Source organism: Pleurodeles waltl, chromosome 2_2 (assembly GCF_031143425.1).
Source record: "Pleurodeles waltl isolate 20211129_DDA chromosome 2_2, aPleWal1.hap1.20221129, whole genome shotgun sequence".
In the NCBI taxonomy this organism is placed as follows: Eukaryota; Metazoa; Chordata; class Amphibia; order Caudata; family Salamandridae; genus Pleurodeles; species Pleurodeles waltl.
In genome coordinates, this window is record NC_090439.1 from 1,156,751,928 (window position 1) to 1,157,040,285 (window position 288,358).

Genomic DNA, 288,358 nt, shown 5'->3' on the forward strand with positions numbered 1-288,358 from the left:
GCGCCATTGACCAAGTGTATCCTTTGTCTCGCTCCCCCCCTTTTTGTTTTGTCATCCTGTCCTTATGTGTATTAGCATCATCTGGCAGAGGAGCTGAGGCACCGGCGACGGAGGGAGCTGCATCCCACAGGGCCCAGGAGATCGAATCCACCGACGGTGAGGGCACCCTTGGGACAGAGGGTGAGGGGAGCACCATGGCGGAGACAGGAGGTGACAGTACTGACACAGATTCCTCCTCCGATGGAAGCTCCCTGGTGGTGGCGGACACCTCTGTGCCTACCCTAGCTACACGTACAGCTGCCACCCCGTACGAGCACCACCCTCCCAGCAGCCCCTTGTCGTGTTTCCTGTGCCCACTCACCCAGGAGGGTGGGCATCTCCTTCGCCCCAGGCACCTCAGGCCCTTCTCCAGTTAGCTTTGCTGCCCTGAGTGAGGAGGCTATTGACCTCCTGCGATCCATCTATGTTGAGCAGTCAGCCATTGTGAATGCTATCCAGGGGCTGGCAGCCCAATTGCAACAGACAACTGCATTCCTGGAGGGCATTCACACTGGCATGGCGGCCCAACAGAGATCAATCCATGCTCTGGCCTCCTCTCTGATGGCAGCCATTGTCCCTGTTTCTAGCCTCTCCCCTCCAACTTCCTCTACCCAATCCCATTCTCCTCAACCCCAACCTATCCCAAGCACACAGTCAGACGAGCATGCACCCAGGACAACACACAAGAGTGGACATGGCAAACACAAGCACCGCACTTCATCCCACAGGCACTGACACAAACACCATCCAGATGCAGACATACCAACATTCACTGCCTCCACTGTGGCCCCCTCCTTCTTCTCATCCACCTACCTCCCAGTTGCGTCTACACTCACACCTGCATGCACTACATTCTCATCTACTACCCCCATCACCAGCACACCTATCTGCACACACCCCTCACTGGCAGTCACCACCCCCACATCCATTCACACGTCCCCTGTGTCCTCTCCCACTGTGTCTGTGCCCCCTCCTCCCAAAGTACACAAACGCAAGCACTCAGACACCCAACAGCCATCCACCTTACAACAGCATCCAACCCACCACCTGCACCCAAACACAGCAGACAGACACCTCCTACAGCTACTCCCTCCAACTCCACTCCCAGACCATCTCCCTCTTCCCGCCCCAATGTCCCTAAGAAGCTTTTCCTGGCCAACATTGACCTCTTCCATAGCCCTCCCCACCCCGTCCCTCACGTCAGGCCAGGGTGGTCAGAACCCAGGCAAGCACCTCAGCCACCCAGTCCAGGGGCACAGTAGCCTCCACAGCTACACCAGCTGCACACTGATAGGGCGCCTGCATCAAGTGCTGCAAGGAACGGCAAGGAGGCACCCGCAGATGCTGCAAAGAAGGTCAAGGAGGCACCCCCAGCTGGTAAAAGGAAGGGCAAGGAGTAGTCCCCAGCTGCTGCCAAGAGGAGCAAGGAGCCATCCCAAGCTGCTGGCAGGAAGGGCAAGGGACCTGCACCAGCAGGCAAAAATGACAAGCGGCCTGGTGCTGGGACTCAGTCGGAGCCTCCACCACCAACCATGGTGGGTCAGCCATCCGAGGCTGCAGGGGATGGGCTGCAGCCTCCCCCCACCACTACAAGCACCACCACCAGCACCACTACCAGCAGCAGCAGACCGAGTGGGCAGCTGTCCGAGACTGCAGGGGAAAGGCTGGAGCCTCCCCCCACCACTGCCAGCACCGCCACCAGCACCACCACCAGATCCACTACCAGCAGCAGCAGCCCGAGTGGGGAGCCATCCGAGGCTGCAGGGGATGGGCTGGAGCCTCCCCCCACCACTACCAGCACCACCACCAGCACCGCCACCAGCACCACTGCCAGCAGCAGCAGCCGTCACTGCAGACGGACAGAGTGTAGTCCTGCATCCATGGGCTTTTGTATGGCCTGGCCCCTGCAAATCCTGTGGGTCTGACACCCAGGTGAGAGACTGTGACCTTGCACTCCCCAAGATCTGCATCACAAGGCACAATGCCCCCTCCAGAACCAGTGGAGAAGCCATTCACTCACTGCATCCTTCCCAGGGTGAAGCACACTGGGCACAATGCCCCCTCCAGAATCAGTGGAGAAGCCATCCACTCACCGCATCGTCCCCAGGATGAAGATAACTGGGCACAATGCCCCCTCCAGAACCAGTGGAGAAGCCATCCACTCACAGCATCCTCCCCAGGATGAATCACACTGGGCACAATGCCCCCTCCAGAACCAGTGGAGAAGCCATCCACTCGATGCATCCTTCCCAGGATGAAGCACACTGGGCACAATGCCCCATCCATAACCAGTGGAGAAGCCATCCACTCACCGCATCCTTCCCAGGATGAAGCACACTGGGCACAATGCCCCCTCCAGAACCAGTGGAAGAAGCCATCCACTAACCGCATCCTCCCCAGGATGAAGATAACTGGGCACAATGTCCCCTCCAGAACCAGTGGAGAAGCCATCCACTAGAGAGACTGTGGCCTTGCACTCCCCAGGACCAAGCAGTGGGCAAATCACCCACTAGAAAGTCTGTGGCCTTGTACCCTCCATGACCAAGCACAGGGCATGTTCCCCCCTCCAGAGCATGTGGGCAAGTCACCAACTTGAGAGGCTGTGGCCTTGCACTTCCCAGGACCAAGCACAGGGCATGTTACCCCTTCCAGAGCATGTGGGCAAGTCACCCACTTGAGAGACTGTGGCCTTGCAGTCCCCAGGACAGAGTGATGGGCATGTTGCCCCTTCCTAGACCAGTGGTGTTGTACCATCTTCCGGCTGAGGTGCCCCCCATTCCCCGTCCCCCTGAGATGCCATGCAGTGTTCTCTCCGTGTTGTTACAGGAGTGAGGTGGGGCCTTGGACTTTGTGATGTGACCCTGTTGCCCACAGACATTGAGGACTGGGCAGTGTCCCTTGCATTGTGAATATGTATATACTTTTTTATTTAGATGCAAGTATTAATAATATATTTTTTTTGTTACACTCTTTTTACTCTATTTTGATTGTCCTTGCATTATTCCTGAGGGGTACGGAGTGAATATGTAATGTTATTGTATCTGGTTGTGTGTGTGGTGTTGGGGGTTGGGGTGTTGCGTGTTGCGTGTGTGTGTGTCACTCTCTTTTTCCTCCACCCCTCCCCTGTGTGCTAGGTGGCAGTACTCACCGTAGTCGTCTTCGCCGGTGTTGGTGTTCATAGTGGAACAGAAGGTAGAAGAGCATGGGGAAGACACGCAACTCGGGCTTCATGGCAGTGTGGTTCTTCCTTGAGGGTCCAGAGGTGAGTCATTTCCCTTCTGTGCAGTGTTTCCGCCAGGCTTTTGATATCGCTGGTACCGCCCCAGAAAAGGTGGCGGATAGGTGGGTCATAATACTGTGGGTGGTACTTTGTCTTCAGCCTGGCTGTTGGCGGTTACCGCCGTGGTGGCTGTTGATTTCGCCCTGGCAATCGGTGTGTTAAAGTGTCTGTCTGTCTGAGTGGTTTCTGCTGTGGTCATAATTTCACATTTCTTACCGCCGGCCTGTCGGCTGTATCACGCTGCTTTATCACTGACCGCTAGGGTTGTAACGAGGGGCAAAGTCTTTTCCTTGGTAGAGTAAATTTGCCATACTGTAAATCTGACCCTCTGTCAAATTTCACCATTGTCTATGCACCCTGAATATTTATACTGTTGAACGGATTATTATTGTGCTAATGCTGGGGGGTAGCAACAGAGCAACTGAGAACTGCATGATGTGTGTAGGAGCTCTACAAGCACTGGCAGCTAAGGGGTTTAATTGAGTCCGTAGCCTTCAGTTTTGCACTATGTTCTGCATGTGCAGCAGGGAGACTAATGTCAATGCTTGTTCTTCCACAAAGTGGATCATCAGGAGAGGTACAGGGCAACTTCTTGGATTGGGGTGTCTCCATTCCTGGGGCTATCACCCAAAAGATTGCTTTTGTTAGGTGTTTTGAGACATTAGCACAGCTGAGCCTTTGCCTTTTGGTGCCTCTTTTGCTTGTGCTTTGTGTGTTTTGGGCAGAGTGAAGATGAACTACTGTAGAGGCCAGGATGTTTACTCAAGAGAGTGACTCCACTTGAGACCAAATTCCTTGAATCTTAAGATCCACAAAGTGCGTTCTTCATGCCGGTAGGGAGCCTTCTGTTACCAGGGACCGAATTGGCTAAGCTTTCTGGAAAAAACCGCTTCTTCATGTTCTTTTCATTCATTCTCCACAAGAGAAATAACAAAGTTGCCACTTGTGTTGGTTCATGTCCCGATGATAAATTATTTGTACCAGGGAAGATTCTGACAGCCTGAAAATGATTTCTGAACTCAGACATTTCCATGGTTGTCACCACTGTCTGGAAGTTTTGCAGAACCTTGTTGTATTGATGGCCTTTTCAATATTCCAATTAAAAAATACAATTCAATAGTTATCTTGAGACAGGGTGTTTTATTATAAAACCATTTTCTTCACATTTTCAACAATACAATCACTGTAAAAGACAAAGTGCATGCATGTGGTCCCAAATACAAAATAACCTATAGCATGGACTTCATACACACTAACAGCCATTTTTCAAAGTCACAAGTTAACAGACAAATCCTAAGAAACCCAGGAACCAGCTCACATATTATGTTATGTTAAAAAATATAAAGCTCTTCATATACCAAAATGTTTTTTGGAGCCAAAGGCAGAACAGGCTGAGGGTGGGATTTAGATCTTAGCAGACAGGGCACTCCGTTGCAAATGCAATGGAGTACCTGTCCACCAAACCCTCAACCACCAACCCTTATTTAGAGTTGGATGCACTGTAAGTATTCTGTCAACAGACACACTCCAGCCCAGTTGATGGACTGCTTTGTCAGACAGCCTGGTTGAGGTAGGATCATCGGAGGAAGGACTTTACACAATCTGCCCTACTTAAAGTGAATGGTGTGAAGAGCCCTGCAGCTCTCCTATTCTTCTTGTTGATGTAAGCACCATGTGAGACTCTGTCTACCAAGAGTTAGAAAGTTAGATGCACTTTGTGGATCGGCTCAAAATAGGACAACATAAGCTGGCTCAAGACAGTGTTGAGCTCACAGGGCACTGTGGAGTCCCTTCTTGTAGGAAGGTAGCCTCTTTCTAGCCTTGTTACCCCCACTTGTGGCCTGCTTGTGAGTATATGTCAGGGTGTTTTTACTGTCTAAATGGGATCCTGCTAGCCAGAGCCCAGTGTTCATAGTGAAAACCCTATGTTGTCAGTATGTTTGATATGTGTCACTGGGATCCTGCTTGCCAGGACCCCAGTGCTCATACGTTTGTGGCCTATATGTGTTCCCTGTGTAGTGCCTAACTGTATCACTGAGGCTCTGCTAACCAGAACCTCAGTGTTTATGCTCTCTCTGCTTTTTAAAATTGTCACTGCAGGCTAGTGACTAATTATACCAATTCTGATTGGCACACTGGAACACCCTTATAATTCCCTAGTATATGGTACCTAGATACCCAGGGTATTGGGGTTCCAGGAGATCCCTATGGGCTGCAGCATTTCTTTTGCCACCCATAGGGAGCTCAGAAAATTCTTACACAGGACTGCCACTGCAGTCGGAGTGAAATAACAACCACGTTATTTCACATCCATTTTCACTGCACTTAAGTAACTTATAAGTCACCTATATGTCTAACCCTCACTTGGTGAAGGTTAGGTGCAAAGTTACTTAGTGTGTGGGCGCCCTGGCACTAGCCAAGGTGCCCCCACATTGTTCAGGGCAATTTCCCCAGACTTTGTGAGTGCGGGGACACCATTACACGTGTGCACTACACATAGGTCAATACCTATATGTAGCGTCACAATGGTAACTCCGAACATGGCCATGTAACATGTCTAGGATCATGGAATTGTCCCCCCAATACCATTCTGGTATTGGGGGGACAATTCCATGCATCACCGGGTCTCCAGCATAGAGCCCGGCTACTGCCAAACTAACTTTCCTAGGTTTTCGCTGCAGCTACCGCTGCTGCCAATCCTCAGACAGATTTCTGCACCCTTGGGCCTGGGCAGCCCAGTCCCAGGAAGGCAGAACAAAGGATTTCCTCTGAGAGAGGGTGTTACACCCTCTCCCTTTGGAAATAGGTGTGAAGGGCCTGGGAGGAGTAGCCTCTCCTGGCCTCTGGAAATGCTTTGAAGGGCATAGATGGTACCCTCCTTGCATAAGCCAGTCTACACCGGTTCAGGGATCCCCCCAGCCCTGCTCTGGCGCAAAACTGGACAAAGGAAAGGGGAGTGACCACTCCCCTGACCAGCACCTCACAGGGGAGGTGCCCAGAGCTCCTCCAGTGTGTCCCAGACCTCTGCCATCTTGGATGCAGAGGTGTGAGGGCACAATGGACAGCTCTGAGTGGCCAGTGCCAGCAGGTGACGTCAGAGACCCCTCCTGATAGGTGCTTCCCTTTCTCTGTAGCCAATCCTCCTCTGTGGGCTATTTAGGGTCTCTCCTGTGGGTATCTCAGCAGATAACGAATGCAAGAGCTCACCAGAGTTCCTCTGCACTTCCCTCTTTGACGTCTGACAAGGATCGACCACTGACGGCTCAAGGCCGCCTGCAAAACCGCAACAAAGTAGCAAGAAGACTACCAGTAACATTGTAGCGCCTCATCCTGCCGGCTTTCTTGACTGTTTCCTGATGGTGCATGCCCTAAGGGCTGTCTGCCTTCACCCTGCACTGGAAGCCAAGAAGAAATCTCCCGTGGGTCAACGGAATCTTCCCCCTGCCAACGCAGGCACCAAACGTCTGCATCACCGGTCCTCTGGGTCCCCTCTCTTCTTGACGAGCATGGTCCCTGGAACACAGGATCTGGATCCAAGTGTCCCCGACAGTCCAGTGGCCCTTCTGTCCAAATTTGGTGGAGGTAAGTCTTTGCCTCCCCACGGCAGACAGTAATCCTGTTCACTGCGTGAACTGCAGCTGCTCAGGCTTCTGTGCCCTTTTTCAAGACTTCCTTTGTGCACAGCCTAGCCCAGGTCCCCAGCACTCCGTCCTGCATTGCCCAACTCGCTGAGTTGGACTCCAACGTTGTGGGACTCTCTTTTGTTATTCTGAGTTGACCATCGTCCTCAGATCTTCTAAGTGCCTGTTCATGTGCTTCTGCAGGTGCTGCCTGCTTCTGCATGCACTTTCCATGTTGCTGAGCGGCTTCTCTCTCTCCTCCTCCAAGGGGCGCCCTCCTGGTCTTTCCTGGGCCCTGGCAGCACCCAAAAACCTCAACCATGACTCTTGCAGCTAGCAAGGCTTGTTTGTGGTCTTTCTGCGTGAAACAACTCTGCTTCCTCCAGCACACCGTGGGTCATCTTCTGACCAAAGGAGAAGTTCCTGGCACCTTCCGTTGTTGCAGAATCTTTGGCTTCTTCCACCCAGAGGCAGCCCTTTTGCACCTTCATCCGGGGTTTAGTGGGTTCCTGCCCCCCCTGGACACTTGCGTGACTCTTGGACTTGGTCCCATTCCTCTACAGGTCCTCAGGTCCAGGAATCCGTCTTCAGTGTTTTGCAGTCAATTGTTGTCCTTGCAGAATCCCTTATCTCGACTTTACTGTCTTTTTTGTGGTTGTAGGGTAACTTTACTCCTACTTTTCAGGGTCTTGGAGTGGGGTATCTTGGACACCCTCAGTGTTTTCTTACACTCCCAGCGACCTTCTACACACTACACTAGGCCTGGGGTCCATTCGTGGTTCGCATTCCATTTCTGGAGTATATGGTTTGTGTTGCCCTTAGGCCTCTTTTTCCCTATTGCATTCTATTGTGTTCTACACTGTTTGCACTACTTTTCTAACTGTTACTTACCTGATTTTGATTTGTGCGTGTATATTTTGTGCATTTTACTTACTTCCTAAGGGAGTATATCCTCTGAGATACTTTTGGCATATTGTCACTAAAATAAAGTACCTTTATTTTTAGTAACTCTGAGTATTGTGTTTTCTTATGATATAGTACTAAGTGATATAAGTGGTATAGTAGGAGCTTTGCATATCTCCTAGTTCAGCCTAAGCTGCTCTGCTATAGCTACCTCTATCAGCCTAAGCTGCTAGAACACCTCTAAGTATATAAGGGATAACTGGACCTGGCACAAGGTGTAAGTACCACAAGGTACCCACTATAAGCCAGGCCAGCCTCCTACACTTCTTAAACTATTTTATGATTCTTTGTGAGAACAGAGTGGACAAACGCCAGACACAGAGGGCCTGATTCATAATTACACTTACGATTTTGTGTAAGTTTGTACTTTTTTTGTATTCACAAACTACAAGTTAATAGTATGTTTACAACTGTGGAGACTACGCAGTTGGGGCAGAGAACTATGCACATTAAAAGATAGGCCTGTCGTATCTTATTATGTGCGGTCCCCCTTTACCTTTCTCAGTAGTCTGTGGATCGGGGGAAACGGAGGGAAGGCAAGATGCTGGACCATTTGATGAAAAGGCACTGTTTTGATTTCTGACTGCCAAAACCACTGGACTTTTATGTGTCTCCAGGTGGCAAACTAGTCCAGTTTTGGGTGAACTGATGAAGACCACTTGATCCTGGTAGAGCTCCCATAGGTGGAAGTCCCATAGCGTTCAACTGAGTGTGGCCACCTGATCGTTTTAGCATCCTGGTAGATGCACCACCACAATGTAAACCCAATGGAAGATGGCCTATACCATGACTGACTGCTTGGCATAGAGGGTCTTCACCATGGACTGGAGATTCATTGCTTCATCCACCAAGGAAAAGGCCTCTGCCAACTACATGTCCAGTGTTCTTCCCAAGAATTGAAGGTTGTCTGTAGTTCCATAGAGGGTTTGTCAAGTTCATTGTCAGTCCTAACCTGTGAAACATATTGATACCTTTTCCTCTTTTTTTGCTAGAGCCATAACAAGATAGTCCTCCAAGTATGGGTGTACTTGGTGGCCCTGTCATCTGAGGAGGAATTACACTGGTGTAAGGCACCTGGAGAAAGTCCAGGTTGCAGATTTGAGGCAGATTGGAAGTGCCTTGAATTAATAGTGTTGCCCGCCCCAGGGGTACTTCCTGGGCTTCTGGGTATCAGGATGTGGTAATATATAGCCTGAAGATCCAGTGAGTTCCCATGATCTCCCACCTGGAACATCAGGAGGACTTATTGAAGAATAACCATGCCAACAGACTTTTTCAGGAACTTATGGAGCACCCAGACTAAAGTTCTGGTTTCTTTCCTCTCTGTCACTCTCTTTGGAAAGAGAGGAGGACTTCAAGATATAGTGCCCTCAAGTAAAGATGATGTTCCTTCTTGGGTGGGCAGACAGGTGGTTTCTGTATAAATTCTTGTTTGTCCTGAGTGTACAATCTAACACATCCATTGGTCGTATGCTATGGACTCCTAGGTAGAGGCAAAAAGGGAAATTCTCTCACTCACCTCTTGAAATGGAGTTGACAGGAGAAGCTGCTGTGAGCAGCCAAGCCCTTATTTGGTTGTGCTATGGGCATTCTTGAATTGAGAGGTGCTCCTCCTCTGCCATACCCTTATCTTTGGTTCCTGTTGGAAGTGTATCCCTAGTCATATATGAATCATTGTAGGAGTTATTATGGTCAGATGTAAAACCTCCCCTGTAAGGCTGGGATCTTTGTGAGCCATAAAAAGTGACTGAGTCGAGACAATCGTATTGCAGAAAACCATGGAATTTTGCTGTATTCATGTCTTTCTTATTGTTTTGAAGGCATCGTACACATGTTTTCCAAATGGGGGTCAGTTTGTCAAATAGCCTTTACACGATCCTAGCATGGACCATTGGAAGGATGTTGTAGACCTGAGTCATCCCTACCTTCTCAAAGTCAGTAACGGATACATTAATTGCACCATTAATAATGGGTGCAGATGTTACTGCTTCCCCCTTAACAATTGCCTTAGCAGTCTCCCTTTTGTCTTCAGGGATGAGCTAATTCTGTGGTGAAATCCCATGCCACATCTAGGAATCATAATGGCCCAATATTCCAAAGGCATTTGCGGCTTCAACTGATGATGCAACCGTCTAAGTAACTTCATGGCCCAAATTATCTATCTTCTGTCTGTCAGAAAGAGCTGACAATGGCAACATTGGGTTGTTTGATCTGCGTTGGACCGCTGACATATTGATAAAGTTGGACTTCAGATGCCCGCTAAGGCAGGCAGGGGCTGAAACTTTGACCCTGTACTCCTTTTCCAAATGGGTTACTCCAGCTCAAACCATAATCGGCATCTTGAATGGCTTTGAATAACTGTTCCTTACAATCATAAAAGAAGCATTGTTGCTCCACCAAGGCCTTTGAGAAATTGAACTTTTTAGTCGTTCTTTAAGAGCATGAAAATGGCTGTCTCACCTGGAGGCAATTCTGATTGGATGTATGATTTGTCATCATCCTTGATTATAATTATAATTGTCCCATTCATCATTGCCTCTGCAGTCCCAAAGCTGGAGTTCACTTTCTTATTCCAAATCTGAATGCTCGGAATCATCTCTCAGGTCCATAGGTGTTGGTGCGACCACTGATTGTGTGACAGATCTGGCAACTCTGTCAACAGGAAGTGAAGGAGGGGAGATGGGGAAGGAGGTGTATTTGTCAGAGTTGGAGGTAGAATAGGTATGGCTGGGGCCAAGGGAAAGGTGGGCTTATGTTGCCCAGCAGATGTTTTGAGGACGCAATCTTTCAAAGGTATCCATTCGCTGCAAAATTGACAAAACACACCAAGCACTTCCATGACTTCTGGTTCGTACAGTAACAACAAGGTCCATTAGATTGAGGAAGGTTGTCAGCTATGAAGGTCTGTGACTGCTATTCCTAATCCTGGTAGGCTTCCTCCTCATCTGAGGCCTGTTCCTCAAACCCAGGGAAGTAATTCATATTCAGCTGTGTAGGACAGTAGGTCACCTCTGAGGCATCCTAGTTGCTGTGATCTGCCACCAGCTCTGATTCCAGAATTTGGATGGTAGGCTCGCAGTCACGTTTATAAGTTAAAAGGTAACTAATGTTGCAAAATCAGAAGTTGACAGTATTTTGGATGAGGTCTTCATCAACGGACTCCGCGATGGGGCTGTCACCAACAAGATAGTATGTTTCATTCCAGTTGTTGACAGGGTCGCTTTTGATGGTGGAAAGAGCAACAGCCTTTGATGATCTTTGATGGCGTTGTCAACGACAATGGTCTTACTGTTGAAGGCGTTACAAAGCTCTCAGGCTTAACTTAAGGCAATGGGTAAAATATTTCTGCAGCACTCAAACTGCAATAAAGTGAAAACACAACACAAGAAAAATGTCAAACCAATTTAGAAAGGTAGAGTAGATTTTAACAAATAAAATGCCACCAAAACAACAAAAGACCAATAAGTTGAACCACAGATCTACATTTGTAAAGGTTGAAGTCTAAACCAAAAATAGCACCAAAAGACACATACCACCATCTTGGGTATTTGGTCACACTAGACCGGGTCAAAGTCCTAAAACTTTCATGGAAACAAGTTGACAGCGGCGCAAGCTGAAACTGAATTGGGGCTTGATTACAGTAGGTTTCTTTTGAGCATGGTTCCAGTGTGGTAGTTGACGAAGACGGAAAAGTTCAGAGCGGATAAAATCCAAAGTCCATGCCCAGGAAGCCCTCAATGGCAAATGGATGCAGCTCTGCGTTGGTCCTGATGAAGCTCTGTACGTTCAAACATAGAAACTTTTCTGGAAGTCAGATCTCCTTCAGCTGGGCAAACCAGCAAGTTAAGGCCACCCATGGATTCAATGGCGAATCGTCAGTTCGCAAGGCAGAAAGTTGGCAAAAAATCCCACTTCAGTTTAAGGACAGGAGAAGTACAGTCTAATAGCAGCACATTGTCCAGGATCTGGGAGGAGCCAAGTGGGGGCACCACTTGGGGTGTTAGAACTCCCTCCAACAGAGGCCAGTGGCAGGTCCAGGGCAGCTGCAGCTGGAACTAGTCAGTTGGGCAGCCACAGGGATAACAGCCTCTGGTAGCTTGTTGTGTCCATGTAGTTCAAACCAGAGGTTAGCAAACCGACTGCTCGAGTCATTTCTGGGGTCCAGCCTGGGAGTGGAGGGCAATCCTTTGTCCACCCCCTAAACCAGTTCTGATCACTTCCATCCCTCCCACTGGGTTCGGAGCATTTCTTACTAAAGAGACAAAAAGGAGGCAGGCCTAGGTGTGTGTTGCATCTGGCAGAGGGTTTTCACAGCCAGTACATATAAAAGGCTTGACTATGGCTCTTTACTGTACTTGCATCTTTTGGCAGGCTCCATTTTGGAAGTCAATGGTTATGCTATTTAAAGGCCAGTCCATTTATGTTTTAATGCTTTTTCTCTGGCATGGCCCACTTCGGCGGAATTGCAAATAGACCAGATTTGGATTACTCCAGGAACATTCCTGATACATTTGTTAATATTGTTGACAATAAGCCTGCTAAAAAGCCAATTTTATAACGCATATGTGTATTGTGGATGTGGCCATACGTGGGAACTTTGGACTGAATTATACAAATTGCAGGAGAGTATTAGTGAGTAACATTGTTTGGACAGAAATTCATTGGCTGATCCATTCATCTATTGCACTGGTATTATCCTAATTAATTTGCTTTGCCAAGATGGTGCTATATTTCTTGGTTATTTGCTGCATGCCATAGTATATTGCTAAATTTCCTTTTTTTCTATTTTAATTAACTTAAGCATAGTATATTGTCCGTTTTCACTGTTGTCACCCATCCCGTGATCAAGGTGAGGGGTTGCCGAAATGCGTAGGGTTGCTTGCTAATTCTCATTTGCACTATTGACATTTGATATATGTGTGCCTTTTTTCCTGAATGCCAAAAGAAGTTATTTAATACCGTATAAATAATGCCACCCACTGGCGGGTACTGCCATGTTGTTCTCTTGATCTCTCTTTTGTTTCTGTACATTTGCCAAATTTGTGCTTTGAGCATGCCACTTTGGTGGCCCGAGTTATAGTATGTGTTGTGTGCATTGCTAACCATGACTGTCAAATTTCAACAGTTTGAGCAAGAACCATAATTCACTTTTTAACTATTATCTTTTAGTAATTTCGTTAATTCTTTACTTCATTTTCAACCAGTCGTGCACTGTGGGGACTGCGGCTCAAGGCACAAGCCTTTGGCTGCGTATTGAGAGGATTGGCTGCAGGGCCAAGTCCTAGTCCCACCCCACTGTGACTACTCAACTTCAGCTGTGTAGGGCCTGCCATGTACCCATTTAGCTTCAGTGCTAAAGTTATTAGTGAATACATCACTAATTGCCCTCCCATTTATCTTGCCCCCTCCCCAACATCTCCATGAATCTGCTCCAAAGCTTTGCATAACCAAAAAGAAGCTAAACCCACAAAATGTCTGCCAAATTTTGTGTACGTTCATCAGACGCTGCCAAATGTATTCTCAGATAAATACTTCTTTCACTCCCCCCCCCTTGAAATCTCCCCTATTTATGAAGGGCTTGCATAAAATTGAGAAAACATTCGGCTAAGCATGCAAACTCTCTGCCACATTTTGTGGAGATTCACAGATGGTGCCAAAGTTATAATCAAATATCAAAACGTTTTGAGCCTCACGTCTACTACTGCTCCCCATTGGATAGGTACAAAACATGAAATACCTGCAGAAGGTGTAATTTGCTAAATGGCTGCCATTTTTCTTGCAGATGCTAAAGTTATACGCAATTAAAAATAATACCCCACTCCTTTTAATTTTGCCCCATCCCTTGATAGATTAGCAAAAAACTTGACATAACCCCCCACCTTTCAAAGTTGGGTGCACAAACTTACAAATACTAAAAGAAGGTAAAACATGCTACGTCCATTGCAAATTTATAGCAGCTCCATCAAATGAAGCCAAATAGTGTATAAAAAATATTTTGACCGTGCCGCTAGCATTGTCTACGCCATTGGATCTTCATGAAACCTAATATATACCTGCCCTGGTATCAATTGCTAACTCCTTGCCACACTTTACACAGATCAATCAAACAGCACCAAAGTTATAAGGAAATAGACATTTTATTGACCGCCCCCTTTATGGACTGGTACAAAACTTCCCACACCAACAGAAAATAATGCTTCCCAGCTTTTGCTTTGTGCCAATTCATCACACAGTGCTGAACTTTTTAGCAAACACTTTTTTGCCCCACACCTGCTCTTTTTCTGGCTCTGTCTTAATAGATATTATGAACAATTCCAGAAATAGAAGCAGTAACTTCAACATACTGTTTGCCAAATTTTAGGCAATTCTCAAGCGGTATGTCAAATTTTTAAGCAAATTAACAAATGGCTTTTAAACTGATAAGATACACAAAGTGTTAACCCTTTAAACTTAGCACAGCACCTTTTTGCACATGTATATCCTCAAAAACTACTGAACAGATGAAAAGTTAATCAAAAAGCAGCCTTTCTAAGTAAAGTGTATTTTAATGCCAAGATTGGTGTAAATCCATTCAGCGGTTCTTGCTATATCTTTAAGTACCATTTTATACGGGAGATAACATGGGAAATGATAGACTTTTCACCAGGCCCCTTAACTTTTTTTCCAGTGAATGGGTCTTCACGAAACTTGGCATGCTGAAAGTCAGCTAAGTAGTTTTGTGCAAATTGTCTGTGGGATCACAAGTTACGAGCAAATCAAAGAACACCTTTTTTAATTGACGTGCGACTGTATACTGCCTAAGCAGAGGTGACTGCCAATGATATATAAGAATACTGCAGCATGATGTCATGTGTGGGTGTCTGATGGTCTGTTTGATGTGGGTGCCTGCTGGAGGGGTGTGTGTGATAGTCTTTGTGGCTGTCTATTTTTGTGTGAAGGGTTTTGTGTTGGGAAAGAAAGTCCCCTGCATGCCTTGGGAGTGTGTGCTCTTCTGCCTTATGTCTTTTCAGCTTTTTGTATAGTTACCGTGTCTATAGTCCTCCTCCAAGGAATCCGACAACTATGTAAGTTCACAGAAAGGCCCACCTAGTTTAAAAAAATTGAGGCCACCAAGTGGTGCTCCGTGGTGGAGGTGGGCACCCACAGTTCACCTCTATCCCACCAGAGCTTTGAGGGACTGGTGGAGGTGCGAGCATAATTTCTAGTTAAGGGACAGACCTTTTTACTTGTCTCTGGACCTTTCCTCACCAAAAGCTTCCAGTCTCCTCTTACCCTTGTTTTCAACTCTGTGAGTTACATCTGAAAGGCTATATATTACCAGACTCAGTGTTGCTCAGTTTATTGAACTTTGATAGACTGAGTAAACCATGCCAAGAGGCCAAGCTGTAATCCGCATGTCATGATTTTTAGCAGGGACTATTGAACTCAACAATCTTATTTTATCAACAACTACATTCAGGTCTCACCTCAAATAACATTTGTCTTCCAGGTGATTATGCGAAGAAGCCGTCTTCCTCTCCTCCAAGGTAAGTATTCCCTATTCTCATGGATAGTGCTACAAGGGAAGATTTTCTGGAATTTTGGTGGCAAAGCAAGAAGCAAAACACCATCTTAGTGTCCAAAAATTACAATAAAAGTCAAACAATCAACAACTTATCCATTTTTCGAAAGGGTTTTAATAGTTGCCTGCAGGTATATAAACTCGACAATTATAAATACCAACATATCAGAACAAGTAGCTGTGCAGTGGTTATACGTTGTTAGTCGAAGATTGTGGAATTAATATATGTGCAAGTCATTAGTATACGACCTTCTCTACAAATGAAGAGAACCTTATGAAAATTAGTCTAACGATTCTAAACTCCACCATTCATAAGATCTTATTATTCCTTCAGCAGACATAAAATCCTCAGAAAACTGCATGTCTACATTTTATATTTTTGTAATTTCAAATATTGCAATCATTCTATTTGCAGCTACTAATTATACAGATAACCTCACACAATCCACACACTTCCGAATGGATGTCATCTTAGATTTCTTTTAACATAAGGACCAAATAACAGGTCTACAGAACACACTATTTAAAGGCAAAATGGAATGGAAAAATACCCATACTAAAGAAATAAACATTACTCACCTGTAATCTATTTGAATACATAAACAGTAGAATATCTCTGTGCACATGCGTGATCAGGACACTTGTTAAAAGATATTTTTTTCATATAAAAAAGCATGTAAATTTAAAAAAAACTATGCCTATGGAGGCAACTTTTTTGGTTTTGAAAAAAGTCAATTAGGTTGGCGAGTGCTGCGGGCAATGGAGTGATAGAACCAAACCAACTTTCCTCTCTAACCTCACTCATCCTTATCTGCATTCATTGCCAGTGCGCCAGATCCATCCTGGCAAAGTTTGTTTTACCACTGATATAATAATCCTGTGCAGTATCTGCCACCATCCATTTCAATCAGCAAAGGCCAGAGGAACCAGGCACTGACGCTGGGGCCTGAAGTTTTGAAAGATGACACCGAGACCCGGACTGAAAAATTCTGTCTGAGCCCCTGATGGCAGATTGAACACATGCCTGAAGGGCTTCTCTGATGGACGACACTGCACCTACCTGCTCTTCATACGGTGACTGCTCGTTGGATGCTTGGAACAAGGAGGTATGAACCCGGGAACTAGCAGCCATCCATTTAGGTACAATCCTGGGAATACACATGCCAGTGAAATAGCAGTAGTCAGTCTTCTGACTGCAGCACCAGAGGCTTTACTCAGACGTGGGTGGCCCAATTACTGCTGAACCCTTAGGATTGCCCTTAGAGCTATCACAGCTGAACATTAATCAGTGCCACTGACTTTCAACAAGGGTATCCTAAGTATGTATGTATGTGGTATTTATATAACATGACCAAGCCAAAGGTAGAAGAGTGCTGTGTACAGCCAAGGGTAAGGATGGGATTTGAACGGTAGGTATCTAGTTTGTGGAGTGTTACTGCATCATGGTGACCCCTGAAATAGTAAGAAGTTATCTCCTCCTGAGCTAGAGCCTGACAACCACTACCATTTAGCGAGTTTGACCTCTGATTGTCTCTGGGAGTGAACTAAGGTGAAATATCCGTTGACAGTCACTTGCCAGCTAAGCGGTTACTTTGCTGACCTAGTTGAAGAAAGAGTTGCCAAACTGCAGTTTTGATTAATGGTTTAGACACTCTTAACTCAGAACAACCTCTCCATCTACAAAGATCGAGCACCCCCGACTCTCGAGGGGATATAGTATTTGGCTCTGTAATCCAATTATCCGCAGGTACCACCATGGAGTTAGAACAAGTTCTGATAGCTCAAGAACATGTGCGCAAGTTTCTTAAGGAAATCAAGTCAGACGTGGGACCGATCAAATCTGATTCCAGTTGTTATTCCAAATTACTTAAGGCAATTTAACTTGTTTGGGAGCCACCGTGAATCAACTTGAGAAGACAGTTGAATAAAGATCCGAGGTAAAGGATTACATGTGTGACATTGTCATGTCACTAAGGGAACAAAATAAAGAACTAAAGCTTAAGCAAGATTTAGAAAACAACTTTTGCTTAAGAGGTCTTCCATGCAGCGTGAAGAGACAAGACGTAAGGAGCTACCTATGAGAATTACTGCACTTTATGAGGGGCAAAACAACCGTAAAGATCCAGATTGTTACATTGACATCCAAAACAATGAGACATGGGTGACATTTTTTGCAGAGGGTGCAGTCTTGGAGAAGATAAAAAAGGTAATTACTAGGGTATATAGAGGCAGCCAATACCAGAGCAATCCAGTGCGTGAAAGAAGTAGGTGGTGTGCATGGATGCTCATGGGACACAAGCGACTCCAGGTCTGACTCATGGGCCTGGCATGTATTGCAGGATGCCATTGATGGTATGACAAAAGACATCTGAGGATTTCTTTTGACTTCCCTGTTGGATCATTACATATTGTACACTGGTCATGAAAAGTAGTTTTAAACTTGTGACATGGAATGTCAAGGGTCTTAATAACCACATAAAAAGATACAGCATGCATTCATACCTTAGGCGCCAATCCATAAACGTAGCATTCTTACAGGAAACACATTTGATAGCTATGGAGTTGGACAAGTTGTGAAAAATATGGAGGGGTCACATGTACACATCTACCTATTTATGCTTTGCCAGGGGTGTGGCTATATGGTTGGCCATAGGGATCCCTTTACCCACTGCTGTACTAGAGCTGACGCTACAGGACACTACATAATGCTACTTGACCTATTAGATGGGTCAGAGATATGTCTCTTTAATGTATATGCCCCAAATACTGATGATGCATTTTTTTTTTCCAACAATTATGGATTTAATTACACCATACCTAGACATACCGCTTATATGGGACAGTGATTATAACCACACTCTTAAAGGGACTAGTTTTTATGCAAAACTGAACATGACGGGAACCTTGTGTGAGATGATGGGTACACTATATATGTATTTGAAGTGACCTCCACCCCACTGTACATGAATACTCTTGCCACTCGTCAACACATTGGATATCTAGGCAGAATAGATCCTATATTGGTAACAAGGGGCATAACAGAGAAACAGAGATGGCCAGGTATCAATACAGATTTCTTTTATATCATGCAACACTGGTGATTATCGTGGTGCTCCACCTAGATCCCGGTTTCTTCTGTGGAGACTTTGTGCGCAGGATCTGCATAATCTGGACTTTCATATTGGAAATTGAGGTGGCGATGAAGCCAATGTATTGGCAAATAGACTCAAACATGGTATTGACTCGTTACTGCTCGAAGACCAGAACAACTTTATTCCGTGGCGTGGCACATTAAATGAACCTCAGTCGGCTCACACGTCTTGTATACCACCCATAAAATGGAGATAGAGGGTGACTTGATAGCACTGGATATTGAAAAAGCTTTTGATTCTATTAGAAGGTCACACATGCCCACAGTGATGCATAAGAATGGGTTTGCTCCAATAATTTAGGGGTTGGGTGGAATTGCTATTTACCGAGCCTACGGCTATAGTGAGATGGGGCAGCATCATATCCAACAGATGGGTAATCAAACATGGCATTCATCAGGGATGTTACATCTTAGCCTTATTGTTCAACCTAGCTCTGGAACCTTTGGCGATTAGGCTTAGGGATGTGCTGTGGGTTAGGGGGATCAAAACTGAGAATGAAACACATATCATATCTATGTGCTCCAATGATACACTTGTTTAAGTTAGATAGTCCCATGCTTTGCTACGGATATTGTTGACAGAATTGGAGTGATTTGGGATGGCATCTGTTCTCAGGGGCTACCAGGATAAGATGGGGGCTTTCCTCCTGCTGGGCAGGGTAGTAGGAGTCACACCCGAAAACCTACCAGATGTGGGTATACAATGGGAATTGAACAGATTTAGATACTTTGATGAGCAGCTCGCCCATACTCTGGATAAACAATATGCTTATAATATGCTTATAATTCTGGAGTCATGCAAGGACCCCAGAATTACATTACTTTCTTAAACAATTTCCCCCTCTTCCGAATAGGTCATATTGTGCTTGCGAAGATGGTGCTCTGTCCCCGCTGCTTATATCATTTACAGAATACACCATGCAAAATCCCTGATCCACAGTTTGAGGAATAAATTAGCTTCTCATTTCTTTGGTTTGGGTAGACAAAAGAAGCACAGTATGATTATCTGTTCTTAAATTAAAGAGAGCAGAAGGTGGGATAGCTTTACTACATCACTGTCATAACCCGCACTATGTGTGCCCTCTGCACCACTGGTAAATTTTCTCCTTGAGTCATTACAGACCATTTGCACTTTCACTGGTTTCCTCGTCCTTCGCACGCCCTTTGCCACAGTCATGCTGATCCCTTGGTCGATTCCCCACTCTCCATGCATATACCACAACCAATGTTGAGGACCAGCCCTTCACCCCACTACCCAGGAGCATTTCCTGAGGCAATCCACAAATTAAAGCTTCCTCCCTGGTCCTTCCCTGCTTCCAGATTGCACACACAATTAGGCTCAAAATTCTGCCAGATTTGCAAATCTTGCGAGATCCGGCATCCACTTTGATCTCAGTAGTGTAAATACCACACCGATCCCTGATTGCCTTTGCTTGACTTCTTACCTACCAGGTTGGAAGCTCTTCAGTCATGGTCATCCGAAGATTTCTTTCCTTGGCTCTAACCAGGATCTGTCGCCTGCTTAGGTGTTGTATCCTCAGCACCAATCTGGAGTCCATAACCTGGAAAACAGAGAAAATATTTGAAACGTCTGAAACACTTTTGACCACACTCAAGCATCAAAGAATGTCAATACACTGAACCTTTAGAAACACATTGTGAACAGTTTGTGGACAATTTAGCAGATACATTTAAGCCTAAGAGTGTTGGTGACTGTCAACTAAATCACTAAGTACAGGGTGTCAAAAATTCAGACATTGTAGTACTCTTGTTTTCTTTTCAATGTATTACCATGTAACCCGTATGACTAACTAGGGAAGGACCAATCCAAAGAGAACTTAATGTGCAGCCCTCCATGCTTCAAATAGAGATATCAACAGTAATGTCACATTATTTATGGGTAAGGTAACTAATGTTACATATGTAGGTATGTAAGTATGATTAATGTTTAATGCTTGTGCTCCAACAGTGTGTTATGAAGGAGTCAACAAACAAGATTCTATACTCTCTACAGTCGGACAGACCACAGAAGACTTTGAGGTTTCTGCAGATTCTAGCCTATACACCTTTTCTCTGCCAACACCAACCCCACTTCCCCTGAAGATCACCACCCAACACCCACTAAACATCATGCGTCAGGGGAACTGGTGGACTCTCTTTGCTCCCACAGGCTCCTGGTTTTCAGGTGAGTGGAAACTTGACATTTACTTTGTGAGTCAGCTCCAACACACAGCCTTTTGTTGCTTGGATGAGGCCAATTGGGAAAAACAGCTCCTGAAGGGTTGCTGGGAGGAGTAACCCATTCCCATTATGATAATGAGGATCAGAGAGGTGCCCACTCACTGCCCGTTCGTTAATGAACATACTGCAGACATGTGGTGGACAGAGACTGGTAGGGTTCTGAAGCGCTCCCCATTTTCTAGATCCTTGCAGATGTAGTGGTTATAACCCTTCTGCAAAATTAGCAGAGATATGCTTATTGCTCAGTGGGAGGAGGAAAGATTTCTGATGCTGGGAGACGTGCACTTGACAGATTTATTTAATTTGAGGAGGCACAACTCTGGTTTGGGTTAGGCCCTTGGCAGTCTTTCAATACAGAAAAATATCCAAAACAGCTTGGGAGATTTAGCCTAAGTTCCTGGCTGCCCCCCAGCTTTCAAGTTACTGGGACTGGGTTGTGCTACACACACTGTATCCTAAATATACAGGGCACTGAAGACTGATGACTGATAGACAAAGGCTTAATCTTCCAGTTCAGTAGATATAAGATGCAGATTTGGAGTCACCGCTAATGGACAAAAAATGGGACTAAACGCTGGAGCACGAGAAACTAATTTTGAGTAGCACCTAGTTCCAGCTCACAGATTTTAATTACCTCCACCGCACCCATACAAACTTCTGGATGTGAGGGAAGATAGGGCGGAAGACTTGCATGCAGTTACACCGTGGGCCGCACTGCGGGTAACTTCTAAATGCTGCTTCCTAGCTCATCCCATTTTCTCCTTACAGGCATTTCATAATGGAGATAACTTAGAAGGAACCCAAGGTCAGGCCCCAGCATCAGGAATAAAAGGAAGTGAAGGCGGTCTAGTGGCCGAGAAGAGACAACAAGAGGCGGAGTCAAGAAATGATTCACAATGCCAGAGAGAGCGAAAGGAGAGGAAGTGAGGAGTCCTTAGTGGAAGCCATCACAGAAGTTGAGAAGGCCCTCACCAGCAGCCAGAATCCTGAGCTTCTGCTATCAAGAGGAGACCCGAGCCGGAGAGCAGTACCCAATTCCTGGAGGGCCATCAGCAAGATGATTCACCCAGCCATGCTCTTGGAGAAGTGTAGCTCACACAGATGTGTAATCACTTGTTGTTCCGATTCGGGAAACAGGAGGGTATTACTGGTACAGCAGGTTGGGGGTTACGATAAGGATCTAAGGGAGTTGCCCATATTTTGATGCTAAAGCATTGTCACTCATGAACCTACGAGTTACTTCTTGGGCTTTATTTCTTTAGCTTTTTGGTTAGGGTCTTAATGGAGTTCACATTTCACTTCAGGTTGAAGATCGTTTTGAGTTCAACATTTTGCCTTCAGAGAGGCAGCCGAAGGAGAGGAAATGAGATCAAGGAAGCGGAGGAGGCCCTCGCCAGCAGCTAGAACCCCAAGCTTCTGTTAAGAGAAGATTCCGAGCCAGACAGCAGTAACCAATGCCTGGAGGGCTCTCGGAGAAGCGTGGCTCTCACAGCTGCATAAAAGGTTGCCATTCTGATTTGGGAAACGGTAAAGTATTACATGAGACAGCAGGTTGGGGATTACGATAAGAGTTTAAGGGAGTTCCGCACATACTGACACTAATGCAAAATAACTAACATACAAGTGACTTCCTGAGGTTGATTGCTTTAATTCTTTTGGTTTTTAGTATTAATGGAGTTCACATTTCACTTCTGGTTGAGGATCTATTTGAATTTCAACATTTTGTTTTTCTTCATTGCCACAACACCCCCTCCCCAGAGCGGGTGTATGGGACAACCTCCTTTGCACAAACCGGGTGATCCTAGGCATGTTTTGCTGGAGAGTCTTTACTAACCCCACCCGAGCCCTTACATATGAAACAGGAGAAAATCCAAGCTCTGACCTGTGTCCTTCCTTCCGAGGATGCCGGACGACCCACAGCTCAGAAGAACTTATCAAAAGGAAGAAAGAAAAGAAGCTTAGAGGCCTTTGGAACACTAAATACTTATATATTTATACATAAAAAGAATAAACCCTGTAAATACAATGCATGGTATTCTAGTTGTCATTCATACGCCAAGCGACAAGTGGTGGAAAATGCAGGCATAACCGTTTATGCAAAATGAATGCATTAATCCGGCAGTTGGCCCAGGGACAAAGTAAACTAGAATGGCCCTTAGAATGCCAGATGTCATCAGCCAAAGCTGCTCATTAATTATTTTGTGACTTCATGAAGATATAGGCAGATCAGATCACCAAAATGGCTGAGAACCATGCACAAGGCACTACAGGGCAAGCCCTTGGCAGACTTGCCACTCGTTTTTGTCCCACCGTGTCACTACAAAAACTCCTTCCTGGGCAGTATGTTGTTTCCTTTCTTTTGAATTTTGACAGATGGCCAATTTATTTTGCTCCTCTCTTGACTGGAGAGGCACAGGCAGCCTGTCAAACCAGTAATGTCAGAGGTGACACCCCATATGAAGAAATCAAAAAAATCATCCTTGGCAGACTTAGACAAAGAGGCATATCGGATTTGTTTTCGCAGGGAAAGAGGACTACCATGTGATACCTCGAAGACCCTGTACTTTAAGATTGGAAGCACTGTTGAGAAGTGGTTAAAATCCCAAGAGACCAGTCGAGAGTAAATCATGGACAAGATGTACTTGGAACAGTACTTTAAGGCCCTACCCCAACAGACACAAAAGTGGCTTCGCCTAATGCAAAGCCACTCATGATTCTACAAGTGACCTCCTTGAGTTTATTTCTTTAACTCTTTTGGTTACGATCTTACAGGAATTCACATTTCACCTCAGGATGTCTGAGTTCAACATTTTGTTGTTTTTCATTGCTCACCACCCACCAAAGGGCAGACACATGTGGCAATCTCTGTTGCACAAACCGGGTGATCTTAGACAAGTTTCGGTGGCGGGTCTTCACTAACCCCACCCTAGCCCTTACAAACAAAACAAAGGAGAAAATTCAAGCACTTACATGTGTCTTTCCGAGGGTGATGGAGGACACACAGCTGGCAAGGATCTATGAGAAGGAAGAAAGAAAAGAAGCTTAGAGGCATTTTGAACGCTAAATCCATATATATTTAACCATACACATAATAAAGCCATAAAGACTATACATGGTGTCTAAGTTGTAACTCATACGCCAAGCGACAACTAACCATCTGCAGATTAATAGAATTTATACTGACAGGCCGTCAAAATGCCCAAAAGGCTGAGTGGGAGTAATTCCATCCAGAGAGTGGTATGTTTAACTCACTAAGACCCCACCACTCCTATCCCTTTTAGCACTCACATTGCTGAAACCATCAGTACTCCCACGTATTCCGTCGGTCGCAGCACACCTCGTTCTGTAGCAGAACAGGAGGAAACCCAATAATGAAGCATACCACCAAGGGGTATCCCTGGTGCGAGAGGGTTTTTCATACAAAAAAAAAACCTGTGGAAGTCCCTTCAAGCACAAAGCCACAAAAAGAATCCAAGACTACTTACCTGTTGGATCTCCAGCTACAGTGGCATCACCTGCAGAGACATTCTTGAGATCGGCAGCAACCCTAAAAAGAGAAACACAAAAACGAAAGAACAAGTAAGAATCCACGGAATGCCCTTGGGAGTACAACATGGCAAGCTCTACAACAAGTTGGGGCACTACTCCTGAGTTACACTATTACTAAGTCAAAACAACATAGAGTAACGTTTGAGACACATCCTGAAAGCACAGAGTAGGTTTTAAAAACCTCAGGAACCATTTTTCTAAAAGACATTAACAGGTGTGCCATCAGGCTTGATTATTTGGCAAAGGCAGTTTCCTTGAGCAAGAATAACAAGTGCTTATGAACTGCAAAAATAAATTGCTGATATGAATCGACCCAGGAGACTTTATAAAGAAGTGCCACAACTGGATTAATCCTTGAGACATTAATCAAGGAGCTGCAAACCATTGTATGGGTGACTGTGTGTTCCCAAGAATAAGGTGTAGCACATAATGTAGCAAAAGAGTTCAAATAGTTCAGAATTGTGTCAGGTGTTTGTTAATTCTTGCCTGTTATAATTACAGTTAAATGTCAAAGTAAACCACTCAGCTGAGATAGAAGATGTTTGAAGCTAGACATTTTCCCCTTGAGTCATTACAGACCCTTTGCACTTTCACTGGTTTCCTCGTCCTTCCCACGGCCTTTGCCACAGTCATGCTGATCCCTTGGTCGATTCCCCACTCCTCATCCATATACCACAACCATGTTGAGGCCCAGCCCTTCACCCCACTACCCACGAGTCTTTCCTGAGGCAATCCACAAATTAAAGCTTCCTCCCTGGTCCTTCCCTGCTTCCAGATTGCACACACATTTAGGCTCAAAATTCTGCCAGATTTGCAAATTTTGCGAGATCCGGCGTCCACTTTGATCTCAGTAGTGTAAATACCACACTGATCCCTGATTGCCTTTGCTTGACTTCTTACCTACCAGGTTGGAAGCTCTTCAGTCATGGTCATCCAAAGATTTCCTTCCTTGGCTCCAACCGGGACCTGTCGCCTGCCTAGGTGTAGTCTCCTCAGCACCAATCTGGAGTCCATAACCTGGAAAACAGAGAAAATCTTTGAAACGTCTGAAACACTTTTGACCACACACAAGCATCAAAGAATGTCAATACACTGAACCTTTAGAAACACATTTTGAACAGTTTGTGGACAATTTAGCAGATACATTTAAGACTAAGGCCTTCATTATGAAGCCGCCCGCCAAGATCTGACCGCAGGACGGCCGCCAATGCGGCCGCACTCCCTCTGCGGTCATTATGAGATCCCTGCTGGGCCGGTGGGCGGAAACCTGGTTTCCGCCCGCCAGCCCAGCGGGGATCTGGCCCGCAACACAGGAGCCGGCGGTGTTGCAGCCGTGCGACGGGTAGCACCCGTTGTGCTTTTCACTGTCTGCTATGCAGACAGTGAAAAGCTGCATGGGGCCCTGTCAGTGCCCATGCCAGTGGCATGGGCAGTACAGGGGCCCCCAGGGGCCCTGCGACTCCCCGTACCGCCAGCCTTTTCCTGGCGGTTCAAACCGCCAGGAAAAGGCTGGAGGTCGGGGACTCGCAATCCCCTGGGCAGCGCTGGATTATCACCGCCAGGGCAAATGTGGCGGGAAACCGCCGGCCCCGACGGTATGACCGCCGCGTTTCCGCCGCAGTCATAATTCCTGGGATTGCACCGCCAGCCTGTTGGCGGTGCAATCGCCACAACAGCCCTGGCGGTCTTTGACCGCCAGGGTTGTAATGATCCCCTAAGAGTGTTTGTGAGTGTCAACTAAATCACTAAGCACAGGGTGTCAAAAACTCAGACATTGTAGTACTCTTGTTTTCTTTTCAATGTATTACCATGTAACCTGTATGACTAACTAGGGAAGGACCAATCCAAAGAGAACTTAATGTGCAGCCCTCCATGCTTCAAATAGAGATATCAACAGTAATATCACATTATTTATTGGTAAGGTAACTAATGTTACATATGTAGGTATGTAAGTATGATTAATGTTTAATGCTTGTGCTCCAACAGTGTGTTATGAAGGAGGTCAACAGACAATAGTCTATACTCTCTAAAGTCGGACAGACCACAGAAGACTTTGAGGTTTCTGCAGATTCTAGCCTATACACCTTTTCTCTGCCAACACAAACCCCACTTCCCCTAAAGATCACCACCCAACACCCACTAAACATCATGCGTCTGGGGAACTGGTGGACTCTCTTTGCTCCCACAGGCTCCTGGTTTTCAGGTGAGTGGAAACATGACAATTACTTTGTGAGTCAGCTCCAACACACAGCCTTTTGTTGCTTGGATGAGGCCAATTGGGAAAAACAGCTCCTGAAGGGTTGCTGGGAGGAGTAACCCATTCCCATTATGATAATGAGGATCAGAGAGGTGCCCACTCACTGCCCGTTCGTTAATGAACATACTGCAGACATGTGGTGGACAGAGACTGGTAGGGTTCTGAAGCGCTCCCCATTTTCTAGATCCTTGCAGATGTAGTGGTTATAACCCTTCTGCAAAATTAGCAGAGATATGCTTATTGCTCAGTGGGAGGAGGAAAGATTTCTGATGCTGGGAGACGTGCACTTGACAGATTTATTTAATTTGAGGAGGCACAACTCCGGTTTGGGTTAGGCCCTTGGCAGTCTTTCAATACAGAAAAATATCCAAAACAGCAAGGGAGATTTAGCCTAAGTTCCTGGCTGCCCCCCAGCTTTCAGGTTACTGGGACTGGGTTGTGCTACACACACTGTATCCTAAATATACAGGGCACTGAAGACTGATGACTGATAGACAAAGGCTTAATCTTCCAGTTCAGTAGATATAAGATGCAGATTTGGAGTCACCGCTAATGGACAAAAAATGGGACTAAACGCTGGAGCACGAGAAACTAATTTTGAGTAGCACCTAGTTCCAGCTCACAGATTTTAATTACCTCCACCGCACCTATACAAACTTCTGGATGTGAGGGAAGATAGGGCGGAAGACTTGCATGCAGTTACACCGTGGGCCGCGCTGCGGGTAACTTCTAAATGCTGCTTCCTAGCTCATCCCATTTTCTCCTTACAGGCATTTCATAATGGATATAACTTAGAAGGAACACAAGGTCAGGCCCCAGCATCAGGAATAAAAGGAAGTGAAGGTGGTCTAGTGGCCGAGAAGAGACAACAAGAGGCAGAGTCAAGAAATGATGCACAACGCCAGAGAGAGCGAAAGGAGAGGAAGTGAGAAGTCCTTAGTGGAAGCCATCACAGAAGTTGAGAAGGCCCTCACCAGCAGCCAGAATCCTGAGCTTCTGCTATCAAGAGGAGACCCGAGCCGGAGAGCAGTACCCAATTCCTGGAGGGCCATCAGCAAGATGATTCACCCAGCCATGCTCTCGGAGAAGTGTAGCTCACATAGATGTGTAATCACTTGTCGTTCCGATTCGGGAAACAGGAGGGTATTACTGGTACAGCAGGTTGGGGGTTACGATAAGGATCTAAGGGAGTTTCCCATATTTTGATGCTAAAGCATTGTCACTCATGAACCTACGAGTTACTTCATAGGCTTTATTTCTTTAGCTTTTTGGTTAGGGTCTTAATGGAGTTCACATTTCACTTCAGGTTGAAGATCGTTTTGAGTTCAACATTTTGCCTTCAGAGAGGCAGCCGAAGGAGATGAAATGAGATCAAGGAAGCGGAGGAGGCCCTCGCCAGCAGCTAGAACCCCAAGCTTCTGTTAAGAGAAGATTCCGAGCCAGACAGCAGTAACCAATGCCTGGAGGGCTCTCGGAGAAGCGTGGCTCTCACAGCTGCATAAAAGGTTGCCATTCTGATTTGGGAAACGGTAAAGTATTACATGAGACGGCAGGTTGGGGATTACGATAAGAGTTTAAGGGAGTTCCGCACATACTGACACTAATGCAAAATAACTAACATACGAGTGACTTCCTGAGGTTGATTCCTTTAATTCTTTTGGTTTTAGTCTTAATGGAGTTCACATTTCGCTTCTGGTTGAGGATCTATTTGAATTTCGACATTTTGTTTTTCTTCATTGCTACAACACCCCCTCCCCAGTGCGGGTGTATGGGACAACCTCCTTTGCACAAACCGGGTGATCCTAGGCATGTTTTGCTGGAGAGTCTTTACTAACCCCACCCGAGCCCTTACACATGAAACAGGAGAAAATCCAAGCTCTGACCTGTGTCCTTCCTTCCGAGGATGCCGGGTGACCCACAGCTCAGAAGAACTTATCAAAAGGAAGAAAGAAAAGAAGCATAGAGGCCTTTGGAACACTAAATACTTATACATTTATCCATAAAAAGAATAAACCCTGTAAATACTATGCATGGTATTCTAGTTGTCATTCATACGCCAAGTGACAAGTGGTGGAAAATGCAGGCATAACCGTTGATGCAAAATGAATACATAAATCCGGCATTTGGCCCAGGGACAAAGTAAACTAGAATGGCCCTTAGAATGCCAGATGTCATCAGCCAAAGCTGCTCATGAATTATTTTGTGACTCCATGAAGAGACAGGCAGATCAGATCACCAAAATGGCTGAGAACCATGCACAAGGCACTACAGGGCAAACCCTTGGCAGACTTGCCACTCGTTTTTGTCCCACTGTGTCACTACAAAAACTCCTTCCTGGGGAGTATGTTGTTTTCTTTCTTTTGAATTTTGACAGATGGCCAATTTATTTAGCTCCTCTCTTGACTGGAGAGGCACAGGCAGCCTGTCAAACCAGTAATATCAGAGGTGACACCCCATATGAAGAAATCAAAAAAATCATCCTTGGCAGACTTAGACAAAGAGGCATATCGGATTTGTTTTCGCAGGGAAAGAGGACTACCATGTGATACCTCGAAGACCCTGTACTTTAAGATTGGAAGCACTGTTGAGAAGTGGTTAAAACCCCAAGAGACCAGCCGAGAGTAAATCATGGACAAGATGTACTTGGAACAGTACTTTAAGGCCCTACCCCAACAGACACAAAAGTGGCTTCGCCTAACGCAAAGTCACTCATGATCCTACAAGTGACCTCCTTGAGTTTATTTCTTTAACTCTTTTGGTTACGATCTTACAGGAATTCACATTTCACCTCAGGATGTCTGAGTTCAACATTTTGTTGTTTTTCATTGCTCCACAACCACCAAAGGGCAGACACATGTGGCAATCTCTGTTGCACAAACCGGGTGATCTTAGACAAGTTTCGGTGGCGGGTCTTCACTAACCCCACCCTAGCCCTTACAAACAAAACAAAGGTGAAAATTTAAGCACTTACATGTGTCTTTCCGAGGGTGATGGAGGACACACAGCTGGCAAGGAACTGTGAGAAGGAAGAAAGAAAAGAAGCTTAGAGGCATGTTGAACGCTAAATCCATATATATTTAACCATACACATAATAAACCCATAAAGACTATACATGGTTTCTAAGTTGTAACTCATACGCCAAGCGACAACTAACCATCTGCAGATTAATAGAATTTATACTGACAGGCCGTCAAAATGCCCAAAAGGCTGAGTGGGAGTAATTCCATCCAGAGGGTGGTATGTTTAACTCACTAAGACCCCACCACTCCTATCCCTTTTAGCACTCACATTGCTGAAAACATCAGTACTCCGACGTATTCCGTCGGTCGCAGCATGCCTTGTTCTGTAGCAGAACAGGAGGAAACCCAATAATGAAGCATGCCACCAAGGGGTATCCCTGGTGCGAGAGGGTTTTCCATACAAAAAAAAAAACCTGTGGAAGTCCCTTCAAGCACAAAGCCACAAAAAGAATCCAAGACTACTTACCTGTTGGATCTCCAGCTACAGAGGCATCACCTGCAGAGACATTCTTGAGATCGGCAGCAACCCTAAAAAAAGAAACACAAAAACGAAAGAACAAGGAAGAATCAACGGAATGCCCTTGGGAGTATAACATGGCAAGCTCTACAACAAGTTTGGGCTCCTGAGTAACACTATTACTAAGTCAAAACAACATCGTGTAACGTCTTAGACACATCCTGAAAGCACAGAGTAGGTTTTAAAAACATCAGGAACCATTTTTCTAAAAGACATTAACAGGTGTGCCATCAGGCTTGATTATTTGGCAAAGGCAGTTTCCTTGAGCAAGAATAACAAGTGCTTATGAACTGCAAAAAATAAATTGCTGATATGAATCTACCCAGGAGACTTTATTAAGAAGTGCCATAACTGGATTAATCCTTGAGACATTAATCAAGGAGCTGCAAACCATTGTATGGGTGACTGTGTGTTCCCAAGAATAAGGTATAGCACATAATGTAGCAAAGGTGTTCAAATAGTTCAGAATTTTGTCAGGTGTTTGTTAATTCTTGCCTGTTATAATTACAGTTAAATGTCAAAGTAAACCACCCAGCTGAGATAGAAGATGTTTGAAGCTAGACATTTTCCCCTTGAGTCATTACAGACCCTTTGCACTTTCACTGGTTTCCTCGTCCTTCCCACGGCCTTTGCCACAGTCATGCTGATCCCTTGGTCGATTCCCCACTCCTCATCCATATACCACAACCATGTTGAGGCCCAGCCCTTCACCCCACTACCCACGAGTCTTTCCTGAGGCAATCCACAAATTAAAGCTTCCTCCCTGGTCCTTCCCTGCTTCCAGATTGCACACACATTTAGGTTCAAAATTCTGCCAGATTTGCAACTTTTGCGAGATCCGGCATCCACTTTGATCTCAGTAGTGTAAATACCACACCGATCCCTGATTGCCTTTGCTTGACTTCTTACCTACCAGGTTGGAAGCTCTTCAGTCATGGTCATCCAAAGATTTCCTTCCTTGGCTCCAACCGGGACCTGTCGCCTGCCTAGGTGTAGTCTCCTCAGCACCAATCTGGAGTCCATAACCTGGAAAACAGAGAAAATCTTTGAAACGTCTGAAACACTTTTGACCACACACAAGCATCAAAGAATGTAAATACACTGAACCTTTAGAAACACATTTTGAACAGTTTGTGGACAATTTAGCAGATACATTTAAGACTAAGGCCTTCATTATGAAGCCGTCCGCCAAGATCTGACCGCCGGACGGCCGCCAATGCGGCCGCACTCCCTCTGCAGTCATTGTGAGATCCCTGCTGGGCCGGTCGGGCGGAAACCTGGTTTCCGCCCGCCAGCCCAGCGGAGATCTGGGCCGCAACACAGGAGCCGGCGGCGTTGCGGCCGTGCGACGGGTTCCACCCGTCGTGCTTTTCACTGTCTGCTATGCAGACAATGAAAAGTTGCATGGGGCCCTGTCAGTGCCCATGCCAGTGGCATGGGCAGTACAGGGGCCCCCAGGGGCCCCGCGACTCCCCGTACCGCCAGCCTTTTCCTGGCGGTTCAAACCGCCAGGAAAAGGCTGGAGGTCGGGGACTCGCAATCCCCTGGGCAGCGCTGGATTATCACCGCTGGGGCAAATGTGGCGGGAAACCGCCGGCCCCGACGGTGTGACCACCGCGTTTCCGCCGCAGTCATAATTCCTGGGATTGCACCGCCAGCCTGTTGGCGGTGCAATCGCCACAACAGCCCTGGCGGTATTTGGCCGCCAGGGTTGTAATGATCCCCTAAGAGTGTTGGTGAGTGTCAACTAAATCACTAAGCACAGGGTGTCAAAAACTCAGACATTGTAGTACTCTTGTTTTCTTTTCAATGTATTACCATGTAACCTGTATGACTAACTAGGGAAGGACCAATCCAAAGAGAACTTAATGTGCAGCCCTCCATGCTTCAAATAGAGATATCAACAGTAATGTCACATTATTTATTGGTAAGGTAACTAATGTTCCATATGTAGGTATGTAAGTATGATTAATGTTTAATGTTTGTGCTCCAACAGTGTGTTATGAAGGAGGTCAACAGACAAGAGTCTATACTCTCTAAAGTCGGACAGACCACAGAAGACTTTGAGGTTTCTGCAGATTCTAGCCTATACACCTTTTCTCTGCCAACACCAACCCCACTTCCCCTAAAGATCACCACCCAACACCCACTAAACATCATGCGTCAGGGGAACTGGTGGACTCTCTTTGCTCCCACAGGCTCCTGGTTTTCAGGTGAGTGAAACTTGACATTTACTTTGTGACTCAGCTCCAACACACAGCCTTTTGTTGCTTGTATGAGGCCAATTGGGAAAAACAGCTCCTGAAGGGTTGCTGGGAGGAGTAACCCATTCCCATTATGATAATGAGGATCAGAGAGGTGCCCACTCACTGCCCGTTCGTTAATGAACATACTGCAGACATGTGGTGGACAGAGACTGGTAGGGTTCTGAAGCGCTCCCCATTTTCTAGATCCTTGCAGGTGTAGTGGTTATAACCCTTCTGCAAAATTAGCAGAGATATGCTTATTGCTCAGTGGGAGGAGGGAAGATTTCTGATGCTGGGAGACGTGCACTTGACAGATTTATTTAATTTGAGGTGGCACAAATCCGGTTTGGGTTAGGCCCTTGGCAATCTTTCAATACAGAAAAATATCCAAAACAGCAAGGGAGATTTAGCCTAAGTTCCTGGCTGCCCCCAAGCTTTCAGGTTACTGGGACTGGGTTGTGCTACACACACTGTATCCTAAATATACAGGGCACTGAAGACTGATAGACAAAGGCTTAATCTTCCAGTTCAGTAGATATAAGATGCAGATTTGGAGTCACCACTAATGGCCAAAAAATGGGACTAAACGCTGGAGCACGAGAAACTAATTTTGAGTAGCACCTAGTTCCAGCTCACAGATTTTAATTACCTCCACCGCACCTATACAAACTTCTGGATGTGAGGGAAGATAGGGCGGAAGACTTGCATGCAGTTACACCATGGGCCGCGCTGCGGGTAACTTCTAAATGCTGCTTCCTTGCTCATCCCATTTTCTCCTTACATGCATTTCATAATGGAGATAACTTGGAAGGAGAACAAGGTCAGGCACCAGCGAGAAGAGACAACAAGAGGCGGAGTCAAGAAATGATGCACAACGCCAGAGAGAGCCAAAGGAGAGGAAGTGAGGAGTCCTTAGTGGAAGCCATCACAGAAGTTGAGAAGGCCCTCACCAGCAGCCAGAATCCTGAGCTTCTGCTATCAAGAGGAGACCCGAGCCGGAGAGCAGTACCCAATTCCTGGAGGGCCATCAGCAAGATGATTCACCCAGCCATGCTCTCGGAGAAGTATAGCTCACACAGATGTGTAATCACTTGTTGTTCCGATTCGGGAAACAGGAGGGTATTACTGGTACAGCAGGTTGGGGGTTACGATAAGGATCTATGGGAGTTTCCCATATTTTGATACTAAAGCATTGTCACTCATGAACCTACGAGTTACTTCTTGGGCTTTATTTCTCTAGCTTTTTGGTTAGGGTCTTAATGGAGTTCACATTTCACTTCAGGTCGAGGATCGTTTTGAGTTCAACATTTTGCCTTCAGAGAGGCAGCCGAAGGAGAGGAAATGAGATCAAGGAAGCGGAGGAGGCCCTCGCCAGCAGCTAGAACCCCGAGCTTCTGTTAAGAGAAGATTCCGAGCCAGACAGCAGTAACCAATGCCTGGAGGGCTCTCGGAGAAGCGTGGCTCTCACAGGTGCATAAAAGGTTGCCATTCTGATTTGGGAAACGGTAAAGTATTACATGAGACGGCAGGTCGGGGATTACAATAAGGGTTTAAGGGAGTTCCCCACATATTGATACTAACGCAAAATAACTAACATACAAGTGACTTCCTGAGGTTGATTGCTTTAATTCTTTTGGTTTTTAGTATTAATGGAGTTCACATTTCACTTCTGGTTGAGGATCTATTTGAATTTCAACATTTTGTTTTTCTTCATTGCCACAACACCCCCTCCCCAGAGCGGGTGTATGGGACAACCTCCTTTGCACAAACCGGGTGATCCTAGGCATGTTTTGCTGGAGAGTCTTTTAACCCCACCCGAGCCCTTACATATGAAACAGGAGAAAATCCAAGCTCTGACCTGTGTCCTTCCTTCCGAGGATGCCGGACGACCCACAGCTCAGAAGAACTTATCAAAAGGAAGAAAGAAAAGAAGCTTAGAGGCCTTTGGAACACTAAATACTTATATATTTATACATAAAAAGAATAAACCCTGTAAATACAATGCATGGTATTCTAGTTGTCATTCATACGCCAAGCGACAAGTGGTGGAAAATGCAGGCATAACCGTTTATGCAAAATGAATGCATTAATCCGGCAGTTGGCCCAGGGACAAAGTAAACTAGAATGGCCCTTAGAATGCCAGATGTCATCAGCCAAAGCTGCTCATGAATTATTTTGTGACTCCATGAAGAGACAGGCAGATCAGATCACCAAAATGGCTGAGAACCATGCACAAGGCACTACAGGGCAAGCCCTTGGCAGACTTGCCACTAGTTTTTGTCCCACTGTGTCACTACAAAAACTCCTTCCTGGGGAGTATCTTGTTTCCTTTCTTTTTAATTTTGACAGATGGCCAATTTATTTAGCTCCTCTCTTGACTGGAGAGGCACAGGCAGCCTGTCAAACCAGTAATATCAGAGGTGACACCCCATATGAAGAAATCAAAAAAATCATCCTTGGCAGACTTAGACAAAGAGGCATATCGGATTTGTTTTCGCAGGGAAAGAGGACTACCATGTGATACCACAAAGACCCTGTACTTTAAGATTGGAAGCACTGTTGAGAAGTGGTTAAAACCCCAAGAGACCAGTTGAGAGTAAATCATGGACAAGATGTACTTGGAACAGTACTTTAAGGCCCTACCCCAACAGACACAAAAGTGGCTTCGCCTAATGCAAAGCCACTCATGATCCTACAAGTGACCTCCTTGAGTTTATTTCTTTAACTCTTTTGGTTACGATCTTACAGGAATTCACATTTCACCTCAGGATGTCTGAGTTCAACATTTTGTTGTTTTTCATTGCTCACCACCCACCAAAGGGCAGACACATGTGGCAATCTCTGTTGCACAAACCGGGTGATCTTAGACAAGTTTCGGTAGCGGGTCTTCACTAACCCCACCCTAGCCCTTACAAACAAAACAAAGGAGAAAATTCAAGCAACCCTCCCCAAGACCCTGAAAAGTGAGTGCAAAGTGCACTAAAGTTCCCCTAAGGACAAAATAGTCGTGTTAGAGGGAAAATGCAAGGAAAACACAAATCAGCAATGCAACAACGATGGATTCCTGACTGAGGGTACCTGTGGAACAAGGGGACCAAGTCCAAAAGTCACAAGCAACTCGGAGATGGGCAGATGCCCAAGAAATGCCAGCGGTTGGTGCAAAGAAGCTCTTACTAGGCTGAAGAACTGTGAATACTGCAGGAACGACAAGGGCTAGAGACTTCCCCTTTGGAGGATGGATCCCCCACGCCTTGGAGAGTCGTGCAGAAGTGTTTTCCCGCCGGATGGACGCCAACAAGCCTTGCTACACGCAAATCGTGCGTTTGGCGTTTTTGGACTCTGCTGGGGCCCAGGAGGGACTAGGAGGTCGCAAATTGGATCTGCAGAGAGAGGGGACGTCGAGCAAGACAAAGAGCCCTCACTGAAGCAGGTAGCACCCGGAGAAGTGCCAGAAACAGGCACTACGAGGATGCGTGAAACGGTGCTCGCCGAAGTTGCACAAAGGAGTCCCACGTCGCCGGAGACCAACTTAGAAAGTCGTGCAATGCAGGTTAGAGTTGTAGGAGGCTGGACTGGCTTGTAGTGAGTACCAAGGGGTACTTGCACCTTGCACCAGGCCCAGTTATCCCTTATTAGTGTATAGGGTGTCTAGCAGCTTAGGCTGATAGATAATGGTAGCTTAGCAAAGCAGCTCAGGCTGAACTAGGAGACGTGTGAAGCTACTACAGTACCACTTAGTGTCATATGCACAATATCATAAGAAAACACAATACACAGTTATACTAAAAATAAAGGTACTTTATTTTTATGACAATATGCCAAAGTATCTTAGAGTGTACCCTCAGTGAGAGGATAGGAAATATACACAAGATATATATACACAATAGCAAAAATATGCAGTATAGTCTTAGAAAACAGTGCAAACAATGTATAGTTACAATAGGATGCAATGGGGAAACATAGGGATAGGGGCAACACAAACCATATACTCCAGAAGTGGAATGCGAACCACGAATGGACCCCAAACCTATGTGACCTTGTAGAGGGTCGCTGGGACTATTAGAAAATAGTGAGAGTTAGAAAAATAACCCTCCCCAAGACCCTGAAAAGTGAGTGCAAAGTGCACTAAAGTTCCCCTAAGGACAAAATAGTCGTGTTAGAGGGAAAATGCAAGGAAAACACAAATCAGCAATGCAACAACGATGGATTCCTGACTGAGGGTACCTGTGGAACAAGAGGACCAAGTCCAAAAGTCACAAGCAGCTCGGAGATGGGCAGATGCCCAAGAAATACCAGCGGTTGGTGCAAAGAAGCTCTTACTAGGCTGAAGAACTGTGAATACTGCAGGAACGACAAGGGCTAGAGACTTTCCCTTTGGAGGATGGATCCCCCACGCCTTGGAGAGTCGTGCAGAAGTGTTTTCCCGCTGGATGGACGCCAACAAGCCTTGCTACACGCAAATCGTGCGTTTGGCGTTTTTGGACGCTGCTGGGGCCCAGGAGGGACCAGGAGGTCGCAAATTGGACCTGCAGAGAGAGGGGACGTCGAGCAAGACAAAGAGCCCTCACTGAAGCAGGTAGCACCCGGAGAAGTGCCAGAAACAGGCACTACGAGGATGCGTGAAACGGTGCTCGCCGAAGTTGCACAAAGGAGTCCCACGTCGCCGGAGACCAACTTAGAAAGTCGTGCAATGCAGGTTAGAGTGCCATGGACCCAGGCTTGGCTGTGCACGAAGGATTTCCGCCGGAAGTGCACAGGGGCCGGAGTAGCTTGCAAAGTCGCGGTTCCCAGCAATGCAGCCCAGCGAGGTGAGGCAAGGACTTACCTCCACCAAACTTGGGCTGAAGAGTAACTGGACTGTGGGGGTCACTTGGACGGTCTCGCTGGATTCGAGGGACCTCGCTCGTCATGCTGAGAGGAGACCCAAGGGACCGGAAATGCAGCTTTTTGGTGCCTGCGGTTGCAGGGGGAAGATTCCGTCGACCCACGGGAGATTTCTTCGGAGCTTCTGGTGCAGAGAGGAGGCAGACTACCCCCACAGCATGCACAAGCAGGAAAACAGTCGAGAAGGCGGCAGGATCAGCGTTACAGAGTTGCAGTAGTCGTCTTTGCTACTATGTTGCAGGTTTGCAGGCTTCCAGCGCGGTCAGCGGTCGATTCCTTATCAGAAGGTGAAGAGGGAGATGCAGAGGAACTCGGCTGAGCTCATGCATTCGTTATCTAAAGTTTCCCCAGAGACAGAGACCCTAAATAGCCAGAAAAGAGGGTTTGGCTACCTAGGAGAGAGGATAGGCTACTAACACCTGAAGGAGCCTATCAGCAGGAGTCTCTGACGTCACCTGGTGGAACTGGCCACTCAGAGCAGTCCAGTGTGCCAGCAGCACCTCTGTTTCCAAGATGGCAGAGGTCTGGAGCACACTGGAGGAGCTCTGGACACCTCCCAGGGGAGGTGCAGGTCAGGGGAGTGGTCACTCCCCTTTCCTTTGTCCAGTTTCGCGCCAGAGCAGGGGCTAAGGGGTCCCTGAACCGGTGTAGACTGGCTTATGCAGAATTGGGCACATCTGTGCCCAACAAAGCATTTCCAGAGGCTGGGGGAGGCTACTCCTCCCCTGCCTTCACACCATTTTCCAAAGGGAGAGGGTGTCACACCCTCTCTCAGAGGAAGTTCTTTGTTCTGCCATCCTGGGCCAGGCCTGGCTGGACCCCAGGAGGGCAGCTGCCTGTCTGAGGGGTTGGCAGCAGCAGCAGCTGCAGAGAAACCCCAGGAAGGGCAGTCTGGCAGTACCAGGGTCTGTGCTACAGACCACTGGGATCATGGAATTGTGCCAACTATGCCAGGATGGCATAGAGGGGGCAATTCCATGATCATAGACATGTTACATGGCCATATTCGGAGTTACCATGGTGAAGCTACATGTAGGTAGTGACCTATATGTAGTGCACGCGTGTAATGGTGTCCCCGCACTCACAAAGTTCAGTGAATTGGCTCTGAACAATGTGGGGGCACCTTGGCTAGTGCCAGGGTGCCCTCACACTAAGTAACTTTGCACCTAACCTTTACCAGGTAAAGGTTAGACATATAGGTGACTTATAAGTTACTTAAGTGCAGTGTAAAATGGCTGTGAAATAACGTGGACGTTATTTCACTCAGGCTGCAGTGGCAGGCCTGTGTAAGAATTGTCAGAGCTCCCTATGGGTGGCAAAAGAAATGCTGCAGCCCATAGGGATCTCCTGGAACCCCAATACCCTGGGTACCTCAGTACCATATACTAGGGAATTATAAGGGTGTTCCAGTAAGCCACTGTAAATTGGTAAAATTGGTCACTAGCCTGTTAGTGACAATTTGAAAGTAATGAGAGAGCATAACCACTGAGGTTCTGGTTAGCAGAGCCTCAGTGAGACAGTTAGGCACCACACAGGGAACATATACATGCACACCTATGAGCACTGGGGCCCTGTGTGACAGGGTCCCAGTGACACATACATATAGGCCACAAACCTATGAGCACTGGGGTCCTGACCAGCAGGATCCCAGTGACACATAACAACCATACTGAAAACATAGTGTTTTCACTATGAGCACTGAGGCCTGGCTATCAGGATCCCAGTGAGACAGTGAAAACAGTGACAAACACCCTGACATACACTCACAAACAGGCCAAAAGTGGGGGTAACAAGGCTAGAAAGAGGCTACCTTCTCACACAACCCCCCCCCAAACGAAGGACAATAAGGCTAACCTTGGCCAGTTGAGACTTTATTGTCTAAGTGGTGATAAGTAGAGAGTAGCTCTGCAATAGACCGGTTACTCCCTTTATCATCCACTATATGGTTACTTCCCTGTGGGGATGTAAACCACCCTGTTTGAAGTTTTTTAGCTAAGCAACAATGTGAAGATGTATTTTCAGAGTTTCTATCAGTAAGTTTTAGTTTAGAGCAGTGGGAATTGTCCACTGAACCTATTTGTAGTGATGGAAATGCCAGACAGGGATGCTGTCTCAGAAAAGCCATAGCTGGGCAAAAACTTTGTCCATTTGGCTGGAAGAGAGAACAGGGATGCTGTTTCTCTTGAGTTGGAGCAGGGCAGGGATGCTGTCCTATGAGCTCCACACTAGGGCAGGGATGCTGTCCTAAGTGTTGTGAGGCAGTACAGGGTTTCTGCACTAAAGTTTCTCTGGGAGGGTTGGAGGGATGCTCCATGTTAACTAAAATGGTGCTCTTTTTGTCACCAATGTTAGTTATCCCACAGAGAGGTACTTCTACCTCAGGGAGTCCAGCTATGCCAGCTGATGATTCCCTTGGAACAGGTGCCACTCCAGGAGAGGTTTCTCCCACCACAGGAATGGTATCCTGAATGGTAGAGTGGTTAGGGGATACTGTGATACCCTTTTTACCTGTTGATGGAGAGGGATCCTGAGTTTTCAGGCCTTCTCTCCTTTGCTTTTTCATTTCAGTAGAAATGAGAGGGAACAATTCCTCAGGGATGCCCAGCATGGCTGCATGGGCATAAAACTCTACATCAGCCCAACCTGAGGCCTCTAGGTCATTACCTAAGAGACAGTCTACAGGTAAGCTAGGTGATACCACCACCTGCTTAGGGCCAGTAACTCCACCCCAACTAAATTGAATTATAGCTAAGGGAAGAAACTTAGTGGAGTTATGGACATCAATAATCTTATACTGTTGTCCAATGATGTGTTGTTCAGGAGGCACTAGGTTTTCAGTCACCAAAGTGAAACTGGCACCTGTGTCCCTGTAGGCCAAGGCCTCAACACCATTTATTGAAACTGTCTGCCTGTACTTATCCATTGTAAGGGGACAAGCAGCCAGTGTGGCAAGGCCAATGCCACTAGGTGTGACAGAAACTGTCTTGGGACTGATTACATCAGTTTCCACTATGGACCCATAAGTGAACCCAACTACACCCTTTGCTTGACTGTTGCCAGCAGTCCCACCACTAGTACCACTACTGCTAGGGGCACTAGAGCTTGATGTATTAGTGGTGGTAGGCTCAGGGGGTTTACCTGGACAGGACTTATCCCCTGGCCTATGGCCTCTGTTTTTACACACAAAGCACCAAGGCTTTTTAATGTGTGCAGGTTGGGAAGAAGAGGAAGAATTTGTTTTATCCCCACCCTCTGAAGAGTGTTTAAGATTTGAAGTGGGATCTTTGGTTTTACCCTTATCCCCATGCTTATCTTGAGATTTTTCACCATCTTTCTTCTTATTGCCATCTTTGTCACCCCCTGTATGAACTTTTCTGTTCACCCTTGTTCTGACCCATTTGTCTGCCTTCTTTCCCAATTCTTGGGGAGAGGTCAGATCAGAGTCTACCAGGTACTGGTGCAACAAATCAGACACACAATTATTAAGTATATGCTCTCTCAGGATTGTGTTATACAGGCTTTCATAATCAGTAACTTTACTGCCATGTAACCACCCCTCCAAGGCCTTCACTGAATGGTCAATGAAATCAACCCGGTCTTGTGAAGACTCCTTTTTGGTCTCTCTGAACTTTATCCTGTACTGTTCAGTGGTTAAGCCATAACCATCCAGGAGTGCATTCTTAAGAACTTGGAAATTATTAGCATCATTTTCTTTTACAGTAAGGAGCCTATCCCTACCTTTTCCAGTAAATGATAGCCATAGGATAGCAGCCCACTGCTTTTGAGGGACATCCTGTACAGCACAGGCCCTCTCAAGTGCAGCAAACCACTTGTTAATGTCATCCCCCTCCTTATAAGGGGGAACTATCTTATGCAGATTCCTGGAATCATGCTCTTTTGCATGATGACTATGGGGAATACTGCTGCTGCCACCATGGGTATCTAAACCCAACTTCTGTCTTTCCCTCTCTATTTCTAAAGACTGTCTATCCAAATCCAGCTGTTGCTTCTTGAGCTTCAGTCTGGTTTGTTCCACTCTCAATCTATTGAGCTCCCTTTCTAACAATCTGTCATCAGGGTGGGTGGGAGGGACATTTCTAGATACAGAGGTATGATGGGAATGAACAGAAGGAGACCTGTCCCTTACAGAGGGCACCCTAACAGCTTGGCTACCAGCATAATGTGAGAGCACATCATCAGTATGATGTGATTCAACCTCTGTACCAACTATGCTAGACTGTCTAGTAATGGGCAGGCTGAGAAGTTTCTTTCCTGAACCTTTTCCTGGGGGAGTCCCTGGATCAGATTGAGAACCATTAGCTACTTTTTCTACAGATTGGGCACTTATGGCCTTATCCTGTACTCTAAGCATATTAATTAACAGTTCTAAGGAAGGATTCTTCCCTACACTCAAACCTCTCTCTATGCAGAGACTCCTTGCTCCTTTCCAGCTAAGGTGATCATATGCAAGTTTGGACAGTTCAACTTTTTGGCCTGTGCCAGACATTTTTAGAGAGAGTTGAACTGATAGAAAAAGAGAAAAAAGTTTTCAGAACTTTTTGGAAAGACAGAAAAAAACTTTTTAAACTTTTAAGAACTTTTTGAAAGTTTAGAAGTACTTTTCAGCACTTAGAAAAGAGTGAAAAGAGGAAATGCAAAACTTTTTGGCTATGTGTATATACACTGACCTTGTTTTGTATATTTTTCTCTTATGAAAAGTACAATGACAAGAGTGGTAAGTAGTCTCAAAGCACTTATCCCACCGCTGCACAACCAATGTAGGAGGCTGGACTGGCTTGTAGTGAGTACCAAGGGGTACTTGCACCTTGCACCAGGCCCAGTTATCCCTTATTAGTGTATAGGGTGTCTAGCAGCTTAGGCTGATAGATAATGGTAGCTTAGCAAAGCAGCTCAGGCTGAACTAGGAGACGTGTGAAGCTACTACAGTACCACTTAGTGTCATATGCACAATATCATAAGAAAACACAATACACAGTTTAGAGTGTACCCTCAGTGAGAGGATAGGAAATATATACACAAGATATATATACAGCAATAGCAAAAAATATGCAGTATAAGTCTTAGAAAACAGTGCAAAACAATGTATAGTTTACAATAGGATGCAATGGGGAAACATAGGGATAGGGGCAACACAAACCATATACTCCAGAAGTGGAATTCGAACCACGAATGGACCCCAAACCTATGTGACCTTGTAGAGGGTCGCTGGGACTGTTAGAAAATAGTGAGAGTTAGAAAAAATAACCCTCCCCAAGACCCTGAAAAGTGAGTGCAAAGTGCACTAAAGTTCCCCTAAGGACCAAAATAGTCGTGTTAGAGGGAAAATGCAAGGAAAAACACAAATCAGCAAGTGCAACAACGATGCGATTCCTGACTGAGGGTACCTGTGGAACAAGGGGGACCAAGTCCAAAAGTCACAAGCAGCTCGGAGATGGGCAGATGCCCAAGAAATGCCAGCGGTTGGTGCAAAGAAGCTCTTACTAGGCTGAAGAACTGTGAATACTGCAGGAACGACAAGGGCTAGAGACTTCTCCCTTTGGAGGATGGATCCCCCACGCCTTGGAGAGTCGTGGCAGAAGTGTTTTCCCGCCAGATGGACGCCAAAAAGCACTTGCTACACGCAAATCGTGCGTTTGGCGTTTTTGGACGCTGCCGGGGCCCAGGAGGGACCAGGAGGTCGCAAATTGGAACCTGCAGAGAGAGGGGACGTCGAGCAAGACAAAGAGCCCTCACTGAAGCAGGTAAGCACCCGGAGAAGTGCCAGAAACAGGCACTACGAGGATGCGTGAAACGGTGCTCGCCGAAAGTTGCACAAAGGAGTTCCCACGTCGCCGGAGACCAACTTAGAAAGTCGTGCAATGCAGGTTAGAGTGCCGTGGACCCAGGCTTGGCTGTGCACGAGGATTTCCGCCGGAAGTGCACAGGGGCCGGAGTAGCTTGCAAAGTCGCGGTTCCCAGCAATGCAGCCCAGCGAGGTGACGGCAAGGACATTACCTGCCACCAAACTTGGGCTGAAGAGTCACTGGACTGCTGGGGGGTCACTTGGACGGTCTCGCTGGATTCGAGGGACCTCGCTCGTCGTGCTGAGAGGAGACCCAAGGGACCGGAAAATGCAGCTTTTTTGGTGCCTGCGGTTTGCAGGGGGAAGATTCCGTCGACCCACGGGAGATTTCTTCGGAGCTTCTGGTGCAGAGAGGAGGCAGACTACCCCCACAGCATGCACAAGCAGGAAAACAGTCGAGAAGGGCGGCAGGGATCAGCGTTACAGAGTTTGCAGTAGTCGTCTTTGCTACTATGTTGCAGGTTTGCAGGCTTCCAGCGCGGTCAGCGGTCGATTCCTTATCAGAAGGTGAAGAGGGAGATGCAGAGGAACTCGGCTGAGCTCATGCATTCGTTATCTAAAGTTTCCCCAGAGACAGAGACCCTAAATAGCCAGAAAAGAGGGGTTTGGCTACCTAGGAGAGTGAGGATAGGCTACTAACACCTGAAGGAGCTCTATCAGCAGGAGTCTCTTGACGTCACCTTGGGTGGCACTGGCCAACTCAGAGCAGTCCAGTGTGCCAGCAGCACCTCTGTTTCCAAGATGGCAGAGGTCTGGAGCACACTGGGAGGAGCTCTGGACACCTCCCAGGGGAGGTGCAGGTCAGGGGAGTGGTCACTCCCCTTTCCTTTGTCCAGTTTTCGCGCCAGAGCAGGGGCTAAGGGGGTCCCTGAACCGGTGTAGACTGGCTTATGCAGAATTGGGCACATCTGTGCCCAACAAAGCATTTCCAGAGGCTGGGGGAGGCTACTCCTCCCCTGCCTTCACACCATTTTCCAAAGGGAGAGGGTGTCACACCCTCTCTCAGAGGAAGTTCTTTGTTCTGCCATCCTGGGCCAGGCCTGGCTGGACCCCAGGAGGGCAGCTGCCTGTCTGAGGGGTTGGCAAGCAGCAGCAGCGCTGCAGAGAAACCCCAGGAAGGGCAGTCTGGCAGTACCAGGGTCTGTGCTACAGACCACTGGGATCATGGAATTGTTGCCAACTATGCCAGGATGGCATAGAGGGGGCAATTCCATGATCATAGACATGTTACATGGCCATATTCGGAGTTACCATGGTGAAGCTACATGTAGGTAGTGACCTATATGTAGTGCACGCGTGTAATGGTGTCCCCGCACTCACAAAGTTCAGTGAATTGGCTCTGAACAATGTGGGGGCACCTTGGCTAGTGCCAGGGTGCCCTCACACCTAAGTAACTTTGCACCTAACCTTTACCAGGTAAGGTTAGACATATAGGTGACTTATAAGTTACTTAAGTGCAGTGTAAAATGGCTGTGAAATAACGTGGACGTTATTTCACTCAGGCTGCAGTGGCAGGCCTGTGTAAGAATTGTCAGAGCTCCCTATGGGTGGCAAAAGAAATGCTGCAGCCCATAGGGATCTCCTGGAACCCCAATACCCTGGGTACCTCAGTACCATATACTAGGGAATTATAAGGGTGTTCCAGTAAGCCAATGTAAATTGGTAAAATTGGTCACTAGCCTGTTAGTGACAATTTGAAAGTAATGAGAGAGCATAACCACTGAGGTTCTGGTTAGCAGAGCCTCAGTGAGACAGTTAGGCACCACACAGGGAACATATACATGCACACCTATGAGCACTGGGGCCCTGTGTGACAGGGGTCCCCAGTGACACATACATATAGGCCACAAACCTATGAGCACTGGGGTCCTGACCAGCAGGATCCCAGTGACACATAACAACCATACTGAAAACATAGTGTTTTTCACTATGAGCACTGAGGCCTGGCTATCAGGATCCCCAGTGAGACAGTGAAAACAGTGACAAACACCCTGACATACACTCACAAACAGGCCAAAAGTGGGGGTAACAAGGCTAGAAAGAGGCTACCTTCTCACACAACCCCCCCCCCCAAACGAAGGACAATAAGGCTAACCTTGGCCAGTTGAGACTTTATTGTCTAAGTGGTGATAAGTAGAGAGTAGCTCTGCAATAGACTGGTTACTCCCTTTATCATCCACTATATGGTTACTTCCCTGTGGGGATGTAAACCACCCTGTTTGAAGTTTTTTAGCTAAGCAACAATGTGAAGATGTATTTTCAGAGTTTCTATCAGTAAGTTTTAGTTTAGAGCAGTGGGAATTGTCCACTGAACCTATTTGTAGTGATGGAAATGCCAGACAGGGATGCTGTCTCAGAAAAGCCATAGCTGGGCAAAAACTTTGTCCATTTGGCTGGAAGAGAGAACAGGGATGCTGTTTCTCTTGAGTTGGAGCAGGGCAGGGATGCTGTCCTATGAGCTCCACACTAGGGCAGGGATGCTGTCCTAAGTGTTGTGAGGCAGTACAGGGTTTCTGCACTAAAGTTTCTCTGGGAGGGTTGGAGGGATGCTCCATGTTAACTAAAATGGTGCTCTTTTTGTCACCAATGTTAGTTATCCCACAGAGAGGTACTTCTACCTCAGGGAGTCCAGCTATGCCAGCTGATGATTCCCTTGGAACAGGTGCCACTCCAGGAGAGGTTTCTCCCACCACAGGAATGGTATCCTGAATGGTAGAGTGGTTAGGGGATACTGTGATACCCTTTTTACCTGTTGATGGAGAGGGATCCTGAGTTTTCAGGCCTTCTCTCCTTTGCTTTTTCATTTCAGTAGAAATGAGAGGGAACAATTCCTCAGGGATGCCCAGCATGGCTGCATGGGCATAAAACTCTACATCAGCCCAACCTGAGGCCTCTAGGTCATTACCTAAGAGACAGTCTACAGGTAAGCTAGGTGATACCACCACCTGCTTAGGGCCAGTAACTCCACCCCAACTAAATTGAATTATAGCTAAGGGAAGAAACTTAGTGGAGTTATGGACATCAATAATCTTATACTGTTGTCCAATGATGTGTTGTTCAGGAGGCACTAGGTTTTCAGTCACCAAAGTGAAACTGGCACCTGTGTCCCTGTAGGCCAAGGCCTCAACACCATTTATTGAAACTGTCTGCCTGTACTTATCCATTGTAAGGGGACAAGCAGCCAGTGTGGCAAGGCCAATGCCACTAGGTGTGACAGAAACTGTCTTGGGACTGATTACATCAGTTTCCACTATGGACCCATAAGTGAACCCAACTACACCCTTTGCTTGACTGTTGCCAGCAGTCCCACCACTAGTACCACTACTGCTAGGGGCACTAGAGCTTGATGTATTAGTGGTGGTAGGCTCAGGGGGTTTACCTGGACAGGACTTATCCCCTGGCCTATGGCCTCTGTTTTTACACACAAAGCACCAAGGCTTTTTAATGTGTGCAGGTTGGGAAGAAGAGGAAGAATTTGTTTTATCCCCACCCTCTGAAGAGTGTTTAAGATTTGAAGTGGGATCTTTGGTTTTACCCTTATCCCCATGCTTATCTTGAGATTTTTCACCATCTTTCTTCTTATTGCCATCTTTGTCACCCCCTGTATGAACTTTTCTGTTCACCCTTGTTCTGACCCATTTGTCTGCCTTCTTTCCCAATTCTTGGGGAGAGGTCAGATCAGAGTCTACCAGGTACTGGTGCAACAAATCAGACACACAATTATTAAGTATATGCTCTCTCAGGATTGTGTTATACAGGCTTTCATAATCAGTAACTTTACTGCCATGTAACCACCCCTCCAAGGCCTTCACTGAATGGTCAATGAAATCAACCCAGTCTTGTGAAGACTCCTTTTTGGTCTCTCTGAACTTTATCCTGTACTGTTCAGTGGTTAAGCCATAACCATCCAGGAGTGCATTCTTAAGAACTTGGAAATTATTAGCATCATTTTCTTTTACAGTAAGGAGCCTATCCCTACCTTTTCCAGTAAATGATAGCCATAGGATAGCAGCCCACTGCTTTTGAGGGACATCCTGTACAGCACAGGCCCTCTCAAGTGCAGCAAACCACTTGTTAATGTCATCCCCCTCCTTATAAGGGGGAACTATCTTATGCAGATTCCTGGAATCATGCTCTTTTGCAGGATGACTATGGGGAATACTGCTGCTGCCACCATGGGTATCTAAACCCAACTTCTGTCTTTCCCTCTCTATTTCTAAAGACTGTCTATCCAAATCCAGCTGTTGCTTCTTGAGCTTCAGTCTGGTTTGTTCCACTCTCAATCTATTGAGCTCCCTTTCTAACAATCTGTCATCAGGGTGGGTGGGAGGGACATTTCTAGATACAGAGGTATGATGGGAATGAACAGAAGGAGACCTGTCCCTTACAGAGGGCACCCTAACAGCTTGGCTACCAGCATAATGTGAGAGCACATCATCAGTATGATGTGATTCAACCTCTGTACCAACTATGCTAGACTGTCTAGTAATGGGCAGGCTGAGAAGTTTCTTTCCTGAACCTTTTCCTGGGGGAGTCCCTGGATCAGATTGAGAACCATTAGCTACTTTTTCTACAGATTGGGCACTTATGGCCTTATCCTGTACTCTAAGCATATTAATTAACAGTTCTAAGGAAGGATTCTTCCCTACACTCAAACCTCTCTCTATGCAGAGACTCCTTGCTCCTTTCCAGCTAAGGTGATCATATGCAAGTTTGGACAGTTCAACTTTTTGGCCTGTGCCAGACATTTTTAGAGAGAGTTGAACTGATAGAAAAAGAGAAAAAAGTTTTCAGAACTTTTTGGAAAGACAGAAAAAAACTTTTTAAACTTTTAAGAACTTTTTGAAAGTTTAGAAGTACTTTTCAGCACTTAGAAAAGAGTGAAAAGAGGAAATGCAAAACTTTTTGGCTATGTGTATATACACTGACCTTGTTTTGTATATTTTTCTCTTATGAAAAGTACAATGACAAGAGTGGTAAGTAGTCTCAAAGCACTTATCCCACCGCTGCACAACCAATGTAGGAGGCTGGACTGGCTTGTAGTGAGTACCAAGGGGTACTTGCACCTTGCACCAGGCCCAGTTATCCCTTATTAGTGTATAGGGTGTCTAGCAGCTTAGGCTGATAGATAATGGTAGCTTAGCAAAGCAGCTCAGGCTGAACTAGGAGACGTGTGAAGCTACTACAGTACCACTTAGTGTCATATGCACAATATCATAAGAAAACACAATACACAGTTATACTAAAAATAAAGGTACTTTATTTTTATGACAATATGCCAAAGTATCTTAGAGTGTACCCTCAGTGAGAGGATAGGAAATATACACAAGATATATATACACAATAGCAAAAATATGCAGTATAGTCTTAGAAAACAGTGCAAACAATGTATAGTTACAATAGGATGCAATGGGGAAACATAGGGATAGGGGCAACACAAACCATATACTCCAGAAGTGGAATGCAAACCACGAATGGACCCCAAACCTATGTGACCTTGTAGAGGGTCGCTGGGACTGTTAGAAAATAGTGAGAGTTAGAAAAATAACCCTCCCCAAGACCCTGAAAAGTGAGTGCAAAGTGCACTAAAGTTCCCCTAAGGACAAAATAGTCGTGTTAGAGGGAAAATGCAAGGAAAACACAAATCAGCAATGCAACAACGATGGATTCCTGACTGAGGGTACCTGTGGAACAAGGGGACCAAGTCCAAAAGTCACAAGCAGCTCGGAGATGGGCAGATGCCCAAGAAATGCCAGCGGTTGGTGCAAAGAAGCTCTTACTAGGCTGAAGAACTGTGAATACTGCAGGAACGACAAGGGTTAGAGACTTCCCCTTTGGAGGATGGATCCCCCACGCCTTGGAGAGTCGTGCAGAAGTGTTTTCCCGCCAGATGGACGCCAACAAGCCTTGCTACACGCAAATCGTGCGTTTGGCGTTTTTGGACGCTGCCGGGGCCCAGGAGGGACCAGGAGGTCGCAAATTGGACCTGCAGAGAGAGGGGACGTCGAGCAAGACAAAGAGCCCTCACTGAAGCAGGTAGCACCCGGAGAAGTGCCAGAAACAGGCACTACGAGGATGCGTGAAACGGTGCTCGCCGAAGTTGCACAAAGGAGTCCCACGTCGCCGGAGACCAACTTAGAAAGTCGTGCAATGCAGGTTAGAGTGCCGTGGACCCAGGCTTGGCTGTGCACGAAGGATTTCCGCCGGAAGTGCACAGGGGCCGGAGTAGCTTGCAAAGTCGCGGTTCCCAGCAATGCAGCCCAGCGAGGTGAGGCAAGGACTTACCTCCACCAAACTTGGGCTGAAGAGTCACTGGACTGTGGGGGTCACTTGGACGGTCTCGCTGGATTCGAGGGACCTCGCTCGTCGTGCTGAGAGGAGACCCAAGGGACCGGAAATGCAGCTTTTTGGTGCCTGCGGTTGCAGGGGGAAGATTCCGTCGACCCACGGGAGATTTCTTCGGAGCTTCTGGCGCAGAGAGGAGGCAGACTACCCCCACAGCATGCACAAGCAGGAAAACAGTCGAGAAGGCGGCAGGATCAGCGTTACAGAGTTGCAGTAGTCGTCTTTGCTACTATGTTGCAGGTTTGCAAGCTTCCAGCGCGGTCAGCGGTCGATTCCTTATCAGAAGGTGAAGAGAGAGATGCAGAGGAACTCGGCTGAGCTCATGCATTCGTTATCTAAAGTTTCCCCAGAGACAGAGACCCTAAATAGCCAGAAAAGAGGGTTTGGCTACCTAGGAGAGAGGAAAGGCTACTAACACCTGAAGGAGCCTATCAGCAGGAGTCTCTGACGTCACCTGGTGGCACTGGCCACTCAGAGCAGTCCAGTGTGCCAGCAGCACCTCTGTTTCCAAGATGGCAGAGGTCTGGAGCACACTGGAGGAGCTCTGGACACCTCCCATGGGAGGTGCAGGTCAGGGGAGTGGTCACTCCCCTTTCCTTTGTCCAGTTTCGCGCCAGAGCAGGGGCTAAGGGGTCCCTGAACCGGTGTAGACTGGCTTATGCAGAATTGGGCACATCTGTGCCCAACAAAGCATTTCCAGAGGCTGGGGGAGGCTACTCCTCCCCTGCCTTCACACCATTTTCCAAAGGGAGAGGGTGTCACACCCTCTCTCAGAGGAAGTTCTTTGTTCTGCCATCCTGGGCCAGGCCTGGCTGGACCCCAGGAGGCCAGCTGCCTGTCTGAGGGGTTGGCAGCAGCTGCAGTGAAACCCCAGGAAGGGCAGTCTGGCAGTGCCAGGGTCTTTGCTACAGACCACTGGGATCATGGAATTGTACCAACAATGCCAGGATGGCATAGAGGGGGCAATTCCATGATCATAGACATGTTACATGGCCATATTCGGAGTTACCATGGTGAAGCTACATATAGGTAGTGACCTATATGTAGTGCACGCGTGTAATGGTGTCCCCGCACTCACAAAGTTCAGTGAATTGGCTCTGAACAATGTGGGGGCACCTTGGCTAGTGCCAGGGTGCCCTCACACTAAGTAACTTTGCACCTAACCTTTACCAGGTAAAGGTTAGACATATAGGTGACTTATAAGTTACTTAAGTGCAGTGTAAAATGGCTGTGAAATAACGTGGACGTTATTTCACTCAGGCTGCAGTGGCAGGCCTGTGTAAGAATTGTCAGAGCTCCCTATGGGTGGCAAAAGAAATGCTGCAGCCCATAGGGATCTCCTGGAACCCCAATACCCTGGGTACCTCAGTACCATATACTAGGGAATTATAAGGGTGTTCCAGTAAGCCAATGTAAATTGGTAAAAATGGTCACTAGCCTGTCAGTGACAATTTGAAAGTAATGAGAGAGCATAACCACTGAGGTTCTGGTTAGCAGAGCCTCAGTGAGACAGTTAGGCACCACACAGGGAACATATACATGCACACCTATGAGCACTGGGGCCCTGTGTGACAGGGTCCCAGTGACACATACATATAGGCCACAAACCTATGAGCACTGGGGTCCTGACCAGCAGGATCCCAGTGACACATAACAACCATACTGAAAACATAGTGTTTTCACTATGAGCACTGAGGCCTGGCTATCAGGATCCCAGTGAGACAGTGAAAACAGTGACAAACACCCTGACATACACTCACAAACAGGCCAAAAGTGGGGGTAACAAGGCTAGAAAGAGGCTACCTTCTCACAATCAGTACTCCCACGTATTCCGTTGGTCGCAGCACACCTCGTTCTGTAGCAGAACAGGAGGAAACCCAATAATGAAGCATGCCACCAAGGGGTATCCCTGGTGCGAGAGGGTTTTTCATACAAAAAAAAAACCTGTGGAAGTCCCTTCAAGCACAAAGCCACAAAAAGAATCCAAGACTACTTACCTGTTGGATCTCCAGCTACAGTGGCATCACCTGCAGAGACATTCTTGAGATCGGCAGCAACCCTAAAAAGAGAAACACAAAAACGAAAGAACAAGTAAGAATCCACGGAATGCCCTTGGGAGTACAACATGGCAAGCTCTACAACAAGTTTGGGCACTACTCCTGAGTAACACTATTACTAAGTCAAAACAACATAGAGTAACGTTTGAGACACATCCTGAAAGCACAGAGTAGGTTTTAAAAACATCAGGAACCATTTTTCTAAAAGACATTAACAGGTGTGCCATCAGGCTTGATTATTTGGCAAAGGCAGTTTCCTTGAGCAAGAATAACAAGTGCTTATGAACTGCAAAAATAAATTGCTGATATGAATCGACCCAGGAGACTTTATAAAGAAGTGCCACAACTGGATTAATCCTTGAGACATTAATCAAGGAGCTGCAAACCATTGTATGGGTGACTGTGTGTTCCCAAGAATAAGGTATAGCACATAATGTAGCAAAAGAGTTCAAATAGTTCAGAATTGTGTCAGGTGTTTGTTAATTCTTGCCTGTTATAATTACAGTTAAATGTCAAAGTAAACCACCCAGCTGAGATAGAAGATGTTTGAAGCTAGACATTTTCCCCTTGAGTCATTACAGACCCTTTGCACTTTCACTGGTTTCATCGTCCTTCCCACGGCCTTTGCCACAGTCATGCTGATCCCTTGGTCGATTCCCCACTCCTCATCCATATACCACAACCATGTTGAGGCCCAGCCCTTCACCCCACTACCCACGAGTCTTTCCTGAGGCAATCCACAAATTAAAGCTTCCTCCCTGGTCCTTCCCTGCTTCCAGATTGCACACACATTTAGGCTCAAAATTCTGCCAGATTTGCAAATTTTGCGAGATCCGGCGTCCACTTTGATCTCAGTAGTGTAAATACCACACTGATCCCTGATTGCCTTTGCTTGACTTCTTACCTACCAGGTTGGAAGCTCTTCAGTCATGGTCATCCAAAGATTTCCTTCCTTGGCTCAAACCGGGACCTGTCGCCTGCCTAGGTGTAGTCTCCTCAGCACCAATCTGGAGTCCATAACCTGGAAAACAGAGAAAATCTTTGAAACGTCTGAAACACTTTTGACCACACACAAGCATCAAAGAATGTCAATACACTGAACCTTTAGAAACACATTTTGAACAGTTTGTGGACAATTTAGCAGATACATTTAAGACTAAGGCCTTCATTATGAAGCCGCCCGCCAAGATCTGACCGCAGGACGGCCGCCAATGCGGCCGCACTCCCTCTGCGGTCATTATGAGATCCCTGCTGGGCCGGTGGGCGGAAACCTGGTTTCCGCCCGCCAGCCCAGCGGGGATCTGGGCCGCAACACAGGAGCCGGCGGTGTTGCAGCCGTGCGACGGGTTGCACCCGTCGTGCTTTTCACTATCTGCTATGCAGACAGTGAAAAGCTGCATGGGGCCCTGTCAGTGCCCATGCCAGTGGCATGGGCAGTACAGGGGCCCCCAGGGGCCCCGCGACTCCCCGTACCGCCAGCCTTTTCCTGGTGGTTCAAACCGCCAGGAAAAGGCTGGAGGTCGGGGACTCGCAATCCCCTGGGCAGCGCTGGATTATCACCGCCGGGGCAAATGTGGCGGGAAACCGCCGGCCCCGACGGTATGACCGCCGCGTTTCCGCCGCAGTCATAATTCCTGGGATTGCACCGCCAGCCTGTTGGCGGTGCAATCGCCACAACAGCCCTGGCGGTCTTTGACCGCCAGGGTTGTAATGATCCCCTAAGAGTGTTGGTGAGTGTCAACTAAATCACTAAGCACAGGGTGTCAAAAACTCAGACATTGTAGTACTCTTGTTTTCTTTTCAATGTATTACCATGTAACCTGTATGACTAACTAGGGAAGGACCAATCCAAAGAGAACTTAATGTGCAGCCCTCCATGCTTCAAATAGAGATATCAACAGTAATATCACATTATTTATTGGTAAGGTAACTAATGTTACATATATAGGTATGTAAGTATGATTAATGTTTAATGCTTGTGCTCCAACAGTGTGTTATGAAGGAGGTCAACAGACAAGAGTCTATACTCTCTAAAGTCGGACAGACCACAGAAGACTTTGAGGTTTCTGCAGATTCTAGCCTATACACCTTTTCTCTGCCAACACCAACCCCACTTCCCCTAAAGATCACCACCCAACACCCACTAAACATCATGCGTCTGGGGAACTGGTGGACTCTCTTTGCTCCCACAGGCTCCTGGTTTTCAGGTGAGTGGAAACATGACAATTACTTTGTGAGTCAGCTCCAACACACAGCCTTTTGTTGCTTGGATGAGGCCAATTGGGAAAAACAGCTCCTGAAGGGTTGCTGGGAGGAGTAACCCATTCCCATTATGATAATGAGGATCAGAGAGGTGCCCACTCACTGCCCGTTCGTTAATGAACATACTGCAGACATGTGGTGGACAGAGACTGGTAGGGTTCTGAAGCGCTCCCCATTTTCTAGATCCTTGCAGATGTAGTGGTTATAACCCTTCTGCAAAATTAGCAGAGATATGCTTATTGCTCAGTGGGAGGAGGAAAGATTTCTGATGCTGGGAGACGTGCACTTGACAGATTTATTTAATTTGAGGAGGCACAACTCCGGTTTGGGTTAGGCCCTTGGCAGTCTTTCAATACAGAAAAATATCCAAAACAGCAAGGGAGATTTAGCCTAAGTTCCTGGCTGCCCCCCAGCTTTCAGGTTACTGGGACTGGGTTGTGCTACACACACTGTATCCTAAATATACAGGGCACTGAAGACTGATGACTGATAGACAAAGGCTTAATCTTCCAGTTCAGTAGATATAAGATGCAGATTTGGAGTCACCGCTAATGGACAAAAAATGGGACTAAACGCTGGAGCACGAGAAACTAATTTTGAGTAGCACCTAGTTCCAGCTCACAGATTTTAATTACCTCCACCGCACCTATACAAACTTCTGGATGTGAGGGAAGATAGGGCGGAAGACTTGCATGCAGTTACACCGTGGGCCGCGCTGCGGGTAACTTCTAAATGCTGCTTCCTAGCTCATCCCATTTTCTCCTTACAGGCATTTCATAATGGATATAACTTAGAAGGAACACAAGGTCAGGCCCCAGCATCAGGAATAAAAGGAAGTGAAGGCGGTCTAGTGGCCGAGAAGAGACAACAAGAGGCAGAGTCAAGAAATGATGCACAACGCCAGAGAGAGCGAAAGGAGAGGAAGTGAGAAGTCCTTAGTGGAAGCCATCACAGAAGTTGAGAAGGCCCTCACCAGCAGCCAGAATCCTGAGCTTCTGCTATCAAGAGGAGACCCGAGCCGGAGAGCAGTACCCAATTCCTGGAGGGCCATCAGCAAGATGATTCACCCAGCCATGCTCTCGGAGAAGTGTAGCTCACATAGATGTGTAATCACTTGTCGTTCCGATTCGGGAAACTGGAGGGTATTACTGGTACAGCAGGTTGGGGGTTACGATAAGGATCTAAGGGAGTTTCCCATATTTTGATGCTAAAGCATTGTCACTCATGAACCTACGAGTTACTTCTTGGGCTTTATTTCTTTAGCTTTTTGGTTAGGGTCTTAATGGAGTTCACATTTCACTTCAGGTTGAAGATCGTTTTGAGTTCAACATTTTGCCTTCAGAGAGGCAGCCGAAGGAGATGAAATGAGATCAAGGAAGCGGAGGAGGCCCTCGCCAGCAGCTAGAACCCCAAGCTTCTGTTAAGAGAAGATTCCGAGCCAGACAGCAGTAACCAATGCCTGGAGGGCTCTCGGAGAAGCGTGGCTCTCACAGGTGCATAAAACGTTGCCATTCTGATTTGGGAAACGGTAAAGTATTACATGAGACGGCAGGTTGGGTATTACGATAAGAATTTAAGGGAGATCCCCACATATTGATACTAACGCAAAATAACTAACGTACGAGTGACTTCCTGAGGTTGATTCCTTTAATTCTTTTGGTTTTAGTCTTAATGGAGTTCACATTTCACTTCTGGTTGAGGATCTATTTGAATTTCGACATTTTGTTTTTCTTCATTTCTACAACACCCCCTCCCCAGTGCGGGTGTATGGGACAACCTCCTTTGCACAAACCGGGTGATCCTAGGCATGTTTTGCTGGAGAGTCTTTACTAACCCCACCCAAGCCCTTACATATGAAACAGGAGAAAATCCAAGCTCTGACCTGTGTCCTTCCTTCCGAGGATGCCGGGTGACCCACAGCTCAGAAGAACTTATCAAAAGGAAGAAAGAAAAGAAGCATAGAGGCCTTTGGAACACTAAATACTTATACATTTATCCATAAAAAGAATAAACCCTGTAAATACTATGCATGGTATTCTAGTTGTCATTCATACGCCAAGTGACAAGTGGTGGAAAATGCAGGCATAACCGTTGATGCAAAATGAATGCATAAATCCGGCATTTGGCCCAGGGACAAAGTAAACTAGAATGGCCCTTAGAATGCCAGATGTCATCAGCCAAAGCTGCTCATGAATTATTTTGTGACTCCATGAAGAGACAGGCAGATCAGATCACCAACATGGCTGAGAACCATGCACAAGGCACTACAGGGCAAGCCCTTGGCAGACTTGCCACTCGTTTTTGTCCCACTGTGTCACTACAAAAACTCCTTCCTGGGGAGTATGTTGTTTTCTTTCTTTTGAATTTTGACAGATGGCCAATTTATTTAGCTCCTCTCTTGACTGGAGAGGCACAGGCAGCCTGTCAAACCAGTAATATCAGAGGTGACACCCGATATGAAGAAATAAAAAAAATCATCCTTGGCAGACTTAGACAAAGAGGCATATCGGATTTGTTTTCGCAGGGAAAGAGGACTACCATGTGATACCTCGAAGACCCTGTACATTAAGATTGGAAGCACTGTTGAGAAGTGGTTAAAACCCCAAGAGGCCAGTCGAGAGTAAATCATGGACAAGATGTACTTGGAACAGTACTTTAAGGCCCTACCCCAACAGACACAAAAGTGGCTTCGCCTAACGCAAAGTCACTCATGATCCTACAAGTGACCTCCTTGAGTTTATTTCTTTAACTCTTTTGGTTACGATCTTACAGGAATTCACATTTCACCTCAGGATGTCTGAGTTCAACATTTTGTTGTTTTTCATTGCTCCACAACCACCAAAGGGCAGACACATGTGGCAATCTCTGTTGCACAAACCGGGTGATCTTAGACAAGTTTCGGTGGCGGGTCTTCACTAACCCCACCCTAGCCCTTACAAACAAAACAAAGGTGAAAATTCAAGCACTTACATGTGTCTTTCCGAGGGTGATGGAGGACACACAGCTGGCAAGGAACTGTGAGAAGGAAGAAAGAAAAGAAGCTTAGAGGCATTTTGAACGCTAAATCCATATATATTTAACCATACACATAATAAACCCATAAAGACTATACATGTTTTCTAAGTTGTAACTCATACGCCAAGCGACAACTAACCATCTGCAGATTAATAGAATTTATACTGACAGGCCGTCAAAATGCCCAAAAGGCTGAGTGGGAGTAATTCCATCCAGAGGGTGGTATGTTTAACTCACTAAGACCCCACCACTCATATCCCTTTTAGCACTCACATTGCTGAAAACATCAGTACTCCGACGTATTCCGTCGGTCGCAGCATGCTTTGTTCTGTAGCAGAACAGGAGGAAACCCAATAATGAAGCATGCCACCAAGGGGTATCCCTGGTGCGAGAGGGTTTTCCATACAAAAAGAAAACCTGTGGAAGTCCCTTCAAGCACAAAGCCACAAAAAGAATCCAAGACTACTTACCTGTTGGATCTCCAGCTACAGAGGCATCACCTGCAGAGACATTCTTGAGATCGGCAGCAACCCTAAAAAAAGAAACACAAAAACGAAAGAACAAGGAAGAATCAACGGAATGCCCTTGGGAGTATAACATGGCAAGCTCTACAACAAGTTTGGGCTCCTGAGTAACACTATTACTAAGTCAAAACAACATCGTGTAACGTCTTAGACACATCCTGAAAGCACAGAGTAGGTTTTAAAAACATCAGGAACCATTTTTCTAAAAGACATTAACAGGTGTGCCATCAGGCTTGATTATTTGGCAAAGGCAGTTTCCTTGAGCAAGAATAACAAGTGCTTATGAACTGCAAAAAATAAATTGCTGATATGAATCTACCCAGGAGACTTTATTAAGAAGTGCCATAACTGGATTAATCCTTGAGACATTAATCAAGGAGCTGCAAACCATTGTATGGGTGACTGTGTGTTCCCAAGAATAAGGTATAGCACATAATGTAGCAAAGGTGTTCAAATAGTTCAGAATTTTGTCAGGTGTTTGTTAATTCTTGCCTGTTATAATTACAGTTAAATGTCAAAGTAAACCACCCAGCTGAGATAGAAGATGTTTGAAGCTAGACATTTTCCCCTTGAGTCATTACAGACCCTTTGCACTTTCACTGGTTTCCTCGTCCTTCCCACGGCCTTTGCCACAGTCATGCTGATCCCTTGGTCGATTCCCCACTCCTCATCCATATACCACAACCATGTTGAGGCCCAGCCCTTCACCCCACTACCCACGAGTCTTTCCTGAGGCAATCCACAAATTAAAGCTTCCTCCCTGGTCCTTCCCTGCTTCCAGATTGCACACACATTTAGGTTCAAAATTCTGCCAGATTTGCAACTTTTGCGAGATCCGGCATCCACTTTGATCTCAGTAGTGTAAATACCACACCGATCCCTGATTGCCTTTACTTGACTTCTTACCTATCAGGTTGGAAGCTCTTCAGTCATGGTCATCCAAAGATTTCCTTCCTTGGCTCCAACCGGGACCTGTCGCCTGCCTAGGTGTAGTCTCCTCAGCACCAATCTGGAGTCCATAACCTGGAAAACAGAGAAAATCTTTGAAACGTCTGAAACACTTTTGACCACACACAAGCATCAAAGAATGTAAATACACTGAACCTTTAGAAACACATTTTGAACAGTTTGTGGACAATTTAGCAGATACATTTAAGACTAAGGCCTTCATTATGAAGCCGTCCGCCAAGATCTGACCGCCGGACGGCCGCCAATGCGGCCGCACTCCCTCTGCAGTCATTGTGAGATCCCTGCTGGGCCGGTCGGGCGGAAACCTGGTTTCCGCCCGCCAGCCCAGCGGAGATCTGGGCCGCAACACAGGAGCCGGCGGTGTTGCGGCCGTGCGACGGGTTCCACCCGTCGTGCTTTTCACTGTCTGCTATGCAGACAGTGAAAAGTTGCATGGGGCCCTGTCAGTGCCCATGCCAGTATCATGGGCAGTACAGGGGCCCCCAGGTGCCCCGCGACTCCCCGTACCGCCAGCCTTTTCCTGGCGGTTCAAACCGCCAGGAAAAGGCTGGAGGTCGGGGACTCGCAATCCCCTGGGCAGCGCTGGATTATCACGCTGGGGCAAATGTGGCGGGAAACCGCCGGCCCGACGGTGTGACCGCCGCGTTTCCGCCGCAGTCATAATTCCTGGGATTGCACCGCCAGCCTGTTGGCGGTGCAATCGCCACAACAGCCCTGGCGGTCTTTGGCCGCCAGGGTTGTAATGATCCCCTAAGAGTGTTGGTGAGTGTCAACTAAATCACTAAGCACAGGGTGTCAAAAACTCAGACATTGTAGTACTCTTGTTTTCTTTTCAATGTATTACCATGTAACCTGTATGACTAACTAGGGAAGGACCAATCCAAAGAGAACTTAATGTGCAGCCCTCCATGCTTCAAATAGAGATATCAACAGTAATGTCACATTATTTATTGGTAAGGTAACTAATGTTACATATGTAGGTATGTAAGTATGATTAATGTTTAATGTTTGTGCTCCAACAGTGTGTTATGAAGGAGGTCAACAGACAAGAGTCTATACTCTCTAAAGTCGGACAGACCACAGAAGACTTTGAGGTTTCTGCAGATTCTAGCCTATACACCTTTTCTCTGCCAACACAAACCCCACATCCCCTAAAGATCACCACCCAACACCCACTAAACATCATGCGTCAGGGGAACTGGTGGACTCTCTTTGCTCCCACAGGCTCCTGGTTTTCAGGTGAGTGGAAACTTGACATTTACTTTGTGAGTCAGCTCCAACACACAGCCTTTTGTTGCTTGGATGAGGCCAATTGGGAAAAACAGCTCCTGAAGGGTTGCTGGGAGGAGTAACCCATTCCCATTATGATAATGAGGATCAGAGAGGTGCCCACTCACTGCCCGTTCGTTAATGAACATACTGCAGACATGTGGTGGACAGAGACTGGTAGGGTTCTGAAGCGCTCCCCATTTTCTAGATCCTTGCAGGTGTAGTGGTTATAACCCTTCTGCAAAATTAGCAGAGATATGCTTATTGCTCAGTGGGAGGAGGGAAGATTTCTGATGCTGGGAGACGTGCACTTGACAGATTTATTTAATTTGAGGTGGCACAACTCCGGTTTGGGTTAGGCCCTTGGCAATCTTTCAATACAGAAAAATATCCAAAACAGCAAGGGAGATTTAGCCTAAGTTCCTGGCTGCCCCCAAGCTTTCAGGTTACTGGGACTGGGTTGTGCTACACACACTGTATCCTAAATATACAGGGCACTGAAGACTGATAGACAAAGGCTTAATCTTCCAGTTCAGTAGATATAAGATGCAGATTTGGAGTCACCACTAATGGCTAAAAAATGGGACTAAACGCTGGAGCACGAGAAACTAATTTTGAGTAGCACCTAGTTCCAGCTCACAGATTTTAATTACCTCCACCGCACCTATACAAACTTCTGGATGTGAGGGAAGATAGGGCGGAAGACTTGCATGCAGTTACACCATGGGCCGCACTGCGGGTAACTTCTAAATGCTGCTCCCTTGCTCATCCCATTTTCTCCTTACATGCATTTCATAATGGAGATAACTTGGAAGGAGAACAAGGTCAGGCACCAGCGAGAAGAGACAACAAGAGGCGGAGTCAAGAAATGATGCACAACGCCAGAGAGAGCCAAAGGAGAGGAAGTGAGGAGTCCTTAGTGGAAGCCATCACAGAAGTTGAGAAGGCCCTCACCAGCAGCCAGAATCCTGAGCTTCTGCTATCAAGAGGAGACCCGAGCCGGAGAGCAGTACCCAATTCCTGGAGGGCCATCAGCAAGATGATTCACCCAGCCATGCTCTCGGAGAAGTATAGCTCACACAGATGTGTAATCACTTGTTGTTCCGATTCGGGAAACAGGAGGGTATTACTGGTACAGCAGGTTGGGGGTTACGATAAGGATCTATGGGAGTTTCCCATATTTTGATACTAAAGCATTGTCACTCATGAACCTACGAGTTACTTCTTGGGCTTTATTTCTCTAGCTTTTTGGTTAGGGTCTTAATGGAGTTCACATTTCACTTCAGGTCGAGGATCGTTTTGAGTTCAACATTTTGCCTTCAGAGAGGCAGCCGAAGGAGAGGAAATGAGATCAAGGAAGCAGAGGAGGCCCTCGCCAGCAGATAGAACCCTGAGCTTCTGTTAAGAGAAGATTCCGAGCCAGACAGCAGTAACCAATGCCTGGAGGGCTCTCGGAGAAGCGTGGCTCTCACAGGTGCATAAAACGTTGCCATTCTGATTTGGGAAACGGTAAAGTATTACATGAGACGGCAGGTTGGGGATTACGATAAGAGTTTAAGGGAGTTCCCCACATATTGATACTAACGCAAAATAACTAACGTACGAGTGACTTCCTGAGGTTGATTCCTTTAATTCTTTTGGTTTTAGTCTTAATGGAGTTCACATTTGACTTCTGGTTAGGATCTATTTGAATTTCGACAGTTTGTTTTTCTTCATTGCCACAACACTCCCTCCCCAGTGCGGGTGTATGAGACAACCTCCTTTGCACAAACCGGGTGATCCTAGGCATGTTTTGCTGGAGAGTCTTTACTAACCCCACCCGAGCCCTTACATATGAAACAGGAGAAAATCCAAGCTCTGACCTGTGTCCTTTCTTCCGAGGATGCCGGGTGACCCACAGCTCAGAAGGACTTATCGAAAGGAAGAAAGAAAAGAAGCTTAGAGGCCTTTGGAACACTAAATACTTATATATTTTTCCATAAAAAGAATAAACCCTGTAAATACTATGCATGGTATTCTAGTTGTCATTCATACGCCAAGTGACAAGTGGTGGAAAATGCAGGCATAACCGTTGATGCAAAATGAATGCATAAATCCGGCAGTTGGCCCAGGGACAAAGTAAACTAGAATGGCCCTTAGAATGCCAGATGTCATCAGCCAAAGCTGCTCATGAATTATTTTGTGACTCCATGAATAGACAGGCAGATCAGATCACCAAAATGGCTGAGAACCATGCACAAGGCACTACAGGGCAAGCCCTTGGCAGACTTGCCACTTGTTTTTGTCCCACTGTGTCACTACAAAAACTCCTTCCTGGGGAGTATGTTGTTTCCTTTCTTTTGAATTTTGACAGATGGCCAATTTATTGAGCTCCTCTCTTGACTGGAGAGGCACAGGCAGCCTGTCAAACCAGTAATATCAGAGGTGACACCCCATATGAAGAAATAAAAAAAAATCATCATTGGCAGACTTAGACAAAGAGGCATATCGGATTTGTTTTCGCAGGGAAAGAGGACTACCATGTGATACCTCGAAGACCCTGTACTTTAAGATTGGAAGCACTGTTGAGAAGTGGTTAAAACCCCAAGAGACCAGTCGAGAGTAAATCATGGACAAGATCTTCTTGGAACAGTACTTAAAGGCCCTACCCCAACAGACACAAAAGTGGCTTCGCCTAACGCAAAGTCACTCATGATCCTACAAGTGACCTCCATGAGTTTATTTCTTTAACTCTTTTGGTTACGATCTTACAGGAATTCACATTTCACCTCAGGATGTCTGAGTTCAACATTTTGTTGTTTTTTATTGCTCCCCACCCACCAAAGGGCAGACACATGTGGCAATCTCTGTTGCACAAACCGGGTGATCTTAGACAAGTTTCGGTGGCGGGTCTTCACTAACCCCACCCTAGCCCTTACAAACAAAACAAAGGAGAAAATTCAAGCACTTACATGTGTCTTTCCGAGGGTGATGGAGGACACACAGCTGGCAAGGAACTATGAGAAGGAAGAAAGAAAAGAAGCTTAGAGGCATTTTGAACGCTAAATCCATATATATTTAACCAAACACATAATAAACCCCATAAAGACTATACATGGTGTCTAAGTTGTAATTCATACGCCAAGCGACAACTAACCATCTGCAGATTAATAGAAATTATCCTGACAGGCCGTCAAAATGCCCAAAAGGCTGAGTGGGAGTAATTCCATCCAGAGGGTGGTATTTTTAACTCACTAAGACCCCACCACTCCTATCCCTTTTAGCACTCACATTGCTGAAACCATCAGTGCTCCCATGTATTCCGTCGATCGCAGCACACCTCGTTCTGTAGCAGAACAGGAGGAAACCCAATAATGAAGCATGCCACCATGGGGTATCCCTGGTGCTAGAGGGTTTTTCATACAAAAAAAACAACCTGTGGAAGTCCCTTCAAGCACAAAGCCACAAAAAGAATCCAAGACTACTTACCTATTGGATCTCCAGCTACAGTGGCATCACCTGCAGAGACATTCTTGAGATCGCCGCAACCCTAAAAAAAGAAACACAAAAACGAAAGAACAAGGAAGAATCAACGGAATGCCCTTGGGAGTACAACATGGCAAGCTCTACAACAAGTTTGGGCTCCTGAGTAACACTATTACTAAGACAAAACAACATAGAGTAACGTTTGAGACACATCCTGAAAGCACAGAGTAGGTTTTAAAAACATAAGGAACCATTTTTCTAAAAGACATTAACAGGTGTGCCATCAGGCTTGATTATTTGGCAAAGGCAGTTTCCTTGAGCAAGAATAACAAGTGCTTATGAACTGCAAAAAATAAATTGCTGATATGAATCAACTCAGGAGACTTTATAAAGAAGTGCCACAACTGGATTAATCCTTGAGACATTAATCAAGGAGCTGCAAACCATTGTATGGGTGACTGTGTGTTCCCAAGAATAAGGTATAGCACATAATGTAGCAAAAGAGTTCACATAGTTCATAATTTATTCAGGTGTTTGTTAATTCTTGCCTGTTATAATTACAGTTAAATGTCAAAGTAAACCACCCAGCTGAGATAGAAGATGTTTGAAGCTAGACATTTTCCCCATGAGTCATTACAGACCCTTTGCACTTTCACTGGTTTCCTCGTCCTTCCCACGGCCTTTGCCACAGTCATGCTGATCCCTTGGTCGATTCCCCACTCCTCATCCATATACCACAACCATGTTGAGGCCCAGCCCTTCACCCCACTACCCAGGAGTCTTTCCTGAGGCAATCCACAAATTAAAGCTTCCTCCCTGGTCCTTCCCTGCTTCCAGATTGCACACACAATTAGGCTCAAAATTCTGCCAGATTTGCAAATTTTGCGCGATCCGGCATCCACTTTGATCTCAGTAGTATAAATACCACACCGATCCCTGATTGCCTTTGCTTGACTTCTTACGTACCAGGTTGGAAGCTCTTCAGTCATGGTCATCCAAAGATTTCCTTCCTTAGCTCCAACCGGGACCTGTCGCATGCCTAGGTGTTGTCTCCTCAGCACCAATCTGGAGTCCATAACCTGGAAAACAGAGAAAATCTTTGAAACGTCTGAAACACTTTTGACCACACACAAGCATCAAAGAATGTCAATACACTGAACCTTTAGAAACACATTGTGAACAGTTTGTGGACAATTTAGCAGATACATATAAGACTAAGGCCTTCATTATGACCTTGAGCCGCCCGCCAAGATCTGACCGCTGGACGGCCGCCAATGTGGCCGCACTCCCTCTGCGGTCATTATGAGATCCCTGCTGGGCCGGTGGGCGGAAACCTGGTTTCCGCCTGCCAGCCCAGCGGGGATCTGGGCCGCAACACAGGAGCCGGCGGTGTTGGAGCCGTGCAACGGGTTGCAGCCGTCGCGCTTTTCACTGTCTGCTATGCAGACAGTGAAAAGCTACATGGGGCCCTGTCAGTGCCCATGCCAGTGGCATGGGCAGTACAGGGGCCCCGCGACTCCCCGTACCACCAGCCTTTTCCTGGCGGTTCAAACCGCCAGGAAAAGGCTGGAGGTCGGGGACTCGCAATCCCCTGGGCAGCGGTGGATTATCACCGCCGGGGCAAATTTGGCGGGAAACCGCTGGCCCCGGCGGTGCGACCGTCGCGTTTCCGCCGCAGTCATAATTCCTGGGATTGCACCGCCAGCCTGTTGGCGGTGCAATCGCCACAACAGCCCTGGCGGTCTTTTACCGCCAGGGTTGTAATGACCCCCTAAGAGTGTTGGTGAGTGTCAACTAAATCACTAAGCACAGGGTGTCAAAAACTCAGACATTGTAGTACTCTTGTTTTCTTTTCAATGTATTACCATGTAACATGTATGACTAACTAGGGAAGGACCAATCCATAGAGAACTTAATGTGCAGCCCTCCATGCTTCAAATAGAGATTTCAACAGTAATGTCACATTATTTATTGGTAAGGTAACTAATGTTACATATGTAGGTATGTAAGTATGATTAATGTTTAATGTTTGTGCTCCAACAGTGTGTTATGAAGGAGGTCAACAGACAAGAGTCTATACTCTCTACAGTCGGACAGACCACAGAAGACTTTGAGGTTTCTGCAGATTCTAGCCTATACACCTTTTCTCTGCCAGCACAAACCCCACTTCCCCTGAAGATCACCACCCAACACCCACTAAACATCATGCGTCAGGGGAACTGGTGGACTCTCTTTGCTCCCACAGGCTCCTGGTTTTCAGGTGAGTGAAACTTGACATTTATTTTGTGAGTCAGCTCCAACACACAGCCTTTTGTTGCTTGGATGAGGCCAATTGGGAAAAACAGCTACTGAAGGGTTGCTGGGAGGAGTAACCCATTCCCATTATGATAATGAGGATCAGAGAGGTGCCCACTCACTGCCCGTTCGTTAATGAACATACTGCAGACATGTGGTGGACAGAGACTGGTAGGGTTCTGAAGCGCTCCCCATTTTCTAGATCCTTGCAGATGTAGTGGTTATAACCCTTCTGCAAAATTAGCAGAGATATGCTTATTGCTCAGTGGGAGGAGGAAAGATTTCTGATGCTGGGAGACGTGCACTTGACAGATTTATTTAGTTTGAGGTGGCACAACTCCGGTTTGGGTTAGGCCCTTGGCAGTCTTTCAATACAGAAAAATATCCAAAACAGCAAGGGAGATTTAGCCTAAGTTCCTGGCTGCCCCCCAGCTTTCAGGTTACTGGGACTGGGTTGTGCTACACACACTGTATCCTAAATATACAGGGCACTGAAGACTGATAGACAAAGGCTTAATCTTCCAGTTCAGTAGATATAAGATGCAGATTTGGAGTCACCGCTAATGGCCAAAAAATGGGACTAAACGCTGGAGCACGAGAAACTAATTTTGAGTAGCACCTAGTTCCAGCTCACAGATTTTAATTACCTCCACCGCACCCATACAAACTTCTGGATGTGAGGGAAGATAGGGCGGAAGACTTGCATGCAGTTACACCGTGGGCCGCGCTGCGGGTAACTTCTAAATGCTGCTTCCTAGCTCATCCCATTTTCTCCTTACAGGCATTTCATAATGGAGATAACTTAGAAGGAACACAAGGTCAGGCCCCAGCATCAGGAATAAAAGGAAGTGAAGACGGTCTAGTGGCCGAGAAGAGACAACAAGAGGCGGAGTCAAGAAATGATGCACAATGCCAGAGAGAGCGAAAGGAGAGGAAGTGAGGAGTCCTTAGTGGAAGCCATCACAGAAGTTGAGAAGGCCCTCACCAGCAGCCAGAATCCTGAGCTTCTGCTATCAAGAGGAGACCCGAGCCGGAGAGCAGTACCCAATTCCTGGAGGGCCATCAGCAAGATGATTCACCCAGCCATGCTCTCGGAGAAGTGTAGCTCACACAGATGTGTAATCACTTGTCGTTCCGATTCGGGAAACAGGAGGGTATTACTGGTACAGCAGGTTGGGGGTTACGATAAGGATCTAAGGGAGTTGCCCATATTTTGATACTAAAGCATTGTCACTCATGAACCTACGAGTTACTTCTTGGGCTTTATTTCTTTAGCTTTTTGGTTAGGGTCTTAATGGAGTTCACATTTCACTTCAAGTTGAAGATCGTTTTGAGTTCAACATTTTGCCGTCAGAGAGGCAGCCGAAGGAGAGGAAATGAGATCAAGGAAGGGGAGGAGGCCCTCGCCAGCAGCTAGAACCCCGAGCTTCTATTAAGAGAAGATTCCGAGCCGGACAGCAGTAACCAATGCCTGGAGGGCTCTCGGAGAAGCGTGGCTCTCACAGGTGCATAAAAGGTTGCCATTCTGATTTGGGAAACGGTAAAGTATTACATGAGACGGCAGGTTGGGGATTACGATAAGAGTTTAAGGGAGTTCCGCACATATTGATACTAACGCAAAATAACTAACGTACGAGTGACTTCCTGAGGTTGATTCCTTTAATTCTTTTGGTTTTAGTCTTAATGGAGTTCACATTTGACTTCTGGTTGAGGATCTATTTGAATTTCGACATTTTGTTTTACTTCATTGCCACAACACCCCCTCCCCAGTGCGGGTGTATGGGACAACCTCCTTTGCACAAACTGGGTGATCCTAGGCATGTTTTGCTGGAGGGTCTTTACTAACCCCACCCGAGCCCTTACATATGAAACAGGAGAAAATCCAAGCTCTGACCTGTGTCCTTCCTTCCGAGGATGCCGGATGACCCACAGCTCAGAAGAACTTATCAAAAGGAAGAAAGAAAAGAAGCTTAGAGGCCTTTGGAACACTAAATACTTATATATTTATCCATAAAAAGAATAAACCCTGTAAATACTACGCATGGTATTCTAGTTGTCATTCATACGCCAAGTGACAAGTGGTGGAAAATGCACGCATAACCGTTGATGCAAAATGAATGCATTAATCCGGCAGTTGGCCCAGGGACAAAGTAAACTAGAATGGCCCTTAGAATGCCAGATGTCATCAGCCAAAGCTGCTCATGAATTATTTTGTGACTCCATGAAGAGACAGGCAGATCAGATCACCAAAATGGCTGAGAACCATGCACAAGGCACTACAGGGCAAGCCCTTGGCAGACTTGCCACTAGTTTTTGTCCCACTGTGTCACTACAAAAACTCCTTCCTGGGGAGTATGTTGTTTCCTTTCTTTTTAATTTTGACAGATGGCCAATTTATTTAGCTCCTCTCTTGACTGGAGAGGCACAGGCAGCCTGTCAAACCAGTAATATCAGAGGTGACACCCCATATGAAGAAATCAAAAAAATCATCCTTGGCAGACTTAGACATAGAGGCATATCGGATTTGTTTTCGCAGGGAAAGAGGACTACCATGTGATACCACAAAGACCCTGTACTTTAAGATTGGAAGCACTGTTGAGAAGTGGTTAAAACCCCAAGAGACCAGTCGAGAGTAAATCATGGACAAGATGTACTTGGAACAGTACTTTAAGGCCCTACCCCAACAGACACAAAAGTGGCTTTGCCTAACACAAAATCACTCATGATCCTACAAGTGACCTCCTTGAGTTTATTTCTTTAACTCTTTTGGTTACGATCTTACAGGAATTCACATTTCACCTCAGGATGTCTGAGTTCAAAATTTTGTTGTTTTTCATTGCTCCCCACCCACCAAAGGGCAGACACATGTGGCAATCTCTGTTGCACAAACCGGGTGATCATAGACAAGTTTCGGTGGCGGGTCTTCACTAACCCCACCCTAGCCCTTACAAACAAAACAAAGGAAAAAAATTCAAGCACTTACATGTGTCTTTCCGAGGGTGATGGAGGACACACAGCTGGCAAGGAACTATGAGAAGGAAGAAAGAAAAGAAGCTTATAGGCATTTTGAATGCTAAATCCATAAATATTTAACCATACACATAATAAACCCCATAAAGACTATACATGGTGTCTAAGTTGTAACTCATACGCCAAGCGACAACTAACCATCTGCAGATTAATAGAATTTATACTGACAGGCCGTCAAAATGCCAAAAAGACTGAGTGGGAGTAATTCCATCCAGAGGGTGGTATTTTTAACTCACTAAGACCCCACCACTCCTATCCCTTTTAGCACTCACATTGCTGACAAAATCAGTACTCCCACGTATTCCGTCGGTCGCAGCACGCCTCGTTCTGTAGCAGAACAGGAGGAAACCCAATAATGAAGCATGCCACCAAGGGGTATCCCTGGTGCGAGAGGGTTTTTCATACAAAAAAAAACCTGTGGAAGTCCCTTCAAGCACAAAGCCACAAAAAGAATCCAAGACTACTTACCTGTTGGAACTCCAGCTACAGAGGCATCACCTGCACAGACATTCTTGAGATCGCCGCAACCCTAAAAAAAGAAACACAAAAACGAAAGAACAAGGAAGAATCAACGGAATGCCCTTGGGAGTATAACATGGCAAGCTCTACAACAAGTTTGGGCTCCTGAGTAACACTATTACTAAGTCAAAACAACATAGAGTAACGTTTGAGACACATCCTGAAAGCACAGAGTAGGTTTTAAAAACATCTGGAACCATTTTTCTAAAAGACATTAACAGGTGTGCCATCAGGCTTGATTATTTGGCAAAGGCAGTTTCCTTGAGCAAGAATAACAAGTGGTTATGAACTGCAAAAAATAAATTGCTGATATGAATCGACCCAGGAGACTTTATAAAGAAGTGCCACAACTGGATTAATCCTTGAGACATTAATCAAGGAGCTGCAAACAATTGTATGGGTGACTGTGTGTTCCCAAGAATAAGGTATAGCACATAATGTAGCAAAGGTGTTCAAATAGTTCAGAATTTTGTCAGGTGTTTGTTAATTCTTGCCTGTTATAATTACAGTTAAATGTCAAAGTAAAGCACCCAGCTGAGATAGAAGATGTTTGAAGCTAGACATTTTCCCCTTGAGTCATTACAGACCCTTTGCACTTTCACTGGTTTCCTCGTCCTTCCCACGGCCTTTGCCACAGTCAAGCTGATCCCTTGGTCGATTCCCCACTCCTCATCCATATACCACAACCATGTTGAGGCCCAGCCCTTCACCCCACTACCCACGAGTCTTTCCTGAGGCAATCCACAAATTAAAGCTTCCTCCCTGGTCCTTCCCTGCTTCCAGATTGCACACACATTTAGGCTCAAAACTCTGCCAGATTTCCAAATTGTATGAGATCCAGCATCCACTTTCATCTCAGTAGTGTAAATACCACACCGATCCCTGATTGCCTTTGCTTGGCTTCTTACCTACCAGGTTGGAAGCTCTTCAGTCATGGTCATCCAAAGATTTCCTTCTTTGGCTCTAACCGGGACCTGTCGCCTGCCTAGGTGTAGTCTCCTCAGCACCAATCTGGAGTCCATAACCTGGAAAACAGAGAAAATCTTTGAAATGTCTGAAACACTTTTGACCACACACAAGCATCAAAGAATGTCAATACACTGAACCTTTAGAAACACATTGTGAACAGTTTGTGGACAATTTAGCAGATACATATAAGACTAAGGCCTTCATTATGACCTTGAGCCGCCCGCCAAGATCTGACCGCCGGATGGCCGCCAATGTGGCAGCACTCCCTCTGCGGTCATTATGAGATCCCTGCTCGGCCGGTGGGCGGAAATCTGGTTTCCGCCCGCCAGCCCAGCGGGGATCTGGGCCGCAACACAGGAGCCGGTGGTGTTGCGGCCGTGCAACGGGTTGCACCCGTCGCGCTTTTCACTGACTGCTATGCAGACAGTGAAAAGCTGCATGGGGACCTGTCAGTGCCCATGCCAGTGGCATGGGCAGTACAGGGGCCCCCAGGGGCCCGAGACTCCCCGTACCGCCAGCCTTAAAAGAGTGGGGGTCGGGGACTCTCAATCCCCTGGGCAGCGCTGGATTATCACCGCAGGGGCAAATGTGGCGGGAATCCGCCGGCCCCGGCGGTGTGACCGCCGCGTTTCTGCCACAGTCACTATTCCTGGGATTGCACCGCCAGCCTGTTGGCGGTGCAATCGCCACAACAGCCCTGGCGGTCTTTGACCGCCAGGGTTGTAATGACCCCCTAAGAGTGTTGGTGAGTGTCAACTAAATCACTAAGCACGGGGTGTCAAAAACTCAGACATTGTAGTACTCTTGTTTTCTTTTCAATGTATTACCATGTAACCTGTATGACTAACTAGGGAAGGACCAATCCAAAGAGAACTTAATGTGCAGCCCTCCATGCTTCAAATAGAGATATCAACAGTAATGTCACATTATTTATTGGTAAGGTAACTAATGTTACATATGTAGGTATGTAAGTATGATTAATGTTTAATGTTTGTGCTCCAACAGTGTGTTATGAAGGATGTCAACAGACAAGAGTCTATACTCTCTAAAGTCGGACAGACCACAGAAGACTTTGAGGTTTCTGCAGATTCTAGCCTATACACCTTTTCTCTGCCAACACAAACCCCACTTCCCCTGAAGATCACCACCCAACACCCACTAAACATCATGCGTCAGGGGATCTGGTGGACTCTCTTTGCTCCCACAGGCTCCTGGTTTTCAGGTGAGTGGAAACTTGACATTTACTTTGTGACTCAGCTCCAACACACAGCCTTTTGTTGCTTGTATGAGGCCAATTGGGAAAAACAGCTCCTGAAGGGTTGCTGGGAGGAGTAACCCATTCCCATTATGATAATGAGGATCAGAGAGGTGCCCACTCACTGCCCGTTCGTTAATGAACATTCTGCAGACATGTGGTGGACAGAGACTGGTAGGGTTCTGAAGCGCTCCCCATTTTCTAGATCCTTGCAGATGTAGTGGTTATAACCCTTCTGCAAAATTAGCAGAGATATGCTTATTGCTCAGTGGGAGGAGGGAAGATTTCTGATGCTGGGAGACGTGCACTTGACGGATTTATTTAATTTGAGGAGGCACAACTCCGGTTTGGGTTAGGCCCTTGGCAGTCTTTCAATACAGAAAAATATCCAAAACAGCAAGGGAGATTTAGCCTAAGTTCCTGGCTGCCCCCCAGCTTTCAGGTTACTGGGACTGGGTTGTGCTACACACACTGTATCCTAAATATACAGGGCACTGAAGACTGATGACTGATAGACAAAGGCTTAATCTTCCAGTTCAGTAGATATAAGATGCAGATTTGGAGTCACCGCTAATGGACAAAAAATGGGACTAAACGCTGGAGCACGAGAAACTAATTTTGAGTAGCACCTAGTTCCAGCTCACAGATTTTAATTACCTCCACCGCACCTATACAAACTTCTGGATGTGAGGGAAGATAGGGCGGAAGACTTGCATGCAGTTACACCGTGGGCCGCACTGCGGGTAACTTCTAAATGCTGCTTCCTAGCTCATCCCATTTTCTCCTTACAGGCATTTCATAATGGAGATAACTTAGAAGGAACACAAGGTCAGGCCCCAGCATCAGGAATAAAAGGAAGTGAAGGCGGTCTAGTGGCCGAGAAGAGACAACAAGAGGCGGAGTCAAGAAATGATTCACAATGCCAGAGAGAGCGAAAGGAGAGGAAGTGAGGAGTCCTTAGTGGAAGCCATCACAGAAGTTGAGAAGGCCCTCACCAGCAGCCAGAATCCTGAGCTTCTGCTATCAAGAGGAGACCCGAGCCGGAGAGCAGTACCCAATTCCTGGAGGGCCATCAGCAAGATGATTCACCCAGCCATGCTCTCGGAGAAGTGTAGCTCACACAGATGTGTAATCACTTGTCGTTCCGATTCGGGAAACAGGAGGGTATTACTGGTACAGCAGGTTGGGGGTTACGATAAGGATCTAAGGGAGTTGCCCATATTTTGATACTAAAGCATTGTCACTCATGAACCTACGAGTTACTTCTTGGGCTTTATTTCTTTAGCTTTTTGGTTAGGGTCTTAATGGAGTTCACATTTCACTTCAAGTTGAAGATCGTTTTGAGTTCAACATTTTGCCGTCAGAGAGGCAGCCGAAGGAGAGGAAATGAGATCAAGGAAGCGGAGGAGGCCCTCGCCAGCAGCTAGAACCCCGAGCTTCTATTAAGAGAAGATTCCGAGCCGGACAGCAGTAACCAATGCCTGGAGGGCTCTCGGAGAAGCGTGGCTCTCACAGGTGCATAAAAGGTTGCCATTCTGATTTGGGAAACGGTAAAGTATTACATGAGACGGCAGGTTGGGGATTACGATAAGAGTTTAAGGGAGTTCCGCACATATTGATACTAACGCAAAATAACTAACGTACGAGTGACTTCCTGAGGTTGATTCCTTTAATTCTTTTGGTTTTAGTCTTAATGGAGTTCACATTTGACTTCTGGTTGAGGATCTATTTGAATTTCGACATTTTGTTTTACTTCATTGCCACAACACCCCCTCCCCAGTGCGGGTGTATGGGACAACCTCCTTTGCACAAACTGGGTGATCCTAGGCATGTTTTGCTGGAGGGTCTTTACTAACCCCACCCGAGCCCTTACATATGAAACAGGAGAAAATCCAAGCTCTGACCTGTGTCCTTCCTTCCGAGGATGCCGGATGACCCACAGCTCAGAAGAACTTATCAAAAGGAAGAAAGAAAAGAAGCTTAGAGGCCTTTGGAACACTAAATACTTATATATTTATCCATAAAAAGAATAAACCCTGTAAATACTACGCATGGTATTCTAGTTGTCATTCATACGCCAAGTGACAAGTGGTGGAAAATGCACGCATAACCGTTGATGCAAAATGAATGCATTAATCCGGCAGTTGGCCCAGGGACAAAGTAAACTAGAATGGCCCTTAGAATGCCAGATGTCATCAGCCAAAGCTGCTCATGAATTATTTTGTGACTCCATGAAGAGACAGGCAGATCAGATCACCAAAATGGCTGAGAACCATGCACAAGGCACTACAGGGCAAGCCCTTGGCAGACTTGCCACTAGTTTTTGTCCCACTGTGTCACTACAAAAACTCCTTCCTGGGGAGTATGTTGTTTCCTTTCTTTTTAATTTTGACAGATGGCCAATTTATTTAGCTCCTCTCTTGACTGGAGAGGCACAGGCAGCCTGTCAAACCAGTAATATCAGAGGTGACACCCCATATGAAGAAATCAAAAAAATCATCCTTGGCAGACTTAGACAAAGAGGCATATCGGATTTGTTTTCGCAGGGAAAGAGGACTACCATGTGATACCACAAAGACCCTGTACTTTAAGATTGGAAGCACTGTTGAGAAGTGGTTAAAACCCCAAGAGACCAGTCGAGAGTAAATCATGGACAAGATGTACTTGGAACAGTACTTTAAGGCCCTACCCCAACAGACACAAAAGTGGCTTTGCCTAACACAAAATCACTCATGATCCTACAAGTGACCTCCTTGAGTTTATTTCTTTAACTCTTTTGGTTACGATCTTACAGGAATTCACATTTCACCTCAGGATGTCTGAGTTCAAAATTTTGTTGTTTTTCATTGCTCCCCACCCACCAAAGGGCAGACACATGTGGCAATCTCTGTTGCACAAACCGGGTGATCATAGACAAGTTTCGGTGGCGGGTCTTCACTAACCCCACCCTAGCCCTTACAAACAAAACAAAGGAAAAAAATTCAAGCACTTACATGTGTCTTTCCGAGGGTGATGGAGGACACACAGCTGGCAAGGAACTATGAGAAGGAAGAAAGAAAAGAAGCTTAGAGGCATTTTGAATGCTAAATCCATAAATATTTAACCATACACATAATAAACCCCATAAAGACTATACATGGTGTCTAAGTTGTAACTCATACGCCAAGCGACAACTAACCATCTGCAGATTAATAGAATTTATACTGACAGGCCGTCAAAATGCCAAAAAGACTGAGTGGGAGTAATTCCATCCAGAGGGTGGTATTTTTAACTCACTAAGACCCCACCACTCCTATCCCTTTTAGCACTCACATTGCTGACAAAATCAGTACTCCCACGTATTCCGTCGGTCGCAGCACGCCTCGTTCTGTAGCAGAACAGGAGGAAACCCAATAATGAAGCATGCCACCAAGGGGTATCCCTGGTGCGAGAGGGTTTTTCATACAAAAAAAAACCTGTGGAAGTCCCTTCAAGCACAAAGCCACAAAAAGAATCCAAGACTACTTACCTGTTGGAACTCCAGCTACAGAGGCATCACCTGCACAGACATTCTTGAGATCGCCGCAACCCTAAAAAAAAAAACACAAAAACGAAAGAACAAGGAAGAATCAACGGAATGCCCTTGGGAGTATAACATGGCAAGCTCTACAACAAGTTTGGGCTCCTGAGTAACACTATTACTAAGTCAAAACAACATAGAGTAACGTTTGAGACACATCCTGAAAGCACAGAGTAGGTTTTAAAAACATCAGGAACCATTTTTCTAAAAGACATTAACAGGTGTGCCATCAGGCTTGATTATTTGGCAAAGGCAGTTTCCTTGAGCAAGAATAACAAGTGCTTATGAACTGCAAAAAATAAATTGCTGATATGAATCGACCCAGGAGACTTTATAAAGAAGTGCCACAACTGGATTAATCCTTGAGACATTAATCAAGGAGCTGCAAACCATTGAATGGGTGACTGTGTGTTCCCAAGAATAAGGTATAGCACATAATGTAGCAAAGGTGTTCAAATAGTTCAGAATTTTGTCAGGTGTTTGTTAATTCTTGCCTGTTATAATTACAGTTAAATGTCAAAGTAAAGCACCCAGCTGAGATAGAAGATGTTTGAAGCTAGACATTTTCCCCTTGAGTCATTACAGACCCTTTGCACTTTCACTGGTTTCCTCGTCCTTCCCACGGCCTTTGCCACAGTCAAGCTGATCCCTTGGTCGATTCCCCACTCCTCATCCATATACCACAACCATGTTGAGGCCCAGCCCTTCACCCCACTACCCACGAGTCTTTCCTGAGGCAATCCACAAATTAAAGCTTCCTCCCTGGTCCTTCCCTGCTTCCAGATTGCACACACATTTAGGCTCAAAACTCTGCCAGATTTCCAAATTGTATGAGATCCGGCATCCACTTTCATCTCAGTAGTGTAAATACCACACCGATCCCTGATTGCCTTTGCTTGGCTTCTTACCTACCAGGTTGGAAGCTCTTCAGTCATGGTCATCCAAAGATTTCCTTCTTTGGCTCTAACCGGGACCTGTCGCCTGCCTAGGTGTAGTCTCCTCAGCACCAATCTGGAGTCCATAACCTGGAAAACAGAGAAAATCTTTGAAATGTCTGAAACACTTTTGACCACACACAAGCATCAAAGAATGTCAATACACTGAACCTTTAGAAACACATTGTGAACAGTTTGTGGACAATTTAGCAGATACATATAAGACTAAGGCCTTCATTATGACCTTGAGCCGCCCGCCAAGATCTGACCGCCGGATGGCCGCCAATGTGGCAGCACTCCCTCTGCGGTCATTATGAGATCCCTGCTCGGCCGGTGGGCGGAAATCTGGTTTCCGCCCGCCAGCCCAGCGGGGATCTGGGCCGCAACACAGGAGCCGGTGGTGTTGCGGCCGTGCAACGGGTTGCACCCGTCGCGCTTTTCACTGACTGCTATGCAGACAGTGAAAAGCTGCATGGGGACCTGTCAGTGCCCATGCCAGTGGCATGGGCAGTACAGGGGCCCCCAGGGGCCCGAGACTCCCCGTACCGCCAGCCTTAAAAGAGTGGAGGTCGGGGACTCGCAATCCCCTGGGCAGCGCTGGATTATCACCGCAGGGGCAAATGTGGCGGGAATCCGCCGGCCCCGGCGGTGTGACCGCCGCGTTTCTGCCACAGTCACTATTCCTGGGATTGCACCGCCAGCCTGTTGGCGGTGCAATCGCCACAACAGCCCTGGCGGTCTTTGACCGCCAGGGTTGTAATGACCCCCTAAGAGTGTTGGTGAGTGTCAACTAAATCACTAAGCACGGGGTGTCAAAAACTCAGACATTGTAGTACTCTTGTTTTCTTTTCAATGTATTACCATGTAACCTGTATGACTAACTAGGGAAGGACCAATCCAAAGAGAACTTAATGTGCAGCCCTCCATGCTTCAAATAGAGATATCAACAGTAATGTCACATTATTTATTGGTAAGGTAACTAATGTTACATATGTAGGTATGTAAGTATGATTAATGTTTAATGTTTGTGCTCCAACAGTGTGTTATGAAGGATGTCAACAGACAAGAGTCTATACTCTCTAAAGTCGGACAGACCACAGAAGACTTTGAGGTTTCTGCAGATTCTAGCCTATACACCTTTTCTCTGCCAACACAAACCCCACTTCCCCTGAAGATCACCACCCAACACCCACTAAACATCATGCGTCAGGGGATCTGGTGGACTCTCTTTGCTCCCACAGGCTCCTGGTTTTCAGGTGAGTGGAGACTTGACATTTACTTTGTGAGTCAGCTCCAACACACAGCCTTTTGTTGCTTGGATGAGGCCAATTGGGAAAAACAGCTACTGAAGGGTTGCTGGGAGGAGTAACCCATTCCCATTATGATAATGAGGATCAGAGAGGTGCCCACTCACTGCCCGTTCGTTAATGAACATACTGCAGACATGTGGTGGACAGAGACTGGTAGGGTTCTGAAGCGCTCCCCATTTTCTAGATCCTTGCAGATGTAGTGGTTATAACCCTTCTGCAAAATTAGCAGAGATATGCTTATTGCTCAGTGGGAGGAGGGAAGATTTCTGATGCTGGGAGACGTGCACTTGACGGATTTATTTAATTTGAGGAGGCACAACTCCGGTTTGGGTTAGGCCCTTGGCAGTCTTTCAATACAGAAAAATATCCAAAACAGCAAGGGAGATTTAGCCTAAGTTCCTGGCTGCCCCCCAGCTTTCAGGTTACTGGGACTGGGTTGTGCTACACACACTGTATCCTAAATATACAGGGCACTGAAGACTGATGACTGATAGACAAAGGCTTAATCTTCCAGTTCAGTAGATATAAGATGCAGATTTGGAGTCACCGCTAATGGACAAAAAATGGGACTAAACGCTGGAGCACGAGAAACTAATTTTGAGTAGCACCTAGTTCCAGCTCACAGATTTTAATTACCTCCACCGCACCTATACAAACTTCTGGATGTGAGGGAAGATAGGGCGGAAGACTTGCATGCAGTTACACCGTGGGCCGCACTGCGGGTAACTTCTAAATGCTGCTTCCTAGCTCATCCCATTTTCTCCTTACAGGCATTTCATAATGGAGATAACTTAGAAGGAACACAAGGTCAGGCCCCAGCATCAGGAATAAAAGGAAGTGAAGGCGGTCTAGTGGCCGAGAAGAGACAACAAGAGGCGGAGTCAAGAAATGATTCACAATGCCAGAGAGAGCGAAAGGAGAGGAAGTGAGGAGTCCTTAGTGGAAGCCATCACAGAAGTTGAGAAGGCCCTCACCAGCAGCCAGAATCCTGAGCTTCTGCTATCAAGAGGAGACCCGAGCCGGAGAGCAGTACCCAATTCCTGGAGGGCCATCAGCAAGATGATTCACCCAGCCATGCTCTCGGAGAAGTGTAGCTCACACAGATGTGTAATCACTTGTCGTTCCGATTCGGGAAACAGGAGGGTATTACTGGTACAGCAGGTTGGGGGTTACGATAAGGATCTAAGGGAGTTGCCCATATTTTGATACTAAAGCATTGTCACTCATGAACCTACGAGTTATTTCTTGGGCTTTATTTCTTTAGCTTTTTGGTTAGGGTCTTAATGGAGTTCACATTTCACTTCAAGTTGAAGATCGTTTTGAGTTCAACATTTTGCCGTCAGAGAGGCAGCCGAAGGAGAGGAAATGAGATCAAGGAAGCGGAGGAGGCCCTCGCCAGCAGCTAGAACCCCGAGCTTCTATTAAGAGAAGATTCCGAGCTGGACAGCAGTAACCAATGCCTGGAGGGCTCTCAGAGAAGCGTGGCTCTCACAGGTGCATAAAAGGTTGCCATTCTGATTTGGGAAACGGTAAAGTATTACATGAGACGGCAGGTTGGGGATTACGATAAGAGTTTAAGGGAGTTCCGCACATATTGATACTAACGCAAAATAACTAACGTACGAGTGACTTCCTGAGGTTGATTCCTTTAATTCTTTTGGTTTTAGTCTTAATGGAGTTCACATTTGACTTCTGGTTGAGGATCTATTTGAATTTCGACATTTTGTTTTACTTCATTGCCACAACACCCCCTCCCCAGTGCGGGTGTATGGGACAACCTCCTTTGCACAAACTGGGTGATCCTAGGCATGTTTTGCTGGAGGGTCTTTACTAACCCCACCCGAGCCCTTACATATGAAACAGGAGAAAATCCAAGCTCTGACCTGTGTCCTTCCTTCCGAGGATGCCGGATGACCCACAGCTCAGAAGAACTTATCAAAAGGAAGAAAGAAAAGAAGCTTAGAGGCCTTTGGAACACTAAATACTTATATATTTATCCATAAAAAGAATAAACCCTGTAAATACTACGCATGGTATTCTAGTTGTCATTCATACGCCAAGTGACAAGTGGTGGAAAATGCACGCATAACCGTTGATGCAAAATGAATGCATTAATCCGGCACTTGGCCCAGGGACAAAGTAAACTAGAATGGCCCTTAGAATGCCAGATGTCATCAGCCAAAGCTGCTCATGAATTATTTTGTGACTCCATGAAGAGACAGGCAGATCAGATCACCAAAATGGCTGAGAACCATGCACAAGGCACTACAGGGCAAGCCCTTGGCAGACTTGCCACTAGTTTTTGTCCCACTGTGTCACTACAAAAACTCCTTCCTGGGGAGTATGTTGTTTCCTTTCTTTTTAATTTTGACAGATGGCCAATTTATTTAGCTCCTCTCTTGACTGGAGAGGCACAGGCAGCCTGTCAAACCAGTAATATCAGAGGTGACACCCCATATGAAGAAATCAAAAAAATCATCCTTGGCAGACTTAGACAAAGAGGCATATCGGATTTGTTTTCGCAGGGAAAGAGGACTACCATGTGATACCACAAAGACCCTGTACTTTAAGATTGGAAGCACTGTTGAGAAGTGGTTAAAACCCCAAGAGACCAGTCGAGAGTAAATCATGGACAAGATGTACTTGGAACAGTACTTTAAGGCCCTACCCCAACAGACACAAAAGTGGCTTTGCCTAACACAAAATCACTCATGATCCTACAAGTGACCTCCTTGAGTTTATTTCTTTAACTCTTTTGGTTACGATCTTACAGGAATTCACATTTCACCTCAGGATGTCTGAGTTCAAAATTTTGTTGTTTTTCATTGCTCCCCACCCACCAAAGGGCAGACACATGTGGCAATCTCTGTTGCACAAACCGGGTGATCTTAGACAAGTTTCGGTGGCGGGTCTTCACTAACCCCACCCTAGCCCTTACAAACAAAACAAAGGAAAAAAATTCAAGCACTTACATGTGTCTTTCCGAGGGTGATGGAGGACACACAGCTGGCAAGGAACTATGAGAAGGAAGAAAGAAAAGAAGCTTAGAGGCATTTTGAATGCTAAATCCATAAATATTTAACCATACACATAATAAACCCCATAAAGACTATACATGGTGTCTAAGTTGTAACTCATACGCCAAGCGACAAATAACCATCTGCAGATTAATAGAATTTATACTGACAGGCCGTCAAAATGCCAAAAAAGACTGAGTGGGAGTAATTCCATCCAGAGGGTGGTATTTTTAACTCACTAAGACCCCACCACTCCTATCCCTTTTAGCACTCACATTGCTGACAAAATCAGTACTCCCACGTATTCCGTCGGTCGCAGCACGCCTCGTTCTGTAGCAGAACAGGAGGAAACCCAATAATGAAGCATGCCACCAAGGGGTATCCCTGGTGCGAGAGGGTTTTTCATACAAAAAAAAACCTGTGGAAGTCCCTTCAAGCACAAAGCCACAAAAAGAATCCAAGACTACTTACCTGTTGGAACTCCAGCTACAGAGGCATCACCTGCACAGACATTCTTGAGATCGCCGCAACCCTAAAAAAAGAAACACAAAAACGAAAGAACAAGGAAGAATCAACGGAATGCCCTTGGGAGTATAACATGGCAAGCTCTACAACAAGTTTGGGCTCCTGAGTAACACTATTACTAAGTCAAAACAACATAGAGTAACGTTTGAGACACATCCTGAAAGCACAGAGTAGGTTTTAAAAACATCAGGAACCATTTTTCTAAAAGACATTAACAGGTATGCCATCAGGCTTGATTATTTGGCAAAGGCAGTTTCCTTGAGCAAGAATAACAAGTGCTTATGAACTGCAAAAAATAAATTGCTGATATGAATCGACCCAGGAGACTTTATAAAGAAGTGCCACAACTGGATTAATCCTTGAGACATTAATCAAGGAGCAGCAAACCATTGTATGGGTGACTGTGTGTTCCCAAGAATAAGGTATAGCACATAATGTAGCAAAGGTGTTCAAATAGTTCAGAATTTTGTCAGGTGTTTGTTAATTCTTGCCTGTTATAATTACAGTTAAATGTCAAAGTAAAGCACCCAGCTGAGATAGAAGATGTTTGAAGCTAGACATTTTCCCCTTGAGTCATTACAGACCCTTTGCACTTTCACTGGTTTCCTCGTCCTTCCCACGGCCTTTGCCACAGTCAAGCTGATCCCTTGGTCGATTCCCCACTCCTCATCCATATACCACAACCATGTTGAGGCCCAGCCCTTCACCCCACTACCCACGAGTCTTTCCTGAGGCAATCCACAAATTAAAGCTTCCTCCCTGGTCCTTCCCTGCTTCCAGATTGCACACACATTTAGGCTCAAAACTCTGCCAGATTTCCAAATTGTATGAGATCCGGCATCCACTTTCATCTCAGTAGTGTAAATACCACACCGATCCCTGATTGCCTTTGCTTGGCTTCTTACCTACCAGGTTGGAAGCTCTTCAGTCATGGTCATCCAAAGATTTCCTTCCTTGGCTCCAACCGGGACCTGTCGCCTGTCTAGGTGTAGTCTCCTCAGCACCAATCTGGAGTCCATAACCTGGAAAACAGAGAAAATCTTTGAAATGTCTGAAACACTTTTGACCACACACAAGCATCAAAGAATGTCAATACACTGAACCTTTAGAAACACATTCTGAACAGTTTGTGGACAATTTAGCAGATACATATAAGACTAAGGCCTTCATTATGACCTTGAGCCGCCCGCCAAGATCTGACCGCCGGATGGCCGCCAATGTGGCAGCACTCCCTCTGCGGTCATTATGAGATCCCTGCTCGGCCGGTGGGCGGAAATCTGGTTTCCGCCCGCCAGCCCAGCGGGGATCTGGGCCGCAACACAGGAGCCGGTGGTGTTGCGGCCGTGCAACGGGTTGCACCCGTCGCGCTTTTCACTGACTGCTATGCAGACAGTGAAAAGCTGCATGGGGACCTGTCAGTGCCCATGCCAGTGGCATGGGCAGTACAGGGGCCCCCAGGGGCCCGAGACTCCCCGTACTGCCAGCCTTAAAAGAGTGGAGGTCGGGGACTCGCAATCCCCTGGGCAGCGCTGGATTATCACCGCAGGGGCAAATGTGGCGGGAATCCGCCGGCCCCGGCGGTGTGACCGCCGCGTTTCTGCCACAGTCACTATTCCTGGGATTGCACCGCCAGCCTGTTGGCGGTGCAATCGCCACAACAGCCCTGGCGGTCTTTGACCGCCAGGGTTGTAATGACCCCCTAAGAGTGTTGGTGAGTGTCAACTAAATCACTAAGCACGGGGTGTCAAAAACTCAGACATTGTAGTACTCTTGTTTTCTTTTCAATGTATTACCATGTAACCTGTATGACTAACTAGGGAAGGACCAATCCAAAGAGAACTTAATGTGCAGCCCTCCATGCTTCAAATAGAGATATCAACAGTAATGTCACATTATTTATAGGTAAGGTAACTAATGTTACATATGTAGGTATGTAAGTATGATTAATGTTTAATGTTTGTGCTCCAACAGTGTGTTATGAAGGATGTCAACAGACAAGAGTCTATACTCTCTAAAGTCGGACAGACCACAGAAGACTTTGAGGTTTCTGCAGATTCTAGCCTATACACCTTTTCTCTGCCAACACAAACCCCACTTCCCCTGAAGATCACCACCCAACACCCACTAAACATCATGCGTCAGGGGATCTGGTGGACTCTCTTTGCTCCCACAGGCTCCTGGTTTTCAGGTGAGTGGAAACTTGACATTTACTTTGTGAGTCAGCTCCAACACACAGCCTTTTGTTGCTTGGATGAGGCCAATTGGGAAAAACAGCTACTGAAGGGTTGCTGGGAGGAGTAACCCATTCCCATTATGATAATGAGGATCAGAGAGGTGCCCACACACTGCCCGTTCGTTAATGAACATACTGCAGACATGTGGTGGACAGAGACTGGTAGGGTTCTGAAGCGCTCCCCATTTTCTAGATCCTTGCAGATGTAGTGGTTATAACCCTTCTGCAAAATTAGCAGAGATATGCTTATTGCTCAGTGGGAGGAGGGAAGATTTCTGATGCTGGGAGACGTGCACTTGACGGATTTATTTAATTTGAGGAGGCACAACTCCGGTTTGGGTTAGGCCCTTGGCAGTCTTTCAATACAGAAAAATATCCAAAACAGCAAGGGAGATTTAGCCTAAGTTCCTGGCTGCCCCCCAGCTTTCAGGTTACTGGGACTGGGTTGTGCTACACACACTGTATCCTAAATATACAGGGCACTGAAGACTGATGACTGATAGACAAAGGCTTAATCTTCCAGTTCAGTAGATATAAGATGCAGATTTGGAGTCACCGCTAATGGACAAAAAATGGGACTAAACGCTGGAGCACGAGAAACTAATTTTGAGTAGCACCTAGTTCCAGCTCACAGATTTTAATTACCTCCACCGCACCTATACAAACTTCTGGATGTGAGGGAAGATAGGGCGGAAGACTTGCATGCAGTTACACCGTGGGCCGCACTGCGGGTAACTTCTAAATGCTGCTTCCTAGCTCATCCCATTTTCTCCTTACAGGCATTTCATAATGGAGATAACTTAGAAGGAACACAAGGTCAGGCCCCAGCATCAGGAATAAAAGGAAGTGAAGGCGGTCTAGTGGCCGAGAAGAGACAACAAGAGGCGGAGTCAAGAAATGATTCACAATGCCAGAGAGAGCGAAAGGAGAGGAAGTGAGGAGTCCTTAGTGGAAGCCATCACAGAAGTTGAGAAGGCCCTCACCAGCAGCCAGAATCCTGAGCTTCTGCTATCAAGAGGAGACCCGAGCCGGAGAGCAGTACCCAATTCCTGGAGGGCCATCAGCAAGATGATTCACCCAGCCATGCTCTCGGAGAAGTGTAGCTCACACAGATGTGTAATCACTTGTCGTTCCGATTCGGGAAACAGGAGGGTATTACTGGTACAGCAGGTTGGGGGTTACGATAAGGATCTAAGGGAGTTGCCCATATTTTGATACTAAAGCATTGTCACTCATGAACCTACGAGTTACTTCTTGGGCTTTATTTCTTTAGCTTTTTGGTTAGGGTCTTAATGGAGTTCACATTTCACTTCAAGTTGAAGATCGTTTTGAGTTCAACATTTTGCCGTCAGAGAGGCAGCCGAAGGAGAGGAAATGAGATCAAGGAAGCGGAGGAGGCCCTCGCCAGCAGCTAGAACCCCGAGCTTCTATTAAGAGAAGATTCCGAGCTGGACAGCAGTAACCAATGCCTGGAGGGCTCTCGGAGAAGCGTGGCTCTCACAGGTGCATAAAAGGTTGCCATTCTGATTTGCGAAACGGTAAAGTATTACATGAGACGGCAGGTTGGGGATTACGATAAGAGTTTAAGGGAGTTCCGCACATATTGATACTAACGCAAAATAACTAACGTACGAGTGACTTCCTGAGGTTGATTCCTTTAATTCTTTTGGTTTTAGTCTTAATGGAGTTCACATTTGACTTCTGGTTGAGGATCTATTTGAATTTCGACATTTTGTTTTACTTCATTGCCACAACACCCCCTCCCCAGTGCGGGTGTATGGGACAACCTCCTTTGCACAAACTGGGTGATCCTAGGCATGTTTTGCTGGAGGGTCTTTACTAACCCCACCCGAGCCCTTACATATGAAACAGGAGAAAATCCAAGCTCTGACCTGTGTCCTTCCTTCCGAGGATGCCGGATGACCCACAGCTCAGAAGAACTTATCAAAAGGAAGAAAGAAAAGAAGCTTAGAGGCCTTTGGAACACTAAATACTTATATATTTATCCATAAAAAGAATAAACCCTGTAAATACTACGCATGGTATTCTAGTTGTCATTCATACGCCAAGTGACAAGTGGTGGAAAATGCACGCATAACCGTTGATGCAAAATGAATGCATTAATCCGGCAGTTGGCCCAGGGACAAAGTAAACTAGAATGGCCCTTAGAATGCCAGATGTCATCAGCCAAAGCTGCTCATGAATTATTTTGTGACTCCATGAAGAGACAGGCAGATCAGATCACCAAAATGGCTGAGAACCATGCACAAGGCACTACAGGGCAAGCCCTTGGCAGACTTGCCACTAGTTTTTGTCCCACTGTGTCACTACAAAAACTCCTTCCTGGGGAGTATGTTGTTTCCTTTCTTTTTAATTTTGACAGATGGCCAATTTATTTAGCTCCTCTCTTGACTGGAGAGGCACAGGCAGCCTGTCAAACCAGTAATATCAGAGGTGACACCCCATATGAAGAAATCAAAAAAATCATCCTTGGCAGACTTAGACAAAGAGGCATATCGGATTTGTTTTCGCAGGGAAAGAGGACTACCATGTGATACCACAAAGACCCTGTACTTTAAGATTGGAAGCACTGTTGAGAAGTGGTTAAAACCCCAAGAGACCAGTCGAGAGTAAATCATGGACAAGATGTACTTGGAACAGTACTTTAAGGCCCTACCCCAACAGACACAAAAGTGGCTTTGCCTAACACAAAATCACTCATGATCCTACAAGTGACCTCCTTGAGTTTATTTCTTTAACTCTTTTGGTTACGATCTTACAGGAATTCACATTTCACCTCAGGATGTCTGAGTTCAAAATTTTGTTGTTTTTCATTGCTCCCCACCCACCAAAGGGCAGACACATGTGGCAATCTCTGTTGCACAAACCGGGTGATCTTAGACAAGTTTCGGTGGCGGGTCTTCACTAACCCCACCCTAGCCCTTACAAACAAAACAAAGGAAAAAAATTCAAGCACTTACATGTGTCTTTCCGAGGGTGATGGAGGACACACAGCTGGCAAGGAACTATGAGAAGGAAGAAAGAAAAGAAGCTTAGAGGCATTTTGAATGCTAAATCCATAAATATTTAACCATACACATAATAAACCCCATAAAGACTATACATGGTGTCTAAGTTGTAACTCATACGCCAAGCGACAAATAACCATCTGCAGATTAATAGAATTTATACTGACAGGCCGTCAAAATGCCAAAAAAGACTGAGTGGGAGTAATTCCATCCAGAGGGTGGTATTTTTAACTCACTAAGACCCCACCACTCCTATCCCTTTTAGCACTCACATTGCTGACAAAATCAGTACTCCCACGTATTCCGTCGGTCGCAGCACGCCTCGTTCTGTAGCAGAACAGGAGGAAACCCAATAATGAAGCATGCCACCAAGGGGTATCCCTGGTGCGAGAGGGTTTTTCATACAAAAAAAAAACCTGTGGAAGTCCCTTCAAGCACAAAGCCACAAAAAGAATCCAAGACTACTTACCTGTTGGAACTCCAGCTACAGAGGCATCACCTGCACAGACATTCTTGAGATCGCCGCAACCCTAAAAAAAGAAACACAAAAACGAAAGAACAAGGAAGAATCAACGGAATGCCCTTGGGAGTATAACATGGCAAGCTCTACAACAAGTTTGGGCTCCTGAGTAACACTATTACTAAGTCAAAACAACATAGAGTAACGTTTGAGACACATCCTGAAAGCACAGAGTAGGTTTTAAAAACATCAGGAACCATTTTTCTAAAAGACATTAACAGGTGTGCCATCAGGCTTGATTATTTGGCAAAGGCAGTTTCCTTGAGCAAGAATAACAAGTGCTTATGAACTGCAAAAAATAAATTGCTGATATGAATCGACCCAGGAGACTTTATAAAGAAGTGCCACAACTGGATTAATCCTTGAGACATTAATCAAGGAGCTGCAAACCATTGTATGGGTGACTGTGTGTTCCCAAGAATAAGGTATAGCACATAATGTAGCAAAGGTGTTCAAATAGTTCAGAATTTTGTCAGGTGTTTGTTAATTCTTGCCTGTTATAATTACAGTTAAATGTCAAAGTAAAGCACCCAGCTGAGATAGAAGATGTTTGAAGCTAGACATTTTCCCCTTGAGTCATTACAGACCCTTTGCACTTTCACTGGTTTCCTCGTCCTTCCCACGGCCTTTGCCACAGTCAAGCTGATCCCTTGGTCGATTCCCCACTCCTCATCCATATACCACAACCATGTTGAGGCCCAGCCCTTCACCCCACTACCCACAAGTCTTTCCTGAGGCAATCCACAAATTAAAGCTTCCTCCCTGGTCCTTCCCTGCTTCCAGATTGCACACACATTTAGGCTCAAAACTCTGCCAGATTTCCAAATTGTATGAGATCCGGCATCCACTTTCATCTCAGTAGTGTAAATACCACACCGATCCCTGATTACTTTGCTTGGCTTCTTACCTACCAGGTTGGAAGCTCTTCAGTCATGGTCATCCAAAGATTTCCTTCCTTGGCTCCAACCGGGACCTGTCGCCTGCCTAGGTGTAGTCTCTTCAGCACCAATCTGGAGTCCATAACCTGGAAAACAGAGAAAATCTTTGAAATGTCTGAAACACTTTTGACCACACACAAGCATCAAAGAATGTCAATACACTGAACCTTTAGAAACACATTGTGAACAGTTTGTGGACAATTTAGCAGATACATATAAGACTAAGGCCTTCATTATGACCTTGAGCCGCCCGCCAAGATCTGACCGCCGGATGGCCGCCAATGTGGCAGCACTCCCTCTGCGGTCATTATGAGATCCCTGCTCGGCCGGTGGGCGGAAATCTGGTTTCCGCCCGCCAGCCCAGCGGGGATCTGGGCCGCAACACAGGAGCCGGTGGTGTTGCGGCCGTGCAACGGGTTGCACCCGTCGCGCTTTTCACTGACTGCTATGCAGACAGTGAAAAGCTGCATGGGGACCTGTCAGTGCCCATGCCAGTGGCATGGGCAGTACAGGGGCCCCCAGGGGCCCGAGACTCCCCGTACCGCCAGCCTTAAAAGAGTGGAGGTCGGGGACTCGCAATCCCCTGGGCAGCGCTGGATTATCACCGCAGGGGCAAATGTGGCGGGAATCCGCCGGCCCGGGCGGTGTGACCGCCGCGTTTCTGCCACAGTCACTATTCCTGGGATTGCACCGCCAGCCTGTTGGCGGTGCAATCGCCACAACAGCCCTGGCGGTCTTTGACCGCCAGGGTTGTAATGACCCCCTAAGAGTGTTGGTGAGTGTCAACTAAATCACTAAGCACGGGGTGTCAAAAACTCAGACATTGTAGTACTCTTGTTTTCTTTTCAATGTATTACCATGTAACCTGTATGACTAACTAGGGAAGGACCAATCCAAAGAGAACTTAATGTGCAACCCTCCATGCTTCAAATAGAGATATCAACAGTAATGTCACATTATTTATTGGTAAGGTAACTAATGTTACAGATGTAGGTATGTAAGTATGATTAATGTTTAATGTTTGTGCTCCAACAGTGTGTTATGAAGGATGTCAACAGACAAGAGTCTATACTCTCTAAAGTCGGACAGACCACAGAAGACTTTGAGTTTTCCGCAGATTCTAGCCTATACACCTTTTCTCTGCCAACACAAACCCCACTTCCCCTGAAGATCACCACCCAACACCCACTAAACATCATGCGTCAGGGGATCTGGTGGACTCTCTTTGCTCCCACAGGCTCCTCTGTGGGGCTCTCAGAGAAGCGTGGCTCTCACAGGTGCATAAAACATTGCCATTCTGATTTGGGAAACGGTAAAGTATTACATGAGATGGCAGGTTGGGGATGACGATAAGAATTTAAGGGAGTTCCCCACATATTGATACTAATGCAAAATAACTAACGTACGAGTGACTTCCTGAGGTTGATTCCTTTAATTCTTTTGGTTTTAGTCTTAATGGAGTTCACATTTCGCTTCTGGTTGAGGATCTATTTGAATTTCGACATTTTGTTTTTCTTCATTGCTACAACACCGCCTCCCCAGTGCGGGTGTATGGGACAACCTCCTTTGCATAAACCAGGTGATCCTAGGCATGTTTTGCTGGAGAGTCTTTACTAACCCCACCCGAGCCCTTACATATGAAACAGGAGAAAATCCAAGCTCTGACCTGTGTCCTTCCTTCCGAGGATGCCGGACGACCCACAGCTCAGAAGAACTTATCAAAAGGAAGAAAGAAAAGAAGCTTAGAGGCCTTTGGAACACTAAATACTTATATATTTATACATAAAATAATACACCCTGTAAATACAATGCATGGTATTCTAGTTGTCATTCATACGCCAAGCGACAAGTGGTGGAAAATGCAGGCATAACCGTTGATGCAAAATGAATGCATTAATCCGGCAGTTGGCCCAGGGACAAAGTAAACTAGAATGGCCCTTAGAATGCCAGATGTCATGAGCCAAAGCTGCTCATGAATTATTTTGTGACTTCATGAAGATATAGGCAGATCAGATCACCAAAACGGCTGAGAACCATGCACAAGGCACTACAGGGCAAGCCCTTGGCAGACTTGCCACTCGTTTTTGTCCCACTGTGTCACTACAAAAACTCCTTCCTGGGGAGTATGTTGTTTCCTTTCTTTTGAATTTTGACAGATGGCCAATTTATTTAGCTCCTCTCTTGACTGGAGAGGCACAGGCAGCCTGTCAAACCAGTAATGTCAGAGGTGACACCGCATATGAAGAAATCAAAAAAATCATCCTTGGCAGACTTAGACAAAGAGGCATATCGGATTTGTTTTCGCAGGGAAAGAGGACTACCATGTGATACCTCGAAGACCCTGTACTTTAAGATTGGAAGCACTGTTGAGAAGTGGTTAAAATCCCAAGAGACCAGTCGAGAGTAAATCATGGACAAGATATACTTGGAACAGTACTTTAAGGCCCTACCCCAACAGACTCAAAAGTGGCTTCGCCTAACGCAAAGTCACTCATGATCCTACAAGTGACCTCCTTGAGTTTATATCTTTAACTCTTTTGGTTACAATCTTACAGGAATTCACATTTCACCTCAGGATGTCTGAGTTCAACATTTTGTTGTTTTTCATTGCTCCCCACCCACCAAAGGGCAGACACATGTGGCAATCTCTGTGGCACAAACCGGGTGATCTTAGACAAGTTGCGGTGGCGGGTCTTCACTAACCCCACCCTAGCCCTTACAAACAAAACAAAGGAGAAAATTCAAGCACTTACATGTGTCTTTCCGAGGGTGATGGAGGACACACAGCTGGCAAGGAACTATGAGAAGGAAGAAAGAAAAGAAGCTTAGAGGCATTTTGAACGCTAAATCCATATATATTTAACCATACACATAATAAACCCATAAAGACTATACATGGTTTCTAAGTTGTAACTCATACGCCAAGCGACAACTAACCATCTGCAGATTAATAGAATTTATACTGACAGGCCGTCAAAATGCCCAAAAGGCTGAGTGGGAGTAATTCCATCCAGAGGGTGGTATGTTTAACTCACTAAGACCCCACCACTCCTATCCCTTTTAGCACTCACATTGCTGAAAACATCAGTACTCCCACGTACTCCGTCGGTCGCAGCATGCCTTGTTCTGTAGCAGAACAGGAGGAAACCCAATAATAAAGCATGCCACCAAGGGGTATCCCTGGTGCAAGAGGGTTTTTCATACAAAAAAAAAACCTGTAGAAGTCCCTTCAAGCACAAAGCCACAAAAAGAATCCAAGACTACTTACCTGTTGGATCTCCAGCTACAGTGGCATCGCCTGCAGAGACATTCTTGAGATCGGCAGCAACCCTAAAAAAAGAAACACAAAAACGAAAGAACAAGTAAGAATCCACGGAATGCCCTTGGGAGTACAACATGGCAAGCTCTACAACAAGTTTGGGCACTACTCCTGAGTAACACTATTACTAAGTCAAAACAACATAGAGTAACGTTTGAGGCACATCCTGAAAGCACAGAGTAGGTTTTAAAAACATCAGGAACCATTTTTCTAAAAGACATTAACAGGTGTGCCATCAGGCTTGATTATTTGGCAAAGGCAGTTTCCTTGAGCAAGAATAACAAGTGCTTATGAACTGCAAAAAATAAATTGCTGATATGAATCGACCCTGGAGACTTTATAAAGAAGTGCCACAACTGGATTAATCCTTGAGACATTAATCAAGGAGCTGCAAACCATGGTATGGGTGACTGTGTGTTCCCAAGAATAAGGTATAGCACATAATGTAGCAAAAGTGTTCAAATAGTTCAGAATTTTGTCAGGTGTTTGTTAATTCTTGCCTGTTATAATTACAGTTAAATGTCAAAGTAAACCACCCAGCTGAGAGAGAAGATGTTTGAAGCTAGACATTTTTCCCTTGAGTCATTACAAACCCTTTGCACTTTCACTGGTTTCCTCGTCCTTCCCACGGCCTTTGCCACAGTCATGCTGATCCCTTGGTCGATTCCCCACTCCTCATCCATATACCACAACCATGTTGAGGCCCAGCCCTTCACCCCACTACCCAGGAGTCTTTCCTGAGGCAATCCACAAATTAAAGCTTCCTCCCTGGTCCTTCACTGCTTCCAGATTGCACACACATTTAGGCTCAAAATTCTGCCAGATTTACAAATTTTGCGAGATCCGGCATCCACTTTGATCTCAGTAGTGTAAATACCACACCGATCCCTGATTGCCTTTGCTTGACTTCTTACCTACCAGGTTGGAAGCTCTTCAGTCATGGTCATCCAAAGATTTCCTTCCTTGGCTCCAACCGGGACCTGTCGCCTGCCTAGGTGTAGTCTCCTCAGCACCAATCTGGAGTCCATAACCTGGAAAACAGAGAAAATCTTTGAAACGTCTGAAACACTTTTGACCACACACAAGCATCAAAGAATGTCAATACACTGAACCTTTAGAAACACATTTTGAACAGTTTGTGGACATTTTAGCAGATACATTTAAGACTAAGGCCTTCATTATGAAGCCGCCCGCCAAGATCTGACCGCCGGACGGCCGCCAATGCGGCCGCACTCCCTCTGCGGTCATTATGAGATCCCTGCTGGGCCGGTGGGCGGAAACCTGGTTTCCGCCCGCCAGCCCAGCAGGGATCTGGGCCGCAACACAGGAGCCGGCGGTGTTGCGGCCGTGCGACGGGTTGCACCCGTCGTGCTTTTCACTGTCTGCTATGCAGACAGTGAAAAGTTGCATGGGGCCCTGTCAGTGCCCATGCCAGTGGCATGGGCAGTACAGGGGCCCCCAGGGGCCCCGCGACTCCCCGTACCGCCAGCCTTTTCCTGGCGGTTCAAACCGCCAGGAAAAGGCTGGAGGTCGGGGACTCGCAATCCCCTGGGCAGCACTGGATTATCACCGCCGGGGCAAATGTGGCAGGAAACCGCTGGCCCCGACGGTGTGACCGCCGCGTTTCCACCGCAGTCATAATTCCTGGGATTGCACCGCCAGCCTGTTGGCGGTGCAATCGCCACAACAGCCCTGGCGGTCTTTGACCGCCAGGGTTGTAATGATCCCCTAAGAGTGTTGGTGAGTGTCAACTAAATCACTAAGCACAGGGTGTCAAAAACTCAGACATTGTAGTACTCTTGTTTTCTTTTCAATGTATTACCATGTAACCTGTATGACTAACTAGGGAAGGACCAATCCAAAGAGAACTTAATGTGCAGCCCTCCATGCTTCAAATAGAGATTTCAACAGTAATGTCACATTATTTATTGGTAAGGTAACTAATGTTACATATGTAGGTATGTAAGTATGATTAATGTTTAATGTTTGTGCTCCAACAGTGTGTTATGAAGGAGGTCAACAGACAAGAGTCTATACTCTCTAAAGTTGTACAGACCACAGAAGACTTTGAGGTTTCTGCAGATTCTAGCCTATACACCTTTTCTCTGCCAACACAAACCCCACTTCCCCTGAAGATCACCACCCAACACCCACTAAACATCATGCTTCAGGGGAACTGGTGGACTCTCTTTGCTCCCACAGGCTCCTGGTTTTCAGGTGAGTGAAACTTGACATTTACTTTGTGAGTCAGCTCCAACACACAGCCTTTTGTTGCTTGGATGAGGACAATTGGGAAAAACAGCTACTGAAGGGTTGCTGGGAGGAGTAACCCATTCCCATTATGATAATGAGGATCAGAGAGGTGCCCACTCACTGCCCGTTTGTTAATGAACATACTGCAGACATGTGGTGGACAGAGACTGGTAGGGTTCTGAAGCGCTCCCCATTTTCTAGATCCTTGCAGATGTAGTGGTTATAACCCTTCTGCAAAATTAGCAGAGATATGCTTATTGCTCAGTGGGAGGAGGGAAGATTTCTGATGCTGGGAGACGTGCACTTGACAGATTTATTTAATTTGAGGAGGCACAACTCCGGTTTGGGTTAGGCCCTTGGCAGTCTTTCAATACAGAAAAATATCCAAAACAGCTAGGGAGATTTAGCCTAAGTTCCTGGCTGCCCCCCAGCTTTCAGGTTACTGGGACTGGGTTGTGCTACACACACTGTATCCTAAATATACAGGGCACTGAAGACTGATAGACAAAGGCTTAATCTTCCAGTTCAGTAGATATAAGATGCAGATTTGAAGTCACCGCTAATAGGCAAAAAATGGGACTAAACGCTGGAGCACGAGAAACTAATTTTGAGTAGCACCTAGTTCCAGCTCACAGGTTTGAATTACCTCCACCGCACCTATACAAACTTCTGGATGTGAGGGAAGATAGGGCGGAAGACTTGCATGCAGTTACAGCATGGGCCGCGCTGCGGGTAACTTCTAAATGCTGCTTCCTTGCTCATCCCATTTTCTCCTTACATGCATTTCATAATGGAGATAACTTGGAAGGAGAACAAGGTCAGGCACCAGCGAGAAGAGACAACAAGAGGCGGAGTCAAGAAATGATGCACAACGCCAGAGAGAGCCAAAGGAGAGGAAGTGAGGAGTCCTTAGTGGAAGCTATCACAGAAGTTGAGAAGGCCCTCACCAGCAGCCAGAATCCTGAGCTTCTGCTATCAAGAGGAGACCCGAGCCGGAGAGCAGTACCCAATTCCTGGAGGGCCATCAGCAAGATGATTCACCCAGCCATGCTCTCGGAGAAGTATAGCTCACACAGATGTGTAATCACTTGTTGTTCCGATTCGGGAAACAGGAGGGTATTACTGGTACAGCAGGTTGGGGGTTACGATAAAGATCTATGGGAGTTTCCCATATTTTGATACTAAAGCATTGTCACTCATGAACCTACGAGTTACTTCTTGGGCTTTATTTCTCTAGCTTTTTGGTTAGGGTCTTAATGGAGTTCACATTTCACTTCAGGTCGAGGATCGTTTTGAGTTCAACATTTTGCCTTCAGAGAGGCAGCCGAAGGAGATGAAATGAGATCAAGGAAGTGGAGGAGGCCCTCGCCAGCAGCTAGAACCCAGAGCTTCTGTTAAGAAAAGATTCCGAGCCGGACAGCAGTAACCAATGCCTGGAGGGCTCTCGGAGAAGCGTGGCTCTCACAGCTGCATAAAAGGTTGCCATTCTGATTTGGGAAACGGTAAAGTATTACATGAGACGGCAGGTTGGGGATTACGATAAGAGTTTAAGGGAGTTCCCCACATACTGACACTAATGCAAAATAACTAACATACAAGTGACTTCCTGAGGTTGATTGCTTTAATTCTTTCGGTTTTTAGTATTAATGGAGTTCACATTTCACTTCTGGTTGAGGATCTATTTGAATTTCAACATTTTGTTTTTCTTCATTGCCACAACACCCCCTCCCCAGAGCGGGTGTATGGGACAACCTCCTTTGCACAAACCGGGTGATCCTAGGCATGTTTTGCTGGAGAGTCTTTACTAACCCCACCCTAGCCCTTACATATGAAACAGGAGAAAATCCAAGCTCTGACCTGTGTCCTTCCTTCCGAGGATGTCGGACGACCCACAGCTCAGAAGAACTTATCAAAAGGAAGAAAGAAAAGAAGCTTAGAGGCCTTTGGAACACTAAATACTTATATATTTATACATAAAAAGAATAAACCCTGTAAATACTATGCATGGTATTCTAGTTGTCATTCATACGCCAAGTGACAAGTTGTGGAAAATGCAGGCATAACCGTTGATGCAAAATGAATGCATAAATCCGGCAGTTGGCCCAGGGACAAAGTAAACTAGAATGGCCCTTAGAATGCCAGATTTCATCAGCCAAAGCTGCTCATGAATTATTTTGTGACTCCATGAAGAGACAGGCAGATCAGATCACCAAAATGGCTGAGAACCATGCACAAGGCACTACAGGGCAAGCCCTTGGCAGACTTGCCACTCGTTTTTGTCCCACTGTGTCACTACAAAAACTCCTTCCTGGGGAGTATGTTGTTTCCTTTCTTTTGAATTTTGACAGATGGCCAATTTATTGAGCTCCTCTCTTGACTGGAGAGGCACAGGCAGCCTGTCAAACCAGTAATATCAGAGGTGACACCCCATATGAAGAAATCAAAAAAATCATCCTTGGCAGACTTAGACAAAGAGGCATATCGGATTTGTTTTCGCAGGGAAAGAGGACTACCATGTGATACCACAAAGACCCTGTACTTTAAGATTGGAAGCACTGTTGAGAAGTGGTTAAAACCCCAAGAGACCAGTCGAGAGTAAATCATGGACAAGATGTACTTGGAACAGTACTTTAAGGCCCTACCCCAACAGACACAAAAGTGGCTTTGCCTAACACAAAATCACTCATGATCCTACAAGTGACCTCCTTGAGTTTATTTCTTTAACTCTTTTGGTTACGATCTTACAGGAATTCACATTTCACCTCAGGATGTCTGAGTTCAAATTTTTGTTGTTTTTCATTGCTCCCCACCCACCAAAGGGCAGACACATGTGGCAATCTCTGTTGCACAAACCGGGTGATCTTAGACAAGTTTCGGTGGCGGGTCTTCACTAACCCCACCCTAGCCCTTACAAACAAAACAAAGGAAAAAAATTCAAGCACTTACATGTGTCTTTCCGAGGGTGATGGAGGACACACAGCTGGCAAGGAACTATGAGAAGGAAGAAAGAAAAGAAGCTTAGAGGCATTTTGAATGCTAAATCCATAAATATTTAACCATACACATAATAAACCCCATAAAGACTATACATGGTGTCTAAGTTGTAACTCATACGCCAAGCGACAACTAACCATCTGCAGATTAATAGAATTTATACTGACAGGCCGTCAAAATGCCAAAAAGACTGAGTGGGAGTAATTCCATCCAGAGGGTGGTATTTTTAACTCACTAAGACCCCACCACTCCTATCCCTTTTAGCACTCACATTGCTGACAAAATCAGTACTCCCACGTATTCCGTCGGTCGCAGCACGCCTCGTTCTGTAGCAGAACAGGAGGAAACCCAATAATGAAGCATGCCACCAAGGGGTATCCCTGGTGTGAGAGGGTTTTTCATACAAAAAAAACCTGTGGAAGTCCCTTCAAGCACAAAGCCACAAAAAGAATCCAAGACTACTTACCTGTTGGAACTCCAGCTACAGAGGCATCACCTGCACAGACATTCTTGAGATCGCTGCAACCCTAAAAAAAGAAACACAAAAATGAAAGAACAAGGAAGAATCAACGGAATGCCCTTGGGAGTATAACATGGCAAGCTCTACAACAAGTTTGGGCTCCTGAGTAACACTATTACTAAGTCAAAACAACATAGAGTAACGTTTGAGACACATCCTGAAAGCACAGAGTAGGTTTTAAAAACATCAGGAACCATTTTTCTAAAAGACATTAACAGGTGTGCCATCAGACTTGATTATTTGGCAAAGGCAGTTTCCTTGAGCAAGAATAACAAGTGCTTATGAACTGCAAAAAATAAATTGCTGATATGAATCGACCCAGGAGACTTTATAAAGAAGTGCCACAACTGGATTAATCCTTGAGACATTAATCAAGGAGCTGCAAACCATTGTATGGGTGACTGTGTGTTCCCAAGAATAAGGTATAGCACATAATGTAGCAAAGGTGTTCAAATAGTTCAGAATTTTGTCAGGTGTTTGTTAATTCTTGCCTGTTATAATTACAGTTAAATGTCAAAGTAAAGCACCCAGCTGAGATAGAAGATGTTTGAAGCTAGACATTTTCCCCTTGAGTCATTACAGACCCTTTGCACTTTCACTGGTTTCCTCGTCCTTCCCACGGCCTTTGCCACAGTCAAGCTGATCCCTTGGTCGATTCCCCACTCCTCATCCATATACCACAACCATGTTGAGGCCCAGCCCTTCACCCCACTACCCACGAGTCTTTCCTGAGGCAATCCACAAATTAAAGCTTCCTCCCTGGTCCTTCCCTGCTTCCAGATTGCACACACATTTAAGCTCAAAACTCTGCCAGATTTCCAAATTGTACGAGATCCGGCATCCACTTTCATCTCAGTAGTGTAAATACCACACCGATCCCTGATTGCCTTTGCTTGGCTTCTTACCTACCAGGTTGGAAGCTCTTCAGTCATGGTCATCCAAAGATTTCCTTCCTTGGCTCCAACCGGGACCTGTCGCCTGCCTAGGTGTAGTCTCCTCAGCACCAATCTGGAGTCCATAACCTGGAAAACAGAGAAAATCTTTGAAATGTCTGAAACACTTTTGACCACACACAAGCATCAAAGAATGTCAATACACTGAACCTTTAGAAACACATTGTGAACAGTTTGTGGACAATTTAGCAGATACATATAAGACTAAGGCCTTCATTATGACCTTGAGCCGCCCGCCAAGATCTGACCGCCGGATGGCCGCCAATGTGGCAGCACTCCCTCTGCGGTCATTATGAGATCCCTGCTCGGCCGGTGGGCGGAAATCTGTTTTCCGCCCGCCAGCCCAGCGGGGATCTGGGCTGCAACACAGGAGCCGGTGGTGTTGCGGCCGTGCAACGGGTTGCACCCGTCGCGCTTTTCAATGACTGCTATGCAGACAGTGAAAAGCTGCATGGGGACCTGTCAGTGCCCATGCCAGTGGCATGGGCAGTACAGGGGCCCCCAGGGGCCCGAGACTTCCCGTACCGCCAGCCTTAAAAGAGTGGAGGTCGGGGACTCGCAATCCCCTGGGCAGCGCTGGATTATCACCGCAGGGGCAAATGTGGCGGGAATCCGCCGGCCCCGGCGGTGTGACCGCCGCGTTTCTGCCACAGTCACTATTCCTGGGATTGCACCGCCAGCCTGTTGGCGGTGCAATCGCCACAACAGCCCTGGCGGTCTTTGACCGCCAGGGTTGTAATGACCCCCTAAGAGTGTTGGTGAGTGTCAACTAAATCACTAAGCACGGGGTGTCAAAAACTCAGACATTGTAGTACTCTTGTTTTCTTTTCAATGTATTACCATGTAACCTGTATGACTTACTAGGGAAGGACCAATCCAAAGAGAACTTAATGTGCAGCCCTCCATGCTTCAAATAGAGATATCAACAGTAATGTCACATTATTTATAGGTAAGGTAACTAATGTTACATATGTACAGTAGGTATGTAAGTATGATTAATGTTTAATGTTTGTGCTCCAACAGTGTGTTATGAAGGAGGTCAACAGACAAGAGTCTATACTCTCTAAAGTCGGACAGACCACAGAAGACTTTGAGGTTTCCGCAGATTCTAGCCTATACACCTTTTCTCTGCCAACACAAACCCCACTTCCCCTGAAGATCACCACCCAACACCCACTAAACATCATGCGTCAGGGGAACTGGTGGACTCTCTTTGCTCCCACAGGCTCCTGGTTTTCAGGTGAGTGGAAACTTGACATTTACTTTGTGAGTCAGCTCCAACACACAGCCTTTTGTTGCATGGATGAGGCCAATTGGGAAAAACAGCTACTGAAGGGTTGCTGGGAGGAGTAACCCATTCCCATTATGATAATGAGGATCAGAGAGGTGCCCACTCACTGCCCGTTCGTTAATGAACATACTGCAGACATGTGGTGGACAGAGACTGGTAGGGTTCTGAAGCGCTCCCCATTTTCTAGATCCTTGCAGATGTAGTGGTTATAACCCTTCTGCAAAATTAGCAGAGATATGCTTATTGCTCAGTGGGAGGAGGGAAGATTTCTGATGCTGGGAGACGTGCACTTGACGGATTTATTTAATTTGAGGAGGCACAACTCCGGTTTGGGTTAGGCCCTTGGCAGTCTTTCAATACAGAAAAATATCCAAAACAGCAAGGGAGATTTAGCCTAAGTTCCTGGCTGCCCCCCAGCTTTCAGGTTACTGGGACTGGGTTGTGCTACACACACTGTATCCTAAATATACAGGGCACTGAAGACTGATGACTGATAGACAAAGGCTTAATCTTCCAGTTCAGTAGATATAAGATGCAGATTTGGAGTCACCGCTAATGGACAAAAAATGGGACTAAACGCTGGAGCACGAGAAACTAATTTTGAGTAGCACCTAGTTCCAGCTCACAGATTTTAATTACCTCCACCGCACCTATACAAACTTCTGGATGTGAGGGAAGATAGGGCGGAAGACTTGCATGCAGTTACACCGTGGGCCGCACTGCGGGTAACTTCTAAATGCTGCTTCCTAGCTCATCCCATTTTCTCCTTACAGGCATTTCATAATGGAGATAACTTAGAAGGAACACAAGGTCAGGCCCCAGCATCAGGAATAAAAGGAAGTGAAGGCGGTCTAGTGGCCGAGAAGAGACAACAAGAGGCGGAGTCAAGAAATGATGCACAATGCCAGAGAGAGCGAAAGGAGAGGAAGTGAGGAGTCCTTAGTGGAAGCCATCACAGAAGTTGAGAAGGCCCTCACCAGCAGCCAGAATCCTGAGCTTCTGCTATCAAGAGGAGACCCGAGCCGGAGAGCAGTACCCAATTCCTGGAGGGCCATCAGCAAGATGATTCACCCAGCCATGCTCTTGGAGAAGTGTAGCTCACACAGATGTGTAATCACTTGTTGTTCCGATTCGGGAAACAGGAGGGTATTACTGGTACAGCAGGTTGGGGGTTACGATAAGGATCTAAGGGAGTTGCCCATATTTTGATGCTAAGGCATTGTCACTCATGAACCTACGAGTTACTTCTTAGGCTTTATTTCTTTAGCTTTTTGGTTAGGGTCTTAATGGAGTTCACATTTCACTTCAGGTTGAAGATCGTTTTGAGTTCAACATTTTGCCTTCAGAGAGGCAGCCGAAGGAGATGAAATGAGATCAAGGAAGCGGAGGAGGCCCTCGCCAGCAGCTAGAACCCAGAGCTTCTGTTAACAGAAGATTCCGAGCCAGACAGCAGTAACCAATGCCTGGAGGGCTCTCGGAGAAGCGTGGCTCTCACAGGTGCATAAAACGTTGCCATTCTGATTTGGGAAACGGTAAAGTATTACATGAGACGGCAGGTTGGGGATTACGATAAGAATTTAAGGGAGTTCCCCACATATTGATACTAATGCAAAATAACTAACGTACGAGTGACTTCCTGAGGTTGATTCCTTTAATTCTTTTGGTTTTAGTCTTAATGGAGTTCACATTTCACTTCTGGTTGAGGATCTATTTGAATTTCGACATTTTGTTTTTCTTCATTGCTACAACACCCCCTCCCCAGTGCGGGTGTATGGGACAACCTCCTTTGCACAAACCGGGTGATCCTAGGCATGTTTTGCTGGAGAGTCTTTACTAACCCCACCCGAGCCCTTACATATGAAACAGGAGAAAATCCAAGCTCTGACCTGTGTCCTTCCTTCCGAGGATGCCGGACGACCCACAGCTCAGAAGAACTTATCAAAAGGAAGAAAGAAAAGAAGCTTAGAGGCCTTTGGAACACTAAATACTTATATATTTATACATAAAAAGAATACACCATGTAAATACAATGCATGGTATTCTAGTTGTCATTCATACGCCAAGCGACAAGTGGTGGAAAATGCAGGCATAACCGTTGATGCAAAATTAATGCATTAATCCGGCAGTTGGCCCAGGGACAAAGTAAACTAGAATGGCCCTTAGAATGCCAGATGTCATCAGCCAAAGCTGCTCATGAATTATTTTGTGACTCCATGAAGAGACAGGCAGATCAGATCACCAAAATGGCTGAGAACCATGCACAAGGCACTACAGGGCAAGCCCTTGGCAGACTTGCCACTCGTTTTTGTCCCACTGTGTCACTACAAAAACTCCTTCCTGGGGAGTATGTTGTTTCCTTTCTTTTGAATTTTGACAGATGGCCAATTTATTGAGCTCCTCTCTTGACTGGAGAGGCACAGGCAGCCTGTCAAACCAGTAATATCAGAGGTGACACCCCATATGAAGAAATCAAAAAAATCATCCTTGGCAGACTTAGACAAAGAGGCATATCGGATTTGTTTTCGCAGGGAAAGAGGACTACCATGTGATACCACAAAGACCCTGTACTTTAAGATTGGAAGCACTGTTGAGAAGTGGTTAAAACCCCAAGAGACCAGTCGAGAGTAAATCATGGACAAGATGTACTTGGAACAGTACTTTAAGGCCCTACCCCAACAGACACAAAAGTGGCTTTGCCTAACACAAAATCACTCATGATCCTACAAGTGACCTCCTTGAGTTTATTTCTTTAACTCTCTTGGTTACGATCTTACAGGAATTCACATTTCACCTCAGGATGTCTGAGTTCAAATTTTTGTTGTTTTTCATTGCTCCCCACCCACCAAAGGGCAGACACATGTGGCAATCTCTGTTGCACAAACCGGGTGATCTTAGACAAGTTTCGGTGGCGGGTCTTCACTAACCCCACCCTAGCCCTTACAAACAAAACAAAGGAAAAAAATTCAAGCACTTACATGTGTCTTTCCGAGGGTGATGGAGGACACACAGCTGGCAAGGAACTATGAGAAGGAAGAAAGAAAAGAAGCTTAGAGGCATTTTGAATGCTAAATCCATAAATATTTAACCATACACATAATAAACCCCATAAAGACTATACATGGTGTCTAAGTTGTAACTCATACGCCAAGCGACAACTAACCATCTGCAGATTAATAGAATTTATACTGACAGGCCGTCAAAATGCCAAAAAGACTGAGTGGGAGTAATTCCATCCAGAGGGTGGTATTTTTAACTCACTAAGACCCCACCACTCCTATCCCTTTTAGCACTCACATTGCTGACAAAATCAGTACTCCCACGTATTCCGTCGGTCGCAGCACGCCTCGTTCTGTAGCAGAACAGGAGGAAACCCAATAATGAAGCATGCCACCAAGGGGTATCCCTGGTGTGAGAGGGTTTTTCATACAAAAAAAAACCTGTGGAAGTCCCTTCAAGCACAAAGCCACAAAAGAATCCAAGACTACTTACCTGTTGGAACTCCAGCTACAGAGGCATCACCTGCACAGACATTCTTGAGATCGCCGCAACCCTAAAAAAAGAAACACAAAAACGAAAGAACAAGGAAGAATCAACGGAATGCCCTTGGGAGTATAACATGGCAAGCTCTACAACAAGTTTGGGCTCCTGAGTAACACTATTACTAAGTCAAAACAACATAGAGTAACGTTTGAGACACATCCTGAAAGCACAGAGTAGGTTTTAAAAACATCAGGAACCATTTTTCTAAAAGACATTAACAGGTGTGCCATCAGGCTTGATTATTTGGCAAAGGCAGTTTCCTTGAGCAAGAATAACAAGTGCTTATGAACTGCAAAAAATAAATTGCTGATATGAATCGACCCAGGAGACTTTATAAAGAAGTGCCACAACTGGATTAATCCTTGAGACATTAATCAAGGAGCTGCAAACCATTGTATGGGTGACTGTGTGTTCCCAAGAATAAGGTATAGCACATAATGTAGCAAAAGAGTTCAAATAGTTCATAATTGTGTCAGGTGTTTGTTAATTCTTGCCTGTTATATTTACAGTTAAATGTCAAAGTAAAGCACCCAGCTGAGATAGAAGATGTTTGAAGCTCGACGAAGTTCATCGTTTTATCAGCTGACACGTCATTCCTGAAGACTGCTTAGAAAGCATCCCGCTCTTCCCAGCCCCCTTTCCTGACTGAGGCAACTATCAGCCCAAAACCTCTAGATTCCTAAGGAATACCCCTCTCTTTTTACAACCATCCTGATTCGGAGAACCACTTGTTCCTAATTTGAGGTGCCCCATGTTGCAATGACAAGTTTGGAGAATCAAGTTATGAAGCAGCACCAGCACTTGCATCTTCAGGCATGCAATCACTGACAGCCACTGTTAATACCCCATCCTTCTGGCAGCCCTCAAGGGATGCCACAGAGACAGCTCCAAGTGCAATGTATTTGAGTCAGTTTCAACTCTAGCTCCTGTGTGGTCTGAATGTATTTCCTAATGATGCCGCAAAGGTAGCTTTTGTTATTTCCTATCTTGGAGGTAGCAAGAGCAACTGGTCCATTCCCATGATTGAAAATACTAATCCAATATTATATGACCATAGGAAATTCAGTGTGGCTATTAGAAAATTCTTTGCAAAACATGTGTTTATGCAATCGGGTGATTATGAGTTACTAACTCTAAAGGAAAGGCCCAAATACCTTTTTAACATCTATTATGACTTTAAATCATTTGGTCATATAATTTAATGGCCTGAAGAGAAACAGAAAATCTTTGTTTCACAAGGCATCTAGAGGTGACCTGAAGGAGTCCATGTCTCATATTTTTGATTTACCACAGGACTGCTCAGAATTTATTGCCCTAGTAGTCAATATGGAGCACTAGTCAGGCGAAAGAAAAGGGGAAGGGCCTTGAGGTGATGCTTGAATGGTAAACATGAAATCTGAAAAGAAAGGAACTGGAACACAAAGGGCAAGATGTAGAACCCATGCATATCAGGTGACCTGACAGATCTGTACCTGCTGAAGAAAAGGAACGTAGGGGCAAACTAAATACATGCCTATACTGTGTTAAGTCAGGGCATTTTGCTCAGGATTACCTAACTTCTTTTTTTTTTTTTATATATTTATTTATTGATTTTCACATATTTAGTTTCAGATAATACAATACAATATAATGTTTCTCTGTTTCAGATTGTTGAAATATAAGTATAGTCTTGATATATAAAGGAAACAGAACAATAAATGCTAATATTGCCGTGGAGTTTTTCTCATTTAGTAGTTAAATTATTGAATACATCAAAATATGTATTATATATTGTTGAATCTGTTAACTGTATCAGCAACTTACAAAGTAATTGTTAACGCATATATGAAAAGTAAAGAAAAGGGAAGAAAAGGAGAAAGAAAAAAGATTAACAAAGTTAACAATGTTAACAATCACCATGCAGTCACTTAGTTATGCATTTATCGTGAGGTGTCATGAGTACAGTGAGGGCCAAACCGTATTGTGTAGAGCAATTGCTGAGAGTCGGGCTTCAGTACATTTTCATACTGGTGTCTTGTCATGTGTATAAGCGTACAGCAACTGTGTTTATTTGTCGTTGAGGACCGTCCGGTTCACGGTGGATGCAGGTCATTTTTAGCTTCCACCTATAGTATTAATGATTCCCAGTACTCCGTTCCTCTATTAACAATGCCCTGTGTTCGGAGCCATCTTAAATGATGAGCTTCTGCCTTAGACCATATCAAAAGGTCTTTCAACCATTGCGACAAGGATGGAAGGGCTTGGGATTTCCATGCCATGGCTATCCTGCGTTTGAATAGTACCAGTGCTAACTCTATGAACCTGTGAAGGTATTTGTCTCGTTTTGTTTTGGGTCGAATACTAAACAGGGAAGAAGACGGTGTCGCAGGTAGGGTATAGTCCGTTATTTCCGTGATTGTTGCAATAATTGTGTGCCAGACACTATGTAGGGTTGGGCAATCCCATACCATATGATAAAATCCCACTGGGGATATAGCACATCTCGGGCAGGCTGGTTCATGTGTGGGGTACATACGGTGGAGCCGTTGTGGATCTAAGTATGCTTGGTGTATGTAGTTGAATTGAGTGAATCTGAATCTGGCATTACGGGAGACCTCCTTTACTGAGCGCAATGCTGAGTTCCACTCTGATGTTGTCAGTGAATGTGACAGCGCCGTATTCCATTTTTCATATGTTGTTTGTAATGGGGCAATGATGGGTGCACGAAGTGCTGTGTATAGAGTGGTAACGATGCGTTTAGTTGGCGTTGCCGATAGAATAGCATGTAAGGCGTGAGACATGGATGGCTCAATATTCCCCGGACCCTATATGTGACGCATGCCTTGTATTATAGTATAATAAGTGATGAATTGCTCTGGAGCAATATCATATTCAGCCATCATATCTTGAAAAGATTTAAGTACACCGTCCGAGAAGAGGCCTTCTGTTCGTGTAATGCCCTTGTCTACCCACAGGGCTAGTGTTTGGGCTGGTAAAGTCTGTGGTACACCAGGTATATCCCACAGTACTATCGCCGGGGAATATGGTGTGGGTGATCGTTTGGAGTATAAATAACGATATCAGGAAGCATGTGCCGCTTTCAGTAGTGGATTCATTTTAGGACCTCCCATCTTAGTGTTGGTCAACAAAGTGTATATTGCTGTGTCACCCAGTTGGGCTAGTACCTCACGTGTTTCCGGGTGCAGCGGAGAGGTCAACCATATGGTTGGCCATTGCAGCTCTGCTGCTGCATAATAGTATTCAAAGTGTGGGGCACCAAGGCCACCTTCATGGAGCGGTCTCTGGAGTATAGAAAGTGCTACTCTGCGACATTCGTCTCTCCATATTAAGTCCAATAATAGACTGTTCAGCGCTCTAAAAAAGGCACGTGGGACTACAACAGGCAGAGCTGAGAAATAATACAGCAACCGAGGTAGAATTAACATCTTAGATACCGCTATAAGGCGCCTGGCAGGAGGATATAGTACTAGTGGAAACAAGCATGATTTAGGCCAATTAACCTGGAGTCCTGATGCTGTCCCACAAAGTGAGAGTAAGTGCTCAAGTTCAGGGAGCGTGGAGTGCACATCTCTGATATATATAAGGGCATCATCAGCATAGAGGGACACCACATGGAATCTTTGAGAGTCCCATGTTCCCCAGGCTTCGGCTTTGGTGCGTAGGTAACATGCTAGGGGTTCCATGGCCAAAGCAAATAACAACGGCAATAGTGGGCAGCCCTGACGTGTGCCTCGTTGTATGTTGAAGCAGTTCGATATTACCCTACTTGTCTTCACTCTAGCTAATGGGTCTCCGTATAGTGCCTTAACCCAACGTAATAGGCAAGGCCCAAATCCCATTTTTTACAGGCAAGCAAATAAGAAGTCCCATCCTAATGTGTCAAAGGCCTTCTCTATATCTAAAGAGACTGCTACATGGGGAATGTCCTCCGTCGATGTATTGTGTATTAAGTGTAAAAGACGTCTGATATTTATATGTGTGGTGCGACCTGGTATAAAACCTGATTGATCCTGGTGTACCAAAGAGTTCATTGCAGGTAGCAGGCGGTTAGCAAGTATCTTACCTAAGATTTTGAAATCTAGGTTGAGTAATGATAAAGGACGGTAGGATCTTACATCAGTCAAATCACGCCCTGGTTTAGGGAGCACTACAATAAGAGCTTCCCGCATTGAGAGCGGCAGGGAGCCCTGTTGGAATGTCTCTTGATGGACTTCTAATAGCCTTGGTAAGAGGGTGATGGGGTATGTGGCATAGTATTCGATGGGCAAGCCATCAGTGCCTGGTGTCTTGCCACGCGCCATCTGTTAGACCGCAGTTGCGATTTCATCTAGTTGTATGGGTTCCTCTATAATATTGCGTTGTGTATCTGATAATTTAGGAAGGGACACCTCGTCCAAACAGCTGCATGCTCTCTCTGCATTTAAATCCGCCGGCCGTTTATAGAGCCGTTGGTAGTAGGCGCAAAAAGCATAGTTTATTGTGAGCTGTGACATGGCCATATGTCCATATGGCAACAGGATGGACATTGCCGGTGTTTTATGGTTCACTTCTCGGAGGAGCCAGGCAAGCACTTTACCCGATCAATCTCCCTGAGCATGTTGTAAGGCCATGCGTATGCGGTGGTCATAATGGCTTAGAGTGGATTCTGCTTCGTGTCTACTTTGTCTAAGTTGGCGTAGTTGTGTAGGGGATCCGGAGGGTGCAGTGGCATGAATTTCTTCTTGATGCAGATCACGTTCGATCGTTATGAGATCACGTGTTAATTGCTGTTGTATTCCCAAAGTTGTGGCCATACAATGACCCCGAATTACCACTTTATGGCCCATATTTATACTTTTTGACGCAAAACTGCGCTAACGCAGTTTTGCGCCAAAAAAATTAGCGCCGGCTAACGCCATTCTGAAGCGCCATGCGGGCGCCGTATTTATTGAATGGCGTTAGCCGGCGTTAGCCGACCGGCGCTGCCAGGTGTGCGTGAAAAAAAACGACGTACACCAGGCAGCACCGGCGTAGGGAAAAATGGCGTTTGGGCGTCCCAAAATGGGGCAAGTCAGGCTGAGGCAAAAACATCGTCTTAACCCGATTTGCGCAATTTTTTTGGGGCGCCCAGACGCCATTAACATGACTCCTGTCTTAGCAAAGACAGGAGTCATGCCCCCTTGCCCAATGGCCATGCCCAGTTGACTTATGTCCCCTGGGCATGGTCATTGGGCATAGTGGCATGTAGGGGGGCACAAATCAGGCCCCCCATGCCACAAAAAAATATATATATATACTTACCACAACTTACCTTTTCTTCCCTGGGATGGGTCCCTCCATCCTTGGGTGTCCTCCTGGGGTGGGCAAGGGTGGCAGGGGGTGTCCCTGGGGGCAGGGGAGGGCACCTCTGGGCTCATTCTGAGCCCACAGGACCCTTAACGCCTGCCCTGACCCAGGCGTTAAAAAGAGGCGCAAATGTGGGTTTTTTTGCCCCGCCCACTCCCGGGCGTGATTTTTGCCCGGGAGTATAAATACCACGCACATGCCTGGGAGTCATTTTTTAAGACGGGAACGCCTACCTTGCATCTCATTAACGCAAGGAAGGTGTTCACGCAAAAAAATGACGCTAACTCCATGAACTTTGGCGCTAGACGCATCTAACGCCAAAGTATAAATATGGAGTTAGTTTTGCGTCGAATTTGCGTCGAAAAAAAGACGCAAATTCGGCGCAAACGGAGCATAAATATGCCCCTATGTGTCTCCCACTCTATTGCACGGGAAGAAGCAGTATTAGCATTTGTTAGGAAATATTGTCGTATAGTATCTGACAATGACTCGCGAAACGGAGGGTCTATTGAGGCTTCCGTTTGTATGCGCCAAGTGGGTATAGCGGGTCACGAGGTGCCCCAAAACAAAAGTGCTGTTAGTGGGTTATGGTCAGAGTGTGTTTTAGCCAGATATTCTGTGTGATTCAAAAGGGGACCATTATTGGTGGTACTAAATAGAATATCTATCCTGGTGTGAAGGTCATGTACCGTGGAGTAAAAGGAATATTCACGATCTTGTGGGTGACTCAAATGCCACACATCAACCAACCTCATGTGTGTACTCCAGGTTCGGAGATGACAAGCATTTCGTAGTCCGGGTGCAGCCGATATTGGGGGGTGAGATCGGTCTAGTTGAGGATCCATAATGCAATTGAAGTCTCCGCCCCAGATCGTAGGAACAAATGGATCATGGAGAAGGGCAGGTGTGAGGGAATCTAGGAAGGGGATCTGATTGGTGTTTGGGGCATAGACAGCTGCTAGGTTAATGGGTGTGCCATCCAGCTTACCCTCCAATATCACATATCTGCCTTCCTTGTCTATTGTCTGGGATGTGAGAGCAAAGGGACTACCAGGAGCCAACCATATTAGAACGCCTTTGGCAGATGCTGACGTGACAGTACCATATATTTGATCTCGCCAGCGAGACCTTACCTTCATTAATTCTACTTTCGTGAGATGCGTTTCCTGAAGCATTGCAATGTGTACAGCATAGCGTTTAAGATATGAGTGTATTTTATAGCGTTTGGTGTATGTTGCCATGCCTCTCACATTCCAGGTCAGGATTCTATATTGTGGGGGTTGGGTCGGCCGTTGTATATGAGACATCACTCATAAAATTTTAAGCAAGATATTACAGACAATATATCACAGTTGCACCTTATGTTTTCATGGACATGATTCTGCATGGGTAGCTGACGTGTCTTGGCCCTAGGTTTCGAGCTACGGTGATTTTCAAGGCTGCATATCAATGAGCATGGGGAAACATATAAAAAACTAATAAGAAAAAACCCCAACAATAAAAATAATCCCTCCCGGGCCGCAGCTATATGGTGTGCCGCCCAATATATACTAACTAATAACAGATAAAAAGTTTATCTGTGACTCAGTGAACAACGCATCCAGAGGTACATTGTGGTGGGGTAGTGACGGTTTTCGGTGAAAATATACCCCGCTATGGGGCCCTGAACAGTTAATGTGGCAAAGGAGAAAGGATCAATTCAGACAATGTCCGCAGTGATAACCAAGCGTTCCATGAGGAGGTATATAGAGAGTGGTGAAGTACAACGTTCGTATGACCTGCATTGATTGTTAAATAATATTGTCCGCTGTGAGGGGCGTAATATGTGGGGCTATATTGCTGCCAGTCTCTGAAATCTCGGACCCAGAGTCCGATCCTGATGTTTGTAAGTGCTCCGAGCGAAGAGTATTGAAGGGGTTCTTACAGCAGAGTGTAGCTGCCGCTACTGCACTATCGCATTCCGCCGCCACCTGTTCCCGATTCGGGCGGGAGCTACCTGGTTTTCTGCGACAACGTCTCGGTTTCGGAGTGATCCATGTAGCCGCATCTTTCTCTTCCTCAATTGCCGCCACCAGGCCCTTGGCATGGAGCCATGTCCATACATCTTCGGGTGATTGAAAGATATGTGTTGTTTCTTGGTCCATGATCTTGAGTTTTGCTGGATAAAGAAGGGCATATTTAATTTGTAAAGTGCGGAGGCGTTGTTTAACTGCCATGAATGACCCCCTTTTCCATTGCACCTCCATTGTGTAATCCGGATATGCCGCTATTGTTGTGCTTTCTAAATGCCAAGGACCCTTGGTGCGGAACAATTACAGGATCAAGTCCCGATCCCGAAAATTCAGGAGGCGAGCTGAGAGGGTGTGGAGGGGCACCTGCTTTTGGTGGTCAGCCTGGAATTCGGTGGGTCCTCTCGATGGAGAACAGAGGTGGGGTATCCTCCTGGAATACCGTGGATCTGAGCCATTTTTCCAAAAACAATTCTGCATTAGGTAGTTCAGAGCACTCCAGAAATCCAATGAAACGGATGTTATTTCGTCTTGAGCGGCCTTCTGCATCTTCGGCTCAGCCGTGGAGGGTATTGAGTTCCTCTTGCATGGATGTTAATCGTGTTTGTATAGATTTAAAAGTTGATGGTACAGTCTGTGTGATTTCCTCTGCCTGGGTAACCCGCTCTGTTAGTTTACAATGATCCGCTCTCAGCAGGTTTACTTCCAGTGAAACTGTATCAATCTTGGTTTCCAGCGAGGTTTTGGTATCCAGTATTGCATGCAGAATTTTTTCAAACTTTGCAGAGTGACTTTGCAGTGTGGTTTCCAATTGACGGAATTGTTCAGTTTGTGATAGTGGTTCCGAAGAAGCTTTGTCACTTGTGGCCCCAGTGTCACTTATTGCCTTATTGGGCCGTGATTTCCCCATGGTAACAGTGAGCAGGGGGTGTATGTCTGCGGGCTGTAACCCTGGTTATTGGACTGCTGTAAAAGATAGTCGCTTTGTGGCACTGATATATTTGTGGTGTTCTGAGTAGTAGTTTTTTTGTTTTTCCCTTTTTTGGGGAGCACCCCGGTCGTGCCGCAATTGTACTCAGCACAGTAGAATAGATTTTAATAAACACACAGTGATTCACGTGCAGAAGGGCATCCAAGCGCTGTGTGCTGGGAACACCAGGTTCTAAGTAGTGCCAGGGATAGTTGTCAATACGTCTTATAGGCAGGCAATAGAGCTCCAATCTCAGTATTTATGAGGTAGTCATAAGGTTATTTGCATTTGCAGCTATAGCGTGTTACTCAATGGTGTCGCTGCCCGTCTTATGGTTTACAATGTTCCTGGGCAGCAGTCCGGTCAGTTTCCCCTCAGCAAGCACGGGGGTTCGGTAGACCTTCACTCGGCCTTGGGATGCACAGTCAGTTAAAGAGAAAAAGGAGGGGCGAGCAACCACTTCGCTTGGCAATCCTATAAAGCGGGTTGCTCCGCTATGTGCGCGCTTTCTTCGCTTCCACCGCAGTGCACCTACCGCCTCATTACCAGTGCGATCTCTGTGGAGGCGCGCACTTTCCCCAACAACTCGCGGCAGCGAGCGCCCCCGGCCCACGTCTTCTCAGCGGGGCGTGCGCACACCAGTGCACCTTCGATGCTCTCCCGTCCGACACCCTCGGCAAAGCGGACAACAACAATGCCGTTGGGATCCTGGCCGCAGATCTGGATCACGGAGGTCGCCAGCTCCGCCAGACATGTCGCCATTTGCAGCTACGCAGATACCGGTTGCAAGCGGCGTGCGAAGGTTGGTGCGTCGCAGGACACTTTCACAGACCGCGTCCGTTTACACCACTGCAGCGAGAGATGCCAAAGGAGCTAGCTGCATGCAGAGAGCTCCTTTAGACGTAATTCTTTGCAGGATGTTGTGTGGGCCCCGCGCGGAGCTCGTTTAGTAGCGTCCTATGCGGCCGCCATCTTGGCCACGCCCCCCCAGGACTACCTAACTTAACCAAAAAATTCAAAGAAAGTGGCAATTACCACAAGAAGTTAGGTAATTGAACCAGGAAAACTAGATAGCCCAACAAGGGAAGAGATCAGTTTGTTGGGAAAAAAGGGAAGAACTAAGATCTCACAGTATTTTGCCAACACCTGTAAAATCCCTTGTCACTTACCTATTGCAGTGCAAATTATAATCTGTACTCAGCAGCTGAAAGTGTTGTGTATGTTAATCGACTTAGGAGCTACATGGATTTTCTTTAGACATCATTAGCTGCACAACTGGGAATACCTAGGATGCCAACGGATGAGCCAGAAACTGTGAGAGACATGGACAGGCCAGAATTATCCTCCAGATTGATTAGATTTCAAACAATACCACTTGTTGTGGCTTCTGAAAATGAGGACACTAAGAAAATAACTAACTTAATTGATACTCCTACTTTGAACACAATTAGGAATGCCCTGATTAGAACATCAGAATCCCAGAACTGACTGGCCACTCTGCCGTCATCCCAGACTATTGCTTTAACTCATGTTATCAAGACGTACCCAACTTAGTCTCCCCCTAGTGTGTGCTGTAGTATAGGGAACCTGGAAAGGAAATTTACCTGAGGTCTACCAAGATGTCTTAGATATGTTCAGTGCTAAAAGGCTACACAGGTGCCCCCCATACAGAGCATTTAGTTGTAGGACATATTTAATTCCTTGGGCTCCTCTCCCTGCCATTACAGAACTAGAAATTCAACACTTAGAACAATATCTTGATGAACTCTTAGAGATTGGATTTAAACAGCATTTTACCGCACCTGTGTCCTCATATTTGTTATTTTTTCTGAAGAAAAATGGCAAGCTACATGCCTGTATACATTATCGTGCAGTGAACAATGACACAATAAAAAATTGTTCCTAATCCTGGTACTGTTGGACCAAGTCTGAAACTCAACTATATCTACTAAGTTAGATCTTGTAGTGGCTTACTGCAGAAATGCAAAAAGGGAAGAGCACATAGAATCCATACAATACCTTTTGGAATGCAGCACAGGAAGCGCCACAACATGTTAGTGCACTAATCCTCAGCAGTATTGTTTCTAAGTCAAAACATCATGGAAGCTTTTGTGAAATATAGTGACAGCGCAGCAGAGTTTTTGAAAATAACAAGAAACTGTCTCACAATTGTTTAGTGGTTCGCCATGCAGCTTGATTCTTTGTTAAAGAAAGGCCTCTTGAGAGAGGATGACAGGTGTTTATGAACTGGAAAAAAGAACTTGCTGATGTTAATCGGACCAAGAGGCTGTACAGGGAAGTGCCATAATTGGAGTAATCCTTCAAGCATTAATCAAATTAGGAAGGGGCGTTCCCTTCCTAATTGCGAGTCGCAGAATGATGTAGCATTGCTTTGTGACCGTGAATGCGGTCACAAAACAATCGCAGTTAACATCAGTTTCAAACTGGTGCTAACCTATTCGCAAACGGGAAGGGATCCCCCTGGGAAACTGGCTGCATTTTTTTTTTTTAAACTGCTTTATTTAAAAGCAGTCACAGACATGCTGGTCTGCTGTCCTCAGCAGGCCACCATCCCAGTGAGTGCCACCATTCCCAATGGGGTTGAAATTTGCGACCTATCTCATGAATATTCATGAGGTAGGTCATTTGCGACCCCATTGCGAATCGCAGAGAGTGTCATTGACACTGTTGTACATCCGTTTTTGCGACTCACAAATTGCAAGTTGCTAAGACTTGCAGTTTGCGAGTTGCAAAACCGGATCTTTGTACATGTGCCCCTTAATCCAAAAAATAGTGCTATTTAGCAAATTCAGTCTCAAAGTGCTTGCTACTATAAACACAACTGTTTTACCATATTTAACTATAAAAGAGAAAATGCAGCAAATAACGTACACTGGAAACAAAGTGCAAAACGAAACTGCATTCCTTAAATGGCAGCCTCCTATCATGCCCTGTTTGGTCAGTGACATATCTAATTTAGTCTGCAATGAGGTAGGTCAGGAAAGTTCTAATGTGTGTTTCAGATTCTATGCTGGATTTAAATCTTATCAGTTTCTCCATAGAGGTCAAGGGTGTGATGTTTAATACAGGATCTGCAGAACCCCAACTCGGCAGTGGCTTTATTTTGGGATTCCATACTGGTGACAAGGATGAGATCCAAACACACATAAGGCATTAGTATAGCTAAAAGTAGATCGCAAAGTTGAATATTGGTGGCCTGCAATGAATTCTCAGATGGTGAGGGTTAGCAGGGATTTCTTGAGCGTTTTGTGGGTGACAAGGTAAGAATGATTAAGACATTGCCCACGACATGCAGAAAAGTAATAGGCCAGGTCAAGACGTAGCCCTTTACATAATTAAGGGCCAGATGTAGGAAGACAGCAAGTTGCGAGTTGCAATTTGCGAGTCCTTCCGACTCGCAAATTGCAACTCGCAATTAGCTATGCAGAAAGGTGTCTCAGACACCTTCTGCGACTCGCCATGGGGTCGCAAAGACCCACCTCATTAATATTAATGAGGTGGGTCACAATTTGCGACCCCATAGCGATTCAGGGCACTCACGGGGATGGTGGCCTGCTGGGAACAGCAGACCACGATGTCCGTGACTGCTTTTAAATAAAGCAGTCTTTTTTTTTCAAAGTGCAACCCGTTTTCCTTAAAGGAAAACGAGCTGCACTTTGAAAAAAAAACCGAAACCTTTTGTTTCGGTATTTTTCAGGGCAGGTAGTGGTCCATTGGACCACTGCTTGCCCTGAAAAATTATTTTTTTTGCCAGACACAAAGGGGAAGGGGTCCCATGGGGACCCCTTCCCGTTTGTGCCTGGGTTACCATCCACTTCAAGTGGATGGTAACTGCGCTTTCATTTGTGACCGCAATCGCGGTTGCAAATGAAAATGCATAGCATTGCGACTCGCAAATAGGAAGGGAACACCCCTTCCTATTTGTGAGTCGGAAATGCATTTTGTGAGTCGGTTCCGACTCGCAAAATGCATTTCATCATAGCAAAGACGCATTTGCGACTCGCAAACGGCGATTTTTGCCGTTTGCGACTCGCAAAGTCTTTGCTACATCTGGCCCTAGATCTTTAAGGAGGTATGAATGATAATCTGTGTACATGATAATTTTAGTTGACATTTTTTCTTGATGGCCAGAAATTTAATTGGTTTCCACTAATGAGGCCAAAACTGTTACTGACTTTCTAGATAAAAACTTCCACTAGAGAGGGGTTTTATTGTACCTTACGTACAGACAATGGCCGTCTTTTATTCCCCGGAGCAGTTTCTGAAAAGTAGAGGGATGATTCATGAATAGTGCTCTATTTACCATCTGAAAGAAAATGCCTACATGTACTTTTTAATTGTACAATCAAAGAACCCATTTGTGGTGTATTCTTGTTTGCACGCATGCTAGCACTGGGCGTCGGCCCAATAATCAGGCAAACAACTCTGTGTGTTTGGTGCGGTCAGTGCAATACCGGTGAGTGGAACTTTTGAAGTGAGAAACTTTTCTGGATACAACCTCTGACCCTTTTTGGACAATCACTTTGATGCCTTTCCTGTTGACGATGACAGTCGAAATGTGCTTCCTGGGTGACGATCTTTGCGGAGCACCTGATCTCCTATGTGGAGATTTGACGGCTGCGCTCAGCGGCGTTGGCTGGCTCGAGTGTTTGTTAGGTGGCATTTTGCACATACTCTCAAGTCAGTACGTATTTCTTTGAGCAGGCCATAGGTGGCCATGATCTTTTCGAGCTTGGGGATTACTTTGTTTGCTCCTTTCTCCCTCTGGATACTTGGAGTAGTCATCGATGACGACAATTGTGTATCTGCCATCTGGCAGGCTGCCGAAATCAAGACTGGCACAGACCCAGGGTTGACTTGGTCCTACCTCTGTGATGATGGGCGCTGGAGTGGACAGGGTACCAATGACTAGGCACCAGGGTCAGGATTGCACCACCATCTCCACTTGTTTGTCCATGAGAGGAAACCATACCTTTGTGCGCCGCCTGCTCTTGGTTTTTACTGTCCCTTGAGGCCCAGCGTGATCCAGTTAAATCACTTGGCCCTGGTGGGAATAATAAACCAGTGTCCTTGGAGAAGGCATCAGCCACTAGCTTGTGACGCATGTTAAACAGGCTCTCCATTAACCTTTGGGCTTCTAGGGTCTTCTGGCTCCATCTGCCTTTGAAACGGTGCTACTGGTTGGTCTGTACTGAGTCCAACGCCTGTTGGAGACACTCATCTTGGGCGGTGGCTTGCATGACTTGGTCCATGGAAATGGGCCGGGGTCACGACCGGTCTACCATGTACCGGACATATTCTTCTATCTCTTGTGCGGCTTCTTCCTCCCTCATGGTGGCAGCTCAGGGATGTTGGGATAGATAATTTGTGGATCCAGGTTGATATTCTACTTGGCAGTCATAGTCCTGTAACTGCAACTTCCACTTTTCAATTCTAGGGGGCGGTTTTGACGACGTCCCTCGAAAAGCGGAATGGCGGGTTTATGGTCGGTGGTGACTACGAAGGGCCAGCCATAGACATATAAATGAAAATATTGGCACCCCCAGTGAACAGCGATGGCTTCTTTCTCTATCTGAGAGTACCACTGCCCCGTATCGGCTAGTCAACTGCCTGCAAAGGCCATTGGTGTCCATTCTCCTCCTGGGGGTCGCTGCATCATGACTGCTCCAAGCCCTTTTGGGCCGCCATCAACGGCAATGTTGGTCTCCTTCCGGGGGTCGTAATAGGGTAGAGTGGTATCTGCAGAGAGTGCTTCTTTGGTTGCCTGAATGGCCTGTTCCTGGGCTTCTCCCCAGTGCCACAGCGTGGACGATTTCAGTAGCTCCCTCAGCGGTTGTGCCAGGGTGGTGAGATCCGGGATGAATCTGCCACAGTACTTCACATCCCGAGGAAGCTACGGACTTCTTAAATACAGTGGTTGAGGAAGTGACTTCCTTGATTGCATAAACTTTTTCAGGATCAGGGGTGATCCCCTCTGACGAGAAGTTGTTGCCAAAAAAAATGATTTTCTGAGTAAGGAACTCGCATTTATCCCGGTGAAGGTTGAGCCCTGAGTTTCAGATTCTCTGGATTAGTCCTCAGAGGCAACTATTGTGTTCGGGTATTGACTTGGCATACAGTAGAATGTTGTCACTGACATTTATCACCCTGGGAAGGCCACTGAGGATCTCTAAGATTGTGTTCTTGAAAACTTTAGCAGCACTGGAGATGCCAAAGTTCAGTAGGCGATATCGCCGGAGCCACACCTGGGTCGAAAAAGTGGTGATGTATCTCAATTTCTCGGCCAGGATTAGTTGGTGATATCCTGACTGGAGGTCGACCTTGGAGAATCAACACGCTTCATTTAGTTCGGCCAGTGGATCATCCACAGTGGGGCTTAGATGGTGCTCTCGCATGATTGCCAGGTTGGGTAGTCTCATGTCCACATGGATGTGGACTTCTCTTGGTTGTTTCGGCTTCCTTGCTACTACAATCGGGGACATCCACAGTGTGGGTCCGGACGCCTTCTCGGTGATCCCAACTGCTTTGAGTTTTTCCAGCTCTCGCTCTACTTGAGGCCTGAGGTGGAATGCGATTCTTCTGTGTCTTAGAGCGACCTGCTCGAAGATCTGGTCTATGTGCAGTGTTACTGCTCTCCCCTTCAGACAGCCAATTCCTGTGAATACCGCTGTGAATTCATCCACAATGTGCGACGCACCTTCCAGATGTACCCTAAAATGTGAAGGTTACCATTTTGAGGGCTTCCACTGTCTGCATACCAGCAACATTCCCTTGCTTTTGAAATAGTTGTTCTTTCCACAGGCCGCGCATCTTTTCCCTCTCGCCGGGCAAGCAGCGAGCGGTGGGTGGGGCCACCACAGTATCCACATAATCTGAGGTTTGCTTCTTGTCCTGACGGTTTCTTAATGGGGCTCACTGACGCAACTGCATTGACCGGTTCTGTCTTTATGGGGTTGCTCAGTGCTGCTTCCATATGAGAGGCTCAAGCCTTGGATAGTTCTTTATTTTGCCTTAGCATGAGTATGGCTGCCAGTGGGTTTCCTGGTTCTTCTAGGATGTGCTCTCGGAGTTTTGTGAACACGCACCCTTGGATGATCTGGCACCAATTGTCCTCTCCTTCGGTGGCAAACTCACATGTACGGGCTAACTCTTTGAGTCTCGTTTAGAAGACATCCAGGGATTCGGCTTCCTGCTGTCTAGTTCGGCGGAATATGAAATCTTCATACTTCTTATTAACCATTGGTGCAAAGTACCTATTGAGCGCTGTCACCAGGATCGCATGTGTTTTGGGGGAGGCCTCAATTAGAATTTTGGATATGCAATGCAACTCCTTTCCCCTAATTGAAGGATCATGGCGAAGTTCTATCATCTGCTACTTCCATGGCATCAAAGTAGAGGTTTAAAAGTTCTACCTGTTCCTCCATCAAGCAGCTTCTGCAGCTGGGGCACCGGGGGAATGTTGGCCGTCTTCTCTGGTTTACGCAGTTGCGTATATTGCGTCGTGCAGTTGTGGTTTTTGTCCCCACCGCGAGCACTGTTACTGTTCTCTAGGTGTCCGGAGATTCGGTGTCCTGGAGCCAGGGGTGACATGTGTTATTCGGCAGCGTTGTAAATGGGCGCTGCGGTAATACAACAGTTTTGTTTGAGCTGCACTCCCTGGGATATATGCATATGGTAGGACTGTAGTGGGGCTGCTGCGCTGTGTTGCCTGTGATGAGGATGCTCTCCTTCACACCTTAGCGAAGCCTCTCTTGGCCCTCTCAGGTGGGGTGAGGGCTAGGGCGGCAAGATAGTGTTCCTTATTTTTCTGTGGCTGCAAAGCAGGGCAGTTGCGGCAGCAGTAGCTCTGGGGCGGTCCCGTATTTCTTTCCTCCAACCTGAGGTGCAACTTTCAGCATGGTGGCCTTGGATGTGCTTCATGCGGGCTGGCCTGTGTGGCGGAGTGAATGCCTGGTGCAATCCCTGGACTTCCGGCAGGAAGTCATTCCTAGTGTGGGACGGGATGTGCACCTGGTGAGGATCCACCCACCCTCGTTGCCATTTGTTGTGTATTCTGGTTTGCGCGCACGCTAGCACTGGGCGTCGGCCCATTAATCAGGCAAACAACACTGTGTATGTTTCGTGCAGTCAGTGCGATTGGGTAGTTGCAATTACCCCACTCTCACGCTGTGTGCACCTATTTGTTCATTATGCCCTCCTGACCTCGGGTGGAACCACCTCTGGCTGGAGTAACAGGGGAAAAAGTTAAATACCCCTGCTGACAGGGACAGGTTCAGAAGTCCCTGGGTTGGGCAGTTGTTGCGTCACAAATGCGCCGTCCCTGTCTCCCTTAACAACATTACACCATTCAACCGTCAAACTGCTTGGACAGATCATAGGAAGTAAAACTCATAATGTGGTTGGTGACATACACAATGACTCCCTATATCACCACGGAAAAAAATAAATGCCAGATATTACAAGGAAGAAACACTATTATTGTTCTGTCTCTTCGTTGGTTGAAGGCTGAGAAAGATAAGACAGTGTTGTGGGATACTGGGGATATTTCTACGAATGAGAAGGTGAAAATGGCTTAAATGAAAGCTATATTATGAGGTATGCAAGGCTGTATGTGAATCTGGCAAAAACGTTGGTGATTTAGTTGTAGTAAATAAAAGGAACATCAAAGTATTCCTTGCCCTTGAGGGTGGTTAAAATGTTTAAGCATGAACAGATAAACATAGAACATGAAACAAGTATCTTTGCTTAAATGTTAACTATGGCAAATTCTACCAGGAGGGTTGTCTATTCTCATGCTTTCTCTTTGCTATCAATTGGTATCACTTTTTTATTTATTATTATTTGCCCACGCTTTCTCACTGTTTCATTAAAAGATGGAGATGTATGTTTTCTGCTTGCTCTACCTGGCTGTGAAATCATGCCTTGGGTGCCTTCAGCAGAGTTCTAGTGTGTGTTCCAGATTCTGTTCTGGGTTGCAGTATTGCCAGTTGCTCTGTAGAGCCTCTAGCTGAGGTGACAGATGAAGAAGTTGCAGAACCACAACTCAGCAGTGGAGTCTTTATTTTGGGATTTCACTGTTGCTCAGGACAAACTTTAGGTTAAGTAACCTTTCTTTGCCCACCATGATAATTTCTCATACACATCTTTCTAAAATGGATAATATATTATGTTAAACCCAATAGGATCATGGAGGGAAGCTTGGACACCATTGTGTCTGTCCACCCTAAAGTCAAAAACAAAACAATCTTGTTAAGTGAAGTCCTGAACTGGTTTCCAAGTGGCCACCTCATAAATGTCAGGAATAAGGACTTTCCTCATGACAGTAGAGTAGCTCCTTTTCCTCTGGGATTTATGGGCTGTAAGTTTGCCAAGCAAATGTCAGCTTCCGTTTTGGGAACAACTCTTTAACAGGACACTATCTACCTAGCTAATGCATAGTCCGTTTTGTGGAAACCATGTGTATAAGAACAGCTCCATGACTAACAAACAGATGTTTGGATTGTCTCAAGTCTTTTTAATATTTCAGAGTGTTTTTAAATTTATTAAACACCCTTTCAGTCATGGCTGGAAAAAAGTTGAAAGGGAAATCATGTTATCGAAAAAGCTATCTGACAAAACTACCAAGGCAAGAAGTGCAATTGTTTTCAAAGATGCCTTACTACAATAAATGTATACGAGCCTTCAGTACAGACAGCTACAAGCTCATTTACCATACTGGCTGAAGTAAAGGAGGCAAGAAACAAAACTTTCCCAGATAAATGTAGTTGATCTCATTTATTCAAAGGCTCAATAGTCACTTCCATCAGTATGGAGAGGACAGCATCCTTCTCCCACAAAGTTGTAGGTCTTCTAACAAGAAAAAGACAATTGCAAACACTGTCAGAATAAACAGAATGCCATATTTGACCAAATGGAGAAAATAAGGTAGTACTGCCACTTGCTGGACACTTCGTGCATAAATAGGGTACTGGAGGCACCAGATAAATAGGTACTACAGACACCAGGTAGTATCTCTTCCAAATGGAGGTTTATGCTGCCCTGGTGATAAGAGTTTTCAATTCTCCTAATATGTTCATTAACATAAAAGGCAAGTTCAGGTAGCCTTAGTAGATGTACTGAGAAGCAAGCTGGCCAGAGACACAGGCTGGGATGAAGAATTCTGATTTTAAATATGGTAAGGATGTCTCATCTGCATGGACGCCTCCCATCAAAACAACTATCAAGAATCTCAGTAGGGCAATCACCTTGTAAAGCAAAGTAATCTGAAGGAAAGAGTATATTAATGTCTTCAACCATTCTGTTAAAAAGGTACACTCAATGGATCAAGTTTCTGGCAACAAAGATAAAAACTTTGAAGAATCGAAAACAATGTTGTCATTTAGTACCCACTTGTGTTTTTCTGAGAGGTGCCTGATCAGTTTGTCCACCTTCCAATTCTGAATACCCAGGTAGTATGCCTAAAGTTCCTTCCCAGAGATCAGTGATCTAATTCACTCTGTTTGTTGAGAAATGCAGCACTGTATTGTTGTCTGTCTGAAGAAGGATGGCTCTTGAAAAGGTCACTGCAAGGGCTAATGTCACAGCTATGTGGACAGCTTTCATTTCCAGCATACCGCATTCTATTTTGATCTAACAGAGACCACTTTACCTGAACTGACAAATCACACACGTGGGCTCTCCATCCTTCCGTCAATGCATTGTTCATAAAGTTATGTGTTGAGGGGTGTTGAAATCAAATCCATGAAGCTTATCTTTCATGCTTCACTATAGCAGTAAATGAGCACAATTGTCTTTGAGATGAATCCTTTTTTCCCACCTCCTGTTGTCTGCGACTATTAAACCTCCGCACATTCCTGAAGCATTGTGCAATATGAAGTCTAATTGTTGGTAATATTCTTCCAAAAGTCATATTTTTGAGCATGGATAGCAGTCTGTTCTCCAAAACAAAGTTTTGGTTTTCAGGATTCCTCACAAATATCTGAGAATATGAACAAACTGAAAAATAGAAATTGTAAAGTTGATTTGGAGTCATAAATCAGAATTTAAAAAAAAATATATATATTTATTGGTTTTATTTTTCAAAATATGATACAAATTGTTCAATTTGCAACCACAGGATAAACCAAAACAATGGCTAATTATCTAAGTCATGTAACAATTACACCCCCCCCCAATATGCACTTCACGGAACACTTCTAATCTTGCAGTATCATTTCTGGCTGCACCCTCCATGGGTTTATCCTTCATTGTTTATTCTATATAGGCATTCGCTTGAGACCAGTGTGGACCTTGCTTTGCGTGCATGGGTTCCCTAAATGTCTGAGGGGGGCCTCAACTTGATTAGTGTATGCGGGTGGCTCCCCTGGTTTTCTGCTCCCCACGTATCGCTAAAACTGTGGTGACATAGATTCAGTGGGCGATTATTACTAGACAGATGGGGGGAGATGGTGTGCATACTCTGTGGTGCCTGGGTGTCCTATGAATTTTGTTTCCGAGATGGGGGGTGCAGGGGAATTTATGCTGTGGTTGTTGCGAATACGCGTGCCCCGGTTCAAGGCGGCTTCTCATCGTTTTTGGCCTCCAGCTTTGTCACCATATCCTCCCATGTAGAGCATCCTGTGTGTTGTCGCCCTTCGTGCACCATTCTTTTTAGTACCTGATATTCAGTGCGAGCCCAGCGTATTATTAGAGAGTGCCAGGATTTCAGATCAGGAGCCTTAGAGGCTTTCCAATGCATTGCTATTAACCTTTTGTACATTAAAAAGGCCAGGTCTATGAATTTATGTAGATGTCTTTGTTTTTTTGGTCTCTTCCTAAGTCCCAACAGACACGACCCGGGGTCTGCTACTAGTGCAAGTCCCGTTAGCCCAGATACCTCCTATACCACCTCCGCCCAGGCCGTTTGTATATTCGGGCAATCCCATACCATATGATAGAAGGGTGCTGACGTTAATCTACATCTGGGGCATATTGATACTGCATCAGGGAACATGCGCTTTATTCTGGCTGGGGAAAGATATGTTTGATGCGTGTAATTAAATTGGGTATATCTAAATCTGGGATTCCTTGACACACCTCTGATGTGGGACAGGGCCTTGGGCCAGTCATCCAGTGGGATCGGAGTGGGGAGTACTGCATTCCATCTACCCCATGCTTTCCCTGTTTGTGTATCCGGGGTCCTGTTGAGGGTTCTGTATAGATTGGATATTATTTTTGTTTGATCACTATATTGTAGAAGCTGGTGAAGCACAGGGGAGATCTCTGGTTCCGAGGTGCCCATTCCCCATATTTTCCTGATTTCGTGACATATGGCATGATATGTCAGGAACTGCCCCGGATTTATCTCCGTGAGGGCCTGGAGAGCCTCGAACGTCATTAATTTACCGTCTTCATAGCAATCCCCTACGGTCAGTATTCCTGCTTCATTCCACAGCTTTACAGCTTGCATCCTAGCTGCATTTCCCACCAATAGGTAATTCAGCGGTACGTGTGGAGAGTATGGGAGCTTATCCGCTCTTTTTTGCACAAACCTGGCCCAGCACGCATACGCGGCTGCAAGCAAAGGGTTGACCATTGCCACTCTAGGGGGCTTTGACGATAGCCAATTTAAAAGGGGGGTCCCGTTCCGCCGAGGCTCAAGGCTCTTAGGTTCCGCTTGCTCTGGTCTGTGGATCCAATATTGGACCCATTGGAGTTGTGCGGCTGCGTAGTATTTTTCAAAATTCGGAGTACCTAGGCCACCGTTATCCAGCGGATGTTGTAGTGTGGATAGCGCCACTCGCGCTCTGCCACCTCCCCAAATGAGCTGCAGTAATGCTGTGTTTAGATTGCTAAAGAAGCTTTTGGGAATGATTATCGGCAGGGCCGCAAAGTAATATAGAAGCCTGGGTAGAATCAACATATTAGCAATCGCCACCTTGCCGGGTGGCGAGAGAGGGAGCTTGTTCCAGAATTGTAGGGGGCCTTTTATAGAAGTTAGCGCCTTCCCCAGGTTCCCATCTCTTAAGTCTTCCGTGGCATGGTATATGTTTATCCCTAGGTATTTAAATGTTGTAGGGCACCACTTAAGGTGTCCTACCTCTGGAGGGTCATGGTTGTTGGGAGCCCTTTTTACCAGGGGAAAGACACATGACTTCTCCCAGTTTACCACAAGGCCAGACAGGCCTCCGAATTCAGCCAATAAGGATATTACGGGTGGAATAGCTGCGCAACCGTTCCTGATATATATCAAAGCATCATCAGCATATAGTGAGATCGTGTGATGTAACCCATTTCTAATAATTCCCCATTTGTGCTCCATGAGGCGAACTTTTGCCGCTAACGGTTCCATTGCTATGGCAAACAGTAGCGGGGATAAGGGACAACCCTGCCGAGTCCCCCTGGAAATCGGGAAACTATCAGAGATCACCCCGCCTGACTTCACCCTCGCGCTCGGATTAGAGTACAATGTCCGAACCCAGCGGATGTAATTCGGGCCTATTCCCATGCGGGCCATCGTGGCCAACAGGAAGTCCCACTCGAGCGTATCAAAGGCCTTTTCTATGTCTAATGAGAACACCATTTCCTCCTGTGCATTCTTAGGGGTATCTCCTATTATACTCAGCAACCTACGAATATTTAGGAAGGTGTTACGCTTGGGGATGAAGCCGCTTTGATCTGCATGTATCAATAAGTGCATGAGGGGGGCTAACCTGTTGGCCAGTATTTTGCCTAATATTTTGCAGTCTGTGTTTAACAGCGATAGTGGTCTATAAGATTTCACATCCGTGTGGTCACGACCCTGTTTAGGGAGTACCACTATCATAGCTTCCCTTTGAGATGTGGGCAAGCTTTCTTTAGTCCACGCCTCCTGGAACACTCCCAGCAGATGGGATTTCAGGCTGGGTAAATAGGCTTTGTAATACTCCGAATGGAGGCCATCCGCGCCGGGCGCTTTGTTCCTGGGCAGCTGTGCAAGGGCTAATTCTATTTCTACTGTTGTTATAGGGGTTTCAATTCCATCTCTATCTGTTTGTGGTAGTTGGGGTAGGAAGTAGTCCGCCAGAAAGGCCTCTAGTTGTGTAGCTGTGCACGAAGTACGTTTAGTGTATAAGTTAGAGTAGTAATTCCTAAACGTCTCGTTTATTTCTGCTTGTGTAGTAGCCATCTCTTGCGCGCCCACCCGGATGGCCCCTATCGGAGCCTGCTGTCTATCCTCGCGGAGTAGCCACGCTAGCATTCTGCTTGATCTATCTCCTTCCGTTTGCAACCTGGTTAAGTAATATTTATAGTCGTGGCAGCTGAGCCTGCTATCTGCCTCATTGTATTTTAAGCGCTTTTCTTTAAGGACAGTGCTGGCAATTTCCCCCCGTGCTACCGCTTTCTCCGCAATTCTCAGCTCCTTCTCAAGTTTGCTAATTTCCATCTGTAAGGAGCGTCTCACTCCCCACGTAGTGGACATGCATACTCCGCGGGCCACTACCTTGTGGGCATCCCATTCTATCGCCCGGGTTGTTGCAGACATAGCGTTTATTTCCCAATATTGGCCTATAGATTTCCCCAGTGTTGCAGCAAATGCTTGATCTTGTAGAGCCTCCGCCTGGAATCTCCAAGTGGGAATTACCTGACGTGCCCTGCCCCAGTTCAGAGTTACCCGCAGAGGCGCATGGTCTGAGACTGTCTTTGCCAAGTATTCAGACTCAGTGATCAGCGCCCCTATTTCGCGGGTGCCCCATACTATGTCAATTCTAGTGCGGGTGTTGTGTGGGACCGAATAAAATGAATATTCTTTTTGCTCTGGATGGCCTAAGCGCCATACATCGTATAGGCCCATAACGTTTGCCCATTCTTGTAGGGGGCTTGTAAGCTTCCTGTTGGTTGATGCGCTCTGGTGGGCGCTGTTTCTGTCTAATGCTGCTACTGGGGTGCTGTTAAAATCACCTCCCCAAATGGCTAGGGGCATGGGGTGGGACAGCAACGTTGGGGTGAGAGTGGTAAGAAAGCCTGTGATGTTACTGTTGGGGGCGTATACCCCAACCACAGCCAGTTGTCTGCCATCTAATCTGCCCTCCATTACTACGTACCTCCCTCCCTGGTCTATCTTGTGTGTTGACATGAGGAATGGAACTCCCGCTGCTATCCAAATCAGCACCCCTCTCGCAAAGGTCGAATATGTTGTGCCTATCAGCTAGCCCCCCCATTTCACGCGCAGGTCTCGTAAATCCCCCTCTAGCATATGTGTCTCTTGCAAAATAGCGATATGCACTCCTAGTCTCTTAAGTCGAGCATGCACTCTAGCCCGTTTGCTCGGCATCCCAAGGCCCCTGACATTCCATGTTAATATGATATACTGGTTCCCCATGTTGTTTCTAGAAGACATCTTGTAGGGTGCAGGGGGTATGTTGCTGTATTGTGGGCCTGGGTTTAATATTGGCCCACCTGGTCTCTGCCTTTCTGCTGCTAATATTTAGATATAGCGGGTGCAGGGCCATCTTTTGTGCATTAAGTAATTCTGATCGCTGCATTTCTACTAAACTACAAATCCCCACCCCCCTAATTAAACCCCCTATACTACTTACAACTACGGTGAAACTACAAAACTTAAAAATGTGTAACATAACTTTTATCCAGTTGGATTTGCATAGTGGGATTCTCATAACTTACAGATGTGGCTCTTATAAGGGGCTCACATCATGCCGCAGACTGAGTCTGCCACTATCTTCAGGCGCCCCCCCTTGGCATATTTCCGTTCCCTCTGGCCCCACCCACCCGCCACATGCCACCTGTTTGTGCCCCAAATCACTTAGCTTAGTATTTATATCAAAAATGTATATTGTCGGAAGCACTTTATCCCCACATCTCGGCAGTGTCGTGGAGTCTCTATAAGTTTTCCAGTTGCTATTGCCATCTCTAGTGTTCACTCTGGACCTGAGCAGATGGTTTATAGTTCATCGGCAGATCTTGGGGTGACCTTCGGCCCACCTAGTTCTCTTGTTATCGTGGATGCGTAGCTGGCTGTGTCTGAGTCCGGTTCCAGCTCCGCAAGCCCGCCGGGAGTTATACTGCTGCTTTGCATGTGTAGCGGCGTCTCTTTAAGCACTTTTGCTCTTTCCTCTGCTGCTTGCCAGTCATTGGGCTGGCCTCTGGTGCGCCGTTTGGATCGCTTCCCTGCAGTGGGTCTCCGCCGTTTCTCGTCCTCCTCTGCTTCTTCCCGGGGGTGTGCAAGGCCCTTGGCATGGAGCCATGTCCAGGCATCCTCGGTGCTGGTGAATATATGGGTGCGGTCCTCCATCACTACCCTTAACTTGGCTGGGAAGAGCAGGGCATATTTTATGTTCTGTTCTCGTAGGCGTTGCTTGATTTTGACAAAAGAATTACGCTGATTCTGCACCTCTTGCGTGAAGTCTGGGTAGGCATTGATGTTCGAGTCTTCATACTTGAACGGGCCCTTATTGCGGAATTGTTGCAATATTGCGTCTCGGTCTCTGTAATTCAAGAACCTGGCAGTCAATGGTCTGGGGGACTGGCCGGGGGCTGGAGGCCTGCCCGGGATTCTATAAGCCCTTTCAACCGAGAAAAACTTGGATGGAGCCCCATTTAACACTTCCTTAATTAGCCACTGCTCTAGGGAAATTTCTATTTCCGGTTGACGCATACTTTCCGGAAAACCCAGAAATCTCACGTTATTTCGGCGCACCCTGCTCTCCATTTCCTTGGATCTTCTCCAGAGTATCTTCAGCTCTTCATCCATGCGCTGAATTTGTTTTTGGTTCCCTTGCGCTATTGGAGTTAGTTCCGCTATTTCAGCTTCAGTTGTTTTTACTTTTTCGGCTAGGCTACGGTGATCCACTCGTAGAAGATTCAAGTCCTGCGCCACTGCATCAATTCTGCCCTCCAGGGACGACTTAGTGTCCAGTATTGCCTGCAATACTTTCTCGAATTGAGCAGAATGCGCTAGAAGTGTGCTTTCCAGGGATTGTAGGGATGGGCCAGATTGTTGATCTGTGGGCGTTATCGCTTGGGTAGTTCGATCTGGGTTCTTGGTTGACTTGGCTCTACTGGCCATTTTGGCTGTTATGAGGTTGCCTCCCAATCTGCAGAGACTTCGCACTGGTGGGCTTGCAGTTAGGCAGCAAAGCAAAGGAACATCTAGTCCTAGTTGGGCTTATTATGGCCTGTGTGTTCAGTGACTAATACTGCAGTCATTGATGAATTCTTTGATCCAACTATACGTTCTTGTGGGGCTGTCCACCGAGCCCCCTGAGGTGTGCAGAGGGTGCAATCGTTAGGGAAGAACACTTGTTTCTTCTTGTGTGGCGGCAGGGCTTGGTGCCAGAGGTTTCCCTCAGATAGAGGGGAGAAGTGCTGGACGGTCGGGTGAGGCGCCGAGACACGGGAGAAATCACAGGTTGAGGCGCTCGCAGGGCGCTGCAAATATATCTTGCGCCGCTAGGAGCATTTGCGGCAGGGACCCACCGCTAGGGAGTCCAGGGCAGGCCTCACATCCACAGTCCAGCCCAGCCATCCATTCTGCGTTTATTGAGTAAGCTGTGCTCCCAGGAGCACGTGGTCCACTTCTAATTTGCCCAATTGCGAGGATGGAGCGGTGGGGTGTAGGGGGGGGGCGCTTGCCGTTCCCAAGGTTTACCTCCTCCGTGTAATTTTGGTGTTCCCCTCCTCGTAGGCGCCCTCCTCACCTTATTCTTTAATTTTTCTTTTTTTTTTTTAGATTAAAATATGTCTACGCCTGGAATCCCCGCTGCCCGCTGGGCCGCCGCCACTTTGCCTCTACTTTACCGGGACTCTTCACTGACCCTCTGCTGCTTTTACCCGTGCCGGTCGCCGAGATCCAAAATGGCGCCCCAGTTCCTCTAGTCGGTGAGCCGGGGCGCCTAGCAGGATAAACTGCACGGTTCACTGCCGGCCGCGTCTCTTCTGCTCTCCCAGCCGCGGGCTGGCGGGGAGGCAGGAGGAGGCCGCGCCCGGCGAGATCGCGACCGGGAGTGCAGCAGCAGCTCCCCTCGCTCCGTGCTGCTCCCGTCGCGGACCGGCGAGTCCGAGTCTCACCTCGTTCGTGGTCCGAGGAGCGCTCGCGGCGTCAGTTGGGTACCCCGGTCTTCCCCGGCCAAGCCGCCGTCCCGGCCGTCACTGCCAGGCCGCTGGGGGGGCGCCTTCCAGGATGTCTCGGAGTGGCCGGAGACGGAGCGCTCGAATTAAGCGACCGTCCCAGCCGCCATCTTGGCTCCTCCCCGAGTCATAAATCAGAATTATTTGGAGAAAATGCCATTGTGGTGAATAAGCTATATCTGCCTTTCGTCTAGATACAGATACATGATGATGCCTTTCCACGGAAGAGAGTTCCTATGATGGCTATGAACTTGCAAAAAGGGACAGGGAGAAGTCTCTGGTCTGAATGCCATAACACTTTATTAGTAGTGGCAGCTCCCCATTGAAACCCTTATGACTCTTTTGTGTTTTACACACATTGGAATGTGCAAATATATGTTCTGGGGATCTACAGTGGCCATCCAATGTGACTGGTGTACCTGTGTCCAAGATCAGACAAAGGACTAGGATGTAAATATTTCCTCTATCTCTTGACCTATTTGTTGAGAATTTCAAACACAGAATGGGACTGTATTCTAAACTAGGGGCCACAAGTACATACATTAGACGCGCTAAAAGTTGTTGTGATTTGCACAGACTTTTAGCGAATTCAAATTTTTTGCGGACTGACCCATATAATAATAACTTAGTTCACAAAATACTGACTCGTAGTGGGTTGCAATTCAACCTAACTCATCACTATTAATGAAGCTGGTATTCACTGCCATCACAGGGATGGATTGATGATATACCTGCACCCAGGAAAAGGAAAGGGGACCGTTCCTTAAAACATGGGAGATTGGACCACTACAAACCTGATTTGAAACAAAAGACCTCACCTGTATACTTTTTCAGGTGAGCAATGAAAAATTACCAAAGGTAATTTATTGAAGATATACATTTTCATTCAATTTGTTGAACAGTTACTTCATTAGCACGTTTTTTTTTTTTTTTAAAGATACAAAATACAACTTCATACACAGAGAAAGTCCAACATTTGACACAGATAGAACACTAATACACCTAAATTAATGTGGGTGATGTCTGTGACAAGAACCTCTCACCATACAATGTGAACATACTGCAGTCAAATAACAAATGTTCAAAAGGATTGACAGGCAGGTATCTCAAGAAGGTGGCAACATACCAGTCCTAAACCTATCTGTGAAAGGTGATGGTACTGTGATGTTTTTTTAAAGTGTAGGAATGAACCATACAACACAGCTAACCACACAATATCAATGGGAGGTATACACAGCGCAATTATGGAAGACCAATCTCCATATTTGTAATCTATCCATATGAGTTTACAGAGCTATGAATAATTTGGTTCTCAATACGTGAATTTTCATGCAGCATATCAGTGGCGTCTTGCTGAGGATGTTTTGACAGGTAATCTATAACAAATCGCATGCCCTTGCATATTACTCTCTGCGACCTTCTGAGGACTGCTGTCGCACTGCCATTTTTTTTTTCAATGAGTAGCTGCAATCCAACATACTTTTCTGCCTATAGTATCCAAATCCTTGCTTTCTCAGTCTGGCGGAGCTGTGGTTTCCGGAGCTGAAGTGTACTATAATTAAATCAGGCTGTCTTTCAGATTTCAGGAAGCCTGGATCCTGTTGTGGCACCTTATATGTTTTCAGTAGGCGCAGAGTGGTAACTTTTATGGTGGCGAGGGTAAGAAACCTTTCCTCTGCAATGCCAAGCAGGCTTGGTACTAAAGTCATCAAGGTTTTAGAAGCAGCTCTTGTCTCTAAAGATTCTAGAACAGCATAAACATTTGGTTGTAGAGCTTCCAAAGGACTGTTCAGTTCAGAGTTCAGCCACTCCCTTGGTTATTCCGAAATTAAAAGTCATAGGCCCTCTTTATAATATTGGCGGTAAAAAACGCCTACCGCTGCGGCGACGGCAGCCAAAAGACCATTGCCGCGGCTACCAGCCGTCCGCCATATTATGACCACAGCCGGATTCCCACCACAAGAGCGGAAATCCGCCTGTGGCCATACTAGCAGATGGCGATAAGGTGGCGCTGCTACCACAAGCAGCACCACGCCAGTAGACAGCCGTCAGCCGTATTATGACAAATAATACGGCCTGGCGGTGTTCTGCTGGCCGTAGCAGCGGCCCATCCCGTCCCCTACCGGAATACCCCCCTGGATCCAGGTAAGTCGTGTTTCCAACAGGGGAGGGGGTGGGGGGTGTTGTGTGTGTTTGTGTGGGGGTGTGTGCATGTATGTGTGTGCGTGATTGCAGGTGTGTGTTGAGTGTTGATTGCGAGCGTGAATGTATGGAAGTGTGAGTGCATGTATGTTTAGAAATCATAATGCGTGTCTGTGTGTATGTGGGAAGTGTGTGCGGATGTGTGTGTGTGATTAGATGTATGCATGCTTGAATGAGTGTGTGTATGCGTGTGTGTGTGTGTGAATGGGGGTGTGGATGTAGGGGATGGGGTGGGGGGTCTTTAGAGATGTGGGGTGTGGGGGACAGGAAAGGGCCTACCGCCATGGTTTTCGTGATGTTACGAATGCCACAAAAACCAGGTGGCACAATGGCGGCCGCCAGGCTGGAGATGGACATCTCCAGCACTGCGGCTGCTACCGCCATGGCGGTCGGAGTGGTACATTGGCGAATTGGCTTCAGCCAACCCGCCAATGTCATAATGTACTGCCGCCACATTTGCGCTGATCGCCAGGGTCATAATAACCTCCCACAATGTTGTCAGGTTGTAGGTGGGTGTATGTCCTTTCCTAAATCCCTCCTTACTTCTCCCTAAACCATTCCCTTTTAGTCGTAAGTATGCCCTTTTGCCGGCCACTCCCCTTGTCACTCCCAAATTTACTACCACGTACTAACTTACATGTGTAAGGATCTTCCCATAGAAAAGATAGGAGAGGTGAAGTTGGAGATTTAGACTAGCTAGTTTGCGAATAGCATTTTGTAGCACTTTTATAGTAGTAATATTGTAGTATTACTAAATGAACTACAAAATGCAGTTTGTGAGTAGGCCCCACAGTGAGCAACATCTACCAGCATGAGTGTTTTTTGTACTATTTATTATTAGAAAAGAGTATGTGGCAGTATGTGATGAAAACAGTCCTTCGAAGGCAACTTTCACCACTTGAGAAGGAGCACAAAAATCAACACAGTAGCATATGTCAACTATGGGAACTCCTTCCAGGTACCTATTTAGATATCTTAAGTAACTAAATATTGCAGAAAGACCTGAACTGGGAAGTCATGACAAACTTGAAGAACAAGTCTGGCTAGGATTGTGAGATGGGTAATTTGACAGTTGGTAATATTAATAGTTTAAATGAGAATCTGTCCACCTTGATATAACTTGTCTAGACTCACTTTGTCCTTTGGAGCGGTTCTATTCGCAAAAAGAGTCCTCTTCTTATTTAGAGCTTCATTCTGTTGTCATTCCCTTAAGAAAATATCCAAGAGCCCTCTTAGCATTTATAGTATTGAGATGTTTGCTGGTGCAATTGCACTGCAACGAAAAACAGAAGAGAGATGGACTGAGTAATATGGAAATCTGAAACAACGTTAAAAACCTTTTTTATTGCCTTAAGAACGAAATAACCTATATGAAAAAATGAACAGTGTGAACCTCACTTATACATGTTACACACATGGGAGCCAAGACAGTTTCTATTTTCCATGTTAAATACAATAAAATGTTGTTACCTTCAATTGTAATTCCTACAATGGGTATCTTCATTATCCAAGTAGGTTAGCGCGTTGTCACAAGTCCACAGGAATCCAAAGGCACTTTTAATTATATATATATATATTTGTTTTAAGTTTTTTTAAGTGGCAAGTGATAGTACATCATATCAGCAATCCAATATTACCACAAAGACATAAACAGTATCATGAAACTATCCTTGTAAACATATCCCAAAGGTCCCCCTATCTGTGCTGCTCCCTCATCCATGTCACTTCTTTCCTGAATGCCTATTCCATATAGTAAACAGTTAGCAGTATGAGGATAGGTGGATTCTATTAATCAGGGATCTTTCAATGACCAGTCCCTGAGCAGCCAAGGGAGGTCTTGTTCCCACACCTCGCCAGCCCAACCCAGAGGCCTGTGTGCTTGAACTGGCCCAGCCTCCTAACCTTCCCAGTAACACAGGATGACAGGCATTGCATGGTTCACCTCCCTCACTCACCCCATCTCATCCAGCTCATCAGATGTGTTCTTCAAGTTCATCTACGCCCACGTGGCCAAGTAATTCGCAGGTTTCTCATTTCTCCACACGTTTCATCCTCAGTTCTTCTGCCTTTGCCCATTCCGACATATCTCTGAGCCAGTTGTCATATTTAGGTGGCCCAGCACTGAGCCATTTCATACCTGTATGACGTTTTGCCAACTGAGGCGCCATTAATACAAATTTACAATATGTTTCTTCACTTCGGCGCAGGGACCAATCCCAGCAGAAGGGTTTTAGGCACAGATGATATCTTACAACTTGTGCCCCCATTGAGGATCCCTACAACCTCCCCCCAAAAGGTGTTAAGGACGAGCACTGCATACCGTATGTAAAATTTGATGCGGAGGTGCCGCACCGGGGACAACCATCCGACCAAGTGGGATAGATGTGGTGCAATGTCGTTGGGGGCCAGGTATGCTCGGTGTGAAGTTATATTGGATGGGTTCAACACGCTCATTAGAGTTCACCACTTTGGCACCCTCATGTACTCGCTCCCACTTATGCGCAATCAATGCATCCCCTAGTGACCCCCTCCCATTTTACCTGTGCCTTAGGTGTTATCCTAGAGAGATCCTCCTTGATGCCCTATATATATGAGATATCAACTGTATTGATGCTTTGGGCCAGCTTTATTCCCAGATATCGGAGTCCATCAGCCACCCCCCCACCTCACCCCCATAGCAGCCCCACCCGAGGGAGGGAGTCAACCCATGTCTCAGCCAGCATACCCATTGGGAACAGGTGGGATTTAAGGACATTCACCAGATGTCCTGACCCCTCTCCAAGGAGTTGCAGGGAATTCAAGAGTATGGGAATCGAGTATTCCAAACAACACACAAAGATCAGGGTGTCATCCACATATAGGGAAACCACATGTTTGGTCTCCCCCACCCGGATCTCCCAGGGTCCCAGCACCCTACACAACAGTCATGCCGTTGGTTCTATAGCTATAGAAAATAGAAAGGTGAGCACTTTTAAAATTAATATATAAATCACAATTTTGTTTTTATATATATATTCAATCTTTTTACACAAAAATGAATAGAAGCTGTACAGGAAATTAGTTGCTACCCCTTTAAGGCTACCATCATTTCAGCATTCGCAATGCAATGCAACAGACATGTCCTTGATTCCTTGGACAAAGGGGAGGGTGGGAAAGTCAGTCATGAATAATGAAGATAGCTATGATGGCAAACTGAAATTGAAAGTTAGCATCTTTACATTCTAGTTCATGGGAGTTTTATTATCTTATGATGATCTAAAGTAATAGGCAGTCTTCAATTAGTAAGTAGGGAAAGATGAAAAAACCTAGAGGATCTAGTGGGACAAATTCACATGGATCGTCTGCCCTTTTTGAGAATCTGTTTTGTAATCTAGATTTTCTAGGGTATAATCTCGACGTAGCAATGCAACAAATGTAAATGAACACATTTATTACTTGTAATCTTGATTACCCCAATTCAGAGCCCTCCTTGTCCCAGTACTAACTAAGTGTGGTATTTCTTCCTCAAGACAGACCTTTTAATGAGACAGTTCCTATTTATCGTAGTCTTTCCTCCAACTCTGTGCCTTCAGAGGTAGAAAAATGCCCCTCATCTACTACTATCCCCCATAATTTATACTGCTGAATACTGGTGCCAAAATACAGGAGGGTGGGATGGATAGACTGGGATTCGGAGGATTTGGAATTGGTGTAATGAAGACTACTGTAACTAATGTGTTCATTAGTCCCCTCATCAAGGTCCTCCCGTGTACTAACTTAGTAAAGATATCACAAGTTTTACATAAAAACAAATTTGTGGACCGACTCATCACTGATGCAGAACTTAAACTCATTAAGATGATAGTTAATCCACTGCCATCCTCAACACAGTAGTAAAATTACAATTTTGTTCATCTGCCAGGTGCTAGCTTCAAAATGTCAAATGCAAGGATCATGTCATGTCATGGCTTTGCATGGTTCCTGTAGAGATTTGTTCCCCAACTCTGCCCATAATAGAGAAACCAACATAGTAGCTTTGGCCTGGGCTGATGTGGGAGGAGAAACATTGATACACTTGTACGATTGAATAATAGACTACTTAACCCATCGACCTATTGTTTGAGAGGCTGCCTTTTTACCCTTATTTGTTAACCCATGTGAAATAAACGGATCATTTGACAGTCTGAAATCTTTTGTCCTATCTAAACAACACTATCTCCTGCTAATATGGAAATATGAGTTGACCTTGGGGGGGAATTTGGGTTTTGTTCAAGAACAACTCTGTCCAGGAAGAATCTCAAATAAGGCTAAGAGATCATCAAAGCCACCAACTCCCCAAGTCTTCTTGCCGAGGTAATAACTGTTAAGAAGGCCGACTTAGCTGACAGCCAAGTCTGCTTCTTGTAGGAGTTCAAACTGAGTCATCCGTAACCCTTTCAAAACCAGGAAGCAGCTGAAGTTCTGATGGTTTAAAAAACTAAGGGGGTCATTACGACCTCAGCGGTCTTTTTGCAAGACCGCTGAGGGACCGCCGTGCGGAAGACCACCTGTGCAGGCGGTTTGCCGCTCAACGTATTATGACTGTTGGCTGCTCTCCGTCGTTATTCCGACGGAGAGCCGCCAACAGCCATACTTGCGGGCGGCGGGGAAGTGGAGGTTGATCCACCTCCACCGCCACGCCAACAGAACACCGCCCTGCGAATCACGTCCTGTGATTCGCCATGGTGGTGTTCTGTTGGCGGTGTGGTGTCGGCGGAGCTGCCCCCATTGCTCCCGTCCCCTCCCGGAGGATCGACGGACCAGGTAAGTCGATCGTCCGTTAGGGGAGGGGGTGGGGGGGTGTTGTATGTTGTGTGCGTGCATGGGGGTGTGCGTGTGTGTATGTAGAGGGGGTGTGTGGGTGCGTGTATGCTTGCAGGGGTGTTGTGTGTATGGGAATGAGTGCGTGTATGGCTGTGGGTATGGCTGTATGGATGTGTGCGTGTATGTTTGAATGTGGGTGTGCGTGTCTAACTGTGTGTTTGGATGTAGGCATGTATGTCGGGGTGTGTGCGTGTGTGTGTTGGTGGTGCCTGCATGCGTGTCGGGTGTGTGTGAGTAATGTTATGTTGGGGGTCAGGTGGGGAGGGGGCCCTGCCACCTTTGGGGGGTGGTGGGGGGTGTAGGGGAGGGAGTCGGTAGGGGTGGGGGGTGGGGAGACCCCTATCAGTGCCAGGGAAGGAATTCCCTGGCACTGGTAGTGCTTACCGCCATGGATTTCATGGCGGTTGAAACCGCTGGAAATCCACTGCGGTAAGCCGGGTCCAAATACCGCCGGCGGTATACTGACGGACGCCGGGCTGGAGACCCAGGTCTCCAGCCCAGCGGTCGTCTCCGCCCTGGTCATAACCGCCATGGTCATAATTCACCAAGGTAAGACCGCTAGCCTGTTGGCGGTCTTACCGCCGGTTCTCCGCCATCCACCAGGGTTGTAATGACCCCCTAAGAGTCGAATCACAAGGCCAAATGAGCGCAATCAAGATTACTGTGGTCCTCTCCTTCTGAATCTCCTGAAGCGCCTTCAAGAGGAGGGGGAATCAGAAGGAAAGCATATAAAAGACTCTCTGGCCAAGGGACTGAGAGAGAGTTTGTCGGCCAGACCTTTGGACAACATGTCTCCTGACAAAATAAGAGCAGCATTGAGTTGCTTGTGTCGCAAACATAGCTAGCTATGGGTTTCCGAACCATGCACAAATCTGATTGAACTCCTGAATGAATAGGTGGTACATCATAGAGGATGGTGTGAGACCATCTGCACTGAAGCTCAACCATCCTTAGAGGTAAAGAGCTGACAGGGATAACAGGGGAATCTATATAAAATATCTGGTGTGGCCTGAAGATTTCATCTGATGTATCTGTCCTCCACCTATACCTCCCCATTTAGGTAGGCCTTTGTCACCTGGTTGTCTGTTGTTTCTGACACATTGCAACCTTCTAACAAATAACTCTCAGCTTATAGAGCCTTACACAGAGCTGCAAGCGCTCTCCAATTTTTCGGGTTTAATCGCTCCTCTTGTGACCACTAACCCTTCAGCTCTAGGTCTTCCAGTGTTGCACGTAGCCCCATAGACTTGCATCTGTGGTCAGGTGCTTTGGGGGAGTAAGGCGTAGGGGCACCACTTTTCATATCTTAGTCTCTATTAACCACTGATGTCGCTGTTGTTGAATGATCAGGGACACAGGTACTTGATAAGTAAGGTTGTTGGAACTTGGGGCCCAGTGGAGAGCAGGTGGTTCACTAATTGAGGTGGACACATGCCCATGGAACCTCTGTGGTCAATGCTGCTGTTAGTCCCTGGACCCTCAAGCATCCTCTGGCTAGTACCATCGGTTGACTTAGGAGAAAAGCAAGACAGTTCTGACGTGTCACAATCCTGGAGTGAGGCAGGAGAATTCAACCCACTTACATATCAAATTGGGCCCCTATAAAAGTATTCAATTGCAGTGGCTCAAGGTGTGATTTCTTAAGGTTGAATATGAAGCATATGTGCTGCAAATGTTCTATCATCTTGTTTACATTCCGCTGTGCCCGAGAAATAGAAGCAGCAATAAACAGCCAATCATCAAGGTATGGAAAAACAGATACTCCACACAACTAAAGATAGGCAACAACTAGCACAGGTACCATTGTAAAAAGCCTGGAAGAAGTTGCCAGCCCAAATGGAATAGCTTGGAACTGCAGATGTTGGTCTCCCACTGCAAACCAGAGGAAAATCTGACTGTTCGAATGAATGGTAACGTCAAAATACATGTCCTGATGTCCAGCGTGGCTAGAGGTTTGCATTGTGATAATACAGGGAGTGCAGAATTATTAGGCAAGTTGTATTTTTGAGGATTAATTTTATTATTGAACAACAACCATGTTCTCAATGAACCCAAAAAACTCATTAATATCAAAACTGAATATTTTTGGAAGTAGTTTTTAGTTTGTTTTTAGTTTTAGCTATGTTAGGGGGATATCTGTGTGTGCAGGTGACTATCACTGTGCATAATTATTAGGCAACTTAACAAAAAAAAATATATACCCATTTCAATTATTTATCATTACCAGTGAAACCAATATAACATCTCAACATTCACAAATATACATTTCTGACATTCAAAAACAAAACAAAAACAAATCAATGACCAATATAGCCACCTTTCTTTGCAAGGACACTCAAAAGCCGGCCATTCATGGATTCTGTCAGTGTTTTGATCTGTTCACCATCAACATTGCGTGCAGCAGCAACCACAGCCTCCCAGACACTGTTCAGAGAGGTGTACTGTTTTCCCTCCTTGTAAATCTCACATTTGATGATGGACCACAGGTTCTCAATGGGGTTCAGATCAGATGAACAAGGAGGCCATGTCATTAGATTTCCTTCTTTCATACCCTTTCTTGCCAGCCACGCTGTGGAGTACTTGGACGCGTGTGATGGAGCATTGTCCTGCATGAAAATCATGTTTTTCTTGAAGGATCCAGACTTCTTCCTGTACCACTGCTTGAAGAAGGTGTCTTCCAGGAACTGGCAGTAGGACTGGGAGTTGAGCTTGACTCCATCCTCAACCCGAAAAGGCCCCACAAGCTCATCTTTGATGATACCAGCCCAAACCAGTACTCCACCTCCACCTTGCTGGCGTCTGAGTCGGACTGGAGCTCTCTGCCCTTTACCAATCCAGCCACGGGCCCATCCATCTGGCCCATCAAGACTCACTCTCATTTCATCAGTCCATAAAACCTTAGAAAAATCAGTCTTGAGATATTTCTTGGCCCAGTCTTGACGTTTCAGCTTGTGTGTCTTGTTCAGTGGTGGTCGTCTTTCAGCCTTTCTTACCTTGGCCATGTCTCTGAGTATTGCACACCTTGTGCTTTTGGGCACTCCAGTGATGTTGCAGCTCTGAAATATGGCCAAACTGGTGGCAAGTGGCATCGTGGCAGCTGCACGCTTGACTTTTCTCAGTTCATGGGCAGTTATTTTGCGCCTTGGTTTTTCCACACGCTTCTTGCGACCCTGTTGACTATTTTGAATGAAACGCTTGATTGTTCGATGATCACGCTTCAGAAGCTTTGCAATTTTAAGAGTGCTGCATCCCTCTGCAATATATCTCACTATTTTTGACTTTTCTGAGCCTGTCAAGTCCTTCTTTTGACCCATTTTGCCAAAGGAAAGGAAGTTGCCTAATAATTATGCACACCTGATATAGGGTGTTGATGTCATTAGACCACACCCCTTCTCATTACAGAGATGCACATCACCTAATATGCTTAATTGGTAGTAGGCTTTCGAGCCTATACAGCTTGGAGTAAGACAACATGCATTAAGAGGATGATGTGGTCAAAATACTCATTTGCCTAATAATTCCGCACTCCCTGTAGAGGTATAATCGTTTGCAGGGAAATCATAAGAAACGTAAACACCAGGCTGTGCTTGGTCAATGCCTTCATATCTATAACAGGCCGGAAAGTGCCATCTACTTTCGGCACTAAAAAGTGAATAAAATAAAATCCCGTTTCAAGTTGTTTATATGGCACCGAGCTTACTGCTACCTTCTTAGTGACTAAACTCCCCAGGATCATTGATTAAGCTTTTAATGCTTCTTTTGCTAAGGAAGTACGTAATGAATCTGAAGAGGGGAATTCAGAGAGGGGATGGAGTAACCTTGTCCTTTAATATCCAGAACCCAGGAGCCGATAGAGCCCTCTTTCCACGGTTGAAGGAAAGTGCAAGTCATGCCCCCAACTCTGAGGTAGTTACTTTTGTGCTTGACTTTGATCTTGAGAGTTGACTGGTTGGGTTGGCATTTATTGGTGGATGCAGCCTCCTTACCTCGGGCATGTCCACGAAAGTGACGTTTATCTTGTGTCTTCTGAGGTGCTCGTTTTAGAAGAAAATATTTTTTCCCAGAATACAATTTAAATGGCTTAATGATCTTTCTTTCTTCCACCGCTTTCTAAACCAGCATGCCTAGCTCACCGCCAAAAAATGTAGGTCCCATAAATGCCAGCTTATGGATCAGAGATCTTTGAGACACTTCAGATTTTCATGTTTCATCCACAATAATCGTCTGCCAGCTACCCCCACCTCAGTGGAGGAGGAAGCAGCCCAGAGACCACACATCCCATAAAAACTTAGCAAGCAGCTCCATTTTGACAAAAACTGGTGTGGAATCTCCTCTGCTTTGTAAATAATCAAAGTATGACTGGGAGTTCTTAAGAAGCTCCTGAGTGGCATATGCAGAGTGAATATGCAGCAAAAGACCTCCTAAGCGTGGTCTCTACCCAGCATATTAGGCAAGGTTGGTTGAGTGGGTGTTCAGAAGCTAAGGATGAAGAGGAGCTCATGGACGCCAAAATCGAGTTCCCTTTTGGAACTCGCAGAAGAGAGGAATCATACTGTTCCATAACATAACTCGTGTTCAAGAAGCAAGGTTTAGGTTTAAGTGTCCTTCCATTCCTTAAGCAGAATCTATATGGCTGAGGAGAACACAAAAGTGATTTCCCTGGACATATTTGTCCCTGCGATCAGTGCCCTTTTCATCGTTTGGATCCTCCAACTGTCGCTTTAACTGTGGCTCAGCAAGTGCAGAGTCCTGTGCTTTCTCAATAAGAGACTGGAGTTCAGTCCTTCAAATCCCCAAATCTATCATCTCCATCTCATTTGGCTCCAAATGATGTTGCTTAAAAAACGCGTTTTGCCCTTCCATGAATGCGCACAGGAAACTGGCAGGCTAAGGCAGCGTCCACACCAGCTTGTCCGGCAGTGCTTAATCTGTAAATAAAAAAGCACTGGTGCCAAAACCTCTCCACTGAAACACGCGGCTGCTTCAAATAAATGTGCGAGCATGGAACACTGAGGCAGTGTAATCCTAAATCCATCTCGCACTTCAGTAATCCATTTACAGCAACTACTTGCCCCTTCAGCTCACTATTGCAGCTTTCTGCTTTCTCCCTTTGTGACGCTTTTCGTTTGCTCTTCCTCCATCTTTCCCATGTCTATTTTCCTCGAAGTAAATTATTGAGGCAGAAAAATAAGTGCCAGCCCTAAAAAAAAAGTGCTAGTGCACCACGTCGAAAACCACCGGCTCAAATTAAGCACTGTTGTCAGATAACCTAAACTGCTGTGCAGAGATGCGCTAAAAGCAACATCTTTTTAAAGGGGCAGAAACTAATGCAATCTGGCCCTCTGCAAGTCTTGCATTTACTAAAAAGACACCCCCTTGCCTCCCTGTGCCCGACGCGCAGAGAAGCACTGAGCTCTCCAAACAGCACTGGCCGCCGACGCCATGAAGGCTCCTCACCCCAGCCCAGTACATGAACGGGGAGCACGTTCAGGGCTAGCTCACTTACACATACTCATATCATGCATGCATATTTTACTTCTACTTACCGCAGTGAGCTCCAGGTCTACCATGAAGTGGACAGATAGCATTTTGATAAAGAAACCTACGCATTTGTTTGGGGAAACAGGAGTTCATGTACATCGAATAGCATTTGACACATCGTGTTTTTTTATTTTTATTTATTTATTATTGCATTTATTGATACAAAGCCCAAACAGAACAAAGCACTGAGGTCAGTAGATACAGGTTATAGTCAGAGTAGAGTACAAGGCTCATAAACCATCACAAGTATAAATCGAGGAGAAGGCCTACTCAAGGCACAGCATAATCAAAGCCGCATCAATGAAACGTCCTGAGACATATGAAAGGGAAGAGGAAAAATAGGAAAGGAGGAAGAACAAAGAGCAAGATGATAAGAAAGAGAAAGATAAACAGAAAAGAAAAAGGGGGGACAAAGGAAGACCACAGCCATCAAATCATGAACTAGAGTGTAAGCAGTAATTGAATGGCGTATAAGGGTAGCGCAGCTATCGCCTAACCAGTGGGAAGCGTTCGGCAACCGTACGTTGCGCGATGCTTGGGACTCCAGAAATGATCGCAGGGGGGCCTACATATCCCTCGGGCGGGAAACCCTAGGCATCAGGTCCCAGTACAACATCAGTTGCACCTGACAGTACGCAGCATCCTGCAACTCGTCACCGCCCCCAGCACATCGCGACCCTGGCCAAAGCCAGCAGCAACAATAGGCCCACCAGCCTCCTGTTTGCAGAGGGAATCCCCTCCACATATCCCAGAAGAGCAAGCATAGGAGTGTGCGGCAGCAGGTGCCCAGCCATCTCCTCAATCGCCCGCAACACATCCTTCCAATACTCTTGCACCGCCGTACAACTCCAGGCAAAATGCAAGAAGTCCGCGTCAGGAGCCAGACACCTCTCGCAGCTCGCATCAGCTCGAATACCCATACACTTCAATCTACGGGCATATAATATAGGCGATGTAAAAAACTGAAGTGAATAAGGTGCATAAATCTACAGTTAGGGGACAGTTCTCTCATGTGGGCACAGCACCGCCTCCACACATCATCAGGAATAGTTTCACCTAAGTCTGCCTCCCAGTGAACTTTAGCTTTAATCGCAGTCTCAGACACCACATTCTGCATGCAGACATATAGGCTTGTGATAAGCCTGTGCAGAGATCGCCCTTGATATATAAGTTCCAACACTCAGCACACCAGGGGCATTGCAGGAAAGCAGGGTTAACGCGCACGAAGCATTTCGCTGATTCTGAGAAAGAATAATCGGTGCAATGCAGTATCATGCACATCACCAAGCGCATCCCCCAAGGAGATAAACATCCCATCTGAAAACCAAGATCCCAAAGTAGTTAAGTTGGACTCTCGAAGAAACTCACAGACTCAGGCATCCACCGACAATAGCATGTCCGCAACATCTGAAAGTCCAGGGGCGCCAGCCCACCCAGTGCAAACGGAAGTCTCAGTTTATCCCATGAAATCCTAGGCTGAGGACCAGCCCAGGCCAGAGCCACAAGCGCAGATCTGAGCCGCTTCAAGAAGCTAACTGTAAGGACAAGAGGTAGATTGATAATTAAATACAGAAATTTGGGCGGTATAACCATCTTCGCTATCTCAATGCGACCCATCAGCCAAAGCGGCAATGAACGCCACACATCCACCGTATCTTCCAACCATGCAATAGATTTACCGCAATTTGCTGACTAGAACGTCTTAATGTCCCTACTCAACCAGATACCTAAATACCGCACCGGTCCATCAGCCCAGCCGAGGGGATATCTAGAAGGGCACTGCACCGTCGCCTCAGACTATGGTAGACCACCAACTTGGACCAGTTAATGGTGATTCCAGAGATCTGCCCAAAGCAAACTATCTCATCTAGCAGAGCGTCAAGGTGCAGCTGCGGATCGCGAATGTATAGAGCTACATCGTCGGCGTACATAGAGATCAATATTGGATGCTGTCGGAATGCCAATCCCCTGTAGTTATGATGCTGACGCAGCCGTGCCGCGAGCAGCTCCATTGCGCACGCAAAAAGCAGCAGAGAGAGCGGGCATCCCTGGCGAGTGCCCCTAGCAATCAAAAAGGGGTCGGAAATAGTTCCATTGACTCTCAGTCGAGTGGATGGCTCCGAATACAGCAGGCGAATCAACTGAATAAAACTAGGGCTCAACCCCACACGAGCTAACAAGGTGAACATATACGGCCACGCAAGAGAGTCAAAAGCCTTAGTGGCATCAAGGAACACCACCGCCGCCCGGTCATCAGGATCGATCATGCTGGATATTGCAAAGTAGGTTCAAGAGTTTTTACGAAGTAGAGTGCCTCGGCACAAAGCCGGACTGATCCGGCAGCACCAATGAAGGGAGCAGAGGCTGCAGTCGGGCCACAAAAGGCTTCACCAAAATCTTATTACCTCATTTTTTTAATGAGAGGGGCTGATAAGAATCGCAACAGCACAGGTCTTTCCCAGGCTTCAAAATAGTCACAATGAGAGCCTCCCTCAACGAGGCCTGGAGAGCACCATTCTCAAAAGCCTCTGCATTGACCTCCAGGAGGTGCGGCGCTAATATATCTGCATATTCCTTATAGAAGGACGGCGTCAAGCCATCCAGTCCAGGAGCCTTATGCCCCGGCAGACTACGTATATCCTGGATCACATCGTCCACTGAAAAGGTAACATTAAGATATTACCTATGCGAATTCTCAAACCACAGAAGGCTGATATCCTCAAAGTAATCAGTGGCAGCAGCAGAGCTCGGCACTGAGTGCTCCATATATAGGTCAGAATAGAACTCAGTGAGGATTTGCCTGATTGCCTCAGTGCCAGTATGCCGTACGCCAGTTGAATCAGTCAGCTCAACAATAAAATTACTTGCCCATGGCTTACAGAACATTGTTGCCAGCGTGCGGCCAGCTTTCTCACCCTCACCATATTTTCTCACCGTGGCATCCTTCCCGAGAAAACAAACCTCGCGAAGAGCAGCCTCCTCATACTGTGTCATCTTACCTCTCACTTCAGCCAGAAGGTCATCAGACCAGTCAGATACTAATCGTTTTTCGAGATCAGCAAGCTAGGACTCCAGATTTGCCACGTCCCGTCTTAGCGTCTTCAGCACACCGTGCTGTTTAGAGAGGCAGAGCCCGCAAATTACTACTTTAAAGGCCTCCCACACGGTGCCCGCAGAGGACACAGAACCCTGATTCTCAGCGAAGTAATGCATGATGGCGTCACGGATCGCGTCCCTAAAAACCCCATCCCTGAGCGCACCGTGAGGCAGCCTCCACATAAAGGCGAGACCAGGGCCTCCAGGAACAAGCAACTCCGCAAGACTGGCGAATGATCCGATCAGGTACAGGCCCTATTCTGAATTGACTGCGTCCAGAGCTCCATGTCCCTGGTACTGAGCCATCTATCTATACAGGACCAACTACCATGCACATAATTGACACAGGTACCCTCCCTGGCAGTTCCATGTTTTGCCCTCCATAGGTCCACCAAAGCACCCTCAGCCATCACAAGAAACAAGGCCCTAGCAGCCGCCACGTGCCGTGGTCTATCCTGGCTTTCACGATCCGCCACAAAGTCCAGCACCAAGTTGAAGTCCCCCCCCCCACAGCAAGGACCCAGGAAGCCAATCAACCACCACACTTCCCCAAAAAACTCAGGGTCATCAGTATTTGAGCCGTAGGTCAACACCAACCTACATGGTCAATCCAGTAGCGCACCACGAACTCTAACATAGCAGCCATTCATATCCACAAGCACCTTTTCAGTTCGCCACTGCAGTCCCTTCCGGATCAAGATCACCACGGCATGCGCATATCTCGAGTACACCGCAGTGTGACATTCACCAATCCAACCAGCTTTAATCCGGTGTTTCATGTCTTCCACCAGGCAAGCCTCCTGCAACATACAAATGTCAATCGCATGCCGCTGTATATATGCAGACAGCAACCTTATCTTGTGCCTATCATTCAGCCCACGAACAAGTGAGGCGTCACACTTTTTTGTGCCATTCCAGCATTCTACCATCTCAATAGAAGCATCAGCTGCATGGAGCAGGAGAGAAAGAAAAAAGGCAAAGAGAGTAGACCAAGCGCAAAACCTTACAAACCCTGACCCACGCTGACCCCCCAAACAGGTCAGAACTACAATCCCGCCCAAACCCAAATACAGATCCCACAACATGATAATGAACAGCTTGAGTGGACTCATCCAATGGGGCGTCAGCGAGGCCATCCGATAACCATCCCATATGGGATGGGTGGGCAAGGGGACACACAATGTAGGATGTATAGCAGAACAGTCCGCACCAACAGTTAAATCAACAGCAAATTTGCAGGTCACAAGTCACTGGACAGGGCCCTGGGGACCCCAAACAGTAGAAGGGGTTCAGTCATTGGCCCTGAGGGCGTCATCTTCTCCGCCAGCAGCCCGCGGGCCCTCTGACAGTGCCTTCTTAGGGACAGATTTAGTAGCCAGTTTCGGGTCAGCGAAAAAGAGCAGCTTGACCCTATGTTGCACTTGTAGTTTAGCTGGATAAATGAGGGAGTATTTGGCTTGAGTCTGGCTCAGAGTGCGTTTGACTGGCAAGAATGCCTTATGGGCCGCCTGCACTCCAGGAGTGTAGTTAGGGAAGATACTCATTTTGTTATTATTGTAGATCCCAGTTCGGCGCTCCCTGGCCAGTCGAAGTATGGTATCCCTGTCTCTGTTATTCAGTAAACGTACAATAATAGGGTGCGCTGGAGCCCCCGGCAGAGTCCGCAGCCCCAGAGATCGGTGGTCTCTCTCCACCACCAGCACCCGGGAAAGCTCACCAGGGAATAACTCAGAAAGCATAGTCTCGACATAGTCCTCCATGTGCCCCATGGCGGTTGAGTCCGGAAAGCCCAAAATGAGGATGTTATTACGGCGGGAGCAGGCCTCAAGGTCCTCAATTTTTATTTTGAATAACCTCCAACACGTGCTCCATGCGCAGCAACTGTTCCCCATCTCTGCGGTGTTTGTCCTCCAAATCTGAGGTACGTGATTCCAGCTGCTCAATGCGGGCGTCCTGGCCATCGACCTGTTCCTTTAAATGATCCATTTGCTCAGTCAAATGGTCGAGCTTGGCGTCAATGCTAGCCAGGCCATGCTTAAGATCTAAAAACATAGCCTTCATGGAGGACGCAGAAGCCTCCTCCTCAAGCGACAAGTCATCCGCCGACCGGCCAGCCGGGCCACTTCTCTTTTTTCCACCGTCAAAGGTGAGCTTAGGCTGCCACTGTCCGCCCTTCCCATCCTCTACACAGCAGACCAGGCCGGCAACCAAAGAGACGCAACCGCTCCACACCGGCAGAAATCACCAGAGAAGTAGAGCCACCCAAGGACAGAAGCTCCTCTCAGGCACCAACCTGTAGCTCGAATCACGGCAAAGAAGGAGGGGGGGTCGTGGGGTCAAGACACTAAAGGGAGTAAGAGGCCACTCACCAGCACGGCCTCCGGCTGCCGAAGCCACATGCGCTGCCAAGGCCCATGCGCACCACGCGCCAAACCAGGGCCCGCCACGTAGGGACGCACAGGCCAGAGCGGCCACAGGCAGCCAGCCGGTACTCCACTGCAGCCTGCAGCCTCCCCGGGCCTACCCCTGCAGCGCTCGGCAGGAACTGAAAGACGGGTGGCTGATCCACACGATAGCAGCGTCTATGAAGTCCCCAGCAGGGCAGAGCCTCACAGTGTGGCTGCCATTATGCATGACGGCCAGGCCACCCCCCCCCCACATGCAGTGGTTTTGAAGGCCTCCCGTTGTTAGTTTAGTTTAACATCTTCAAGCCTCTGAACATCAAAAGAATGGAAGGATTGTTGTGCAGAGGCTTTTGGCTAAGAACAGAAAGTGAGAAAATTAACAGCCTGGATCGGATGGGACAGTGGGATTCCTTTAGGGCAGAAAGAACGACATATCAAGCACAACTGTTTACCTAGGAAAAACATGAAATATCATACCAGAAATGTTATTAATCCTCTTTGCTGAACATATAGTTATAATAAAGGCTAACTTCCATGAAATCCACTTCATTTCAAGCCTGTACTTTGCCTAAGATATCAAATACATAAAATTCCTAAGAAAGAGCTGCAATTCTGAATGGGATAAAATATTTTAAAACTGCCTAAAAGTATTTAGTAATTGGAATAAACAAAAAAAAAAGTCTGAGCAAGGTTCTTTTTGTATGCAGTAATGGCAGCTAATTATACACATAAAGAGTAACACTGGAAGGTGAGTTTGCAAAACATAACAGCTGGGGAAGAATAATTTCCTCTTTATGATGAAGCAAGTCCTTTTCAAGTACACCATATACTATATTGCTTTCAAATGAAACCATAGCACTTTCTAGTTTATTTGCCTCTTTGCTCCTTGCATTTATTTAGTTTTTTATGCACCCTAACCTGTGGCAATCAAAATGCATAACAAATAAATCAAGCAAGCGTTTGAACTATTTGAATGGATAGTAAGTAAACAATGGATGCCAGGAGGCCAGAGGGAAGGTGGAGTCTTCGCAGCTGTCTGTCAGACATGGTTAATTGATAGTATATAGTGGGGAAAGGTATTATTAAGACTGTCTGAACAGGTGGGTGGAGTGTAAAAGTGAAAACCGGGAAGTAAATATGAGATGGAGTAAATCAAGCAAAATATACGTCTGATAGCACTGGTAACACCTTGAACCCACAACACAAGTAATGCACCACTATAACCACAATTCATCATGCAGCACAACCAGTAATAAATAGAAACAAAACTTACATCTACTAATCCTTCATCCCAGCAATTCATATCTACATACTGGTCATACAAGAGGAATTACTAATGAATAGGGGAAAAACAGACGACAACGTGTCAATCTGCACAGAAGATATCAAAATCAAGACAACGCACTAGACGCACCAACCCCACACTCACATTTAAACAATATGGTGCCAAGCATCTCAGATGGCAGTGTGTAAATCTCCAACCGCACCAAACAGATCCAAAATATTTAATCACCTACAACACTCAGTGCAGAATGCACTAAACACAACCAGAACCTCAACTCTACAATCATTTCTCAGCACCCCCATATCATAGAACCCACTAGAAACAATACCAGACTCATGCAACCATCACAGTACCAGGGGTCTTTCAGATAGCTATGTTTGCCTCTTAACAGCACTAATAATACAACCACAACACCCACCTCCCTGGCCAAAGGCCCTCCAGCACCACCCATCCAAGTTCCTTAAAAATGCAGCCTGCACTGAGTGCCAAAGCCGTACTAAAATGTATGACCCAATATGAACCTGGTGAAAAAGGATTGCTCTTAATCGAACATTCTCTTCCCTCTATTCATGTCTGTCTTCCCCCTGACTGCAGACCTAAATCCCCACTAAATCACGCATGCATGCATCTAACAAGATGGGCCTGCAGAGCGCATGGTATTGCCTTTGATAATGACTAGCCTGAGACTGACATTTCTTCTGAAGGGCCCCAAGGCATATATGTCCAGAAGGCACCCGTTAGCTGGTGTGGTTGTTTAACTTGCATTGTATGGTTGGCCAGATACAGCACTAAGTTCAATTGGATACCTAACCGTCAGGTTAGACCTGGAGCAATATGATCTTTCTTTTTCTATCTGAAAGCCAACACAGCTGTATAGGAATGCAGGAATCTGGAGACTATGAACCCCATAGGCTACCTGTCTGGGGAAGATCTCATTTACATGTTCGAGCCTTGACATGATTAGTGGTTTGACACCGCGTATCTGAACATACTATGCTGTTTCTTGACAGTGTCAACTGAGAATTACAGCTCTAATCTCCCCAAAAATTGCCTTTTCAAAGAGAAGTCAAGGCAAAGGAGACCACAAGCTTAGTTCACCATGGCTGCCATCTAATACAGTTGTCCCAGCATTTTCAGGTCATGCAAAAGGAAATTGAAAGGACAACGCCAATTCCACATCCACTGGGAGGACGGAGTAAATTCAACATTCAGGTGACCAGTTTACCCTTCTTCCCCGACATGAAATATCACACATACAATTGTCAATCATTTCAGCCCCTATTGACCCTTTCATACGGACCATGATTCAGATGCAATTGCCATAAGGCTGGTATTCCAACTTGTATTCATAAAGCAAATTAATAGGAATGGGGAAAGTCTGGATTCCTGCAATATCCCGGTTCAAGAAACTGTAGTAGTAATGAAACTGTTCAATTTAAAAACGGTGAAAGCCTTTAATGAAAGCCAAGCCATGGTAACACCAACCAGCCTCAATTCAGGATGCTTTACGTCCTGCAGTTTCTGTCAGGCCATACATCAATCTTCATCTGAGTCCACTCACTTTCTGGGTAGGAACTGGACTAGAAGGCACAGATTAGTATTTCTCTTCCAGAAAGGTTTGAATACACTAATGAACTGTGAGTCTTTATTCATTCTTGCCTTCAGTGCTATTGGTAAATTAGCAATAGGGCTACTGGGGGCATCTGGCATCTGAAGGTGGTGGGCAGGTGGTGGCATGGCTGAGTGGTCAAGATGGTAGTCACAATTTAGGAAATCTCCATTCTGGCACTCTGCAATCCTACAAACTTATGTTGCATAACAGCATGAAATAAGACGCTTATTAGCAAAAACAGAAGTCTATGTTCCTAGTTTCATAAAACTGCTTCTTGGCTGTGCAGCATTCTGCCATTTGAGGGAAAGGAGTCACATCATTGAGGCCTTACAGGGGGGCCTTTGAGGGACCAACTGTACCATACAGGCCCTCTCAAGTGCAGCAAACCACTTATTAATGTCATCCCCCTCCTTGTAAGGGGGGGCTATGTTATGCAGGTTTCTAGAATCTTCCTCTCTAACAGGATTACTATCTGAAACACTGCTGCTGCCACCATGGGGAACTAACCCCATTCTCTGTCTTTCCCTCTCTATGTCTAGGGGTTCCCTGTCTAAGGCCAGCTGCTGCTGTTTAAGCTTCAGTCTGGTCTCTTCCAACCTCAGCTTTCTGAGTTACCTTTCCATTAAGGTATCCGCAGGGTGGGAGGCTTGGGAATGTTTGGACGCAGAGGAGATTTGGGAATTTGAAGAGAGAGACCTGTCCCTAATTGGCTAGACCCTAGTAACCTGGCCTCTAGGAGTGAAAGATGTCCTACTAATGTGTGACCCTCTAACACTACCAGTGTCCAGGTGCCCTGCTAGGGGGCAGGACTTTGTAAGAACCCTCCCCAGCTTCCTCAGGGAACTCCTCTGAGTCTGACTGGGAAGCCTCCCCTTTTTCTACCCTCTCCTGAGATGGGCCAGACTGGTTCTGGTCATCCTCTATGAGCAGGTTAAAGAGAAACTCTTTTGTAGGATTCTTACCTATACGTAAACCTCTATCCAGGCAGAGACCCCTCAAACTTTTGTAGTTTAAACTCTCATATGTTGCATTAACAATTTTGGGAGTGGGCTCTAATGAAGACATGATAGAAAAGGTTTAAGGATAGTGAGAGAAAAAGTTTTAGAACTTTAGAAAGCACAGAGAAAAAACTTTTTCAAACTTTTGGAAAACTTTTACAAGTTTTCAAAACTTTTCAGAAACTTTGTTAAAAGTTTTAGAGTAGAAAAGTAAACTGTTTTGGTTAAGTGTACATATACTGAACTATTTGGTATAAGATTTTCTTATGAAAAGCACCACATGTCAAAGTGGTAAAGCAGTTGCAAGTACTTATCCCACTGCTGCACCACCAATGTAGGAGGCTGGCCTGGCTTATAGTGGGTACCTTGTGGTACTTACACCCTGTGTCAAGTCCAGTTATCCCTTATTAGTAGAATAGAGGTGTTTCTAGCAGCTTTGGCTGACAGAAGGTAGCTACGGCAAAGCAGCTTAGGCTGAACTAGGACACATGCAAAGCTCCTACCATACCACTTATATCATATAGCACAATATCATAAAAAACACAATACTCAGAGTTACTAAAAATAAAGGTACTTTATTTTAGTGACAATATGCCAAAAGTATCTCAGAGAATACCCTCACTTAGGAGGTAAGTAATACACACTAGTTATATGTACACAAACCCAAAACAGGTAAATAACAGTAAGCAATGTAGTGCAAACAATGTAGAATCACAATAGGATGCATTAGGTAAACATAGGTCTAGGGGCAACACAAACCATATACCCCAAAAGTGAAATGCGAATCACGAATGGACCCCAGACCTATGGGAGATTGTAGAGGGTCACTGGGACTGCGAAAAAACAATAAGGGTGTCCAAAATACCCCAACCCAAGACCCTAGAAAGTAGGAGTAAAGTTACCCTACTACCCCAGAAAGACACAATAGTCGTGATAGAGGATTCTGCAAGAACCACAAGCACCAGCAAAGCACTGAAGACGGATTCCTGGACCTGAGGACCTGTAAAGCAAGGGGACCAAGTCCACGAGTCACGATAGTGTCCAGGGGGGGGCAGGAGCCCAGAAAACCCCGGATGAAGGTGCAAAAGGGCTGCCTCCGGGTGGAAGAAGCCAAAGATTCTGCAACAATGAAAAGGGCTAGGAACTTCTTCTTTGGATGGAAGATGTTGCACAGCGTCCTGGAGGTTGCAGAAGTGTTTCCACACAGAAATACTGCAAACAAGCCTTGCTAGCTGCAAGAGTTGCAGTAGAGGTTTTTGGGTGCTGCTGGGGACCAGGAAGGACCAGGATGTCACCCCTTGGAGCAGGAGACATAGGGGGCGCTCAGCAACTCAGAGAGCCCCCGTAGAAGCAGGCAGCACCCGCAGAAGTACCGGAGGAGGAATTAGAAGATCTGTGAACTCAGAGTCACAGAAGGAGGGTCCCACGACATCGGAGTCCAACTCAGGGGGTTGAGCACTGAAGGACGGAGTGCTGGGGCCCCAAGCTAGGCTGTGCACAAGGAATCTTTGGATAAGTGCACAGAAGCCAGAGCCTCTGCAAATCACGCAGTACACAGGTTTGCTGTCTGGCGTGGGGAGGCAAGGCCTTACATCCATCAAATTTGGACAGAAGGGCCACTGGACTGCGGGAGATACTTGGACCCAGCTCCTGTGTTCCAGGGACCACACTCGCCAGGATGAGAGGGGACCAAGAGGACTGGAGTCAGTTGTTGTCTTAGCAGAATCCCCTATCTCGACTTTACTGTCTTTCTGGGGTAGTAGGGTAACTTTACTTCTACTTTTCAGGGTCTTGGGGTGGGGTATCTTGGACGCCCTTAGTGTTTTCTTGCACTCCCAGCGACCCTCTACACACTACACTAGGCCTGGGGTCCCTTCGTGGTTCGCATTCCATTTTTGGATTATATGGTTTGTGTTGCCCCTAGGCCTATTTTTCCCTATTGCATTTTACTGTGTTCTACAGTGTTTGCACTACTTTTCTGTTTAATTACCTGATTTGGTTTGTGTGTATATTTTGTGTATATTACTTACCTCCTAAGGGAGTATATCCTCTGAGATACTTTTTGCATATTGTCACTAAAATAAAGTACCTTTATTTTTAGTAGCTCTGAGTATTGTGTTTTCTTATGATATAGTACCAAGTGATATAAGTGGTATAGTAGGAGCTTTGCATGTCTCCTAGTTCAGCCTAAGCTGCCCTGCTATAGCTACCTCTATCAGCCTAAGCTGCTAGAACAACTCTAATCTACTAATAATGGATAACTGGACCTGGCACAAGGTGTAAGTACCACAAGGTACCCACTATAAGCGAGGCCAGCCTCCTACATTGGTGGTGCAGCTTTGGGATAAGTACTTGTAACTGCTTTACCACTTTGTCATTTGTGCTTTTCAGAAGAGAAACATATACCAAATACTTCAGAATATACACATTGACCTAAAGAGTTTAACTTTCCTTCTCTAAAATGTTCTACAAAGTTTCTGAAAACTTTCTGAAAACTTAAAAAAGTTTTCAAAAGTTTGAAAAAGTTTTCTCTCTGTTCTCTCAAAAGTTCTAAAAACGTTCCTCTGTCCTAAACCTTTTCTATCATGTCTGCAGTAGGACTTACTCCTACAGTTGTTCAGGCAACATATGAGAGTTTAAACTTTAAAAGTTTGAGGGGTCTCTGCATAGAAAGAGGTTTAAGCATTGGCAAGACTCCTGCCAAAAGACTTTCTCTTTAGCCTTCTCCTAGAAAATGACCAGAACCAGTCTGGCCCATCCCAGGAACAGGAGGTAGAAGAGGGGGGTACCCAGCCAGACTCAGAGGAGTCCCCTGAGGATGCTGGGGAGGGTTCTTCCAAAGACCTACCAGCTAGCAGGCTACCTAGTGACACTGGTAGTGGAAGGGGGTCACACATTAGTAGGGGACCTTTCACTCCTAAGGGCCAGGCTACTAGGGTCCAGCCAGTTAGGGACAGGTCTCTCGCTGCCAGTTCCCATATTTCCTCTGTGTGTCACAATTCCCAAGCCTCACACCCTGAGGATAACTTAATGGAAAGGGAACTCAGAAAGCTGAGGTTGGAAGAGGCCAGGCGGAAGCCTAAACAGCAGAAGCTGGCATTAGACAGGGAATCTCTGGATGTAGAGAGGGAAAGGCAGAGATTGGGGTTAGTTCCCCATGGTGGCAGCAGCAGTATTCCTGATAGCAATCCTGTTAGAGAGCAAGATTCCAGGAATCTGCACAAGATATTCCCCCCTTACAAGGAGGGGGATGACATTAATAAGTGGTTTGCTGCACTTGAGAGGGCCTTTATGGTACAGTTGGTCCCTCAAAGGCAGTGGGCCGCTATCTTGTGGCTATCTTTCACTGGTAAGGGTAGGGATAGGCTCCTTACTGTCAGAGAAAGTGATGCTAATAATTACAAAGTTTTGAAGGATGCACTCTTGGATGGATTTGGCTTAACCACTGAACAATACAGGATTAAGTTCAGAGACACCAGAAAAGAGTCCTCTCAAGACTGGACAGACTTTGTAGACTGTTCAATGAAGGCCTTGGAGGGTTGGTTACATGGCAGTAAGGTGACTGACTATGAAAGCCTGTATAATCTAATCCTGAGAACATATTCTAAACAATTGTGGGTCTGATTTGTTGGACCAGTACTTGGTAGACTTCAGATCCGACCTCTCCCCAAGAATTGGGAAAGAAGGCAGACAAATGGGTCAGATCAACAGAACAGAACAGAAAAGTTCATACCGGAGGTGACAAGAATGGCGAGAAGAAATATGGTGAGAAGTCTCAGGATAAGCATGGGGATAAAGGTAAAACTAAAGATCCTTCGTCAAATCCTAAACACTCTACAGTCGGTGGGGATAAATCATCTTCTTCCTCTTCTTCACAACCCACACACATTAAAAAGCTGTGGTGCTATGTGTGTAAAAATAAAGTCCATAGGCCAAGGGATGTGTCCTGCCCAGGTGAACCCCCTGAGCCTACCACCACTAATACATCAAACTCTAGTGCCCCTAGTAAGTAGTGGTAATAGTGGTGGGACTGCTGGCAACAGTCAAAATAAGGGTGTAGTTGGGTTTACTTTTGGGTCCATCATAGAAACTGGGGTAGTCAGTCCCAAAATAGTTTCTATCACACCTGGTGGCATTGGCCTTGCCACACTGGCTGCTTGTCCCCTTACAATGGATAAGTACAGGCAGACAGTTTCAATAAATGGTGTTAAGGCTCAGGCCTACAGGGACACAGGTGCCAGTATCACTTTGGTGACTGAAACCTAGTGTCTCCTGCACAACACATCATTGGACAAAAATACAAGATTATTGATGTCCACAACTCTACTAAGTTCCTTCCCTTAGCTATAATTCAGTTTAGTTGGGGTGGAGTTAGGTGACTAAGTTCCTTCCCTTAGCTATAATTCAGTTTAGTTGGGGTGGAGTTAGGTGACCGCTCAGCCCTCCACAGGGCTTGGTCGCCCCACTCACTGCTGCCGCTCCTGCCTGCCTTTGCCGCCTCCTGCCTGCAGATTCCTTCGCTCGCTGCTCCTGGGATTTCCCGCCGCTGCCTCCCTGCGGCCCCGCCCCCCTGTGATTCCATTCGCCGGACCGCTCCCGCCACCCAGCTGCTCCTCCCTCCCGGCTCCTTACTTAAGGGGACCGTAGGGGACCACAGAGTGTGACCGCTCAGCCCTCCACAGGGCTTGGTCGCCCCACTCACTGCCGCCGCTCCTGCCTGCCTTTGCCGCCTCCTGCCTGCAGATTCCTTCGCTCGCTGCTCCTGGGATTTCCCGCCGCTGCCTCCCTGCGGCCCCGCCCCCCTGTGATTCCATTCGCCGGACCGCTCCCGCCACCCAGCTGCTCCTCCCTCCCGGCTCCTTACTTATGACGCCCCCAGAGCGACCGCGCAGCGGACGCGCGCAGCGGGAGCACCGACTGAGCGCCGAAGGTGCGCCAAAGGTAAGCCCGTCTGCGCCCGTCCGCGCCTGGACCACGCCCAGCGCCAGACCCCCTGGTCCTCGCCCTCGCCAGCACACCCTGCACAGCTACGATGCCAGAACCCTCCACGCACTCAACGCCGGCCGAAACACCGCCTGCTACCGAGCCACCCCGAGACGCACCCACGGACCCTTCACCTGCCTGACCTGCCGCTTCACCAGCCTACGACCCAACACTGCACCTACTAAACCGAGCCCCAGCAACAAACACCTGATGTGCATCCTGCTCAACACCCGCTCCGTTCACAGGCATGCCGTCGAACTCTGGAACCTCCTCGACTCGACAGCACCAGACATCGCCTTCCTGACAGAAACCTGGATGAACGCCTCCTCAGCACCCGACGTAGCCATCGCCGTCCCAGAAGGCTATAAAATCACCAGGAGGGACCGCGTCAACCAGACAGGAGGAGGCATCGCCATCATCCACAAGAACACCATCCGCATCACGACCAACTCCGATGACACCTTCACCTCCGCCGAACACCTCCACTTCCAGATACACACCAACCCCAAGACCACGCTCAGAGGCACCCTCATCTACAGACCACCGGGACCACGCACACAGTTCAGCGAAGACATCACAGACTTCGTCAGCCCCCACGCCATCAATTCCACCGACTACATCCTCCTGGGGGACCTCAACTTCCACCTGGAGGACGACAAGGACCGCAACACCACTGCTCTACTGGCCAACCTGGCCAACCTCGGACTCAAGCAACTGGTAACCACCCCTACCCACCACGCCGGCCACACGCTTGACCCAGTCTTCTCATCCAGCAAATATGTCACCTTCAGCCACTCCACCAATCTCCAGTGGACTGACCACAGCTGCGTCCACTTCAGCTTCAGTAAAACGACGACCCACCACCACCCTCAACAAACCCCCCGCAGGAGCTGGAACAAGATCACCGGCGACCAGCTCACCACCTTCCTCAGCCAGAACCCCCCCACCAGCTCAACGGACCCCAACGAAGCCGCCAACAACCTCACACAGTGGATCACCAACTGCGCAGACGCCCTCGCACCACTGAAGAAGAACCCCCCCAGCAGACGCAGCAGCAAGAAAGCCTCCTGGTTCACCGACGAGCTCATCACCTCCAAGAAGAACTGCCGCTCCCTGGAGAACACCTGGCGCACCAACCAGACCACAGACAACATGACGGCCCTCAAACACGCCACCCGCAAACACCACCAACTGATCCGCGCCACAAAGAAGACAGCCTTCAAGGAACGACTGGACAACAACACCCACAACAGCAAGGAACTCTTCAGCATCGTCAAAGAGCTCTCCAACCCCGACGCCGGAAACAATGACATCACTCCCTCGCAAGACCTCTGCGACTCCCTCGCAGCCTTCTTCCACGACAAGATCGCCAACATTCACAACAGCTTCGGCCCACCAACCACAAACCCCACCACCGAGCCGATGCCCCCCACCGCCACCCTCCGCACCTGGACCCCAGTCAGCACCGAAGACAAAACACGCACAATGAACACCATCCACTCCGGATCCCCTACGGACCCCTGCCCACCCCACATCTTCAACACGGCCGACCACATCATCGCACCCCACCTCCGTGACATCGTCAACGCCTCCTTCAACACCGCCACCTTCCCGGAGTGCTGGAAACACGCCGAGATCAGTGCCCTGCTGAAGAAACCAACTGCAGACCCCTCCGACCTCAAGAACTACCGCCCCATCTCGCTCCTCCCGTTTCCTGCCAAAGTCATCGAGAAGACCGTCAACAGACAGCTAGCCGCCTTCCTCGAGACCAACGGATCCCTCGACCACTCGCAATCCGGCTTCCGAGCCAACCACAGCACGGAGACCGCCCTCATCGCAGCCACAGACGACATCAGATCCCTAATGGACAATGGGGAAACTGCGGCCCTCATCCTCCTGGACCTCTCCGCAGCGTTCGACACTGTCTGCCACCGCACCCTGGTACAGCGCCTGAACAACACCGGCATCCAGGAGAAGGCCCTGGAGTGGATCACCTCATTCCTCGCCGGAAGAACCCAGAGAGTCCGCCTCCCCCCGTTCCGGTCAGCGGCCACCGAAGTCATCTGCGGAGTTCCACAAGGGTCATCGCTCAGCCCCACCCTCTTCAACGTCTATATGAGCCCCCTCGCAACCATCGCACGTCAACACAACCTCAAGATCATCACCTACGCCGACGACACCCAGCTGATCCTCTCCCTCACCAGCGACCCGGACGCCGCCAGAGCCAGCCTACACGAAGGGATGAAAGACGTCGCCGAATGGATGAAGAACAGCCGCCTGAAACTGAACTCAGACAAGACGGAGGTCCTCATCCTGGGATCATCACCATCCGCCTGGGACGACTCCTGGTGGCCCCCCGCCCTGGGAGCCACCCCCAAGCCAACGGACCACGCTCGCAACCTAGGCTTCATCCTGGACTCCTCCCTCTCGATGACCAGACAAGTCAACGCCGTCTCATCTTCATGCTTCAACACCCTGCGCATGCTTCGAAAGATCTTCCGGTGGATCCCCACCGAGACCAGGAAGACGGTCACCCAGGCCCTCGTCACCAGTCGGCTGGACTACGGGAACGCCCTCTACGCCGGCACCGCCGCCAAACTCCAGAAGAAACTCCAACGGATCCAGAACGCCTCAGCACGACTCATCCTGGACATCCCCCGACACAGCCACATTTCCGAACACCTGAGAGACCTGCACTGGCTCCCAGTCAACAAAAGAATCACGTTCCGACTCCTCACCCACGCACACAAGGCCCTCCACGACCTGGGCCCCAAGTTCCTCAACAGCCGCCTGACCTTCCACAAGCCCACCCGCCAGCTCCGCTCCGCCAGCCTCGCTCTCGCCACCGTCCCCCGCATCCGCAGAGCCACCGCCGGAGGAAGATCCTTCTCCTACCTGGCAGCCAAGACATGGAACTCCCTCCCCATCCACCTCCGGACAACGCAAGACCATCTCGCCTTCAGGAAGCAACTCAAGACCTGGCTGTTCGAGCAGTAGCGTTCCCCCCCCCCCCCCCCAGCGCCTTGAGACCCTCCGGGTGAGCAGTGCGCTATACAAATGCCTTTGATTGATTGATTGATTGATTGATTGACTGGCCCTAAGCAGGTGGTAGTATCACCTAACTTACCTGTAGACTGTCTCTTAGGTAATGACCAAGAGGCCTCAGGTTGGGCTGAGGTAGAGTTAAATACCTATGCAGCCATGCTGGGTATCCCTGAGGAATAGCTTCCTCTCATTTCAGCTGAAATGAAAAAGCAAAGGAGAGAAAAAGGCCTGAAAACTCAGAATCCTTCTCCAACAACAGGTAAAAAGGGCATCAAAGTATCCCCTACCCACCCTTCCATTCTGGATACCATTCCTGTGGTGGGAGAAATCTCTCCTGGGGTGGCACCCGTACCAAGGGAATCATCAGCTAACACAGCTGTACGCCCTGAGGTAGAAGTACCTCTCTGTGGGATAACTAATATTGGTGAGAACAAGTGCACCATTTTAGTTAACATGGAGCATCCCTCCAACCCTCCCAGAGAAACGTTAGTGCAGCAACCCTGCACTGCCTTACAACACTTAGGACAGCAACCCTGCCCTAGTGTGGAGCACTTAGGACAGCATCCCTGCCCTTCTCCAACTCAAGAGAAACAGCAACCCTGTTCCCTCTTACAGCCATATGGACAAAGCTTTCGCCCAGCTATGCCTTTACCGTGAGTAGCATCCCTGTCTGGCATTCTCATCACTTGATATAGGTCCAGTGGACAATTCCCACTGCTCTAAACTTAAACATACCAATAGGAACTCTAAGAATATAACTTCACATTGTTGGCTAGCTAAAAAACCTCAAACAGGGTGGTTCACATCCCCACAGGGAAGTAACCATATAGTGGATGATAAAGGGAGTAACCAATCTATTACAGAGCTACTCTCCACTTATCACCACTTAGACAATAAAGACTCAAATGGCCAAGGTTAGCCTTATTGTCCTTCATTTGGGAGGGGGGGTGTAGGAAGGTAGCCTCTTTCTAGCCCTGTTACTCCCACTTTTGGCCTGTTTGTGAGTATATGTCAGGGTGTTTTTATTATCTCACTGGGATCCTGCTTTCCAGGGCCCAGTGCTCATAGTGAAAACCCTGTGTTGTCAGTGTGTTTGATATGTGTCACTGGGATCCTGCTAGCCAGGATCCCAGTGCTCATACGTTTGTGGCCTATATGTGTTCCCTGCGTGGTGCCTAACTGTATCACTGAGGCTCTGGTAACCAGAACCTCAGTGTTTATGCTCTCTCTGCTTTTAAAATTGTCACAGCAGGCTTGTGACTAATTTTACCAATTCTTATTGGCACACTGTAACACCCTTATAATTCCCTAGTATATGGCACCTAGATACCCAGGGTATTGGGGTTCCAGGAGATCCCTATGGGCTGCAGCATTTATTTTGCCACCCATAGGGAGCTCAGACAATTCTTACACAGGACTGCCACTGCAGCCTGAGTGAAATAACGTTCACGTTATTTCACAGCCATTTTACACTGCACTTAAGTAACTTATAAGTCACCTATATGTCTAACCCTCACTTAGTGAAGGTTAGGTGCAAAGTTTATTAGTGTGTGGGCACCCTGGCACTAGCACTATGGCACTATGCTCTGAGGGCTGTCTGCCTTCACCCTGCAATGGAAGCAAAGAAGAAATCTCCTGTGGGTCGACAGAATCTTCCCCCTGCCAACGCAGGCACCAAACTTCTGCATAACTGGTCCTCTGGGTCCCCTCTCATCCTGACGAGTGTGGTCCCTGGAACACAGGTGCTGGGTCCAAGTATCCACGACAGTCCAGTGGCCGTTCTGTCCAAATTTGGTGAAGGTGAGTCCTTGCCTCCCCACGCCAGACAGTAATCCTGTGTACTGCATGAACTGCAGCTGTTCGGGCTTCTGTGCACCTTTGCAAGACTTCCTTTGTGCACAGCCTAGCCCAGGTCCCCAGCACTCTGTCCTGCATTACCCAACTCGCTGAGTTGGACTCCGACTTCATGGGACCCTCTTTTGTTGTGCTGAGTCGACCGTAGTGCTCAGATCTTCTGAACGCCTGTTCAGGTGCTTCTGCGGGTGCTGCCTGCTTCTGTGTGGGCTCTCCATGTTGCTGAGCACCCCGTCTGTCTCCTCCTCCAAGGGGCGACCTCCTGGTCCTTCCTGGCCCTGGCAGCACCCAAAATCCTCAACCGTGACTCTTGCAGCTAGCAAGGCTTGTTTGCGGTATTTCTACGTGCAAACACTTCTGCAACATCCAGCATGCCGTGGGACATCTTCCATCCAAAGGAGAAGTTCCTAGCCCTTTTTGTTGTTGCAGAATCTTTGGCTTCTTTCACCCGGAGGCAGCCCTTTTGCACCTTTATCCGGGGTTTCCTGGGCTCCTGCCCCCCTGTAGGAGGCTGGACTGGCTTGTAGTGAGTACCAAGGGGTACTTGCACCTTGCAGCAGGCCCAGTTATCCCTTATTAGTGTATAGGGTGTCTAGCAGCATAGGCTGATAGATAATGGTAGCTTAGCAGAGCAGCTTAGGCTGAACTAGGAGACGAGTGAAGCTCCTACAGTACCACTTAGTGTCATATGCACAATATCATAAGAAAACACAATACACAGTTATACTAAAAATAAAGGTACTTTATTTTTATGACAATATGCCAAAGTATCTTAGAGTGTACCCTCAGTGAGAGGATAAGAAATATACACAAGATATATATACACAATACCAGAAATATGCAGTATAGTCTTAGAAAACAGTGCAAACAATGTATAGTTACAATAGGATGCAATGGGGACACATAGGGATAGGGGCAACACAAACCATATACTCCAAAAGTGGAATGCGAACCACGAATGGACCCCAAACCTATGTGACCTTGTAGAGGGTTGCTGGGACTATTAGAAAATAGTGAGAGTTAGAAAAATAACCCTCCCCAAGACCCTGAAAAGTGAGTGCAAAGTGCACTAAAGTTCCTTCCCTAAGGACAAAGAAGTCGTGTTAGAGGAATAATGCAGGAAAGACACAAACCAACAATGCAACAACAATGGATTTCCAATCTAGGGTACCTGTGGAACAAGGGGACCAAGTCCAAAAGTCTCAAGCAAGTCGGAGATGGGCATATGCCCAGGAAATGCCAGCTGTGGGTCCAAAGAAGCTTCTATTGGACAGAAGAAGCTGAGGTTTCTGCAGGAACGAAAAGGGCTAGAGACTTCCCCTTTGAAGGACGGATCCCTCTCGCCGTGGAGAGTCGTGCAGAAGTGTTTTCCCGCTGAAAGAACGCCAACAAGCCTTGCTAGCTGCAAATCGTGCGGTTAGCGTTTTCGGACGCTGCTGTGGCCCAGGAAGGACCATGATGTCGCAAATTGCGCCAGGAGGTAGAGGGGACGTCGAGTAAGACAAGGAGCCCTCTCAGCAGCAGGTAGCACCCGGAGAAGTGCCAGAAACAGGCACTACGAGGATGCGTGAAACGGTGCTCACCCGAAGTTACACAAAGGAGTCCCACGTCGCCGGAGACCAACTTAGAAAGTCGTGCAATTCTGGTTAGAGTGCCGTGGACCCAGGCTTGGCTGTGCACAAAGGATTTCCGCCGGAAGTGCACAGGGGCCGGAGTAGCTGCAAAAGTCGCGGTTCACAGCAATGCAGTCTAGCGAGGTGAGGCAAGGACTTACCTCCACCAAACTTGGACTGAAGAGTCACTGGACTGTGGGAGTCACTTGGACAGAGTTGCTGGATTCGAGGGACCTCGCTCGCCATGCTGAGAGGAGACCCAAGGGACCGGTAATGCAGCTTTTTGGTGCCTGCGGTTGCAGGGGGAAGATTCCGTCGACCCACAGGAGATTTCTTCGGAGCTTCTAGTGCAGAGAGGAGGCAGACTACCCCCACAGCATGCACCACCAGGAAAACAGTCGAGAAGGCGGCAGGGTCAGCGTTACAGAGTTGCAGTAGTCGTCTTAGCTACTATGTTGCAGTTTTGCAGGCTTCCAGCGCGGTCAGCAGTCGATTCCTTGGCAGAAGGTGAAGAGAGAGATGCAGAGGAACTCGGATGAGCTCTTGCATTCGTTATCTAAAGTTTCCCCAGAGACAGAGACCCTAAATAGCCAGAAAAGAGGGTTTGGCTACCTAGGAGAGAGGATAGGCTAGCAACACCTGAAGGAGCCTATCAGAAGGAGTCTCTGACGTCACCTGGTGGCACTGGCCACTCAGAGCAGTCCAGTGTGCCAGCAGCACCTCTGTTTCCAAAATGGCAAAGGTCTGGAGCACACTGGAGGAGCTCTGGGCACCTCCCAGGGGAGGTACAGGTCAGGGGAGTGGTCACTCCCCTTTCCTTTGTCCAGTTTCGCGCCAGAGCAGGGCTAAGGGGTCCCCTGAACCGGTGTAGACTGGCTTATGCAAAATTGGGCACATCTGTGCCCAAGAAAGCATTTCCAGAGGCTGGGGGAGGCTACTCCTCCCCTGCCTTCACACCATTTTCCAAAGGGAGAGGGTGTAACACCCTCTCTCAGAGGAAGTTCTTTGTTCTGCCATCCTGGGCCAGGCCTGGCTGGACCCCAGGAGGGCAGATGCCTGTCTGAGGGGTTGGCAGCAGCAGCAGCTGCAGTGAAACCCCAGGAAAGGCAGTTTGGCAGTACCAGGGTCTGTGCTACAGACCACTGGGATCATGGGATTGTGCCAACTATGCCAGGATGGCATAGAGGGGGCAATTCCATGATCATAGACATGTTACATGGCCATATTCGGAGTTACCATTGTGAAGCTACATATAGGTAGTGACCTATATGTAGTGCACGCGTGTAATGGTGTCCCCGCACTCACAAAGTCCGGGGAATTGGCCCTGAACCATGTGGGGGCACCTTGGCTAGTGCCAGGGTGCCCTCACACTAAGTAACTTTGCACCTAACCTTTACCAGGTAAAGGTTAGACATATAGGTGACTTATAAGTTACTTAAGTGCAGTGTAAAATGGCTGTGAAATAACGTGGACGTTATTTCACTCAGGCTGCAGTGGCAGGCCTGTGTAAGAATTGTCAGAGCTCCCTATGGGTGGCAAAAGAAATGCTGCAGCCCATAGGGATCTCCTGGAACCCCAATACCCTGGGTACCTCAGTACCATATACTAGGGAATTATAAGGGTGTTCCAGTAAGCCAATGTAAATTGGTAAAATTGGTCACTAGCCTGTTAGTGACAATTTAGAAAGAAATGAGAGAGCATAACCACTGAGGTTCTGGTTAGCAGAGCCTCAGTGAGACAGTTAGTCACTACACAGGTAACACATTCAGGCACACTTATGAGCCCTGGGGCCCTGGTGAACAGGGTCCCAGTGACACATACAACTAAAACAACATATATACAGTGAAAAATGGGGGTAACATGCCAGGCAAGATGGTACTTTCCTACACAACCCCCCCCCCCCAAACGAAGGACAATAAGACTAGCCATGACCTGATGAGTCTTCATTGTCTAAGTGGAAATATCTGGAGAGTCCATCTGCATTGGAGTGGCTACTCCCAGGTCTATGTTCCACTGTATAGTCCATTCCCTGTAGGGATATGGACCACCTCAATAATTTAGGATTTTCACCTTTCATTTGTTTTAGCCAAAGTAGAGGTTTGTGGTCTGTCTGAACAATGAAGTGAGTGCCAAACAGGTATGGCCTCAACTTCTTCAGAGCCCAGACCACAGCAAAGGCCTCCCTCTCTATGGCAGACCAACGCTTGTCTCTAGGGGTCAACCTCCTACTAATAAAAGCAACAGGTTGATCCTGGCCCTCAGAATTAAGTTGTGATAGGACTGCCCCTACTCCTAATTCAGATGCATCAGTTTGGACATAGAATTTTTTAGAGTAACAAGGGCTTTTCAGGACAGGTGCAGAGCACATGGCCTGCTTCAGCTCCTCAAAAGCTTTCTGACAGTTTGCTGTCCATAATAGCTTTTTAGGCATTTTCTTGGATGTGAGGTCATTAAGAGGGGCTGCAATGGAGCCATAGTTCTTAATGAACCTCCTGTAATACCCAGTGAGGCCTAGGAAGGCTCTCACCTGAGTCTGAGTGGTAGGGGGAGTCCAATCAATAATTGTTTGGATTTTCCCCTGTAGTGGTGCAATCTGTTCCCCACCAACAAGGTGTCCCAGATAAACCACCTTACCCTGCCCTATCTGGCACTTTGAAGCCTTGATAATGAGGCCTGCCTTTTGCAGGGCCTCCAAAACTTTCCATAGGTGGACCAGGTGATCATCCCAGCTGGAGCTAAAGACAGCTATATCGTCCAAATATGCTGCACTGAAAGCTTCCAGCCCTTGCCGGACTGTGTTCACCAACCTCTGAAAAGTGGCAGGTGCATTTTTCAAACCAAAAGGCATTACAGTGAACTGGTAATATCCTCCAATGGTTGAAAATGCAGTTTTAGGTTTAGCATCTTCTGATAATTTGATCTGCCAATACCCTGCAGTCAAATCAAAAGTGCTTAGATACTTGGCAGATGCCAGTGTATCTATGAGCTCATCTGCCCTGGGTATAGGGTGAGCATCAGTTTTGGTTACCAAGTTGAGACCTCTATAGTCTACACAAAACCGCATTTCCTTCTTTCCATCTTTGGAATGGGGTTTTGGTACAAGTACCACAGGAGAAGCCCATGGACTTTCAGAGTGCTCAACCACTCCCAGTTCTAACATTTTCTGCACCTCTTGCTTTATGCAGTCCCTGACATGGTCAGGCTGCCTATAGATCTTACTTTTGACAGGTAAACTGTCTCCAGTATCTATAGTGTGCTCACACCAAGAAGTGGTACCTGGCACAGTAGAGAAGAGTTCAGAGAATTGATCTAGGAGATTTATGCAATGGTCTTTCTGCTCAGCAGTAAGACAATCAGCCAAAACTACACCTTCCACAAGAGCATTTTGTTCTGTGGAGGAGAAGAGATCAGGTAGAGGATCACTGTCTTCCTCCTGTCCCTCATCAGTTGCCATGAGCAGGGTGAGATCAGCCCTGTCATAGTAGGGTTTCAGGCGGTTTACATGGAGTACCCTAAGGGGACTCCTTGCAGTGCCTAAGTCAACTAAATAGGTGACTTCGCCCTTTTTCTCAACAATTGTGTGGGGACCACTCCATTTATCTTGGAGTGTTCTTGGGGCCACAGGCTCCAAGACCCACACTTTCTGTCCTGGTTTGTACTGAACCAACACAGCCTTCTGATCATGCCATTGCTTCTGGAGCTCTTGGCTGGCCTGAAGGTTTTTACTGGCCTTTTTCATATACTCAGCCATCCTTGATCTGAGGCCAAGTACATAATCCACAATATCTTGTTTTGGAGCTTTTAAAGGTTGTTCCCAACCCTCCTTGACAAGTGTTAGTGGACCCCTAACAGGGTGACCAAAGAGGAGTTCAAAGGGGCTGAAGCCCACTCCTTTCTGGGGTACCTCCCTGTAGGCAAAAAGGAGGCATGATAACAGGATATCCCATCTCCTGCGGAGTTTTTCAGGGAGACCCATAATCATGCCTTTGAGAGTTTTATTAAATCTCTCCACCAGTCCATTTGTTTGTGGATGATAGGGTGTAGTGAACTTGTAAGTTACACCACACTCCTTCCACATGGCCTTTAAGTATGCAGACATGAAATTGCTTCCCCTGTCTGATACTACTTCCTTTGGGAAGCCCACCCTAGAAAATATTCCTAGGAGGGCCTTTGCCACTGCAGGTGCTGTAGTGGTCCTTAAAGGAATTGCTTCAGGATATCTTGTGGCATGGTCCACTACCACCAAGATAAACCTATTGCCTGAAGCAGTAGGAGGGTCAAGGGGGCCAACTATGTCAACCCCTACCCTTTCAAAGGGAACCCCAACCACAGGCAGTGGAATAAGGGGTGCCTTTGGAGTGCCACCTGTCTTGCCACTGGCTTGACAGGTTTCACAGGACTTACAAAATTCCTTTGTGTCCTCAGACATCCTAGGCCAATGAAACAAGGGAACAAGTCTGTCCCAAGTTTTCATTTGTCCCAGGTGTCCAGCTAGGGGAATGTCGTGGGCTAGAGTTAGGAGGAACTTTCTGTACTCCTGAGGAATCACTAACCTCCTGGCAGTTCCAGGTTTAGGATCCCTTGCTTCAGTGTACAAGAGGTTGTCCTCCCAGTAAACTCTGTGAGAGTCACTGACATCCCCATTAGCCTGTTTGACAGCTTGCTGTCTTAGACCCTCTAGTGTGGTACAGGTTTGCTGTGCCACACTCAGCTCCTCCCTGGCAGGCCCCCCTTCACCCAAAAGCTCAGCAGTGTCTGCTTCCAGCTCCTCTGGTGTAGGTTCTGCACAGGGTGGAAATTATTTTTCCTCAGAAGTTGAATCCACTGTAGAGGGAGGGATAGTAGGAAGTGGTTTGCTTCTACTAGCCCTAGCTTTAGGGAGCACTTGGTCCATTGTTCCAGGATCCAAGCTTCCCTGTCCTTTTTGCTTTTTGGCCTGAGCCCTGGTTAAAGCAAAAATATGCCCTGGGATGCCCAGCATTGCTGCATGGGCCTCCAACTCCACATCTGACCAAGCTGATGTCTCCAAATCATTTCCTAGTAGACAGTCTACAGGTAAATCTGTGGCTACCACAACTTTCTTTGGACCAGTAACCCCCCCCCAGTTGAGATTTACAACAGCCATGGGGTAGCTAAGTGTGTTGTTGTGAGCATCGGTTACTTGGTACTGGTGACCAAGCAGGTGTTGTTCAGGGTGGACCAGTTTCTCTATGACCATAGTCACACTGGCTCCAGTGTCCCTGTAGGCCTGAACCTCAACACCATTTATTAGGGGTAGCTGCTTGTACTTATCCATATTAAGGGGACAAGCAACTAAGGTGGCTAAATCAATAGCCCCCTCAGAGACAAATATAGCCTCTGTGGTCTCCCTAACCAGACCAACCCCAACTAAGTTACCAATAGTGAGCCCAGCTACTCCCTTGGATTGGCTATTAGTAGGTTTGCTCCCACCACCACTGCTATTAGTAGGGACACTAGGTGTAGCAGTAGGGGTTGCAGTGGTAGGAGGCTTGGTGCTTTTCTTTGGACAACTGGGATCTGTTGTCCAATGGCCTTTTACTTTACATAAATAGCACCATGGTTTCTTTTCTTTGTTTTGATTAAAAGAGGATTTGGGCCCACCACCCCCACCAGAGTGTTTTTGTGGGCCTGATGAAGACTCATTTTTAGATTTGTCCCCACCCTTGTCAGAAGACTTACCATCCTTCTTTTTGTTGCCATCTTTGTCACCCCCTGTATGAACTTTTCTGTTCACCCTTGTTCTGACCCATTTGTCTGCCTTCTTTCCCAATTCTTGGGGAGAGGTCAGATCAGAGTCCACCAAGTACTGGTGCAACAAATCAGACACACAATTATTAAGAATATGCTCTCTCAGGATCAAGTTATATAGGCTGTCATAATCAGTAACTTTACTGCCATGTAACCACCCCTCCAAGGCCTTCACTGAATGGTCAATGAAATCAACCCAGTCTTGTGAAGACTCCTTTTTGGTCTCTCTGAACTTTATTCTGTACTGTTCAGTGGTTAAGCCATAACCATCCAGGAGTGCATTCTTAAGAACTGTAAAATTATTGGCATCACTTTCTTTCACAGTAAGGAGCCTATCCCTACCTTTTCCACTAAATGATAGCCATAGGATAGCAGCCCACTGCCTTTGAGGGACATCCTGTACAACACAGGCCCTCTCAAGTGCAGCAAACCACTTGTTAATGTCATCCCCCTCCTTATAAGGGGGAACTATCTTGTGCAGATTCCTGGAATCATGCTCTTTTGCAGGATGACTATGGGGAATACTGCTGCTGCCACCATGGGTTTCTAAACCCAACTTCTGTCTTTCCTTCTCTAATTCTAAAGACTGTCTATCCAAATCCAGCTGTTGCTTTTTAAGCTTCAGTCTGGTTTGTTCCACCCTCAACTTATTGAGTTCCCTCTCTAACAATCTGTCAACAGGGTTGGTGGGAGGGACATTCCTAGATACAGAGGTATGATGGGAATGAACAGAAGGAGACCTGTCCCTTACAGAGGGCACCCTAACAGCTTGGCTAACAGAAACATCAGTACCACTGTGGTGAGAATAAATGCTTTTGCTATGATGTGAAACAATACTATTTGTATGGTGTGGCTCTTCATCATTACCAACTATGCTAGACTGTCTAGTAATGGGCAGGCTAGGAAGTTTCTTTCCTGAACTTTTTCCTGGGGGAGTCCCTGGATCAGATTGGGAACCATTAGCTACTTTTTCAACAGATGGGGCACTTTTAGCCTTATCTTGTTCTCTAAGCATGTTAAGTAACAATTCCAAGGAAGGGTTCTTCCCTACACTCAAACCTCTCTCTACACAGAGACTCCTTGCTCCTTTCCAGCTAAGGTGGTCATATGCAAGTTTGGACAGATCAACATTTTGGCCTGTGCCAGACATTTTTAGAGAGAGTTAAAAGTGATAGAAAAAGAGAAAAAAGTTTGTCAGAGCTTTTTAGAAAGACAGAAAAAAACTTTTTAAACTTTTAAGAACTTTTTGAAAGTTTAGAAGTACTTTTCAGCACTTAGAAAAGAGTGAAAAGAGGAAATGCAAAACTTTTTGGTTATGTGTATATACACTGAACTTGTTTTGTATATTTTTCTCTTATGAAAAGTACAATGACAAGAGTGGTAAGTAGTCTCAAAGCACTTATCCCACCGCTGCACAACCAATGTAGGAGGCTGGACTGGCTTGTAGTGAGTACCAAGGGGTACTTGCACCTTGCACCAGGCCCAGTTATCCCTTATTAGTGTATAGGGTGTCTAGCAGCATAGGCTGATAGGTAATGGTAGCTTAGCAGAGCAGCTTAGGCTGAACTAGGAGACGAGTGAAGCTCCTACAGTACCACTTAGTGTCATATGCACAATATCATAAGAAAACACAATACACAGTTATACTAAAAATAAAGGTACTTTATTTTTATGACAATATGCCAAAGTATCTTAGAGTGTACCCTCAGTGAGAGGATAAGAAATATACACAAGATATATATACACAATACCAGAAATATGCAGTATAGTCTTAGAAAACAGTGCAAACAATGTATAGTTACAATAGGATGCAATGGGGACACATAGGGATAGGGGCAACACAAACCATATACTCCAAAAGTGGAATGCGAACCACAAATGGACCCCAAACCTATGTGACCTTGTAGAGGGTCGCTGGGACTATTAGAAAATAGTGAGACTTAGAAAAATAACCCTCCCCAAGACCCTGAAAAGTGAGTGCAAAGTGCACTAAAGTTCCCCTAAGGACAAAGAAGTTGTGTTAGAGGAATAATGCAGGAAAGACACAAACCAACAATGCAACAACGATGGATTTCCAATCTAGGGTACCTGTGGAAAAAGGGGACCAAGTCCAAAAGTCACAAGCAAGTCGGAGATGGGCATATGCCCAGGAAATGCCAGCTGTGGGTGCAAAGAAGCTTCTACTGGACAGAAGATGCTGAGGTTTCTGCAGGAACGAAAAGGGCTAAAGACTTCCCCTTCGATGGACGGATCCCTCTCGCCGTGGAGAGTCGGGCAGAAGTGTTTTCCCGCCAAAAGAACGCCAACAAGCCTTGCTAGCTGCAAATCGTACGGTTAGCATTTTTGGATGCTGCTGTGGCCCAGGAAGGACCAGGATGTCACAAATTACGCCAGGAGGTAGAGGAGACGTCGAGCAAGACAAGGAGCCCTCTCAGCAGCAGGTAGCACCCAGAGAAGTGCCAGAAACAGGCACTAAGAGGATGTGTGAAACAGTGCTCACCCGAAGTTACACAAAGGAGTCCCACGTCGCCGGAGACCAACTTAGAAAGTCGTGCAATGCAGGTTAGAGTGCCGTGGACCCAGGCTTGGCTGTGCACAAAGGATTTCCGCCGGAAGTGCACAGGGGCCGGAGTAGCTGCAAAAGTCGTGGTTCCCAGCAATGCAGTCTAGCGAGGTGAGGCAAGGACTTACCTCCACCAAACTTGGACTGAAGAGTCACTGGACTGTGGGAGTCACTTGGACAGAGTTGCTGGATTCGAGGGACCTCGCTCGTCGTGCTGAGAGGAGACCCAAGGGACCGGTAATGCAGCTTTTTGGTGCCTGCGGTTGCAGGGGGAAGATTCCGTCGACCCTCGGGAGATTTCTTCGGAGCTTCTAGTGCAGAGAGGAGGCAGACTACCCCCACAGCATGCACCACCAGGAAAACAGTCGAGAAGGCGGCAGGGTCAGCGTTACAGAGTTGCAGTAGTCGTCTTAGCTACTATGTTGCAGTTTTGCAGGCTTCCAGCGCGGTCAGCAGTCGATTCCTTGGCAGAAGGTGAAGAGAGAGATGCAGAGGAACTCGGATGAGCTCTTGCATTCGTTATCTAAAGTTTCCCCAGAGACAGAGACCCTAAATAGCCAGAAAAGAGGGGTTGGCTACCTAGGAGAGAGCATAGGCTAGCAACACCTGAAGGAGCCTATCAGAAGGAGTCTCTGACGTCACCTGGTGGCACTGGCCACTCAGAGCAGTCCAGTGTGCCAGCAGCACCTCTGTTTCCAAGATGGCAGAGGTCTGGAGCACACTGGAGGAGCTCTGGGCACCTCCCAGGGGAGGTACAGGTCAGGGGAGTGGTCACTCCCCTTTCCTTTGTCCAGTTTCGCACCAGAGCAGGGCTAAGGGGTCCCCTGAACCGGTGTAGACTGGCTTATGCAGAATTGGGCACATTCCAGAGGCTGGGGGAGGCTACTCCTCCCCTGCCTTCACACCATTTTCCAAAGGGAGAGGGTGTAACACCCTCTCTCAGAGGAAGTTCTTTGTTCTGCCATCCTGGAGGGCAGATGCCTGTCTGAGGGGTTGGCAGCAGCGGCAGCTGCAGTGAAACCCCAGGAAAGGCAGTTTGGCAGTACCAGGGTCTGTGCTACAGACCACTGGGATCATGGGATTGTGCCAACTATGCCAGGATGGCATAGAGGGGGCAATTCCATGATCATAGACATGTTACATGGCCATATTCGGAGTTACCATTGTGAAGCTACATATAGGTAGTGACCTATATGTAGTGCACGCATGTAATGGTGTCCCCGCACTCACAAAGTCCGGGGAATTGGCCCTGAACAATGCGGGGGCACCTTGGCTAGTGCCAGGGTGCCCTCACACTAAGTAACTTTGCACCTAACCTTTACCAGGTAAAGGTTAGACATATAGGTGACTTATAAGTTACTTAAGTGCAGTGTAAAATGGCTGTGAAATAACGTGGACGTTATTTCACTCAGGCTGCAGTGGCAGGCCTGTGTAAGAATTGTCAGAGCTCCCTATGGGTGGCAAAAGAAATGCTGCAGCCCATAGGGATCTCCTGGAATCCCAATACCCTGGGTACCTCAGTACCATATACTAGGGAATTATAAGGGTGTTCCAGTAAGCCAATGTAAATTGGTAAAATTGGTCACTAGCCTGTTAGTGACAATTTGGAAAGAAATGAGAGAGCATAACCACTGAGGTTCTGGTTAGCAGAGCCTCAGTGAGACAGTTAGGCCCATATTTATACTCCGTTTGCGCCGAATTAGCGTCATTTTTTTCGACGCAAATTCGGCGCAAAACTAACGCCATATTTATACTTTGGCGTTAGACGCGTCTAGCGCCAAAGTATGAGTAAAGAGCGTCATTTTTTTGCGTGAACGCCTTCCTTGCGTTAATGAGATGCAAGGAAGGCGTTCCCGTCTAAAAAAATGACGGCGACGCAAATGCGTCGTATTTATACTCCCGGGCAAAAATCACGCCCGGGAGGTGGCGGGTCAAAAAACCCCGCATTTGCGCCACTATTTAACGCCTGGGTCAGGGTAGGCGTTAAGGGGCCTGTGGGCTCAAAATGAGCCCACAGGTGCCCTCCCCTGCCCCCAGGGACCACCCCTGCCACCCCTGCCCACCCCAGGAGGACACCCAAGGATGGAGGGACCCACCCCAGGGACATTCAGGTAAGTTCAGGTAAGTATCATTTTTTATATGGCCATTGGGCAAGGGGGCATGACTCCTGTCTTTACTAAGACAGGAGTCATTTAAATGGCGTCTGGGCGTCGAAAATAATGGCGCAAATCGGGTTGAGGCGATTTTTTTGCCTCAACCTGACTTGCCCCATTTTAAGACGCCCTAACGCCATTTTCCCCCTACGCCGGCGCTGCCTGGTCTACGTGGTTTTTTTCCACGCACACCAGGCAGCGCCGGTCTGCTAGCGCCGGCTAACGCCATTCCATAAATACGGCGCCCGCATGGCGCTTCAGAATGGCATTAGACGGCGCTAAATTTTTTGACGCTAAACTGCGTTAGCGCAGTTTAGCGTCAAAAAGTATAAATATGGGCCTTAGTCACTACACAGGTAACACATTCAGGCACACTTATGAGCACTGGGGCCCTGGTGAACAGGGTCCCAGTGACACATAGAACTAAAACAACATATATACAGTGAAAAATGGGGGTAACATGCCAGGCAAGATGGTACTTTCCTACACCCCCCTGGACACTATCGCAACTCTTGGACTTGGTCACCTTGCCTTGCAGGTCCTCACATCCAGGAATCCGTCTTCAGTGTTTTGCTGGTGCTTGTGGTTCTTGCAGAATCCCCCTATCACGACTATTGTGTCTTTCTGGGGCAGTAGGGTAACTTTACTCCTACTTTTCAGGGTCTTGGGGTGGGGTATTTTGGATACCCTTACTGTTTTCTTACAGTCCCAGCGACCCTCTACAAGCTCCCATAGGTCTGGGATCCATTTGTGATTCGCATTCCACTTTTGGAGTATATGGTTTGTGTTGCCCCTAGACCTATGTTTGCCTATTGCATTCTATTGTGATCCTACATTGTTTGCACTACTTTTCTTACTGTTACTTACCTGTTTTGGGTTTGTGTACATATAACTTGTGTATATTACTTACCTCCTAAGTGAGGGTATTCTCTGAGATATTTTTGGCATATTGTCATAAAAATAAAGTACCTTTATTTTTAGTAACTCTGAGTATTGTGTTTTCTTATGATATTGTGCTATATGATGTAAGTGGTATAGTAGGAGTTTTGCATGTCTCCTAGTTGAACCTAAGCTGCTTTGCCATAGCTACCTTCTATCCACCTAAGCTGCTAGAAACACCTCTATTCTACTAATAAGGGATAACGGGACCTTGCACAGGGTGTAAGTACCACAAGGTACCCACTATAAGCCAAGCCAGCCTCCTACAGCAGCGCCATTTTGATGGAAACCGCGACCTTGCTTGAACCGATGCTTGATGGAGGAATCCAGCGATGCAAACAGCCTGCATCCAACACCTTGACGGGGGACATCTCCTGCACCACGCAGGAACCCGCAGCCATCTTCTTTGGTGCTCTTCTGCAGATTGATTCTAACCGGAGAATCCTCTTTTGCACCATCTTGTAGGTTGGCAGGGGCTCATGTCCTTCCTGGAATCTTCTGCAACTTCTTAGCTTGGTCTCCTCTCTTCACAGGTCTTGAGATCCAGGAATCCACCATTTTGTTGCTTGCAGTCTTGCTTGGTTCTTGCAATAACTTTTATCATAACTTATAGTGTGTCCTGAGGAAACTTGCAGTACTTTCTCCTAGTTTCCTGGGCTCTGGGGTGGGGTATTTTACTTCCGTTTGGTGTTTTCTTACACTCACAGCGCACCACTACACACTACACTTCCCTAGGGGGGAATTCGTGATTCGCATTCCACTTTCTTAGTATATCGTTTGTGTTGCCCCTAGGCCAGAGGTCTTCAATCTGGGGGTCGGGACCCCCAGGGGAGCCGTGGAGACCTGAAAAGGGGGTCGCACATTCCCCCAGCTGATCCTTAAAATGCCTCAGCTGAACTTTAATTTGAGTCTCCTGTGCTGTGAAAGCCGCACAAACAGCTGAGGAGACTTTCAGCCCAGGGCTTCTGCTTCCTGAATGAAAAGCAAATGTGCCCTACAAGCTGATCTGCAAATGTAAAGGGTGCTTGGGAGCAGCTTTAAATGATCAAAGCTTTGTGAGGACAAACATTTTTTTTTTTTGAGGGGTAGTGCGAAGAGTTAACAACTGAGCTGTGAAGTGCATGCTTTTAATTGTAATTGTATTTACACAGTGCTCACTTTACCTGGAGGTGTTGAAGGGACAGCTACTAAACAAAAAAAAGGTATTGTATATGCTCTGATATTACTTAAATCCACATTTTGGAAGCACAGTTTTATAATAAACCTTTTTGTAGTGGCCTATATTATATTGTATGCAATGCAAGTATAAAATAATGCCTTTTTATATATTCACAGTGCTTTCTGTCACAGGCTGTGACCTCATGGCACTAAAAATACACAAGTCACTATTCTCAACTGTACTAACAAAGATTTAGGCCCGTATTTATACTTTTTTTGCGCCGCATTTGCGTCGTTTTTTTACGCAAAAACAGCGCAAACTTGCAAAATGCCATTGTATTTTGTACCATTGCGCCGCTTTTGCGTCAAAAAATGACGCAAACGCGGCGCAAAAAGAGTATAAATATGGGCCTTAGTTCTGTTGCTCTCCGGTTAAACACAGACCTCTGCAGTGCATTAAGCAATAGAGGTTTCATAATGCACTACAGTGCATTTCCCAATGAGTAACAACTTTATTTTACTTATTTTTCATTTCAGCTGGCTATTATTTTATATGTAGCTACCTGGCGGTGAAAGACTTAAAAAAAAATGTAGAGAATATTTTGGGTTTATTTATGGGAGGCTTGCGCTGGTGGAGCATCACTTTTTTTGATGCTCCAGCATCACAAGCATCTCAATCGTACCTATGAGCTGACTCAAAGCCACCCTGAGTGGATTGAACGGCCTTGTAGATATGGAGTAAGGCAAGTCAGTGCAAGTCGCTGCATTGCCTTACTTTGCGTCAAGGAGGCGTTCCACGGGTGTAGTGGTGGGTGTTCCTATGCAACACAGATGGATTTGGGCACTGACCCAGATTTACAAAATCACGTAAACTGGAGTAGTACCAAAACCTTACATCTCCCCAGAGCACCCATAAAGCGGAGAAATGTTTTAATTGCTCCTTGTTTTTCTCTTTCCATGTGTGCTGCTATCTGCCACACATGTAGAAAGAGGTACAATGCCTTTCTGGATTATTTTTGTGCAGGAAGGTGCCCCTTCCTGCACAAATACAATGCTGCCTATGTTGGCACTAGGCAGCAATTGTGCGCCAGCACAGGGGGAAAGGACAGAAATGTGCTGTATTTCATAAAGACGGTCCATTCCTTCCCTTTTGTATTGGAGTGTGGCAGTGTAGCAAGAAGACTTGCAGCTCTGCCCCATGTCAATTCCTAATAAATGAGGACATTTGTTTTTAGCCACACCCTTGACCACGCCCCCACACTCACTGATCTTTGATTTGCTAAACACTGTTTAATATTATTTCCTCACAGTAAAAATGATTTGCTGTGCAAAATGGGGATGTTTATTATTGTTGATGATGAGGAGTACCTGGTTCAAGACATTTTAATCAGGAGGGGGTCCTTACACCTAACTTTTTTTAAGAGGGGGTCCCGGCATCAAAAAGTTTGAAGACCTCTGCCCTAGGCCTATTGCATCCTATTGTATTTTCTACTGTTTGCACTATTCTATGCCTATTTACTTACCTGACTTTGGTCTCTAGTGTATATATTGTGTATAATACTTACCTCCGGAAGGAGTATTGCCTCTAAGATATTTTTGGCCTTGTGTCACCAAAATAAAGTACCTTTATTTTTGGTAACACTGAGTATTGTCTATTATACTGTATAAGTACTGTGTAACTATAGTGGTATTTGAGGAGCTTTGCGTGTCTCCTAGTTCAGCCTAAGCTGCTCAGCTACAGCTACAGCTACCTCTAGACAGCCTAAGCTGCTAGAACACTGTCTACATTTCACTAATAAGGGATAACTGGACCTGGTATAAGGTGTGTGTATCTAGGGTACCCACCACAAACCAAGCCAGCCTCCTACAGTGACTAGTTGTTTGAATCCTATGTTGTTTAGGTTGTCCAGGAAGTTGGTGGAGCTGTGATTGTTGGTGGTCGTCGAGTTGGAAATTCATATCTCCTAAGAATATGTAGTCTGTCGAGTTGATGGCTAGGTGGGCAATGAGGTCAGCAGGGGCCTTCAGAAGGCAGTTCGTGAATCCAGGGGTCTGCACGCGAGGGTTCCCCTGTTGGGTGCTCTGGCGTCAGTTTGGAAGAGGAAGTTGGGCTTTGAAGGTTGACCATTGCTGGATTCAATGAGGAGAGTGTAAGATGTAGTGGGCTTGGTATCATCAATGTGCCATTTTCTGTATTTCTTCACTGACTGGCATTGCACTTTTTATGTGGAGTAATGTAGGAAAGTTCCCACTTTCTTGGCATAGGTTCCCCCATTTTCTGCCTGTTGTCAGTGTGTTTGACTGTGTTCACTAGGATCCAGGCTAACCAGGACCCCAGGGATCATGCTCTCTCCCTTTAAACTTAGTTACTTGAACCACATACACCCCACATTTGGCATACTGCTGCCCCCATGTAGGTCCCTGAAATATGGTACCCAGTTAACCAGGGCATTGGGGTACCCTGGGATCCCCACCAGCTGCAACATGTATTATGCCACCGATGGGGAGCTGCTATTCTTTGATTGACCTTCTCTGACAAGGGGAGGGATAGACTTCTCACTCTCAGAGAGGAGGATGCAGACAACGACAGTATTTTAAAAACAGCTCTTTTGCAAGGTTTTGGTCTCACCTCTGAACAATATAGGATCAAGTTTAGGGAGACCAAGAAAGAGGCCTCACAGGATTGGGTTGACTTTGTGGACTGCTCTGTTAAAGCTTTAGATCGTTGGTTACATGACAACAAAATGTCTAATTATGAGAGTTTGTACAATCTGTTGCTGAGAGAGCATATTTTAAATAATGGTGTGTCTGACTTGTTGCACCAGTAGCTTGGTATATTCAGATCTGACCTCTCCCCAATACTTGGGAAAGAAGGCAGAAAATAGGGCAGAACAAGAGTGAGCAGAAAAGCTCATACAGGGGGTGACAAGGACAAGAAGAAAGAAGGTGGTAAGCCTCAGGACAAGGGTGGGGACAAGGACAAGAGTAAAGACTCCTCATTAGGTTCACAAAACTCCTCTGGAGGTGGGAATAACACCTTTTCCTCTTCTTCTTCTGCACACACTAAAACACCTTGGTGCTATGTGTGTAGAGGTAAAAGGCATAGGCAAGGGGACAAATCCTGCCCAGGAAAAGGCCCTGAGCCTATTAACACTACTAACTTTACATCCGCTTCTAGTGCCCCTCATAGTAGTAGTGGTATTAATAGTAATAAAGGTGGGACTACTGGCAATAGTCAAAGCAAAGGTGCAGTTGCAGTCACATTTGGGTCCATAATAGAAACTGGGGTAGGTGTAGAAACCCCCAAGACAGTTTCTATCTCACCAGGTGGCATTGGCCTTGCCACCTTAGCTGCTTGTCCCCTTAACATGGATAAGTACAAGAAGCACATTCAGATAAATGGTGTTGAGGCCCAGGCCTACAGGGACACAGGTGCCAGTATCACTTTAGTCACTGAAAACTTAGTGTCACCTGCACAACACCTACTTGGTCAAAAGTACCAAGTTACTGATGTCAACAATTCCACTCAGCTCCTTCCTTTAGCTGTAGTACAACTCAGTTGGGCTGGAGTTACTGGCCCTGAGCAGGTGGTAGTGTCACCTAGCTTACCTGTAGACTGTCTCCTAGGAAATTACCTAGAAGCCTCAGATTGGGCTGAAATAGAGTTTCATACCCATGCATCCATGCTGGGTATACCCAAGGAATTGTTTCCTTTAATTTCAGGAGAGATTAAAAAGCAAAGAATGGAAGAAGCCCTGAAACCTCAGGATTCTCATCAGAACAAAGATAAAAAGGATATCAAAGGATGCCCTACCCACCCTACCACTAAGGATATCATTCCTGTGGTGGGATACACCACTCCTAGGGTGGGGTTTGTATCAAAGGAGTCAAAAGCTACCACAGCCGAGCTCCGAGAGGTAAAGGTACTTCTCTGTGGGAATCCTAAAACAAAACAGCAACCCTGCCCTGTCTATGAAAATATAGAGCAACGCTCCAGCCCTCCCAGACAAACTTTAGTGCAGCACCCATGCACTACCTCTAAACCCATAGGACAGCACACCTGACGTTATATAGAGCCCTTGGGACAGCAACTCTGTCCTGCTCTACCCCAAAAAGGACAGCAGCCCTGTCTTCCTTTAGAGCCATGGTAACAAACATTTTGCCCTGCTCTAGCCTAAGACAGTATTCCTGTCTTGCATTACAACCCTTAGGACAGTAACGCTGTCCTAACATAGGGGCCCAGGGACAGACATCCAACCCCACTTTCAAACGTTTTTCTAACCTTAAACACAGAGAATCCCAGGGTTCACAGTTTCAGTGTTCTTTAGCTAAAAGTAACCAAACAGGGAGGTTCACCTCCCCACTGGGAAGGGACCACATGGTGGATGATAAAGGGAGTAACCATTCTATTGTAGAGCTACTCACACTTATCACCACTTAGACAATGAAGTCTCAACTGGCCAAGGTTAGCCTTATTAAATTCATTTGGGGGGTGGAGGGTGTTGTGTAGGAAAGTAGCCTCTTTCTAGCTTGGTTACCCCCCTCCCCCCTTTTGGCCTGTTTGTCAGTGTGTTTTACTGTGTTCACTGGGATCCTGCTAATCAGGACCCTGTAGTTATGCTCTCTCCCTTAAATTATGGTTGTTACATACTGGTAACCCAGTGTTTCACCCACAATTGGCATACTGGTGCCCCCTTATAAGTCCCTAGTACATGGTATTTAGGTACCCAAGGCATTAGGGTTCCAGGGGATCACTATGGGCTGCAGCATATCTTTTGCCACCCATGGGTAGCCCATGCAAAGGCTTCTCAGGACTGCCATTGCAGCCTGTGTGAAAAGGTGGATGCACTCTTTTATAGCCATTTACACTGCACCAGATCACTGATAAGTCATCCCTATAGCAGGCCCTCCAGCCCTGAGGGCAGGGTGCAGAGTACCTGAGTGTGCACTAGCAGAGGTGCCCCCATGACCTTCAGGACCATTTCCCACACTTTGTGAGTGCAGGGACCCCATTTTACGCACATACTAGATATAGGGCACTACCTATGTCTAGCTACATACTCGTAACTCCGAACATAGGCATGTTTAGTATCAAACATGTTGGAATCATACCCCAAGGCTTTTGCAAGCATTGGTTGTATGATTCCATGCACTCTGGGGACTCCTTAGAGGACCCCCAGTATTTCCATTCCAGCCTTCTGAGGTTTTCCAGGCAGCCCCAGCTGATGCTACCTCTCAGAGAGGTTTCTGTCCTCCTGTTGCTTGTAACGCTCAAGCCCAGGATGGCAGAACAAAGGATTTCCCTGGTAGAAGGGGTGTTACACCCTCTCCCTTTGGAAATTTGTGTAACAGGCTTTGGAGGGGTAGCCTCTTCAAGCCACTGGAAATGCTTTGAAGGACACATTTTGGTGCCTTCCCTGCATAAACCAGTCTACACCACTTCAGGGACCCCCATTCCCTGCTCTGGCACAAAATTGGACAAAGGAAATGGGAGTAGCCACTCCCCTGCCCATCACCACCACAGGAGTGGTGCTCACAGCTCCTCCAGAGGGTCCCTTGAGCCTGCTGTAGGAGGCTGGCCTGGTTTGTAATGGTTACCTATGGTACTTACACCTTATACTAAGTCCAGTTATCTCTCATTAGTGATATGTAGGCAGTGTCTAGAAGTCAGGTTCTCTAGAGGTAGCTGTAGCTGAGCAGGAGACATGCAGAGCTCGTGCAGTACCACTGTAGTCACACAGTACTCACACACATGAAAGAAAATACTCAGTGTTACAAAAATAAAGGTACTTTATTTTAGTGACACAAATGGCAAAAATACCATAGAGATCAAACTTCCTTAGGAGGTAAGTAATACACAAATTATATACTCTAGTATGCAAGAACAGGCGCAATAGTTAGAAATGTGCCTATGGGGAACACAAACCATATACTAAGAAAGTGGAATGTGAATGTCGGTTTCCCACCTAGGCAAGTGTAATGTGTAGAGGGGCGCTGGCAGTATTAGTAAACACCAGAGGTAAGTAATAGAACCCACCCCAGAGCCCAGGAAAGCATGAGTAGAACACAGTAACTTTCTCAGAAAACACAGAAAAATTAGAAAGAATATATGCAAGAACCAGAAGAGTGTGCAAGACATCAATAGTGGATTCCTGGACCTGAAGACTTGTGAAAGAAGGGGACCAAGTCCAAGAAGAACAGAACAGTCCAGGGAGAACAGGAGCACCTGCTAACCCGCATGAAGGTGTAAAAGAACCACTGGTGAAGAAGAACAGTCAGTACTGCACCCAAGACGACATATTTGGGTTTCTGGTTAGTGCAAGTGATGTCCCACACCAGATGGAGGATTGCAGTCTGGTTTGCATTGCTGGAATCTGCCAACAAGCCTTGGCACACGCAAAGCTCGTGGTTAGCAGAAAATGGAGCTGCCCTGGACAGGAAGGACCAGGTGAACTCGACCCTGGTGGGGGAGTCAGAGGGAGCTCTCAGCAACTCAGAGAGCCCACAGAAGCCCAGGCAGCACATACAAGAGTCCCACAGCATGGAGACAAAGGAGGTGCGAAAGGAGGTTCACGCAGCACTATGACAAAGGTTCCCACACCGCCGGAGAACCACTCAGGAAGATGTGCGTTGCAGGATAGAGTGCTAGGGTCCGGAGCTGCACGGTGCACAAAGAACTTAGTAGAAAATTGCCAACAAGCCTTGGCAACTGCAAAACACACGGTGCACGGGGTACTGTCTTGCGTGGGGAGGCAAGCTCTTACCTTCACCAAAGTTGAACAGTAGGAAGTCAGGACCATCGTCAGGACCACTTCAGTCCACCACTCGTGATGCAGGATCCACACAGCTCAGCAGGAGAGGGGATCCACACAGCCGGTCGTCATTGCAGTAGGTGCCTGCTGCAGCAGGGTAGTGACTCCTTCACTCCAAGGGAGATTTCTTTGCTCTTCTGGTGCAGGCTGAAAAAAGGCTGTCCTCTGAGGATGCACGACCAGTAAACAGTTGCAGTTTCTGGTAGGAGCTGAAGATACAGTGTTACAGAAGTCGACTTTGCATCTTTGTTGCAGTTTGTAGAGTTCCTGGAGGGTTCAGATACAGTTTCTTCAGTGAGAAGTTGAAGTTGAGGATGCACACGATTCCTGCTGGAATCTTGCAATCAAAATCTGCAGAACCATCCAAAGGAGAGTCACTAAATAGACCTGATAGGGGGATTGTTCAGATAAACAGTTAAGCAACTATCAGGGGGTGTCTGACGTCACCTGCTGGTACTGGCCACTCAGATGCTTTCAGAGTTTCTTGACAACTTGGAATCCGAGATGGCAAATCCAGGAAAACCTCTGGAGGAGCTCTGAGCACCACCCCTGGGGTGGTGATGGACAGGGGAGTGGTCAGTCCCCTTTCCTTTGTGCAATTTCACACCAGAGCAGGGGCTGGTGGTCCCTGAACCGGTGTAGACTGGTTTATGCAAGGAGGGTGCCAAATGTGCCCTTCAAAGCACTTCCAGTGGCGTGGGAAGGCTACCCCTATTTCCAAAGGGAGAGGTTGTAACTCCCCTCTCCCAAAGGAAATCCCTTGTTCTGCCTCCCTAGGTTCGAGCTTTTCAAGCAACAGGAGGGCAGAAACCTGTCTAAGAGGTGGCAGAAGCTGGAATGGCAATACTGGGGGCCCTCTGAGGTGCTCCCAGAGTGCATTGAAACATACAACCAATGCTTGCAAAAGCCTTGGGGTATAATTCCAACATGTTTGAAACCAAACATGCCTATGTTCGGAGTTACCATTAAGTAGCAGGACATAGGTAGTGACCTATGTCCAGAACATGTGTAAAATGGGGTCCCCTCACTCACAAAGGGAAAATGGTCGTGGAGGTCGTGGGGACCCCTCTGCCAGCGAGGGGTGCCCTCACACACACAGGTACTCTGCACCCTGCACTCAGGGCTGGAGGGCCTGCTATAGGGGTGACTTATCAATGACCTGGTGCAGTGTAAATAGTAGTGAAAGAGTGCATGCACCTTTTTACGCAGGCTGCCATGGCAGTCCTGCAAAAGCTTTTGCATGGGCTCCCTATTGGTGGCAAAAGATATGCTGCAGCTCATAGTGATCCCCTGGAACACCAATGCCCTGGATACCTAAGAACCATATACTAGGGACTTATAAGGGGGCACCAGTATGCCAATTGTGTGTGACATACTGGGATACCAGTATGCGACAACCATAATGTAAGGGAGAGAGCATAACTACTGGGGTCCTGATTAGCAGGATCCCACTAGACACAGTCAAACACACTGACAAACAGGCCAAAAATGGGTGTAACCAACCTAGAAAGAGGCTACTTTCCTGAATCTGCCAACTTGAATCCAAGGTGGGCAGAGGCCTCTGGGAGCATCTGAGTGGCCAGGTCAGGCAGGTGACGTCAGAGCCCCCTCCTGATAAGTGATCACCTGGTTAGGTGACCTATCTCCCTTTCAGGGCTATTTACGGTCTTCCTCTGAGGAGAGTACTCCGATTCGGGTTGCAAGATTCCAGCAGGACTCCTCTGCAACATCTGCTTCGACTTCTAGGCACTGGAACTGTGACTGGACCCTCCAGGAACCGACAATCTGCATCCACGACAAAGACTCTGCTTGCAACATTGTTTCCACGGCTCCTTCCAGCTTCTGCAACACTTCCCCGGCTGTGCATCCTCTGGCAGCAGCCTTTGATAAATGGTGTTTAGGCAGAGGCAGAAGCCTACAGGGAGATAGGTGCCAGTGTGACTATGGTGACTGAAAAACTGGTGTCCCCTGAGCAACACCCACTTGGTCACCAGTACCAAGTGACGGATGCTCATAACAACACTGTATGCCACCCCATGATAGTTGTTGATTTCAGCTGGGTGGGGTGAGGTTACTGGTCCTAAGAAAGTTGTTGTGTCCACAGAGCTACCTGTAGAGTGTCTACTAGTGAATGACTTGGAGGCCTCAGCTTGGGCTGAAGTGGAGTTACAGGCCCATGCAGCAATGCTGGGCATCCCAGGGCATATCTTCGCCATCACTAGAGCACATGCCAAAAGGCAAAAAGATCAAGGAAACTTGGAACCTGGAACAGTGGCCCAAGAGCTTCTAAAACCTAAGGGTAGGAACGGTAAAAAGGTGCACCTTACCCCAACCTCCAGTGAGAATTCTCCATCTAAGGAGGAATCTACTCCCTTGGCACAACCTACACCAGAGGAGCTCCAGTCTGGCACAGCTGAGCTCTGGGGTGCAGGGGGGGCCTGCCAGGGAGGAATTCAGTATGGCGCAAAAGATCGTGTGCCACACTGCAGGACCTGAGGCAGCAAGATGTCAGTCAGGAGGCAGGGGGTGTCAGAGGCACCCAGAAGGTGTACTGGGAAGACAACCTCTTGTATTCAGAGCTAAGGGACCCCAAACCTGGTGCCACTAGGAGATTGGTAGTCCCTCTGCAATATAGAGAATTTTTGTTGACCCTGGCAAATGATATTCCCCTGGCATGTCACTGGGGAATAATTAAGACTTGGAACAAACTTGTACATCACTTTCACTGGCCCCACCTGTCAGAAAACACTAAGGAGTTTTGTCGCTCCTGTGTTACTTGTCAAGCCAGTGGAAAGACAGGTGGCATCTTAAAGGCTCCTTTAATTCCACTTCCAGTGGATGGGGTTCCCTTTGAGAGGGTTGGTGTGAATATTGTTGCCCCCCGCCCCGCCCACAGCCTCTGGGAACAGATTTATTCTGGTGGTGGTAGACCATGCTACCAGGTACCCAGAAGCTATTCCTTTAAGGACCACTACAGCTCCTGCAGTGGCAAAAGCCCTCCTGGGAATTTTCTCAAGAGTGGGCTTTCCTAACGAGGTGGTGTCAGACAAAGGTACCAACTTCATGTCTGCATATCTCAAAACCATGTGGAAGGAGTGTGGGGTAACTTAGAAGTTCACCACCCCTTACTATCCCCAAACAAATAGTTTGGTAGAGAGATTTAACAAAACTCTCAGAGGCAGGATCATGGGACTCTCTGAAAAACTCAGGAAGAGATGGGATGTCCTACTGCCATGCCTCCTTTTTGCCTACAGGGAGGTCCCTCAGAAGGGAGTGGGCTACAGCCCGTTTGACCTTCTCTTTAGGCACCCTGTTGGGGATCAAATTGCCCCTGTGAGAGAGGGCTGTGAGCAACCTCTCAAGCCCCCTAAACAGGGCATAGTAGACTATGTACTTAGCCTCAGATCAAGGATGGCTGAGTACATGAAAAAGGCCACTAAAATTCTTCAGGCCAGCCAGGAGCTGCAGAAGCAGTGGCATGACCAGAAGGCTGTACTGACTGCTTAGCAGCAGGGCAGAAGGTGGGGGTCCTGCAGCCCGTGGCTCCCAGGGGACTCCAGGGCATGTGGATTGGTCCCCACACAGTAATGGAAAAGAAGGGTGAGGTCACCTACTTGGTAGACCTAGGTACTCCTAGAAGCCCCCTCAAGGTGCTACATGTGAACCAGCTGAAGCCCTTCTATGACAGGCCTGATATCACCCAGCTCATGGTCACTGATGAGGGATAGGAGGAAGAGAGTGACCCTCTCCCTGACCTCTTCTCCCACAATGCAATTGATGGCTCAATTGATGGGGTAGTCCTTGATGTCTGCCTTTCTGAGAACTGTTCTCTCTAACACCTGGACAAACCACATGGTGTGAACCCATCAATGATACAGGGGACAGTTTGACCATAAGAAGTAAAATCTAAAGGCAACCTGACCTTGTTAGAGACGGTATCAAGGAAGAAATGCAACATATTCTGGACCTAGGAGTAATTGAGCACTCAGACAGCTCCAGGGCTAGCCTAGTGGTCCTGGTCCCAAAACCTCAGTCCCAGAATGGGAAGAGAGAAATGAGGTTTTGTGTTGACTATAGAGGTTTTAACACTGTCACAAAGACAGATGCTAATTCTATCCCTAAGGCAGATGAGCTAATAGATACACTGGCATCTGCAAGTATCTGAGCACATTTGATTTGACTGCTGGATACTGGCAGATCAAATTATTAAATGATGCTAACCCCAAGACAGCATTTTCAACCATTGGAGGGCACTATCACTTTACTGTGATGCTCTTTGGTTTGACAAATGCACCAGACACATTTCGGAGGCTGGTGAATACAGTCCTCCAGGGATTGGAAGCCTATAGTGCAGTGTTGAACCTAGCCCTCTTACAGGGTCATTCCCCAGACTTTTTGCCTTTGCCTCCTTATTTTTCTCACCTTTGTTGGCTGACGTTATGACTCCGAGCACTTTTTCACTGCTAACCAGTGCTAAAGTGCATGTGCTCTCCCTTGGAAATTGGTATAATTGGCTTATACCTAATTGGCATATTTAATTTACCTATAAGTCCCTTGTAAAGTGGTATCCCTATACCCAGGGCCTGTATATAAATGCTACTAGTGGGCCTGCAGCGCTGCTTGCACCACACACTGAAATAGCCTTTCAAACCTATCTCAGGCCTGCTAGCGCAGGGCCTGGGTGCGCAGTTTTCTGTCACAGGGACCTGAAATCTAAATTTACTTGCCAGGCCCAGAACTCCCCTTTTACTACTTGTAAGTCACCCCTAAGTAGGCCCTAGCAAGCCCTATGGGCAGGGTGCCATGTATGTAGAAGGCAGAGCATGTGCCAGGTTGCGTGGCCTCTCCTGGTAGGGACAAACAACCTTACTCAGTTTCTCACTGCTGTGAGTGCTGCCTTCTCAGGGGATTGCATTAGAAATGCCCTGCCTTATGTGTAAGGGGTGTTGTCTGATTTATGAGGGGTAGCGTAAGCATGTTTTGTATGGTTGTAATGGTGATAAGAAATGCTTCTTACTGGTGTAGGTATATTTTTTATTACTATTACAGAAATGTCACTTCTGGAAAGTGGGCATTTCTCAGTGCTTATGAGACTGTTTTTTTTTGCAGCTTGACTCCAATCCACATCTGGACAGGCTGACAGTGAGGCTTTGTGCATACTTTTCAGACAGCCTGTACACAGGGAGGGTAGAGGTGTCACAGATGTGCATCTACATATTGTATGGTCTTCCTGGGCCAAGAGAAGGGAGAGGCGGGGCACACCAGCATTTGTAAAGGCTGTGCCATGGCCTCGCACAATAGGGTCATTTACCCCTCACTGATGTTTGGAGCCTGTGGTAGAGGAGAAAAAGGGGCACTCCCAGAATCAGTTGTAACTGGTTGGAACCCCTTCTCCTCCTCATTGCAAGAGACACTGCAAACTGAGTATAAGTACAGGGGAATTTTCCCCACAATTCGGACATTCTTGAACTTGAAGAGACTTACCTGAAACTGGACAATGGACGCTGCTGAAAGGACTCACCAGGACCCACCTTGGACTGCTGCTGCTGTGCTGACTTGTGACCTGCCTGGTCACTGGAAAGAACTGCCACCATCTGCAACCCTTGTGCTGGACTGTAGCTGGGCCTGCCAGCCCTGTGCTCCTTTTTCACACTAGTCCCCAGGGGCAGGATGCCGTGGCCCCTAACCCCTGCAATCATATTCTTCACGAGGGGTGCTTCATCTCTCGTTGGGCTGCAACAGCGCTGAGTGGAGCGCCTCCTGGACTGCCCTAGCGCCTCGTAAGTGCTCTCCTAGGGATTCCCTCAATTTGCCCTTGGAAGTGTGTCGCTGGGGGAATCACCGCCGCAGCCCAGGTGCTGTAGAATCACCGCCGCAGCCAGAGTGTATTTTTTTATGGTCGGAGCGCGTCTCGCTCTATCCAGTGCCCCTGGGGCTCCAAAAGCAGGAAGAGAGGAGCAAGTCCACTCCTACCGAGCACCCAGGGCGAATCGCGCTTTCAGACACGCCCCCGGGTCACCAACAAGCACCATCCTTGGTGCCTCCTCTCCAGGAGTGGCTCGGGCACCGTGTCAGGTGCGGCCGCTCTCCATAGCAGGAGGAAAGCCTCATCGGAGGCCCCTGCTCCACACTTACCTTTGATTTGACAGCTGCCCGAGGACACGGGCGGCTGTCTACCAGACGCAGAGCACGGGGAGAGGAAAGGGAGTTTGTTTCCGCCCAGCCACTGCCTTAGGGGCACGATTGCCCCAGTACCTTACCTTTGGGCATTTTTGGTGGCCACCCTTAGAGGTAGGGCCAGTGGGGACCCGGGGGGCCTCCCAGAAATCATGGGCCCCAAGAGGGGTCCATTAGGAAATCAGAGAGGTCGCTGACTGCCCTTCTCCCTTAGGAGCTAAGCGTGGCCCCCGTTGAGTGCATAGGAGCGCCGGGGGCCACTATATCGATCTTCCAGGCACTAGCAGTGCCTTGTTCTACAAGAACCAGGTACATTTGGGGACACTGGGAAGGTGGTATGCTCTAGGGCTCTTTTCCTAAGGATATATATATATTTTTCATGACTTGCCATATGTAATAATGTTCCTTTATGGGCATGTGTGCGGTATTTATGACAAGTGCATGTATTTACTTTGATTCCTGACTACTGCTTATGTTGCAGAATCCTGAGTACTTACATGTTCTAATGTGAAAACTGCTTATTCTTGCAGAGTATTAGTAACTTGTGTAACGTTCTGACAACTGCTAAGGTAGCAGGGTATTACTGATGTGTAATGTTTGGTCTAATTATGTTTTGTGCAATACAGTTTATTTTTACATAGCTCAGTGTTGTGTTTACTTTGTGGTATACAGCTTGCGTTATGTGTGTTGTGCAAATGCTTTACACATTGCCTCCAGGTTAGGCCTGACTGCTTGTGCCAAGCTACCAAGAGGGTGAGTAGGGGTTATCTTGGACGTGTAACTCCCTTGTCCTGACTATAGTGGGTGGGTTCTGCCTGGCTTTGGTGCATACCCTAGCCAACCAGAAACACCATTTCTAACATGCAGCTTATCTGGATGATATAGCTATCTTTAGCTCCACCTGAGAGGATTACCTGGTCCACCTGTGGAATGTTTTGGAGGCTCTGCAGAAGGAAGGCCTCACTATCAAGGCCTATTAGTGCTAGAGAGGGCAGGGGAAGGCTGTATATCTGGGCCACCTGGTAAGTGGAGGTCAGATTCAACCACTGCAAGGGAAAATTCCAAATATTTTTGATTGGACTTCCCATGCCACTCAAACTCAGGTGAGAGCCTTCTTATGCCTCACTGGGTATTACAGGAGGTTTATGAAGAACTATGGCTTCATTGTAGCCCATCTTACTGACCTCACCTCAAAGAGAATGCCCATGAAAGTTTTATGGACAGCTAGTTGTCAAAAACCTTATGAAGATCTAAAACAGGCCATGTGCTCGGCACCTATTTTAAGAAGCCCTTTCTACTCCAAGCAGTTCATCATTCGGACAGATGGTTTTTGGGGTAGGGGCTGGGGCAGTGCTATCACAACTTAACACTGAGGGCCAGGACCAACATGTAGCTTTTATAAGATGAAGGTTGACCCACAGGGAAACGTGTTGGTCAGCCATAGAAAGGGAGGCCTTTGCTGTGGTCTGGGCCTTGAAGAAGCTGAGGTCATACTTGTTTGGCACTCACTTCCTTATTTAGACAGACCACAAGCCCCTTCTTTGGCTCAAACAAATGAAAGATGAAAATCCCAAACTGTTAAGGCAGTCCATATCCCTACAGGGAATGGACTATACAGTGGAACATAGACCTGGGAGTACCCACTCCAATCCAGATGGACTCTCCAGATATTTCCACTTACAAAATGAAGACTCAACCGGTCAAGAGTTTAGAGTTAGAGGGTTAGAGTTTTTGTCCTTCATTTAGGGGGGTTGTGTATGAAAAGTACCCTCTTTCTTGACATGGTTACCCCCGTTTTCTGCCTGTTGTCAGTGTGTTTGACTGTGTTCAATTGGGATCATGCTAACCAGGACCCCAGTGATTATGCTCTCTCCCTTTAAACTTGGTTACTTGAACCACATACACCTCACATTTGGCATAATGGTGTCCCCATGTAAGTCCCTAGTACATGGTACCCAGGGCATTGAGGTACCAGGGACCCCCATGGGTTGCAGCACGTATTATGCCACCCATGGGGAGCCCATGTAAAATGTAACTGCAGGCCTGCCTTTGAAGCCTGCATGAAAAGACGCATGCACCTTTCACCACAAGCCACTGCACCAGGTATAAGTCACCCCTATGTCTGGTCCTTCTAGCCCAGAGGGTAGGGTGCACATACCTGTGTGTGAGGGCCCACCTGCACTAGCAGAGGTTCCCCCACAAACTCCAGTTCCATTTTCCTGGACTTCGTGAGTGCTTGGACACCAAGGTTTACATGTACTGGACATAGATCACTACCTGTGTCCAGCTACATAATGGTAACTCTGAACCTAGGCTTGTTAGGTATCAAACATGTCGGAATCATATCCCAATACTGTTGCCAGCATTGGAAGTATAATTCCATGCACTGAGGCAGGTGCGGTCCGTCATTTAGGGCGGAAGGGCCACGCTCCCCCACCTTTTGCCCCTCATGAAGAGTGTCTGTCAGGCTGAACACAGGTCAGCCGGACAGACACTCTTCATTTTCTGCTCAGACAGCCAGGAGTGAGACATGCATGATTTGCGCAGACTCCTGGCTGCCTGAGCTGAACTTTGCTGAACAGCTCCTATGGGCGTGACCTCCTCGGCTCAGCAAAGGCCCTCCCCTGGGTGATGAGGAAAGTGTCACCCATTGACTTCGACCTGGGCGCTTTAGGTTTAAGCCCTGAAGCGCCCAGGGAGAGTGTCAATCAGTAACACTTCGTCACAGAGTGGGGTGGAGTTAGCAGTCTCACTGACCCCATCCCACTCGGTGACAAGGCTGGGACTGCTGCCTTCCCTCATTAGCTGACCTGAGGTCGCCAATGAGGGAAGGCAGCAGTCCCAACCCTCCTGGGACCTCGAGGCTGAAGGTAAGTGTGTGTGTTTGTGTGATATTTTAAAATTAATGTTTGGTGCATGCGTGCATGTTTGAATGTTATGAGTGTTGTTAATGGATGTGCGTGCGCGTGTGTGTGAAAGAATGAGTGTGTGTTATCTTTTGAAATAAATGTTTGGTGTGTGCATGCATGTTTGAATATTATGAGTGTTAATGGATGTGCGTGCATGTGTGAAAGAATGAGTGTGTGTGAACATTTAGCATGGATGTTTGGTGTGTGCATGCATGTTTGAATGTTATGAGTGTTAATGGATGTGCGTGCATGTGTTAAAGAATAAGTGTGTATGATGTTTTAGAAATGAATGTTTGGTGCGTACGTGCATGTTTGAATGGTATGAGTGTTGTTAATGGGTGTGCGTGTGTGTGTTAAAGAATGAGTGTGTGTGAACATTTAGCATGGATGTTTGGTGTGTGTGTGCATGTTTGAATGTTATGAGTGTTGTTAATGGATGTGCTTGCGTGCATGTCTGTGTGTGAAAGAATGAGTGTGTGTGTGCTTCCCGCCCACCCCCATCCCTCCTAAAGCTGCTGGTCGCCACTGCACTGTGGGCTCCTTAAAGGATCTCCAGCATTGCTCCTACCAGTCTTCTGGGGTTTTCCAGCAGCCCAAGCTTCTGCCACCCCTCAGACAGATTTTTGCCCTATTGCTGCTTGAACAGCTCAAGCCCAGGAATGCAGAACAAAAGATTTCCTTTGGGAGAGTGGGGTAAAACCCTCTCCCTTTGGAAATAGATGTTATACGGCTTGGGAGGGGTAGCCTCACCAAGCCACTGGTACGCTTTGAAAGGCATATTTGGTGCCCTCTGTGATTAAACCAGTCTATACCAGTTCAGGGACCCGAGTGCCTGATCTAGCGTGAAACTGTACAATGGGAAGGAGAGTAACCACTCCCCTGTCCATCACTGTAGGAAAGTACCATCTTGCCTGGCATGTTACCCCCATTTTTACATGTATGTCAGTTTGTTTTGCCTGTCTCACTGGGATCCTGCTAGCCAGGACCCTAGTGCTCATAGTTGTGGCCTGAAATTGTGTACCCTATGTGGTGCCTAACTGTATCACTGAGGCTCTGCTAACCAGAACCCCAGTGTTTATGCTCTCTCTGCTTTAAAATTGTCACTGCAGGCTAGTGACCATTTTCACCAATTCTAATTGGCACACTGGAACACCCTTATAATTCCCTGGTATATGGTACCTAGGTACCCAGGGTATTGGGGTTTCAGGAGATCCCTGTGGGCTGCAGCATTTATTTTGCCACCCATAGGGAGCTCAGACAAACCTTTACACAGGCTGCAACTGCAGCCAGAGTGAAATAACGCACACGTTATTTCACAGCCATTTTACACTGCACTTAAGTAACTTTTAAGTCACCTATATGTCTAGCCTTCACTTAGTGAAGGTTAGGTGCCAAGTTACTAAGTGTGAGGGCACCCTGGCACTAGCCAAGGTGCCCCCACATAGTTCAGGGCAATTTCCCCGGACTTTGTGAGTGCGGGGACACCATTACACGCGAGCACTACATATAGGTCAATACCTATATGTAGCTTCACAATGGTAACTCCGAATATGGCCATGTAACATGTCTAAGATCATGGAATTGCCCCCCCATGCCAGATCTGGTATTGGGGTGCCAATCCCATGAATCCCCGGGGCTCTAGCCTGGACCCCGGGTACTGCCAAACTATCTCTCTGGGGTTTTCTCTGCAGCTACCGCTGCTGCCAACCCTCAGACAGGTTTCTGCCCTCCTGGGGTCTGGGCAGCCCGTCCCAGGAAGGCAGAACAAAGAATTTCCTCTGAGAGAGGGTGTTACACCCTCTCCCTTTGGCAATAGGTGTGAGGGGCTGGGGAGGAGTAGCCTCCCCGAGCCTCTGGAAATGCTTTGAAGGGCACAGATGGTGCCCTCCTTGCACAAGCCAGTCTACACCGGTTCAGGGATCCCCAATCCCCTGCTCTGGCACGAAACTGGACAGAGGAAAGGGGAGTGACCACTCCCCTGTCCAGCACCTCCCCAGGGGTGGTGCCCAGAGCTCCTCCAGTGTGTCCCAGACCTCTGCCATCTTGTATGCAGAGGTGTGAGGGCACAATGGAGACTTCTGAGTGGCCAGTGCCAGCAGGTGACATCAGAGACCCCTCCTGATAGGTGCTTACCTCTCTCTGTAGCCAAACCTCCTCTGAGGGCTATTCAGGGTCCCTCCTCTGGGGAATTCTTCAGATAACAAATGCAAGAGCTCACCAAAGTTCCTCTGCATCTCTCTCTTCGACTTCTACCAAGGATTGACTGCTGACTGCTCCAGGATGCCTGCAAAACCGCAACAAAGTAGCAAGACGACTACCAGCAACATTGTAGCCCCTCATCCTGCCAGCTTTCTCGACTGTTTCCTGGTGGTGCATGCTCTGGGGGTCACTTGCCTTCACCCGGCACTGGAAGCCAAGAAGAAATCTCCCGTGGGTCGACTGAATCTTCCCCCTGATAACGCAGGCACCAAAAGACTGCATCACCGGTCCTCTGGGTCACCTCTCACCCTGACAGGTGTGGTCCCTGGAACACAGGAACTCTATCCAAGTGACTCCCACAGTCCAGTGATCCTTCAGTCCAAGTTTGGTGGAGCTAAGTCCTTGCCTCCCCATGCTAGACTGCAAACCTGTGCACTGCGTGATTTGCAGCTGCTCCGGCTCCTGTGCACTCTTCCTGGATTTCCTTCATGCACAGCCTAGCCTGGGTCCCCAGCACTCCGTCCTGCAGTGCTCAACCCTCTGAGTTGGCCTCCGGTGTCGTGGGACCCTCCTTTGTGACTCTGAGCCAGCTCCGGTTCACAAATCTTCCAAGTACTTCTGCGGGTGTTGCCTACTTTTGAGGGGGCTCTCTGAGTTACTGAGAGCCCCCTCTGTCTCCTCCACCAAGGGGCTACATCCTGGTCCTTCCTGGTCCCCAGCAGCACCCAAAAACCTCTACCGCGACCCTTGCAGCTAGCAAGGCTTGTTTGAGGTATTTCTGTGTGGGAACACTTCTGCAACCTTCAGCGCGACGTGGGACATCTTCCATCCAAAGGAGAAGTTCCTAGTCCTCTTCGTTGTTGAAGAACTCCAAGCTTCTTCCATCCGGAGGCAGCTTCCTTGCACCTTCATCCGGGGTTTCCTGGGCTCCTTCCCCCCTGGACACTATCGCGACTCTTGGACTTGGTCCCCTTGCCTTGCAGGTCCTCAGGTCCAGGAATCCACCTTCAGGGTCTTGCTGGTGTTTGTTGTTCTTGCAGAATCTCCTTATCACGACTACTGTGCTCTTTTGGGGTAGTAGGTGTACTTTACTCCTACTTTTCAGGGTCTTGGGGTGGGGTATCTTGGACACCCTGACTGTTTTCTTACAGTCCCAGCGACCCTCTACAAGCTCCGATAGGCCTGGGGTCCATTCGTGATTTGCATTCCACTTTTGGAGTATATGGTTTGTGTTGCCCCTATACCTATGTTTACCTATTGCAACCTATTGTAATTCTACACTGTTTGCATTACTTTTCTGACTCTTACTTACCTGTTTTGGGTTTGTGTACATATAACTTGTGCATATTGCTTACCTTCTTACTGAGGGTACTCACTGAGACACTTGTGGCATATTGTCATAAAAATAAAGTACCTTTATTTTTAGTAACTCTGTGTATTGTGTTTTCTCATGATATTGTGCATATGATATAAGTGGTATAGTAGGAGCTTTGCATGTCTCCTAGTTCAGCCTAAGCTGCTTTGTCATAGCTACCTTCTATCAGCCTAATCTGCTAGAAACACCTCTATTCTACTAATAAGGGATAACTGGACCTGGCACAGGGTGTAAGTACCACAGGGTACCCACTATAAGCCAGGCCAGCCTCCTACAAGCAGGCACCCATCAGCAGTGAGGACCGTTGGCTTGGGTCCCTTCTCCTAAAGAAGTGCATGGATCCAGCAACACGGGTGATGAACCGAAGTGGTCCTGATGGTCCTGAAGTCCAGCTGTCCAACTTTGGTGGAGGTAAGAGCTTGCCTCCCCACAGAAGACAGTATACCCGTGCACCACATGTTTTGCAGTTGCCAAGGCTTGTTGGCATCCTTCCACGAAGTTTTACGTGCACTGTGCAGCTCCGGCCCCCAGCACTCCTTCCTGTGATGCACCGCATCCTCAGTGGTTCTCTGGCGGTGTGGGATCCCTTTGTGTAGTGCTGCATTGGCCTCTTTTTGCACCTTCTTTGTCCCCATGCTGTGGGACTCCTGTGGAATCTCTGAGTTGCTGAGAGCCCCCTCTGAGTCCACCAGGTCCCTCTTGGTCCTGGGCAGAGCCATTTTCTGCTAGCCACGAGGTTTGCGTGTGCCAAGGCTTGTTGGCGGAATCCAGCAAAGCAAACCAGGCCAGCCTCCTACATTGGTGGTGCAGCTGTGGAATAAGTACTTGCAGTTGCCTTATCACTCTGTCACCGGTGCTCTTCACAGGAAAGAATACTCTATACCTAAAGCTATACACATATACCTAGTACCAGGGCTCTAGTCTCTTACTTTCCTTTCCAAGAGACTAGAGGGATGGTAGGTTAGGTTTTCCTTACACTACACTACCACACAACTACATTATGTCTACTGCTGGGCCTAGCTCTGAGGTCATGGGTACCTCCTATGAGGGCATGACCTTCAAAGAATTAAAAAGGCTTTGCTCAGAAAGGAGCCTAGATGTAGGGAAGTACCCCAACAAGAATTTTCTGTTGAGCCTTCTCCTTCAGGATGATCAGGAACATACTGATAACCAGGAGGAGGAGGGTGAGAGAGATTATAACCCCTTAGAGTCAGGGAATCATCCTTCAGATTCAGGGGAGGGCTCTTCCAAAGATCTTCCACCTAACAGACCTACTTGTGTAGCTGGCAGTGGGAGGGGTAGTCACTCAGGTAGGGCTCCCTTCACACCTAGAGGTCAGGTCACTAGGGTCTCAAAAGCTAGGGAAAGATCTACCTCTGCCCATTCCCATATCACCTCAGTTTCTGAGGGATCCCATGGTTCAAATCCAGGTGATGAATCCATAGATAGGGAGCTCAGGAAACATAGACTGGAGGAGGACAGGCTGAGGCTGCAGCAGCAAAGCTAGCCCTAGATAGGGAGGCCTTGGCTGTGGAAAGGGAAAGGCAGAGGTTGGGGTTAGTTAACTCCACCACTAAATCCAAGAAGTGATCTAAGCAGGGCTCCAAGTCCCATGAGCCAGCGTGATCATTGTGACTCCAGGACCCACTCCCAAAGATGTTCTCCAGTGCCAGTCCCAGCCTCCCTTCCAATGCAGCCCACGTTTCTTGGGCCCCAGGAGACTCCTGTTTAACTCCATGAATTTCAGGAAGCTATGTTACACTTGTTTGCACAACCCACTTTGGAGCACTCTAGGGCTCCATAAAGCCAACAGCCATCTAATTGGGACTCCACTGGCAGGACATTGCTTGGTGCCAGTTGAGCTGTCTGGATACACTCCCGGATCTGTGCTGAGCCTGGCACTGATGCCGCTACTGGTGCAGTTTGCCATGCTGAGACGTGACCGCCCCAACATTGATGTCAACTTCACTGCTGCTGTTAGACTGATGCCTTTGTCTGATGCTGAACAGCCATGTGCTAGTTCCTGACTCTAACACTGTTCCTTTGCCCCCAAGCAGGTAGTGCTTCATTCATGACATGTTTGGCACAGATTCCAATGATGGCACCTATGATCACACCAATGACCAGGTCTATCAGGGAGACAACTGGTAGGATGAGCTCCAAAAAGCTACTGGGCTCGCTCCGTCCCCGGATAGTGTGTTGTTCTCCCCTTCAGGTCTGGCCACAGTACTACAAGTCATTTGTTATGGTTGTGCACAGAGCTGCAGATATTCTGGATCTTGAGCTCCCCAGTCAGGAGGTCAAAACAAATGTATTGTCTGATGTCCTCCAACCTGGCCAAACTGCTTCTAAGGCTATCCTGCTCTTCAATAAGCTGTGAGCGATACCCTTTTAGGTCCCTGTGCTAAGCCTTGCTCAGGGATCCCCCTGGTTAATTGCCAGATTGCCTGACTCCTTCTCAGATGCTCCCTTTCATCTGAGCAATTCTAGACAGTGTGGTTTCACACCTGTTCCCTGGAAAGGTCAGGACATTCAGGCTATGATCCCAAAATTTCATCCTCTGTCCTGGATCTCAGTTAGGTTGACTCTGATGTTCTGGGGCTGATGCAGTCCAGCATCCTGCTGGTGAAGCACACTAGATGGTATATGTGGGTTCTGTAGTGGGATCTTAAGTTCCAGGGCAGCAACATCAAGGTTACCACTCTGCACTAGTCTGGAATTTGGAGGAGACTACAAAAGACCTACCATGGTGATTATAGGCCCTCGATTTGGACAGCAGCGGACCATTCTCCCTTCCCCACCCAGAGCTGATAGTGGTGACCAATGCATCACTTCATGGCTCAGTGGCCATCTGAGAGAGGTGGAGATCAGAGGCCTCTGGTCTCAAGTGGATACTCAGCTCCACACCAACCTGATGGAGTTAAACGTCATCGGCATGGTGTTGGAAGCCTTCCTGCCATCCATTCAAGGAAAGTTAGTTCAGGTGTTCACAGACAACACCACTGCCATGTGGTATTGCAACACGCAGAGTGGGTGGGGTTGTGGCCCTTCAGCATCTGGTGGGATAACTGGGTAAGGAGAGTTTTGTATCCAGAACTACTGAGCATGAACATCTGTCCTCTGATCAGGCCGCCCCTGGGGTAAGACCTTCTGTCACAGGGCAGTGTTCTCCACCCACGCCTGTGCATGCTCCACCTCCATGCTTGGAAAATGAGCATCAGCAGCTGAGTGCTTTTGACCTTCCTCTCAAGGTTGTGGATGTTATTCTCACCGCAAGGCATCACTCTACCAAATCTGTATACACCAGTTGTTAAGACAAGTTGGGGGCTTGGTGCAGGACCAAACAGGTTGACCCACTTTGTGCCAAGCTGTTTGAGGTTTTGTTGTTTGTATTGTCTAAAGCCAGGCAGGGCCTTGCTTTGGACACAGTTAAATGTTATGTCAGCTATGTTGGCTTTTTTGCTGTTGCTGGACCAGCCTTTGTTGTTTAAACCACTAATTGTGATACATTTCCTTAAAGAGCTTCAACATTTGTTCCCCCCCTTCTTTTGTTATTCTCCAGTGGGACTTGAATTTGCTTTTGACCTTCCTCATTTGTTCTCCATTTGAACTTTTGCATAGTTGTGCACTCAGGTTGCTCACCCTTAAGATAGTATTCTTGGTGGCCATAACATCAGCCTCGAGAGTGAGTTAGCTTCAGGCTCTCTCCATTACCACTCCTTATACTACCTCCTATTCAGACAAGCTGGTTCTCAGGACTCATGCATTCTTCTTACCAAAGGTGGTGATGCTGTTTCACGTTCCTTCACCCTGTCTACGTTCCCAGCTTCACCTCATCCCTCTAAGCTGGAGTAGCGTCTCCATCCCCTGCACCAGAAGAGGGCACTGAGCTTCTCTATTGATCATACCAGGCAACAACAGGTGGACAATTAGCTCTTTAGTGGGGTTGTGGGAGCAAGGTAGGGAAGAGCGGTGCAGAAGTGGACCATTGTGTTATCTGCGGTTAGATAAGAGTCTCTACTAGAAAAGACATTACTCAAGGTGATGAACCTGTCCTTCTGGTTTGTCTCTATCTCGTCCTCCCAGTATATGAAGTTTAGCATTTTAGAACATACAGAAAAATTTTTACTAGGGCTCGGAACGCGGACTTAAAGCCACATAGAAGACCATCTAATAATGGAAGGTGGGTAAGGCTGAAAGATGCACATTTATGGAATGTAGAGCTGTAGAATGTGCATCAAGCACTGCATGCTTAATTCAAGTGAAATGTGCAGTTCTGAGGCTCCTGTAGACAACAAATCGGTTTAATAAGAATAATAGAAAAGCTGCAAATCAGGAGTGCCAACGACTTGAGGTTGTGATATATTTTTCAGACATTAATCTTATCAGGACATGATTAATGTTAAATTGCTATATGGCAGTTTCATAACATTACAAATCACAGTTCTCCCCAAATCAAAATTTGAATGCATCAGTCTGAGACATGAAGTAAACCTGCACAATTTGAGGCATCTGGAGGTGTTTCTTGCACGTACATACTCTATAGTCTGAGGCATCCTGTCGCTACAAGTGGCTAGCAATAGCCCATCCCCGCATATTTACGTATTGATTGATGTAGGGAGAGCAAGGCCATTTCCCTGCAGTGTCCTGAATAGGTGGGTCTTATCTCAGTCAGTGAGTGAAATACATCAATCCCCCCAGTATTTGAAACCACAGACTCTGCCACACCAGGTGCAAGAAATCTGCCTCCGGATGGTGGCACCTCAAGCATATCAACCAAGTCAAATAATTTAAGCTACAGTGGCGAGTAGAAAAGCCTGTGCAGGAACTTATAGTCAGGAATACTGAAATCACGCGACAAGGGAGGACCAAATCATGTGGCAGGCTTGACTAAATTATGCCACAACAAAAAGGCAAATTAAGCGAAATAACACTGTATTTTTTGTGATTGTATTAATTCATTATATTGTTATTTTTACACTTAACATTGTCTAGGTAAAAGTTCCACCTCATTAGTACCGGCCTAAATCCCAAATATACCAATAAGTAACAGAAAGGTGACCAGCCAAGCAATGTGAAGGGCAGTCCATTGTGAGGCAATTGTTTTAGTATCTGTTTGAATTAGAATTTTTTTTTTATAAAAACTGCAGATTATGCATCAGATGATGGATAATGTGTCACATCTGTTAAATTCATACTTATGGCAAAAAAACACATATTTCCAGTGGCCCTGCTTATAGTCATGGCCCATGGAATTATGCAGCAGAGCAGGAACAAATTATGTGGCAGGGGTTACTAAATTGTGCGGCAGGAAAAGCCAAATTATGAGGCATGATGTGGTACATTTTGTGATACTATTACCACATAATTTTTTCACATATGATCATCACATTAGCACCACTTTTACATCAAAATACAGTAGCAAGACAGTGAAAGATGACCAGTCAACCTTTGCATAGTGCCTTCCACTAGATGTCAACATGTCATTGCATTTCAGTAACATTTTTAATCATTTCGAGCTAAAAATCATTTTTCTTAAAATCTGCAGATTATGCAGCAGATGATGGATTGATTATGTGGCAAAAGCAGCAAATCTAAAAGTATACGAGAAATGCAGCAACCACAGAATCGCATAATTCCAGTGTCCTTGCTTATCGTTTAGTAGTCTATGTTTGCTACTCTATGAGACTTCATTTGCATGCATACAGCCAGTAGTGTTGCTGGTGTGTCTTGGGACCTAGTGCAAGGACACAACTATGGCCCTCATTCCGACCCTGGCGGTTTGAGGGCAACGGAAGCACCGCCAACAGGCTGGCGGTGCTTCCAGGGCTATTCTGACCGCGGCGGTAAAGCCGCGGTCAGAAAAGGGATCTGGCGGTTTCCCGCCGGTTTTCCCCTGGCCCAGGGAATCCTCCATGGCGGCGCTGCTTGCAGCGCCGCCATGGGGATTCCGACCCCCTTCCCGCCAGCCTGTTCCTGGCGGTAAAACCCGCCAGGAACAGGATGGCGGGAACGGGTGTCATGGGGCCCCTGGGGGCCCCACCATGATTTTCACTGTCTGCTATGCAGACAGTGAAAATCGCGACGGGTGCTACTGCATCCGTCGCACCCCTGCAACTCCGCCGGCTCCATTCGGAGCCGGCTTCCTCGTTGCAGGGGCTTTCCCGATGGCCGGCGGGCGATCTTCTGGAGATCGCCCGCCGGCCCAGCGGGAAAGTCAAAATGACCCCCGCGGTCATTTGACCGCGGTGCGGTCTTTGGGCAGTTTCCACCTGGCGGGCGGTGCCCGCCGCCCGCCGGACTCGGAATGAGCCCCTATGTCTCTTATAAATTATAAATTAATTACAAATGATAAATTACAGCACTATTCAGGGTTTGGTGGGTCCCTCGTTCCTCTGGGCCCCGGTGCCACTGCACCTGCTCCACCAATGAGAGCTACCCCGCGCATACAGCAGTATTTCCACCATTCGTCATTCAGTTGTGTGTTTAGGTGAGGGTCCCAGTGACGGGAATCTGAGTTGTCCTGCCCTTTAAGGCTTCGGGAGAACTCAGGCTCAGCAGGATGGTGACGGCTGAGTAACTTGGTGGCCCGAGTGTAGGAGGCTGGCCTGGCTTATAGTGGGTACCCTGTGGTACTTACACCCTGTGCCAAGTCCAGTTATCCCTTATTAGTAGAATAGAGGTGTTTCTAGCAGCTTAGGCTGATAGAAGGTAGCTATGGCAAAGAAGCTTAGGCTGAACTAGGAGACATGCAAAGCTCCTACTATACAACTTATATCAGATGCACAGTATCATAAGAAAATACAATACTCAGAGTTACTAAAAATAAAGGTACTTTATTTTTATGACAATATGCCACAAGTATCTCAGTGAGTACCCTCAGCATGAAGGTAACTAATATACACAAGTTATATGTACACAAACCCAAAACAGGTAAGTAAGAGTCAGAAAAGTAATGCAAACTGTGTAGAATTACAATAGGATGCAATAGGCAAACATAGGTCTAGGGGCCACACAAACCATATACTCCAAAAGTGGAATGCGAATCACGAATGGACCCCAGACCTATGGGAGCTTATAGATGGTCACTGGGACTGTAAGAAAACAGTCAGGGTGTCCAAGATACCCCACCCCAAGACCCTGAAAAGTAGGAGTAAAGTGCACCTACTACCCCAAAAGGACACAATAGTCGTGATAGGGGTATTCTGCAATAACCACAAACACCAGCAAAGCACTGAAGACAGATTCCTGGACCTCAGGACCTGCAAGGAAAGGAGACGAAGTCCAAGAGTAGCGATAGTGTCCAGGGGGGGGCAGGAAACCCTGGATGAAGGTGCAAGGAAGCTGCTTCCGGATGGAAAAAGCTTAGGATTCTGCAACAACAAAGAGGACTAGGGACTTCTCCTTTGGATGGAAGATGTCCCACATCGTGATGAAGGTTGCAGAAGTGTTCCCACGCAGAAATACTGCAAACAAGCCTTGCTAGCTGCAAGGGTTGCGGTAGAGGTTTTTGGGTGTTGCTGGGGACCAGGAAGGACCAGGATGTCGCCCCTTTGAGGAGGAGACAGAGGAGGCAGTCAGCAACTCAGAGAGCCCACACAGAAGCAGGCAGCACCCACAGAAGTACCCAAACAGGCACTTTGAAGATTTGTGAACCGGAGCTGCTTCAGAGTCACAAAGGAGGGTCCCACGACGCCGGAGGCCAACTCAGAGGGTTGAGCACTGCTGGAGGGAGTGCTGGGGACCCAGGCTAGGCTGTGCACGAAGGAAATCCTGGAAGAGTTCAGAGGAGCCGGAGCAGCTGCAGATCACGCAGTACACAGGTTTGCAGTCTAGCGTGGGGAAGCAAGGACTTACCTCCACCAAACTTGGACTGAAGGATCACTGGACTGGGGAGTCACTTGGATAGAAATCCTGTGTTCCAGGGACCACGCTCGTCAGGATGAGAGGGGACCCAGAGGACCGGTGATGCAGTCTTTTGGTGCCTGCGTTAGCAGGGGGAAGATTCCGTTGACCCACAGGAGATTTCTTCTTGGCCTCCAGTGCAGGGTGAAGGCAGGTGACCCTCAGAGCATGCACCACCAGGAAACAGTGGAGAAAGCCGGCAGGATGAGGCGCTACAATGTTGCTGGTAGTCGTCTTGCTACTTTGTTGCAGTTTTGCAGGCATCCTGGAGCAGTCAGCAGTCGATCCTTGGCAGAAGTCAAAGAGGGAAGTGCAGAGGAACTCTGGTGAGCTCTTGCATTCGTATTCTGAAGAATTACCCAGAGGAGAGACCCTAAATAACCAGAAAAGGAAGTTTGACTACCAAGAAAGGAGGATTGGCTACCAAGAGAGGTAAAAGCCTATCAGAGGGGGTCTCTGACGTCAGCTGCTGGCACTGGCCACTCAGAGCAGTCCAGTGTGCCCCCAACACCTCTGTTTCCAAGATGGCAGAGGTCTGGGACACACTGGAGGAGCTCTGGGCCCCTCCCTTGGGAGGTACTGGTCAGGGGAGTGGTCACTCCCTTTCCTTTGTCCAGTTTCGCACCAGAGCAGGGCTGGGGGATCCCTGAACCGGTGTAGACTGACTTATGCAGAGATGGGCACCATCTGTGCCCATCAAAGCATTTCCAGAGGCTGGGGGAGGCTACTCCTCCCCAGCCCTTCACACCTATTTCCAAAGGGAGAGGGTGTAACACCCTCTCTCAGAGGAAATCCTTTGTTCTGCCTTCCTGAGCCAGGGCTGCCTGAGGGGTTGGCAGCAGCTGCAATGGAAACCCCGGAAAGGCAGTTTGGCAGCACCCGGGTTCTGTGCTAGAGATCCAGGTGATCATGGAATTGTCCCCCCAATAACATGATTTTAGACATGTTACATGGACATGTTCGGAGTTACCATTGTGACGCTATACATAGGTAGTGACCTATGTATAGTGCACATGTGTAATGGTGTCCCTGCACTCACAAAGTCCGGGTCATTTGCCCTGAACGATGTGGGGGCAGCTTGGCTAGTGCCAGGGTTCACACACACTAAGTAACCTTCACCAGGTGAAGGTTAGACATATAGGTGACTTATAAGTTACTTATGTGCAGTGAAAAATGGCTGTGAAATAACGTGGACATTATTTCACTCAGGCTGCAGTGGCAGGCCTGTGTAAGAATTTTCTGAGCTCCCTATAGGTGGCAAAAGAAATGCTGTAGCCCATAGGGATCTCCTGGAAACCCAATACCCTGGGTACCTAAGCACCATATACAAGGGAATTATATGGGCGTACCAGTGTGCCAATGAGAACTGGTAAATTTAGTCACTAACCTGCAGTGACAAATTTAGAAAGCAGAGAGAGCATAAACACTGAAGTTCTGATTAGCAGAGCCTTAGTGACAATGATAGACACCACACAGGCAGGGAACACATACAGGGCACATACTATGAGCACTGGGGTCCTGCTTAGCAGGATCCCAGTGACACAGGGGCTAAAACATACATACATACAGTGAAAATGGGGGTAACATGCCAGGCAAGATGGTACTTTCCTACACCGAGTGGATGTGATTGGCAGCTAGCAAGAAGCATGTTGATCAGCTAGTCTACCGTAAAGGAGGCTATATGCAAGGGGGTGCGTAGCACCCAAGGCCTTGAATTGTTGTAATGTTAAAACAATATAACTCCTCCAATTTGTACAGGTCATTGACTTTGTCCAGCCCCAGTTTCGACAGTTGTTGCCTTGCCCTAGGTTCTGTCGTGGACGGTATGCCTATGATGTCATGGCACGCGCAGTCTGTCCCCAGTTGCCTAACAAAGGGCGAGATATGTTGAAGCAGCCCCCTCCAATCAACTCACGTCATTGAGGATCTCGAGTTCTCCCCTCCTGAATGGGTAAGCCTGCACCCAGGGAGCACGGGGCCTCTGTTACGCCCTTGTCTGACCCTAGGAGTACAACACTGCTCCTGTATTTGTCTAAGCAGTATCGCAATGTAAATAGGCGCTAAAAACCTCGCCATCGACATGGGCAGAGAGCCCAAATGGTCTACCTGACTGAATGTTGACGGTTTGGCAGGGCTGGACTGGGAGAGGGGAGGCTAAACAGCCCTGGCAAAAAATGCTCAAACCAGACCAGGGCCGGACTGGCCACTAATCTCACTGGCCATCTCACTGAGGGCTGGAGCCCAGAGTTTGAAGGCCCGTGGCAGTGACAACGATGGCACTCTCTACAGCCCTCCAGGGTTTATTCCAGTAGGGACGGCGGGAGAAGAACACAAGAGTTGAGGGGGAGAGAGGGAAAAGAGGGAAGGGGAGACTGAAGATAAATGGAAAGAGTGGAGGAAGGGAACAAGGGGAATTGAAGGTCATGATGCTGGGATAGAAACAGTAGGATTCTCTATGCTCACTAGTTTGCGCTATGCAGGCTTGGTTTAAACACCTTTTGCCAATGCTGCTATTAGTCCTCAGTCCATCCCTGAACCCAAGACTTTAAGTGGACCGAGTCCTGCCGGTGATGACCACTGGCTGTTATTAAACAAGCATTTGCAATGCAAGGGGTCTCACGTTGTCTCGAGTTAGAGCTATTAGCAGTGTAAATTCCTAAGTGGACTTTTCTTGCCACATAAATTGGAAAAGAAAAGTAAAACAGTTGACATAAGCAAGGTGATTCAAAGTGCCGCAGCTGCCATAAGCGTGAGCGCGAAGGAGAGACGCAAAAGGAAAATAGTTTGTGCGCAGTCAAACATAGCCAAACGTGCAATTATCTATGTAACAGGGTCAATGGCCAAGGCGGTAACAAAACTGCCCCAAGGAGGGGAAAACGTAAAGTATTTACCAATGATAACAAAGGATTTTTGAAAACCAAGCCCATGAACGAGTGATAATGATGGGCGTATGGCGATGGGAGTGGTTAAAAGCCCACAGAGATTACAACAAGTCAGAGCGCTTGCACGCCCATCCTAAAAAAGGACATCAAAACGGGTCCTGTTGGGCTGTTTTTTTGCCTGTGACATACTTAGGACACCACACATGCTGGTGCTTTTGCAGCACTATGACTTGTTGAAGACATTCAACAAGGCCCATTGTCTGAAGCCCTCAGAGTTAAGATCAAAGGAATGGAGGTGGCGTCCTTTTGCTGCTTCTCTGGGAGCACAGGAGTGGGCAATGAGGGACAGCTCCGGCCTGGAAGTGGAACACAAGGAATCTGTCACTCAGCCGTACTCTGGGTACACTCACCCTTCCATTCCAACCATGGACGTCCGCAGATTTTTTTTCAGGGGTGGGCATAATTTTAACAGGGGCCGCGGTATCACTATGGCGGCCGTATAGTTACGCTGCACTGTGAGCCTGCCCACCAGGCTGTACCTACATCCCAGGGGTTGGCCAGCACTCCCCCTTTGCACCCCTCATCTCCTACCCCCAGGGACACCTCTGATTCCCAGCTTGCACAAGCAGCTGTAGCTCCTTTGCTACTCCACTGGGCGTCAGAAGGACGAAAGGCTGAGTTGGGATGAAACCTAGAACGTTACACAGGGACAGCGGCAATCCTATAGTAATATTGTCAGGGTATTGCATGCCTGCTGCCGGTTTGTAAAACTCTTGATCTGTTTGTCCTGTTTATTAAGCTCTTCATGGGCTATCAGCTGTCTGGAATTAGGAGCATGTTATGAAGTGGTAGCACACTGTTCCTCAAGAAAGGAATTGTAATTATTGTAATGTCACAGTCAGTGAAGGAGTCATTGTGTGCATAAAACCTAATAGTTGTTTGTATCCATCAGCTGTAATGACAATACATACAATATTCCCCCCTTAGTCCTAAGTGCGCTGACACAGATTGCAAGAAACCTATTATCCTGTTTGTTTGCATCTTGAGTTGCTGCAAAGGTCTGGACACAATACAGAGATAGAACTTTAAACAAAAACACCTGTTTTCACTTTTAACAATGCCACAAAGACGAGGGTGCAGGTGCATAGGAACATATACTGTCTATACAGAACAAACTCGGGCATACTTTTGAAAGGGTGCTAATGACACCAAGTGGGAATTGCTAGTGGCGTCTGTGATTTTACCTTCCTTATGCATTCACAACAAGTCAGATGGACCACTGTGCCCCTCACTCAGCCCCCAAGAGCATACTGAGAAGACAGGCTAATTTCGTCATCTACTCAGTGGTGTACAGCAGGGGAGTTCGAAGTTGGTAAGCCTGACATATCACAGCTCCTTGCATTTGTCTAATCTACACACAGTGCCTTGATACCCGTAGTTTAGGCCCCTCTCCTAATTGTGTTGGTCACGCACCCTGAACAGGCTTACCACGCTCCTTTAGAGACACCCCAGTTTTGTCATCTCACTTAAAGCCCTGCCTGAATCAGTCCGGCTCCCTTCCTCTACTTGCGCCATTTCTCACTTACGGTACACTCTTCCCTCCTCCTCTGATCTCTTGCTCCCTCCATCTCTCTCCTCCCTCCGACCCTCCTGTGTTTGCTGCAACTAATCTTGGGGAGCCGTGGAACGTGACAGAGGCTCCAGGAGCGGCCATGGGCTTTCCAAACCAGTCTCCAATAGATTTCTCCAGCCCACCTGTGATATTCCATGACAATGAAAGGCCAGTTCATACCTGGTTCCTGCTACTGTCAAAGAAGCTCCATTTTGAAGCATTTTCCCGGGTGCCAGAGCAGTCACCTAGGATTATGTGATATATTGAGCAGAATGGACAGGGGCATACAAGGAATGGAAAAGTGTTAAAAACAGGTGGAATGTCCAGTTTCTTACTACTGACTGATGAGGGTAAACTGAGGAGGAAATAAGGCAACTGTAGGAGGCTGGCCTAGCTTATAGTGGGTACCTTGTGATACTTACACCTTGTGCCAGGTCCAGTTATCCCTTATTAGTAGAATAGAGGTGTTCTAGCAGCTTAGTCTGGTAGAGGTAGCTGTAGCAGAGCAGCTTAGGTGGAACTAGGAGACATGCAAAGCTCCTACTATACCACTTATATCATATAGCACTATATCATAGGAAACCACAATACTCAGAGTTACTAAAAATTAAGGTACTTTATTTTAGTGACAATATGCCAAAGGTATCTCAGAGGATACCCTCACTTAGGAGGTAAGTAAAATACACAAATTATATGTACACAAACCAAAAACAGGTCACAGTTAGAAAAGTAGTGCAAACAATGTAGAATCACAATAGAATGCAATAGGTAGAAATAGGCCTAGGGGCAACACACACCATATACTCCAAAAGTGGAATGCGAACCACAAATGGACCCCAGGCCTAGTGTAGGTTGTAGAGGGTCACTGGGACTGTTAGAAAACACTAAGGGTGTCCAAGATACCCAACCCCAAGACCCTGAAGAGTTGGGGTAAAGTCACCCTACTACCCCAGAAAGACAGTAAAGTCGAGATAGGGGATTTTGCAAGGACAACAACTGCCAGCAAAACACTGAAGACGGATTCCTGGACCTGAGGACCTGTAAAGGTAGGGGACCAAGTCCAAGAGTCACACAAGTGTCCGAGGGGCAGGAGCCCACCAAACCCCGGATGAAGGTGCAAAAGGGTTGCCTCCGGGTGGAAGAAGCCAAAGATTCTGCAACAATGAAAGGTGCCAGGAACTTCTCCTTTGGTCAGAAGATGTCCCACGGCGTGCTGAAGGATGCAGAGCTATTTCCACGCAGAAATACCGCAAACACAGTCGCGGTTGAGGATTTTGGGTGCTGCTATAGCGCAGGAAGGACCAGGAGGTCGTCCCTTAGAGGAGGAGACAGAGGGGGCACCTAGCAACTCAGAGAGCCCCCGCAGAAGCAGGCAGCACCCGCAGAAGTACCGGAACAGGTACTTAGAAGATATGAGGACAGCGGTCATTTCAGAGTCACAAAGGAGGGTCCCACGACATCGGAGTCCAACTCATCGAGTTGGGCAATGCAGGACGGAGTGCTGGGGACCTGGGCTAGGCTGTGCGCAAAGGAAGTCTTGGAAAAGTGCACAGAAGCCTGAGCAGCTGCAGATCATGCAGTACACAGGATTACTGTCAGGCGTAGGGAGGCAAGGACTTACCTCCACCAAATTTGGACAGAAGGGCCACTGGACTGTGGGAGACACTTGAACCCAGCTCCTGTGCTCCAGGGACCATGCTCATCAGGATGAGAGGGGACCCAGAGGACCGGTGATGCAGAAGTTTGGTGCCTTTGTTAGCAGGGGGAAGATTCCGTCGACCCACAGGAGATTTCTTCTTGGCTTCCAGTGCAGGGTGAAGGCAGACAGCCCTCAGAGCATGCACCACCAGGAAAGAGTCGAGAAAGCCGGTAGGATGAGGCGCTACAATGTTGCTGGTAGTCTTCTTGCTACTTTGTTGTGGTTTTGCAGGCGTCCTGGAGCAGTCAGCAGTCGATCCTTGGCAGAAGTCGAAGAGGGAAGTGCAGAGGAAATCTAGTGAGCTCCTGCATTTGTTATTTGAGGAGTAGCCCAGAGGAGAGACCCTAAATAGCCCACAGAGGAGGATTGGCTACTGAGAAAGGTAAGCACCTATCAGGAGGGGTCTCTGAGGTCACCTGCTGGCACAGGCCACTCAGAGCTGTCCATTGTTCCCTCACACCTCTGCATCCAAGATGGCAGAGGTCTGGGACACACTGGAGGAGATCTGGCGACCTCCCCTGGGAGGTGCTGGTCAGGGGAGTGGTCACTCCCCTTTCCTTTGTCCAGTTTCACACCAGAGAAGGGCTGGGGGATCCCTGAACGGGTGTAGACTGGCTTATGCAGAGAGGGCACCATTTGTGCCCATTAAAGCATTTCCAGAGGCTGGGGGAGGCTACTCCTCCCCAGCCCTTTACATGTATTTCCAAAGGGAGAGGGTGTAACACCCTCTCTCAGAGGAAATCCTTTGTTCTGCCTTCCTGGGACCAGGCTGCCCAGGCCCGGGGGGGGGGCAGAAACTTGTCTGAGGGGTTGGCAGCAGCAGTAGCTGCAGTGGAGACCCCAGAAAGTTAGTTTGGCAGTACCCGGGTTCTGTGCTAGAGACCCGGGGATGCATGGAATTGTCCACCCAATACCAGAATGGTATTGGGGGGACAATTCCATGATCCTAGACATGTTACATGGCCATGTTCGGAGTTACCATTGTGACGCTACATATAGGTATTGACCTATATGTAGTGCACTCGTGTAATGGTGTCCCAGCCCTCACAAAGTTTGGGAAATTTGCCCTGAACAATATGGGGGCACCTTGGCAAGTGCCAGGGTGCCCACACACTAAGTAACTTGACACCTAACCTTCACCAAGTGAGGGTTAGACATATAGGTGACTTATAAGTTACTTATGTGCAGTGTAAAATGGCTGTGAAATAACATGGACGTTATTTTACTCAGGCTGCAGTGGCAGTCCTGTGTAAGAATTGTCTGAGCTCCCTATGGGTGGCAAAAGAAATGCTGCAGCCCATAGGGATCTCCTGGAACACCAATACCCTGGGTACCAGGCTACCATATACAAGGGAATTATAAGGGTTTTCCAGTGTGCCAATGAGAATTGGTAAAGTTAGTCAATAGCCTGCAGCGACAATTTTAAAAGCAGAGAGAGCATAAACACTGAGGTTCTGGTTAGCAGAGCCTCAGTGAGACAGTTAGGCATCACACAGGGAACACATATAGGCCACAAACTTATGAGCACTGGGGTCCTGGCTAGCAGGATCCCAGTGACACATATCAAGCACACTGACAACACAGGGTTTTCACTATGAGCACTGGGCCCTGACTAGCAGGATCCCAGTGAGACAGTAAGAACACCCTGACATATACTCACAAACAGGCCAAAAGGGGGGGTAACAAGGCTAGAAAGAGGCTACCTTCCTACAGCAACCCACTACTAAATTTTGACGCAAAGACGTACATTTGGTGCACTGTAGTTATTCAATAATTTCGTGTGTCAAAGAGGAGGAGGTGCTGCTCTCTGTTGAGGCTTAGCTCTCAACTGTGCAGCAGGTTAAGTGTTACCAGGAACCATGGGCTACGAGGGACCCTCTCATCCTCAATTACACATGTTTAATTAACAACTTTTTAAAATATATTGTAGTGACCAAATTGGTATATATTTCATAGGTTGTTGCTTTATGGATCTGCACTGTGGCAAAATAATGTATAAAGAAGCTGTGACAAAACTACATACTTGGTTGGCTCAGCTTGCCTGCTATTACCTCCATGTATATATTGCTTCTATAGTTAAAAGTAAACAAGGCTTTGCATTATGAGTTCTGCATAGTCCCCACCCTCCCCATGGTCTTCTATGCAGCGACCATCACCCTTCCAGAGAGATAACTCACCATTTCTGCCTTGTTATGCGCCTTCTTCCAAGATAGCATGAGCAGCATACTGAGCGCCATGAGCGAGGCAAAGAACTAGAGATCATTCCTCGGTGTGAGGGAGAATTAATTCTACACAGAAAATCAAAAGATGAACGGATACAGGGAAGTCCAACATGAGATAGGGGCATGATGGTGCTAAAAATGGCCAGGCAGCAATTCCTAAACAGGTGTATTAATGATGTGGCAGAGAACGCTTGGGCAAACGTGGCAGGGTAAAGTCAAGGTCAAGGCTCATATTTCATGCTACGGAATAAATAAAGGTAGGTTCTGATGGGGCACAATTCAGAGGTGTACGTTTTCTCAGTGGAGAGAGCATAAGGGTCAGAAGTACTGGTGTACCGAGAACAAGAACATGACTTTCCTGGGGAGGAAAACGCCAAGCTGATGTTTTTAGAGGGTAGCGTGCAGGAGCAGCTGTCAAATAAAGAGGAAGAAAAGAGGGCAGTTTGTTCTAGGGAAGAAGCACCAGAAGCAGAAGGAGAAATGTGTCTCTTGTAGGTGCAATGACGTGAGACATCCCCGGAGGAGGAAGAAGTGGAGAAATCTCTAATCTCTAGGGACGGTGAGCAAGGATCAGTGCGCCCTAAGTGAGAAGCAGACGAGGCTGTATGCTTGGGACACAATGTACCCCCATAACTGGAGGTCACAGTTTTCATATCATCTAAGTAGTTAGCCCATGGGCCAGTACTCTCTGGGGGAGAGGCAGGAGGGGCAACTTTTGTGTCACAGATACTACAGGGTGAGGCATCTCTTGAGGAAAACATAGGGAGCTCAGTAGTCTGTAGGGAGGAAGAATAGAAATTGCTTTTTCCATGGGTAGAAACTGAGGAGGCGAAAGTCTTGGGGCAGACAGAACATTTGGTCCCCTTGAAGCAAACATTCTCATCATCACTCTGTAAAGAATAAGCAAGTGGCTCAGTTTTCCTAAATAAGGACCAAGAGCAGGTGGCATTATTACCATGGGTAGAAACTGAGGTGGAAACATTCTTGGGGCAGATAGAACAGCTGGTCCCCCCGAAGCAAACACCCTCATCGTTACCCTCTAGAGAGTAAGCAAGGGGCTTAGCTTTCCTAAAAGAGGACCAAGAGCAGGTGGCATTACTCCCATGGGTAGAAACTGAGGAGTCTATATTCTTGGGGCAGACAGAACAGCTGCTCTCCCCGAAGCAAACACCCTCCTCATTACCCTCCAGAGAGTAAGCAAGGGGCTTAGCTTTCCTAAAAGAGGACCAAGAGCAGGTGGCATTACTCCCATGGGTAGAAACTGAGGAGTCTATATTCTTGGGGCAGATAGAACAGCTGGTCCCCCCGAAGCAAACACCCTCATCGTTACCCTCTAGAGAGTAAGCAAGGGGCTTAGCTTTCCTAAAAGAGGACCAAGAGCAGGTGGCATTACTCCCATGGGTGGAAACTGAGGAGTCTATATTCTTGGGGCAGTCAGAATGGCTGGTCTCCCGGAAGCAAACACCCTCCTCATTACCCTCCAGAGAGTAAGCAAGGGGCTTAGCTTTCCTAAAAGAGGACCAAGAGCAGGTGGCATTACTCCCATGGGTAGAAACTGAGGAGTCTATATTCTTGGGGCAGATAGAACAGCTGGTCCCCCCGAAGCAAACACCCTCATCGTTACCCTCTAGAGAGTAAGCAAGGGGCTTAGCTTTCCTAAAAGAGGACCAAGAGCAGGTGGCATTACTCCCATGGGTAGAAACTGAGGAGTCTATATTCTTGGGGCAGACAGAACAGCTGGTCCCCCCGAAGCAAACACCCTCATCGTTACCCTCTAGAGAGTAAGCAAGGGGCTCAGCTTTCCTAAATGAGGACCAAGAGCAGGTGGCATTACTCCCATGGGTAGAAACTGAGGAGTCTAAATTCTTGGGGCAGACAGAACAGCTGGTCCCCCCGAAGCAAACACCCTCCTCATTACCCTCTAGAGAGTAAGCAAGGGGCTTAGCTTTCCTAAAAGAGGACCAAGAGCAGGTGGCATTATTACCATGGGTAGAAACTGAGGTGGAAACATTCTTGGGGCAGACAGAACAGCTGCTCCCCCCGAAGCAAACACCCACATCATTACCCTCTAGAGAGTAAGCGAGGGGCTCAATTTTCCTCAATGAAGAGAAACAAGAGGTGAGATTATTGGTACTCACACCATGAGAGAAGGAACAACTGGAAGAGGAAACAGTGGGAGGTGTATTCCCTGGCATGAAGACAGAGGGGACAAGATCGCTGGGGCTGGCAGCACAAGTACAAGCATAATTTGGGCATATCGAAGAGTTTAAATTCCGTTGGGAGCTTTCACATGACTCATCATCATCCCATAAGGAAGGAACACTGGGAGAAATATTTCCGCAAGAGACACCAGGTTGGCTGTGGCCACAAGAGGAGCAGGGAGCTCTAGCCTCGGAATCCCTTTCATAGGATAATGTCAGAATATCGGTGTCAAATGTGACCGAGCGCTGTACTTGATTGACAGCCTGGATTTCATTTTTCCCTGAAGGGACGACAGAGAGGTCGTCGTGAATGTCAGATTCCTCTACAAAGGCAACAGAGATGTTATTTTTTTCTGGAGAGACAACTGGGACATCAGGTGCCATGGGAGAGGCAACATGAAGGTCGGATTTTACTGGAAAGACGTCTTGGATGTCAGTTTTCACTGGCGAAGTGAAAGAGAGGTTGGTTTTTACCGGAGAGACATCCTGGGTGTTACTTTGCAGTAGAGAGGTGTCAGAGAGGTCAGTTTCTACTGGAGAGATGTCCTGGGCATCACTTTCCAATGCAGAGCCAAAAGAGAGCATTTTCCCCCCTGGTGAAACAACTAGATCATCAGTTGCCACAGGAGAGACGTCCTGAACATCAGTCTCCATTAGAAAGGGGGCAAAGAGATCAGTTTTTACTGGAGAGACATCCTGGGCACCTCTTTCCACTGGCAATTCAACAGCAAATTTGTTGTTTTCTGGAGAGACAACTGGGATGCCTGTTTCCACTGACACCTCAGTTTTCACGGAGGAGATGACAATGGTATTAGATTTAACTGGACAGGAAAGAGAGAGATCGCTTTTTACAGGCGAGGAAATGGAAAGGTCAATTTTCTCGGTAGCAGAAAGACTGAGCTCAACTTTGACAAAGAGAGTTTCCTTCACTGGGGTGGAAAGAGATGCATCGCATTTCTCAGTCTCTAAAAAGCAGGCAGGGGAATCCATTTTCTCTAAGGTGGGCATGGAGAGGACTGAATTCTCAGAACGGTGGGCAGAAGGGTCCATTTTTTCTGTGAAGACAGGGAAATCAGTTTTCTCTTCACCAAAGATACTGCGACTAGTTTCCTCTGGGAAGAAAGGAGGGAGGTTGGTTTTCTCAGTGGTGGAAGAGGACGATTCAGCTTTATCTAGCCTGGACATCGAGACCTCAATTGTTTCTGGACGTGGAATAGAAGATTTGGTGGTCTCTGTGCCAGAGACAGGTGAGCTGGTTTCTTCTGAGAGTAATACAGGGAGGTCATGTTGCTGTGATATTGAGACGTAGGCTTTCTCTGTTGTGGAGGAAGAGTAGTCAAGTATCCCTGATGGAACTAAAACAGACTCACTGTTGCCCAAGAGTTGAGGAGGGAGGTCAGGGCTCATGAAAGGTGGAGCAGAATGGTCACTACACCCTGGCAAAGACATATCAGCAATCTGTTGACTGAGCAGGGAGGTTGGTATTCCCTCTAGCGTCGACCATAGATGTTGGTATTTCTTCAGAGGGAAGCAAATATTTTTGTATTCAATGGAGGGAGCTGCGCAGGAGTGGACTTTCTCTAGGTGTGGAACAGATGGGTTCATATCCATTGTGGGAGGCAATAAGAAGCCACTTTCCTGTAAGGTGGAACCAGACAGAAGAGTACAGTCAGTGTCCACTGAAAGGGGAGAAGAGGAGGCACCGCTCTCCACTATGGGAGTAGTAGCTTCTGGTGGGCGAGCAAAGTCAGTGTACACTGAGGGGGGGGGAGAGGAGGCACCGCTCTCCACTATGGGAGAAGTAGCCTCTGGTGGACGAGAACAGTCACTGTTCACTGAACAGACAGCAGAGGAAGCACCACTCTCCACTATAGGAGTAGTAACCTCTGGTGGGCGAATAAAGTCAGTGTCCATTGAAAGGCGAGAAGTGGAGGCACAGCTCTCCACTATTGGAGTAGTAGCTTCTGGTGAACGAGCAAAGTCAGTGTACACTGAGGGGGGAGAAGAGGAAGCACTGCTCTCCACTATGGGAGTAGTAGCTTCTGGTGGACGAGCAAAGTCAGTGTACACTGAGGGGGGAGAAGAGGAGGCATCTTTCCTGAAGAGAGAAGCAGAGGCACTTCTGTCCACGATGGGAGTAGTAGTCCTTGATGGCACTGGTGCAAGGGCGATAATCTTTGATGAATGAGCATAAATATCTGTTGCCGCAGGAGCTGGTGTAGTAAGATCTATATATGAGGTGGTACACGGAGAAACATTGGTATCTACGACAGGTGTGGAAAAGGTATCGGAAATCCCTCGATGGTGATCAAAGAGATTTCCATCAACCCCAAGGGGAGCGGGGATGGTAACATCCAGTAAGGGGGGAACAGAAGAATCTGTTATTGTCAAGAAGCATACAGAAGTATCTTCTGATGGGGAAGCAAGCCTGTCTGTTACTGGAGGGGCAGGTACCCAGAGATTAGGCATGTCAGTATCTGACACAGGGACCACAACGATGTAGGTACTCCACTCGTGAAGGAGTGGAGCTGGTCTTCCACTAGGAGGGCGCCAGACATGTAGATATTTCAAACGATGAGGACAAATATGGCGGTATTCAGAGGAGTCGATATTCTCCGATGGGTGAAAAAGAGAGCCAGTTTCTAACACATTGGATTTCAAAGAGGCAGAAGGTGGGACATCGGTATCCATAGATTCTGGGAGAGTAGGGGTGCCATCCACTAAAGGAGGAACAGAGCAGGTGGCACCCCTTGAATCTGATGAAGCGACAGGAAAGAATGAGGGATCACCTGCCAGAGATGAGTACAGGTCAAGAAGGTGTGTTGATGTGCTTTTTTCCAACATATGGGGTTTCAAAGAGGCAGAAGGAGTACCATCAGTTTCCAGAGATGCTGGAAGAGAAGGGGTGCCATCCACTAAAGGGGGGGCAGAGCAGGTGGCAACGCTTGAATCAGAGGAGCCGATAGGGAAGAATGAGGGATCCACTGCCAGAGATGAGTACAGGTCAAGCAGGTGTGTTGAAGTGCTTTTTTGCAACATATGGGGTTTCAAAGAGGCAGAAGGAGTACCATCAGTTTCCAGAGATGCTGGAAGAGAAGATGTGCCGTCCACTAAAGGGGAGACAGAGCAGGTGGCAACGCTTGGAACAGATGACATAGTAGGGAAGAATGAGGGATCCACTACCAGGGGAGGGAACAGGTCAAATAGGGATGTCGATGTGCTTTTTTCCAACATATGGGGTTTCAAAGAGGCAGAAGGAGTACCATCAGTATCCAGAGATGCTGGAAGAGAAGGGGTGCCGTCCACTAAAGGGGGGACAGAGCAGGTGGCAACGCTTGAATCAGATGAGGCGATAGGAAAGAATGAGGGATCCACTGCCAGGGGAGAGTACAGGTCAAACAGGGATGTCGATGCGCTTTTTTGCAAGATATGGGGTTTCAAAGAGGCAGAAGGAGTACCATCAGTATCCAGAGATGCTGGAAGAGAAGGGGTGCCGTCCACTAAAGGGGAGACAGAGCAGGTGGCAACGCTTGGAACAGATGAGATAGTAGGGAAGAATGAGGGATCCACTGCCAGGGGAGGGAACAGGTCAAATAGGGATGTCGATGTGCTTTTTTCCAACATATGGGGTTTCAAAGAGGCAGAAGGAGTACCATCAGTATCCAGAGATGCTGGAAGAGAAGGGGTGCCGTCCACTAAAGGGGGGACAGAGCAGGTGGCAACGCTTGAATCAGATGAGGCGATAGGAAAGAATGAGGGATCCACTGCCAGGGGAGAGTACAGGTCAAACAGGGATGTCGATGCGCTTTTTTCCAAGATATGGGGTTTCAAAGAGGCAGAAGGAGTACCATCAGTATCCAGAGATGCTGGAAGAGAAGGGGTGCCGTCCACTAAAGGGGAGACAGAGCAGGTGGCAACGCTTGGAACAGATGAGATAGTAGGGAAGAATGAGGGATCCACTGCCAGGGGAGGGAACAGGTCAAATAGGGATGTTGATGTGCTTTTTTCCAACATATGGGGTTTCAAAGAGGCAGAAGCAGTACCATCAGTATCCAGAGATGCTGTAAGAGAAGGGGTGCCGTCCACTAAAGGGGGGACAGAGCAGGTGGCAACGCTTGAATCAGATGAGGTGATAGGGAAGAATGAGGGATCCACTGCCAGGGAAGGGTACAGGTCAAATAGGGATGTCGATGTGCTTTTTTGCAACATATGGGGTTTCAAAGAGGAAGAAGGAGTACCATCAGTATCCAGAGATGCTGGAAGAGAAGGACTGCCATCCACTAAATGGGTGACAGAGCAGGTGGCACCACTTGAATCAGATGAGGCGATAGGAAAGAATGAGGGATCCACTGCCAGGGAAGGGTACAGGTCAAATAGGGATGTCGATGTGCTTTTTTGCAACATATGGGGTTTCAAAGAGGCAGAAGGAGTACCATCAGTATCCAGAGATGCTGGAAGAGAAGATGTGCCGTCCACTAAAGGGGAGACAGAGCAGGTGGCAACACTTGAATCAGATGAGGTGATAGGGAAGAATGAGGGATCCACTGCCAGGGAAGGGTACAGGTCAAATAGGGATGTCGATGTGCTTTTTTCCAACATATGGGGTTTCAAAGAGGCAGAAGGAGTACCATCAGTATCCAGAGATGCTGTAAGAGAAGGGGTGCCGTCCACTAAGGGGGGGACAGAGCAGGTGGCAACGCTTGAATCAGATGAGGTGATAGGGAAGAATGAGGGATCCACTGCCAGGGAAGGGTACAGGTCAAATAGGGATGTCGATGTGCTTTTTTGCAACATATGGGGTTTCAAAGAGGCAGAAGGAGTACCATCAGTATCCAGAGATGCTGGAAGAGAAGGGGTGCAGTCCACTAAAGGGGGGACAGAGCAGGTGGCAACGCTTGAATCAGATGAGGTGATAGGGAAGAATGAGGGATCCACTGCCAGGGAAGGGTACAGGTCAAATAGGGATGTCGATGTGCTTTTTTGCAACATATGGGGTTTCAAAGAGGAAGAAGGAGTACCATCAGTATCCAGAGATGCTGGAAGAGAAGATGTGCCGTCCACTAAAGGGGAGACAGAGCAGGTGGCAACGCTTGGAACAGATGAGATAGTAGGGAAGAATGAGGGATCCACTGCCAGGGGAGGGAACAGGTCAAATAGGGATGTCGATGTGCTTTTTTCCAACATATGGGGTTTCAAAGAGGCAGAAGGAGTACCATCAGTATCCAGAGATGCTGTAAGAGAAGGGGTGCCGTCCACTAAAGGGGGGACAGAGCAGGTGGCAACGCTTGAATCAGATGAGGCGATAGGGAAGAATGAGGGATCCACTGCGAGGTAAGGGTACAGATGAAGCTGAGATGAGGCTGTTTCCAGTGAAGCGTTAGGTGGAAAGCTGGTGTCCAAAGCAGGAGACGAAGATGTATCAGCTTTGCCAGAAGGGAGGATGATGCATACTGAGGAGGTATTATCTCCCGAGGGAGGAGGGAGGTCTGACAAAGGCCTAGAAGTGTTGGTATCTTCCGGGTGAATAGTCTCGGGAGAGGTTAACCCTGGAGACGAGCTAGTATCATCACGATGAGGGCAAACCTGGGGGGTCGGTAATCTAAGGCTAGGCCAGAAGAAGCTCTTTTCCGATGAATCCGAGGTGGAAGAGTGTACGCCTTTTACCTCAGAACAAGTATATATGGTACTGGATCTCTTTATTGAAGCGTCAAGATGTTCCTCAAAGGATTGATCATGGGTGATGTCCTCGCAAGAACAAATAGAGTGGGTGCTGCTAGGGATGGAAGAAGGAAGAGAGGGAGTTGTGCCAGGAATGGAAGTACTAAGAGAAGGAGTGGTGCTAGCGGAAATGGAAGCACGAATAGTAGGAGCGGTACTGCCAGGGATGGAAGCATGGAGAGAGGGTGCGGTGTTGTCAGACTTGGGCAAACAGGTGGTACTGTCTAAACGGGAAGAAGCCGCAGACTGCTCAGGAGATGGATTGGCATTGCCTGGCGGGAAAGTGGTGTCTGAGTCTTTCTCCCCAGGACGAGGAGACACAGAGTAGAGTCTCTTCAACAAACATTCAAGATGTTCCGCAAAGGATGGACCACGGGTGTTATTCTTGCGATAAGTAAGTAAGGGAGTAGCGTTGTCGGAAAGAGACGAACGAAGAGAGGGAGGGGGGTTTGCAGGGATGGGAGGAAGAGGGGAGACAGCACGGTTGTCAGGGATGGAAGGGGGAAGGGAGGAAGCAGGGTTGTAGAAGATGGAAGGAGGCAGGGAGGAAGCGGGGTTGTCAAAGATGGAAGGAGGAAGGGGGGACATAGTTTTGTCGGAGGTGGGCAAACGGTTGGTTCTCTCTGAATGGGGACAAGCTGCATGTGGAAGGGGTGGCGGATCAGGTTTAACAGGGGTGAGGTTTGTGTCTATTCTGGGGTCAGATTCCCTGGAGGGGAGGGGAGAGGGGTCATCCTTGTCTAACGGGTGAGTAGGAGGTTTGGGCTCTTCTAAAGGTGTTGGGGAGGTTGGCACACTGTCCGATTTCTTCTCCGGGGATGGCACAGTTAGAGCACTTTCTACTAGGCTGACACCACAGGTGTCAGCGGTCTCGGAGACTGACATAGGGTTGTTGGTATTTTTCGGGGGGTTAGTATTCTCCGAGGGAATTTGGGGGGTCTGTAAACTAGAGTTATTTTTCGCACGCTCCAAGGCGCACCGGATGCAAGAATCTTTACATTGATCCGAGGTGGTGGCGTCGTCGAGTTTCTCCCCAGGATACAGCTCCTCGAATCTCCTTAGTACTTCTTCAAAGCGCTTCACAAAGGATGGGCTGGGGGGGACGTCCCTGCAAGTACAACGAGAGCTAGAGGTGCTGTCGGGGACAAAAGGGAAGGAGGGAGTGGGGTTGGAGGAAGGGACAGAGGGAGAGGCGCTGGGAGAAGGAGCAGGGGTAGCGGTGTGGGCATCAGTTGGCAGGGGGCACGGTGCCACATTCTCTGCAGGCCGAAGGCGGGTGCCCTTCTCCGGGGCGGGCGGCCTAGAGGCGTCGTTGATGTCCGAGGGCCGCATAGGGGAGAACTGGTTGATATTAGCTAATGGAGGATGCTGTCTATCTGAGGAACTCATGTTGGGGGGCGTCAGAGGCGGGCTTCCTTCGGACTGGGCGCTGCTGCCTGGCCATGTGGGGCGGATGGGCAAGGGAGGGCAGGAGGGAGAGGATGTCTGCAAAGACTGACGTGCTGGGTATTTACTCCGCGCCCATTGTGACCATCACCCGTGATGTCATAAAGATGTGTTTGGAGCTTTGCGCAGCGGCTGCGTTTGTTGACTGACGCCGCGGCCGACAGGCTTTGACGCCAATAAGACAGTCAAGCCATCCTGAGTGAGATCTCGCCCCTAACTGTAAATGACACGCCGCCTCGGGGCCACCAGACACAAGGGTTCCCTCAGTGCACCCCTCCTCTGCACAGTGCACACATAGCTACAGCCATCTGTCTTTAAAACGCTCGGGATGCAGGGGCTACTTGGGGGCATCTTCGCCCCCGGGCACTGCTCGGCTAATAACTGACCCAGAGGGAGCGGGTCAAACAGAAAACATAAAACAAGGCTAATTTCTATTTCACCACTGGCGTCACAGAGCCCAGGAGGCCCCTGCAGGGTAAGGTCAGGGGAGCAGTAATTGCCTCGTTTCCATAACCTGCGCCCACCACCAAAAAGCTAGTATTCCAAATTAATTTCTCACTAAGCCTTTGTACACACGTTAGTCTTGTTTCCTGTAATCAGATTTCAACCTGATCCCACCTCAGCTCGAGACGTGGCAATCCATGGCACAGGACTGAAGAATGCATCACCCCTGACCAGGCATGTGTCATCGTAGGGAGGGCAGATCTGTAAATAAACAAATCACCCACCACCCTGTGCACTGCATAGGCACCCTCTTGTAATGCTTGGGAATTACCTGTAATGACCTGTAACTATGTGTGTAATAAGCAATAAGTAGTAACATTCACCACTCTCAGGTGTGTCCAGTATGTGTGCAGAAGGTTGTGTACATGTCATATTATCAGGACAATGACAAAAGATAAATGTTTATAGAGTGGATATCAGTGAAACTAGTTCATATGATCAGTTGTTAGCCTGAAAATATGACAGTGACCCATCCTCCTGTGCCCATGCCAGGCACCCTGTGGACATGCCTGATATTACTTTGGCACTGTAGCCCTCTCGACAGTCTGGAAAGACGTTTTGTGCCTCATTCTGGGTTTTGACTCTGGCCAAATACAGGTAGCTGGGAATCTTTGTGTGTAGTCTGTTTGTGTTCTCCGCAACCTCCTCAGTGCTTGAGCTACAGAAAAGGCGTCCGAGCTCTGGGCGAGAACAGAAGGCGAATTACATGGAGACTATCCCTATCTTCAGAAAGCTCATAAACATGGCTACATTACTCTGGAGATCACGATAGTTTTTTCTGTGATGTGAAACATGGTTGAAAAATCTTGGGCCCTGCAGATCATGTGATCGTCAAGTAAGTGAAACAAGGGAGAATTAAGAGTGTGCTTTGGGACATAGGACAAGTAATTTAAACAGGAAATCAGTACTAGAGCTTTGGATGACATGCTAACAGGTTCACAGAGGTTTCTAGAGAATAGCCATTTATCTGAGAGCAAATGCAATGTGGCAAGTTAGGAAGAGAGGGGGTGCAGCAATTCAAGCCAAAAGAGAGTTAGGCAATTATAGAATTAGGGAGACACGACTAGGAGTTGCTCCACAATCCATCAGGAGGACACAATGGCCTTAAGTCTTCACGCTCACAAAGGGATAATTGGAAGCCAATAAGTGGATACCACATAGTTAATCAATTCTTTAATGCAACAAGTTGTCTATCAGGACTCCAAGTTAAGCTGTAGGCTCAGAAGGGACTCCAAGATCCTTAGGCCATCAAGTGAATGACCGGCTGGTGTAGTGCTTCCCAAGGACAACAACTTAAATCTTGTTGGTGTCAGTGCTTAATTTGTAAATAAAAACGTGCCGGAGCCAAAGCTCTCCTCAAACATGCGGCTGTTGCAATTAAATATGCGAGCACAGATTACTGAGGCAGCCTAATCCTGAGGCCATCTCGGACCTCTTTAATCCATTAACAGACACTCCCTGCTCCTTCAGCTCACTCTTGCAGCTTTCTGCTTTCTCCCTTTGTGAAACTTTTTTGTTTTCTCTTCCTCCGTCTTTACCGTAGGTGCCTTTTGCTTGCAATAAATGCTTGAGGCAGAAAAATAAGTGCAGGCCTTCAAAAAGAAGTCCTGGTGCCCCTCACCAGAAACCACCGGCTCAAATAAGCACTGGTCGGTGTTGACATCCGCAACTTGAATTGGAGAGAGAGATGTACAGAGTGCCTTCTTTGTGCTTGTAACTGCTGCTACTCTGTCAGGGTCATATACTACCTTCCCATTGAAAGCACTGGTTCACCTTCAAAGTGTCACTAGTTATCCATGTACCATTGGAGGTCATGCAAAGGTGGAACTGATCCTTGGTAACTGATTAATAAACTAGGTGTCCATAGCACAGGAATAGAAGGGAAACCGTAAGAAACAATAAGGGACATCAGCTGTGTGACAAATTATTAAAAGGAGGAGGGCTGAGAGAAAATCCCTGCTGGGCCTTACAGTGAAATTGGGAAGCAGTAGATTGTAAAGGAGGACGTTCTACACCGCAATAGTATTTCTGAATATCTGGCAAAATCAATGCCAAGACCACAGCCCTGATTCCCAGTCCCTGCAGTCTGGATATGCGCACAACATAATCTACGATTTTGAAAATGGCTGACAAATCTACCAGAACAATAGCATGACATAGTTGGTATCCAGAAATGAAGAGAGGTTGTCAAGAAATGATACCCGGATTTTCTCAGTACCATGCGTTGGACATAATTTGACTTGCACAGGGTCATGAAAAGTACTACTTTCCAGAAAGGAAGAAAACTAGACATTGGCTCCCCTTTCCAAGACCTCGCCTGGGAGAGGCAGTAGATAGGCGGGCGGAGTGGTTCTAACTATAGCAAGATCCTCTATATGCCATTTCAGGAGAAGAACCAGAAGGTTCCTGTTGCTTGGGTATGAGTGAGCAAATCATAAGTCAGTGTTTTTTCAGTATGTGTTTGTGTGAGTGTGCATGTGCGGTTTGGAAGAGAAATACAGACAGATATCTCTAGAGATGAATGTAATGTGCTATTTATCATCATTGTTGAATGTTACGGGGTCCTGACTCACGAGAGAAGTCTTTTGTCAGCTATGCTGCCCCTCCCCTCTCTCAAAAGTGAAAATAAACAGCATCGCTATTATATAAATATATGAACATTTGCATATGTGGTTTACTCCATTTTGATTCCTGTTTAGTAGTCAGAAACTAAGATATTTGTACAGAACCAGAAAACAAAAAGTAAAATTCTTGTATTGAAAGAAAAATCACACCAAATCATTCTTGTGACTTAGTTGTTTTCCTGTCATGTCATTATAACATGAATTGTCATTAGGTACTGACCTTAAAAAAGTGATGCTGGAAATACTTGGATTAATCTCAGCCACAAGTAATTACTCATGCGCCACATTAGTTCATCATTTTTTGCTTTTTTACCCATCATGCCAATCCAAAGGCAAGGCTTATGCACATTAGATTTGGTTTCGCTCCAGTAGGAAACGTTTAGCCAAAGCTGCCAAACCAGGTCCCCTTTGAACAAGAACACAAGCAAACCCAGACCTGTTGAGGCCTACCTTTTTGTAAGACAACAGCAGTGTATGCTCAAATCTGCTACAGTGTACTGTGGTTACAATATGGGAGCTATAGAATGACATCAATTACTGTGACTTGAACAAATATACACCCCAGTTGATGGCTGATGCCCCTGACACCATCACTTTGGTTGAGAGGATACGAAAACATAAAGGGACCTAGGGTGTCATTCCGACCCCGGCGGGCGGCGGGCGCCGCCCGCCGGGCGGAAACCACCCAAACACCGCCCCGCGGTCAGATGACCATGGGGGGCATTCCGACTTTCCCGCTGAGCCGGCGGGCGATCTGCAAAAGATCGCCCACCGGCCCAGCGGGAAAGCCCCAGCAAAGATGAGGCCGGCTCCGAATGGAGCCAGCGGATTTGCTGAGGTGCGACGGGTGCAGTGGCACCCGTCTCGATTTTCAGTGTCTGCCAAGCAGACACTGAAAATCTTGCTGGGGCCCTGTTAGGGGGCCCCATGACACCCGTTCCCGCCAGCCTCTTCCTGGCGGTGTAAACCGCCAGGAACAGGCTGGCGGGAAGGGGGTCGGAATCCCCATGGCGGCGCTGCTTGCAGTGCCGCCGTGGAGGATTCCTTTGGCCAGGGGAAAACCGGCGGGAAACCGCCGGTTTCCCTTTTCTGACCGCGGCTTTACCGCTGCGGTCAGAATTGGCCAGGAAGCACCGCCAGCCTGTTGGCGGTGCTTCCGTGGTCGGACCGCCAGGGTCAGAATGACCCCCCTGGTATGCAACTATTGATATTACCAATGCTTTGTTTTCTATACCATTGGTCCCTGAGAATCAGGAGTAATCTAGCTTTTCACCCGGTGGAAGACAATTCAAGATGTTAAGGCTCCCCATAGGGTATGTGTAAGGAAATGCCTCCTTGGCATGGTTACCCCCTGACGTTTTGCCTTTGCTGATGCCAAGTTATGATTGGAAAGTGCGCTGAGGCCTCCTAACCAGGCCCCAGCACCAGTGTTCTTTCCCTAAACTGTACTTTTGCTTCCACAATTGGCACACCCTGGCATCCAGGTAAGTCCCTTGTAACTGGTACCCCTGGTACCAAGGGCCCTGATGCCAGGGAAGGTCTCTAAGGGCTGCAGCATATCTATTGCCACCCTGGGGACCCCTCAATCAGCACAGACACACTGCTTGCCAGATTGTGTGTGCTGGTGGGGATAAAATGACTCAGTCGACATGGCACTCCCCTCAGGGTGCCATGCCAACCTCACACTGCCTATAGGTATAGATAAGTCACCCCTATAGCAGGCCCTACAGCCCTAAGGCAGGGTGAACTATACCATAGGTGAGGGCATAAGTGCATGAGCACTATGCCCCTACAGTGCCTAAGCAAAACCTTAGACATTGTAAGTGCAGGGTAGCCATAAGAGTATATGGTCTGGGAGTCTGTCATGCACAAACTCCACAGCACCATAATGGCTGCACTGAAAACTGTGAAGTTTGGTATCAAACTTCTCAGCACAATAAATGCACACTGATGCCAGTGTACATTTTATTGTGAAATACACCCCAGAGGGCATCTTAGAGATGCCCCCTGAAACCATACCGACTTCCAATGTGAGCTGACTAGTTTTAGCAGCCTGCCACACACCAAACATGTTGCTGGCTACATGGGGAGAGTGCCTTTGTCACTCTGTGGCTAGTAACAAAGCCTGTACTGGGTGGAGGTGCTTCTCACCACCCCCTGCAGAAACTGTAACACCTGGCGGTGAGCCTCAAACACTCACCCCCTTTGTTACAGCACACCAGGGCACTCCAGCTAGTGGAGTTGCCCGTCCCCTCCGTCCATGAGAAAAACAAGGAGGAGTCACTGGCCAGTCAGGACAGCCCCTAAGGTGTCCTGAGCTGAGGTGACTCTGACTTATAGAAATCCTCCATCTTGCAGATGGAGGATTCCCCCAATAGGATTAGGGATGTGCACCCCTCCCCTCAGGGAGGAGGCACAAAGAGGGTGTAGCCACCCTCAGGGCTAGTAGCCATTGGCTTCTAACCCCCCAGACCTAAACACACCCCTAAATCAAGTATTTAGGGGCTCCCAGAACACAGCAAGATAGATTCCTGCAACCTAAGACGAAGAAGAACTGCTGAGCTTTAAAACCTGCAGAGAAGACAGAGGCACCAACTGCTTTGGTCCCAGCTCTACCGGCCTGTCTCCCCACTTCAAAAGAACTGCTCCAGCGACACTTTCCACAGGGTCCAGCGACCTCTGAAGCCTCAGAGGACTACCCTGCATCTAAAATGACCAAGATCTCCTGAGGACAGCGGCCCTGCTCCACAAAGACTGCAACTTTGCAACAAAGAAGCAACTTTGAAAGATCACACGTTTCCTGCCGGAAGCGTGAGACTTTGCACTCTGCACCCGATGCCCCCGGCTCGACTTGTGGAGAACAAACACTACAGGGAGGACTCCCCGGCGACTGCGAGCCCGTGAGTAGCCAGAGTTGACCCCCTTGAGCACCCACAGCGACACCTGCAGAGGGAATCCCGAGGCTCCCCCTGACCGCGACTGCCTGCTTCAAAGACCCGACGCCTGGTAAGGACACTGCACCTGCAGCCCCCAGGACCTGAAGGATCCGACCTCCAGTGCAGGAGCGACCCTCAGGTGGCCCTCTCCCATGCCCAGGTGGTGGCTACCCCGAGGAGCCCCCCCTTGCCTGCCTGCATCACTGAAGAGACCCCTTGGTCTCCCTTTGGATTACATTGCGAACACGACGCCTGTTTGCACACTGCTCCCGGCCGCCCCGTGCCGCTGAGGGTGTACTTTTTGTGCTGACTTGTGTCCCCGGTGCCCTACAAAACCCCCCTGGTCTGCCCTCCGAAGACGCGGGTACTTACCTGCTGGCAGACTGGAACCGGGGCACCCCCTTCTCCATTGAAGCCTATGCGTTTTGGGCACCACTTTGACCTCTGCACCTGACCGGCCCTGAGCTGCTGGTGTGGTAACTTTGGGGTTGCTCTGATCCCCCAACGGTGGGCTACCTTGGACCCAACTTTGAACCCTGTAGATGGTTTACTTACATTCAAAACTAACAAACACTTACCTCCCCCAGGAACTGTTGAAAATTGCAGTGTCTAGTTTTAAAATAGCTTATTGCCATTTGTGTGAAAACTTTATATGCTATTTTGCTAATTCAAAGTTCCTAAAGTTTCTAAGTGAAATACCGTTCATTTAAAGTATTGTTTGTAAATCTTGAACCTGTGGTTCTTAAAATAAACCAAGAAAGGATATTTTTCTATATAAAAACCTATTGGCCTTGATTTGTCTTTGAGTGTGTGTTCCTCATTTATTGCCTGTGTGTGTACAGCAAATGCTAAACACTACCCTCTGATAAGCCTACTGCTCGACCACACTACCACAAAATAGAGCATTAGAATTATCTCTTTTTGCCACTATCTTACCTCTAAGGGGAACCCTTGGACTCTGTGCATGCTATTTCTTACTTTGAAATAGTGCATACAGAGCCAACTTCCTACATTGGTGGATCAGCGGTGGGGTACAAGACTTTGCATTTGCTGGACTACTCAGCCAATACCTGATCACACGACTAAATTCCAAAAATTGTCATTAGAAAATGATTTTTGAAATTTGAGCTATTTTTCTAAATTTTTAAAAGTCCTGCTAGGGCCTTGTCTTAGTCCCTGTTAGCATTTCTTTTAGAGTTTAAAAGTTTTGTAAAAGTTTGAATTAAGTTCTAGAGATAGTTTTAGATTTTTAAAAAGTATTCCAACTTTTAGACACTTGTGGCCAGATGTATCAAAATATTTTGCACTCGCAAACGGCGAAATCGGCCGTTTGCGAGTGCAAAATCGTGGTCTGCAAAGCATCAAAGGCATTCGCAGACCACAAAATAGAAATTGCAAAAAATGCGATTTTTTGCATTGCGACCTGGATTTTGCGAATCACAATTTGCGATTCGCAAAATCCAGGTCGCAAGGCAATTCTGCAAAAAATCGCAAATTGCGATTTTTCGCAGAATGGTATTTTGCACATGCAAAATACCATTGTCTGCAACCAGGTGGTAACCTGGTGCAAAATTTAAAAATGCAGTAAAACTGCATTTTTAAATGTAATATGTAAAGCACACATGCCCTTTTGGCATGTGTGTACTTTACATGGTAAAAAAAAAAGAATTGGGGTGCAGGAGAGGGGGCCTTAGGCCCCCAGCACCCTGCCCTTTTGCATTTCCCAAATTGCAATTTCTTGTTCAGAAATCGCAATTTAGGAAATGCAAAAAATTCGCAGCTATGGGCCAACATAGCTGCGAATGGGGCCAGTATCGCAATTTGCGATTCGGTTATTGCATTTGCGATTTTTAAGAAATCGCTATTACCGATTCGCAAATGTGATACATGGCCCTTTGCGAGTCGGTAATAGCGATTTCTTAAAAATCGCAATTACCGAATCGCAATGGGCCAGATTCATACATCTGGCCCAAATGTCTAATGCAGAAGAGATTGTGATGGAACTCAACGCGACCCCTTACCTGCATCTTAGGATGTCAGAGTTAAGGTCTCTCTGCAAAACCAAAAAGATTAAAACTGGTTCAAACCCTACCAAAGTACAGCTCCAGGAGCTTTTGGTAGAGTTTGCTAAGAACAACCCCTCTGAGGATACCTTCCCAGAGGAGGAAGCTAGTGAAGTGGAGGATTTCCCACCCCCACTCCTAGTTAGGGAAAACAGGGTCCCTCAAACCCTGTCTCCACAAGTGTTATTCAGAGATGCTGCTTCTCTCACAGGAGAGTCCAGCAACTCTGGAAGCATTGAGGGCAGCCTCAATGAAGATGGCCTCCTGTTAGCCAGGATGGTCAAAAGATTGGCTTTAGAGAGACAGCTCCTAGCCATAGAAAGGGAAAGACAAGAGATGGGTTTTGGTCCCATCAATGGTGGCAGCAACATAAATAGGGTCAGAGATTGTCCTGACATGTTGAAAATCCCAAAAGGGATTGTAACTAAATATGAAGATGGTGATGACATCACCAAATGGTTCACAGCTTTTGAGAGGGCTTGTGAAATCAGAAAAGTAAACAGATCTCACTGGGGTGCTCTCCTTTGGGAAATGTTCACTGGAAAGTGTAGGGATAGACTCCTCACACTCTCTGGAAAAGATGCAGAATCCTATGACCTCACAAAGGCTACCCTGATTGAGGGCTTTGGATTCTCCACTGAGGAGTATAGAATTAGGTTCAGGGTGGCTCAAAAATCCTCGAGCCAGACCTGGGTTGATTTTGTTGACTACTCAGTAAAAACACTGGATGGTTGGATTCATGGCAGTGGTGTAAATGATTATGATGGGCTGTACAATTTATTTGTGAAAGAACACCTGTTAAGTAATTGTTTCAATGATAAACTTCATCAGCATCTGGTAGACCTAGGACCAATTTCTCCCCAAGAATTGGGAAAGAAAGCGGATCATTGGGTCAAGACAAGGGTGACCGAGACTTTCACAGGGGGTGACCAAAAGAAAGGGGTCACAAAGACTCCCCAGGGGAAGAGTGTTGAGACATCCAAGGGAGACAGTAAAGAGTCTTCTATAGGGCCCCAACAACCTGCTCAGGAGGGAGGGTCCAGAGCCTCTTCACAATCCAATTTTGGGTACAAGGGTAAAACTTTGAAACCTGTCCCTCTCTTGAAGGCCTTAGGCTGCAAGCTGCTGAAGAGTCCAATGGAAAAATAACAGGAACACATAGAGTCTATTGAGAAGATGGACTTGTTTACACTGAGGCAAGAGATCCCAAACCTGGTGCCACTAGGAGAGTGGTAGTGCCTCAGGAGTTTAGCGAGTTCATTCTGACCTTAGCTCATGATATTCCTCTTGCTGGGCATTTGGGACAGACCAAGACGTGGGAGAGATTGGTCAACCACTTCTATTGGCCCAACATGTCCCAGAAGATCAAGGAGTTTTGTGTCTCCTGTGCCACCTGTCAAGCCAGTGGTAAGACAGGTGGACACCCAAAGGCCCCCCTCATTCCACTTCCAGTGGTGGGGGTCCCCTTTGAAAGAGTGGGTGTGGACATAGTGGGTCCACTTGAACCTCCCACAGCCTCAGGGAACCAATACATACTAGTAGTAGTGGATCATGCTACTAGGTACCCTGAAGCAATTCCCCTTAGGTCGACTACTGCCCCTGCAGTAGCCAAAGCATTCATTGGTATTTTTACCAGAGTGGGATTTCCTAAGGAGGTGGTGTCTGACAGAGGTACCAACTTCATGTCAGCATACCTGAAACATATGAATGAGTGTGGGGTGACTTATAAATTCACCACACCATACCATCTACAAACCAATGGTCTTGTTGAAAGATTTAACAAGACATTGAAAGGCATGATCATGGGGTTTCCTGAAAAACTCATAAGGAGATGGGATGTCCTCTTGCCATGTCTGCTTTTTGCCTACAGAGAGGTGACTCAGAAGGGAGTAGGGTTTTCCCCCTTTGAACTTCTGTTTGGCCATCCTGTAAGGGGACCACTAGCTCTTGTAAAAGAAGGCTAAGAGAGACCTCTTCATGAGCCTAAACAAGATATAGTGTACTATGTACTAGGCCTACGTTCAAGGATGGCAGAGTATATGGAAAAGGCAAGCAAAAACCTTGAGGCCAGCCAACAACTCCACAAGTTGTGGTATGACCAAAAGGCTGCTATGGTTGAGTTTCAGCCAGGGCAGAAAGTCTGGGTTCTGGAGCCTGTGGTTCCCAGGGCACTTCAGGACAGATGGAGTGGCCCTTACCCAGTGCTAGAAAGGAAGAGTCAGGTCACCTACCTGGTAGACCTAGGCACTAGCAGGACCCCCAAAAGGGTTATCCATGTGAACCGCCTCAAACTCTTCCATGACAGGGCAGATGTGAATCTGTTGATGGTAACAGATGAGGACCAGGAAGCTGAGAGCGAACCTCTCCCTGATCTCCTCTCCACAGACCCAAAAGATGGCTCAGTTGATGGCGTGATCTATTCAGACACCCTCTCTGGCCAACAGCAATCTGACTGTAGGAAGGTCCTGCAACAGTTTGCTGAGCTCTTTACCCTAACCCCTGGTCAGACACACCTGTGTACCCATGATGTGGACACAGGAGACAGCATGCCTGTCAAAAACAAAATTTTCAGACAGTCTGACCAAGTTAAGGAAAGCATCAAGGTGGAAGTCCACAAGATGCTGGAATTGGGAGTCATTGAGCACTCTGACAGCCCCTGTGCTAGCCCAGTGGTCTTAGTCCCAAACCTCACACCAAAGATGGCAAGAGAGAGATGAGGTTTTGTGTGGACTACAGAGGACTTAATTCTGTCACCAAGACAGATGCCCATCGCATTCCAAGGGCAGATGAATTGATAGACAAACTAGGTGCTGCCAAATACTTAAGTACCTTTGACTTGACAGCAGGGTACTGGCAAATCAAAATGGCACCAGGAGCAAAAGAAAATACAGCATTCTCCACACCAGATGGGCATTATCAGTTCACTATTATGCCCTTTGTTTTAAAGAATGCCCCGCCACCTTCCAAAGGTTGGTGAATCAAGTCCTTGCTGGCTTGGAGTCCTTTAGTGCAGCTTATCTTGATGATATTGCTGTCTTTAGCTCCAGCTGGCAGGATCACCTGGTCCACCTGAAGAAGGTTTTGAAGGCCCTGCAAGCAGCAGGCCTCTCTATCAAGGCATCCAAATGCCAGATAGGGCAGGGAACTGTGGTTTACTTGGGACACCTTGTAGGTGGAGGCCAAGTTCAGCCACTCCAGCCCAAGATCCAGACTATTATGGACTGGGCAGCTCCAAAAACCCAGACTCAAGTCAGGGCATTCCTTGGCTTGACTGGATACTACAGGAGGTTTGTGAAGGGATATGGATCCATAGTGACACCCCTGACAGAACTTACCTCCAAGAAAATGCCCAAGAAGGTAAACTGGACTGTAGAATGCCAACAGGCCTTTGACACCCTGAAACAAGCAATGTGCACAGCACCAGTTCTCAAAGCTCCAGATTACTCCAAGCAGTTCATTGTGCAGACTGATGCCTCTGAACATGGTATAGGGGCAGTTTTGTCCCAAACAAATGATGATGGCCTTGGCCAGCCAGTTGCTTTAATTAGCAGGAGGTTACTCCACAGGGAGCAGCGTTGGAGTGCCATTGAGAGGGAGGCCTTTGCTGTGGTTTGGTCCCTGAAGAAGCTGAGACCATACCTCTTTGGTACTCACTTTGTAGTTCAGACCGACCACAGACCTCTCAGAGGGCTAATGCAAATGAAAGGTGAAAATCCAAAACTGTTGAGGTGGTCCATCTCCCTACAGGGAATGGACTTTATAGTGGAACACAGACCTGGGACTGCCCATGCCAATGCAGATGGCCTTTCCAGGTTCTTCCACTTAGAAAATGAAGACTCTCTTGGGAAAGGTTAGTCTCATCCTCTTTCATTGGGGGGGGGGTGTTGTGTAAGGAAATGCCTCCTTGGCATGGTTACCCCCTGACTTTTTGCCTTTTCTGATGCCAAGTTATGATTTGAAAGTGTGCTGAGGCCTGCTAACCAGGCCCCAGCACCAGTGTTCTTTCCCTAACCTGTACTTTTGTTTCCACAATTGGCACACCCTGGCATGCAGGTAAGTCCCTTGTAACTGGTACCCCTGGTACCAAGGGCCCTGAAGCCAGGGAAGGTCTCTAAGGGCTGCAGCATATCTATTGCCACCCTGGGGACCCCTCACTCAGCACAGACACACTGCTTGTCAGATTGTGTGCGCTGGTGGGGATAAAATGACTCAGTCGACATGGCACTCCCCTCAGGGTGCCATGCCAACCTCACACTGCCTATAGGTATAGATAAGTCACCCCTCTAGCAGGCCTTACAGCCCTAAGGCAGGGTGTACTATACCATAGGTGAGGTCATAAGTGCATGAGCACTATGCCCCTACAGTGTCTAAGCAAAACCTTAGACATTGTAAGTGCAGGGTAGCCATAAGAGTATATGGTCTGGGAGTCTGTCATGCACAAACTCCAGAGCACCATAATGGCTGCACTGAAAACTGTGAAGTTTGGTATCAAACTTCTCAGCACAATAAATGCACACTGATGCCAGTGTACATTTTATTGTGAAATACACCCCAGAGGGCATCTTAGAGCTGCCCCCTGAAACCATACCGACTTCCAGTGTGGGCTGACTAGTTTTAGCAGCCTGCCACACACCAGACATGTTGCTGGCCACATGGGGAGAGTGCCTTTGTTACTCTGTGGCTAGTAACAAAGCCTGTACTGGGTGGAGGTGCTTCTCACCTCCCCCTGCAGGAACTGTAACACCTGGCAGTGAGCTTCAAAGGCTCACCCCCTTTGTTACAGCACCCCAGGGCACTCCAGCTAGTGGAGTTGCCCGCCCCTCCGGCCACGGCCCCACTTTTGGCGGCAAGGCCGGAGGAGATAATGAGAAAAACAAGGAGGAGTCACTGGCCAGTCAGGCCAGCCCCTAAGGTGTCCTGAGCTGAGGTGACTCTGACTTTTAGAAATCCTCCATCTTGCAGATGGAGGATTCCCCCAATAGGATTAGGGATGTGCCCCCCTCCCCTCAGGGAGGAGGCACAAAGAGGGTGTAGCCACCCTCAGGGCTAGTAGCCATTGGCTACTAACCCCCCAGACCTAAACACCCCCCTAAATCGAGTATTTAGGGGCTCCCAGAACACAGCAAGATAGATTCCTGCAACCTAAGACGAAGAAGGACTGCTGAGCTGAAAAACCTGCAGAGAAGATGGAGACACCAACTGCTTTGGCCCCAGCTCTACCGGCCTGTCTCCCCACTTCAAAAGAACTGCTCCAGCGATGCTTTACACTGGGTCCAGTGACCTCTGAAGCCTCAGAGGACTACCCTGCATCTAAAAGGACCAAGATCTCCTGAGGACAGCGGCCCTGCTCCACAAAGACTGCAACTTTGCAACAAAGAAGCAACTTTGAAAGAACACACGTTTCCCGCCGGAAGCGTGAGACTTTGCACTCTGCACCTGACGCGCCGGCTCGACTTGTGGAGAACAAACACTACAGGGAGGACTCCCCGGCGACTGCGAGCCCGTGAGTAGCCAGAGTTGACCCCCCTGAGCCCTCACAGCGACGCCTGCAGAGGGAATCCAGAGGCTCCCCCTGACCGCAACTGCCTGCTTCAAAGACCCGACGCCTGGTAAGGACACTGCACCCGCAGCCCCCAGGACCTGAAGGATCCGACCTCCAGTGCAGGAGCGACCCCCAGGTGGCCCTCTCCCTTTCCCAGGTGGTGGCTGCCCCGAGGAGCCCCCCCCTTGCCTGCCTGCATCGCTGAAGTGACCCCTTGATCTCTCATTGGATTACAATGCAAACTCGACGCCTGTTTGCACACTGCACCCGGCCGCCCCCGTGCCTTTGAGGGTGTACTTTTTGTGCTGACTTGTGTCCCCCCTGGTGCCCTACAAAACCCCCCTGGTCTGCCCTCCGAAGACACGGGTACTTACCTGCTGGCAGACTGGAACCGGGGCACCCCCTTCTCCATTGAAGCCTATGCGTTTTGGGCACCACTTTGACCTCTGCACCTGACCGGCCCTGAGCTGCTGGTGTGGTAACTTTGGGGTTGCTCTGAACCCCCAACGGTGGGCTACCTTGGACCCAACTTTGAACCCTGTAGGTGGTTTACTTACCTGCAAAACTAACAAACACTTGCCTCCCCCAGGAACTGTTGAAAATTGCACTGTCTAGTTTTAAAATAGCTTATTGCCATTTGTGTGAAAACTGTATATGCTAATTTGCTAATTCAAAGTTCCTAAAGTTCCTAAGTGAAATACCTTTAATTTAAAGTATTGTTTGTAAATCTTGAACCTGTGGTTCTTAAAATAAACCAAGAAAATATATTTTTCTATATAAAAACCTATTGGCCTGGAATTGTCTTCGAGTGTGTGTTCCTCATTTATTGCCTGTGTGTGTACAACAAATGCTTAACACTACCCTCTGATAAGCATACTGGTCGACCACACTACCACAAAATAGAGCATTAGAATTATCTCTTTTTGCCACTATCTTACCTCTAAGGGGAACCCTTGGACTCTGTGCATGCTATTTCTTACTTTGAAATAGTGCATACAGAGCCAACTTCCTACAGTATGTATACAGCTCCACCATCTGCAACCGGATGGGGACAGAACACCTGTATGAAGTATCTGTCATTCCAGGGGTGCAGTTGTCTCATTATAGCGATGATGTGATGATTCAGGGAGAAACACAACAACAGGTGCAGACTCAGTTGGACAGGGTTGTGGAACTTTTGCAAAGCAAAGGGTGGATAATCAATCCAGATAAAATGCAAATACCCTCTCAAAATGTGAAGTATCTAGGAACTCAGTGGAATTTGGGGCATAGGGAGTTGTTGCCACAGGTAAAACATAAGATACTAGAATTTGTCACACCCCATACTAAGCAGGAGACTGAGCAATTCATTTGATTCTTCAGCTTGTGAAGACAGCATATCCCTCACTTGAGTCAGATTTTGACCCCATTGTACAAAGTGACAAGAAAGAAGCAAGGGTTTGAGAGGGAAGGGCAGCAGCAGTGTGCGTTTGAGTTGGCAAAGGAGGCGATTCAACAGGCATTAGACTTATGGCCAGTACAAGAATGAGACATTGAGTTACATGTACCAGTTCAAGAGCAATATGCAGATTGGAGTATGTGGCAAAACAGGGAAGAAAGCGGGTAGCCCTGAGCTTTTGGACCCCAAAGTTACCAGATGCTGCAGAGCGATATACTACCTTTGAGAAACAGTTGTTAGCCTGTTACTGGCTCCAGTGGATACTAAGCAAATTACCATAGGTCATAATGTGATACTGAAACCTGAGATTCCCATAATGCAGTGGGTGATGAGCCCACCCAAAACTCACTGAATGCACATGCACAGGAAGCTAGTGTGATCGAGTAGAAGTGGTACATACAGGACAGGGCCCGAGTGGGACCAGCAGGAACAGCGGCCCTGCATGAACAGGTGGCAGAGGCCCACATGCAGGATGATGAAGTAAGGCAAGAGGTGCCCAAGATAAAAGAGTCACCAATGAGGCGGGGTGGGCCATGTGAGTCCTTGTCCCATGAGGATATGAAGCATGTAGGGTTCACTGATGGTTCATCCAAATATGTGGGGGCTAAGAGACATTGGAAGGCAGTGTCATATAATCCTAAAATCAAGAAGCTGCTTTCTACTACCGAAGAAGGGAGGAGTAGTCAATATTCAGAATTGTATGCAAAATATCAGGCACTGAAACAAGAATTGCCTGAGACATGTCACATTTATACTGATTCTTGGTCTTCCGCCAATGGGTTAGCCACCTGGCGTCCCCCGTGGCATGCACACAACTGGCAAATACATTCAAATGAGGTGTGAGGTAAAGAGTTGTGGCAGCAAATTTGGGAAATGTTAGAACAAAGTACTGTTACTGTATATCATGTAGATACCCGATGTCCTACCGACTCTTTAGAACAATGGTTTAATTCCCTTTCAGACGCTAAAGCCAAAATCTCAGAGGAAGAAGTGGCGATACAGGATTTTGACTTGGTGGGGATGGCTAAGTGGGCGCACCAAAAATGTGGATACCTTGGAGAGAAGGCCACTAACAGGTGGGCAGAGATTAGAGGGATGCATATTCCCCTAGATTTGATTAAAACTGTTATTCTTCAATGTCCTACTTGTCAATAGACACAACAGAAATCTGTCCCACAAACTGTCAGAGGTCAGTTGGGGAGAGGGAAGTTGCCGGGGCAGATATGCTAGATTGATTACAGTGGGCCACTACCGAATAGTTGCAGGTGTAAATACACCTGCACAGTGAGGGACACTTTTTCTAGCTCTCTGATTGCTTTCCCATGTAAATGTACTACCCAGTTCAACACCAAAAAAACTTTGGACTTGTTAATGTTGTGTTACAGAGTACCACTCCAAGTCCAGAGTGATAACGGATCACATTTCAAAGGTAAATTGGTGCAAGATTATTGCTCACAACACAATATTGAGTGGATTTATCACATTCCATATCACCCACAAACTGCAGGGCTGATTGAGGGAATGAACAGCTTACTAAAAGCCCAATTATGAAAATTATCTGATGGAAACTTGAGAAACTGGAGACAGTAGCTAAATGAGGCCCTCCAGATTTTAAATAATAGACCTTTGACAAATGCAGAGACCCCTTTAATGTGAATGTTGACCCCAGCGTTACAGATACAACCACATGTAGCAACAAACACCATCATGTATTGGGAAATGAAACTAGGAGCTTTAGCTCCATACCGAGCAACACCAGAATCTGCAAGTCTTGATTTACATGCTTTGAAAATGTACAGATTGAAACCATGAGGCATGATGCTTCTTGAAACAGGTGTTGGAATACAGATTCCTTGGGAGCATTTTGGATTGATTTCTCCTCGATCTGGATTGGCACTCAAAGATATTCAGGCCCTGGGGGGAGTGATCGATGCAGACTACCAAAGAGAACTTAAAATAATTTTGTTGAACAGTGGAAACACTGACTTGATTATACAACCTGGGGATAGAATTGCTCAGATTATCATTATTCCAGTGTATACAGGAATAGTTAAAAAGGGGACTGCCCCAGCCCTTCTTACTGTGCATGGGGATGGAGGTTTTAGCTCAACTGACGAAAATCCTGATACTAAGGTGTGGAAAGAATCCCCAAATCATCCTCCTGAACCAGCAGAAGTCATAGCAAAAAGACAAGGACAGTGTATTGTTAGTTGTGAAACCAGGACGGGAAAAGTGGGAGCATGTACCAGCTGGTAAATGTTATTTACGAGAATGATCATATTGGTCTGTTTTACAGATCATACTGCAAGGTGTCTTTGTGCTGAGTGCACTACATGCTCGGTGTTTTGGCGTGTCCGTGTGGGGTTGCGAGAGACCGAAAGCCCCCAGCTCTGAAGTGATTGACCGACCCTAGCGATCGCCATCTTTAATGCACAGCGGTGGCTGTCTTATGTATACGGTGGGGGGAGCAGAGGGCGGAGGGAACACAATATTAATAATAAAAAATAAAAACAAAAAAAAGGCTCTTACCTTGAGATGTCTTCTTCGTAGCGTCCTGCTCCTGGAAGTTTCAACGCACGGGACCAGGAAAAGCCACTAACCAATCCTGACGCTGCTTTCCTGCTGGCAACCAGAAGGAAAGCAGCATCAGGATTGGTGGGAGCGGGCTCTCTCAGAGATAACCAGAGCTCTGGAGGCCTGTGGCTTCTCTAACTCAGCTGTCTTAAAACAGCAGGATTAGAGATGTGTCATGCACACTTTAAACAAGTGCACAGCTCCCTGCTGCCACTCAGCAGTAATTGCCCTGCCCCGTCCTGACACTCGATTCAGGGCGGGGCACTGAAAAATAAAATGGTAATGAATAAAGTTTATTACCATTTTATTATTCCGTTATAGGGGCATTTTTTTGGCAGGGCGACGCTCCTCTGCTTAAAGGGAGGGTCCGCGTCTGTTAATGCACCAAAGTGCGAAAGTTTGGATTCATTTGGCCCGCACCGTGCTCAACAGACCGGATTTCTGCATGACAAATATGAAAAGTACAGTTAATGTTATCTCCCTGGTTTAGGCACCATACCGATGCCTACCAGCGTTTTGCTGAAAATCTTTAATGCCACCAACAAAGATGGAGCAGTCGGAGAAAGTGATGTACTGACTCACTTCACTCCCTATGAGTATTGTAGGTTTTGCCAAGAGGTAATGGACGAAAAATGGGATAACATAATACATGTGATTACTTACAAAATTACTACTGGTGAGGTCTGCTACCACTTAACTTGCAACACATACAAAATCAGAAAATGTGCTCAAATGCGTCTTGAAGCAACAACCGGGTCTCCTCAAGAGATCCTGTGGGAGCAACGAATACTGTGTCAGCATAGAAATTCTAAAACGTGTAAAAACATGAATAATAGCATGTCATGTCAACACATTGTGACTGCTGCTAGTAAGCACATTAAACTACCAGTGGGGTGGTTGTCCTCTTGTGGAAATACCACCTATACAGACATTCCTGCCAATATAACCGGAGGACCATGTGCTTTTATACGGTTAGGACTCATGATTCCAGGCATACTTGACATATAAGGGAAACAGTTTAACTAAGCGAAGACTGTGACTCTGAAATTCAGGTATTATCTAAATCACAATATGTGAGCTTACGTATTTCTGTAGTAGGATTTCCAGGATTAGCTGTTTATAATACTTGAATTACTAACAAGTTAGCATGTTTGATGGTCAAGCATATTAATCATACCTCCATTGCTTTAGCCGAGTTACTGCTTGATATACGAGGTACTAGTAAAACTGCATTGCAAAACAGGGCCGTCATTGACTATTCACTGTGAAAGCACGATCATGGCTGCTCAGAATTATTTGAGGGCATGTGCTACTTTGACCTGTCAGACCATTCCACCTCCTTACAGTCCCCTTTTGAAGCTTTACATGAATTGGTGAAGGGAGTGAAGCAAGATGGTGACAAAGAGTGGTGGGATTGGTTATTTAACTGGTTACCTGATTTTGGGCAACTACGCACTATTTTAGGTGGAATTCTCTTAGTGATTTGTATAAGCATAATGCTATGTTGCTGTGTACAATGCATACTAAACTTAATTTAATTGCAATGTTTAGACCAAAATTGGTTGCTTTTAGACAAATATGTTACAAGAGTCACTGGTCAAAGGGTGGAGTGCAATGCTATCTTTATTTGACCACTGACTCCATCTTGACCACTGACTCCATTTTGTACGTAGCTTCAGGTGCAGTCACATCGGTGGCGCAGTCTTTTCCACAGCAAGCTTGTTTTCTACACTGAACATGTTTTCGCTCTTCTCATCAGAGCAGGGAACATATCGAGGGGACGAGGAAGTGATAAGAGTGTACCAGGATGTGAAAGTTTACAGCAGAGAAATGTACAGTTCTGTCTCAGGAATGCGCATTGGGGCCTGGTCAGTACTTTGGCGTGTTTTTGGCACAGACCAAGTACAGCCAGCATTTGAAGTGAAGGGAGGGGTCAATTGCTAGAATCTTCCTCTTGAGTTCATTTAAGGTATATAAAGCGGGGATAACTGAGCACTGACATAGAGGAGCTCATTTTGGGAGCTGACACATTGCCCAATCAGATCAGATTTGATTGGGGAGAATTCTTAGGTCTCAGCCGCTCAGGGTTCTCCAGCCTGATGTTGGCAAGGATGATGATGTAGTCAACCCCCATGGTGTTGCATTTTTATTCTGAACTATCTAGCTTGGTTATTCACACTACATATATTCATTGTTGCCATCTGTTATTGCCTAACTGCTGTGAGTATTTTGGCATTTACACTGGTTTTACTGCATTCAAGTTAAATGCTCATGTTCATATTTATGAAAATAAGAAAGCTGCATTCCTTGGCACTGTTTCCTCTGTTTGAAACAAAGCAGAACAACATCACAGCACGGGTTACCCTTTGCATTGTGGTAAATGCAGTACAAAGTTTGACTTTACTTTACTTTTAGCTGTAGTTTTTCACCACAGATGGTGCAGATGTGCTGTACATCTCTAGACATGTATTTCTGGATTTTGTCCATTATCAGTCGAGATAAAAAAACAAATTTCATCAGGGATTGCTGACAGTGCTGCCACTGGCCTCCCAGGTCTCACTACCACTCACTGGTGCACAGGTGCACAGTGCAGACAGTTCTGTAAATCACTAGACATATTTTGATCTCTACTGATGAAGGATAAAAGGCAGAAACACATGTCTAGAGATGTACAGCACTATCTGTACCAGCTCTTGTGAAACTCTACAGCTAATATCTAAGTAAGCACAAACTTTGTACTGCATTTACCACATTTACTGCTGTGGACCGTGTGCACCACCTCCCACTTTATTACTGATGATTTCAGGGTGCTCCTGCCTCCTGATCCACTGAGTGCCATTTCCATCTCTTTTGCTCTGGCGCTGGAGAGGTCATATGTGTGCCCCAGTATCAGCAGGTCTTCCAGCTTTATCACTAGTTGTCTTATGATAAGTCTCATCAGGTTTGCTGACCTGCACCCCTGTATTAGTTGTGCCCGGAACTCCTTCTGTTGGTCATTGTTAGTGCAGGTGCTTCCAAGGGCCTGTAGGTGCAAATAAAATTGTCCATCGATTTCCCTCCCTCTGCCTTCCCAGGCGGAGTTTGAAATGTTCAAAATCAGGATTTAGTTGGGGGGTCAAAGTGTGCATTCAAGGCTAGTATTGCAGCATCATAGTAATTGACAAACCCCGTATCTGGGAGGGGATGAAACAGTCTGTATATTTAGTCTCCGCAAAAATGTAGTAGTAGGGGCAGTTTAACCTCACTGTCGCCCTCCCTTGTGGCTCTGAAGCAATTTTCCAACCTCCCCCCCAGACTTTCCTTCAGGGAGGAGCAGTGGCTGGGACTACTAGTTCACTAAACGATACAAGGGCACCAATGGCTGAGTGCATTGGTGTGGCTGCCGCAACTGGGCTCGGGCCTGCCCCTTGGATGTCTTAAGCACTTCTTATGCCTTATTACATTTCCTCAGTATTATTTGCTTTTGTGTCTTTCTCCCAATTTTTTTTTTTTTAAGACTATCGAGTGTCCTTACTGTCGTTCCTGGGTAGTTTCCTCAATGCTCAGTGTCTGTCTGCTACTGGGATCTACTCTCCTTCTGATGCTGTGTGCAGGTACTGCATGGGCCCAGTACCTTGCATGTGTCGCTCCTCTCACTTTTTCTGGCCACCGAGAGTCCCTCCTGTAGTTCTGCCAACAGGCCTGTTTCTCTGAGCTTCTGATCCTTCTCCACGTGATCTACAGGCAGAAGAGGGGCTCAGTACCACTCGACTTCTGCTAGGTGGCGTTCCACCACCACACGGTGCTACCTCTCACTGTCAGAAGCAGGTGTCCGCCAGGGATGTTCTCCATTTGCGGTCCTTGACGACCAGGAGAAGTGGGTGGGGTTGCCCATGTGGTAGGGCTGCACCACAGCTCACCAACAGTTCTGATGGGTGTGTGAGCATTGATTGGCAGCCCTGACAGCTGTGAAGGCCTCCATTCTAATCACCAGTTTGCTGTGCATGGAAGCTAAGCGCAATGGCCCTAGATCCCAGCTAACGGGCTACTCAAAGAATGCAATTACATGACACCACACATACTTGTACACTTTGGGACTGATCATTATGTGGGTCACCCCACCTTTATTATATCACCTCGGCAACACCAAGCCGATATGGTGCGTGCTTGCATCACTGTTTCCACAGTGAGTCCAGATGGCTCACTACATTAAGTTAGTCAGAGACACCGATTGTCCCCGAACATTATTCACTACAATATTTACATGAGGGCAGGGCACAAGTCCTAAAAAAAGAAGTGAGGGGACTAACCAAGTTAAGCAGTATGCAAGAGACATCATGGCATGTGACATCACGACACGTGACATTACACGTAGCCTCACAGGAAGTGACAGCAGATACATGTGACTCCTACACTTTACATCCTTCACTGTCTTATGTATCACATCTTGTACATTTATTTACACACTTGCATGATTTATTGTCAATGTATAATGTGTATGTTACATAAAGTGCTCTGACATCCTGCACTGGGAGGAGGAGCGCTAAAAAAAAAGAAATAAAACAGTGACATTTAAATTGTTATTTGTCTAAAAGTGGTACAGACCAACACATCTGACGTTCTTACTGTGCATGCATATCTCTTATAAACAGACTGATAAAAGTAAAAAGCATTGTTCTCTTAAGTACCTGTGAAGTGATACCTAGCTGTGTGCCTTTGTTTTCACTTAGATGCATTTTTATCTAAGTGTGAGGCTCCAGACCACATCCAGCCAGAATCATATTGGAACAAAGGAGGCTTGAAGGCCCCTTAATTTCGACCTTTATCTTTGGCCAGGGTGGAAGTGAAATATAATGCTGCTGAGAATGGAAAGGAGACAACGTGCAGGCACTGCTGAATGTGTCCTGGTGACTGAAAATTACACTGGGGCAAGTTCAGCATATTTCAGCGGGCCCAGCTTCTTGACAGGGTGGACGGCATCTACCTAGTAAAAATTGTGGTGGAAAACGCCTACCCGAGTGTACCCCGACTTGTGCCCTGCATGCGGAGCAATATCCCTAAAAATTGTGGGAAGGCTATTTAGTGCAGCCAGTGTGCGTTACATGAAGTAACTTCACTGGAAGTTATGTAACATTAAGGGATGTTATGTCACTGTGTAGGAAGTCTAGCCTTGTTACCCCCACGTTTGGCCTGTTTGTGAGTATATGTCAGGGTGTTTTTATGTCTCACTGGGATCCTGCTAGCCAGACCCCAGTGCTCATAGAGAAAACCCTATGTTGTCAGTGTGTTTGATATGTGCCACTGGGATCCTGCTAGCCAGGACCCCAGTGCTCATAAGATTGTGGCCTATATGTGTTTCCTCTGAGGTGCCTAACTGTATCACCGAGGCTCTGCTAACCAGGGGCCAGATGTAGCAAAAATCCAAATAGCGAGTTGCAATTTGCGAGTCCTTCCGACTCGCAAATTGCAACTCGCTATTTAATATGCAGAACGGTGTCTCAGACACCGTCTGCGAGTCGGTATGGGGTCACAAAGACCCACCTCATTAATATTAATGAGGTGGGTCGCAAATTGTGGCCCCATAGCGACTATGGGCACTCGCAAACATGGAGGCCTGCTGTAGTCAGCAGACCTCCATGTTCGTGACTGCTTATAAATAAAGCAGTTTTTTTTTTTAAGTGTAGCCCGTTTTCCTTAAAGGAAAACGAGCTGCACTTAAAAAAAATCCGAAACCTTTAATAAATATAAAATAATTTGTGGTCCATTCACAAAGGGGAAGGGGTCCCATGGGGACCCCTTCCAATTTGCGAGTGGGTTACCATCCACTTCAAGTGGATGGTAACTGCGACACCATTTGCGACCGCATGTGTGGTCGCAAATGGTATTGCATACCACTGCGAATCGCAAATAGGAAGGGAACACCCCTTCCTATTTGCGATTTGGAAATGCATTTTGCAAGTCGGTCCCAACTCGCAAAATGCATTTCTGCATTGGAAACTCACATTTGCGACTCGCAAACTGCATTTTTTGCCGTTTGCGACTCGCAAATTGTTTCCTACATCTGGCCCCAGAACCTCAGTGTTTATGCTCTCTCTGCTTTTAAAATTGTCACTCCAGGCTAGTGACTAATTTTACCAATTCTGATTGGCACATTGGAACATCCTTATAATTCCATAATATAAATTGTACCTAGGTACCCAGGGTATTGGGGTTCCAGGAGATCCCTATGGGCTGCAGCATTGCCTTTGCCACCCATAGGGAGCTCAGACAATTCTTACCCAGGACTGCCACCGCAGCCTGAGTGAAATAACGTCCACGTTATTTCACAGCCATTTTACACTGCACTTAAGTAACGTATAAGTCACCTATGTGTCTAACCCTCACTTGGTGGAGGTTAGGTGCAAAGTTACTTAGTGTGTGGGCACCCTGCCACTAGCCAAGGTGCCCCCACATTGTTCAGGGCAAATTCCCCAGACTTTGTGAGTGCGGGGACACCATTACACGCGTGCACTACATATAGGTCACTACCTATATGTAGCGTCACAATGGTAACTCCGAACATGGCGATGGAACATGTCTAGGATCATGACAATTCCATGCATCCCCGGGTCTCCAGCACAGAGCCCGGGTACTGCCAAACTAGCTTTCCGGGGTCTCCACTGCAGCTACTGCTGTTGCCAACCCCTCAGACTGGTCCCAGGAAAGCAGAACAAAGGATTTCCTCTGAGAGAGGGTGTTACACCCTCTCCCTTTGGAAATAGGTGTGAAGGGCCTGGGAGGAGTAGCCTCTCCTGGCCTCTGGAAATGCCTTGAAGGGCACAGATGGTGCCCTTCCTTCCATAAGCCAGTCTACACCGGTTCAGGGATCCCCCCAGCCCTGCTCTGGTGCAAAACTGGACAAAGGAAAGGGGAGTGACCACTCCCCTAACCAGCACCTCCCAGGGGAGGTGCCCAACGCTCCTCCAGTGTGTCCCAGACCTCTGCCATCTTGGATGCAGAGGTTTGAGGGCACAATGGACAGCTCTGAGTGGCCATTGCCAGCAGGTGACGTCAGAGACCCCTCCTGATAGGTGCTTACCTTTCTCTGTAGCCAATTCTCCTCTGTGTGCTATTTAGGGTCTCTCCTGTGGGCATCTCACCAGATAACGAATGCAAGAGCTCACCAGAGTTCCTCTGCACCTCCTTCTTCGACTTCTGCCAAGGATCGACCGCTGACTGCCCCAGGACGCCTGCATAATCGCAACAAAGTAGCAAGAAGACTACCAGCAACATTGTAGCGCCTCATCCTGCCAGCTTTCTCGACTGTTTCCTGGTGGTGCATGCTCTGGGGGCTGTCTGCCTTCACCCTGCACTGGAAGCCAAGAAGAAATCTCCTGTGGGTCGACGGAATCTTCCACTGCCAACGCAGGCACCAAACTTCTGCATCACCAGTCCTCTGGGTCCCCCCTCATCCTGACTAGCGTGATCCCTGGAACACAGGAGCTGGGTCCAAGTGTCTTCAACAGCCCAGTGGCCCTTCTGTCCAAATTTGGTGGAGGTAAGTCTTTGCCTCCCCACGCCAGACAGTAATCCTGTGTACAACGTGAACTGCAGCTGCTCGGGCTTCTGTGCACTTTTGCAAGACTTCCTTTCTGCACAGCCTAGCCCAGGTCTCCAGCACTCAGTTCTGTGTTGCCCAAATCGCTGAGTGGGATTCCGACGTCGTGGGACTCTCTTTTGTGACTCTGACTCGACCGCTGTCCTCAGATCTTCTAAGTGCCTGCTCAGGTGCTTCTGCGGATGCTGCCTGCTTCTGCTTGGGCTCTCTGTGTTGCTGAGTGTCCCCTCCGTCTCCTCTTCCAAGGGGTGACTTCCTGGTCCTTCCTGGGCCCTGGCAGCACCCAAAATCCTCAACCGTGACCTTTACAGCTAGCAAGGCTTGTTTGCGATCTTTCTGCGTGGAAACAACTCTGCATCCTCCAGCACGCCGTGGGACATCTTCTGACCAAAGGAGAAGTTCCTGGCACCTTCCGTTGTTGCAGATTCTTTGGCTTCTTCCACCCGGAGGCAGGCCTTTTGCACTTTCATCCAGGGTTTAGTGGGCTCCTGCCCCCCCCGGACACCTGCGTGACTCTTGCCCTTGGTCCCCTTCCTTTACAGGTCCTCAGGTCCAGGAATCCGTCTTCAGTGTTGTGCAGTCAGTTGTTGTCCTTGCAGAATCCCCTATCTCGACTTTACTGTCTTTCTGGGGTAGTAGGGTAACTTTACTCCTACTTTTCAGGGTCTTGGGGTGGGGTATCTTGGACACCCTTAGTGTTTTCTTACACTCCCAGCAACCCTCTACATACTACACTAGGCCTCGGGTCCATTCGTGGTTTGCATTCCACTTTTGGAGTATATGGTTTGTGTTGCCCCTAGGCCTATTTCTCCCTATTGCATTCTATTGTGATTCTACATTGTTTGCACTACTTTTCTAACTGTTACTTACCTAATTTTGGTTTGTGTGCATATATTTTGTCTATATTACTTACCTCTAAGGGAGTATATCCCCTGAGATACTTGTGGCATATTGTCACTAAAATAAAGTACCTTTATTTTTAGTAACTCTGAGTATTGTGCTTTCTTATGATATAGTGCTGTTTGATATAAGTGGTATAGTAGGAGCTTTGCATGTCTCCTAGTTCAGCCTAAGCTGCTCTGCTATAGCTAACTCTATCAGCCTAAGCAGCTAGAACACCTCTATTCTACTAATAAGGGATAACTGGACCTGGCACAAGGTGTAAGTACCACAAGGTACCCACTATAAGCCAGGTCAGCCTCCTACATTGGTCGTGCAGCGTTGGGATAAGTACTTCTAACTGCTTTACCACTTGGTCATTGGTGCTTTTCATGAGAAAAACATATACCAAATATTTCAATATATACACATTGAACCAAAACAGTTTACTGTTCTGCTCTAAAACGTTCTACAAAGTTTCTGAGAAGTTCTGAAAACTTTTTAAAGTTTTCCAAAAGTTTGAAAAAGTTATTTTCTCTGTGCTTTCAAAAGTTCTAAAACGTTTTTTCTCTCTGTCTTAAACCTTTTCTATCATGTCTGCAGTAGATCTCACTCACAAAATTGTTCAAGCAACCTATGAGAGTTTAAACTTTAAATGTTTGAGGGGTCTCTGCATAGAAAGAGGTTTAAGCATTGGTAAGAATCCTACCAAAGACTTTCTCTTTAACCTTCGCCTAGAAAGTGACCAGAACCAGTCTGGCCCATCCCAGGAATAGGAGGTAGGAGGGGAGGGTGCCCAATCAGACTCAGAGCAGTTCCCTGAAGAGACTGAGGAAGGTTCTTCCAAAGACCTGCCACCTAGCAGGCCACCTAGTGACACTGGTAGAGGGAGGGGGGTCACACATTAGTGGGGCACCTTTCACTCCTAGAGGCCAGGTTAGTAGGTCCAGCCAGTTAGGGACAGGTCTCTCTCTCTGCCAATTCCCAAATTTCCTCTGTATCTAAACATTCCCACGCCTCCCACCCTGAGGGGAATGTAATGGAAAGGGAACTCAGAAAGCTGCGGTTGAAAGAGGCCAGGCTGAAGCTTAAACAGCAACAGCTGGCCTTGGACAGGGAATCTCTGGATGTAGAGAGGGAAAGACAGAGATTGGGGTTAGTTCCCCATGGTGGCAGCTGCAGTGTTTTTGATAGCAATCCTGTTAGAGAGCAAGATTCCAGAAACCTGCATAAGATAGACCCACCTTACAAGGAGGGGGATGACATTAACAAGTGATTTGCTGCACTTGAGCAGGCCTGTATGGTACAGTTGGTCCCTCAAAGGCAGTGGGCTGCTATCTTGTGGCTATCTTTCACTGGTAAGGGTAGGGATAGGCTCCTTACTGTGAGAGAAAGTGATGACAATAATTTTGCAGTTTTGAAGGATGCACTCTTGGATGGATTTGGCTTAACCACTGAACAATACAGGATTAAGTTCAGAGACACCAGAAAAGAGTCCTCTCAAGACTGGACAGACTTTGTAGACTGTTCAGTGAAGGCCTTGGAGGGTTGGCTGCATGGCAGTAAGGGGACTGACTATGAAAGCCTGTATAATCTGATCCTGAGAGAGCATATTCTTAACAATTGTGTGTCTCATTTGTTGCACGGTAGACTCAGATCTGACCTCTCTCCAAGAATTGGGAAAGAAGGCAGACAAATAGGTCAGAACAAGAGTGAACAGAAAACTTCATACAGGAGGTGACAAGGATGGCAAGAAGAAAGATGGTGAAAACTCTCAGGATAAGCATGGGGATAAAGGTAACACAAAAAATCCTACTTCAAGTCCTAAACACTCTTCAGGGGGTGGGGATAAATCATCTTCTTCCTCTTCTTCACAAACCACACACATTAAAAAGCCTTGGTTCTATGTGTGTAAGAATAAAGGCCATAGGCCAGGGGATAAGTCCTGCCCAGGTAAACCCTCTGAGCCTACCACCACTAATACATGAAAACTCTAGTGCCCCTAGCAGTAGTGGTAATAGTGGTGGGACTGCTGGCAACAGTCAAAATAAGGGTGTAGTTGGGTTCACTTATGGGTCCATCATATAAACTGGGGTAGTCAGTCCCAAGACAGTTTCTGTCACATGGATGGATTAAACCCAGATCTGTGACTGGGGGTGAATGTTTGATTGGTTCCGCATTCCATCCATCCAGTTACGCTATCCCACAGCATTTGTGTTTTGCTTTGCTTTTGTCGCCCTAAGTGCGCCGGGTATGCCCAGACGTGGGTCCCGGGCTCACTGTGCCACTGGATTCAAGCTAGCCTGGCTGATGAGGGGTGAAACCCCAAAACCGGTCCCAGGATGCTTGTTTCCGGTCCAGGGAGAACCTGGCCTGGCAGTTCGGGCTGGACTGTTCCCATGAGGAACAGGGTCAAGACTGATTTGCATATGGCTGGGTTCAAACTGGGGTGGCATGGTGAGCAAAATAATGGATGGATTAAACCCAGATCTGTGACTGGGGGTGAATGTTTGATTGGTTCCGCATTCCGTCCATCCAGTTACGCTATCCCACAGCGTTTGTGTTTTGCTTTGCTTTTGCCGCCCTAAGTGCGCCGGGTATGCCCAGACGTGGGTCCCGGGCTCACTGTGCCACTGGATTCAAGCTAGCCTGGATGATGAGGGGTGAAACCCCGAAACCGGTCCCAGGATGCTTGTTTCCGGTCCAGGGAGAACCTGGCCTGGCAGTTTGGGCTGGACTGTTCCCATGAGGAACAGGGTCAAGACTGATTTGCATATGGCTGGGTTCAAACTGGGGTGGCATGGTGAGCAAAATAATGGATGGATTAAACCCAGATCTGTGACTGGGGGTGAATGTTTTATTGGTTCCGCATTCCGTCCATCCAGTTACGCTATCCCACAGCGTTTGTGTTTTGCTTTACACCTAGTGGCATTGGCCTTGCCACACTGGCTGCTTGTCCCCTTACAATTGAGAAGTACAGGCAGACAGTTTCAATAAATAGTGTTGAGGCTCAGGCCTACAGGGACACAGGTGCCAGTATCACTTTGGTGACTGAAAACCTAGTGCATCCTGAACAACACATCATTGGACAACAGTATAAGATTATTGATGTCCATAACTCCACTAAGTTTCTTCCCTTAGCTATAATTCAGTTTAGTTGGGGTGGAGTTACTGGCCCTAAGCAGGTGGTGGTATCACCTAGCTTACCTGTGGACTGTCTCTTAGGTAATGACCTAGAGGCCTCAGGTTGGGCTGATGTAGAGTTTTATGCCCATGCAGCCATGCTGGGCATCCCTGAGGAATTGCTTCCTCTCATTTCTACTGAAATGAAAAAGCAAAGGAGAGAAGGCCTGAAAACTCAAGATCCCTCTCCATCAACAGGTAAAAAGGGTATCACAGTATCCCCTAACCACCCTGCCATTCAGGATACCATTCCTGTGGTGGGAGAAACCTCTCCTGGGGTGGCACCTGTTCCAAGGGAACCATCAGCTGGCATAGCTGTACTCCCTGAGGTAGAAGTACCTCTCTGTGGGATAACTAACATTGGTGAGAAAAAGAGCACCATTTTAGTTAACATGGAGCATCCCTCCAACCCTCCCAGAGAAACTTTAGTGCAGAAACTCTGCACTACCTCACAACACTTAGGACAGCAGCCCTGCCCTAGTGTGGAGCTCATAGGACAGCATCCCTGCCCTGCTCCAACTCAAGAGAAACAGCATCCCTGTTCTCTCTTACAGCCATATGGACAAAGTTTTTGCCCAGCTATGGCTTTACTGAGACAGCATCCCTGTCTGGCGTTCTCATCACTTGATATAGGTCCAGTGGACAATTCCCACTGCTCTAAACTTAAACATACTAATAGGAACTCTGAGAATATAACTTCACATTGTTGGCTAGCTAAAAAACTTCAAACATGGTGGCTTACATCCCCACAGGGAAGTAACCATATAGTGGATGATAAAGGCAGTAACCAATCTATTGCAGAGCCATTCTCCAATTATCGCCACTAAGACAATAAAGACTCAACTGGCCAAGGTTAGCCTTATTGTCCTTCGTGTGGGGGGGGGTTGTGTAGGAAGTTAGCCTCTTTGTAGCCTTGTTACCCCCACTTTTGGCCTGTTAGTGAGTATTTGTCAGGGTTTTTTTACTGTCTCACTGCGATCCTACTAGTCAGGGCCCAGTGCTCATAGAGAAAACCCTATGTTGTCAGTGTGTTTGATATGTGTCACTGGGATCCTGCTAGCCAGGACTCCAGTGGTCATAAGGTCGTGGCCTATATATGTTCCCTGTGAGGTGCCTAACTATATCACTGAGGCTCTGGTAACCAGAACCTCAGTGTTTATGCTCTCCCTGCTTTTAAAATTGTCACTGCAGGCTAGTGACTAATTTTACCAATTCGGATTGGCACACTGGAACACCTGTATCATTCCCTAGAATATATTGTACCTAGGTACCCAGGGTATTGGGGTTCCAGGAGATCCCTATGGGCTGCAGCATTGCCTTTGCCACCCATAGGGAGCTCAGACAATTCTTACACAGCACTGCCACTGCAGCCTGAGTGAAATAACGTCCACGTTATTTCACAGCCATTTTACACTGCACTTAAGGAACGTATAAGTCACCTATGTGTCTAACCCTCACTTGGTGAAGGTTAGGTGCAAAGTTACTTAGTGTGTGGGCACCCTGGCACTAGCCAAGGTGCCCCCACATTGTTCAGGGCAAATTCCCCGGACTTTGTGAGTGCGGGGACACCATTACACGCGTGCACTACATATAGGTCACTACCTATATGTAGGGTCACAATGGTAACTCTGAACATGGCCATGTAACATATCTAGGATCATGGAATTGTCCCCCCAATACCATTTTGCTATAGGGGGGGACAATTCCATGCATCCCCGGGTCTCCAGCACAGAGCCCGGGTACAGCCAAACTAGCTTTCCGGGGTCTCCACTGCAGCTACTGCTGCTGCCAACCCCTCAGACAGGTTTCTGCCCCCCTGGGGCCTGGGAAGCCTGGTCCCAGGAAGGCAAAACAAAGGATTTCCTCTGAGAGTGGGTGTTACACCCTCTGCCTTTGGAAATAGGTGTGAAGGGCCTGGGAGGAGTAGCCTCTCCTGGCCTCTGGAAATGCTTTAAAGGACACAGATGGTGCCCTCTCTGCATAAGCCAGTCTACACCAGTTCAGGGATCCCCCAGCCCTTCTCTGGCGCAAAACTGGACAAAGGAAAGGGGAGTGACCACTCCCCTGACCAGCACCACCCCAGGGGAGGTGCCCAGAGCTCCTCCAGTGTGTCCCAGACCTCTGCCATCTTGGATGCAGAGGTGTGAGGGCACAATGGACAGCTCTGAGTGGCGTCAGAGACCCCTCCTGATAGGTGCTTACATTTGTCTGTAGCCAATCCTCCTCTGTGGACTATTTAGGGTCTCTCCTGTGGGCATATCACCAGATAACGAATGCAAGAGCTCACCAGAGTTCCTCTGCACTTCCCTCTTCGACTTCTGCCAAGGATCGACCGCTGACTGCTCCAGGACACCTGCATAACCGCAACAAAGTAGCAAGAAGACTACCAGCAACATTGTAGCACCTCATCCTGCCGGCATTCTCAACTGTTTCCTGGTGGTGCATGCTCTGGGGCCTGTCTGCCTTCACTCAGCACTGGAAGCCAAGAAGAAATCTCCCGTGGGTCGACGGAATCTTCCCCCTGCCAACGCAGGCACCAAACATCTGCATCACCGGTCCTCTGGGTCCCCTCTCATCCTAACCAGCGTGGTCCCTGGAACAGAGGAGCTGGGTCCAAGTTTCTTCGACAGTCCAGTGGCTCTTTGGTCCAAATTTGGTGGCGGTAAGTCTTTGCCTCCCCATGCCAGACAGTAATCCTGTGTACTGCATGAACTGCAGCTGCTCGGGCTTCTGTGCACTTTTTCAAGACTTCCTTCGTGCACAGCCTAGCCCAGGTCCCCAGTACTCCATCCTGCATTGCCCAACTCGCTGAGTGGGACTCCGACGTCGTGGTACCCTCTTTTTTGACTCTGAGTTGACTGCTGTACTCAGATCTTCTAAGTGCCTGTTCAGGTGGTTCTGCATGTGCTGCCTGCTTCTGCATGGGCTCTCTGTGTTGCTGAGTGCCCCTCTGTCTCCTCCTCAAAGGGACGACTTCCTGGTCCTTCCTGGGCCCTGGCAGCACCCTAAATCCTTAACCGTGACCCTTGCAGCTAGCAAGGCTTGTTTGCGGTATTCTGCGTGGAAATAACTCTGCATCCTCCAGCATGCCATGGGACATCTTCTGACTAAAGGAGACGTTCCTGGCACCTTCCTTTGCAGAATCTTTGGCTTCTTCCACCCAGAGGCAGCCCTTTTGCACCTTCATCCTGGGTTTAGTGGGCTCCTGCCCCCCTGGACACTTGCATGGCTCTTGGACTTGGTCCCCTTCCTTTACAGGTCCTCAGGTCCAGGAATCTGTCTTCTGTGTTTTGCAGTCAGTTGTTGTGCTTGCAGAATCCCCTATCTCGACTTTACTGTCTTTCTGGGGTAATAAGGTAACTTTACTCCTACTTTTCAGGGTCTTGGGTTGGGGTATCTTGGACACCCTTAGTGTTTTCTTACACTCCCAGCAACCCTCTACACACTACACTAGGCCTGGGGTCCATTCTTGGTTCACATTCCACTTTTGGAGTATATGGTTTGTGTTGCCCCAAGGCCTATTTCTCCCTATTGCATTCTATTGTGATTCTACATTGTTTGCACTACTTTTCACACTGTTAATTACCTGATTTTGGTTTGTGTGCATATATTTTGTGTATATTACTTACCTCCTAAGGGAGTATATCCTCTGAGATACTTGTGGCATATTGTCACTAAAATAAAGTACCTTTATTTTTAGTAACTCTGAGTATTGTGTTTTCTTAGGATATAGTGCAATATTATATAAGTGGTATAGTAGGAGCTTTGCATGTCTCCTACTTCAGCCTAAGCTGCTCTGCTATAGCTACCTCTATCATCCTAAGCTGCTAGTAAATGTCTATTCTACTAATAAGGGATAACTGGACCTCGCACAAGGTGTAAGTACCACAAGGTACCCACTATAAGCCAGGCCAGCCTCCTACACACTGCTATCATGTCTCTCACGTAAGCCAATGGATCTATTCTACAGTGGAAAGGGAGCTCTTATTTCTTTCATGGATATGGGAGTTTAACTATAGTATACAATGAACTAATTTCCACACCATTCATTGTAGCTGATATAGGGTTTAGGGCACCCACCACAGTGGGATACCCAGGCACACATGTGGCAAAGTGATGTCTGGGATTTTTAAATTTTTCAGACAACTGTCCGAGTGTCCCAACGCCTTTCTTAATTTTAAATACATTTCCTGATTTTGGGGATAAAGGTCAAGACATCCTGCAAAGTAGAATTGTTATATTGTTCCTATTAAAACAACAGGACTGCGTATTAAAATGACAGAGTTTCAGAATGTAGGGACTGAGTCCTTCCACAAATCCTGGCCAGCTCACTGTGCATCATCCAAACCCCTAACATTACCAGGGTGGAAAGTGATTATGGCAATCTAAACATGACACTTTGACTCCCAAGGAAGTCTTGGAAACAGATCTTACCCTTTTGATATACTACTTATGCATGCCCAGATGAAACACAAGAGAGATATGAGATACGTTTTCAATACATTTATTGAAACTATTGTAATCTTGGATAGAGTGAGCTGCAATGATTAGGCAGATGAAACAAAGCAAAGTTGCTGCCTTTATGAACATGGTGAAAAGAATGAACACCCCAACCACAGTAAAAGATTTCTGGAGATTCCTACATAACCCTAAGATTATACTGAGAGCATAGTGGGTGTACCTTTTGCCTTTGCCTGATCTAAGAGGTTTGCCTTAGCCCCCATACCTGGAGAACTGAGTCAGGAATCAGCCTGTAGTGTGAATGGCAATCTTTTCGGGAAGCTGGAAGATCAGTGCCAGCAGAGCTGCATGTTGAACACAGCATTTGTCCCAGGACAGTACCAGCTGGAGTGCCCCTCTTTGGACCAGCACATTGTTTATATAATCAAAGTGACACTGTGTTAGAGGCACAGATCTGGTGCAATGATATATCTAGGTGTTGCAAGCTGTCTTCGAACGGGCAATACAACCATTAGGATATTTTGTACTGTGTTCCCAGCCTTGGACAGAATTGACTGATTATAAGATGAGAACAGGCTTACTACAACAAGCGATATGTACAATGTATTCATGGTATAAAATTGTGCAAGCCTGTAGGAGGCTGGTCTGGCATATAGTGGGAACCTGATGGTACTTACACCTTGTGCCAGGTCCAGTTATCCCTTATTAGTAGATTAGTAGTATTCTAGCAGCTTAGGCTGATAGAGGTAGCTATATCAGAGCAGCTTAGACTGAACTAGGAGACATGCAAAGCTCCTACTATACCACTTATATCATATAGGTACTATATCATAAGAATCACTATACTCAGAGTTACTAAAAATAAAGGTACTTTATTTTAGTGACAATGTGTCAGAAATATCTAAGAGGATATACTCCCTTAGGAGGTAAGTAAAATACACAAAATATACACACAAACCAAAATCAGGTAAGTAAACAGTTAGAAAAGTAGTGCAACCACTGTAGAATATAATAGGATGCAATCTGCCTGGTGCAACACAAACCATATACTAAGAAAGCGGAATGCGAACCACTTAGGGACCCCAGGCCTAGTGTAGTGTGTAGAAAGCCGCTGGGACTGTTAGAAAACACTAAGGGCCGTATTTATACTTTTTGGCGCACAACTGCGCCAACGCAGTTGTGCGTCAAAAAATTTAACGCCGGCTAACGCCATTCCAAAGCGCCATGCGGGCGCCTTATTTATGGAATGACATTAGCCGGCGGAGCTGCCTGGTGTGCGTAAAAAGAAATGACTTACACCAGGCAGCGCCGGCGTAGGGGAAAATGGAGCTTGGGCGCCAAAAAATGGGGCAAGTCAGGCTGAGGCAAAATTTTCGCCTCAACCCGATTAGCGCCATTTGTTTTTACTCCCAAACCCCATTGAAATGACTCCTGTCTTAGCAAAGACAGGAGTCATGCCCCCTTGCCCAATGGCCATGCCCAGGGGTCTTATGTCCCCTGGGCATGGTCATTGGGCATAGTGGCATGTAGGGGGGCACAAATCAGGCCCCCCTATGCCACAAAAAAAATATATATATATACTTACCTGAACTTACCTTAAGTTCCCTGGGATGGGTCCCTCCATCCTTGGGTGTCCTCCTGGGGTGGGCAAGGGTGGCAGGGGGTGTCCCTGGGGGCATGGGAGGGCACCTCTGGGCTCCTTCTGAGCCCACAGGTCCCTTAACGCCTGCCCTGACCAGGCGTTAAAAAATGACGCTAAAACGGCTGGACGTCATTTTTTTTGACCCGCCCACTCCAGGGCGTCATTTTTGCCCGGGAGTGTAAATACGGCGCACATGCCTCGGAGTCATTTTTTAGACGGGAACGCCTACCTTGCATATCATTAACGCAAGGTAGGTGTCCACGCTAAAAAATGACGCAAACTCCAAGATCTTCGGCGCTAGACGGGTCTAACGCCAAAGTATAAATATGGAGTTAGTTTTGCGTCGGAATTGCGTAAAAAAAAACGACCAAATTCCGGCGCAAACAGAGTATAAATATGCCCCTAAGGGTGTCCCAGATACCCCACCCCAAGACCCTGAAAAGTAGGAGTAAAATTACCCTACTTCCCCAGAAACACACTAAAGTCGTGATAGGAGATTCTGCAAAGACCACAGCGGACTGCAAAGCACTGAAGAAGGATTCCTGGACCTGAGGACCTGTAAAGGAAGGGGACCAAGTCCAAGAGTCACGAAAGTGTCCAGGGGGGCAGAAGCCCACTAAACCCTGGATGAAGGTGCAAAATGGCTGCCTCAGGGTGATTCTGCAACAACGGAAGATGCCAGGAACTTCTCCTTGCACAGAAGATGTCCTACGGCGTGCTGGAGGATGCAGAGTTGTTTCCACTCAAAAAGACCACAAACAAGCCTTGCTAGCTGCAAAGCTCGCGGTTGAAAAAAAAGGGGTGCTGCCCATGCCCAGGAAGGACCAGGAGGTCGCCCTTTGGAAGAGAAGACAGAGGGGGCGCTCAGCAATACAGAGAGCCCATGCAGAAGCAGGCAGCACCTGCAGAAGTACCTGAACAGGCATTCAAGAAATCTGAGCATGGCGGCTGTCTCAACACTACAAAGGAGGGTCCCACGAAGCCGGTGGTCAACTCAGCAAGTTGAGCAATGCAGGATGGAGTGCTGGGGACCTGGGCTATGTTGTGCATGAAGGATTCCTTGCAAAAGTGCACAGAAGCCCTAGCAGCTGCAGATCACGCAGTACACAGAATTATTGTCTCGTGTGGGGAGGCAAGGACTTACCTCCACCAAATTTGGACAGAAGGACCACTGGACTGTCGGGGTCACTTGGATCCAGCTCCTGTGTTCAAGGGACCACGCTCGTCAGGAGGAAAGGAGACCCAGAGGCCCGGTGATGCAGAAGTATGGTGCCTGCGTTAGCAGGGGGAAGATTCCGTCAACCCTCAGGAGATTTCTTCTTGGCTTCCAGTGCAGGGTAAAGGCAGACAGCCCTCAGAGCATGCACCACCAGGAAACAGTTAAGAAAGCCGGCAAGATTAGGTGCTATAATGTTGCTGGTAGTAGTCTTGCTACTTTGTTGTGGTTTTGCAGGTGTCCTGAAGCAGTCAGCGGTCGATCCTTGGCAGAAGTCCAAGAGGGAGATGCAGAGGAACTCTGATGAGCTCTTGCATTCATTATCTGAAGAGAAACCCACAGGAGAGACCCTAAATAGCCCTCAGAGGAGGATTGGCCACCGAACCAGGTACGCACCTATCAGGAGGACTCTCTAACATCACCTGCTGGCACTTGCCACTCAGAGGCCTCCACTGTGCCCTAACTCCTCTGCATTGAAGATGGCAGAGGTCTGGGACACACTTGAGGAGCTCTGGGCACCACCCCTGGGATGGTGATGGACAGAGGAGTGATCACTCCCCTTTCCTTTGTCCAGTTTTGCACCAGAGCAGGGGCTGAGGGATCCCGGAACTGCTGTAGACTGACTTATGCAAAGCATTTCCAGAGGCTGGGGGAGGCTACTCCTCCACAGCCCATAACACCTATTTCCAAATGGAGAGGGTGTAACACCCTCTCTCAGAGGAAATCCTTTGTTTTTCCTTCCTGGGACTGGACTGCCCAGACCCCAGGAGGGCAGAAGCCTGTCTGTGGGTTGGAAGCAACGGTAGCTGCAGTGAAAACCCAAGAGAGCTAGTTTGACAGTATCCGGGGTCCATGCTGGAGCCCCGGGGATGCATGGGATTGGCACCCCAATACCAGATTTGGCATGGGGGGACAATTCCATGATCTTAGACATGTTACATGGCCATATTCGGATTACCATTGTAAAGCAACATATAGGTATTGACCCATATGTAGTGCACGCGTGTTATGGTGTCCCTGCACTCACAAAGTCCGGGGAATTTGCCCTGAACAATGTGGGGGCACCTTGGCTAGTACCAGGGTGCCCTCACACTTAGTAACTTTGCTCCTTACCTTCACCAAGTGAGGGTTAGACATATACGTGACTTATAAGGTACTTATGTGCAGTGTAAAATGGCTGTGAAATAAAGTGGACGTTATTTCACTCAGGCTGCAGTAGCAGTCCTGTGTAAGAATTGTCTGAGCTTCCTATGGGTGGCAAAAGAAATGCTGCAGCCCATAGAGATCTCCTGGAACCCCAATACCCTGGGTACCTAGGTACCATATACTAGGGAATTATAAGGGTGTTCCAGTGTGCCAATCAGAATTGGTGAAAATGGTCACTAGCCTGCAGTGACAATTTTAAAAGCAGAGAGAGCATAAGCACTGAGGTTCTGGTTAGCAGAGCCTCAGTGACACAGTTAGGCACCACACAGGGAACACATTTAGACCACAAACTATGAGCACTATGGCTAGCAGGTTCCCAGAATAAAATGAAGCTAAAATGGAAAACCAAAGAGGGCCCAGGAAGGCCTCACTACACCCTCCTCTTGGCCATAAAAAAAATGATTCTAATAAAATCTAATCTAATAAAAACATTATTAAAAACTAAAAAGGGATAACATGTTCTCTCCAACAAGCAAAGCAAACAAGCCATTAAAACATGCCAATTTAAAAAAAAAAAAAAACACAATTTGATGAAACATGGCCCAAGTTTGAAACTTAGTGGAGGCTCCCAAGATGTCATCCGTATTGTCTGTATCACTGGAATTCAGAACAGATCCTGCTTCTTCAGATGACAAAACCACAAACACACATGCTCAGTGAGGGTGAGTGCTGTGCAATCCCCCTCACTGCTTGTCAGCCCCGTGACCCCACCCCTTTACTAGAAAGCAATAATAAAATAAGTTTATTATGGTTAAGGTTTTGCAGCTGCCGCTGCTGGCGTAAGGGGGCAATGCTCCTCCTAACCGAGGAGCCGCCCCTGCCAGCCAGAAGGTGCTGGTTGCTCCTTCACTCCTTCAGTGGCAGAACGTACATTTGAATACTCATCCCCGAAGTCTTAGAGTTCCTGTAAGACAGCGACACGTTCATTCATGTCAAAAGCTGGGAGATCAAGAGCTGTGACATACATCTGGATGCTGAACAGATCTTTCAAATGGGTCTGGCCACCCAAAAATCATGTCGGCAGATTATTTTATGCTCTCTGGACTCCATTCAGGTGGTGGATCAAACTACGACGTGCGCCTAATACTCTAGCAGTTCAGGATTGCATTAAGTCTCAGTTCTTTGTCTCCACAGTCGAATTTCCCTCAGGATGATACGGAGAGGAATAATGCACCTCTTGCCCAGGGTTCCCATGGTGTCCCTGTAAGCCACAGAGTCAGAAGCAGGGCCCTGATCCAAGTGGAATGGAGCTACTGCATATTTCTCAATAAAGACTTGCAAATCTTTAGTAATAATGCGAGCGTTGACATAGCACAGTGGCCACACCCAGAGAAATCTGGATCAACAATGTACAGCAAGTAGGATGTCTTGATTTGCATCATCCAAATTTATGGGGCTGCAATTGTCTAGATACACACATTGTAGTGGTTTGTTTGAAACTAACTTGGGTGTCTGCGGTGGACAAGCAATGGTGGAGTTTTTAATTTGTTAGCAAATGTCGACAACTAAGGACATATTGCTTTGTCTGTTTGCACAGACCATGACACCAATAGCATTTTTGTAACAGGGAGACTGAGGCCTCCACATCAGCATGGGCAGATGCTACACCCTCATGTGCAGCTTTAATTCTAGCCTGCAGTCTTGGTTGGCTATCACACAATCACCAACGCCTGGAATGGTTGCACAAGGAATGTTTTGGGCACTTAAGTGGTAGGAATATTTTGCTGGCTATGCTTTAGGTAAGGGTGTGCTGTTGTGAGAAGCATTAATAACAGCCATGATATCTTCATCTACCCTTGTATGAGAATGAGCAATCGCAGTTACTGTAGCAGTTTTAACAGAAGAGTTGGCTGCTTCATCAGCCAGTGAATTCCCTACATATATTCCACCACGCTGATGACTCAATGTATGAATTACTTTAGCCCGTGCCAGACTGTCTTTAAGTTCTGCCACCTTTCTCCAAAGCACTTTATGCTTTATAGTATTACATTTTGAGTCTCTGAATCGATTTATGCGCGAATATTACAAGTTTTCATTAAAGGACTAGCCACAGTACTACAAATCACACACTGTAAGAGAGGGGAATTCTATATCCGTATGTTCTAGTGCCAGAATCAAAGTTTTTAGTTCAGCTAGTTGTGCAGAGCAATGCCCTAAGGACTGCATAAAGGTTTGATTGTGTGGTAGTCCATCCTTTATAACTCCATAAACAGCTGTGGAAGCCACAGAGTATTGGTGTTTAGTGCCTATGGCAAGCTGAGCTGAACCATCAATATGTACTATATATTTATGTTGATCTCTAGGCAATGTGTTAATGGGCATGGGGTATTCTTGTTCGTATTTGAGATATTTTTGAGTTTGTAAAGTGGAGTTTAAGACATAGACCCTCATCATGCCTTTGGCGGTCTTCCTTGAAAACTGCCAAAGCCACAGGCGCCAGGAGTCCACCAGTGCTGGTGGTCTCCTGCCCACCATATCACAGATACTGCTGGATTTCTGCCACACTTTGGGCAAAAATACGGCAGTAGTCGTGCTAGCGGGCGGAGGTGGACTGGCGGTTCCACCACCAACCCCGCTCCACCAGTAGGACACAGGCTGCTATATTATGGGTCATCATATGGCCTGGCGGTGTCCTGCTGGCGGGGTGCTACCGGCAGTGGAACCGCCCCATCCTGTTCCCTGATGGATGACCTCTCCATGGACCTAGTGCTTGCAGGGGTGGGGAGCCGTCTACCGATGACAGGCAAGGAATTCCTTGTCACCGGTAGCCCTTCCGCCATGGTTTTCGTTGTGGTGCTACCGCTGCGGAAACCATGTCGGAAAGCCGGCTCCTAATACCACCGGGGGTCTTCTGTGGCCCGTCTGGTCGGAGATGATCATCTCCGGCCCGGCAGTTCAGACCGCCATAGCGGTATGAGTGGGGATGTGGCGGGTTGGCAGAGACCAACCTGCCACACTCATAATGTGGCGCTCTGTACCGCCAGCCTGTTCGCAGTGGGACCGCCACATTCACCCTGGAAGACCGCCAGGGTCTCAATGACCACCATAATCTGCAAAAGTAGCTGTCAGGGAAGTGGCCCACTGTATCCATCTAGGATGTGCGTCTTTTACATTCTGGATGCTGGTCTTTGTGACAGCCTCTAAGGCTGGGACGGCAGTAGTGACAATTATGCGTTTCCCTTGAGCCAGTGGTCTTTCATTTATGACAGCCATCTAAAATGCAGTCAGTATTTCTTTCAATGGATTCAAAACGCATTTCAGAATTAGAGTTTAAATGCAATTTATATGCAATCAGTACTATGTATTGTGAATGTGCGTGTATGACTGTTTAAATATCTGTAATCTAAGACTGTTCTATAGGAGTGATCCAGCTTAGCTACTGGAAACAAAGGGTTTTTATTTTTATTTTTATTTTTTATTTTAAAATATTTTTATTGATTTTATATTTCAACATGTAATACAAATTGTCCAATTTGTAAGCTCAGGATAAATCAATACAATAACTAATACCTAAATCATATAACAATCACACCCCCCCCCAATATGCACTTCACGGAACGCTTCTAGTTTCACAGTATCCTTTCTGGCTGCACCCTGCATGGGTTTATCCTTTATTGTTTATTCTATATAGGCATACGCTCGAGGCCAGTGTGGGCCTAACACTGCATGCTTGGGTTCCCTGGGCGCTTGAGGAGGGCATCGTCCCAATTGGTATATGCAGACAACTAGCCTGTTTCTCCGCTCCTCGCGTGGCGCTGGGCCTGTGATGACGAATATTTGAAGGGCAACTGTTTCCTGAGTGATGGGAAGGAATTATATGTGTGCGCTGTGGTGCCTGGGTGCCCTGTGGGCCTGTTTCCGAGTTGGGGAATGCTGGGGAATTTGTGCCTCGCTTGTCCCGTTTATGTGTGCCCCAGTTCAGGGAGGCTTCTCATCGTTTTTGGCCTCCATTTTTGTTACCAAATCTTCCCATGTGGAGCATCCTGTGTGCTGCCGCCCCTCACGCACCATTCTTTTTAGTACGTGGTATTCGGTGCGAGCCCAGCGGATAATTAATGAGTACCAGGATTTCAGGTTGGGAGCTTTAGGGGCCTTCCAGTGCATTGCTATTAATCTTTTATACATTAAGAAGGCCAGATCTGTAAATTTATGCAGGTGTCTTTGTTTCTTTGGTCTCTTCCTCAAACCCAGCAGGCAGGACCCAGGATCTGCCAACAGCAGGAGTCCCGTTAGTCCGGATACCTCCCCTACCACCTCCGCCCAGGCCGTTTGTATATTAGGACAGTCCCATACCATGTGGTAGAAGGGTGCTGAGGGTGCCCTGCATCTGGGGCATGTTGGTGCTGAATCAGGAAACATGCGCTTTATTCTGGCTGGAGAAAGATATGTTTGGTGCGTGTAATTGAATTGGGTGTATCTAAATCTTGGATTCCTTGACACGCCTCTAATGTGAGACAGGGCCTTAGGCCAGTCTACCAGTGGGATCGGGTTGGGGAGTACTGCGTTCCATCTACCCCATGCTTTCCCTGCCTGCGCCTCCGGGGTTTTGTTAAGGGTTCTATATAGATTGGATATTATTTATGTTTGATCGCTGTGTTGTAGAAGCTGATGAATTACTGGGGAGATCTCTGGTTCCGAAGCGCCCATTCCCCAAATTTTCCTGATTTCGTGACATACGGCATGGTATGTCAGGAATTGACCCGGGTTTATCTCCGTGAGGGCCTGGAGGGCCTCGAACGTCATTAATTTGCCGTCTTCGAAACAGTCTCCTACTACCTGTATTCCTGCTTCATTCCAAATCTTCCCAGCTTGCCTGCCCGCAACCGTCCCAGCCAATAGATAATTTAGTGGTATATGTGGGGAGTATGGAAGCTTATCCGCTCCTTTTTGCACATATTTATTCCAGCACGCATGCGCGGTTGCAAGCAATGGGTTAACCAGTACCAGTTTGGAGGGCTTTGACGTAAGCCACTTTAGGAGAAGGGTCCCGTTCCACTGGGGCTCTAGACTCATAAATTCGGCATGTTCCGGACTGTGGATCCAATGTTGGACCCACTGTAGTTGTGCGGCTGCGTAATATCTCTCAAAATTCGGAGTTCCCAAGCCACCATCGTCCAATGGACATTGCAGCGCAGATAGCGCCACTCGCGCTCTGCCACCTCCCCAAATAAGCCGCACTAGCGCTGTGTGTAAGTTACCAAAGAAGCTTTTGGGAATGTTTATCGGCAAGGCCGCAAAATAATATAGGAGCCTAGGCAGGATCAACATATTAGCAATTGCCACCTTGCCGGGTGGCGAGAGCGGAAGCCTGTTCCAGAATTGTAGGGAGCCTTTTATGGAGGTTAGCGCCTTACCCAAGTTCCCGTCCCTTAAGTCTTCTGTGGTATGATATATGTTTATCCCAAGATATTTAAATGTTGTCGGGCACCACTTTAGGCCTCCTACCTTCGGGGGGTCTTGGTTATTGGGAGCCCTTTCTGCCAGGGGGAACACACAGGACTTCTCCCAGTTTACCACAAGGCCAGACAATCCTCCGAATTCAGCCAATAATGACATTACTGGTGGGATAGCTGCACTACCGTTCCTGATATATATCAAAGCATCATCTGCATATAATGAAATCACATGGTGCCTCCCATTCCTGATAATTCCCCACTCTTGCTCCATAAGGCGTACTTTTGCAGCTAGCGGCTCCATTGCTATGGCAAACAGTAGTGGGGATAAAGGACATCCCTGTCGCGTTCCCCTGAATATCTGGAAACCATCAGAGATCACCCCGCCTGATTTCACCCTGGCACTTGGGTTGGAGTACAATGTCCGGACCCACCGAATGTAATTGGGACCTATTCCCATGCGGACCATCGTGGCCATCAGGAAGTCCCATTCCAGCGTATCGAAAGCCTTTTCTATATCTAGTGAGAGCACCATTTCCTCCTGAGCGCTCTTGGGGGTGTCACCCATTATGCTCAGTAATCTGCGAATATTTAGGAAGGTGTTACGCTTTGGAATGAAGCCATTTTGATCTGCATGAATTAATAAGTGCATGAGGGGAGCTAGCCTGTTAGCCAATATTTTGCCTAATATTTTGCAATCTGTATTCAGTAATGACAGTGGTCTGTATGATTTAACATCCGTATGGTCTCGGCCCTTTTTGGGAAGTACCACTATCATAGCTTCCCTTTGTGACCTGGGTAAGCTTTCTGCAATCCATGCCTCCTGGAAAAGTCCTAGCAAATGGGATTTTAGGCTGGGCAGATAGGCTTTGTAGTACTCCGACAGGAGGCCGTCTGTGCCAGGCGCTTTGTTCCTAGGCAGCTGCGCAAGCGCTAGCTCTATTTCATCTATTGTAATAGGGGTTTCCATTCCTTCTCTGTCATTTTGTGGCAATTGGGGCAGGGAGGAATCCGCCAGAAAATCCTCGAATTGAGTGGCTGTGCACGATGTGCGTTTAGTGTATAAATTTGCGTAATAATTCCTAAACGTCTCATTTATTTCTAGTTGCGTAGTAGCCATCTCCTGCGCGCCCACCCGGATGGCACCGATCGGTGCTTGCTGTCTATCCTCTCGGAGTAGCCACGCTAGCATTCTACTTGATCTATCTCCTTCCGTTTGCAGCCTAGCTAAGTAATAATTGTAGTCGTGGCAGCGGAGCCTGCCATCTACTTCATTATATTTTGAGCGCATTTCTTTGAGGGCAGTACTGGCGGCCTCCCCCCGTGCCACCGCTTTTTCCACAATCCTTAGCTCCTTCTCTAGCTTGCTAATTTCCGCTTGTAAAGAGCGTCTTACTCCCCACGTAGTGGACATGCATACTCCGCGTGCTACTACCTTGTGGGCATCCCACTCTATCGCCCGGGTTGTTGCAGACATAGCGTTTGCTTCCCAATATTGGTTTATAGATTTACTCAATGATGCGGCGAATGCTTGATCTTGTAATGCCTCCACCTGTAATCTCCAAGTGGGGATTACCTGACGTGCCCTCCCCCAATTCAATGTAACTCTCAGGGGCGCATGGTCCGAGACTGTTTTTGCCAGGTATTCAGATTCAGCGATCAGCATTCCTATCTCGCGGGTGCCCCAGATTATGTCGATTCTAGTGTGGGTGTTGTGTGGGACCGAGTAAAATGAGTATTCTTTATGCTCTGGGTGGCCTAATCGCCATATATCGTATAGACCCATAGCATTCGCCCATTCTTGCAGGGGGCTCACGAGCCTCCTGCTAGTTGGAGCACTCGGGTGAGCACTGGATCTATCCAATGCTGCTGATGGGGTGCTATTAAAATCCCCGCCCCAGATGGCTAGGGGCATGGGGTTAGACAGCAACGCTGGGGTGAGAGTGGTGAGAAAGCCCGGGATGCCACTGTTAGGGGCGTATACCCCAATCACAGCCATTTGTCTACCGTCTAGTCTGCCTTCCACCACTACGTACCTCCCTTCCTGATCTATTTTGTGTGCTGACATGAGGAATGGGACAACCGCTATCCAGATCAACACCCCTCTAGCAAAGGCCGAGTAGGTTGTGCCTATCATCTGGCCCCCCCACTTCGTACGCAGGTCGCGCAAGTCCCCCTCCAGCATGTGCGTCTCTTGCAGAATAGCAATATGTACTCCTAGTCTTTTAAGTCGAGCATGCACTCTAGCCCGTTTACTCCGCATCCCAAGGCCCCTAATATTCCACGTTACTATTATGTACTGGTTTTTCGTGTTGACTCGGGAAGACATCGCAAAGGGCGCTGTGGGTATATTGCTGTGCTGTGGATCTGGGCTTTAGTATTGGTCCACCTGAACTCTGCCTCTCTATTGCTTATATTTTTATATAGCGGGTGCAGGACTATATTATGTGCGTTTAGTGGTTCCGATTCTTGCACTTCTACTGAACTATAAATCCCACCCCCCCTACTTAAACCCCCTATACTGCTTACAACTGCAGTGAAACTACAAAACTTAAAAATGTATAACATAACTCTTATCCAGTTGGATTTGCATAGTGGGATTCTCATATCGTACAGATGTGACTCTTGTAAGGGGCTCACATCGTGCCGCAGACTCAGTCTGCCATTATCTACAGGCGCCCCCCTTAGCATAAATCCGTTCCCCCTGGTCCCGCCCCCCACCATATACCATCTATTTATGCCCCCAGACACTTAGCTTAGCATTTGTAATAAAGAAGCATATTATTAAAGGTACTGTGTCCCTTCGCCCCGGCAGAGTCCCAGAACATCTGTAGGCTTATCGCGTTCCAATCAGTGTCACTGATAGTCTCTCTGGGTCTGAATGAGTGAATTATAACTCGTCGGCGGTTCTTGGGGTGAACGTCGGCCCAACTAATTCTCCTGTTATCGTGGAGACAGAGCTGATTGCGTCTGAGTCCGAACCCAGTTCTTCAGGGCCGCTGGCCGTTGCACTACAGCTTTGCAAATGCAGTGGCGTCTCTTTCAGGACTTTCGCTCTTTCCTCTGCTGCTTGCCAAACATTGGGCTGACCTCTGGTGCGCCGTTTAGAGCGCTTTCTTGCAGCTGCTTTTTGCCATTTCCCGTCCTCTTCTGCGTCCTCTCGGGGGTGCGCAAGGCCCTTGGCGTGGAGCCATGTCCATGCATCCTCTGGGTTGGTGAATATATGGGTTCGGTCCTCCATCACTACCCTTAACTTGGCTGGGAATAGCAGGGCATATTTTATGTTCTGTTCACGTAGGCGTTGCTTAACTTTGACGAAAGAATTACGTTGGTTCTGCACTTCCTGCGTAAAATCTGGGTAAGCGTTGATGTTCGCGTCCTCGTACTTGAACGGGCCCTTGTTGCGGAATTGTTGCAGTATTGCGTCTCGGTCTCTATAGTTCAAGAACCTGGCAATCAATGGCCTGGGAGTCTGGCCGGGAGCTGGGGGTCTGCCCGGGATTCTGTAAGCCCTTTCAACTGAAAAAAACTTTGATGGAGCCCCGTTTAGCACCTCCTTGATTAACCACTGCTCTAGAGTAATTTCTGATTCCGGTTGACGCATACTTTCCGGCAAGCCCAAGAATCTTACATTATTCCGGCGCGCCCTGCTCTCCGTTTCCTCCGATCTTCTCCAAAGCTTCTTCAGTTCCACATCCATGCGTTGAATCTGTTCTTGGTTCCCTTGTACTATTGGAGTTAGATCAGCTATCTCAACTTCAGCTGTTTTCACTTTTTCAGCTAGGCTTCGGTGATCCACTCGTAAGAGGTTCAAGTCCTGCGCGACTGCGTCAATTCTACCTTCCAGAGATAGCTTAGTGTCCAATATTGCCTGCAGTACTCTCTCAAACTGAGCAGAATGCGCTAGAAGTGTGCTTTCCAGAGATTGTAGGGATGGGCCGGATTGTTGATCTGTAGGCGTTATTGCTTGGGTGGTTCGGTCCGGATTTCTGGTTGACTTGGCTCTGCCGGCCATTTTAGCTGTGTTGAGATTGCCTTCCAGGCCGCGACAATTGTTCACTTTTACTCCTCCTATTCCGTTGTTTTAAGCTTTTACTGAGTCGCCTGGGCCTGGAGTACACAGCCGGCTTTGATAGCGTTAACTTAGGCAGCCAAACATGGGGGCTTAGACTTGTTCTAGTTTGTTGTGGCGTGGGTGCTCAACCACGAGTGCTACAGGCTACTCCAAGTGCAATGATCCGGCTGCAAGTTCATGCAGGGCTGTACACGCTGAGGGAGGACGCTCGCTACTTTCGGTGTGGCGGGAGGGCCTGGTGCCAAAGGTTCTTTCAGGAGGAGGGGAAAGGTGCTGGGCAGCCGGGAGAAGCGTCGGCACAGGAGGTAAAGCGCGGGCCGGGGCGGCCGCGGCGCACCATACATAAAGCTCACGCAGCTAAGGACAGCCGCAGCGGGCACCCGTTGAGGGGAAGACCACAGCCAGCCGCATACCCTCAGTCCGACCTGTCCATCGACTCTACATTAGTATAAGCTCCAGGAGTACACGTTCCCCAATTGTTCTGTCTTTTATGTAGAGGCAGAGGTGAGGTGTAGAGGGGGGGAGGGTGCTTGTCTTTTCCGGGGTTCCCCCCCTTCTGCTTAGTTGTGCTGATCCCCCCCCCCTTCGTTGATGCCCTCCTCACCTCGATCCTCTGCCTTCTTGCAAGGGTATTTTTCCCCCCTGTTTCGGGACCCCCACTGTCTGATGAGTCGCCGCCGCTGCCTCCAGTCGCCCTCTTCTTTTGTTGTGGAGCAATTCCCAAGATGGCGCCTCCGCTCCTCACGCCGTCCTCGCCCGGTCCCAGGCGCTGAGCAGCATCAGTCGCGCGGTCCGCACCGACCTCTCGGGTGCGCCCGCTCGGTCTCCCCAGCCCCGAACAGGATTTGAGAGCGAGGGCGGCCGCGCCCGACGAGAGCGCGGCCGAGGCCGCCGCCGCCGGCACCCTCGCCACACGTCCAACCCAGCGCGGGCGCAACACCGCCCCGAGCCTGCATCTAGGGACGCCCGCGACGCTAGCCGGGCGCCCCGGTAGCCCACTGTCAAGCCGCCGTCCCGACCACCGTTTTCGGGCCGCGGGGGGCGCCTATCAGGATGATTTGATGGAGCCGGGAACGGAGCGCACGTATCAAGCGACCGTCCCGGCCGCCATCTTGGCTCCTCCCACTGGAAACAAAGGGTTATTCACATAGGAGATACACAAAGTTCAATTACCCCTTGATACTCGAGCTGTGAGAGGATTCCTCCCACTGAAGAATATCCTTCATGTTTAATTGGGTATTGTGGTTGCACTTTGGGGCTGGGCCTTATGGGTATTACATCATAAGGTGAATTCTCATCACAGCCCACATGGTTGTGGTATTGTGCAGAGGCTTGCGCAAGGGCTCATTCTGCAGCGTATGCTTGTTTAACTTGCTCTGGCTCCCCATAGACAAGAGAATCACATTCAAGATCCTCATCCACGCACACAAATCCCTCCACAACACCGGCCCAACCCACCTCAATGAAAGAGTAAACTTCCACACTCCCAGATGCAACCTCCGATCAGCCGACCTCATCCTAGCCACAGTCCCCCGCATCCTGCACACCACCACAGGAGGCAGGTCTTTCTCCTATCTCGCCCCCAAAACCTGGAACTCCCTCCCCACCGACCGTTGAAAAACCAAAGACCTACTAGTCTTCAGAAAGAACCTCAAGACTTGGCTATTCGACCAGTGACCTTCCCTGGCCCGCACCCCCCCCCCAAAGCGCCTTGAGACCCTGACGGGTGAGTAGCGCGCTCAACAAATTTCTTTGATTGATTGGTTGATTGCTCAGGAACAAGGACCGAGAATGATGGTAATATTACATCTTCACTTTGTGGGAGGGTTCTAACGAACTCTGGTGGCCAATCCTTTTCAGCCAAGAGAATGTCAGAGCTCAGTGTTTGTTTCCTGAATATTACTTTAATTCTTTGCATTTTGGGCCAGATGTAGCAAAAGACAATTTTGCGAGTTGCAAATTGCGAGTCATACCGACTCGCAATTTGCAACTCGCAAAATTGTATGCAGAAAGTGTCTCAGACACCTTCTGCGACTCGCTATGGGGTCGCAAAGACCCACCTCATGAATATTAATGAGGTGGGTTGCATTTTGCGACCCCATAGCGAGTCCATACATTCACAGGGATGGTGGCCTGCTGAAGACAGCAGACCTCCATGTCTGTGACTGCTTTTTTAATGAAGCAGTTCTTTTTTTTAATTGCAGCCCGTTTTCCTTAAAGGAAAACGAGTTGCAATTCAAAAAAATAATGAAACCATTTGGTTTCATTTTTTCAGAGTAGGCAGTGGTCCATTGGACCACTGCCTGCTCTGAAAAAATATTTTCAGCGACATTCACAAAGGGGAAGGGGTCCCATGGGGACCCCTTCCCGTTTGCGAATGAGTTACCACCCACTTCAAGTGGGTGTTAACTGCGGGTGTTAACTGCGAATTGCTTTGCGACCGCTTTTACGGTCCCAAAGCAATTCCACATCGCGGTGCGAGTCGCAAATAGGAAGGGAACACCCCTTCCTATTTGCGAGTGTGATTCACATTTTGCGAGTCGGTACCGACTTGCAAAATGTGAATCAGCATCGCGATGGCCGTTTTGCAGTTTGCGACATACAAACCGGTTGCTACATCTGGTCCTATGTCACTCTCAATCTATATGTTTAATCTAGATTAAGTCAGTCTGTCTGGAGGGCTGACCCACTGATCTGGGGTTTTGATTTCTATGTAGTGATTAATTGCTTTTGCATTCAGAAACTCTTGAAGATTCTGGTGAAATATCGTGACCTCTGCTGCGCTGTCTAGCAGTCACCTCCCACGTCCTGTTCTGCAATAATGTCCTCTGTATGTGTGGCATATTTAGCTAAAATTCCTGCAATCTTTTTCTTTTTGAATTGAGGATTTTGTTGTGGAAGTTTCTCTTTCTTTATATGATTGGTAGATCTGACAACCTTAGGGTGGTCTTCATCCTAACTCTTTGACTACCTCCTGATGGTAGACCTGACAACCTTAGAGTGGTCTTCATCCTAGCTCTTTGACTGCCTACTGCACTTGTCTGACCTCTTTTTTGCTGGCTTTAGGACTCTGCACTTTACCACTGCTAACCAGCGCTAAAGTGCTTGTGCTCTCACCCCTTAATCATGGTAACATTGTATTAACCTTAATTATCACATTAATTAACCTGTAAGTCCCTAGTAAAATGCACGACATTTGCCCAGGGTATGTAAATTTAGGCCCATATTTATACTTTTTGACGCAAAACTGCGCTAACGCAGTTTTGCGCCAAAAAAATTAGCGCCGGCTAACGCCATTCTGAAGCGCCATGCGGGCGCCGTATTTATTGAATGACGTTAGCCGGCGTTAGCCGCCGGCGCTGTCTGGTGTGCGTTAAAAAAAACTACGTACACCAGGCAGCGCCGGCGTAGGGGGAAAATGGAGTATGTGCGTCCACAAATGGTGCAAGTCAGGCTGAGGCAAAAAAATCGCCTCAACCCGATTTGCGCCATTTTTTTACGACTCCCAACCCCCATTGAAATGACTCCTGTCTTAGCAAAGACAGGAGTCATGCCCCCTTGCCCAATGGCCATGCCCAGGGGACTTCTGTCCCCTGGGCATGGTCATTGGGCATAGTGGCATGTAGGGGGGCACAAATCAGGTCCCCTTATGCCACAAAAAAAATAAAAAATAAAAACTTACCTGAACTTACCTTAATGTCCCTGGGGTGGGTCCCTCCATCCTTGGGTGTCCTCCTGGGGTGGGCAAGAGTGGCAGGGGCTGTCCCTGGGGGCAGGGGAGGGCACCTCTGGGCTCATTCTGAGCCCACAGGTCCCTTAACGCCTGCCCTGACCCAGGCGTTAAAATCCGGCGCTAATGCGGGTTTTTTAGCCCCGCCCACTCCCGGGCGTCATTTTTGCCCGGGAGTATAAATACGACGCATATGCATCGGAGTAATTTTTTAAGACGGGAACGCCTCCTTGCATATCATTAACGCAAGAAAGGTGTTCACGCAAAAAAATGACGCTAACTCCATGAACTTTGGCGCTAGACGCGTCTAACGCCAAAGTATAAATATGGAGTTAGTTTTGCGTCGAATTTGCGTCGAAAAAAACGACGCAAATTCGGCGCAAACGGAGTATAAATATGCCCCTTAATGCTACTTGTGGGTCTGCAGGACTGATTGTGCCACCCACTAAGTAGCCCTCTAACCATGTTTCAGGCCTGCCACTAAAGAGGTTGTAAGTGCAATTTTACACCTTCATGTGGACCTTTGCAAAAATAACCCTTTTGCCAGGCCCAAAACGTCCCTTTTTATATATATGTCACCCCTAAGGTAGGCCCTGGAGAAACCAGAGGACTGGGTGCAATGTATTGAAAAGGCAGGACATTTACTTATAAATTTACATGTCCTGGTAGTGAAAAACTCCCAAAGTCAATTTTCAATACAGGAAGGCGGATCTCTCCCATTGGATAACATTGAGATTACCTTATTACATCTTATATGTGTAGTTAACACTCTGGAAGAGATACATTTGTCAGGTTTGGTGTCACTGGTATCACAATTTAAATTCACAACTTATGGTGAAGTCGGATTTGAAATTGCAGTCCTGAACAAGCCTCTTTTAGAAAGTTGGCATTTTCCTTAGTTTCTCCATATGGTGCCTATTGCCTGGCTCCAATGCACGTCTGGGGTGGGGTGACAGCTGGTCTTGTGTATTGCCTCTAGACAGTTACACACAAAGGGAGCTTAGGTGTGACTGATGGGCTATCCACAGCCTGATGGGCCATCCTGGGAAGAATTGGAGAGAGGAGCTGACACTTACGCCTGAATTGGCAGAGTCCTGTCCTCATACAAAGGGCTGCATAGCCCCCCTGTAGTCAGTCTGGAGACAGGGCAGAAATGGAGAACCTCTGTGCAGTTCGAAGGTCTCTCTTTGACGTCTCCTCCACTGCAAAGGCACACTTGGGTATAGGAACTGGACCTCAGACACCACCAACTTACTACACTTCTGGCCCTGTGGATACTCTGCCAGAAAGAAGGACTGCTGTGCTGTTGATAAGACTGTGACACTGCTGGACTCCGCTTGACTCCTTCTCTGGTGTGCTGACCTACTGCCCTCCTTGCCTGGTAGTGAGAAGGTCTGGACCTGCATCTCCCCAACCCAGATCCAGAATGACTCCAAAGGCTTGCTGGCTTGCCTCCTGTACTTCTGAAGGTTTAGGGACACAAAAGATTTCAAAATCACGTGCTACAGCAACTGGACTCTGCCAGATGTGAGTCTTGCCCTGTCACTTGGTGCCAATCCAGTCCTGGGCCCTAGAAAGGGGGTATATAATGTGCTGCTCCACTAGAACAGACATATTGTCGCTGTTGCAAGGGACAGAACCAGTGTATCGCCTCTGTTGTGTGGATCAGAAAGCTGCAGGGATATACTCAGACACATCGCCACTGCTGCAAGGCCTGAACCACGTGTCGCCTGCAGAACTGCCATACCTTGGAGCAACCTCATGGTCACAGCTGTGTGGAGAAAATGAACATATCACCTCTGCTGCAGGGATCGAGTCTGGTGCTTCGCCTTCGGAACCACAGCTCAACCATTATTGCTGCTTTGCTGCTGCTGCATGGGGAAAATTGTGCATCTTCCCGATCGTGTGGGGAAATATCAATGCATCGCATCTGCTGCATGATCAACAGCTTTGCTCCCCACATCTCCATCGACACAAACAAGATTAAGGTGCTTTTGATCAGCGTGCCTCACTGGGTCCCTGTAGCAGGCCCATGCTCCATTGTAGTCAGCCTGAACTCTTGACTCTGTCTCGGTTCGGTTCAGATCTCCCAGGTATGCGCTTATTGCTTGTTTGTGCTATTTTACCGTTATTCTTTAAAAAATCAGATCTCAAGTTCTACTTATTGGATTTTAATTCTTTTGGTCTTGTTTTATTTATTAAATTAATCTCTATTTCTTGAACCAGATGTGGTATCTTTCTGTATGGTGTTTTCACTGTTTTACAGCTTGAAGTGTTGCACAAATACTGTCCAAGTTACCTCTTAAGTTAAGCCTGACTGCTCTGTGCCAAGCTACCCGAGGGTGAGCACAGGTTAACCTTGTGAGTATTTGTGACTTACCCTGATTAGGATTGTGGTTCCTTCTTGGAGAGGGTGCATATCTCTGCGAACCAGAAACCCAGGGACATATTTACAAGGGCTTCCGCTGCTGTTGCTTCATTATTTTTGAAGCTCCGGAGGTGCAATGACTACTCCATATTTACAAGGTATTACATTTTGGCCAATGCGTCTCTTTTTTTAGGCCAGCATCAGAAAATACCTGTGCCAGAACTGGATGAGCCACGCAGATTTTAAAATATGCAAGGTAGGTGTTCTCTCCTAAATTCGAACGTAAAACCAGTGCAGTGTTATTTGCCAGTTTTGGAAAACATGGTGCATCATCGGCAAGCGGTGTGCCGATCATGAAATGTGTCAACATTTCTGTGAATCAGCAACTCTGGCATAAGAAATGATGCAGTGGCTCTGGTACAGACAAAGCATCTTGGCAAGCTCAACTGCACCATGGAGTTGCTAATTTCTCAGCTCGGGGTAGCAACGAGACTACAACGACCACCTTCAAGGCAGCACAGGAGAAGGGAGCGGATCTGCCACCAGAGGATTTCCCTTATTGACCTAAGGGAGGATGAGGTTATCATCTATTGTAGACTCAGGAGGGAGTCCTTCATAAACCTGCTGAACCAGATTGCGCCAAGGCTGAAGCCAACAACTGACTGGGCCACCAACATCCCTCTGCAGTTCAAGCTCATGGTAGTCCTCCACATGGTGGCAACTGGTTCATTCAATGCCACAACAGCCAGAGTGAAAGGTTTCTGAGTGGGCATCCGTGGAAGAAGTCTGGAAGAAGTATAGGGCCAGATGTAGACAGCGTTTTGCACGTCGCAAACAGCAAACTTTGCTGTTTGCGACGTGCAAAAAGCACATCGCAATGCACAAACCTCGTTTTGCGATTTGGTAACCTGGTTATTCCTGGTTGGTTCCTGGTCACATACTGCAACAGCTGAGGTCACTCAGCACCATATAACTTCCATTTGAAAGTACATCGAATCAAAGGGACGGGAGTACCCTGAGAAAACAGGCCAAGTTTGTGACCCCGCATTGCAAAGGCCGTTAAGGGACACCTGCTTGCAGATCATTGAATGACTAACAGTAGTCTTGCATTCACTTCCACTAAGAAAGACCTCTGTTTCGCCTTTCAGACATTTGTACTGAAAGGGCAACTCCCACTCTTCTTTAATATTGCCATCACCTAGTCGGCCGTACCCGCTCACGGCAATATGTTTCAGGCAGTTCGAAAAAAGAAAAGTGGAAATGGGTGGAATTAATAATGCCATGTAGGAGCCACACTGTTAAAGGACTCTGCGACTGTACAGGGCAACTTTTCTAACTTTTGTATGTGAAGCAAGGTGAAACTAGCTTTCCTTTCAGCCATCCACTGTTGTTCCCTGGATAAATTAAAAGCAGTGAACAATTCACAACAGTTAATGTACTTCCATGGAACTCAGCCATTTTTCAAAGTCTGTAACGTCCAACCTAACTGTCTGATGGAACTCAGCTGACTTTGCCCATGATATAAAACGGACATGTCTGTCTGAATGATATCTATCGCAGATGACACTATATTTGTCAGGGAATAAATCCTGTTGGACAAGGTGTTAATGCCATTATGGACTACAGCTAAAGCCTTTTCTAAGTTTTCCTTATCGATTTGCCTTAAACGTGCAACAGCTTCTATTGGGGAAAGCTTCCAGATCTCATTATACATAGCATATATGAATCTCTTAGAGCGTGGCTTTCTAGGACCTAGCAAAAAGTCCTGCAAGTCTACATCTTCAGAAAGAGTGTTAAGATGTTCCTTTACTGTGGCCAACGTGTTAGACTGTACCCATTGTTGCCACAGTTTACCCACACTGTATGTTGTAACTATACCCGTATGTTGACCCGATACAAAGCGAGGGTGAGGCTGGCTAATCTTGAAACCCCCTGAGGAATTCACAAAATGTGCATGACATCCATTGGTGTCTTTTGGACAAATTAACCACCTTTGGGGACTGGAAAGTGAAGAATTATAGGTACCAACCTGAACCATTGCATCTACTTCTTCCCCAGTGATATTCAGGAAGGATTGCCAATTATTAAACTTTGCCAGTGTGGGGATTGCTAACCACAGACATGATGTCTGTTGAATTGTTTTTTTTTTAAATATATAATTTGCACAGGAATCATGCACACTCTAAATAAAGCTTCCCTACCCTGTATTTGCCAATCTTGTGTTCCCTATACACTCTTTAAGTCAATAGTGTTCTTCCAGTATTTGTAACCTTCAACTGCAAGACGGGAAACAAAGGAATCTGAATAAATCAGTTTTGTATCAGTTAGCAAAAATGTTCCTTATTCTTGAAGGAGGTAATTCGAAATAATATGACTCTGGATGTTTGTGTCATGCCCAGAAAAATAAGTACATTTATCTGCATAACGTTTTGGGCTCCCCACAGGTGGTGTTGAACAGTGTTCCCACTGTATGTAGTTAAGTACTGGTCTGTGTCTAGTGGCACGGTGCAGGTAGTAATGTCCCCAGTTGTTTTAGCAGAACATTTCCCCATAATTCATTGTATGTCTATATACATCATCACAAATACTGAATAGTCCTTGTAGGAAAGTAGCCTCTTTCTAGCATGGTTACCCCCACTTTTGGCATGTTTGTGAGTGTGTGTCAGTGTGTTTTTACTGTGTCACTGGGATCCCGATAGCCAGGACCCCAGTGCTCATAGATAAAAACCCATATGTCAGTGTGTTTTGCCTGTCTCACTGTGATCCTGCTAGCCAGGACCCCAGTGCTCATAGTTTGTGGCCTAACGTGTATGCGCATGTGGTGCCTAACTGTGTCACTCAGGCTCTGCTAACCAGAACTTCAGTGCTTATGCTCCCTCTGCTTTTAAATTTGTCACTGCAGCCTAGGGACTTCATTTACCAATTTCAATTGGCAAACTGGACCCCCCTTATAAGTCCCTAGTATATGGTACCTAGGTACCCAGGGCATTGGGGTTCCAGGAGATCCATATGGGCTGCAGAATTTCTTTTGCCAACCATAGGGAGCTCAGACAAACCCTTACACAGGACTGCCACTGCAGCCTGCGTGAAATAGTGCACACAGTATTTCACAGCCATTTTCACTGCATATAGTAACTTATAAGTCACCTATATGTCCAACCTTCACTTGCTGAAGGTTAGGTGCAAAGTTACTAAGTGTGAGGGCACCCTTGCACTAGCAAAGGTGCCCCCACATAGTTCAGGGCCATTTCCCGGACTTTGTGAGTGCGGGGACCACATTATATGTGTGCACTACATATAGGTCAATACCTATATGTAGCTTCACAATGGTAACTCCGAATATGGCCATGTAACATGTCTAAGATCATGGAGTTGTCCCCACATTCAAAACTTTGGTATTGGGGAGCCAATTCCATGCATCCTGGGGGCTCCACCATGGACCCCCAGTACTGTTAAACCAGCTCTCCGAGGCTTGCACTGCAGCTATGGCTGCTGCCACCTCACAGACAGGGTTCTGCCCTCCTGAGGTCTGGGCAGCCCAGTCCCAGGAAGGCAGAACAAAGCATTTCCTCTGAGAGCAGGGTGTTACACCCTCTCCCTTTGGAAATAGGTGTTAGAGGCTGGGGAGGGGCAGCCTCCCCCAGCCTCTGGAAATGCTTTGAAGGGCACAGATGGTGCCCTCCTTGCATAAACCAGTCTACACCGGTTCAGGGACCCCTTCTCCCCTGCTCGGGCAGGAAACTGGACAAAGGAAAGGGGAGTGACCACTCCCCTCTCCATCACCACCCCAGGGGTGGTGCCCAGAGCTCCTCCAGTGTGTCCCAGACTTCAACCATCTTGCTTTGCAAGGTATGGGGGCACTCTGGATGGCTCTGAGTGGCCAGTGCCAGTAGGTGACGTCAGAGACTCCACCTGATAGGTCCATACCTGATAAGGTAGCCAATCCCCCTCTCAGGGCTATTTAGGGTTTCTCCTGTGGGTTCTCTTCAGATTCTGCTTGCAAGTTTCCTTCAGGAATCCTCTGCAGCAACTTCAGACTCTTCTGACCTCGGATCAACCGCAGCCTGCTCCAAGAAATGCTGTAACTGCAACAAAAAAGTCTGCACTTTTCTTCAGCAACCATAGCTCCAAGTCAGCAACTGCAACAGTTTCCACAGTGTGCATGCTCTGGGGACTCCCTGTCTTCATCCTGCACCAGAAGGACATAAGAAATCTCCTGTGGAGTGATGGAGTCACTCCCCTGCTCCAAGCAGGCACCTTCCAAGGCCACAACCGGTACCCTGAGACTCTTCTCACGGTGACGAGCATGCTCCTAAGGACACAGAGGGTAGACATCATTGGCATAGACTGTCCTGGGTTCCTGCTGACGCAATTTGGAGGAGGTAAGACCTTGCCTCCCCGAGAACGACAGTACCCCTCTTTATTGTGTGTTCTCCGCCTCCTGAGGCCTCTGTGCACTCTGCAAAATTCCACCCTGTGATGCTCAGCTTGCTGAGTTGTTCTCCGGCGGCGTGGGACCTTCTTTTGTTGTGCTGCACCAATTGCAATTTGCACCTCCTTTGAACCCAGATCCTTTGGCTTCTAGGGGTGCTGGCTGGCATCCTGAGGGCTCTCTAAAGTGCTGAGAGCCCCCTCTTCCTCCTCACACAGAGTTGAGGCCCCCAGGTCCCTCCTGGGTCCATCCAGCGCCATTTTGATGAAAAACGCACTTTTGTTGTAGCCAAGGCTTGTTGGCGCCTTCCAAAATGAAATCTCATCTGCAACAATTTTCACGCTGTGGGACATCTTTTGCATTATACAGGAACCCACTGGCATCTTCCTAGGGTGCATTTCGGCAGTCTTCTACTAACCGGGGACTCTTCTTTTGAACCCTCTTCTGGGTTGGCAGGGGCTCCTGTCCTTCCTGGAACTTCTTTCGACTTCTGCTCTTGGTCCCCTTCCTTTGCAGGTCTTCAGGTCCAATAATTCTAAGAAATTTAAAACACCTCTCCTATCTACTAAATGAGGAAAAACTCAAATAATGAAACATTCCTATTTTATGAAGAAGGAAATACCTTTATTCTATGTCAAAAAGAACAAACCTACAAATTTCATAAAATGATAACCAACATTCCTCCAAAGTTAAGTTAATAAATAACACCACCGCATAGACACAAACACAACATATAAGACAACATTCACTCAACTATATCAAGGACAAACATACATACATTGAAATTCACAAAACTCCCCCCAAAAAAGAAAATATTTGAAACAAGTCAAATAAATAATTTCTTCAGAAACAGGGGCTCCTGTCCTTCCTGGACCTTCTTTCGACTTCCGGACTTGGTCCCCTTCCTTTGCAGGTCTTCAGGTCCAATAATCTAGGAGTTTGTCTTTGCAGACTTGGTTGGCTGCTGCAAAATCCCCAAAACGAGGTGTAGTGAGTCCTAAGGAAACTTGCAGTACATTACTCCTGCTTTTCTGGGCTCTGGGGTGGGGTAATTTACTTACCTTTACTGCATTCTTACTCTCCCAGCGATTCTGCACACACTACACTCATCTAGGGGGGAATTTGTGATTCACATTTCACATTTCTTAGTATATGGTTTGTGCTGCCCCTAGACCTATTTTCTTCCATTGCATTCCATAGGATTTCCTATTGCTTGCATTGTTCTATGACTATTTACTTGTCTAATTTTGGTGTCTAGTGTATATATTGTGTATTATACTTACCAGAAGTAGTATTGTCTCTAAGATATTTTTGGTACTGTGTCACCCAAATAAATAGCTTTAATTTTGTTAACACTGAGTATTGTCTTTCCTTGTGTATAAGTACTGTGTAACGATAAGTGGTATTGCATGAGCTTTGCATGTCTCCTAGTTCAGCCTAAGCTGCTCTGCTATAGCTACCTCTATCAGCCTAAGCTGCTAGAACACTACTACATTTCACTAATAAGGGATTACTGGACCTGGTATAAGGTGTAAGTACCCAAGGTACCCACTAGAAGCCAGGCCAGCCTCCTACAGTGGGGGTGCAGCGGTGGGATAAGTATTTGCAATTGCTTTACCACTTTGGTCCCTGTGCTTTTCACAAGAAAAGCTTGCTCCAATACTTAGAGCATATATAATATATACCTAGAAACAATGTTCTAACTTTCTTAGAAGTTCTTTAAACTTTGCAAACGTTTTTACAAAGTTCTGAGAAGTTTTCCTCTTTTCTCTAAAACGTTAGACTCACTTTCCTAAACTTTTTTCTTTCAATATGTCGTCTGTAGAAGCCACCCCTAGAGCTGTCAAAGACTACCGATGACAATTTAAACTATAAAAGCTTGAAGGGGCTCTGCATTGAAAGAAATTTAGGGATTTGGAAGAACCCCAATAAGGAGTACCTCTTAAATCTCCTCCTCCAGGATGTCCAGGGAATCAGCACTGAGGAAGAGGTAGAGGATAACTCGAACAAGGAAAGCTCAGATGAGCAAGATGACAATCCTGGGGAGGGTCCTTCCACAGACCTATCTGTCAACAAGCCCCCCTACTATAACTGGTAGTGGTAAGGGTTCACAGACAAGTAGGGCTCCCTTCACCCCAAGAGGCCAAGTCACTAGAGTGGCACCTGTTAGAGATAGGCCTGCCTCTGCACACTCTCATCTTACCTCTGTTTCAGCGGATTCACATAATTCTAACCCTTAGGACCAGTCCCTAGATAGGGAACTCAGAAAGCTGAGGTTAGAGGAGGCCAGACTGAAGCTAATGCAGCAGCAGTTGGTCTTAGACAGGGAATCCCTGGCTGTGGAGAAAGAGAGGCAGGGTTTGGGGTTAGTTCCCCATGGTGGCAGCAGCAGTTTTAGGAATACAAATGTTAGGGAACCCTCATTTGACTCTAAGAATCTGCACAACGTTGTCCCTCCTTACAAGGATTGTGATGTCATCAACAAGTGGTTTGCTGCACTTGAGAGGGCCTGAAAAGTTCAGAGGGTCCCTCATGTACAGTGGGCTGCTATCCTTTGGTTATCCTTCTCCGGCAAAGGTAGAGACAGACTTCTTATTGTCAGAGAGGATGATGCAGATAATTACCAGGTTCTTACAAATGCATTCTTTAATGGTCTGGGCTTAACCACTGAACAGTAAAGACTTAAGTTCAGAGAGACCAGCATGGAGTCATCACAGGACTGGACAGACTTTGTGGACTGTTCTGTGAAGGCCCTAGAAAGTTGGTTACATGGCAGTAAGGTGACTGATTATGAAAGTCTATATAACTTGATTCTGAGAGAGCATATCTTAAATAATTGTGTCTGACTTGTTACATCAGTATCTTTTGGACTCAGATCTTACCTCGACCCAAGAATTGGGAAATAAGGCAGACAAATGGGTCAGAACAAGGGTGAGCAGAAAAGCTCATACAGGGGGTGACAAGGATAGCAAAAAGGAAGATGGTGAAAAATCTCAGGATAAACATGGGGATAAAAGTAAACACAAAGATCCTTCTCCAGGTCTAAAACACTCTTCTGGGGGTGGGAATAAAACGTCTTCATCTTCTTCAAACTCTTCACACAATCAGAAAAGGTTTTGGTGCTATGTGTGTAGAAATAAAGGCCATTGGCCAGGGGACAAGTCCTGCACAGGTAAAGCCCCTGAGCCTACCACCACTAAGACATCAGACTCTAGTGCCCCCAGCAGTAGTGGTAATAGTGGCGGGACTACTGGCAATAGTCAAACTAAAGGTATAGTTGGGTTCACGTTTGGGACCATAATAGAAACTGGGGTAGACAGTCCCAAGACAGTTTCTGTCACATCTGGTGGCATTGGCCATTCCACATTGGCTGCTTTTCCCCTTAACATGGATAAGTACAGGGAGTCAATCATAATAAATGGTGTTGAGGCCCAGACCTACAGGGACACAGGTGCTAGTATCACTTTGGTGACTGAAAACCTGGTCTCTCCTGCACAACACCTCCTTGGACAGAAGTACCAAGTTACTGATGTCAATTACTCCATGCAGTCTCTCCCCTTAGCTGTAGTTCAACTTAGTTGGGGTGGAGTTACTGGCCCTAAGCAGGTGGTGGTATCACCTAGCTTACCTGTAGAGTGTCTCTTAGGGAATTACCTAGAGGCCTCAGGTTGGGCTGAGGTAGAGTTTAGTACCCATGCATCCATGTTGGGTATCCCTGAGGAATTGCTTCCTCTCATTTCTGGTGAAATGAAAAAGCAAAGGAAAGAAAAAGGCCTGAAATCGCAGGATCCCTCTCCACCAATAGGTAAGAAGGGTATCAAAGTATCCCTTCCCCACCCTGCCACTAAGGATACAATTCCTGTGGTGGGAGAAACTTCTCCTAGGGGGGAACCTGTACCAAGGGAGCCCTCAGCTACCACAGCTGGACTCCCAGAGGTAAAAGCACCTCTCTGTGAAACTACTAAGCCAGATGTACAAAATTGCACCATTTTAGTAAATATGTAGCAGCCCTCCAGCCCTCCCAGAGACACTTTAGTGCAGCAACCCTGCACTACATCTAAACACTTAGGACAGCAGCCCTGCCCTGCTCCAACTCAAGAGAAACAGCAACCCTGTTCTCTCTTTCAGCCGTATGGAAAACAAATTTGCCCAGCTATGGCTTTATTGAGACAGCATACCTGTCTAGCATTTCCTGCATTTGACAAAGGCCCAGTGGACCAATCCCACTGCCCAACTTTAAAACATACTAATAGGAACTCAGAAATGCACACTCACACTGTTGGTTAGGTAAAAATCTCCAAACAGGGTGGTTTACATCCCCACAGGGAAGTAACCATGTGGTGGATGATAAAGGGAGTAACCACTCTATTGCAGATCTACTCTCCACTTATCACCACTTAGACAAGTCTCAACTGGCCAAGGTTAGCCTTATTGTCCTTTGTTTGGGGGGGGAGTTGTGTAGGAAAGTAGCCTCTTTCTAGCATGGTTACCCCCACTTTTGGCCTGTTTGTGAGTGTGTCAGTGTGTTTTTACTGTGTCACTAGGATCCTGCTAGCCAGAACCCCAGTGCTCATAGATAAAAACCTATATGTCAGTGTATTTTGCCTGTCTCACTGGGATCCTGCTAGCCAGAGCCCCAGTGCCTATAGTTTGTGGCCTAATGTGTATGCCTGTGTAGTGCCTAACTGTGTCACTGAGTCTCTGCCAATCAGAACCTCAGTGTTTATGCTCTATCTGCTTTTAAATTGGTCACTGTAGGCCAGTGACTTCATTTACCAATTTGAATTGGCACACTGGACCCCCCCTTATAAGTCCCTAGTATATGGTACCTAGAAACCCAGAGCATTGGGGTTCCAGGAGATCCATATGGGCTGCAGCATTTCTTTTGCCAGGCATAGGGAGCTCAGGAAAACCCTTACACAGAACTGCCACTTCAGCCTGCGTGAAATAGTGCACACACTATTTTCACAGTCATTTTCACTGCACTTAAGTAACTTATAAGTCACCTATATGTCTAACCTTCACTTGCTGAAGGTTAGGCGCAAGTTACTAAGTTTGAAGGCACCCTTGCTTTAGCAAAGGTGCCCCCACATAGTTCAGTGCCATTTTCCCAGACGGGGATGCCATTACACGCGTGCACTACATATAGGTCAATACCTATATGTAGCTTCACAATGGGAACTCCGAATATGGCCATGTAACATGTCTAAGATCATGGGATTGTCCCCCATTCCAAATCTGGTATTGGGGAGCCAATTCCATGCATCCTGGGGGCTCCACCATGGACCCCCAGTACTTCCAAACCAGCTCTCTGAGGCTTGCACTGCAGCTACAGCTGCTGCCACCTCACAGACAAGGTTCTGCCCTCCTGGGGTCTGGGCAGCCCAGTCCCAGGAAGGCAGAACAAAGCATTTTCTATAAGAGAAGGGTGTTACACCCTCTCCATTTGGAAATAGGTGTTACAGGCTGGGGAGGGGCAGCCTCCCCCAGCCTCTGGAAATGCTTTGAAGGGCACAGATGGTGCTCTCCTTGCATAAACCAATCTACACTGGTTCAGGGACCCATTCTCCACTGCTCTGGTGGGAAACTGGACAAAGAAAAGGGGAGTGACCACTCCCCTGTCCATCACCACCCCAGGGGTGGTCCCCAGAGCTCCTCCAGTGTGTCCCAAACTTCAGCCATCTTGCTTTGCAAGGTGTAGGGGCACTCTGGAGGGCTCCGAGTGGCCAGTGCCAGCAGGCAACGTCAGAGGCCTCTCCTGATAGGTCCATACCTGAAAAGGTAGCCAATCCCCCTCCCAGAGCTATTTAGTGTTTCTCCTGTGAGTTCTCTTCAGATTTTGCTTGCACGTTTCCTTCAGGAATCCTCTGCAACAACTTCAGACTCTTCTGGCCTCGGATCAACCGCAGCCTGCTCCAAGAAATGCTGTAACTGCAACAAACTGTCTATAAGAGACACTTTTCTTCAGCAACCTCCACTCCAAGTCAGCAACTGCAACAGTTTCCATGATGTGCACGCTCTGGGGACTCCCTGTCTTCATCCTGCACCAGAAGGACTGAAGAAATCTCCTGTGGAGTGCTGGAGTCAGTCCCCTGCTCCAAGCAGGCACCTTCCAAGACGACGACCAGTACCCTGGGACTCCTCTCACAGCGACGAGCATGCTCCTAAGGACACAGAGGGTGGACATCATTGACATAGACTGTCCTGAGGTCCTGCTGACGCAATTTGGAGGAGGTAAGACCTTGCCTTCCCCGAGAGTGACGGTACCCCTGTGTATTGCGTCTTCTTCGCCTCCTGAGGTCTCTGTGCACTCTTTGCAAAATTACTTCATGCACAGCCTGGCCCAGATCCCCTGCAATCTATCCTGCAACACACAACTCGCTGAGTTGTTCTCCGGCGTCGTGGGACCCTCTTTTGTTGTGCTGCATCAACTGCATTTTGCACCTCCTTTAAACCCAGATCCTGTGACTCCTGTGGGTGCTGGCTGGTATCACGAGGGCTCTCTAAAGTGCTGAGAGGCTCCTCTTCCTCCTCACACAAAGTTGAGGCCCCCAGGTCTCTCCTGGGTCCATCCAGTGCCATTTTGATGCAAAATGCACTTTTGTCGTAGCCAAGGCTTGTTGGTGCCTTCCAACACGAAATCTCATCTGCAACGATCTTCACGCGTGGAACATCTTTTGCATCATGCAGGAACCCGCTGGCATCTTCATAGGGTGCATTTCTGCAGTCTTCGACTAACCAGGGACTCTTCTATTGCTCCCTCTTCTGGGTTGGCAGGGGCTCCCGTCCTTCCTGGAACTTCTTTCGACTTCCGGATTTGAACCCCTTCCTTTGCAGATCTTCCGGTCCAATAATCCAGCAGTTGTTCTTTGCAGACTTGGTTGGCTGCTGCAAAATCCCAAAAAACGAGGTGTGGTGTGTCCTAAGGAGACCTGCAGTACTTTACTCCTGCTTTTCTGGGCTCTGGGGTGGGGTAATTTACTTACCTTTACTGTATTCTTACTTTCCCAGCGATTCTGCACACACTACACTTGTCTAGGGGGGAATTCATGCTCGGGAAGCTAGTCCCTCTCGGCTAACAGGATATCAGAACTGAGTTCATCCCAAAATGCCACACCAATGGTGAGCTCCACATCTCCCTCAGTTTGGATATTTAAATCATAAACCCTGTTGGGTGGGAGAACACGGCCGTCCGCAGTCTAAACTGCAATTAAATCGCTAGTTGCTGTTGCATCCAGATTATCTTTCAGACTGTAGTGACATGTCGTGACCTCCGCTGTGCTGTCTAACAGTGTCACTGCCAACGTCTTGTTCTTCAGAAATGTTCTCAAGTGTACTGGCATTTTTCATTGACAGTGCTGCCAACTTTTTCTTTTTAAACTGTGGCTTTTGTTGTGGGGACTTATCTTCTTTTTTGTCTGAAGAGTGTGGTGAGTTTTTCTTCTGTTTCACATATTCAGGACGTCGAACAGGACGGCCCCCTCTCTCGTTACGTCTATCCGGGACATCTTGAAAGGAATGAGAGGGACGTGAATCAGTATATCTGTCATGACCTTTTATATTTTTTCTGTTGCTGAGAATATATCTCCTGTCGGAGTTCTCTGGGTGTGGAAAATCAGCTCTCTGATTTTGTCTATCTTTAAACTGTTTTTGCTTATCCCAGCGCTTCTTAGAACTCCCCTGTGTTTGTTTAGTACCTTCCTTAGTGGTAGTACTCTGTAGTTCAAGCTTCTTCGTCTTGGCTACCAAACTACTGCAGCATATACTAGTACAGGTGTCGGAAATTATTTTCGGTAGCTCTTTCTCCCGGTCCAAATGTGGAGTCTCTTGGAGGCATTGGCATATAGCCAGTGCTACCGCTTCCCCTTTAATGTTCCTGAGTATGATTGAGGAGACAGCATTGAAGTTATGCATTAGTTCCATTACCAAATCTAGAGCTGGAGCAGCCCCATGCTCATTCTGTATTTGTTTTAACCCCTTCCCCGCCAAGGACGTAATGGTTATGTCCGTGGATGCGGCGCTCAGACACCGCGGATGTAACCATTACGTCCTGGGACCAGCCCTCCGGGGAAGCGCAGGCGCTCCCACGAGGGCCAAGGTCTGGGTTGGAAGGGGAATCACTTCCCCTTCCACCCCCGACCCCCCCCCCCCAGCCCCAACAGTGACGTCTGATGATGTCAGCGCGCCAACGCACGCTGACCTCATCAGAGGTCAACTCCCATCGCACCAAAAGCACTGAGGAGAAACTGATTAGTTTCTCCTCAGTACGGGGGACAGGGGATGCAGAGAGGCATGAAAAGGAAAGGAAAGGCTTTTTATTCCCTTGTCATGTCTCTCTATGCATTCCTGCAGCACGATCACATAGCGATCGTGCTGCAGGAAGCTACTAGACACTGGGATTTTTTTATTTTTTTATTGTCATAAGCGGAGCATTTTATTTAAGGCACATATTAATCAGGCCAATCTGCCCCAGGAGAGGCAGAAGCCATTAGGCACCAGGGATGTTTTTCTTTTTAATATTGATAAGGGGAGCAACCCCTTAGGCAAGGGTCGCTCCCATGGGGGCAATTTGTTTGTTAGCCTTTTCTGCCCCGGCTGGGGGCAGATCGGCCTATATTAATTAAGCCGATCTGCCCCTGGGGGGGGCAGAAGCCACTAGACAACAGGGAGTTTTTCTTTTCATTTATATTGATAAGGGGAGTGACCTCTTAGGCAAGGGTCGCTCCGGGGGGGGGGCAATTTTTTTATTAGGCCTTTTCTGTCTCCCCTGGGGGCAGGTCAGCCTATATTCATAAGGCCGATCTGCCCCCAGGGGGGCAGAAGCCACTAGTCACCAAGGATTTTTTAATTTTATTTATATTGATAAGGGGAGCGACCCTTAGGCAAGGGTTGCTCCCGGGGCAGTTCGCCCTATTTTTTGAAGGCCCATCTGCCACCAAGGGGGGCAGATAGCCCCCCAAAGACCAGGGAAGATTTTTTTTCCAAAATAAGACGGTGGGGATATGGCCATACTCACACCCCAAATAAAGGGGGCCGAAGTTGTTCTGCCCACCAGTGGGTAGGTAGGGCAATTTCCCCCGATCCACACCCAGGGAGGGGCAGAAAGTCTACTAGATGCCAGGGAATAAAAATAAAAAAAATAGTGGGGTGGTGGCTACCAACCAGTATGGGCCTGGTTATGCCCCCACCCCAAATGAAGTGGGTAACGGTCTTTCAGCTCTCCCCTGGCACACTAAAACATCTTATCCCACAGCAAGCAAGAGGACATTTGATTATTCTGGGTTTTGGTTTTATATTTGGGCCATGAGAGATCTCAAAATCGTCCCACTTGGAATGTTGAGGGCTGCACTTTTTGGACTTTGGGACACTGCCATGTAGAAAAATCCACAAGACCTAGACACATCTCAAAACTAAACATCTGGGTAAGTCCATGGTGGTGTGCTTCACATTCACCCCGCACCATTTTCTTACCCACAATGCCCTGTAAACCGCCAAATTTGCTGGAAATCACACATTTTTTCCCCATTTTTGTGATGGAATCTTGCAGGAATCCACAAAATCCCTACCAACTAGCATTGTCTCATCTATACCTATAACAATTCTGCCCCACTTGTCAGTCTAAAAATGGTCTTTTTTCCCAACTGCTCTTTTGGACCCGCGTTGGTTCCCCCTCAGCTTCGTTTTGGCTCTTCCCTGTCACAGGCACTTGGCCCACCTACACAAGTGAGGTGTCATTTTTTCCTGGAGACTGAGGGGAATGTTGGGTGGTAGTTTTGTCCTGGTGCGGTGATCCCAAAGAGAACTGTGGGAAAAATTTGATTTCTTAGCTAAATTTGAGGTTTGCTGAGGATTCTGGATAAGAAAACACTGGGGGATCCACGCAAGTCACACCTCCCTGGACTCCCTCAGGTGTCTAGTTTTCAGAAATGTCTGGGTTTGGTAGGTTTCCCTGTATGGCTGCTGAGCCCAGGACCAAAAACGCAGGTACCCCCCGCAAAAACAGGTAGTTTTGTATTTGATCATTTTGATGTGTCCAGATAGTGTTTTGGGGCATTTCCTTTTGTGGGCACTAGGCCTACCCACACAAGTGAGGTACCACTTTTATCAGGAGACTTGGGGGAATGCTGGGTAGAAGAAAATTGGTGGCTCCTCTCACATTCCAGAACTTTCTGTGACCGAAATGTAAGGAAAAAAGTGTTTTTTTGGCCAAATTTTGAGGTTTGCAAAGGATTTTGGGTAACAGGACCTGGTGAGAGCCCCACAAGTCATCCCATCGTAGATTCCACTAGGTGTCTAGTTTTAATAAATACACAGGTTTGGTAGGTTTCCTTAGGAGCCGCCTAAGCTAGAGGCCAAAATCCACAGCTAGGCACTTTCCAAAAAACAGCTCTGGTTTCTTTGGGAAAATGTGATATGTCCATGTTGTGTTTTGGGGCACTTCCTGTCGCGGGCGCTATGCCTACCCACACAAGTGACGTGCAATTTTTATCAGAGTACTTGGTACTTGGGGGAACTGGGTTGAAGAAAATGTGTGGCTCCTCTCAGATTCCAGAACTTTCTGTCACCAAAATGTGAGGAAAAGGTGTTTTTTTGGCCAAATTTTGAGGTTTGCAAAGGATTCTGGGTAATAGAACCTGGTGAGAGCCCCTCAAGTCACCCTATCCTGGATTTCCCTAGGTGTCTAGTTTTAAAAAATGCCCAGATTTGGTAGGTTTCCCTAGGTGCTGGTTGAGCTAGAGGCCAAAATATACAGCTAGGCACTTTGCAAA

The 288,358-nt window shown here is 47.2% G+C and overlaps 1 protein-coding gene across 1 annotated transcript; it reads right to left on the bottom strand.

Annotated features, from left to right (window-relative positions):
* Window positions 1–210,603: 210,603 nt before the first annotated feature.
* On the bottom strand, window positions 210,604–219,690 carry LOC138278842 (serine-rich adhesin for platelets-like). Its single transcript, XM_069219358.1, has one exon. The coding sequence runs from the start codon at window positions 219,688–219,690 to the stop codon at window positions 210,604–210,606; it is 9,087 nt and encodes a 3,028-aa protein (XP_069075459.1).
* Between the last annotated feature and the right edge of the window lie 68,668 nt (window positions 219,691–288,358).

Bases quoted from the DNA above. Each gene is read 5' to 3' on its own strand.
- LOC138278842 (XM_069219358.1), bottom strand. From the start codon at position 219,690: ATGAGTTCCTCAGATAGACAGCATCCTCCATTAGCTAATATCAACCAG.